The sequence below is a fragment of the Balaenoptera physalus genome (assembly GCF_965194825.1).
Source record: "Balaenoptera physalus genome assembly, chromosome: 1".
Classification (NCBI taxonomy): domain Eukaryota; kingdom Metazoa; phylum Chordata; class Mammalia; order Artiodactyla; family Balaenopteridae; genus Balaenoptera; species Balaenoptera physalus.
This window is the reverse complement of record NC_138882.1, coordinates 112,532,024-112,765,492: the sequence shown is the minus strand read 5'-3', so window position 1 is coordinate 112,765,492 and position 233,469 is coordinate 112,532,024. Positions and strand designations below refer to the sequence as shown.

At 39.4% G+C, this 233,469-nt stretch overlaps 2 protein-coding genes and 1 long non-coding RNA gene across 11 annotated transcripts; 2 read left to right on the top strand and 1 right to left on the bottom strand.

Moving 5' to 3' along the window:
- Nucleotides 1-2,175: 2,175 nt before the first annotated feature.
- Nucleotides 2,176-105,350, bottom strand: ALG14 (ALG14 UDP-N-acetylglucosaminyltransferase subunit). 2 transcript variants are annotated; one of them, XM_082409581.1, is made up of 5 exons: nt 105,063-105,350; nt 101,436-101,587; nt 62,899-63,030; nt 23,841-24,003; nt 2,466-2,609 (listed from the first exon to the last, which is right to left on the bottom strand). In XM_082409581.1, exons 1-5 carry the CDS (start codon nt 105,196-105,198, stop codon nt 2,599-2,601), a joined length of 594 nt encoding a protein of 197 aa, XP_082265707.1. In that variant the 5' UTR covers nt 105,199-105,350; the 3' UTR covers nt 2,466-2,598. The 2 variants fall into 2 exon arrangements, with proteins under 2 accessions (XP_082265708.1, XP_082265707.1); XM_082409582.1 differs by lacking the exon at nt 23,841-24,003 and having other exon boundaries at nt 2,176-2,609; nt 105,063-105,326.
- Nucleotides 105,351-107,831: 2,481 nt separating this feature from the next.
- Nucleotides 107,832-204,808, top strand: LOC309668451 (TLC domain-containing protein 4-like). 8 transcript variants are annotated; one of them, XR_014268242.1, is made up of 8 exons: nt 110,423-114,476; nt 154,888-154,973; nt 159,348-159,437; nt 161,191-161,249; nt 163,438-163,532; nt 176,366-176,439; nt 191,394-199,971; nt 204,648-204,808. XR_014268242.1 is itself a non-coding variant. In XM_082478320.1 (8 exons), exons 3-8 carry the CDS (start codon nt 154,899-154,901, stop codon nt 191,710-191,712), a joined length of 792 nt encoding a protein of 263 aa, XP_082334446.1. In that variant the 5' UTR covers nt 114,363-114,476; nt 126,215-126,279; nt 154,888-154,898; the 3' UTR covers nt 191,713-197,235. The 8 variants fall into 8 exon arrangements, 6 of the variants coding, with proteins under 6 accessions (XP_082334445.1, XP_082334448.1, XP_082334446.1 ...); XR_014268243.1 differs by having other exon boundaries at nt 191,394-202,609; XM_082478320.1 differs by lacking the exon at nt 204,648-204,808 and adding an exon at nt 126,215-126,279 and having other exon boundaries at nt 114,363-114,476; nt 154,888-155,053; nt 191,394-197,235.
- LOC309636513 lies at nt 126,608-151,505 on the top strand. The gene is made up of 5 exons (XR_014250038.1): nt 126,608-128,226; nt 129,769-129,973; nt 132,848-132,905; nt 133,814-133,847; nt 142,961-151,505. It is a non-coding gene; the product is annotated as an uncharacterized lncRNA (long non-coding RNA).
- Nucleotides 204,809-233,469: the final 28,661 nt, after the last annotated feature.

Here is a 233,469-nt window from a genome sequence, read left to right as displayed (position 1 = left end):
ATGCACAGCAGGGATACAGCCCCTACTGCAATCTCAAACCAGCTCCCTTTGTTAGTGTGACCCTGAGGACTTGAATTAGCCATAACAATAAGACACAGGGGAATAGGCATTTGTTTACCAAATAATCTGGAACTGAGCAAGAAGGCATGATCCCATGTGCCTCAGCCGGGCTCTAAAACGTGTGCATAGCAGCCCGAACCCAGGAAGATATTTCTGAACTTTTAGTGATATAACACACACAGATTCTTTCTCTGACATTCCAGGCTAACCACCGTCTAAGTTAAGGCTCTGCAAAACATCTGGGACATACGTTTCTGGAAAAAATCATGGCTTCTTTTCTACAATTCTCCATGGCCTAAGCATTGTAAGCTCTGGCCCGACAGGAGCCAATGCAGCAGGCTTAGTTGCGGGGGCCCTGGGACAGCTGCCCTGGAGCACAGACAGGCATTAACTGCACTGAACAAAGTCCACTCATCAACTATTCACCTAGTGCCACTCAGGAACAGTGACAGAGAAAAACTTTTCAAAGATGCATAAAAGGTACGTGCTGCTGTCTCTAAAAAAAAAAAAAAAAAATCACTTTCTCCCTAGAAAAGTAGAGGCTTACTTCATCTCCGCTCCTGGTGGAACCACACAAATATGCTACCTGATATTTCAGACCTTTACGTCAGGTGACACAGAGCCAGTGCCTGAGATCTGAGATTTAAAGTCAAAGCACAGTGAACTAGTGCTTGGCTGCCCCGCTGGCCACCGAACCCAGACGGCAAAGTGCTTTCACTATTCTGAGAGTCTTCTGCCATGCGTTTCTCCAGCCAAAAACCTGGGAAAATGTCCTGACAGATGCGCCTACTTTACTTTATTCAGAGAAGGAGAATTTCTAAAAGAACAAGAAAGGCTAGGGTAGCCTCAGCATTTTAATTTTATGTCATCTTGGGTGATCAAGCCTCTTTTCACCAAAAGTCAATTTCTTTGTTAATTTCTTACCATTTCTTTATTACAATTATATCATACTTATAAGACAGATTTAAGAGGAAAAAAAAAACTTAAACATCACAAGAGGTCTTCTCATTGTTTGTTGCCTTGTTAAAATAGCAGGGAGGGGAATGGAATTCCTGTTTATTGCAGAGCTGCTGGGCCAGGCCCTGCATTCGGTGTTGTACTTCTGTTGTAGTTGACATGGCTCTTTAGGAGCACAGATTCTCAAGCAGGGCCAGCTAAATAATCGGCAAGGTCCAGTGCAAAATACAATGTGAGCCTCTTGTTCAAAATATGCTAAGAAATTCAAGAGAGAGACAGCAGAGTATTAAACCAAGTGTCGGGCCCTCCTAACTATGGGTCCCTATGTGGTCGCAGAGGCCACATGCCCATGAAACTGGCTCTGCTCTTAAGCTTGGGCTCGAATTCTCGATTTGGCACTTACTAGTCATATGAGCTTGGAAAGTCATCTGTAAAATGGGGGTAATAACAGTCCCTACCTCATTGAGTTGTTATTAGAGTTAAATGAGTTAATATTTGAAAAGTGCTTAGAAGAACACCTGGCATACAACAAGCACTTAAGTAAATGCTAAGTAAATATATACTCTCCTGAGCCTACACATCTTAAAATGCCAGAGATAGCTATAGCCACAAAATCGTGAATTTACTATAACATTAAAAAAAATGTTTTGAGAGTTCGGCCCTGATAAACAGAACCATGTTTTTACTCGTATGACAGTAGTCACCTTCTAATTTATTTTAACAAACAAAAGATTTAAAAAGATATCCTGGAGTGAGGCCAACTACTCACAAAGCAAAACCAAAGAATAAAAACAGATACTGGTTTATGCGCTCAGTTCTGGAAGCCTGTGGAGTGCAAATTGTCATGAAGCCAATTTAATATAACTGCTTCCTTTATGCTGAAAGGATTCACTAGGGACCTCTCTGCTTCCATACAGGAAATAAAGCCTGTTGTGTCTGAACAAAAACTAAGAAATATTTTTCTTTTTCTTTCTATAATGCAGAATACTGTAAAAAAAAAAAAAAAAAAGCTGTAGAACAGGAAATGTGGCTAATCATACAAATTCTATATTTAGTTCTAGAAAATATTAGTAAAATATTAGTAAAACAAGTCAGAAGATAACTTGCAGGTAGTGGTAAACACCTTTATATAGAACAGAAATTTGGAGCACAGAGGCATAAACACTTAATGGTTTATTAATGTTTGTTTTATAAAAGCAACCTCAGTTTCCTCACTGGGTTACTTATACATTTCTTTACTCTTGACCACCAATAATTCTCAGGATTCTCAAAAGCTTTTACAATAAACATGCAGTTTTTTGTTCCCCATTTATAGTAAATATTGTTGACTGCAAAATTCTAAAGAAGTAAGTTGTCATTCATCAAACAATTCGCCCGAGGTAGACAGATTTGGGATATTTCTCCTTAAGAGTCGGCCACTGAACAATGAAGTAATCGGAGAGGTGAAACAGAATCTTTCCGGACAGGGATAAATGTTCCACTCGGCAGATGCTTTCAACGTAGACAATGATCACTTTCTTTATTCCTAGTATCCCAAGGAGAAGGGCAGATATACAGATAGGAACACATGTTCCTGGTCCGTTACATAACACCTTGAAAAAAAAAAAAAAGTTGAAGGTCAAATAAAAACACAGAATACTGCTCTAATTTTAAACGAAAAACAGTCCAATATTAGGGAGGATTTTTTTATTATTCTAAGTCTTGAGCGATTCCTTGTTAAGATCCGGTCTGTAGCAAACTCGTGCAGTTAGAAGCCAGGTGGGGCTGTGTTGTCGGCTCTCCTGCTTACCAACTGTGTGAGTTGGGACAAAGCGGTTCACTTCTCTGCACCTGGGTGGCCTGTCCTGTGCTACAGGACGTGTGCACACAATGCCTGGTGCTCAGCCAGCACCCACGGGATGGGTGCATGTTGCTCTTCTCCGAATGCTTTGTGGATCTTGAATGTCACACAAACATATGGAAAACAGATAAAATCAGCTGTGATTCACAGTTTTCTCATATACTGACTTGTTCGTGTTGCTTTTTTAAAGTAATCTAATTAATAGTTGGAGGACTGACATGTTCAGATACAGGAGAAAATGTCTTTAAATGACTAATTATGTAGAATATTTTTGTTGGAGGTAGAATCACTGTAGGAGTTCAATCCAACACATGGGATATTCGAGAGAAGGTTACTAAATGAATGAGATTTTCCCTCAAGAGAATTTAATCCACACTTGTGATCCAGAGAGTTTTAATGCTTTTGACTTCGGCGAGTTTTTATAGAAAGCCACTGATTAAAAACAATTTAGTTGGTGAACCTAATAAGAGAAATAAAAATTTAACTCATAGAGTAACTGCAAAGAATTTTTATAAGTTTTTTAAGAAAATGAGGGGAAAGCTATTACACAGAATTGTTGGTAAGATAATTTACTATTATTTTCAGAGGAGAAAAAGCATTTTGCACAACATCTCAATCATATGCTCATGCTGACTGAATTAGTACAATCTAATAAAGCATTTTTTACCCCACAAATCATAAAACAGGAGATCTGTGGCCGTCTACACACACCTACTGGGTATTACCTACAATGTCACATGATCGCTCCAGCACAAGGCCCACAAAACTTATCAGACATCAGAGAATCTTAGAGATGAAAGGGTCCCCAGAAATACTGTCTAAGCATCCCAGCATTGCAGGGACCTTCCCCAACAGATGTCTGTTGGGGCTGTGAGACAAGGTGAGGGATATAACGGTTCGGTAAAGGTCATGTGAACTAAGCCCCACCCTTCCTGGAGGCAGGACCACCTGGAACACCATTCCCAGAGCTTTGGGATCAGAGAGAGTAGCCTGTTTCAGGTAGGAACCAATCCTTTTTAGTCTTCCTTAGCTCCCACCTATGAGTTAAACCCCCTGCCTTTTTTTTTTTTTTTTTTAATTATTTAATTAATTAATTTATCCTTGGCTGTGTTGGGTCTTCGTTTCTGTGCGAGGGCTTTCTCTAGTTGTGGCGAGCGGGGGCCACTCTTCATCGCGGTGCGCGGGCCCCCCACTGCCGCGGCCTCTCTTGTTGCGGAGCACAGGCTCCAGACGCGCAGGCTCAGTAGCTGTGGCTCACGGGCCTAGTTGCTCCGCGGCATGTGGGACCTTCCCAGACCAGGGCTCGAACCCGTGTCCCCTGCATCAGCAGGCAGACTCTCAACCACTGCGCCACCAGGGCAGCCCCCCCTGCCTGTCTTTTATGAAGAACTTTTGTTCAGACTTTCTCCTGAAGTACCAGCTACTAAGCTGCTCTCCAGGCCAGCGCTCTTTAATCCCCACTGAGTTGCCCCTATAACCTTTCTTCATAGACCCTCAATGGAGCATAAAAGAAAGAAAAAATGGGACAGGGAGTCAGGAGAACGGGGTTAAACAAGCTGGGTACTAGCTCTGTGACCTTGGACGATGGTAATCGTAATTACCACCTCAGCTCTCACTACCACTATTTATTAACAACACATCGTGGTCAGGTACTTCACTGAACATTTCACATGTATTCTTTCAGTTAATCCTCAGAGCAATCATTTGAGGCAAGCTTTCATATCCCTTTTTGCAGAATAGGAATCTGAGGCCCAGAGAGATTGGGCCAGCTGCCTGATCACACGTCTAGTCCAGACTAGATGACCTTTCCGTTAGCTCCAGGATTTGATAATTCTTTGAGTCTCATTTGTTTCTAGTTTTGTCTGAAGCCTAAGTTACAAGATTGTTCTGAATCCTTTCAGGGTTTAGAATTCTAAAAATCCTATTAATGCAAGGTTTCTCTAATAATGGCACTATTGACATTTTGGACCAGATTACTTTTCCTCGTGGGGCCAGTCCTGTGCATCGTAGAATGTTCAGCAGCGTCCCCGGCCTCTACCCACAAGATTCCGGTAGCCAGGAAGATCAAGAATGTCTCCAGGCATTGCCAACTCTCCAGTTGAGAACCACTGTGTTCATGTATTCCCTAATCCTTGGATTATCTGTGTTGCTTTTCTCAATTTTTTTTTTCCATAGTACAGAACAAAATAATATAAAGGTCGCATGTTAGATCTTGAATGTCACAAAAATATTTTCATGTTTGTTGCCTTTAAAAAAAATGTACATATCCACATGTGTTCCTTTCAGAGTCTGGTCGGCCCGCTATACACAAGCTGTGAATACATTAATAGAGATGTCTGGATACAGGAGCGGAAGTGACTGGGCACTGGTGGGAGATGCTTTAATAACCTGCCATAGATCAGAGGCAAAAGGTAAAAGTGGAAATTAAAGGTATTTTGTTTATCTCTGTTGTATCTCTATTTTGAGGTACCTGACTACAAAAGTCCCAGAAACAATAAAATCACAAAACCCTAAACCAAGTATAAAAAAAAAAAAAATCTTAAGGAAAATTTAGGCAAAGGAAAGCTTCTTTTAATTAAGCACAGGTTTTAACTCTGAGTTTTACAGTAGCCTGGGCAAAAATTTAAAAATTGGGGATTATGGAGTTTCTATTATTTCATGGAGCATACCAGAGAGACTTATTCCAAGCACTAAACAAACTAGAATTTACTGAGATAGCCTGGGTAAAGACTTTAAACAATATAATGGTTAAGTTGTCTTTTTAATTTTATAAAAAACACAGAAATACTCTTCATATTTCTATTTCTTAAAACATAAGTTCTCAGTAAACGTGGGTACACTGCTCTTACTAACTCTCTACCTCATTACTTTGTAAGCTCCTTATGAGCAGGGTCAATTTCTAGGACAATCTATGTTTTGCACCTGGAACAAAATAGGCACTCACTAAATTCTGCTGAAAGGAAGGAAGGAAAAGGATTGAAGGATAAGGGAGGAGGGAATCCTTTGCCTATCATATATGAAGTCAAACGTTCGCTTTGCCAGACTTGAGCCTGTTTGTAAGCTCTATCATACACATTTATCATGAACATAATGGCTGTGACTGGCAACTTAAAAATTTTTTACTATCTCAGATCCATCGCCTTTTCCTCAGGGGAACCACTGTATCCCTTGCTCTCAACTTAAATGTTTGAATAGAGTTGACTCCACACTCAACTATAAGGAGAGGACATATGACTCCAGTCTGCCCAGTTAGATCATCAAATTTCCCTGGCCAAAGTCATCTGTTCAGGGAAGAGCATATAATCCAGTGAGAAACCACAAGACGTAGTGGGACATTTGTTGGGGCTACTGAGAGAGCAGTACCTTTTCTGTTGTACTGGCACCTAGGAGAATGTGGGCCTGGCAATGTTAACATCTATCTTGCCACCATGTGGAGAGCTTGAGAATGAAGCCATCGCAAAGCAGAAGAGAGCAGAGCTGAGAGATGAAGACAGGCCAGGTCCCAAAGATAGCATTTAAGATCCATGAATCCAGCTGTGCCTGAGGAAACCAGATCTACCCCTAGACTTGCCAGGTATGTGAGGGAATATATTCCATTTTTGCTTAAGCCAGTTTGAATCAGGACTTCTGTCATTAGCAATAAAAAGCATCCTAACTGACACAGCCCTTTATTTTGTCTAACTCCCTGACTAAGCTCCGACTGTCTGCAGTGCCAACCGGTAGGTGTTCATACGTGCCTGTTGGATGAATTAACAAATCAATAAACTTCTCTGAGAGCAGGAAATCCAAGAGATGTACTAAAGATAATATAAATTATGTGTCTAGAAAACTGAAGGAGGTCAGGGCTAAAATAAACATGAAGTCATGAGGATAGATGAGCCAGATCAAGGATCAAGAAAAGTTACAAGAGGATTGTTGTTCTGTAGATTTGGGTCACCACAGGTCAAGTCCTGTTGGCTGAGACATGACATCGGCATGCATGAAAAGACATATTTAACTAGGGTAGTCTGAACGTAACTCTTAGCCTAGTAGGAACCCCATACACAGAATACGGGCCAAGACCTTTGGGGTCCTGGGTTGGTTTGAAAGTCAGAGACCATAAAGTTGAGGGTGATCCAAGCATATGAAGGTGAGATTGAAAGCCAGATGGACAGTCCAACTAGTCTGTAATCTAAAGAGACTGGACAGAAAAGCGGAGTCCAACTCTGAGGCACTGGCCTGAAAACCAGACTTTTGGACACCAGCCTCTTGCTGGTGGAGGAGGAGGCTGGAGAGAGCTAACGAACTGAGGAACACAGCTGCAGGCAAGGTTTTACTGAGTTTCCAGGGCCATGGAAGAAGCTGGAGAACTAGAGCCCATTGTCAAAGCTGAGCTGGCTTGGGAAGACAGTCTCTATGGAGGTCACAGGTTCTGTCAAAACCAACACTTCCATATATAGGATATTGGTTCCACTATGTAGACAGGTAAAAGGGGAGATGAGGAAGGGAGTAAACACTGAGATGTAGGACTAGTCAGGAGACACAGGAAGAAGAGCTCGGTTGTAAGGCTTAAAAAGAAGCCTTACAGGTAAGGTGCTTAATAATGCACCCTTCTTTTTTTTCTTTGTTTGTATTTTATTGATACTCTTTATTTACTAATTTATTTTTTTAACATCTTTATTGGAGTGCAATTGCTTTACAATGTTGTGTTAGTTTCTGCTGTATAACAAAGTGAAACAGCTATACGTATACATATATCCCCATATCCCATCCCTTTTGCATCTCCCTCCCACCCTCCCTAGCCCACCCCTCTGGCTGGTCACAAAGCACCGAGCTGATCTCCCTGTGCTATGTAGCTGCTTCCCACTAGCTATCTATTTTACATTTGGTAGTGTATATATGTCAATGCTACTCGCTCACTTCATCCCAGCTTACCCTTCCCCCTCCCCATGTCCTCACGTCCATTCTCTATGTCTGTGTCGTTCCTGTCCTGCCCCTAGGTTCATCAGAACCTTTTTTTTTTTTTCAAGATTCCATACATATGTGTTAGCATACGGTATTTGTTTTCCTCTTTCTGACTTACTTCACTCTGTATGACAGACTCTAGGTACATCTACCTCACTACAAATAACTCAATTTCGTTTCCCTTTATGGCTGAGTAATGTTCCATTGTATATATGTGCCACATCTTCTTTATCCATTCATCTGTCAATGGACACCTAGGTTGCTTCCATGTCCTGGCTATTGTAAATAGTGCTGCAATGAACATTGTGGTGCATGACTATTTTTGAATTATGGTTTTCTCAGGGTATATGCCCAGTAGTGGGGTTGCTGGGTCATATGGTAGTTCTATTTTTAGTTTTTTAAGGAACCTCCATACTGTTCTCCATAGTGGCTGTACCAATTTACATTCCCACCAACAGTGCGAGAGGCTTCCCTTTTCTCCAGCATTTATTGCTTGTAGATTTTTTGATGATGGTCATTCTCACCAGTGTGAGGTGATACATCATTGTAGTTTTGATTTGCATTTCTCTAATGATTAGTGATGTTGAGCATCCTTTCATGTGTTCATTGGCAATCTGTATATCTTCTTTGAAGAAATGTCTATTTAGATCTTCTGCCCATTTTTGGATTGGGTTGTTTGTTTTTTTGATATTGAGCTGCGTGAGCTGCTTGTATATTTTGGAGATTAATCCTTTGTCAGTTGCTTTGTTTGCAAATATTTTCCCCCATTCTAAGGGTTGTCTTTTCTTCTTGTTTATGTTTTCCTTTGCTGTGCAAAAGCTTTTAAGTTTCATTAGGTCCTACTTGTTTATTTTTGCTTTTATTTCCATTTCTCTAGGAGATGAGTCAAAAAGGATCTTGCTGTGATTTATGACAAAGAGTGTTCTTCCTATGTTTTCCTCTAAGAGTTTTATAGTGTCTGGCCTTACATTTAGGTCTTTAATCCATTTTGAGTTTATTTTTGTGTATGGTGTTAGGGAGTGTTCTAATTTCATTCTTTTACATGTAGCTGTCCAGTTTTTCCAGCACCACTTATTGAAGAGGCTATCTTGTCTCCAGTGTATATTTTTGCCTCCTTTATCAAATATAAGGTGACCATATGTGCGTGAGTTTATCTCTGGGCTTTCTATCCTGTTCCATTAATCTATATTTCTGTTTTTGTGCCAGTACCATACTGTCTTGATTACTGTAGTACAATCTGAAGTCAGGAAGTGTGATTCCTCCAGCCCCGTTTTTCTTTCTCAAGATTGCTTTGGCCATTTGGGGTCTTTTGTGTTTCCATACAAACTGTGAAATTTTTTGTTCTAGTTCTGTAAAAAATGCCATTGGTAGTTTGATAGGGATTGCACTGAACTTGTAGATTGCTTTGGGTAGTATAGTCATTTACGCAATGTTGATTCTTCCAATTCAAGAACATGGTATATCTCTCCATCTGTTTGTATCATCTTTAATTTCTTTCATCAGTGTCTTATAGTTTTCTGCATATAGGTCTTTTGTCTCCCTAGGTAGGTTTATTCCTAGGTATTTTATTCTTTTTGTTGCAGTGGTCAATGAGAGTGCTTCCTTAATTTGTCTTTCAGATTCTTCATCAAAAATGTATAGGAATGCAAGAGATTTCTGTGCATTAGTTTTGTATCCTGCTACTCTACCAAATTCATTGATTAGCTCTAGTAGTCTTCTGGTAGCATCTTTAGGATTCTCTGTGTATAGTATCATGTCATCTGCAGACAGTGACAGTTTTACTTCTTCTTTTCTGATTTGGATTCCTTTTATTTCTTTTACTTCTCTGACTGCTGTGGATAAAACTTCCAAAACTATGTTGGATAACAGCAGTGAGAGTGGGCAACCTTGTCTTGTTCCTGATCTTAGATAAAATGGTTTCAGTTTTTCACCATTGAGAATGATGTTGGCTGTGGGTTTGCCATATATAGCCTTTATTATGTTGGGGTAAGTTCCCTCTATGACTACTTTCTGGAGAGTTTTTATCATAAATGGGTGTTGAATTTTATTGAAAGCTCTTTCTGCATCTATTGAGATGATTATATGGTTTTTATCCTTCAATTTGTTAATATGTTGTATCACATTGATTGATTTGCATATATTGAAGAATCCTTGCATTCCTGGGATAAACCCCACTTGATCATGGTGTATGCTCCTTTTAATGTGCTGTTGGATTCTGTTTGCTAGTATTTTGTTGAGGAATTTTGCATCTATGTTCATCAGTGATATTGGCCTGTAGTTTTCTTTTTTTGTGACATCTTTTCTGGTTTTGGTATCAGGGAGATGGTGGTCTCATAGAATGAGTTTGGGAGTATTCCTCCCTCTGCTATATTTTTGAAGAGTTTGAGAAGGATAGGTGTTAGCGCTTCTCTAAATGTTTCACAGAATTCACCTGTGAAGCCATCTGGTCCTGGACTTTTGTTTGTTGGAAGATTGTTAATCACAGTTTCAATTTCAGTGCTTGTGATTGGTCTCTTTATATTTTCTATTTCTCCCTGGTTCAGGCTTGGAAAGTTGTGCTTTTCTAAGGATTTGTCCGTTTCTTCCAGGGTGTCCATTTTATTGGCATATAGTGGCTTGTAGTACTCCCTCATGATTTGTTGTATTTCTGCAGGGTCAGTTGTTACTTCTCCTTTTTCATTTCTAATTCTGTTGATTTGAGTCTTCTCCCTTTTTTCTTGATGACTCTGGCTAGTGGTGTATCAATTTTGTTTATCTTCTCAAAGAACCAGGTTTTAGTTTTATTGATCTTTGCTATTCCTTCATTTCTTTTTCTTTTATTTCTGATCTGATCTTTATGATTTCTTTCCTTCTGCTAACTTTGGCGTTTTTTTGTTCTTCTTTCTCTAACTTTTTTAGGTGTAAGGCTAGGTTGTTTGAGATTTTTCTTGTTTCTTGAGGTAGGACTCTATTGCTATAAACTTGCCTCTTAAAACTGCTTTTGCTGCATCCCATAGGTTTTGGGTTGTTGTGTTTTCACTGTCATTTGTTTCTAGGTATTTTTTTATTTCCTCTTTGATTTCTTCAGTGATCTCTTGGTTATTTAGTAGCATACTGTTTAGCCTCCATGTGTTTGTATTTTTTACAGTTTTTTTTCCTGTAATTGATATCTAGTCTCATAGTGTTGTGGTCGGAAAAGATACTTGATATGATTTAAATGTTCTTAAATCTACCAAGGCTTGATTGTGATCTATCCTGGAGAATGTTTCATGAGCACTTGAGAAGAAAGTGTATTCTGTTGTTTTTGGATAGAATGTCCTATAAATATCAATTAAGTATATCTTGTTTAATGTGTCATTTAAAGCTTGTGTTCCTTATTTATTTTCATTTTGGATGATCTGTCCATTGGTGAAAGTGGGGTGTTAAAGTCCCGTACTATGATTGTGTTACTGTTGATTTCCCCTTTTATGGCTGTTAGCATTTGCCTTATGTATTGAGGTGCTCCTATGTTGGGTGCATAAATATTTACAATTGTTATATCTTCTTCTTGGATTGATCCTTTGATCATTATGTAGTGTCCTTGTCTCTTGTAACATTCTTTATTTTAAAGTCTATTTTATCTGATACGAGTATTGCTACTCCAGCTTTCTTTTGATTTCCATTTGCATGGAATATCCTTTTCCATCCCCTCACTTTCAGTCTGTATGTGTCCCTAGGTCTGAAGTAGGTCTCTTGTAGACAGCATATATATGGGTCTTGTTTTTGTATCCTTTCAGTGAGCCTGTGTCTTTTCGTTGGAGCATTTAATCCATTCACGTTTAAGGTAATTATCGATATGTATGTTCCTATGACCATTTTCTTAATTGTTTTGCGTTTGTTTTTGTAGGTCCTTTTCTTCTCTTATGTTTCCCACTTAGAGAAGTTCCTTCAGCCTTTGTTATAGAGCTGTTGTGGTGGTGCTGAATTCTCTTAGCTTTTGCTTGTCTGTAAAGCTTTTCATTTCTCCATCAAATCTGAATGAGATCCTTGCCGGGTAGAGGAATCTTGTTTGTAGGTTCTTCCCTTTCATCACTTTAAATATGTCATGCCACTCCCTTCTGGCTTGTAGAGTTTCTGCTGAGAAATCAGCTGTTAACCTTATGGGAGTTCCCTTGTATGTTATTTGTCACTTTTCTCTTGCTGTTTCAATAATTTTTCTTTGTCTTTAATTTTTGCCAATTTGATTACTGTGTGTCTCCGCATGTTTCTCCTTGGGTGTATCCTGTATGGTACTCTCTGTGCTTCCTGGACTTGGGTGGCTATTTCCTTTCCTATGTTAGGGAAGTTTTCGACTATAATCTCTTCAAATATTTTCTCGGGTCCTTTCTCTCTCTCTTCTCCTTCTGGGACCCCTATAATGCGAATGTTGGTGTGTTTAATGTTGTCTCAGAGGTCTCTGAGACTGTCCTCAATTCTTTTCATTCCTTTTTCTTTATTCTGCTCTGCAGTAGTTATTTACATTGTTTTCTCTTCCAAGTCACTTACCCGTTCTTCTGTTTCAGTTATTCTGCTATTGATTCCTTCTAGAGAATTTTAAATTTCATTTATTGTGTTGCTCATCATTGTTTGTTTACTCTTTAGTTCTTCTAGGTCCTCGTTAAACATTTCTTGTATTTTCTCCATTCTGTTTCCAAGATTTTGGATATCTTTACTATCATTCCTCTGAATTGTTTTTCAGGTAGACTGTCTACTTCCTCTTCATTTGTTTGGTCTGGTGGGTTTTTACCTTGCTCCTTCATCTACTACATATTTCTCTGTCTTCCCATTTTGCCTAACTTACTGTGTTTGGGGTCTCCTTTTCGCAGGCTGCAGGTCTGTAGTTCCCATTGTTTTTGGTGTCTGCCCCAAGTGGGTATGGTTGGTTCAGTGGCTTGTGTAGGCTTCCGGGTGGAGGGGACTGGTGCCTGTGTTCTGGTGCATGGGGCTAGATCTTGTCTTTCTGGTGGGCAGGGCTGCGTCCAGTGGTGTGTTTTGGGGTGTCTGTGACCTTAGTATGATTTTAGGCAGCCTCTCTGCTAATGGGTGGGGTTGTGTTCCTGTCTTGCTAGTTGTTTGGCATGGGGTGTCCAGCACTGGAGCTTGCTTGTTGTTGAGTGCAGCTGGGTCTGAGCATTGAGACAGAGATCTCTAGGAGGGCTCTCGCCGATTGATATTACATGGGGCCAGGAAGTCTCTGGTGGTCTAATGTCCTGAACTCAGCTCTCCCACCTCAGAGGCTCAGGCCTGACAACAGGCTGGAGCACCAAGACCCTCTCAGCCACAGGGCTCAGAAGAAAAGGGAGAAGAAAAGAAAGAAAAAAAAAATTTTTAATAAAATAATTAAAATAAAAAGATAAAAAAATTATTAAAATGAAAAAGGTAAAAAACATTTAAAAAAAAAGAAGAGAGAAACCAAACCCATAAACAAATCCACCAATGATAACAAGCACTAAAAACTATACTAAGATAAACATAAAAGTCAGAAACAAGTCAGTTGCAGACAGCAAACCCCAAGTCTATAGTTGCTCCCAAAGTCCACCGCCTCAATTTTGGGTTGCTTCATTGTCTATTCAGGTATTCCACAGATGCAGGGTACCTCAAGTTGATTGTGGGGATTTAATCCACTGCTCCTGAGGCTGCACGGACAGATTCTCCTTTCTCTTCTTTGTTCGCACAGCTCCTGGGGTTCAGCTTTGGTTTTGGCCCCACCTCTGCATGTAGGTTGCCCTCAGGCTTCTGTTCCCATCCAAACAGGACGGGGTTAAAGGAGCGGCTGATTAGGGTGCTCTGGCTCACTCACGCCGGGGGGAGGGAGGGGTATGGTAGTTATAACTGGAATGCGGGGCAAGCCTGCGGCAGCAGAGGTCAGCATGACGTTGCAACAGCCTGAGGCGTGCCGTGTGTCCTCCCGGGGAAGTTGTCCCTGAATCATGGGACCCTGGCAGAGGCAGGCTGCACAGGCTCCTGGCAGGGGTGGGGGGCAGGGGGTTGTGGATAGTGACCTGTGCTTGCACACAGGATTCTTGGTGGCTGCAGCAGCAGCATTAGCATCTCATGCCCATCTCTGGTGTCTGTGCTGAGAGCCGCGGCTCGCACCCATCTTTGGAGCTTGTTTAGGAGGTGCTCTGAATCCCCTCTCCTCGCGCGGCCTGAAACACTGGTCTCTTGCCTCTTAGGCAGGTCCAGACTTTTTCCCGGACTCCCTCCTGGCTAGCTGTAGCGCACTAACCCCCTTCAGGCTGTGTTCACGCCACCAACCCCAGTCCTCTCCCTGGGATCTGACCTCCGAAGCCCGAGCCTCAGCTCCTAGTCCCCGCCTGCCCCGGCAGGTGAGCAGACAAGCCTCTCGGGCTGCTGAGTGTTGATCAGCACCGATCCTCTGTACGGGAATCTCTCCGCTTTGCCCTCCGCACCCCTGTTGATGAGCTCTCCTCCGTGGCTCTGAAGCTTCTCCCCCCCTCCAACACCCCCCGTCTCCACCAGTGAAGGGGCTTCCTAGTGTGTGGAAACCTTTTCTCCTTCACAGCTCCCTCTCAGAGGCGCAGGTCCCGTCCCTATTCTTTTGTCTCTATTTTTTCTTTTTTCTTTTGCCCTACCCAGGTACGTGGGGATTTTCTTGCCTTTTGGGAAGTCTGAGGTCTTCTGCCAGCGTTCACTAGGTGTTCTGTGGGATTTGTTCCACATTTAGATGTATTTCTGATGTATTTATGGGGAGGAAGGTGATCTCCTCATCTTATTCCTCTGCTATTTTGAAGGTCCCCCCTCTTCTTTTTAAAAATTTTATTTATTTACTTATTTTGGCTGTGTTGGGTCTTCGTTGCTGCGTGCGGGCTTTCTCTAGTTGCGGCGAGCAGGGGCTATGCTTCGTTGTGGTGCGCGGGCTTCTCATTGCAGTAGCTTCTCTTGTTGCAGAGCACAGGCTCTAGGCGTGCGAGCTTCAGTCATTGTGGTACACGGGCTCAGTAGCTGTGGCTCGTGGGCTCTAGAGCACAGGCTCAGTAGTTGTGGCACACGGGCTTAGCTGCTCTGCAGCATGTGGGATCTTCCTGGACCAGGGCTCGAACCCATGCCCCCTGCTTTGGCAGGCGGATTCTTGACCACTGTGCCACCAGGGAAGCCCAAAAATGCATCCTTCTTATTTTAGAAAATAAGAAAACCACAAAGTCACTTGCCTTAGCCGACAGAGACAAAATCTTCAGATTTGGGTAAGAGAAGCGTAATGGAAACCCCAGAGATGCCTACTTCCGTGAATCACTGAGCTAAAATACGGGGAGGGGAAGATGAGCATGAGGGAGGGAAAGCTCAGATAGGAGCTGGGTGAGCTAAGCAGGGCTGGGGAAAGGCTTACAGAATGGAACGAATGATCTATACGTGAACATAAAGACTGCGGGAACGAACTGGTGGTGAGGGAGGAACTGATTATATAGAAAAAAAGTGAGTTCTTTCAACACCAGGAGAAAAGAGTAAGAATTCAGAGTATTTAGTTTGAGATTGGTTTGGGAAAAATTGTACCTTCTGAGAACATGACAAAGGATAAAAACGGTGGCACAGGAAGTTTGCCCTCAACAGATTTTTCTTTCAATATTTATAACTTTCCAGCTCAATGTGAAAAGTGAGGAAAAGCAAAAAGAAGATAATGATCCTTCTAATTTCATCAATCTGTTAACATTTTGGTGTATTATCTTCATATACACATTTATATTTCACTATAAAATATGTTCATGTATGCATATATATAATCTGAGAGCTTATATATAAATATTGTAGTTTTTTTTTTGAAGTTTTGTTTAGTTATATTTTTGTGTGTTGTGGAAAATTTTTTTAATTCATGATTTTTAATGACTGCATATATTTAATCCTATGGATATCTCATAATTCATCTAACTATTCCTTCATTGTTGGAAATCCAGGCTGACTCCTTCTTTTTGCTATTCTAAATCATGCTGTTATGAACATTTTTGTATATAAATCTGTGACCCCTAAGGTTTTACTTTTGCATTGAACTATGTTCCAGAGTTCTTGCTGAGTGAGAAGTTAGAAGAAACAGCTTCAAGGACTTAAGGAAGTTGTAGAAAGTTTAATAAAACAACTGTCCTGAATTGGGGATGGGCCATGTGGCCTTTTGTTTTTTTTTTGTTCCTGTCTGGAAACTGAGTGACTTCCCACTGTATGAGTTGTGACAGCAGGCAGAGCCCATCTCACAAGTGAGATACTCCTTTCTGTGTTCCCTCTGCAGCTAGTGGATGGGCCGTGACTTCGCCAGATGTTTCTGCCTAGGTGTGATCAGGAGCTGGTGGTGCAGAGAAGCAAGGCCAGAGGAGAATCTGTTCTGGTGGCAAAGGTGCCACTGGCAGAGTCTGGCATCCAGTACCAGTGGGGCCAGCTACACTGTTCACTATCCAGCAGTGGTGGCAGCAGTGTTCCCCCAAACCAGCTCTGAGGCCATGGAATTTTGGCTGTGGTTCTAGCTGCTCAGCTCCCACCTTGTCCCTCCATGTTTACTAATCCTATTTCGTTAGCTTTCTCAGTAACTCTGAGAGCTCTCAATAATCTTTCCCTAAATTCTTTTTCTGTTTCAGTCAGCCAGAGTGGATTTTTATGGTTCGTTACCAAGAACCTGACTGGTATGGAAAACAACAAAGGCTTTGAGAGCAGCAGATGCAGAGTTAGAGAAGGAACAGGTCACGTCAGAACCGTCGCAGGATTTCCTCAAGCAGGGCTCAGAGAGCTGCACGGTGAGCACAGGAAGAGGCAGAGTGAAACAAGGATGAGGACCAAGCAGCAGAAAGCACCCAGGGTGAGTGTTTTGGCGTAGGGAAAGGATACTCGAAAGTCCTCATCCAAGAGAGGAGGAGGGCAAGAGCAGTGGGATAAAAGCCGTAGAAAACTGGATAGAGAAGCATCTGTGAGTAATCAAGAGAGTGAGGAAGAAAACGCAGTTGGAGGGCAGGTGGTCTATAACATGTAGAGGATATCGTCAGAGGACCGGAAGGCTGGGGGTGTAGCCTGAGGAAAGGCAGCACTGAATGTCAGCGCTCAGAGGAGGTGGACAGCAGGAAGGAACAGGACGCAGAGCAGATGGGATGACGTGTTCGCTTGGCTCACATTACGGTACACTGTATTTCTTCTTTTTTATGTGTATTTAATCGTCTGAGTAGTAACAGTTCAACAGGAACATCTAAATATCAAGACCAACATGAAATAACCAAATAAAGCCCTAAACACTGGAATCACCAACTATTTATGAACTTCAAGGTCTCTTACAATTCTATTGCTAACACACAGAATTTTCAGAGCTGTCATCACTGTGTATATAGCATTTGGAGGTCTGCTTTTCCAAGTATACCACTCCTTCCTTCCATGTCGCTCCACAGGCATCAGCTGCTTCACCGCTTGAACATGTCACGGTCCACCTAGCCCCTTCCTTACTTCTCTTTACCCAGGCATCGCTTTCATCTTCTTTTAAATCATATCAAAAAGGTAAGTTATAAATTGTTTGTATCTAGGCTAATGGCTTATGTTGTAAAGACGCTGAATTTATTGCTGGCTCCTCGAATATCAGTTACTTGCATTTCATTTGATAACAACTGGACCCAATTCTAATGTGTGTACACGTGCGCACGCGCGTAGGCTGCCTCACAACAAACAATGCTCTGGACACCAGCTGGTTGTCCTACAATTTAACTCAATTCTGACACTACCTACCTGGATATAGAATCAGATTCCACAGGTTAATGGCTCAGTCCCAAAGACTGCCCTCCCCCTTCAGATGCCTGTCACAAGCCCTGGCTGCTACCTGTACTTCTGGCTATAAATCAGAGGTTCCCACGACCCACTCCTTGAGATCAATTAATATGCTAGAATGGCTCACAGAACTCAGGAAAGCCCATTTACTCACTAGCTTACTGATTTATTACCAAGGATATTAAAAAATACAAACCAACAGCCAGATAAAGAGATGCATAGGGTAAGGTATGGGGCAAGGGTGTGGAGTTTCCATGCCCTCTCAGAGTGTGCCATTCTCCCTAAGTCTCCACATGTTCGTTCACCAAACTGGAAGCTCTCCCAACACCGTCCTCTTGGGTTTTTACGGTGGCTTCATTACATAGTCATGGTTGATTAAACTATTGGCCATTGGTGACTGAGCCAACCTCCAGACCCTCTCCCCTCCCCAGAGGTAGAGGCTGCAGGTGGGACTGAAGTTCCAACCCTTTAATGACACAGTTGGCTCCACTGGCAACCAGCCCTCATTCCTGGGTCCTTTCCAAAAGTCACCTCATTAACTTAACAGGCACCTTTATTGCTCTCATCACTTAGGAAATTCCAAGGGTTTTAGGAGCTGTGAGTCAGGAACTGTGGATGAAGACCAAATATATACAAAAAATATATTTTGGTCATCTGAATAACCAAATATATATTTTTCTTTTAAATCACATAATCATACAATGTAATCAAATAAAGAACAGTAAACTTTGGCCCTGTAGGATCTTGCCCAATTGATAAGTTCCTTATACCAACACCCCAACACTGATTACTCCCAGTCAGCCAGAATATTCTTGCTCCTGCTGCATTCACATAATCCATCAAGGAGCCGAGCAACATGGTGCTTATGGGCCAGGGCTTTGCAATCACACAGATCTGGGCGGTCTGCTTAACAACAATGTGAGCAGTCCATTCTATGTCTCAGTTTTCTCATTCATGGATTCATTTGTTCAAGAAATAGGTACTGAGCAAAGATAATATGCCAGATACTTTCTGGGTATTAGGGATCTACTAGTGAACAAAGGTCCCTGCCCTCACAAAGTTTACATTCCAGTGGGAAGACAAAAAATAATAGGTATACGTTTATATAATATAAAGCAGGATAAGGGAACAGGGAGATATGGAGGTCAAAGAAGATCTGGGAGGAGGTGACCTGTAAGCCAGTAACTGATGAAGTGGTATGGTATTCTGGGTAAATCAGACAGCAACTAGAGCAAGACGGAGGAGAGAAGATGATGTAGATTTTGTGAACCGACCATAAGTCTGGGCCAGCAAAAAGGGTTTAGGAGGTTGGGGAGGGGTGTGGGCTTGAGACAGATTATAATTTAACAGAGCTGTTAGGTCCAGGTAACACTCTCTCTCAGGGGCTTGAACTTCTTGTGGTGAATAAGGTAAACAGAGACATATATATAAGGGCAAGATGAGACTGGTCCTGATGGTCCTTCAGGGGAGGTGGACAGTACGTTCTAATGTATTCTCCTTCTTGGGAATTAGCAATGGTAAGGTAGAGAATGTCAGGGGTGGGGAATGGTAATCCAACCAGAAACAAATATAAACACAGGGAAGACAGCATATCTACTTTTTAGTATTGCCGTGGAGATCAAATAAGATAACACATGTAAAGCATTTAACATAGTGCTTGGCCCATGGTAAAAATTCAATAAATGGTAGCTATTATTATTATTATTATTATTATTATTATTATTATTATTATTATTATGTATATATGTATTTTAAATTATTTCTTTATTTTTGGCTGCGTTGGGTCTTCGTTGCGGTGCGTGGGCTTCTCATTGCGGTGGCTTCTCTTGTTGCTAGAGCACAGGCTCTAGGCACGCGGGTTTCAGTAGTTTTAGCACGTGGGCTCAGTAGTTGTGGTTCGCAGGCCTAGTTGCTCCGCAGCATGTGGGATCTGCCCAGACCAGGGATCGAACCCATGTCCCTTGCATTGGCAGGCGGATTCTTAACCACTGCGCCACCAGGGAAGTCCCAGCTATTATTATAATCCATCCAAAAGTAAAGTAGAATGCTTGTGGCATTTTTCAAATTCTTAAGAGTACTATGTGGCAGAAGGCTTGTCCCTCACTCTGTCACAGACATGGCACTGACCCGGCATGATCTATCCTACCCCTCAGAGGGTACCTTATAAGACTAACCCAACCATCCATTTTAGCCTCTTTATCTTCAAGTCATATTTTTTGCTCTGCCTGATCCACTCCACGTGACGCTTATGTAAAAAAATGATGGAAGGAGCCTGATTACCAGGAGCGGTGTTTTCTCTTTTTCCACACATGGTGAATGACTGAAGGATTCTTGAGCTCCCCTGCTCTGGATCTGGGGAACCACTGTAGTGTCCTTCTCAGCCAAATGGCCATGAAAGTCTGTGGCCATAATCCGGTAAACAAACCTGATGACCTGGTGAGTAAGCCTGATCTTGTTCATTTCAAAACAAGGGTCGGCTATTTTGCCCTTGTATGGGGAAACTAGACTTCCCAACCTTCTGCGACCATCCTGATTTGTTGGGTTTGGGCTGAGTTACAGGGGTGGAAGTTACATAGGTGGGAGACATACAGACAGCAGTGTGTCCAGTGTCCCCTCCACCAACTCTGGGATGCCCACCTGTAGTCTGAATGCATGTTAGCAAGATCCTACAAGACCCAGGGCTCCACACGGTTTGGCCACTCCATGTATGTTTATGGCTCCTCCAACTGTAAGTGCAGAGTAGGCAAAAGAGCTCAGAGGTTGTCGGTGCCCACACTGGGGTGACATTTTATTTCCTGGACCTGATGATCCATCATAAAAGATATATAGATAAAATTAAAACTTAAAAATTTTTTTTTTCTCTGAATGGTTAAGCTGTACCTACTTTGCATCATCGTTAAAGATCAACGTCAGGCCAGCCAAACATTGTTTTCCTAACCTTCCTGGCTGATTCTACTTTCAGTTGAGGAAACTGAATCTTTTAGTTTTCCTGTTCTCTGGGCCAAATGGTCAAGGTGACGACTTCCTGACTTCTTGGTCTTTTTGTGTTTTCATTGTATTTTCAACACTCTGAAATGTTTTCACGGAGGTCTTTGAATCCTAGTAATCCAGTATTTTTTCCTTTTGTTTTCCCCACACCGTATACTCAGCAGCTCTCGCAGAAGCCCTGATTGCTAACGCTAGATGCAGTCTCAGGAGTCACTTAGTTCAATCCTTGCCCTTTAGCTTGAGAAGGAAGGGAGAGACCTTGACATCCACAGGGCACGTACTACTTGCCAGGCCCAGAGCGTAAGTGTGGCATTCTGCGTAATTAGCCTTCTTAAACCTTACCACGGCCCTTTGAGATGGATGTCTTTATCCTCATTTTTTAGACAAGGAGACTCAAGACCAGAGCAATCAAGTGACGTATGAACGATCACACAGCTGAGACTCAAACCAGCTTTAGAAAACAAGCCTGGGGCTCTCCTGTCCCCCACCCTGGTCCTGCACCCGCCAGTCAGGACAAGCATTAGTTGGAAGTGGGCTGAAGGCAAGGTAGGCTCCAGGGCAGATGTGACACAGGGAGTTTAACTGAAGGCAAAATTCTGGCAATTGTTATTAATATTTTATAGCTTTAATAAAGAAATTAGTGGCAGACTATAACATGCCATTGGACTAAGATGGATTATGAAAGCTTTTCAGCAGATAAAATGGGGGCAAATGGTTAACATTTTCAAAAGAAAAGGGAGTATCCTTTCTAAACAGGAAGAACTGGCTTGAATTAAAAGCAGTTATGTAACTCCTGACTTCTGTCAAGGCCCTCTCTTAGGCAGATAAGTGATATTTTATTCATGATCCTTCCCTAATTTTTACATCCCTAATTTTTACATTTTTTACATCTACATATGAATAAAATTGCTATCTTGCTGAACTGAAAACTAGTCAGCAGTTTTCCTTAGATAATTTCTTTATGTATAGATTATGTCTGCAGTATTAAAAAAGGCTTACAAATTTTTTTATAGAGGAGTATCTAATTTCTTAATTCTAAATCAAAAGGATACATAAAAACACTTGTTTGTGAGTTTCTGGTTGTGTGTGTAGAAAAGAGAGGTAGACATAGATGCTGAAAGACAGACAATGAAATGGAGGCAAGAAGATAGAATTCAACAGAGTGAGATGTATTAAGGAGCTGGACCTCGCTGTGGTTAAAGAAAATGGTACTCTGGAGCCGAGCTTGGATTCCACACCTAGAATGAACGGGCAGGGCTCTCCATAGAACATGTGCTTCACTCTGTGCATTAAGGCATTCAAAAGGTGTTTCCCTTTCATCGTCCACCATGCATTTATCAAGATCTTAGCATCGGTGCACCTGACTCCATTGGTAACTTGCAGAAGTAGAATGACACTGCTTGTCAAAATCAGGGTGTCTCCTGGAGGTTTTTATTGCCTTCAGGCTTAGCTGAGTTTTGCTAGGTGTGTTTGGCTGTACTAACGACTCTCTCTTACTATACTCTTAGAAGACAGGAGCATTGATAGGAACTGAGAGAAGTGGTAGGTCTGTCCCAGTTCTATTCAGAGAGGACCCCTTTAAACCAGCAAGTAGAGAAGTGACTCCATGTTAGTATTTTGCAGGCCTTCAAGTCCCATTCACCCAGGGATACTTGTCAAAAATGCAGATTCTTGGGGGAGGGAGGGGGATGGACTGGGAATCTGGGATCGGTAGTTGCAAACTATTACATTTAGAATGGATAAACAACAAGGTCCTGCTGTATAGCATAGGGAACGATATCCAATCTCCTGGGATAAACCATAATGGAAAAGAATATTTAAAAAAGGAAGGTATATATGTGTAAAACTAAGTCACTTTGTTGTAGCGCAGAGATGGGCACAACACTATGAATCAACTATACTTCAATTAAAAAATAAATAAGTAAATAAATAAATAAAAATGCAGATTCTTTCCAAATCAGAATCTCTGGGTCTGGGGCCCAGGAATACGCATTTTAAACAAACTGCCAGGTGTTTCTGGTACAAAATTAGCACTTGGAAACCTCTGCCCACCACTACAGGAAGGGGGCTGGCACTCTTCATAAGTGGCGCCTCGTCTACACTCCTGCAAAGGGGTCTGTGTGTGCTGAGGGAGAGAGCAGTGGCGGAGGAAACGTGGGGACTGGTAAGCCTTCAAAGGCCATTCTCTCTCTCATCTCATCCTGCTCAAAACCACTTTGGGGACAAGCAGCCCAGCTGACCTCATCTGGAAGAGCTTTCCAGTGAGCCTGAGGTTCCTAATAGCAGTGAGAACTGCCAGGAATTGAGGAGCTCCGCCAGGACGCCCCTCCTTCCCTCTGTTGTCTAGATTTAGAGATCACCTCTTAGAGAGCCAGCATCCCTGGCGGGAGTCCTATCTTACAGACTAGAAGTTCGCGCCTTAATTATCTGTTAATTCTTTAAAAAGGATTAGTTGACAACATTGCGAGAATAAGGACAGGTTACAGGGAAGGAAGGCACCTGAGGGAGGGCAGAAAGGGACATTAGTAGGGAGGTGGCAAGGCGGCATATCCTCTGCCACTCAAAGTCACCCTAGCTGTCAAGGTGCCCCATCCCACTGGTGCTGAAGGAGCACCTCTGCAGACGTGCAGAATGGTTTGCTCACGCTTCTCTGCATCACAGTCTGGGTCTTTGGGGAGGGGAGGGCTGGACAAGCAGGGCCTCGGTGGTGGGGCTCAGTCTGTCAGTAGCACCAGAGTGAGTCCTCTACCAGAGTCATCTTAAGGGCAGGGCAACAGGTTTTAATCCAGCAGGTGATCTGGGAAAATCACCTGATTTGACCAAAAGCCAAATTTTGTTAAGAAGAGATTCTTAACCACTATGGAGAGAATACCAAACCTGCAGGTTTTCTCATTCAAATGTGGAGCCCCCCCACCCTGTTTCTTGAAACAAGTTTCTGTCTTATGGTAAACAAGATGGGGTATCTGAGTCATTGACAGTCCAGAGTAAGGGCAGTGATGAGAGGATGGACCCTGGAGCCAGACCACTGGGGAGTGAATCCTGGCTCCACTGCTTCCTACCTGTGTGACCTTGGGCCAGTTATTTCACCTCTCTGTGCCTCAGTTTCCTCATCTGTAAAATGAGGATTCAAGTAGTGCTTTCCACATAGCATTATAGTGAGGATTAAGTGAAACAGAGTTTGCCAAGCACTTAGAACTCAGCAAGTCCCTTATGCATATTTGCTGCTATTATTTTTCTTAGTCTCTCTGCCTAAGGCTGCTTCACAACAAAGACCAAAAGAGGGGTCTTAGAGTTGAAGGGGAACAGAAACCTTGTGTCATCTGTATGGCTGATGTTCTTTCAAGATCAACAGTGGCTCTTTTGACTGAACTGCAGTCTTCTCTCCTCCCACAATTCCTGCCGAGGGCACTGCTGGGCCACAGTCCAAGCATCTTCTGTTGGGGCAGCAGGTTCTCAGGTCCTCTTTTAAGAGCCTTTTAAGGGAAAAGGAGGTGGGATGGCAGATGAATCAACCTCCTATTTTGTACAGTTCAGCTAACAGGGCAAATAATGTACACCAAATTATTACTGGTAGGGCTTCCCAGGACAAGACTGAAAATAAAATTCTGTTAGAGGGACAGTCCATTCAGGGTATAAAATGGAATTATCTTCACCAAGATTAAATCACACTTCCTGACTGTGACAGAGCGTTTCCAGGGAGAGTAAGCGCCATGCAGCCCTTAATGCCACTCGTTCATTGTTGCTCAGGACTCCTACCCCCACTGGCTGTCTAACCCCATTCAGCCTCCCCCGCCCGGCCCACTGCGGTTTGAGTCTTTGAAACAGAGAGCTGGGTGTGGAAACAAGACTAGGCTCCCTCTGGTCCGGGGAAATGTTGGCCATGGGAATTCTGGAGGGGAACTGGACAGGCACTCACACATGCTATAGATGCTAACTTTAAATTTGATGTTAATTATAATCAAGGATGTTTAAAATCCATGTTGTAATTCTAATAACTACCACTAACCCATCATTCTGGGTGGTCTCATCTGTATGACCCTGTTAGGAAATTTATTCATGAATTCAATAGTTATGTCCCGGGACTTCCCTGGTGGCGCAGCGGTTGGGAATCCGCCTGCCAGTGCAGGAGACACAGGTTCGAGCCTGGTCCGGGAAGATCCCACATGCCACGGAGCAACTAAGCCCGTGCGCCACAACTACTGAGCCTGCGCTCTAGAGCCCATGAGCCACAACTACTGAAGTCCGCACGCCTAGAGCCCATGCTCCACAAGAGAAGCCACTGCAATGAGAAGCCCGCAAACCGCAATAAGTAAGTGTAAATAAATAAATAAATAAGCTCACAACTCAGCCAATGAAAAGCCACTATTCTTCGAACTCTTCCGATGGACTCTTTGTTTACTATCGCCCTTCCAGCTTCCTTTTCCCTTCTTTAAAAGAGTTCCCCTCTCCTTGTGGCCTGGCAGCAGGGATCTGCGCATAATTGACCATGGTTGCAGACCCTCAGACTGCAATTCTTTACTGATCCCAAGTAAACTCATTTTTGCTGGAGAAGTAACTGGCAGTCTATCTATTTATGGTCAACAGGTATTATAATGATGCTTGGCATTTTTCTCAGCACTTGGGCCTGGGAAGCTGAGTAAGCCATCAGGGAGCCCACAATCTGGCACTGTGGCACTGCATTCAGCCCCTGTCAAGCACTTTGCACAAAACGGGCACACAACAAAAGTCTTAGGGGAGCTGGCAGAAATTGCTGATTCACTGCTGGGTCTCTCTAGTTTTGGTCAGTTTAACATAACAAAATACCTCAGAAAAAACAATGGTTTTAAACACTGCCTCTACAAATATTGAACAAAACCCTTTTATAGTATGTCATTAGTTAAAAATTCCTCACTCCAATACTGAGTCTTTAAAAACTAGGAAATGGCGGGAAAAGCTTTAGTCTTTAAACAGAGAAAATAGTTTTCCATTGTTTTATGTAATCACTTACAAAACTAAAATATATGTTCACCATGGATATGCCCAATACTGCTCTGTTAAGAGGGGCACAGAGTGCTATGTCCAATTAATACAATCTATGGATATAAAAGGGTGAGAGAAGAACATCATGGACTGTTCTAAAGCCATAAAGTCGTTCTCCTTTCCTTCCCCTGCCACCTTGCAAAAGTATTCACTGATCTTTTCTTGTTTACTGTTTTCAGATCCTTGTTTTAAAACTGAAAAGTTCTATAACATCCTATAAAAACAGACTACAAGGAGAGAGCCTGTCCCAGGGATTGAATTCTCTCCATCCCACACAATAAAAGAATGCAATGAAAAAAACCCAAAGAAAATATAGTTTACAATACAAAAAACATCTAGCTTAGTATCCACCTAAGTACTTTTGTTAGACCTGTTCTTTGGAAAAACTGAAATAAGGCTTCATGTGCCTTATTATGTGAATGGTTGACATAATTATGCACGAGGCAGGAGAATCTGCAACATCATGGCATTCTTGACAGTGGCCCCCCAAAGCCCCCAACACATTGGCTTATTTCTTTTTCTGCCTTCCTTTTTCCTCCTCTCTCTTTCCCATTAGTGGAAGGCAAATCTCTGTTATGCCATACCCTGCAGCTTTAACCTGCCAGAGGGCTCCTTCTCTGCTCTCTCCTGGGGGACTGGTCCAGCCCCTCTTACTGGCCAAGTTCATCTCTCTTTTGGCTCTGACTCTCTCAGGCTGGATTCCCATTGTTAACCCTCTAATCCTGCTGGGGAAGGGCCTCTGGCAGCACTGCCATTTAAATTCTTATTATTTTAACTTTAGAAAACAGCCCTCTTACCAGATACATTTCTCTCCTTCCCCCTTCTCACCCAAACCCTGCCAATTCTACTCCTAAAGCCTCTTAAATCTGGGCGTGGCTGTTGATCTCCACTACTTGGTGTGGGCCAACTCCCCTCTCACCTGGTTCACCTCCTCCCTGCTTTGCATGCCCCGCCCTCTCCTCCGTTTCACTCTCGTAGTGCTGCTACATGGCTTTCTCCTAAAATACAAATCTGACCCCGGTAGCATTTATCATCAGTGGCTTCCTGCTGCCCTCAAAATAAAGTCCAAATACCCTGAATTAAAAGTTCTTCCCTAAAACTCACTATCTGTACTGTTTTCCTTCATCATTGTGGTTTCAAGGCTCACCTGACGTATTTTCTATGGTATTAGAGAAACTCATGAATATCGTTTAAGTTAATATAATAATAATAATAAATGTGAGCAATCAAGACATACATTTCTCATGTAATAATATACCTGTTTGTAGCCATGTATTGTACTTTGGTGACCCTTCAGGAACAACTAGTTTTGTAGTTCTAAAGTAGACTTAATTATCCCAAATGCTTTCTTTGCCCAAATTAATGAGTTGTGTAACACATATGCCAGGGTTAGAAAAGATATGGCCGGTGTGCTTACTGGAAATCAAAAGCTTTAGGACCAGTATTCCTTCCCACTTTTTTTTTTTTTTTTTAAGCAGTAGTGAGGAGGGGAAAAATGACCAAACTGGGGTCCAAAAAGAGAAGATAAGAGGGCAACAAAGACATATCAAGCCACTGAATGACTAATTCTACTTTAGGCTGGTCCTGGTCGAAGAATGACAGCTAACAGGTACTCAAATTCTTTGTGAACAGTCTCTCATTTCATTTTAATCTCCACAGCCACAATAAGAGATGCGTAAGATTATTCATATTTTATAGGTGAGGAGATAGACTGGCAATATTTATTTTGCCTCCTATGGTAATCGCTGGTTAAATATATACCACTTAGAGTTTTAAGGGCAAATACTCAACCTTCCTGTTTCCCTGGAGGGAAGGGAGTTTCCAGGTCCCAGGAAGGAGGAGTGAGGTTTCTGCTCAGTCTTCTCATTCAGCCCTTCCCTGGGGGGAGGGGTGGCCTATCCATCAGTGACGAGGTTAGGAGAACAGCTCAGCCAGGCCCCCTGGGCTTTTTCACTCTCTTCTTTTCAGCTTGTCTGTCTTCAACATCTATCCTCTACACCTGGCTTGTGTGCTAAGTAGAGAGGCGGGCCTGTGGCCCAATTCAGCAGAGACGGAAACCCCTGGTGGCTGCATATATTAGCCACATCCTCCAATCTGGCTTTCATCAGTTGATAAAGCTAATATTTTGATTTCTACTGTCTTATTTCTCAGTTGGTTGGGACCATAAGAGGGGAAGACAGAGGGCTATTAATTGGCTCCCTAAAAGCCAAATTACAGGCACATAATAGGCACTCAATAAATATTTGTTAAATGAATGAATGAATTTGTCCAAGGCCACAAAGCTAATAAACCACAGAGACTTGAATCTATGTCTGACAGAAGAGCCCATGGTTTTCCAAAATTCCCACTTCCGTGCTTCTTGCAGAGTGTTCTATTTCCAGGCTTCAATTCATGCTTCAGCATGGCTGCCAGGAAACTGGAAACAAAGGCTGGTGTAGGCATTAACTACCTCAAAAACACATGTCTGCCTAAGAACTTAGCTGATAATCTGTTTGTCTACAGCAGTGACTAGGAACGAGTTCAGCCTGTCTGCCTGTCGTCCGCTGTACTGACTGAGCCCTCAGGTACATGAAGAGGGACCTGGAGGATGACAGAAGCAGTGCAGGTGGCACCAGCAATGCATGTAACAGATCAGGGAGGAGAAAGGCAGGCAGCCAAGCATGAAGCAGGATGTGCACAAAAGGGGCAGGGCAAGGGCCTGGGGACCAAGGGGAGAATGAGGCCCAGAGGGATTTCGGGGAATGGAGGATGGGAAGGAGGCAGGGGAAGGAAGAATGAACAGAAAAATCCCAGGAGAACAGAAGGCCATAGAGACAGGAAATAAAAGTATGTCCAAACAAAGAGCATAAAGCGGAGGCAAATAAAAGAACAAGAGTAAATCACTAGCTATGAAAACAGCCACAAACTGATTTTCCATTTCATGTCAAGATGATGAAAAGTGAGGGCTGTCCTGTGTGCCAGCAGCCTTCAGGAACTAAGCAATAACACTCAGGTTGAAAATAGTTTGGGGAGCCAGAGGATGACAAGATTCCTCCTGCAGACAAAAGTGAAATTAAAGGAATGACCGCATCTTCTACCCCTTTTCCCCACCGATCCCCCTCCAGTCACAAAAGAGGGAGGAGCTGCTTGGCGGGCAACCACGTATGACCTCAGCGGGGACCCTGTTCTGACTGAGCTAATATGGTTGCTTTTTAAGAGAATCTGGTAGAACTCAGGATTGTGTGTTCACAAACACCATATAAAAAACAGGGTCATCGCTGCCTTCCAAGCAGTTTTTTTCAGTCCGTTTAAAGGCCGGACTTCGTCTTTTTTTCCCCTCACTAGAGCAGAGCACAAAGAATTCTCTGACACACTGCACCCACTGCAGATGAAAGTGCTTAAGTGTGAGTGAAAGCAACAATGTTTAGAGTGACATTTACTAGCTGCAAACAGTGAAATCAGAGAGCTCCAGTTCATGGAGATTAAATGTCAGGCTTTAAAACATTTAGCAGAGTATTCGCTATGGAAGTTTTTAAAATTTAGGATTTGGTTTTACACTGCAAACAGCACTTAAGAGTTTTTAAAGCAAACAACTGAGTCATAAGCTGAATAAGAATATATATTTTGTACTGAAGATGAGACAAGTGTAGGACAGTCACAGAGTTTGGCTCAACACTGCCAGAGGTGCTTGCTGGTCTTCACCTGTTCAGATGAATAAGAGAAAAGTGACAATCCCCACACTTCATGTTTTGGAAAATACAAGTCAAAATCCAGAAAACAGGAGTTTCTAGGCACATAATTTTCCACACTGGGCATGGACTTTACAAGCCCAAGCGTTTTTACATTACTGTTTCAGAATGAATGCTTTTTAATGCACCTATAAAAAGTCAGAGCAGAAAACAGATCCCCTTTTTCTTTTAAGAATATTTTCCATGGATAAATTTATGCATGATAAAATTGGCTATAAGTGCCAAATATAACATCCATTTGAACACGATTAAAAACAATAAAATCTCCAAATCTGACAATATCAGCAGTCCATCCTTCCTTCATTCAAAAGAGCTGGTAAGCACCTTCTCTATTTTGCTTCTTGTGAGGTGCTGGACAGATACAAAGCCAATGGAAATGATTAACATTTCAAGCTTTGTTCTAAACACTTTATAAGCATTATATTATCCCCATTTTACAGATAAGACAACTGGGGCTTCCAGAGGTTAAGGACTTTGCCCAAGACCATAGGATCACCAAGTCATGTAGGATTCAAACTCTAGCCACTGACTCCAAAGCCTGAGCAATTAACTTCTATTCAAGGAACTCTCAGTCTGGCAGAAACCACAGGCACGTGAACAAATAAAGATTAACGCAAGAATATGACACAACAAAGATATGAACAGAAACACAGAGTGAGTAATTCTGTCTCAGGTCTGGGACCCAAGGAGGAGACATTTAAGCTGGGTCTTGATGTATGAGGAGGAGTTTTTCAAGGTGAAAAAGGTAACAGTTACCCTAGGCATAGGGAGCTACACTACCCAAACATGGAGGGCTTGGCATGTCGATGGAATGTTCAGCGTTCACGGTATATTTGAAGGGGGGTGACCATGGAGGCCAGCAAACAAGGATATTATAATAGTCTGGATGAAGATATAAAGGAAGGTTGGAGCAGGGGAAACAGAGGATGCCGTTGTTTGGACAGCAGAAGTGATGGCCTGTGACCCACTAGATGTGCACAGTGAGGGAGATGAATCCACAGTTTCTAGCTTTTTAAGACTACTGTAAAGACTGAGAATAAAGGAAGTAAGACAGATTGAGGAGCGGGGTTAGAGAAGAGGAAGATGGTACCTTGTTTAGTTTTAGAAAAGCTGAGTTACAGATACTTGAGGGATATCTGGGCATCCTCTCTACTACACTCTCTACTTTAATAAACACTGAGAGCCTCTTGTACCAAGTACTAATGAAGTTAAAAGAGAACAAAACTGGGTCTTGCCTTTTCAGAGTTCGTGTACTGTAGAGTCTGGCTCTCAATGGTGGTACTATATTAGGGAACTAACAAGATCATTTCTGGTTGTTACAGTGACTGAGGGGTGCTACTTGCACTTAGTGGACGGGTGCCAGCGATAGAGATATTCTGCAATATTTAGCCTGTTTCATATAACAAAGCACTATCCTGTATCTCACTGGTCATCCATATGGGTGGTAATCCATTTACAATTATCTGAGCTTAGAACCTAATTCTGTTTTACAAAGAAAAACAAAAATTTTTTTGCCTGTTTTATATATACACCGAATTTTTCCGAATAGAACTACCATGGAAACTGAAGGAAGACTGTTGTACTTTGTTTTGTTTGGACTTTTACCAAGAGTGTTCACTACTTAAGAAAATTACATCAGGAGTTGGGGGAGATGAAAAAGTTCTGGAGATGGAAGGTGGTGACAGTTACACAACAATGTGAATGTACTTAATGCCATAGAACTGTACACTTAAAAATGATGAAAATGATATACTTTATGTTACATATTTTAAAATAAAATAACTTATAAATTGAAAAAAATTAAAGAGAAAAAGAAAAAGAATATTACATCATGGGCAGCAAACCTACTCACAGTTTTTGAAAAGTTACCGATGCAATGTGCCTCCACCAGTCTGCACTGTAGCTGTCCTAATCGTGCTACTCCCACATTTCAAATCTATCTACTACACAGTGTCTCCTGGTGTGGTCATACCTGGAGATACTGTAAATCATGTAATTTGATTACAAATTACTTTCTTTTTCTTTCTACCTTTGATTGCAACTAGGGCATTATATTGTAGTTTTGGAATTATGTGCTGCATAGGTGGGTTATATTAACTATGAATTTCATTTCAGGATAGGGAAGGGTGTGTTATATTTGTTATAAAAAGAATACATTAGTTTGAAAGGGTTGAGAATCACTAGTGAGAGAGACATATATAAACGGAACTAAAGTACAAGGAAAACCATGGCAGCACCTCAGAGAGGTAAAAGTACAAAGGAAGAACAAGGGGAAGAGATATAATTGGCCATGTAGGGTCTGGGAAGGCCCATGGAGTAAGTATGATGTGAGCAGGTGCTGACTGACATCCTCTGTTAGAAGAATTCCAGAGATATGAGGCTTGGTATCTGCCTCCAATGATGTCCATTCTTTCTGCCATGGCGTTGATTTTTATCAAGTTCTTTTCGATGTTCTTCCTGTATCTCCCCCACAATGGCCCTCATTCTGGGAGGCCCCAGTGGGCAGAGCATGATGAATTCCTAGCCCATGCAGCATCTCTGCCAGAATCTGAAAACTGTGGTCTCTGTAATACTCTCTGGTTAATCTTCTCTTCTTTCGGCTAAATCTCCCTGCTTCCTCCAACTGTTTCTCATATAACTTGGTTTCATGTTCCCTTACTATCTGGGTCATTTTCCTCTGAACATGCTCCAATTTGTCAGTGGCCCTTTAAAAGTGTGGTGCCTAGAACTGAATGTGGTTTCCAGCTCTGAAATGTATAACTGTATTTCCTAATATCCCCCCAAAAGGGGAAAATGTTACTGCTCCACACAGTGAGATCAGGATGGGGGAGGGAACAGGGGAGATCTGTCTTAATCATCATTGTATTGCCAGTGTTGAAAATTTTTCCTTTTTTGTTTACACAAGTTAAATCTGAATTTTTAATGGTCGCAAATAAGAGTTCTGATCTCAAAGAGCTTTTTTTTTTCTTCCTCGTTTGTTTTTGTTTTGAGGATACAATGAAAATGTGGGTTTGGCTAATAAACACTAAAAATTATTTTTATTTGCCAATAGCATCTGTTTACCACCATCCTATAGTCATTTCTTGTCTGTCAACGTCCCAAGTCAATCTAGCCAAGATTGGCAAGGGTGTCACCCTTTCCAGGGGCTTGGCCTGTAAACTGGAATTAGTATTTCTGCATTAAGCATGGACCTGGTGTGTGTGGAAAGCCCCTGCACTCCTGTGTGTCTAGTGAACGTCAGCTTGAGCCCCACCATGCATAATTCCATCTAGGCTCCTGATTTTTCATGCCATTTTGGTCTGAGACTGAAAGCTTGCAATAACCTGACTGGCTCTTACCAACATTCTGTCCCCTCGGACTGAAACAGCACCAGCTCATCTCTTCATTCTAGATGCTAAGGGCTCTTGAACCACAGTGACACTGTCCACTGGTCTGAATCTTTGGAAGCTACAGCAGAACTCTGCAGAAGAACATCACTCTGACATAAATGCCAGCTTGCTATCCACCCTGAATGCAGAGACTTCAACTAACTCACCAACAAATACGGGACAGGTTAGCCTCAGAAGTTTAAGCACTTTATGTCACATCTGCTGGCTGCCCAAGTCCCAATACACTTTTGCTGCTGAAAAGACCAGCTCAAAGGTAAACTATGTGAGAGCTGGGTAATTTGTCTGTTTTGTTAGTTAATGTACCCCAAGGCCTCGGAACAGTGTTTAGCATATAACAGCTGCTCGACAGATATTTGTTGAATGAATTAATGAAATGAGCTGGTATGGCAGATATCTATCTTTGTTTTGCCCAGTATTCTCTCCTTTTGAGAACTGCTTCTTGATCGTGCTGCCAATCATGAGACTGAACAAGCTAGCAAACGGTGTTACGGTGTTACGAGTCTGGAGCTTATTAATCTGCATGTCCCTAGCCCCTAGATTCCCTACAATTCAAGCAGGTATCTGCACTCCTTCTCACTTCTGGAGAATCCGAGGCAAAATGTCAGGAGGTTTGATGAATGTGAGTGGTACATTTTGCAGGTAGATCATTCAGAGGCTAAACTTTATGTGAATGTCAATCACAAAACCCAAGACGACAGGATAAAATGAATCTCTAAGCTTATGCTTCTAATATTATTGATCTTCATAACTAATCAAATACTAGTGTCATAATTTATCTATTCACATTCAAATAAATTTGAGATGAAACTTTTTCAAACTTCTAATGACGGATGAAATACAGTTTTTATAATGTCAGCTTTACCATGATAATGTTATTTAAGGTTTCTCAGAAAAAAATTAATCTGTGAAATATGGAAAAAATATATATTGGATTAAAATGATCCAATAAGTGGGGGGGTGGGAAGGAGAGCAATAGTTGGATAAGGCTTTTTAAAAATTGTGGTAAAATACACATAACAAAATTTACCCTTTTAACCATTTTTAAGTGTACAATTCAGCATCATTAAGAACATTTATAATGTGTGCGACCATCTCAACTAACCATCTCTAGAACCTTTTCATCATACCAAACAGAAACTCTGTACCTAATAAATAATAACTCCCCACTATCCCCTCCTCCCAGGCCCTGGTAATCTCTATTCTACTCTTTATGAATTTGCCTATTCTAGGTACATCATATAACTGGAATTAAACAATATTTGTCTTTTTTTTTTTGGTCTGGCTTATTTCATTTAGCATAATGTTTTCAAGTATAGATGTTGTAGCATGTACCAGAATTTCATTCCTTTTTATGGCTGAATAATATTCCACTGTATGTATATACCACATTGTGTTATCTAGTCATCTGTTGATGGACACTAGGGTTGTTTTCCCCTTTTGGCTAGTGTGCTATGAGCACTGGTGTACAAGTATCTGTTTGAGTCCCTGATTTCAATCATTTTGGGTAAACCTAGGAGTGAAATTGGTGGATCATATGGTAATTCTATGTTTAACCTTCTGAGGAACCTACATAAGGGTTTTAAAGATAACTTATAAAATTAAAAAAATTATTAATTTAGGAACTATATTCTGCAATAAGAAAGTTATTCCTCACCTGATACTTCACATATCATTACTGGAGACAGAAAGGCTGCTGTAGTAAATAGAACAGAGGATACATCATTTCCTTGTAGTGAAGGAGGAATTTCCAAATAACTATAGATCCCAAGAAGGTAATATGTGACAATAATTGCAACTTGCTAAAATGTAAACACCAGGATTTTCACAAACACGAAATATAGTCTTCTTTAGAAAACCCAAACTTTCATTCAGAAATAAAGAAAGAATGAATCCCACTATATAATCATACAACTGTAGTCTCTGTATGCAAAATAATTGAGCAGTTTGCTTCTAAAGTGTAAAGGTTATGAAAGACTAGGAAAGACTGGAGAAATGTCAGAGATTAGAAGAGACGATGGAGACCTCGTAAGTAACCAGGATTGGAATCTCGGATTGGATCTCGAACAGAAAAAGTATGATGACGGAAAAACTCACGAAATCCAAATAAAGGCTGTAATTTAGTTAATAGTTATTATACCACTGTTAATATCTTGGTCTTGATAACTGTACTATAGTTATGTAAGATATTAATTCCAGTGAAAGCTGGATGAATGATATACAGGAATTCTCTACTATTTTTGCAACTTTTGTGTAAGTTTAAAATGATTGCAAAATAAAAAGCATTCCATATTTTAAAGAAATTATACCATTTCTCTACAATCTCTTTCAGAGGATAGAACTGGAGGGAATACTCCCTAACTCATTCCACGAGGCCAGAATTTCCCTAGTTCCAAAACCAGACAAAGACTTTACAAGAAAACTACAGACCAATATCTCTCACGAACACAGATGCAAAAATTCTCAACAAAATATTAGCAAATTGAATCCACAATGTTTGAAAATAATTATACACCACAATCAAGTGGGATTTATTCCATGTATGCAAGTCTGGTTCGACATTTGAAAATCAGTTCATGTAATCTATCACAACAACAGGCTAAAGAAGAAAAATCACATGATCATATTAATGGATGGAGAAAAGAAGCATTTGATAAAATCCAAATCCATTCATGATTTAAAAAAAACTCTTAGTAAACTAGGAATAGAGGGGGAACTTCCTCAATTTGATAAAAAATATCTACAAAAAACCTACAGCTAACATTATACTTAATGGTGAGAAACTAGGAGCTTTTCCACTAAGATCAGGAACAAGGCAGGGATGTGGGATGTCCCCTTTCATCACTCCTTTTCAACATTATACTATAAAGTTCTAGCTAATGTAATGGGATAAGAAAAGGAAATAAAAGGTGTACTAATTGGGAAGGAAGAAATAAAACTGTCTTTGTTGGCAGATAGCATGATCTGAAAGAACTGACCAAAAAATTCCTAGAACTAATAAGTGATTATAGCAAGGTTATAGGATATACGGTTGATACACAAAAGCCAATCACTTTTCTATTGAACAATTGGAATTTTAAATTAAAAACACATAACCATTTACAATAGCACCCCAAACAATGAAGTACTTAGATATAAATCTAACAAAATATGTATAAGATCTATATGAGGAAAACTATAAAACTCTGAAAAACAGAATCAAAGAAGAATGAAATAGATATTCCATGTTCATGGATAGGAAGACTCAGTATTATCAAGATGTCAGTTCTTCCCAATTTGATCTATAGGTTCAATACAATCTTAGTCAAATTCCCAACAAATTATCAATATTTTGTGGATATCAATAAACTAATTTTAAAGTTTATATGGAGAGGCAAAAGACACAGAACAGACAACATAATATTGAAGAAGAATAAAGTTAGTGGACTGACACTACCTGACTTCAGTAAGCACGTACTGACTTTGTACTTACAATAAAGCTATAGTATCAAGACAGTGTGGTATTGGTGAAAGAATAGACAAGTATGTCAAAAGAACAGAATAGAGAGCCAGAAATAGAGCCACATAAATACTGATATTTGACAACAGAGTGAAGGCAACACAATGGAACAAAGAGAGTCTTTTCAGCAAATGATGTTGGAACAATTGGACATCTACATGCAAAAAAAAAAAAAGAGAGAATCTAGACATAGATCTTACACCCTTCACAAAAACTAACTCAAAATGGATCATAGACATAAACGTAAAATGCAAAACCATGAAATTCCTAGAAGATAACACAGAAAATCTATATGACCTTTGGTTTGGCAATGACTTTTTAGATATAATACCAAAGGCACAATCCATGAAAGAAACAATTGAAAAGTTGGACTTCATTAAAATAAAAAACTTCTATTCTTTAAAGACATTATCAAGAAAATGAAGACAAGCCACAGACTGGGAATAAATATTTGCAAAAGATATATCTGATAAAGGACTGTTATCCAAAATATACAAAGAACTTTTAAAACTCAACAATGAGAAAATGAATAAACCGACTAAGAAACGGGTCAAAGATCTTTACAGACACTTCATCAAAGAAGACATACAGATAGCAAATAAGCATATGAAAAGATGCTCCACATCATATGTCATTAGAGAAATGCAAATTAAAACAACGAGAGACCAGTACAAACCCATAAAAATGGCCAAAATCCAGAACGCTGACAACATCAAATGCTGATGAAGATATGGAGCAACAGGGACTCTCATTCATTGTTGGTGGGAATGCAAAATGGTACAGCCGCTTTGGAAGGCAGTTTGGCAGTTTCTCAGATAATTAAACATACTTGTATCATATGACCCAGTAATTGTGCTTCTTGGAATTTACCCAAGGGATTAAAAACTTATGTATATGCAAAAACCTGCACACAGATGTTTATAGCAGCTTTATTCACAACTGCCAAAACTTGAAAGCAACCAAGATATCCTTCAGCAGGTGAATGGATAACTAAACTGTGGTACAACCAGACAATGGAATATTATTCAGCACTAAAAAGAAATGAGTTATCAAGCCATGGAAAGACATGGAAGAACCTTAACTGCATATTACCACCTGAAAGAAGTCAATCTGAAAAGGCTACATACTGTATGACTGCAACTATATGACATTCTGGAAAAAGCAAAACTATAAAGATAGTAAAAAAAAAAAAAAATCAGTGATTGTCAGGAGTTGGGGCAGTGAGGAATGAATAAGCAAAGCACAGAGTATGTTTAAGGCAGTGAAACTACTCTGCATGATAATATAATGGCAGATATATGTCATTATATATTTGTAAAATATATAATGTGTAACACCAAGAGTGAACAATAATATAAATATCAGGACTTTGGGTGATAATGAGGTGTCGATGTAGGTTCATCAATTGTAACAAATGTACCACTCCGGTGAGGGACGGTGATGACGGGGGAGGCTATGCATCTGTAGGGGCACAGGGTACATGGGAAATCTCTGTGCCTTCTGCTGAATTTTGCTGTAAACCTAAAACTGCTCTAAAAAATAAAATCTACTTTAAAAAAAAAAAGTGAGAGAAAGAAACAACAAGCTACAGTATACTGATATTTCTATCAGCCATGTGACTACTCATTTGTGTATTATGGATTTAGAAAATACCACAAGAATGAGTTAGTTCTTTTTGCCATTCCTAAGTTCTACAAAGAAAAGAAAGTTCTTATTGACTGGAAGGGAAAAAAATATCACCATATCATTCCATATTTAGTGAAAAGTTCTACAAATTTGGAAGAGAAAATTCCAACAGGGCCTAGCAGAAATATAAACAAGCAACGTTCTTCATTATATAAACAAAGAAATTGAATAAAGTCAGAGGAATCGTTCTTATCATATACTTAGAATACTGTGTGCTTCTCTGGCCACACTATGATCAGAAAGCCAACTCAGAAAAGAACAAGGCATATAAAAAAATAAATAAAATAAAATTCAAAAATTCAAAAAAAAGAAAAGAAAAGAATGAGGAATGGTGGGTGCATCTAAATTAGCCTAGAAACCTAAAGATTCCAATTACTTCCATATAAAACAGGATTAAGACTCTTTATTATTCCTTATTATTGAAATTCAAAAACTAAATTTGATCATCGTTTTAGTCTTCACTTCTAATGAGTAAAAGTGATAAAAAGTTTGGGGGGGGGATGGATACATGTATATGTACGGCTGAGTCCCTTTGCTGTGCACCTGAAACTATCACAACATTGTTAATCGGCTATTCTCCAATATAAAATAAAAAGTTTTTTAAAAAAGTGAATTTTAATTATTATTTCATCATATGAACTTCCATGTAAACATGGTTTGGATCTTTTGGTGAATGTCATGGTAATCCAAAATCTCTAGTTTAGGGAAATACTATACCATCCAATTTGGTGAGAAGTATAGTTGGAATTAAACTTATATGAACTATTTTCCAGTTGCTTTGTCTTATTAGAGAAAGCTACCAAGTTATTATAGTAGAGCCCAGTAAGATTTTGCTGCTCATTAAGTAATAATGAGTTCTCCACATTTGTTACTAAAAAAATACAAATGCCAGATTTGGTGGTCACCAAGGCTATGCTGACAGCGTTAGGGCAAGTTCTGAGGTACCTCTAATCAGGCAATCCTCTGCAGGTCAGTCACACACTACATCATCATACACTGCGTTTCCCCTTGAGAACATCTATACTACAGGGCCAACAGGGCCTGTTCCAGGCAGCCCTGCTTTGGTGGAATTTCCTAGTATATCAAATTAGAATCAGTGAATCAAAGACTCAAAGCTGGAAGGAACCTTAAAGATCAAAAGTGGCATCATAGGAAAAAGTATAATTTGGTAAGATATTGTCCAACTCTGTGTCTGCGCTGTTGATTAAATGACAAAATAAAACAAAAAATAATCCAGGAGAATCTTTCCCTCTCAGCAAAGATATTAGTTGCCATATATTTGTAATCATAGAATTGTCTCATTTTTCCAATGCAGGACAAGTAACAGGCCATATTTGAACTTGACCAAAAACTATTGTTAATTTACAATTTATCCTAACCCTCTACTGCTTCTGATGGAAGTTTCCTGTGCTTTATAATAAAAATACAGCAACCAGAACCTGGATGTTTACAACGTTTTGCCAACAATTAAACAATCCACCAAACCTGCACTGGCTCTGTAGACAAAAGAAATCAAAAAACTACTTCAGAGTTCCAAAACTAATTTATTGGTCTAATGAGGACTAGACTCCAACTTGGATATTTTACTGTTTTCTGGTCCCCAGTAAGATAAAACGCTTCAGCATATATTTTTAGAATTGAGTTATTTTTATTTTAATAGCATTGCCTTTAAATTACTCTTCCTTAAAAATAACAAAAACAAAACAAAAAACCCTCCAGCATTTCTAACTTTATGATTCTCTAATTAAATTATGAAACTCGATTATGAAACAACAGTTTAGTTTACTTTACCCAACTTTTATCATTTTGTGTTTAGAATCATTCTCAGAAATCCAAATTGGCTGATTACTGAACAAGTTCTAATTACTCCCCAGAGACTGTGGGAGCGGAGGGGGGGGGGGGCTTTTAGCATTGTTCACTGTTTGGCTGGGAAACAGGCTTCCTCTTGTAGTGCCCGATCTGCTATTGATTTAAAAACTGACCTAAAGGGCTATTTGTTCTGGGCTCTTTGAAGTACATCTGCTGCTCCCGCCTTCTGGAACTATTCTGTCAGACATCCTGAAGCCTCATGCCATATTCTTCACCGTGTAGTTTGTGAACGACGGGATAATGGCTCATTAACGTGCTCTCACCACCAAAAGAGGGCCTGGGATTTAAAACACCTCCAAATAATCACACTGGTGTTTCTGTCTTGAACCTTGAGGCGGTCAGTTCAGTTCCCAGTTCACATGATCCCTCCTTCCTAATCCTGGACTTGGGGCAGTGCCTGCTTCCTAAATTATATACTCTTCTGAGCATGAATGCCACCCATTTCTCATGGTCACCTCTATCTTCCACGGTGCCCAGCTCAGGTGTCAGCTCACAGCAGTTATTCAATGTAAAATAATAACACCACTGTAAATAATTTATTTATTTACAATTATTTATAGATAAATTACAATTATTTGTAAATTTATTTACAGATAATTTTTTATTTGTAAATAATAACAAGTTTATAAGAAAATAACAAATTCAGGGGGGCTTCCCTGGTGGCGCAGTGGTTGAGAATCTGCCTGCCAATGCAGGGGACACGGGTTCGAGCCCTGGTCTGGGAAGATCCCACATGCCGCAGAGCAACTAGGCCCGTGAGCCACAACTACTGAGCCTGCGCGTCTGGAGCCTGTGCTCGGCAACAAGAGAGGCCGCGATAGTGAGAGGCCCGCGCAACGCGATGAAGAGTGGTCCCCGCTCGCCGCAACTAGAGAAAGCCCTCGCACAGAAACGAAGACCCACACAGTCAAAAATAAAAATAAATAATAAATTAATAAATTTTTTAAAAAAATAACAAATTCAGGAATGAATGACTTCAAAGGATAGAGATTCAGATTATAACCAGTAAAAAAATCTTGCTCTGATATCTAGGTTTTATGATCCTCAGAAGTGGCATCACAGAAAGCAATTCTGCATTGATAGTTTCAGATCCTCTTAAAAAATAAAAAATAATTCAACGAATAACATTTTCCTTAAGAATCAAGTGGGTATTTTGGCAGAATGACAGCAGAGGAAGACCCGAGTTCCTCAGGCTTGGTTATGCTTCCCAATCCTTTTCAATCTGAAGAGAGCTTTGCACAGTTTTAGACTTGCCACGGTGCTCGTAGAAGAGGGGAGGTCCAAGTTCCCATGCTCTTTGATAACTAAGAGGATGGGGCACACCTGGCTAGTGGGGAGGGAGAGAGACACAGGAATAAAGGTGAACCAGGAGGCAGTTCAAGGGTCCCCTGAAAGTCATTCACCTCTGAGTGGGACCTAAGAAGGAAAAGAGGGTGATAGTCGAGGAGGAGATATTTAACTGGCAGAGAAGGAAGACAGTGCAGCACTCTGGGGAGAGCTGGGATCAGGAGCTGCTAATATTTGTCATGGTGTCTTCCAGTTCCTTACAATCCAGTTATTAATCAAAGACCTCCCTAAGCACCCACACATTGCTAAGCTCCCTGGCGGATAATAATACAGCCAGAAGACTGTTTTTGGCCCTTAAAGTGCTCACAATGTAAGTTGGGGAAGGAGAAAATGAATGGAAGTGAGATGACCAGTGACAGTGAAATGTTAGTTCGAGGAGTTCACAGGCGGGAAAGATCTGGATGGACTGATAGTCCAAGACACAGCTCAGAAGAAGCTTCCAGAAATTGAGGATATGAATTGTGTAACTGAGAATCAGGCCCATGCCGACAAGCTCCTCCTTGAGAGGGGCAGATTCAGAAGGATGTCGTTGAACGGTGGCCCAGCAGGAGAGAGAACCTGACAGACTGCTTTTAGAAAGGCTGGAGTATGTGACGAAAACACAAGAGGGCCCAGAAGGAAAGAACAGAGAAGCAAATAATCCTTGGTTGTTTTCATGCCTGAAGGGGCTCACTGTGGCATGAAAATCAACATGAAAACAGTTAGACATACCACATCATCCAAACTGGGCACTGTGCAGACATTCTTTGGCTTAAGTTTAAAAATATTTATTAACTCCTTGTTAGCCTCTCAATTTTTGGAAGAGAATATTGAACCTGGTGATAAAGGGGTGAGGAGGACCTAGGAACCTACCATGGAGGCCCCTTGTGTACATACTAGTTATATTCACATAAGACTACAAAGTAGGTTTCATGGTCTCTTCTACAGATGAGGAAAAGGAAGTTTATGGAGATCAAATAGCTCACTTAAGCTTGCCCAAATAGTAGAATGGCAGACCTAGATTCTGAACCTTACTATACATGCTGCCCAAGCCCATTTCCTTTGTTTCATGTAGAGAGTATACACTTGGTTGCTCTTAGAGAGGAAAGAAATCTATGTTTCATTTGTAGTGTGGTCTAGAGCTGAGCCTGGAGCTGGGAGTGAGAAGATCGGGGTTTTTCATCCATGCTTTGCTATTAGTTCTAAGACTCGAGACAAGGCATGTCCCCTCTTGGCTTTATTATCTAAAGTTTATAAAGAGGATGTGGGATTAAATGATTGCTAAGGTATTATCTGTGTAAGTTTATGATTCTAAGAGTACAAGTGGATTCCCCACCAGGGAATGACTTAATATGACTGTTCTAATAAAAAGAGGAGGGGGAATATGAGACACGCATGGATTGCTGTATATAGAAATCCGCCAGGATATAAATAGTCTAATAAATAGTTCTGCCACAAGAGCAGTGGCAGCTCCAGGACTTTAAGGGGTAAGGGTTCAGGGGTGGCAGGTTTGTCTTGTTACTGTGCACAGTGAGCCCACCGCCTTCATGTGCATAGCCTGCATTTAGCCCCCCATGTGTATGAGGCCTACAAACCACCCTTTCGCACTGCTACCACCCATTTTTGTTGCTGGGAAAGGCATGAAAGCTGAACACAAACATAATCCGCTCAGGGAACCTATATAAATGAAACAACCAGACGTAAGACAGCATGTACCCCAGACAGAGCAGTCACTACTCAGCTCTAGGTGATACCTGCCCTGCAGTCACCTGCCCTTCCAATTTTTCAAAAAGAGTCAGAAATATGGATTTTTGTGCCACATGAAATACCTGAAACAACCATGTGGTACCAATGCCGACCAGCTATGTGAATCAGACAAAAACATGTTTGTATCTACATGTGATCCAAGATCATCAATTTGCTTCAGAATTAGCTGATAAAAAAAGAGAATGCAGGAGGCCTAGTCTTAAATATTTTAAAAAGGGCTCACTGAAGTAGACAAAGAAAAGGCATTGAGAAAGACCTTAGCCATTTTATTTGAATAAAGTCTATCAGTAATGCATAAGCTCTTACACATCTAACTCTGATAATGCTTACAATTTTTGTCAATGCCCATCTGTTTCCTATAGTCAGTAGTAAGAGAGTCCTTAAAACAAAGGTGAGTGTGCTAATTCAGGGACAAAAAACTGGGAGACTTATGAAAACTTAAAATTTAGTTCTATCCGGGACTTCCCTGGTGGTCCAGTGGTTAGGACTCCATGCTCCCAATGCAGGGGGCATGGGTTCGATCCCTGGTCAGGGAACTAAGATCCCACATGCTGCACAGCACAGCCAAAAGAAAGAAAGAAAAAAAAAAGTTCTATCTCCTAAGAGACCTAAGGGAAGAAGAATTTCTGCAGTAGAAGTTGATCAAGGCAGCTGGAGAAAAGTGGAAGATAATGGGCCAAACCCCAAGGCCATCAACATGAATCCCAATGGGAGGGCAGAGGTGTGAGTGAGAAAGAGGAAGAAAGAGAAAGAAAGGTCAAAGTATGAAAAGAGACAGAAGAGAGAAGGCTGCTGTATAGGGCGGGACAGTAGAAGGATAGGCAAGCTTTCGAATGCGTGTGTACGGGTGATAGGTGTTCCTTAAATAAACTATGAGGAACCCCAGAAATACTCTCAGAGCTAAGTCATCATCATAATTTAAAAAATATGTTTTGGGCATCCACTGTATCTCAGACACTATGAGGTGCAGGAGCTCCAACGAGCGTCAGTCACCCAGACACGAGGTGAGCAGGAGTTAGTGGTTTTGAATGGTCGGGAATCAATCACCTTCCCGGCAGAGGGAGTGGCCTGTTCAAAAGCAAGTGGATCTGACATCTGTGCTCTGCCTACCGTGCCTTCCTATTATTCCCATTTGATTGGAGGAGAGGCTAAGCTCAGACAGGCTAAGTGATTAGCTTCGAGTCACGTGCCTAATTATTCACAAAGCTGAGAGTAAAACCAAAAACATCCTGATTCTCACTATGGCATATTTCCTCCTCTACCACGATCAAGGTATAGTGGATGCAAGCCAGAGAAAACGATAATGTGGAAATTTTCAGAAAAAAATGTAAAGCAAATACTCAGAATGAATTCTTTTTTTTTTTTTTTAATTTTTTTTTATTTATTTATTTTTAATTTATGGCTATGTTGGGTCTTCGTTTCTGTGCGAGGGCTTTCACTAGTTGTGGCAAGTGGGGCCACTCTTCATCGCTGTGCGCGGGCCTCTCACTATCGCGGCCTCTCTTGTTGCGGAGCACAGGCTCCAGACACGCAGGCTCAGTAATTGTGGCTCACGGGCCCAGCTGCTCTGCGGCATGTGGGATCCTCCCAGACCAGGGCTCGAACCCGTGTTCCCCGCATTAGCAGGCAGACTCTCAACCACTGCGCCAACAGGGAAGCCCTCAGAATGAATTCTTGATGAAACCTATATAACAAAAATGAGGAGCTCTTCTTCGTGAACTGAGACTGGAAGTTTGCCACACACAAGCCTCACCTAGTTCCCACATAGGGGAGGGAAATCCATACTTCCACCCACTCCCAGCCTCGACCCCACCCCAATTCTGTTCTCCATTCCTATTGAGCAGGGAGGGATTTTTTTTCTCCCTGTGTGACTTCACAGAGATGAATCATGGCTCCTTGAAAAGCTGAAACAGGAAAGTTGGCTTGGGAATAATAAAACAGCAACAGACTAAGTCCCCTGAGCTCTGGGCACTGCCTCCACTAATGAGACTTATCTACAAAATACTGTATTGTGTAAGCAAATCTTTTGAAAAATAGCATCTGGAGCTTTGAAGATGTGGACACAACTGACTTGAGCATGACACACCTGTCTTTAAAGAAAAGTAATTATTTAGCCCGTAAGCGCAAACCTGTTTTCACAAACTGTCAGCTATAAACATTTTTTAAAAATTGCTTCGTCAAAGATTTGTATAAATGGCTTAAGTATGATTTCAGGAAGACCAAGAATGCAAGACGGTATTCTGCTAACAAATGGAATTTGCTGCCCTTTGCAATTCTACAGCTGATCCCACTGCAGATTTCATTCTTTAGGGCAGAATATGGAAATTTTGACATCATATACATATGAAACTTATAAATCTGCTGTTCACATTTCTTAAAAGGAATGATCAGTCATGACATGTTCTTTCTGTAATTCAAAGGTCTTATCAGCAGGGAATGTTTTGCTATTTTTAAGAGAGCTCTCAAGCTCTCTAACCTGTTTCTAATTGGACCATTTTCATTCCTCTGAACAATAATGCTAAAATATCTTTTTCTGTAAGCTGCAACAATGTTTGAAATTTGTAAGGTGTTTATTCCTTCCTTTAGTAAATCTAGAGTAATCACAGTTTCTTCATCCCTGATTATAAGGTCCTTTTGAAGAATATTTTTATAATTATTTGTCCACGTGTCTTAGAGAAAATCGGAGTTTGCCCTTTTTATCCTGTGGCAAGGATCCATGGAAGATGAGAAGCACCTGACTTGCATCTCCTATAGAATGCTGTCCTGGTGTAAGTGGAATCTCAAATCTCATGCTCATGTACAGAAGTGGTAAGCTTTCTGGAGCTGACTAAATTTCCAATATGTTTAGCACTAGAAAAAGAAATCCATGACCAGGAGACTTTGCTGTATTCATGCTACAAAAAGTAAGAATTATACCAGGAGGCCAGGAGAAAAAGAAATCACCAAAAAACAAACTACCAAAGAGGAAATGCCAGCCTAAAAAGGTAAGTTTTACCCAATGATTCGTGGGGAGGGAAATGAGAAATTTAAAAGACAGACTATGAAGAAGATGGCATTTAGTCTCCAGAGGCCGTTAGAAAACACTGATTAGGTTTCAATCTTCTTTTTAAAATAAATAAAAAACTCTAAGTGGTTTCATGATACTCAGGCATTAAAGTAAAGCAACTGTTGATGAAAATGTTTTGGAATCTAATACAGGTGGTGCCCAACATTGTGAATGTACTAAATGCTACTGAACTGTACACTTTAAAATGGTTAATTTTATGTTGTGTGAATTTCATCTCAATAAAAAAAGTAAAGCAACTGTATTCTGCTTGAGATGAAAGAGAAATTTTTGCCATTTCCTTTTGATTGCTTCGACAAAGACAATATTTAACGCTTCAGAAAAGTGCTATCAAGAAAATCCTTAGATGAATTCCAGGGATTAATTCAGTCGGTGCAAAGGTTAGCCAAGGAGCAGTTATGCAATGCTTTTTCCCCTATTCTATTTTTTCCACCCCCTTAAAAGTGCTAAGCAGTCATCACTAAGTTTTAATAGCTTCTCTCTTTCCTTCCTATATTCCTCCTACCCAACTTCTCTCCTTCAATATTTATTGAAGTCCTACATGCCCCCGAGCACTTTAATAGGTGCTAGGATTGCCAAGATGAGTAACACATCTTACCTTTCCTCAAGGAGTTCACAGTCTGCACTCAAATTTCAAAAACTCCCCAAGCAAATGCCTCTAGTGTTTTCCAATTAAATAAGAAACTGCCTGCATTTCCTCTTATATATATACACATATATAAAATATTATTGTATATTATCATGTTAAGTATTTCTCATGTTACTCATGTCCAATTTTCTTGACTATTTTGATCATAATGGGTGGTGAAATTTGTCAGACTTGTTAAGTATTTGTTAATATGGCTATATGACCTTTTTTTCCTACACTTATTAATATGGCATATGATGTTAATGGATTAACTAACATTAAAACAACCTCATATTCCTGCAATACACTCCACTTGATTATGGTGTATTATTTTCTTTAATGTGGTGTTGGATTCTATATGCAAATATTTTATTTAGTGATTTTGAATTGACATTTATGAGTTATATTTCTCTGCAATTTTCTTTCTTTATATTGTTTTTTAAATCTGGTTTAGGCTTCTGTTTTATTATTTTATTCTTTACTGTCAGGTTTATCAGTTATTTTCAGTATCTTTTAATGTCCATCTACTGCCTGTACAACAATAAGCTTTTCCATTTCTCTCTTTCCTTTTCTTTCTCTCTCATATTTCAGTTGCATTATTTCAAATTTATCACAATACATAACCTTTGTGCATTAGCACATCACCTTCATTCCACCTTTGTTTTATTCTTACGTGTACATTTATAGAATTTAAAATGTTGACCATCTGTCTTTTTGCTGAAGTTTTCCCAATCATCTTTTGGTTGGTTGATGTCATTCATTAGTCGTTTCCTTAGGAAAGGCTGATGAATGCAGAATTCCTTAAATTTTTATGTGTTGAATATTGTTTTTTCATTGCCTTGGTCTTTGAAGGACACTTTAGCTGAATATAAAATCACTGGTTTACACTTTCTCTCATTGAGTTTTTTTTTTTTAAGAAATTCACGTTCTTTTATTTATTTATTTACGACTGTGTTGAGTCTTCGTTTCTGTGTGAGGGCTTTCTCTAGTTGCGGCAAGTGGGGACCACTCTTCATCGCAGTGCGCGGGCCTCTCACCATCGCGGCCTCTCTTGTTGCGGAGCACAAGCTCCAGACGCGCAGGCTCAGTAATTGTGGCTCACGGGCCCAGTTGCTCCGTGGCATGTGGGATCTTCCCAGACCAGGGTTCAAACCCGTGTCCCCTGCATTGGCAGGCAGATTCTCAACCACTGCGCCACCAGGGAAGCCCTCTCATTGAGTTTTGAAAAACATATTGCTCCACTGTTCCTCTGCTTTTTAGATTGCTTTTAAAATGTCTGATGCCTCAGTCTAATTATTTTGCTTATGTAAATTATTTAATAATTATTCATCATTTAATGATTATTTAATTATTGAAGGCCTTGATGAGTTTATCTTCATATTTGAAACCTAGTAGTGTCTTGGATTTGTCTAGGATGTGTCTTACAGCTGACTTTATAAAATATTTCAGAGACTAGATTTAAAAATTATCAATCTCTTTGTATAATTAACATAATTTTGATATGTTAATTTTAAATAAAAATAGTAAACAAACAAAAACAAAACAAAAAAAACTCCCCAAGCTACTTCTTCCACACCAACTCGAGTTCCAGACATCTCCAAATCTTTAGTGACTCCACTGGACTTGGACTGCAGCAGCCCTTCCTAAACTCTCACATTCCATACTCAGTTATTGGTGTTCTGATTGTGCTCCTTTCTTTTCTTTTTTCCCTCAGACCAAAGGGAGATTTTTAAAATTCTAAACAAAAACAGCACTTTAGTGATTTTCAGATACTATAAAAATAGAGCTATGCTGATTCACATGAAACTTTAAAATAAGCACTGTGAGGCTGTGAAACTGGCTGCTTCTAGGAATCATTATTAAAATTGAAGATCGGGCTTCGCTGGTGGTGCAGTGGTTGAGAATCTGCCTGCCAATGCAGGGGACACGGGTTCGAGCCCTGGTCTGGGAAGATCCCACATGCCGCAGAGCAACTGGGCCCGTGAGCCACAATTACTGAGCCTGCACGTCTGGAGCCTGTGCTCCGCAACAAGAGAGGCCGCGATAGTGAGAGGTCCGCGCACCGCGATGAAGAGTGGCCCCCGCTCGCCACAACTAGAGAAAGCCCTGGCACAGAAACGAAGACCCAACACAGCCAAAAATAAATAAATTAATTAATTAAAAAAAAAGAAAAAAAAAACAACGTACCGATGACTGAGCTGCACGCCGCAGCAATTAAATCTGAATGTCTACAGATAGGACCCAGTCCAGACACTATACTTTAAAAAAAAAAAAAAAAAGGAAAAAAAAACTTGAAGATCATTTCAAAGATTTCCTTTCTCTTGATCCCACCCTCTGGTCTCACTTAGCCACTGGTGCCTCCATCACCTTTTTGCACAAGGCCAGGTCTCTCTGAGTTCATGGTCTCTGATTACCTATCAGTCCTTTCTTGGAAAACAACTTTGTTTCCATCATGCTTGCTTCCCTTATTCTTATCCTTTCACAACTGAATGTCTTTTCCTTCAACTTTTATTTCTGTTTTCACTGTAGCCAAGTTGTTATTCTTAGGAAAACACACTAGCTTTCACCTTGAAAGGAAGAGGCCCCACCAGGCCCAGATCTCTTATGTGCCTGTAATGGGCTGAAACAGTGACAACTCAGAGAGTGATGCAGGCAAAGCGAAACAAGAGAAAAACGGTAGGCAAAGCCACACTGGCTTCTGCAGAGAGGAAAAACCTAATGTTTGCCAAGTGGAAAAAGGATCAACTCAGAAAAGAAACAAAAATCATTTTCAAGCTTCGGAGAATCCCCCAAAGTGGAGAAAAAGAAAAATAATTCAAAGCCATCTCTAACTGAAAATATACAGCCTAATTTTGACACAGATTTTGTTCTAAGGTCATTCAAAATGTGAAACAGAAACCATAACATTTAAATTAAATACCTCATTTGTGGATGGAAGTAGCTACAGGTTGTCACCCAGCCAATGTGTCAGTGGCACAGCTGGCAATTTCACCATGCAGCTGGGAAATGCAGTTTGTCAGTCATAAGAAACCAGATATGTGGGAGGATTTTCACATAAAATCACTCCTCACAGTGGACCCTGACCTTCCTCAGACTTGCTAAATGAACGTACAACACAGAGCTGGTTCTTCTGTATCTTTATGAAAGCTGCTAAATTTACAGTGCATGTAAGGAGGGGAAATACAAACTGGGAAAAAGTAACACTGGTATTATTTTAATGTGTTCCAGAGGACTGGTCAACAGAGGAACAGGAACTGAACAAACTTAAACAAATGGCTCCCAAGTATGATTTCATTAATCTTGGAAAACAAGAAGCAGTAGATGATTGCGATCTAATTGTTTCTTATTTGACTTGGCTTGAAAAATCTTATTCTCACTTAACTCCATTTATAGATAGGCATCTTGGGCCAGCTGACCTTTTCTTTGTCTAGCTAAGTTTCCTTTGAACATGCTATAAAGGTTTTGATCACCAAAATATATAATACCAGATGAAGGTCATTACATAAAGAGAATCAAACCAACAGCAATTAAGGGGAAAAACAAAGTTCCTGTAAGGGTTCTGGCATATCAACAAGAAGTTAATTGACTCTTCTTAATGTTTGAAACACATGTCAATCAAAAGGGCAATAAAATTTTTATATACTATGCAAACAGTGGTAATCCCAGTTCCACCCAGTTGTGGCTCACCACAGAAAATACATAATTAAAAGAAAAAATCATAGAATCCCATTTATGGACAATAACCCATTATCCATGTCATCAAGTTGCTACTGCTATGAACTTAGGCATTTCACAGCTCAAACTGGATATAGAACATGGGAAAAAATGACTAAGTAAAACAATGGCTTTCTTTCACGCAAAGCACGAGTGTACATGTAATAAATACATCTAAATTTGTCATAGTGAATTAAATCAGCTTCAGCTTCAGGCAAAAAGGCAGAGTATTAGGATGAAATGGTCCATTTCTTTCCAGTTTGTTATACATGTAGAATCTGAAATTTATTTTTTTACTTGATTAAAAATTAAATTAGGTTTCATTTTTACACGCAGAGTTCTTTCTTTGAGTATTTCATTTAACAACAGCCAGGTTGGAAGGAAGCCAGTAATCAAACACTTCAGACTTGGGAAACCCTTCTGGTTTTTCAGACTCTTAATAAAGCCTGAGAAGAATACCAGTTTAGGGAGCGGGTGTCTTTGTTTTGGGGATGACTCACATCATTCAGTATTCATTCATTTATTTTTAAGTCATTCCACAAATATGTGGAAGGCACTTTTCTAGGAAGGGACCATGGGAAACACACAAATACATGGCCTTTACCCTCAAGAACTTTACAGATCTTTCCCCCTCAACATAAGCATTCCTCTTACTTTAATGATCAGCAACCTAACAAATTCAACGTTCTCTTCCTCACCTTGAAACAAACAAATTTCTTCTCAGGAGTATATTTTCAAGAGAGCATGAGATCAGCCCACTTATTCAAAGAATGATTCAAAGACTCCTACTTTTAGGAGAAACTAAAAAGACACAATAGAGAAGAAATATTTGGGTTTCGAGAGACAAAACAGTGAACTACAAGGACTACTTAAAATTCATATGACTGTGGGATCAATGTGTACATTACACTAGGGGGAAAAGGGCATAGAACGAATTATGAAGGGCCAAGATCAATGAGACCATTTAGACATGGTTTTAGAAGGGCTAAAGAAATGTTCCATGTCTCTCACAGTTATCTGTAGACCTATTAGATGGAAAATCAGCAAAGATATATAAGGGCTCAGTAACATCATTCAGCAACAGGATCTAATGGGCAATTACAGAACACACCACACAGCAGAATACACATTCTTTTTAAGCACCCATGGACAATATATTCACCAAGATAGACTGTGTCCTGGATCATAAAACATTACCTTAACATATATAAAAAAAAGAGTATGTTCTCTGACCATAATGGAATCAAACTAGAAATCAATAACAAAAGATAATAGGAAAAAAATCTCCAAATACTTAGAAATTAAAGCACTCTAAATAATCCATGGGTCAAAGAAGAAGTATCAAAGGACATAAAAAATACTTAGAACCAAATGAAAATATAACATACCTACATTTGTAGGATGATGCTATAGCAGTGATGAAAGAGAAAGTTATAACACTAAATGCTTACATTAGAAAAGAGGAAAGGTCTTCAATCAATAATCTAAGCCCCTACCTTAAGAAACTAGAAAAAGAAGGGCAAAATGAACCCAAAACAACCACAAGAAAGGAAATAGTAAAGATAAGAGAAAATAAATGAAACAAAAAGCTGACTCTTTGAAAACATCAATAAAATTGATAAGTCTCTAGCAAGACTGACAAATATAAAAAGAGAGAAAACAGAACTTGCCAATATCAAGAATGAAACCAAGGCTATAACCACAGATCCTAAAGCTGTAAAAGAGGACAATTGGGAACATTACAATTCTGTGCACATAAACTTGACAATTTAGATGAAATGGAATAATTCCTTGAAAACCACAAACTACTAAAATTCACCCAATATGAGACAGAGAATCTGAATAATCTTATGTCTATTAAAGAAATGTAATCTGTAGCTAAACACTTCTGAAAAAGAAATCTCCAGGACTAGATGGTTTCACTGGAGAATTTTACCAAACATTTAAAAAAGCATTAACATAAATTCTTAACAGTCTCTTCCAGAAAACAAAGAGGGTGAGTCATTTTATAAGGCCAGTTTAATTTCAATACCAAAATCAGACAAAAATAGCACCAAACGAAAAGCCAAAGACAAATATCCCTCATGAATATCATCATAAAAATTCGCACAAATTATTAGCAAATGAAAGCCATCTATATAAAAAAATTTTTATACAACATGATCAGGTGGGATTTATTCAGGGAATGCAAGCCTGTTTCAATATTTGAAAATCACTCAATGTAATGTACTGTATCAACAGCTAACAAAAAATTGATTGTATCAATCAATGCAAAAAAAACTTGTAACACAATTCATTTTGTCATTAATACATTAATTTTTCTATTGTCATTAATAAAAACATTCTCAGTAAATTAGGAATAGAGGTTGTGATGGTTAATTTTATGTGTCAACTTGACTGGACCATGGGGTGCCCAGACATTTGGTGAAACATATGTCTGTGAGGGTATTTTGGGGTAAGATTAACATTTGAATCAGTAGACTGAGTAAAGCACATTGTCCTCCCTAATGTGGACGATCCTCATCCAATCAACCGAACACTTGAATAGAACAAAAAGGCTGAGTAAAATCCTATCCTATTGATTCTGGTTCAGTTTTCCTGGAGAACCCTGACTAATAGAGAAGGGAAAATTCTTCAGTTTGACAAAGAGCATCTATAAAAAACCTACAGTTGACATCATACTTAGTGGTAAAAGAATGAAAGCTTTTTCCCTAAAATTGGAAAAGAGACAAAATTGTCTGCTCTCATCATTCATATTAAACATAATACTAGAAGTCCTAGCCAGTGCAATAAGGTAAGAAAAGGAAACAAATTATATACTGGTTGGAAGAGAAGAAATAAAATTTTTTCTATTTGCAGGAGATATGATTGTCTAGAGAATCCCAGAAAATCTGTTTAAAAAAGCAAGATCTCAGGATATGAGATAAACAAAGCTCAACTGTATTTTGATATACTAGCAACAAACATGTAGAAACCAAAATTAAAAACACAATACCATTTATAACTTATAATTATTCCAAAAAAGTGAAATACCAAGATATTAATTTAAAAAACATGTACATGATCTTGATGCTGAAAATTACAAAACTCGGATAAACAAAATAAAAGAAGATCTAAATAAATGGAGAGGCATACCATGTCCACGGATTGGAAGACTCAATATAGTAAAGATGTCAATTTCACCAAAACTGATTTATACATATAATGTAAGTCCTATCAAAATCCCAGCAGAATTCTGTTGTATACATAGACAAGCTTATTCTAAAATTTTTATGGAAAGGCAAAGGAACTAGAATACCTAAGACAATTTTGAAAAAGAAAAATAAAGTGGGAGAAATCACTCTACCAGAAGTTAAGATTTACTATATACAGCTATAGCAATCACAGCAATGTGCTATTAGCAGAGGAAAAGACTCAGAGATGAATGCAACAGAGATTCCAGGAATAGATAAACACAAATACACCCAACTAATAACTTCTTTTTAAAAAAAAATTCCAACTGATTTTTAACAAAGGGGAAAAGCAATTCAGTGGAGGAAGGAAAGGTTTGTTTAGTTTTTAACACACTGTGCTGGGCATCCATAGGCAAAATAAGCCTTCATCTAAACCTCACACCTGATATACAAATTGATTCAAAATGACTCATACATTTAAATGTAAAACATAAAACTATAAAACTATTATGGGAAAACATTAGGAAATCTTTGGGATCTAGGACTAGATGAAGAGTTGTTAGACGTGACAACAAAAGTACGATTCATGAAAGAAAAATTTGATAATTAGACCTCATCAAAAGTAAAAATCTTTGTTCTGTGAAAGACCCTGTTAGGAAGATGAAAAGACAAGCTATGAACTGAGAGAAAATATTTGTAAACCACATATTAGACAAAAGTCTTACATCTAAAATATACAAAGAACTCTCAAAACTCAAAAGTAAAACAAAGCAATTAGAAAATGGGCAAAAGACATGAACAGCCATTTCAGTGAAGAAGAAATATTAACGACAAATAAGTACATGACAAGATGTTCAACCTCATTAACCATTAGGGAAATACAAATTAAAAACACAATGGTATATCACTACACACGTAAAAAAATACTGATAATACCACATGCTAGAGAGAATGCAGAGAAACTAGATCTCTCAGACATTGCTGGTGAGATGTAAAAATGGTATAGCCACTATGGAACATAGTTTGGCAGTTTCTTATAAAAGTAAACTTGAACTTTCTATCAGACCCAGCAATCTTATTCTTGGGCATTTACCCAAATAAATAAAAACTTATGTCTATACAAAAACCTGTACATGTATGTTCACAGTAGCTTTATTCAGAGCAGCAAAAAAATGAAAACAATTCAAATGTCCCTCAATGTATGAATGGTTAAACAAACTGTAATACATCCATACAATGAAATCCTATTTAGCAATAAAAAGGAATTATTGATACATGTATAAAACTGAAGGGATCCCAAGGGCATTATGCTCAGTGAAAAAAGTCAATCTCAGAAAGTTCCATAGTGTGTGATTCCATTTATAGAACATTCTTGAAATGACAAACTATAGTGATGGAAAACAGATTAGTGGCTACCATGGAACAGGGACTGGGGATAGCACAGGGGAGTTCCTTTGCAGTGATGGAACAGTTATGTATCTTGATACATGGATAAACAGCATAGAACTATACACACACACAACCACACGTGAACACATATGAAATACAGTGAAAACTGAATAAGGTTTGTAGTCTGGTTGACAGTATTGCACTAATATCAGTTTTCTGATTTTGATATTGCACTATAGTTATATAAGACCACCACCAGTGGAAGCTGGGTGAAGGGTACATGGAATGCTGTGTACTATTTCTTCAACTCCTTGGAATCTATAATTATTTCAAAATAAAAAATGCTAAAAAAAATTGTGTTCAAATGCTTTTTAAAAGAATCTCAAGCACCAAAATAAGCTGTAGGCTGAAGAGATGGAAAAACTATTTCTGATTTAAATAGTTTTTTTCCACCAACAGAATTACTCTCTATTTCATGCCTACCTGTTGTTTCTTTAGTCCACTTTTCTTGAAGCTAACTAAATTTAAGCTTCTTGAGGACACAGCTATATTTTATGCATCCCTTTCAGTGCCTGCTGCAATACAGACACTAAAAACAAAAAAAAACTACTAGGTAAGTTTTTAATTGAGTGAGTTATCTAATTCTGGCAAATCTGATACATTTCTAAAGAGAACTAGAATTATGCTACTCTGACTAGCTCTGTGACCTTGGTTACTTAGACCTCTCTGGATTCTGAGCTCCTCATCTATAGAATGGCGGTAAAGAGTACTGTGTCAGAGGACTGTTAGGAGAATTAAATGAGTTAACATATGTGAAGTACTTAGAATAGTGCCTGACACATAGGGAGAGTTCAATAAATGTTATTTTTCTAAAAATTTTTAAAAATACAACTTTTAGGTGTTCCGGTCACATGAATGAAAACGATAAATCAGTAAAACGTTTAAGTGTCCATTTCCTTTAACTTCTACTGGATTTAAATGAAAAGAAGTCTGTTTATGGGGTTTATAGAGGAAAAGCCCAAAACGCCATCTTAACAGTATCCATAATATTTAACCTTATAAAAATGACTACCTTGCTACTGCATTCAGGTCTTAAGTTCCAGATCCCACTAATTTCTAATAGCAAGAAAATATTATATGTAAAATGCTAACTAATAAAAGTACAGTCTAAAGATTTCAACCTTATACACATTATGTGACACTCACTCAACTGACTTATTAATCTTTCACTCTTCTTAAAATGATCTTTTCCTATTCTCTGACTGATTAACTCTTATCTATCTTTGCTTAATGTCATCTCCACTCTCAAGCCTTATCCAGCTCCCCAAAGAGGACCTATCACACTGCAACCACCCAGCTGTGGGCAAGACTGCTGTCCACTGTGTTTACTTACTTTTATACTCTTCACACACAGTATAAATCCTGTCACAGAGTAGGGTCCTTGACAAGTATCTGTGAATGAATGAACCACTGAGCTCTTCTTGTGATACTCCCACAGCAATTTTCACTTACCACCATAAGGCACTTGGCACACTACATTATAATTACTTTCCCATTTGTCTCCCCCACTAGAGTGTAGGCTCTTTGAGGGAAGGGCCCACAGCTCACCCACGCACAGTGACTGGACCGTTCATCAAAGATACGTACTGAGAGGCTACCAAGTGCCAGGCACTGTTGCGTCAGTATAACGAACAAGGCAGTTGCAGTTTCTTATGGAATGACAAACACATACATAAAAAAGATAGCTTTTTATTGGGATTAGTACTATGAAGAAAATAAAGCAGGGCAGTCTGACAGAGGGATGAGGACATGAGCTGGAGGAAGGGCTAGTATCAGGATAGGCCTTTGTGAGAAGGTAACATTTGAGCTCAGAGAACAAAAAGGAGCCAGTCACGTTTACAGCAGGGGTGAAGAGCCCCATGCACAGGGAATGGCAAGTACAAAGGCTCTGAGACAGGAATCAGCTGAGTTTGTTGGAAAAAAAAACAAACAAACAGGCAGGTCTGGCTGGCACACAGTAAACTAGGGGAAGAGAGGAGGAGAAGAGGTCAGAGAAGCAGGTTGGGCTAGCGCGTACAGGCTACACTGAGAAATTTGGACTTTGTTCTAAGAGCACAGAAAACCGCTGGACGATTTTAAGTGTGGAGTAACAGAATCTGATGTACGTTATAAAAGAAATCACATTGGTTGTTAAGTGGTGAAGCAATTGCAGGGGGTCATGAACTTCCTTCCATAGGCAGACAAATGAAGAGGCTATGCAGTGGGGGTGGGGTGGCGCTGGACGGCGTGGGGCAGAAAGATGGACAGAAACAGACAGAAATCACGATAAATTGAGAAGACACAGTTGGCAGGCCTTGCTATTGAACAGGGGAAGTAGGTGTGGCAGAGAGGAATCAAAGATGTCTCCTGAGGATTTGACTTGAGCAAGTTTACCAAGATGGGGAAGAGTAGGAAATACCTACTATCTTGAACCAAGAAACTTTCAGATGCCTATTGGATATACAAGTGGAAAAGTAGTACATGTTAGGCACTTAATATAGACTTTCAGTAACTAGCACTTTGAGGATGATAGACTCACCTAAAATCAAACATATAATATAGCATTCCAAACATGACCAACTCTATTTACTGCTTCCAAGGTTACAAACATAAAATAGTAAGCGATTGAAATGACGAGAAATCTCAGGTCATTTGATAAACGATGTCATTTTTGGCTGCTACTGAGGTTCCCTGACCCAGATTTTTAATTCAGCAAAGGTGCTGAATTTTATGTTAGAAATTTTAGACAAATGCTGTAACTCGATTCTGGTATTTGTGCCACTTAGAGAGGGTCTTAAAAACACTGGAGAGGTGAGGTGCCGAGAGGAGCAAGCAATGACCCACCAAATCACTTTTACTCAAAGATAGGAACATGCCATACATGAAGCTACTGGGAGCCAAAGGTTTTGATGCTTTTGGCCATGATTCACATTTTAAAACTCATATTTGTTAAGATATAATTTACACAGAGTAAAATTTACCCTTTTTAGCGTACAGGTCTGAGTTACGACAAACGCATACAATTAAGTAACGACCACCATCACCACCATCACCACTACAATCAAGATACAGAACGGCTTCTCACCCAAAACAGTTCTTTCAAGTCTTTTTGTAGTCAGTCCCTCCCCTACCCCTGGAGGCTGAAAACCAATGATCTATGTTCTGTCCCAATATCCTTTTAAACTCAAGAACAATCTTATGAACTTATGGCTCTTATCCACAGGATGCCTGGCAAAGCCATATTTCTTGAAAAATATGATATGTGAAACACCAGAACCACCTAAAAAGTATTTAATGCCCTTGTAAAAGAAAAAACCATCCACTCCAATTACTAAGGATTAGATTCAGGCCTCCAAAACAGAGTTTATAACTTTCCTCTAAGATGCTTTTTGTCTAATAATTGGCTTGGATGAAACAAGCATGACTTTCAATATACACTCAACAAGCAGATTTACACATTTTTTCCTCAAAACAACCTGATGTTTTGGATTACTATCTCATTCAAAAAGTTAAATTAAGATATAAAACATTACATATACTCACAATGGTTTTATATATGATTTTCTATAACAGGAAACTGGTAAATACGAATTTGATTAATTTTCTAAGTCAATCTCATTTGCAAAATTCTGTAATAATACTTTTTTAATAATACTGTTCCTCTTATTTTAATTATCCATTTTGAATTTTAAAAATATTCTATTTTGACAAATATACATGACACTTAATTTTGAAATACATACTATTATTATTATTCAATTAGATCAGGCTTTGTTAAATCTACTAAAGCAGATACTTAATTTGATCTGTCGGGATCTACTTAAATTTTACATTCTTATTTAGAGGGAGTGATGTTTAGTGTAATTTATTTTAAAAGTAATTTATTAACTGATTCTTAATTGGCCTGAATGAATGAACACATCTTCCATGGTGAGCCAGAAATGGTGGTATACAGTCCAGTGGTTAAGGCCTTGGGCTTTGGAATCAGAAAGACCTGGATGCTAGACCTAGCTCTGTTATTTACTGATTATGCATACACTCTGGGCAAGTAACTTCCTGTCTCACAAAGCCTCACTTCCCTCCTCCATTAAATGTGCATAACAGTACAACCCACCTCATACAGCATGAATGCCAGTACTTAGGACCAGGTCTGGTACATGTAAGTGTGCTCAATACATGTTAGCTAGTACATACTGGATGGAAGTTCCATTTAAGAAACATTAAAATGTTCTATTATTCAGCATTTGCTCTGAAACAACAAGGAAAGTGACTTTATTTATATTTTATAGATGACAAAGTGAGGCACACAGACAGTTGAATGGAGAGCAGACTTACTGGCCCAGGTGCATACAGTTAAAGAGAAGCAGAAAGTCACCTGGTTGTTCAGACAACTCAAGTAATTTAAAGTCTGATGCTACTATAGTTTCTAAAAATGGCGGTTTCTTTTTTTTTTTTTTAAGAAGTAAAGACGAAATTTTGATGAAAATCATAAGAAAGCTAAGGATGCACAAAAACAGACATATGGATCAATGGAACAGAATACAGCCCCCAGAAATAAACCCAGGAACCTGTGGTCAATTAATTTTTGACAAAGGAGTCAAGAACATACAATGGAGAAAAGACAGTCTCTACAGCAAGTGGTATTGGGAAAGCTGGACAGCCGCAGGTAAATCAATGAAGTTAGAACACCCTAACACCCTCATACCATACACAAAATAAACTCAAAATGGCTTAAAGACTTAAATATAAGACATGATACCATAAAGCTCCTAGAAAATAACATAGGGAAAACATACTCTGACATAAATTGTAGCAATGTTTTCTTAGGTCAGTCTCCCAAGGCAATAGAAATAAAAGCAAAAATAAACAAATGGGACTCAATCAAACTTATAAGCTTTTGCACAGCAAAGGAAACCATAAACAAAACAAAAAGACAATCTACATACTGGGAGAAAATATTCACAAACAATCGACAAGGGCTTAATTTCGAAAATATACAAACAGCTCATATACAAAAAAACAAACAACCCAGTCAAAAAAAATGGGCAGCTCTAAAGAGACAATCCTCCAAGGAAGACATACAGATGGCCAACAGGTACATGAAAAGATGCTCAACACTGCTAATTACTAGAGAAATGCAAATCAAAACACACACCAGTCAGAATGGCCAATATCAAAAAGTCTACAAATTATAAATGCTGGAGAGGGTGTAGAGAAAAGGGAACCCTCCTACACTGTTGGTGGGAAAACAGTATGGAGGTTCCTTAAAAAACTAAAAATAGAGTTGCCATATGAGCCAGCAATTCCACTCCTGGGCATATATCCAGAAAAGACGAAAACTTTAATTTGAAAAGATACATGCACCCCAATGTCCATAGCAGCGCTATGTATGATAGCCAAGACATGGAAGCAATGTAAGTGTCCATCAACAGATGAATGGATAAAGAAGATGTGGCATATATATACAACAGAATATTGCTCAGCCATAAAAAAGAATGAAATAATGCCATTTGCAGCATCATGAATAGCACTAGAGATTATCACATACTAAGTGAAGTAAGTCAGACAGAGAAAGACAAATACCATATGATATCACTTATTTCTGGAATCTAAAAAAATGATACAAATGAACTTATTTACAAAATAGAAACAGACTCACAAACATAGAAAACAATCTTACAGTTACCAAAGGGGAAGGGAGGGGGGAAAGGATAAATTAGTTTGGGGTTAACAGATACAAACTACTATATATAAAATAGATAAACAACAAGGTCCTACTGTATATAGCACAGGGAACTATATTCAATATCTTGTAATAACCTATAATGGAAAAGAATCTGAAAAAGAATATATATATGTATATATATGTATAACTGAATCACTTTGCTGTATACCTGAAACTAACACAACACTATAAATCAACTATACTTCAATTTAAAAAAGGCAAAAATATTCAAAAAGAAAAATAAAATAAAATTAGTGCCATTTACGGTTTTAAAAAAAGAAAGCCAAGAATGAATACAGGAGAGATCTGCATGTTGTTCTTAACCATTAACTTTGTGTGTGTGTATAAGGGAATTTCATTAAGTGGGAGTTCATTTTGTGAAGCCAGCCACATCAAAGCAACTGACTGGATAATGTTCAGGTTTGAAATAATTTTGAAAACTCGGTTTAAAACAGAAATAAGTATTTCACATTTCCCCCCTTTTCCCTTTTTATTCCTTTAGAAACATAATAGCCTTTTTTTCCCTTCCACTCTTTATAGGCAAATTTATGGCACTCATAAAATTTTAGACTAAGTTTGAAGGAAAATGAGAGGACATCCAGTCCAATCCTTTTGTTTTAAGGTAGAGAATGATGCCCAGAAGGGAACTAAAATAAAATAAAAGCCAAAGTGAGCCTGGGACCAAGTGTCCTAATGCCCCATCAGTTACTCTTTCTACTACAAGGGTATCAAAATACTTAGGCCGGGCAGTCACCAGAGCTCCTCCATGTCCACAGCAGACATCAGCCATCATGGCACTACTTCCTTCTCACCTTCACACCTTAGAGTCCTAGAGTCACCACATTCAACCTGGCTGCTGCCATTGACAGTAGTCATGCCCCCAGTGATTTAGCAAATGTAAACCCAACATTTCCAGCTTAAAATGTGAAGACCTTTTTTCTTCCTTCCATTTTGTCTCTTAAGTTTCAGAAATAATTAAATCTTTAAGAGTAGTAATGATCTTTTAGGAAAACATCTGAGTTCCACACTCTTACAATGTGGTTGGAGACTGTGAGATAAACTTATTTTGTCAAAAATTTAAAAATAAATATAAGCAAAATTAATCTATGGTGATAGAAATCACCAGAAAGTGGCTGCTTGGGAAGGGGCAGGTGGGGTGATGGAAATGTTCTATATCTTGACAGAGATGTGGTCAAACTATACACTTAAGATCTAGGCATTTCACTGTTCGTAAATTACAGCTTTTAAAAACAATCTAAAGTACTCACGTAGACAATTCAGATTTTAAAATTCTCATCCAAAGGAGGGACCTGAATTGCAATCCAGCTGGTGAAAGGCAATGACCAAACTGATAGAGATCTTTCAAAATCATCGTAGCTAAATGCATTTTTGTTCAATTATTCATGAGAATAACATCCACTGTGCCAGAACTCATATATATGGAAAGCAAATAAAGAGTTTCTTTAAGGCTATGCAGATTAATGGATTCTGCCTTAAACAGGAATGAGAGTATTATTTAAGTACTGTGTACACTACTGTGATAACATATCTGCTGATCTGCATTGCCTACTGAAGTGCATTTAGCATTTAGTAATAGAACTTCATCCTAAAGACCACAGAGAACTTAAGACTTTTATAGATAAGGAAGGTAAGGTTTTATACAGTGCACTAAAGCTTTCACATTTCTATTTTCTGTATTACTTTCCTATAAAAACTTGAGTGTGTATGACATTATGCCCACTGCATATCATTTTCTGGTAACAGAGCTTTTTGTTTTTGTTTTTGTTTTTCTGTGCCTACTAGATTGCTAACTTAAAAAAAATTTTTTTATTGGGGTATAATTGATTTACAATGTTGTGTTAGTTTCAGGTGTACAGCAAAGTGCATCAGTTATACAAATACAGATATCCACTCTTTTTTAGATTCTTTTCCCATACAGGCCATTACAGAGTATTGGTAACAGAGTTTTGACAAAATAAGAAGAGTACTGAAAAGGAATAGAAAAAACTGGCTCTTCTCTGGCTGACAAGCAAGCACATGACGTTGGCTCAGAAACCACAGTTGGCTAGCAGCACAAATTGATTAAAGATAGTGCTCGGTTAGTCCTTATTGCCATGAGACAGAGGGGAGAAAAGGGCAAATTTAGAGTTCAAGTTATAGCTAGAAAGGGAAGACAAATTTCCCACCTCTTTGAGCAAAGTGCATTGAAATAAATTTTAGCACACGTTAGTAAAAGGTCTGGTATAGTATCTGGCGCACTGATGAATGGTAGCTGTTCAAGAAAACAATATGTCCTGTTGCTAATGAAGGATCCACAGGAGAGTGACCTTCTCTCTCCTCCGATGCTCATACGTACCAAATCTGGCTTCACTCGGTGAGTCAGAGGGAAGGAGAGCCACAGAGAGTACAAGGTGGTGAGTACCGTGGACAGCCAGGACTGCTGGACCTCTCGGCTTCTGGGAATGCGGTGAATATAGTATTCGGGAAACTAGAAGGAAATAGTGAAAATGCAAATCAACTGGGCCAGTGATACTGAAGTTAAACATAGTAACAGTTAACATTTGTACAAACAGGAAATGCTCTCTCAATTTTAATTTTCATTGGAAATATTTTTAAACTAAGTTATAAAGGCTTTTTCGTGCTTTATACAACACACATCACTGGGTTATGACAAAAAGTTCCTGAATATGATTCAAAATGTTAAAGTCAGTGTTGACAATAAGCTAGGGGAAATTTTCTATAAAATATGTTTCAGGCAAAGACCTTAACATACTTATATACAATGAGTCCTTACAAATCAGTATAAGTAACCTAGTATCAAGATGGGCAAAGGAGATGGACAGACAATTCCAAACAGAAGAAACACAAACAGCCAATAAACATTTGAAAAGATCGTTAACAATTAAACAAAAAAGAAAGCAATGAGTCATTTTTCACCTACCTAACTGGCAGAGATTGTGGATACTCAGCATTTTTGAGGATGTAGGGAAATAGACATTTACATTCCCTGGGCAAATACATTAGAACAACTTTTTGGGAGGGCAATTTAGGACTATCTATCAGAATTGTAAGTGTGTCTACTTTTGATCCAGCATTACTGCTACCAGAAATACATCCCACAGATTTACCCACATGCTATCTACTTTATCACTGTTTGTATTTGTGGAAATTGGAAACAGCCCAAATATCCTCCAACAGGGATTAGAGAAGTCCATACAATAAAATATATGGAGACACATGAACAAGTGACATAGATTTATATGAACAGATATGGAAGATGTGCCCAGATAAATTGTTAAAGTGAATACACAAGTTGCAGGACAGTATGTTTAATATGATCCAGCGTGTATTAACAAATCACACAGCTGTGTGTGTTTGTATACACATTGGTACACATATCTGTATTTGCATGAAGAAAATCTGGACCTGTTTGCCACAAACTGTATTTGATGTGGAAGGGATTACACAGGGAACTGAATACCAGAAGGTGAGAATCACTGGGAGTTTCTTGCAGCCTGGCTACCACAAACGTTAAGTCAAGTCGGAGAGTAAAGGACTAAATACCTAATACATTCCTCTCCCCATCCCCCCACCTCTGGCCTTGAGGAACAATATGCTCCCAGAGAAAAGAACAGAAAAACCTTTTCCTAAACTAGTGGAAGACACAAAACTACTGGTCCTAAGTTTTTTCAAATTTAGAAAAAGGTGTGAGATTGTGTGTGGAGGCTTCTGTTATGCTCCAGGAGGGCATCTGTGTAGCTCCTGTAAAAATGAAAACGGGCTGCACGTGTGACCACTCTGTTTCACATATGATGGATATTCCCTCTTCCTTCCATACTACACCAGTGGGGAAAGAAAGATCTGGACTCAATATGTTATTCACTATTTTTATTTATTTATTAATCATTTATTATATCAATGGTCTTTTTCCTTCCAAAGGAAAGGTACTAAATGTTCAACTAGAAAATAATACTGAATAGTTCCCAAACTATAGACCATACAAGGAGCAGTATCCAAAAGGGGGCAAACTTGTAAGGAATCTTGTTGGAAGTTTGTGCTTGCCTAATTTGTGGAGATTATTAATTTAAAAACATGTAATGGGTAAAACAGTACTGAAACTGAGCCCCCCTAAAACTGAGTTTCCTTACTGAGTTTATGATTAATCTCTCTATCCAAATCTTTATTCCCTTTCTTGTCCCCTGACCTCTATCCTGTGCTAACTGAACACTTATCCACCAGAGTCAGATGACTAAAATTGCTGTTGTCCACAACATCGTTAATGTACTAAAATTGCTATTATATATATCATCATTAACGTACAAACTCAGGTTGTTTCTCCAGGGCAAGATGAGCTAATGGACCCCCAAGCCACGGACCACCTGGTCTGAGCCTCATAAACCAGAATATCCCGACTCCCGAAACTATGATTAAGAAATGTCACAAGACAATTAATCCCAGCCTTTGTTCATCCCTTTAAAAAAAAAAAAAATCCCTAACTCAAAAGACCAAGTGGGAATGGATCTGAGGCTTGTCTCCCACACTCTTGCTTGGCCCCTTGCAATAAACCCTTACTTTGTTGCAAACTCTTGGCTGTCAGAGTTTGGCTTTCTGCACTGTGGGTACATGAGGCCTTGCTTGGTTTCAACACTATAGAGCCAAAATGCCTAATCAGAAACCTTTTGGATCGGAAGTGTTTCAAACAGGTAATACAGGAAATATACCATATATTACATAATATCCACCGCTGAAGTTTGGGGAAGTAACCAAACATATTAATATTTCTATAGCAAAACACGAACATTCACACTAAGTGGGATAAAGACTATACTCCTCATGCCAATTCAAACCAGGTTTTACTGTCAAATAAACTTGTGACAAACTTGGAACTTTTTTTTCTCCCTCAGTTTTCCGAGCTTTCTAGGATTTCAGATCAGAGATTGTGGACCTGTACTACAAAATACATTCGAACCCAATAAGATGTCAGTATTATTATAGTAAAAATAACCCAGTAGGGTCTCATTATAAAGGTTTTTTCAATGTTACTTCAAAAATCTGAGGCCTGATCTTAATATCTGTAATATTTTCTTCAAAAAACCACGGGTGTCTACCATGTCCCTTGAATCTTTTAAAGCTGTGAGCATATAACTTTTAAAAAATTTTATTTTATGGAAGTTTAGTTGATTTACAATGTTGTGTTAATTTCTGCTGTACAGCAAAGTGATTCAGTTATACATATTCTCTTTCATATTCTTTTCCATTATGGTTTATCACAGGATACTGAATGTAGCTCCCTGTTCTATATAGTAAGACCTTGTTGTTTATACATTCTGTATATAACAGTTTGAATCAGCTAATCCCAAACTCCCAATCCAGCCCTCTCCCTACCCCCTCCTCCTTGGCAACCACAAGTCTGTTCTCTATATCTGTGAGTCTTTTTCGTAGATAAGTTCATTTGTGTCATATTTTAGATTCCATATATAAGTGATATCATATGGTATTTGTCTTTCTCTTTCTGACTTACTTCACTTAGTATAATAATCTCTAGGTCCACCTATGTTGCTGCAAAGGGCATTATTTCATTCCTTTTTATGGCTGAGTAGCATTCCATTATATATATATACACACCACATCTTCTTTGCTTATAGCTATGTAAAGAAGCAATGAACAATATTTTTGGGTATTTTTAGTGTCCTGAGAGGCTGGAAGGGGTGGTCAGTCTGACTCTGGCTCTGGAAGCCCAGCTCCTCTGACTCCATCTGAGCTCCAGAGAGGCAAACACAAAAGCCTGTAGGGCCTACACAAGGGTCTAGAGACAGCTCTCTTAGACTTGGACATGGAAGAAAAGTCTACATCTCGTCCCGGGGAGCAGCCTGTGGAAGCAGAGAAAATGGGTTCTGGAAGTCTCCAGTCCATTCCCAGAAGGACGGAAACTAGTGGAGGCATGTTCTGAGGTGCGACCTGAGGGTCCTCCTAGATGGAGACTAGAAAAACAGGCCTGAGGGTGAGCAAACAAGGTAGTGACTGAAGAGTGATGACCTGTCTTCTGACTTCTGGCTGCACCATGGAAGGAGCCCAACCTCAGCCTTCAGATCAGATGCTAGGCTGGGGAGGGGAGTCTTGGTTCCACTTGTGGGCTGGAGCTAACTGAGCCAATGACCTCATGCATACAGTGACCCACCACTCAGTTTGCACAGGATGGTCCCAGTTTATACCTGTAGTTCTGGCATAATTATTAATAGTGCTCCCTTCTGCTCTCAGAAGTATGCCAATTTAAATGATAAAGTATATGGTTACCCACAGGGTGGGCAATGAGTAGGTTCTTCCTAGTGATAGGGAAGGAAATTTACTCAGAATAGCCCAAGGCAATGTGATGCAAGAATCTACATTACCATCAAGGACAAGAGTCTAAGTGGTAGCTGGGAAGAAAGCCAAGCTGGAAGTCCTACCAGTGAGATAAACAGGAAAACAGAGAGTTGGTGACCAACGTGGGGAAATGGGGGCGGTGAGGATCGAGCCAGGCAAGGGGTCAGAACCATGACCCTGACTGGCAGGAGACCGGGGACAGGGGGAGGGTCCATATGGTACCCCTCTCTGGCTTATGGCTCTACGCTAGAGAGGCCTATACCTCCAAACCCCATCTAAGTCTTCGCCACATTATGACGTTTTGATAATAAGTTCAGGGAACTGGAAATCCTACCAAAAAAGAGATTTCTCTCCAAATCCAAGTCTCTTCCCATCCATTCCCCGACCAGATCAGTTCTCAGAGGCACCTTTCCCGACTGACCTTTCTAAATAACCCTGCTCCTCCCACCTGTATGCACACTCCTCTCTCCTCCATCACCAGGCTTGCTTTTTGTTTTAAAATTACTCTATTTCCTCTACTGGCTTATTATATGTTTACTTACTGATACCTCCACGAGAATATAACTTACCTGAGGACACTAGGAACTTTAATCATTGCAATCTCAGTGCTTGTAAGAGTATTTGGTTTACAGTTGGTGTGCAATACATATTTATTGAATAAATGATTCAATATGTTTTTGCATATTAATATAAAATAACTCAATCTTCCTGTCACCTAGCTGAGATGTTCTTAGACTGGGAATGCAGAAAGGACACAAAGGAGGTAACTTCACAGTGCTTAACCTGGGGCCTTATTTGTAAGGCCACTCAATAAATGGGTTGAACTGAATGGATGGAACTCCTGGGGCAAGAGGGAAAATGCCGGAGCAAAGCAGGGCATTGAGAGTTTATACAGAGCCAGAGTCAGGAGGCACCAAACCCTAAGGGGAGATGAGAAGGAACCAAAGACAAATGCCCCCTCCCCATCAATGTGTCCTAGATACACAGCCTAGAGGGCTTCAAGGAACTTCTCAGCCCTTGTGGGTCCTCTCCCCAGAAAATAAGTCCATGAGAGAAGAGTGTCCTGAGGCTTTGAGGTCTGAGCACAGAGGGAAAGGGAGTCTGCTAGGTTAAAGCGAGCAGAGCTTTCCACTGTACACCTAAAACTTCTTGAAAAATTCTATGCCCACTGGTTCTGTATTAAACCTGCTATGCAGGGGTGCAGTCAAGTGGATGGAAACCTGGGGCCATCTTGATAGGGACAGAGCCCTCAGAATAGCTATGCCTGATACACAGAAGTTGGTGCTAGGGTTCTGATGTCCTGTATCACCTAGAAGAAATACTGAGAGCCAGGCCATGACAAAATCTTAGGAGAGTTTTTATTACTTTATATAGTTTTAGAAGATAATCAAATATATAAAGAAGTCAATGAGGAAAAATTATCAATAGAATGCCTGTATTTTGGTCTTCATTAAAGTTCCTTTGAAGACAAAGGAATGGGAGGGAGTTTCAGAGAGCTACAATTCAGGCTCGGCTATGACCAGGCATTCCTAGGGGTTGTGGCATCTAGAGAAAACCAAGTGAAGGCACCTTTATAGACATACTGTTTTTATTAGTCTGTATCTCTGCCTTGAGGAAACTGTCCCTGATCCTCTTCTATGTGCTATTAATGGGATGCAGGACACAAAGGATACTTCATCCATCATTTTACCCCCTGAGCCCCATCTCCAGACCCAACATTTAGTTTCAGAGTGGCCACATGACCCAAGCAGGGTCAGTCTTTTCCTGGATTCTTATAGAGACCCAGGGAAAGCTCTTCCTTTTAGAAATACTGTGGGCTGCTAAACTGGCCCTCAATAATGCATCCTACTGGGGCAAGAAATGCATACTCGTTTTGGTATTCCTCTATTCACTAGGCTTTTCTGTAACAACTCAAAACTGAACTATCATATTTGCCACCAAAACATGCTATTCCTGTGTTCCCAAGCCAGAAATCGACAAATGAACAGTAGAACCTATCATAAACAGGTTTCCTGAATAGATGTGAAGATCATGAAGATCTATGTTGGGACTGGCAGGGACGAGGGTTGGTGGGGGCCACTCTGAAACCAAATGTTGGGTCTGGTGATAGGGGTCAGGGGGTAGAATGATGGATGAGGCATCCTTTGTGCCCTGCATCCCATTAATAGGACATAAAAGAGGGTCAGGAGCAGTTTCCTCAAGGCAGAGGTACAGACTAATAAAAACAGTATGTCTATAAAAACTGCCCCCATGTTTCCTTCTTCCAAAACCTCTACACACATTCCTACCTGCCCACCTATTCCCAACATCTCCGCTACTCTCATGGTCCAAGCCATCACCACCTCTCACTGTGACTATTACAGTTGCCTCTCAAGTCGTCTCTGCTTCTCCTCTTGCTCCCCTTCATTTTATTCTTTACAGAATCTCCAGAGCGATCTTTTTATAATGTACAGCAGATCTTTCTTTCTCCCGCTTAAAACCCTCCAAAGGCTCACCACTGCACTTGGGATAAGATCCAGGTTTCTTACAACTGCCTCCAAGGTCCCATGTAGTCTGGCGCTGGCTTATGTCTCTAGCCGCTCCCTGCTCGCTCCCTCCAACCACACGGGTCTTCTTTCTGCTGTTTGAATGTGTCAGACTCATTCCTTCCTGAGGGCCTTTTCTGCTCACTCTGAGCTGTCTGCCCTGCTCCCAGACTGTCTCATAGGAAGCTCCTTCCTGCAAGTCAGGTCTCGCTTGAACATCATCTCCTCAGAGAGGATGCAGCTCTCCCCCACCATCCCCTACCCCCAAAACATGGTTGCCCTCCACCACACTGTCTTATTTTACCCTCTTCACAGCAATTTATTGGTAACTCGAATTAACTTGCTCATTTATAGTTTGTCTGATTGCTGTCTGCCTCTCTCCCCAGAACGTGAGCTCCGTGAGAGGAAAGGACCCCATCTCGCTGCCCGCTGTGATCCCGACGCGCAGAATGGTGTTTCACGCGTCATGCGTGCTCACCACTACTCGCTGGATAGATAAATGACTGTCATTACAGTTTCTAGAAGTTCAGTCTGTGGTCTATGCTGGGGAAGACGCTAACTCCTTATCTCATAACATCTCAGGAATGTAAGAGACCAATTAATCGAACCTTCCCACTTCACAGGTGAGGCATCTGAACCTTCCCACGGGGACAGAGCCAGCAAGTGGTAGAGCCGGGACCTGAACCCAGGCCTTCCACGTGTCCTGAAATAGGCTTCTGACTCGCCTTCATGTAGGCCGTTCTGGGTCCCTGTGCCTCCCTGCTGAGAAGCCTGCCCCCTCCAACACACAGTGAGCTGAGCCGGCTTCCTCTGGAGCTGTGCTCCCGGCCGCCTGTGGTTTCTGTGATAGCCAACCGCCCATCCTGACCCATTTCCTTTCCCTTCTCTGTTTTGTAACTCACCAGCCCTATATATCTACAGCCTTCAACCCCCTGAGTGTGCTGTGTCTCTACCTGCTCTATGGGAATTGGGCCGCTGGCCTCCTCCCACCTCTCTGTGCTTTGTGCTCTGCTCTGCGCTGTAGGTTTGGCACCACTCCCCCACCTACCACTGTCACCAATGACTCCCTCCTCTGCCCGCGAGCCTCTCTGGGGAAAAAAAATCAGAAAAAAAAAAAAAATACAGGGGCTTAGAAATCTTCAGACTTTTCTGTTGAACCTTAGGCCCTTAAGTCCCTTCTGGCAAGTTCTGCTGTTTTGCTGTTGCTCCTACCTGGCAGCCGACTGGGAGAGTATGCTTTAGTTGAGTCCTTGCTTTTTGTGCGAGTCAATGTGTATACCCTGCAGTATGTGCGTATCCTGCAACGTGATCCAGTCTGTTTCACACAATTGGCAGTCATATAAAAGAGAAGAAAGACTCTTTCTCTCTTATTGTCTCTCCACCATGTAGTTAATGAAACATCCTTTCTATCTATCTATACAAGCTTCCTAATTAAGAACTGGCAGGGACCATGTCCTTCATTACTGTGTATGCCCACAGAGCCTCCCAGTGTTCCCCACACGTACTTGGTTGATGCATAACCAAACCCACAGTGGCAAGACAGACAGCAAAGGTAAGACTGCCTAAGAGTAAAAACAAATAACGTGGAGAAGTGGATTTTTTTCAGGCTTCTAGTCTGTCTGGAATTATGTGAAACACTGAGTTAAATGCTAATAGTATATGACAACTTGTAACTTTCACAGTATCTTTCAGAATTACATCACTGCTGAAAACCACAAACATATCTGGCTTTAGATTTGTGACAAACTAAAGAGAAGTTTATAGTGATTTAGATGGAAATAATTCCACCAAGGAATCCAAATGGCATCATAAACCACAACAGAGCAGGTCAAGTGGTCTATGAAGTCATTCTCTGCTGTTACCACACACTGAAACGTACAATACATTTATTATTTAGTGAATGCCACGCTATTGCAGAATCTTGGAAACAAGACAAAATGAAAATGGTAAAATTTCATTCAACCAAAAATGGTTTCAGTTTTCCTTCATAACTGCTTTTTTTAAAATAATGAAGAGTACAATATATAGTAAAAGCATGTTGGATGATTCACCCAATCATTCTGAAATCAAGATGACCATAATTTACCACCCAAAAAAAGTTTTTATATGCATGTCCTTCAAGAACTTGGTAGCTGCTCACTTCAACGTAGGTGATGACGAGGTACCATGAAGTGTCTTGGGATGAACGAGCCGTGGGTTCCAGGCTGGGTCCTGCTGATAACCAGCTCTGTCACCTTGGGCGAGTTGGCCTCTCTGGACCTCAAGTCTCTCACTGGGAAGCAAGGAGGCCTGGCTGAGATCAGAAATCCTCAACTAGCCATCATGATCCCACAACTGGTTCTCAAGCCTGTCTTGTCAGAGACAGGCTTCCTTTTTTACCTTTAAAATGGTATGAATTTAAAGACCGCTGTTCTAGGCCTGCCTCATGACTTGGGGCCACTCCTCACTTTACCTCGAGAAGCTCTTCCTTGCCTGGAGGTCTCAGGTTTCAGGGAAATAAAAAAGAAGTTTGTTCTTGAAACACTTAGGGGAGTCTGGCGCAAAAGATTTCTAAAGTCCTTCTAAATAATGAATATTAGTATTCCTCTTTCCAGCCTTTTATTGCCCCTTTCTTTTGCCAGAAATAATCCAATTTTTCCTTTGGGTAACTCACTCTTGCTCACATTCTCAGCCAGATGGCTTTGGTGGGATTTCAGCCCCTGTCTCCTTAACCCCTAACCTGTAGCTGCGAGAGTAGGCCTGGAATGGCTTAAGCAGCATTGAACAACACTCATCTTTGGCTACGATGATTAGCTGAAAGATGGGAATATAACCCAGTTGGAGACCATCAGGCAGGAGACATTTGCCGGGACTTCTGGGAAAAAGAAGCTTCACCTCTCCCTCTCCTACATGCTGTAAGAGAGCGTCTTCTTCCTTAGACCTTTAGTGCAAAGATATGAAGCCAGGAGGCGCTAATGCTTTTTGCTGCCCTGAGGGAAGAGCCTGGAGCTGCTGGAGGCAGCACTGGGGAGTCTGACGGGAGGACGCTGCAGAGGATAGAGCAGACACACCACTATCCTTGGTGGCCTCCCTGGGTAGCTGGACCAAGTCTTGCCAGAAACAACACTGAATTTTTCCCATTTCGTTAAGTCAAAAAATGATCTTGGGGCTTCCCTGGTGGCGCAGTGGTTGAGAATCTGCCTGCCAATGCAGGGGACATGGGTTCGAGCCCTGGTCTGGGAGGATCCCACATGCCGCGGAGCAACTAGGCCTGTGAGCCACAATTGCTGAGCCTGTGCGTCTGGAGCCTGTGCTCCGCAACAAGAGAGGCCGCGATCGTGAGAGGCCCGCGCACCGCGATGAAGAGTGGCCCCCGCTTGCCACAACTAGAGAAAGCCCTCGCATAGAAACGAAGACCCAACACAGCCATAAATAAGTAAATAAACAAATACTTAAAAAACAAAAAACAAAAAAAAATTTTTGAAAAATGCTCTTTATTGTTCAAGCCAGTTTTGAGTTTAGTTTTATGTCACTTGCAGTTGAAATACCCTTCCTTTTAGCTTTACAATGGTATGAATTTATTTATTTATTTTTAAAATATTATTTACTTATCTGGCTGCACCGAGTCTTAGTTGTGGCACACGGGATTGCCACGTGCAGGATCTTTAGTTGCGGCACGCGGGATCTAGTTCCCAGACCAGGGATTGAACCCAGGCCCCCTGCAATTGGGAGCATAGAGTCTTAACCCCTGGACCACCAGGGAAGTCCCTAAAAATGGTATGAATTTAAAGATTGCTTTCCTCTTCTTAAAAAGGAAAAGATATTAAAATCATAGATGCAACAAGTGTTTACAGCGCTGGCTATTAGAACTGTATTCTTCATTGTGAGCACAGATAGACTCCCAAGAGCACCTACCAGGTGACAGGAACTGGGCTAGGAGCACAAGGGTAAATAAGACGTTTATAAAGAACTCACTGCAGTCTTGTGGGACAACACAGGACAACTAATAATTGCAATCAGAGAGACTGATACGACGAGACATCATTATTAAATATAATGTTAGCACCAAGTAAGAAATGATGAATTATACTTTGATAAACCCAGTCAGGCTTTATAGAAGAGATACTTTATCTAACTTGGAAGAATATGACATTTACCAGGTATAGCAGAGGAGGAAAAAAGGTTCTTCTGGCGTGTGCACAGCAGAGAGACATGAAATGGCATGGAATATCTGGAGAACTATATTTTGGCATGTAAAGAGGACAGAGCAGCAGAAAATGGAGCTGGAGAGGTAGGGCCTTCAAAGCCATGCTAAAGAGTATGTACTCAAATCTAAAGGCAAAGAGGAGTTACTGAAGGATGCTAAAAAAGGAGAGTACTGTAATCAGATCTGCTTTCAAGAAATACCACTCCGGCAGTGACGAAGAGAATGGACAGAAGGGTGGCAGCTCAACCAGAGGAGGAAAATCATTTGAGAGATCACTGAAAGATGCCAGGAGAATGACGCTGAAGGCCTGAAGCAGGGGTCCCCAACCCCCGGGCCACGGACCGGTGCTGGTCTGTGGCCTCTTAGGAACCGGGCCGCACAGCAGGAGGTGAGCGGGCCCCTCATCGCTCGCATTACCGCCTGAGCCATCTGCCCCCACCCGCCCCCCGCGGAAAAAGTGTCTTCCATGAAACTGGTCCCTGGTGCCAGAAAGGTTGGGGACCGCTGGCCTCAAGGATACTTACAACACTAAGCTGAAGGACTGGAGAAGGCAAACAGCGGGGAGCAGGGATTTAAGGAGGCTGGGGAGCTTGGGGTGACTCTCAGGTTTTTAGGGGCGTGAACGGTAAAAGGGGAAACAGACTGAGAGCATATCGTTATTCACTGTGGTTCGGTTTTGAGCATAATTTTGTGAGTCAGTAAAACACTCTCTAAGTACAAAATATATCCGTGTTAGAGAATATGTGCAGGTAATTGTCAGGTTGAGATGGGATAGACAGGGGTTTGTACTGGGAACTTGGCCAATGAATTCACTTGGCAGGTGGGCAGACAGAGCAAGACAACTGGGAATCTCAGAAAAGGCAGTGCTGGGAAACCGAGATTCCAGGCAGGCGCCGACAGGTCCCAGGGCGGCCTGGCCTGGAACGGCAGCCTCGCTTGTCTTTGACAAGTCAGACTTGACAGCCAGTTGTGGGGTCAAGGACGCTAGATGAGGATCTCTGATCTCAGCCAGGCCTCCTTGCTTCCCAGTGAGAGACTTGAGGTCCAGAGAGGCTAACTCGCCCAAGGTGACAGAGCTGGTTATCAGCAGGACCCAGCCTGGAACCCACGGTTCCTTCATCGTAGGTCACTTCATGGCACTTCACCCTCCACCATGACTCGAGCATCCTTCACGTCCTTGAAGGACAAGTGAACACCCTCTGCACCCGCTCTTCCACTTTCGCTTCCCTCTAGTGCTCAGCTCATTGGTCAATCCTGACTAAAACCAACACGTGTCACCCTCACTACTTGTAGCGCTCAGAATTATGTTGTCCCTGGCGGGATTGCAACTACTGGCTCCAGAATTATTTCCTGGTGCTTAAAGGCTAAAAGGGACCCAAAAAAATCTCCATTTGTGCAAAAGGAAGGATAAAGGGAAACAGGACACATCCTGATTTTGTGACAACAACAAAAAAGAAATTATTGTATGTTTGGGCCCATAATATAAGTATGCATTTTAAAAATATGCTATTTATGGAAATGTTTAAATTCAAACATTGGTTATTAGAATGTCTTTAATTAGCTTTAAAAGAGAAACAATAGCACCGTATTGTAAAATGTTACTAGCTCTGCATGTTGTGAGAATCCCATACAAATTTCACTGGCACAGGGAAAATGGTCAAATTACCTTAACGCTGAAATAACTGCAAGACATTATTCACAGTTATTTCAATACCATCAATTCAGAATCTGATTCAAAGAAAGTTTAACCTAACATGCCTTTGTTGTAGAGATGGAGGATGGGAAAACTAAGATTTGGGAAGGAATTTAAGAGATTAAGCTACTTAAAATACTTTAGAACCATATATAACATCTATCTCAAAATCATCATTTATTCACTGAAACAGCCACATCACAGGATCTCTGTGTGCAATAAATTTCAAATACTTTCTATTTTTCACGCATCTAGAATGATCATCTTCCAAATTAGAGATTTTTTTTTACTTTTACCTATATCTGAATATAGTTAAGGTCCATTATAAAGAGGAAAAGTGCATATATACATTAGTCACACTCTAAAAAGGTAAAAATGTTAAACTATAAGTTGTAATACACAATTTAGAAACTGAAACAAAACCCCACAACTGCAATTACATAGTTCACAAACTTATTTCTTTTAGAATTGCTTGGGAATTATGAAAGAGAGACACCAAATGCATTAGCATTAGATTTAGAAGTCTCAGCAGTTAAACACAGTCTTAGTTCACTGTGCGAAGTCAGCAGCCCACCTGGTGGAAAATAGCAGGTGTTGTTAAATGGAAGCACGTCATGCTAATTTCAGAAGTACTGATAGATAAATCCTGCAATCACGAAACTGTCACTGAATCATACATACGTATGGGCTACAAGATGAAACCAAAAGATCCCTATTTATTAAAGTAAAAGAAAAACTAATATGCTTCCAAAATACAATTATACTAGTCCCAAAATATTAGTGCTGATAATATGTGGGTTATTTAGAAAATTATTACTTCCACTGGGGCTTTTATCTCTTCTCAGCTTTGTTTCTTCAAAAAAACAAACAAACAAACAAAAAACTTGCATTGTTTTCTAATTATAACTTAGAAAACACAGAAAATGTTCAAACAAAACCAAAAATGAACCATTATTCATAACTCAAAATGATCCCTATACCCTCTTTGTACAACCTTAAAAAATAATCAGATCACTTAAATCCTTTCTTCAACTGAAAACATTCTAAGATGGTCTCAGGCTTCTACAATTGAAATAATTTCTCGTCTTGTAACTTAACCAACTGCTTTCCCAATCTCCTGTCATGTTCTTGTCAAACACTCCCTCCATTTGTCTGAGCAAGTCCTGCACTTTCCACCTTCCTGCACTTTTTCCCATGTTCGCTCTTCATATTCCCCTACCCTTTTGGAACTCTCCAGCCCAGACAGCTCTCCCTCCTCTGCATTCAAAGCAGCATTTTCTTTTCTCTCTCTAGGCCTGCTGAACATGGCTGTCTTCACACTGGAACTCCCTTCACTGCCATCCTGAGAAATCCCCTTGCTGCTCTCTTGGGCTGGCGCCCAGATTCTGGGACTGGAGTCTTCCTCCTTCTTGGGTTTCCCTTGTTTTGGTGGAGCACATCCTCTGTGAAAGGGTATATGGGGAATCAGTTTGAGGACATTTCTCCACTGTCATTCTGAATGTCATTAGAACCCCCAATGTGACTCCTTTCCTTTTTCTTTCTGGATGTTTTTGGAATTTTTCTCTTTAACACTAGTTCTGAAATAGTATGATGATATATCTTATTGTGACTACAGTTTAACAAGGCTGGGGATAGTCCTTTAGTTTGAAGGTTATGGCCTTCCAGTGCCGGGAATTCTGCTTGGGTCACTTGTTTTAAAAAAAATTTTCCCATGTCCTTGTTCTTTTTAGATAGTACACCGCGGACATCCAGTTTAATTATTTAATTTTCTTACCTTTCCTCTATTGTATTTATTTTTTTGTTCTGATTTACAACAGAGCTCTTGAATATGATCTTCCAATTTATTTTTATTCCTACAGTTACAATTTTAATAGCCAAAGGTCTTTCTTATTCTGTGAGGATTTAAAAAGAATAGATCTCATTTTTTTTTTTTAAGATACAATGTCCTCTCATTTCTCTGAGGATATTGCTTTCCTTTAATACCCATCCCCCAGCCCCCCACATTCCTTTTCTCAAAGTTCCTTTCCCTGTTTTGCTTTCTCTTATGAATGGGACTCTCCTCCAATGGCTGGTAGTCTGTGGATGCCGGTTCAAACCAGTAGTTCTCAAGAAAGAGGGGGAGATTTCTCCCCCCAGGGACATCTGGCAAGGACGGGAGACATTTTTGGTCACCCGTCACATTTTTGGGAGTGAGGGGTGGGAAAGGGATGGGTGCTACTGGCCTCTAGTGGTAGAGGCCAGGGATGTGGCTAAACATCCCACAGTGCAGAGGACAGCTTTCCAATGAGATTAATCTGGCCCAAAAAGTCAACAGTACCGAGTCTGAGAAACCCTGGTTCCTATTAAAGAACGAGGCACTAAAAGGAAGACAGAAGCTCTGCGTGCTGGGTAGAACTTGTCAAGTAGAGGATAAAAATGGTCAGGACTTGACCACTTCATTGGGGGAAATCCCAAGTGTTGGAATCTATAGTTCTCTTCTCCTGAGCAAAGCATTTTCTTCAAAGCTAATCTTTCATCTCCTATCTGGGGGAAATACATGAATTGATTGGAAAGGAGACCTAAGTGGTGTGTGTTGAGGGGACAGGAGTAGTTATTTACATTCTTTAAACACTGGGTTTTCAGGGCAATGTCTTATCCCATTCATAATTTGGCTTGTTGTTCCTAAAGCCAAAACCTCTTTATTCAACTTTTCCAGTGGGTAAATCTTGGGTTTTCTATCGGCGTAGGGCAGAGGGGTTGGGAACCTAACTGGTCTATAGGCAGCCTTCAACCAAAAGGCTTCTTTTGAGCCCCACCGTGCACTCCAGGCTCCAAAGGTACCTGGTGCCTTTATCATTTTTTAGTCACTAGCACTGCCCAGGAACACTTTTATTAATTAATTCCTAAGGTTTCCAGTATTCATGCTTTTGCCTCTCCAATTGCAACAAAAAACTTCAGACAAAGGGCACTTCCTTTCCTTCCTTCTTCATAAAACATAGTCCAAATTCTGCATACAGAAACTACTCAATCAATATCGACTTTTGATTTTCAAGAAGGATTTTACTTTTGGGAAGGCTTCTAGGGAGCTGTTCTGCCTGTCTTGAACAAAGAAGAGCATATAAAACAAATACACCAGTACTACAACCTCAGCAAGGTGTCTGATGAATAAAGTCTTTAAATAAAAACACTCTCCACATGGAAAGACTGCTAGAAAGCCATATAGAGCCTTTTCAAACTCAAGAAAGGAAAATCATCCCTAGCAAGGATATATGATGTTTCTAAAAAAAGAATTGGAGACAATCTCTCCTCATCTTCCCCAAGCCAGATTAGTCTGTGATACATCAGCCCATTCTAAAGTTCAGCCCTCCCCGCTCTCTACTGAGAAGTAATGCAGGGCCCAACAGTGAAATGTTTAGCAGTGCACTGCCACCTGGTGGCAGCACGAGGGAATGACAGCGACATGGGCTGAGGAGGCAGCAGAGGAGAGTCCAATAACAGAAGTCCTTCAAAACCTGGAAGGATTTTCTAGGATGTTTCTGGAGCTTGAAGGACCTTTTGGGGTTGGAAGGCGGGAAGAGAGGGAGAGCAAGGGAGGGGAGAGAAAAAAGGGAGAGAGAGTACAAGTACACAGCACTTAGGAAATGGTTTTAAACTAGCAAAGGGAGGGCCTGGGCAGACCCTTTGAATCCCAGGTTGCATCCAGGTTCCTCCAGCCAATGCGGAGGCTGTTGATTCGCTTGGATGGTATGAAATATTATTTGTAAAGACACTTGGAGACTAGGATGCTCCACTGACAGATTTCCCAGGGTCAGCGATGGCAACTCCAGAGTTCTGCTCGATTTCTCTCTTTTCTTTGCATCTCATACCCAATCTGTCAGGAAATTCTGTTAACTCTACTTCCAAAAAAAATCCAGAATACAACCATTTCCCCCTATTCCTTATCCCTAGTGGTGTAAGCTACACTACCTCTTGTTTGGATTGCTTCAACCAGCACCAAACTGGTCTCCTTGGTTTCACCCTCGAACCCTACAGTCTATTTGCGACACAGCAACCAGAGTGATCTGCTTAAAACAGCAGTCAGGCCGCTGCTCTGAGCAAAACCTTCCAACAGCTCCCTGGTTTTCCTCAGAGAAAGAGGCGAAGTCCTCACATTGGCCTACAAGGCCCTACACCATCTGGCCCCGCCCTACCCTCCCATCTCCTCTCTGGTGTCTCTCCCTACACTCACTCTGACCCTCAACCATTCCACCAACACCCAGGAATGCCCCACCCTTCAGCTTTTCCAGACCACACCCTCTGCCTGCAATGCTCTCCTCCAGGTGTCCCCATCTTCTTGAAGCCCCTCGTCAGAAGTGCAGATTTTACCTCCTCATCAGAATTCCCAATCCCGCCCCACCCCTGTGCAATCCTCCCACAGCACTGATATAGCCTTCCTTTTTTTTTTTTTCTTTCAGGCATTCTTGCAGACATGTTTTTATTAGTATTCCTGGAAAACACAGAAAGTGTCTAATGAGTCCAAATTATATTCTGCAATCCAAAATATTTGCTGATATAGCAAAAATGTTTACCTAAAAATGTATTCTTTTTAGAGAATTAAATTATTTCATTTGTTAATTCTTGCAGCAGACTAAAAATAGCCAAATTGATGATGAAGAACTTGGGGTAAATTTGCTTCTATGAACAGAATGTGACTGAAGGGATGGAGTAAACAGAGACTGAATAGAAACCTAAATGAGTTACTGTGCTTTAAATAATTGAAATTCCTAAATTATGTCTTACATTTTCATCCTGATAGCCTTCTAAAAAGCTGAGTGGTTTTCTTATTCACTATGTCTAGCCCTGCTGTCTTTCTGATCCAGCTCAAGTAGAGTAAGTTTCATGATAGCAGGAATTTTTTTCGTCTGTTTTGTTCACTGGTGTATCCCACTGCCTATAAAAATGCCTGGCAAATGAAAAGCAAATATTACATGTTGAACAAAAAAACAAAGCTAAAAAAACCCCCAGAATTCTGACTGATACTTCATCATAGATTTGGGGAAACTTGAAAATCTTTCTAAGTTTTTATACATCATAAACAGGTTTCTGTATCTACTCACATCATATTTAATGTCTATCAATAAGATTTCACTATTGAGCCCACACTGCTCATTTCCTTTTATTCAAGATCCTTTCCCAGCATTTTTTTTTCTTATTAGTCATCCATTTTATACACATCAGTGTATACATGTCAATCCCAATCTCCCAATTCATCACACCACCACCCCCAACCCCGCTGCTTTCCCCCATTAGTGTCCATACGTTTGTTCTCTATATCTGTGTCTCAACTTCTGCCCTGCAAACTGGTTCATCTGTACCATTTTTCTAGGTTCCACATATATGCGTTAATATATGATATTTGTTTTTCTCTTTCTGACTTACTTCACTCTGTATGACAGTCTCTAGGTCCATCCACCTCACTACAAATGACCCAATTTCGTTCCTTTTTATGGCTGACTAATATTCCATTCTATATATGTACCACATTTTCTTTAGCCATTCGTCTGTCGATGGGCATTCAGGTTGCTTCCATGACCTGGCTATTGTAAATAGTGCTGCAATGAACACTGGGGTACATGTGTCTTTCTGAATTATGGTTTTCTGGGTATATACACAGTAGTGGGATTGCTGGATCATATGGTAATTCTATTTTTAGTTCTTTAAGGAAACTCCATACTGTTCTCCATAGTGGCTGTATCAATTTACATTCCAACCAACAGTGCAAGAGGCTTCCCTTTTCTCCACATCCTCTCCAGCATTTGTTGTTTGTACATTTTCTGAGGATGCCCATTCTAACTGGTGTGAAGTGAACCTCACTGTAGTTTTGATTTGCATTTATCTAATAATTACTGATGTTGAGCAGCTTTTCATGTGCTTCTTGGCCATCTGTATGTCTTCTTTGGAGAAATGTCTATTTAGGTCTTCTGCCCATTTTTGGATTGGGTTGTTTGTTTTTTTTAATATTGAGCTGCATGAGCTGTTTATATATTTTGGAGGTTAATCCTTTGTCCGTTGATTCATTTGCAAATATTTTCTCCCATTCTGAGGGTTGTCTTTTCATCTTGTTTATGGTTTCCTTTGCTGTGCAAAAGCTTTGAAGTTTCATTAGGTCCCATTTGTTTATTTTTGTTTTTATTTCCATTACTCTAGGAGGTGGATCAAAAAAGATCTTGCTGTGATTTACGTCAAAGAGTGTTCTTCCTATGTTTTCCTCTAAGAGCTTTATAGTGCCCGGTCTTACATTTAGGTCTCGAATGCGTTTTGAGTTTATTTTTGTGTATGGTGTTAGGGAGTGTTCTAATTTCATTCTTTTATATGTAGCTGTCCAGCTTTCTCAGCATGGCTTATTGAAGAGACTGTCTTTTCTCCACTGTATATCCTTGCCTCCTTTGTCATAGATTAGTTGACCATATGTGCATGGGTTTATCTCTGGGCTTTCTATCCTGTTCCATTGATCTATATTTCTGTTTTAGTGCCAATGCCATACTGTCTTGTTTACTGTAACTTTGTAGTATAGTCTGAAGTCAGGGAGCCTGATTCCTCCAGCTCCGTTTTTTTCCCTCAAGACTGCTTTGGCTATTCAGGGTCTTTTGTGTCTCCATACAAATTTTAAGATTTTTTGTTCTAGTTCTGTAAAAAATGCCATTGGTAACTTGTTAGGGATTGCATTGAATCTGTAGACTGCTTTCGGTAGTATAGTCATTTTCACAATACTGATTCTTCCAATCCAAGAACATGGTATATCTCTCCATCTGTTGGTATCATCTTTAATTTCTATCAGCAGTGTCTTAGTTTTCTGCATACAGGTCTTTTGTCTCCCTAGGTAGGTTTATTCCTAGGTAGATTATTCTTTTTGTTGCAGTGGTAAATGGGAGTGTTACCTTCATTTCTCTTTCAGATTTTTCAACATTAGTGTATAGGAATGCCAGAGATTTCTGTGCATTAATTTTGTATCCTGCAACTTTACCAAATTCATTGATTCGCTCTAGTAGTTTTCTGGTGGCATCTTCAGGATTCTCTATGTATACTATCATGTCATCTGCAAACAGTGACAGTTTTACTTCTTCTTTTCCAATTTGGATTCCTTTTACTTCTTTTTCTTCTCTGATTGTCATGGCTAGGACTTCCAAAACTATGTTGAATAATAGTGGTGAGAGTGGACATCCTTGTCTTGTTCCTGATCTTAGAGGAAATACTTTCAGTTTTTCACCATTGAGAATGATGTTTGCTGTGGGTTTGTCATACATGGCCTTTATTATGTTGAAGTAGGTTCCCTCTATGCCCACTTTCTGCAGAGTTTTTATCATAAATGGAGGTGGAATATTGTCGAAAGCTTCTTCTGCATCTATTGAGATGATCATATGGTTTTTATTCTTCAATTTGTTAATATGGTGTATCACATTGATCGATTTGCATATATTGAAGAATCTTTGCATCTCTGGCATGCATCCCACTGGATGATGGTGTATGATCCTTTTAATGTGTTGTTGGATTCTGTTTGCTAGTATTTTGTTGAGGATTTTTGCATCTATATTCATCAGTGATATTGGTCTGTAATTTTCTTTTTCTGTAGTAACTTTGTATGGTTTTGGTATCAGGGTGATGGTGGCCTCATAGAATGAGTTTGGGAGTGTTCCTTCCTCTGCAATTTTTTGGAGGAGTTTGAGAAGGATGGGTGTTAGCTCTTCTCTAAATGTTTGATAGACTTCACCTGTGAAGCCATCTGGTCCTGGGCTTTTGTTTGTTGGAAGATTTTTCATCACAGTTTCAATTTCATTACTTGTGATTGGTCTATTCATATTTTCTGTTTCTTCCTGGTTCAGTCTTGGAAGGTTATAACTTTCTAAGAATTTGTCCATTTCTTCCAGGTTGTCCATTTTATTGGCATAGAGTTGCTTGTAGTAGTCTCTTAGGATGCTTTGTGTTTCTGCGGTGTCTGTTGTAACTTCTCCTTTTTCATTTCTAATTTTATTGATTTGAGTCCTCTCCTGCTTTTTCTTGATGAGTCTGGCTAATGGTTTATCAATTTTGTTTATCTTCTCAAAGAACCAGATTTTAGTTTTATTGATCTTTGCTATTGTCTTCTTGGTTTCTATTTCATTTAGTTATGCTCTGATCTTTATGGTTTCTTTCCTTCTACTAACTTTGGGTTTTGTTTGTTCTTCTTTCTCTAGTTCCTTTAGGTGTAAGGTTAGGTTGTTTATTTGAGATGTTTGTTGTTTCTTGAGGTAGGATTGTATTGCTATAAACTTCCCTCTTAGAACTGCTTTTGCTGCATCCCATAGGTTTTGGATCATCGTGTTTCCATTGTCATTTGTCTCTAGGTACTTCTAGATTTTCTCTTTGATTTCTTCAGTGATCTCTTGGTTACTTATTAACGTATTGTTTAGCCTCCATGTGTTTGTGTTTTTTACGTTTTTTTCCCTGTAATTCATTTCTAATCTCATAACATTGTGGTCAGAAAAGATGCTTGATATTCTTTCAATTTTCTTAAATTTACTGAGGCTTGATTTGTGACCCAAGATGTGATCTATCCTGGAGAATGTTCCATGTGCACTTGAGAAGAAAGTATAATCTGCTGTTTTTGGATGGAATGTTCTATAAATATTAATTAAATCTATCTGGTCTATTGTGTCATTTAAAGCTTCTGTTTCCTTATTAATTTTCTGTTTGGATGATCTGTCCATTGGTGTAAGTGAGGTGTTAAAGTCCCCCACTATTATTGTGTTACTGTCGTTTTTGTCTCTTATAGCTGTTAGCAGTTGCCTTATGTATTGAGGTGCTCCTATGTTGAGTGCATATATATTTATAATTGTTATATCTTCTTCTTGGATTGATCCCTTGATCATTATGTAGTGTCCTTCCTTGTCCTTTGTAACATTCTTTATTTTAAAGTCTATTTTATCTGATATGAGTGTTGCTACTCCAGCTTTCTTTTGACTTCCATTTGCATGGAATATCTTTTTCCATCCCCTCACTTTCAGTCTGTATGTGTCCCTAGGTCTAAAGTGGGTCTCTTGTAGATAGCATATATATGGGTCTTGTTTTTATATCCACTCAGTGAGCCTGTGTCTTTTGGATGGAGCATTTAATCCATTCACGTTTAAGGTAATTATCAATATATACGTTCTTATTACCATTTTCTTAATTGTTTTGGATTTGGTTTTTTTGTTTTTTTTTTTTATTTATTTATTTAGTTAGTTTTGGCTGTGTTGGGTCTTCTTTTCTGTGCGAGGGCTCTCTCCAGTTGCGGCGAGCGGGGGCCACTCCTCATCGCGGTGTGCGGGCCTCTCACTATTGCGGCCTCTCTTTTTGCGGAGCACAGGCTCCAGACGCGCAGGCTCAGTAGTTGTGGCTCACGGGCCCAGCCGCTCCGCGGCACGTGGGATCCTCCCAGACCAGGGCTCGAACCCGTGTCCCCTGCATTGGCAGGCAGACTCCCAACCACCGCGCCACCAGGGAAGCCCATGGATTTGTTTTTGTATGTCCTTTTCTTCTCTTGTGTTTCCCACTTAGAGAAGTTCCTTTAGCATTTGTTGTAGAGCTGTTTTGGTGGTGCTGAATTCTCTTAGCTTTTGCTTGTCTGTAAAGCTTTTGATTTCTCCATCAAATCTGAATGAGATCCTTGCCGGGTAGAGTAATCTTGGTTGTAGGTTGTTCCCTTTCATCACTTTAAATATATCATGCCACTCCCTTCTGGCTTGTAGAGTTTCTGCTGAAAAATCAGCTGTTAACCTTATGGGAGTTCCCTTGTATGTTATTTGTCGTTTTTCCCTTGCTGCTTTCAATAATTTATCTTTGTCTTTAATTTTTGCCAATTTGATTACTATGTGTCTCAGTGTGTTTCTCCTTGGGTTTATCCTGTATGGGACTCTCTGTGCTTCCTGGACTTGGGTGGCTATTTCCTTTCCTATGTTATGGAAGTTTTAGACTATAATCTTTTCAAATATTTTCTCTGGTCCTTTCTCTCTCTCTTCTCCTTCTGGGATCCCTATAATGTGAATGTTGTTGCCTTTAATGTTGTCCCAGAGGTCTCTTAGGCTGTCTTCATTTCTTTTCATTCTTTTTTCTTTATTCTGTTCCGCAGCAGTGAATTCCACCATTCTGTCTTCCGGGTCACTTATCCGTTCTTCTGCCTCAGTTATTCTGCTATTGATTCCTTCTAGTGTAGTTTTCATTTCAGTTATTGTTTTGTTCATCCCTGTTTGTTTGTTCTTTAATTCTTCTAGGTCTTTGTTAAACATTCCTTGCATCTTCTCCATCTTTGCCTCCATTCTTTTTCCGAGGTCCTGGATCATCTTCACTACCATTATTCTGAATTCTTTTTCTGGAAGATTGCCTATCTCCATTTCATTTAGTCGTTTTTCTGGGGTTTTATCTTGTTCCTTCATCTGGTACATAGCCCTCTGCCTTTTCATCCTGTCTATGTTTCTGTGAATGTGGTGTTTGTTCAACAGGCTGCAGGATTGTAGTTCTTCCTGCTTCTGCTGTCTGCCCTCTCTCCCAGTGTTTAATATTTAAGGGATCTTTTCTCATGATCTTTTCTTATAGTTACTGGCATATAAAAACATTACTAATCTTTGCATATTCAGTTCACATGACACCTTCCTAAACTTCTCTTATTTGATAGTCTTTAATTTGAATTTTTTGTTTCAAGATATACTTTATAGAATATATGACTTTATTTCTTCTTTTTCAATATTTATACCTCTTATTGCATCTTAGGTGGATGGTCGAATCAAGAAATCGATGACTAATGCCAGGTATTCTTGTTTTGGTTCTGATTCTAGGGAGAAAGAATGCCTCTAATGGAGATTGGTTTTTGGCTCCAAACACACTTTTTCATATTAAGGAAATCATTTAAAATGTTAGAATAACAGGTTATTTGCGCAATGCAGTGTTTTAGGATGATAAATGTGGGTAGCCATGAATATGAATGTGATGCCAACAAGAAGACTAGAGTCCAAAGCAACTGCAGCACACGTAGGCTTTGCATATAACACGCATTCAGTATTGCTGGCCCGAGCAAATTACTGAAAAATATGGATAGAGCACATGGAAGGTTTTATTTAATGACCATAACAACAAAAGTTTGGGATATCTATTACACTAGGCTCTACTCCACATGATAATTTTTCATGTTTATTGCATTTACCTCAAAACAGGAATTCAATCAACATACTACCAGAATGCTATAGTGCCAATGGGGTGACATGTCCTTTCATGTCAGCAAGGTACTTAATTTAGTCTTTTCGTTTTTAATTTTTCTTCTAATCAAAGTCACACCCACATTTGTAGAAAACTTGGAAAGTTGTAAGAATACTTGCAGACTGTATATAACATAAGTACAAAAATGTTTACTGCAGTATTCAGTGAAAAACTGAAAACAGCAATAGGGAAAAGGTACATCAATACTACGGTCTACTATCCAATCATTAAAAAGTACAAGGTAGACCTACAAGTACCAACATGGAAAACTATGAAGGTATAAAGTTAAATGCAAAAAAGCTGAAAGCAATATATAGGGTGTGATTTATAAATTAGCCATACTCTGTTCCCTCAATGCTGTTTATGTAGTTATGTGTATATATGTACAAGTAATTTCATAATATTTTGTTATAAGTCCATGTATATACAGCAGGAGAAAAAAGTGATACCAGCAGGGTATGACTCAAGCTGGTACAGTGTTTCCCTCCACAGAGTGGGTTGGAGTGGTTATAGGATACTCCCATTTTTTACTTTATATGCTTCTTTGCTGTCTACAGTTTTTCAGTTAAGAAACAAATAACCAAATTTGGAAAGAAAAGAGTAACGAAACAAAAATAACCACTTACAGTCCTGAGGCAGATATTCTCGGGCATATGCAATAAAGATTTGCTGAAATATCCACATAAACGTAGTGTCTGTACAGAATGGTACTCATTTAATATTTTTTGACTAAATAAACAAATAAATAATCTTTCTTGGTGAAACATTATAAGCTTAATTATAGAGGAGTGAGAATTCTAGTTAAGTGACCCAAAAGTAAAGAATGTTGGCTGTAATTTTTAACCCTTCAAATCAGTTTTCAGCAACTTCTATTGTTTTATATATGAAAAAAGTCCACTCTAATTTTTATGTGCATTTTAAAAATGTTTTATTCGAATGTCACCGAACTCTTTTCCTTAGTGATATGATCTGAAGGTGCCAACTCACGCTCTAACAGAAGTCACCAGGAGTAAGGGTTGTCAAGCGAGGTGGTTAACAAATGAGGTGCAGACTGAGAAGCAAATAAAGGATGAACCAGAATCTATAGTGCAATGCCCTGAGCCTCATTTCCCCCCGTGTGTCGAAGGGGCGGACGTCCCTGCTGAAACACAGGCCAACAAGTGGACTACTGCTTTCCAGGAAGAAAGCTCTGGTGAGATTTTTCACTTACTGTCATTTAATATAGCTCTGGTAATTGGTTCTATTTGGAAAGGTTACTATCCAATTTTTCTGAAAGATATTACTTTAGCTACTCTTTACTTTAGAGCTAATCCCAGGGGAAATTACATTTTCTTTAGACGGCATTTCAAGATATTTTTTTCATATAGGTAATTTCACAGCTAAACATTCGCTTGTTTTTTGTTTCGCTTAGCTTTCTGCCCCTCACCTTTCTAATCTCACTTGCTTTATTTGAGTGGGATCGAGATGTTTCTCCCTAGAGATGCCTGTTTCCTCTTAAAAAGCTAGTTAAACTACTTAGAGATACATAGACTATAGAGAGTTAGAAAGTGCACCAGGAATAACTATTTCTCTTCACTCTTGTGTAACTACAAATAAGATGAATTATGTACCTAAAGATTTTAAATATAATTAAAAGAATACACCAAATCAAAGGAATTAGGAGGAATGTGAATGAAGTTTCTGCTACAAAAGTAGGTCATCTCTACCATTCAATTAATAAGATTACATTAATTTAATATTTAGCTTTAAAATCTGCTGTATATTTATACCTAGCACAAATAGACAAATATGAACATTTAAATATTTTTCTACAAACTAGCAAAAACATTTAGAAATTAACGAATTCCATATCAGAATAAGTTATTAACCAAACAACAGAAAATTCCTATGCTACTTGGGCAACTCCAAGTGATTAACAATGGGTCATTTGTATCTTCTGACTTCTGGGAAGGTCTTCTTTATGTTTTTGGAAGAGCAGGCTTGTGCTGAAAATATGGGTTTTGGCTTCCTAACAGAACTAAGTGGGAACTGATGTACTTTTATTCCTAAAGTGCTCTGAGAGATATGGATGAGATACCTTGCCCAGGCACAGAGTACAATTACTGATAATGCTTTAAAGTAGTACAGAGTTTCTGGGTTTACTAAGAGGTCTGAAAAAATCTAACTATAAAGAGATGGTCAAGGCCTTTAACCACAGGAATATTATCTACAGCTAGGAAACTGCAGTTGGTACAGTTACACCAGATTTTAAAAAGTGAGGCGGGACTTCCCTGGTGGTGCAGTGGTTAAGAATCTGCCTGCTAATGCAGGAGACACGGGTTCAATACCTGGTCCAGGAAGATCCCACATGCCATGGAGCAACTAAGCCTGTGCGCCACAACTATTGAGCCTTCGCTCTAGAGCCTGCGAGCCACAACTACTGAGCCCACATGCTGCAACTACTGAAGCCCACGCACTCTAGGGCCCGTGCTCCGCAACAAGAGAAGCCACTGCAATGAGAAGCTCGCGCACCAAAACGAAGAGTAGTGCCCGCTCACCACAACTAGAGAAAGTCTGCGTGCAGCAACAAAGACCCAACACAGCCAAAAATGAATAAAAAAAAATTTTAATTAAAAAATAAATATACTGCTGAACTGAATGAATAAGCATTTTCAGAACTCTGATGAAAAACTGATGAACTCATAAAAGTGCTAACAAAAGATCAAGATGAAAAAAAACAATTAATTACATGGGACTGAGTGAACTGATGAGGATGAGTATAATTTTTGTGACTTTCTGTCTGAATTTAAAAAAAAAAAAATCCCACAAGGACTCAGAGGCAAAGAATATACAAATCAATTTTCACTGCAAAGTAAAGGAGCTGTTACAGTGGAGGATTACTGGACTGAATGTCAATATTATGACATAGTATGAGTGTGTTTCATGTTTGGTAATTGCAATCATTGTTGCTTTTGTTGTGGTCATCCATGTACAATGCTTGGTGTCAGTCTATTTATCTCTTGTAAAAATAAAATACAGTGTGTGTGTCTGGAAAATAAATAAATAAATAAATAAATAAATAAATAAAAAAGTGAGGAAAATTGGGTGGGTAGGGGTTGCTATTTACACAAACAGTGCAGAATAGGCATCTAAACAGAGGATATGACAAAACTCTGACTTAAACCAACACCCAAACCCTCCTCCTATAAATGGATTAAAATTCTGTAAGATATATATTGAAATACTATTTTACTGAACTGGAAAGAAGGGAAATCCCTACTTGCCAGAAACAAGAAGAAAATGAAAAGGCAGCAGACAGCCTGTAACACTGAGGTTTGGGAGGAAGACAATGATGCCAGAAACCTAGAGCTGGAGTTTGAGTGCTCCCCACCGTCCCCAGTTCTGGAGGAGAGGCATACAGAGGAACAATAAATTGGCAGTTGATATTTCCATGACAGTAACAGCTCCCCTATACCTGAAAGCTAGAGTGCTTTGGGCTCAGTTCGCAGTCGTCTTTTATCTCCTAACTACATTCAATCCCTGGGTGATCTCACGGTTTCTTGTTTTAAGTACTACCATTTAAACACAGATGACTCCAAAATTCATATTCCAGACCAGCCTCCCTCCTCAACTTCAGACTCATATATCCAACTGCACAGTCAACATCCTTGTTTATATGGTTACAGACATCCCACATTAGCCCTCCTGCTCCCTCATATAATCTTCCTCATGTAAATGAATGGCGACTCCATTTTCCTGGTAGCTTAGGCCAAAAACCTGGATGTCATTCTTCACTCCTCATTTTTCCCCCCACACCTCACACCTTATCTGCCAGGAAATCCTATTAGCTCTTCCTTCAAAATATGTCCAGAATCTCACTACTTCCCAACACATCCACTGTTGCCATCCTGGTCCAAGCCATGTTGGTCTCTCACCTGAATTACTGCAATAGCTTCCAAACTCCTTTCCTTGCTCTGCCCTTCTCCCTTTGAGTTTATTCAGCAGCCAAAATGATCCTATTAAAATATAAGTCAGATCATTATCACTCCCCTACCTAAACCCTCCCAATGGTTCCCCACATCACTCATGGGGGAAAAATCTAAGACTAAAAATGGACCAAAAGGTCTTAAAAAATCTGACCCCATTATCCTCACTTTGACCTCCATGGCCTCATAACCTACTCAGCTTTCTCTCGCTTACTTTGCTTTGGCCACACTGATCTCCTTGCTATTCTATAAACATGTCAGGCACAGCCCCACCTCAGGGCCCTTCATTGCAGTTATTCCTTCCTCTTCAAGAATTCTCTTCCCTCAGTTTGCTTCACAGCTCACCTTCTTCAAGTCTTTGTTCAAATGTCACCTTTCCCAGCCATTCTACCCAAAACTGCAACCTCCCTTCAACTCCCCAGTACTCTCCATTCCCTTTCCTTACTCTATTCCTCTCTTCAACATTTATCATTAACATATTATACATTTTATTTAATTATCTTGCTTATTATCCCCCCATTGGAATATAGTCACCACAAGGGCAGAGATATTTGTATTCTATTCACTACTGTATCACTAGCACCAGTGGGAATTCAATAAATACTTGTTTTAAAAAAATGAATAAATGTTAAATTCACAATTACGAAGGAAAAAATTCAAACTAGAATTCTAAACGCAGAATGCAGTCAAAGGAGGGCAAAACAAAAACATATTTTCAGGCAAACAAAAAACATGGAAAGAATAAATCACTTACAGACCTTCCATGAAAGAACTAATAAAATATATATTTCTGGAAAAAAGACATTGGATCCAAAAGAAAGAAGTAGTAAGGGTAAGGAAAGAAAATACTACATAAATCTAAATAATTACTAACTGCATAAAACAATAATAGTAATAAGTAATTTAAGTGGAATAAAAACAAGGTAGAACCAAAACACTAAACAATAAAATAATACGATGGGAGGAGGTCCTCACAGTTAAAACATTCTAAAAGCTTTTTTTTTTCAGAAGGAGGCTGGAGATATTAAGTTTTTGACTTTAAGGTGGATATCCATGTTAACAGTTTAAGGAAAATGGCTAAGATAAGAGAATAATTTCCATTCTAGGAGAAGGGGAAAAGGGAGGACAATGAAAGCTCAATTAATCCAAAAAGAAGACAGAAAAGGAAAAAAAATTTGAAAAAAAGTATGGTAAATAGAAAGAATCAAATAAAATAGTAGAAATAAATCTAATATATTAGTAATCAAAATTAATGTACAGGTACCAAACATGCTTGTTAAAAGACAATGATTCTCAGTTTTGAATTTTAAAATTGTACTTTATGTCATTTATAAAAGACATACTTAAAACATAATGACAAACAAAAGTCAAAAGAGATGGAAAAAGACATACCACACAAACACAAACACTACAGCACAGATTACAAAAAATAGCAAGAGAATATTATGAAAATATTAATGCCAATACATTTGCAAGGTTACCAAAATTAAATATGTTCCTAGAAAAATATCTTAAGTTATACTGATTTAAAAAGAAACAGAAATCCTGCAAAGTCCTATAACCGTAACAAAAAGAACACATCAGGGCCAGGTGGTGTTATAGACAAGTTATACAAAACTTAATATTGTAAAGGAAGAAGTAAATTGTCACTATTTGTAAATGACATGATATTATACATAGAAAACCCTAAACACTACACCAAAAAACTGTTAGAACTAACAGACACATTCAGTAAAGTTGGAGGATACAAAATCAACAGGCAAAAACGTGTTGTATTCAACAGGCAAAACCTGTTGCATTTTTACACACTTTTAACAAATTATCAGAAAGAGAAATTAAGAAAACAATACCATTTACAACTGCATCAAAAAGAATAAAATACCTAGGAATAAATTTAGCCAAGGAGGTGAAAGACTTGCACACTGAAAACTATAAGACACTGATGAAAGAAATTACAGAAGACACTAGTATATGGAAAGATATTCTGTGCTCATGGATTAGAAAAATTAATATTGTTAAAATGCACCACCAAACCAGCTATACAAGAAATGTTAAAGGAACTTCTCTAGGCAAAAAAGAAAAGGTCACAACTAGAAACATGAAAATATGAATGGAAAAAGCACATCAGTAAAAGCAAACATACAGTAAAGGTAGGAAATTATCTATGCACAAAGCTAGCAGGAAGGTTAAAACACAAAAGTAGTAAAACCATCTATATCCACAATAAACAGCTAAGGGATACACAAAACAATTATTTGTAAAATATGATATCAAAAACAGTAATCATGAGGGGAAGAGAGTACAAATGCAGAGTTGTTAAAATGCATTTGAAATTAAGAGATCAGCAACTTAAAACAACTGTATCACAATCATAATCATATATATCACATACAAAAGAAAAAAGAATCTAATACTAAAGATAATCATCAAATCACAAGAGGACAAAAGAAGAAAGGAACAAGAAAGACCTACAAAAAGAACCCCAAAACAATGAACAAAATGGCAATAAGAACATACATATCAATAATTACTTTAAATGTAAATGGACTAAATGCTCCAATCAAAGACACAGAGTGGCTAAATGAATACAAAAACAAGATCCATATATACGCTGCCTACAAGAGACTCACTTCAGATCTAAAGACACACACAGACTGAAACTGAGGGGACGGCAAAAGGTATTCCATGCAAATGAAAATCAAAAGAAAGCTGGGGTAGCAATACTTATAGCAGACAAAATAGATTTTAAATAAAGACTGTTACAAGAGACAAAGAAGGGCATGACATAATGATCAAGGGAGCGACCCAAGAAGAAGATATAATAATTGTAAGTACATATGCACCCAACATAGGCGCACCTAAATACATAAAGCGAATATTAACAGACACAAAGGGAGAAATCAACAGTAACAATAACAGTAAGGGACTTTAACCCCTCACTCACATCAATGAACAGATCATCCAGACAGAAGATCAATAAGGAAACACTAGCCTCAAATGACACAACAGACCTAATGGACTTAATAGTTATATATAGAACATTCCATCCAAGAGCAGCAGAATACACATTCTTTTCAAGTGTACATGAAACATTTTCCAGGATGTATTACATGGTTCGCTACAAAACAAGCCTTGGTAAATTTAAGAAAAATGGAACCATATCAAGCATCTTTTCTGACCACAATGCTATGAGACTAAAAATCAACTACAAGAAAAAAACTGCAAAACACACAGACACATGGAGGTTAAACATTATGCTATGAAACAACCAATGGATCACTGAAGAAATCAAAGAGGAAATAAAAAAATACCTGGAGACAAATGAAAATGAAAACACAATGATCCAAAATCTATGGGATGCAGCAAAAACAGTTCTAAGAGGGACATTTACAGCAATACAAGCTTACCTCAGCAAACAAAAAAAATCTCAAATAAAAAATCTAACCTTATACCTAAGGGAGCTAGAAAAAGAAAAACAAAACCCAAAGCTAGTAGAAAAAGGAAATCATAAAGATCAGAGCAGAAGTAAATGAAATAGAGACTAAAAGACAATAGAAAAGATCAATGAAACTAAGAGGGCGTTCTTTGAAAAGATAAACAAAATTGATAAACCTTTAGCCAGACTCATTAAGAAAAAAAGAAAGTGGGCCCAAATCAATAAAATCAGAAATAAAAAAGAAGTTACAGCTGACTCCACAGAAATACAAAGGATCATAAGAGACTACTACGAACAACTATATACCAGTAAAATGGACAACCTAGAAGAAATGGACAAATTCCTAAAAATACATAATCTTTCAAGACTGAATCAGGAAGAAATACAAATATGAACAGACCAATTACCAGTAATGAAATTGAATCAATAATAAAAATACCTCCCAACAAACAAAAGTCCAGGACCAGAAGCCTTCACGGGTGAATTCCACTGAACATTTAGAGAAGAGTCAACACCTATCCTTCTCAAACTATTCCAAAAAACTGCAGAGAAAGGAACACATCCAAACTCATTCTATGAAGTCAGCATCACCTTGACACCAAAACCAGACAGAGATATTACAAAAAAGAAAATTACAGGTCAATATCACTGATGAACATAGATGCAAAAATCCTCAACAACATACTAGCAAACCGACTTCAACAGTACATTAAAAGGATCATACCCCACAATCAACTGGAATTTATCCCAGGGATGAAAGGATTTTTCAATATCTGCAAATAAATAAATGTGATACACCACATTAACAAAATGAACTCAACAGATGCAGATAAAACCTTTTCATAAACTTCAACATCCATTTACGATAAAAACTCTCCAGAAAGTGGGCACAGAGAGAACATACATCAACATAATAAAGGCCATATATGACAAGTCCACAGCTAAGATCATACTCAATGGTGAAAAGCTGAAAGCATTTCTTTTAAGATTAGGAACAAAACAAGAATGCCCACTCTCACCACTTTTATTCAACATAGTATTGGAAATCCTATCCACAGCCAGAGAAGAAAAAGAAATAAAAGGAATCCAAATTGGAAAGGAAGACAAAAAACTGTCACTGTTTGTAGATGACATGATACATAAAAAAATCCTAAAGACACCACCAAAAATCTACTAGAGCTCATCAATTAACCTGGTAAAATTGCAGGATACAATTAATATACAAAAATCTGCTGCATTTCTATACACTAATAATGAACTATCAGAAAGAGAAATTAAGGAAACAATCTCATTTACAATTGCATCAAAAAGAATAAAATATCTAGGAATAAATTTACCTAAGGAGGTAAAAGAGCTGTACTTGGAAAATTATAAGACACTGATGAAAGAAATTGAAGATGACACAAACAGATGGAAAGATATACCATGTTCATAGACCGGAAGAACTAATAATCTTAAAATGACCATGCTACCCAAGGCAATCTACAGGTTCAATGTAATATCTATCAAAATACCAAAGGCATTTTTCACAGAACTAGAACAAATAATTTTAAAATTTGTATGGAAACACAAAAGACTCCAAATAGCCAAAACAATCTTGAGAAAAAAGAACACAGCTGGAGGAATCATGCTTCCTGACTTCAGACTACACCACAAAGCTACAGTAATCAAAAGAGTATGGTACTGGCACAAAAACAGACACACAGATCCATGGAACAGAACAGAGATCCCAGAAATAAACCCATGCACTTATGGTCAATTAATCTAGGACAAAGGAGGCAAGAACACACAATGGAGAAAAGACAGTATCTTAAATAAGTGGCACTGGGAAAACTGGACAGCTAAATGTAAAAGAATGAAATTAGACCATTCTCTAACACCATGTAGAAAAAATAAACTCAAAACGGATTAAAGACCTAAATGTAAGACCGGAAACCATAAAACTCCTGGAAGAAAACATAGGCAGAAGACTCCAACATAAATTGTAGCACTATTTTTTTGAATCTGTCTCCTAAAGCAATGGAAACAAAAGCAAAAATAAACTAATGGAACCTAATTAAACTTAAAAGCTTTTGCACATCGAAAGAAACCATCAACAAAATGAAAAGACAACCTACTGAATGGGAGAAAATATTTGCAAATGATATGATTAACAAGGGGTTAATATCTAAAATATATAAACAGCTCATATAACTCAACATCAAAAAAAAAAGTCCAACAACCTGATTAAAAAATGGGCAGAAGGCCTGAATAGACATTTTTCCAAAGAAGACATCAGATGGCCAACAGGCACATCAAAAGATGCTCAACATCGTTAATTGTGAGGGAAATGCAAATCAAAACCACAATGAGATATCCCCTCACACCTGTCAGAATGGCTATCATCAAAAAGAACACAAATAACATTTGTTGGTGAGGATGTGGAGAAAAAAGAACCCTCCTACACTGTTGGTGGGAAAGTACATTGGTGCAGCTACTGTGGAAAACAGTATGGAGGTTTCCCAAAAAACTAAAAATAGAACTACTATATGACCCAGTAATTCCACTCCTGGGTATATATCTGAAAAAAAACAAAAACACTAAGTCAAAAAGATACATGCACCCCAATGTTCATAGCAGCATTATTTACAATTGCCAAGATATGGAGGCAACCTAAGTGTCCATCAACAGATGAATGGATAAAGAAGATGTGGTACACACACACACACACACACACACACACACACACACACGCACAAAATGAACAAGAGATAACAAGTGTTGGCAAGGATGTGGAGAAAAGGGAACCCCTGTACACTGTTGGTGTGGTCACTATGGGAAACAGTATGGAGGTTCCTCAAAAAATTAAAAATAGAACTACTATATAATCCAGCAATTCCACTTCTGGATGCTTATCCAAAGAAAATGAAAACACTAACTCAAAAAGATATACACTACCCCAAGTTCATTGAAGCATTATTTACAATAGACAAAACATGAAAACAACCTAAGTGTCTACCAATGGATGAATGGATAAATACTGAATATAATGTGATTGATCCATACATACACACACACACACACAATAGAATATTATTCAGCCTTAAAAAAGAAGGAAATCTTGCCCTTTTTGACTACCTTGATGGACCTTGAGGGCATTATGCTAAGTGAAATAAGTCAGACGGAGAAAGACAAATACAATATGATCTTACTTATATGTGGAATCTAAAAAACCAGAAAACAAAAAACCCAAGCTCACAGATATAGAGAACAGATTTGGTGGTTACCAGAGGTGGGGCGTTGGGGGTGAGGGAAATGGGTGAAGGGGTCAAAAGGTGCAAGTTTGCAGTTATAAAATAAAGAAGTCATAGGGACGCAATACAGCATGGTGACTGCAGTTAATAATATTGTAAGAAAAAAAAACTTTAAAAATTTAATTCCATACTTATACAAATTCCCCCAAAGAGCAAAAAGTTGTGTATACCCTACAACTCACATAATGAGACTAGTGTAACCTTGATACCAAAACTAAAGAACAGCATGAGAAAGGAAAAATACAGGGCAATCTCCATCATGAACATAAACAAAAAAATCCTAAATGATATGTTTGCAAATCAAATCCAGCAATGCATTAAAATACAATGCACCATGAACAAACTGGGTTTATTCCAGGAATTCAAAACTAGTTCATAACCATGTAATTGTCCATATAAACAAAACATGTTGGAAAAACTATAAGATCATCTCAGATGCAGAAGAGACATTTGATAAAAATCAACAACTAAATATTATTTAAAATAAAACAACACATTTTTTAAAGCAGAAAGAACGCAAAGACGACCACTACACGGCTCCTATTCATTACCATTCCAGAAGTTCTAATAACAAAATGAGAAAAAAGAACTAAAAGATGTAAGGATTACAAAGAAAGAATCACAATTATTACTACTTGTAGATGATAAGATTATCTTCATTAATAACACAAAAGTGTACAAATTAGGATTAGAGTGTAGCCAGGTGGTTCTTATAAGATCACTTTATAAAAATCAATTGTATTTCTATATATTGCAACACAGGAAATATCATTAAAAGTTATACCACTTACAACAATAATAAAAGAATACAAGGTACCTAGAAATAAACACAACAAAAGATATGCCAGACTCTTATGAAGAAAATTAGAAATGTTACTGAAAAGCATTAAAGGAGATCTAAATACTGTAACGGAGAGAAAGGTGATGTTTCCAGATAGGAAGATATCATCAAAGAGATGTAAGTTCTCCTGAAACTGATGGACAGATTCAATTCAATTCAAACCAAAATTCCAACAGAGTTCTTTGTGAACTTTTCAAAGCTAATTTAAAAACCTATGTGGAAAAAAAAAAAAAAAGATACTTCTGAAGAAAAGAAGAGCTTGACATTAGCTCAAGGATAGACAAATGTACCAGTTAAAGTAGAAAGCTCAGATACAGACCTATACATACATGGAAACTTGATCTAACGGTGGAAGCACCGCGGATCGGTGGGCAAAGGACTATTCAATAAATGGTGCTGGGCCAGTACTGGTGGCTCCTCTACTAGACACTGCAGGTCTAGAGTGTTCAGTATTCTTGGCTGACATGGGCTCTGCAGCAAATGTATTGATCGCTATTGATTTCTTCAGTCAGACCCTTCCTCTCCCCAGTCTGGTGAGCTCCACGGAAGGTACAAAAGATAGCTGTCAGGGACGCTGCGGGTACAAGTCCCCTTAGCGGAAGTGTAGAGAGAGACGAGAAGTGTATTCCTCCCTTTGTAAGGCTTGGTCAGAAGGTGTCTCTCCGCCCTGCCTCCTGTCTGCCTAGTGTGGCTCATAGGGGTGGTCGACACAAAGGACAACAGTCATGTTCCTTCTACTGCCCTCAGTGGCTCTCTTCTGCATCTCTGCAGAAACTCTCCCCAGCTTTAGATTCATGCATGAGCAGACCATTTCAGGAATGAGATAGCGTTTTTTCTCTAACAGGGGTTGCACTGCCCCAGCCGGAAAGTAACCGACAGAGGAAGGAGGTCGAACAGAGATGCTTAGTCCTATACTGTGGTGTTACTGTGATAATGAGAAAAAAATAATGGCACTTACAAAATTGAAATCTTTGGCTTTCTTAGTAAAGTGCATCAAACCCAACTTACTGGGTTCTAAAGCATCATGATCCACAGTACATAACAATCTTCTAAATGTTTCACTAAATCCTGACAAAATTCAGCAAATAAACGGTACATACAGTGATGGACCTGGAGGGAAATATTCAATATGTATGCTAAATTAAAACTGGAGCCTCCAAATTGGGTGCAATTTCAGAAAGAAGAAAAGAACACGCACACTAATAATTAGGTAAAAACAAAGATACCCACTCTGTATGCTGAAAAACAATAAGAAATTTGTAATCCTTTGATCTTTATATTTTTTTCTAGTAGTGTATGCCACTGCTAAATTATAAGATTTTTTACATTATTCTTGTGAGAAAATTACCATCATTTTCTATAAACTCTCCAATTCCAATATATACTCTAAGATAAGAGATTAAATGACATTTTAAGTCTCTGATGCCTTAGATAAGAACTCTCAAGGCATTCTGTTCACATTGAGTGTTTTGAATTGTAAAAGAATACACAGAAGAGGGAGAGTGGGCTGTGCAGCAAAAGCACAGGCTTTGAAGAAGACACATTTAGGTAAGTCCCACACATTTGGTAGGGCCTTGGCTGAGTTTTTTTTTTGTCTCTGAGCCTCATTTATCTCATTTGTAAAATGAAGCTACTATTATCTGTTTCACCCATTACTGAAAGGATCAATTATTGGCATACTCAATAGTCTCTACTATTTTCTCCTTTCACACTTGCTAAAAGGAAGAAGTTTGTTTTGCTTTATGTCAAACAGGAGGCTTTTCCTGAAATAGTCCAGTGTATGTATTTGTATAGGGATGAATAGTGTCCTCCAAAAAGTCATGTCTACCTGGAACCTATGAAAGTGACCTTATTTGGAAATAGGGTCTTGTAGATGTAATCAGGTTAAGATGAGGTCGTACTGGAATAGGGTGGGCCCTAAATCCAATGACTGGTGTCCTTATAAGAAGGGCCTGTGAAGACAGACACAGGAATGGCCCTGTGACAATGGAGGGAGAGACGAGAGTGATGCTGACACAAGCCAGAAAATGCCAAGGACTGCTGGCCACCATCAGAAGCTAGGGAGAGGCGAGGAAGGATTCACCCCAGAGCCTCCAGAGAGAACACGGCCCTGCTGACACCTTAATTTTGGACTTCTAGCCTCTGGAACCATTAAAGAATAAATTTCTCTTGTTTCAAGCTACCCTGTGTGTAGTACTTTGTTACAGTAGCCCTAGGAAACTAATACGGTATTGAGTCCTGAAACAGAAATGAAGCATTTTGGCTCATCTCCCACAAAGAAAAAACATACCATTTATTTCGCTACGGCTGAATAGTCATCGGCGCATTCCAAGATTGTTTGATGTGGATTTTCCAAGAACACAATTTAGTAGTGCGTTATTGAGGGATCATGTTTACAAGTGAACAAGACGTAACTAAAGCAGGCTTTAACCAACTAAAAAGGTCAGTGGAGGATGAGTTATATTAGTGGATCCTGATTTCCAAGAAACATAAGAACCACCAAGACAGGGCCCATATGGAAGCAGCTCTGGAGTCAGTGAAGGCAGGAGTCACCATCTGGTTTCCAATCTTGTTCTTCCTGTGGATGAACTTCATTCTTTTCTCTAGCTGCAGTCTGTCTTTAGCCAGCAGGTGAAAACATGACTGCTGGCAGCTTCCAAGTTTTCTCTTTTACAGAGCTGAACCCCTGAAGAAAGACTACTTTCATTTTCTGGGTCCCCAAGTCCAAAAAGCCTGGAGGAACACTTTGGGTGGCCTGAGCTGGGTCGCCTATCCACCCCTGAACCACCTGTTGGAGCCCTGTGGCCGGGCAGGTACCAGAGAGAGGGATGGATGGAGACGATCTAACAAGGAACAGCTCTAGTTTCCTTCCTGATTAAGTAGTTCCAATTTTTTCAATTTACCCCAAATTCTGCTATAATGCTAAAACGAGTGAGCAACCAGGAGCAGAGAAGTAATTTTAAAGGCAGATACAGATATAATTGGAAGAATAAGAAGTAGTAATAGATAAATCATCAATACACGTAATACATTGATAAAGAACTTTAACGAAGAACCAATAAGCACGTGAACTGGATGCTTTATGTAAGTATAAATGAAACAATTTTCACAGTTGGAATTACTGAGAAACAATTTTCTCTATTTAAATAATAGAAGAGAATATAAGAAATCAAGCAACCATTTTTATTTGAAGAGTTATTTTAAAGAAGTTTTTATATTTGGGTAGTAAAAGAACTATATTTCATCAGCAATAAACAGTTGACTGCATTGTGTGAGCAGGGCACTGAAGGGTCATGAGATTGTTTCTAGAGAAAATTAAATTCAATATATAACTTGTAACTTTCTTAGACATAGAAATTATCACTTACCACAGCACTGGGGTTTCTATCAGCTCGATTTACTTCAAAAGAATTTATTTTATGGGCACTCATTTCATCAGTGTCAGCAATGATATAATGTCTAGGAGAGTAAGCATCGGACAAGTTCTCGAGCAGCCTCAGGATCTCAGTGGTATGACCACCTGGAAAAAAATATTGGAAGGCCTGAGATTAAGAAACCGGTAATGGACATATCCATCTGACTACATTATACTAATACTATGTTTTGTGTATTTCTCAAAACACAGAAGGAATATTTGGAAATGATAACCTATGCCCTTGTATAAATACTACCTTTATATGGGGGAAGAGGATAATAAATGTATAAAAATAAAATCAGCACCAGCAGTAGGTTGTGCTACTGTACTAGCTGAGGAAGGTACAAAGAAGTATAAGACACAGATCCTGTAATCAAGAAGTCTGGTGGGGAAGGGACAAGACACACAGATATACAGAGAGTGACGCAAGACAGCAAGAAACATTAAAATGGGGTTTGGGGGAGGGAACAAGCAAAAGGTTATGAAAAAACAATGGCCTAAGCATAGGGGAGATCCCTGGTAAAGGCTGAAATGACTTGAAAGGTGCAGCTGATGGACAGATATGAGTAGGGAGGCCACTGGGTGGGGGTGGGATTATTAGGACAGGAGAAGGTAAGATCTGGGATGGGTGATCAAGGCATGGTGGGAACACTGGGAAGAAAGAGGAGAGTGAAGTAAGGTCAGGAAAGTAGGCTGGAAAATGGGAAGACAGTTGCTGAAGGTTTCTGTGTTGTGAAGTAACATCAGGGAGGCATGAGCACTGACCCCCAGGTCTCAGATCTTCCTAAGGAAGACTTTTGTTCAACAGCTCCTAACAGAGGTCTTAGACCTAACAGAGGTCTCAAATATTTACCAGCTTCACCCAACAATTGTGTGTTCAATTTCTGAAATTGTACAATCTCCAAAATTTTCATACTTTAATTTTAAAACCATGAATTTAAAAACCAACTGTGTTCACTGAGGTTTCCTTCAGGGGAAAAAACCCAAAAGAACATTTACCTATTACATTAACTATATACCAATTAAGCAAAGCAATCAAACTCCTTAAGAATGGGCCCTATCATACCTATTTAACTGCACAATCCCCTGGCCTCAGCCAGGTTGATGTCTTTAACGTTCTCTGTGTTCATCTCATTTGTTACCTCTTCCTTGTCTCTGGTCACACTACAAAGCTCCCCCAACTCACCTCCCTTACTATTGCAAGAAAGCTTTCAATAGCGATACAGTGAACATATAGGATAATCAGACAAATTATGTGTTTTCTCCAAACTCATGTATTTTCTTATAGTAGAAAGGGAAAGATTACTCTCTAGATCCCAGAAGGAATTAGATATAGAAATAAAGTCAGCATAGAGTAAGTATAACAGGAATTAGAATCATGCTTTAACTTTATAACTTGTCAGCCATCTTCTTATGCAGGGCAAGTAATTTACACATCTTATACTCATTTTATCATTTTTGTTTTTAACTTTGAAAAAGTGTGGTGGTTTGCAAAGTAGGTACTTGTTTTCAGAGCTGGAACAATTAAGGATAAATCCGAATATATACATCTTCCACTGCAATTAAAACTTCATTTTAACTGCTTTAACAGTCTTTTTTTTTTTTCCTTAAAAGGAAACTCTCACTGAATACATTCTTTGAAAAATTAACTTTGTTACTGAATAAAGTCATTAAAATGATGAGCTTCATCTTCCATTTTACTTTTTTATTAAGACTTGTCCTTTGGGAATGAAATCTTCTCAGTTCTTTCTTAAAGTATATCCAGAATCCAATCACTTCTCACCACCTCTTTTGCTAGCACCCTGCTCCAAACCACATCACTCTCACGTGGATTATGACCAAAGCTTCCTGGTCTGTTCCCTCCTCTGCACTTGTCCATTCAAGTGTCCACTTGAGTCTATTCTCAACACAGCCTCTAGACTGATCTTCTTCAAAAGAGTTGATCAAATTATTTACCTCTGCTCAAAACCCTCCAAGGGCTCCCCTTCTCATATGGAATAAAAGGCTTTTTGTAAGCTGACCCTTATTGTTACCTCTTGGACCTCATCTGCTTCTTCCCCCCTTACTCAGTCTACTCCAGCCACTCTGGCCTCCTTGCTGTTGGGTATCTGTCATCTCCCCAGGAGGCTTTACCTGACAATTCTGACGAAAATGCAACTTTCTTTCTCCTCGCCTCTTCTTAACCCACATTTTTCAAAGCGGAAACAGAAGGCTCAGTGAGGATAACTAATTTGCACAAGATCACCAAATTAGTAAGTGGCAGAGATGTGATTCAACTCTGGTGTTATGTTCATTTAGAGGCACGTGGTCCTAACCTCTGCATGGTAGGAAGCAGTAGAGTAGTGCCAACAGCTCTGTAGAGCAGGGTTTAAAATACCCTTACGCGATCTTCATGGGGCTTGCCTCCCCACATCCAACTCAGTACCATAGTGCCCTCGCACCTCTGATCATCCCAAGTGCTATGGCCTTCTTTTCACACCCTCGCAGCCCTCAACGCCCCAGCTCCCCCTTGTCTGGCTACTTCTTAGTCATCTTTCAAGTCTCAGTTTAGACATCACGACTTCCAGGAAGCTTCCTGTCTCAAGTTCAGAAAAAGTGGCGCCCAGCGTGAACTTCCATAGCAGTTTTTACTTCCCAGGTTATAGCACTTATTGTGGCAAGCACCCATTCTGCTTTTCGTTTTCTGTTAGTTTTTCTATATTCTCCATTTCATTCACTGCTCTGTCCTCACAGCTTTCACACTGCTTGGGACATAGTCAGCACTCCACGGCAAGTCGTATTCGTCAGTTTTGTTATTTCCAGGGCTTAGCTTAGTGCCTGACCTCCCCTATGGCTCAAAATACATTAGGTGAATAAAGTAATGAATTACACGTGGACATAAGTTTAGACCATTTGCTAATACTTATAATATTATGCTATCCGGATGCAATCTCCTGGCATTTCTGAATGTACACAGCATGTATATGTATCGCTCTGTCAGAGCTGTCCATTTAAAGCGGTACGCCTACAGAGCTGGCCGACTCCGTTCGGATTGTATTACCTGATTGCACAGGTTGTTGTTCATCCCCCGGCACAATATCCTGAAGTGTGTATTGTTCTCCCGTTAGTAGGTAATTGTTTCTATCCTCGTGGATTTTGTATATGTATATTTATAAATGTGATAATTCGCTTTGTCTCGCTTATCATGTAGTATTCGTGATTCCTAAATTAAATCCCAAATGCCTAGATTAATAATGCAAAACAGCAGTTTTTATTCAGGCAAATTGCATGTTACCATCACGGGCTTCTGTGTCCTCTCTGTTCACTAACAATTTGTTAGAAAAATATACGCTACAGAGACGCTTAATTACAGACAAGTGTAAGTAACTCATTTGTCATTAAAAATGCGGCCTGGGCCACATCAACAACAGACCAGCATTTTGCCCAGCCTGGGCAGACCCGCTCCAGTCCCGCAGAGAAACTACAAATCTCAGCATGCAACGCTGCACAAAGTGCTAGGGGCCCTGCGAACAGCGCAGCGGTGGACTCTGGGGTTTGTAGTACGCGACCCGAGCCCGCCAGTCACCGCCCGGATACTCACCGGACCCAGCCACCACCAAGAGGCTGAGAGACCGCCGGGGCACAGCGGCGCGGGGACGCAGCACTACCCATAGCCGCACTGCCAGCAGCACGGCCACGGTTCCTGCCGCCGCCGCGAGGATAAGGGTGCCACCCATTCGAAGACAAGACGCATGCGTGCTATCCCCCGGCGCCGGCCGCAGGAGCGGTGAAAGTTCAAAACTACGGGCGCTGCGGAGACCCAAACTCGTGGTGTGTGCCTCTTGGTGGGCGGGGCTTGTTGGCGGTGGGAGGAGTTCAGGGCCAGAGGCGGAAGCCTGGCCTCAGACCACTCCGCTGGGTGCCCGGCGGGATTCTGCGCACGTACCGCCCATGCGTAAACTGAAATTCGCGGATTAAAGCGGTGGAGCAGTTTGGTTTCGGTTCGTGAGGAGGTGAGGCCAGCTGGGCGCCCTAAAAAGGACCTCCCAAGTTAGCAGGTGTTCCAAATTAACTAACTTTGTGAATTACACCTGAGGCCAGTGGCATACGTGCCAAGGGAAATGTTTCTGTTGCACATGCACAGCTACTGAAAGTGCTTGCCAGTGAAAGGTACCTTGGTACAAAAAATTGAATTTCGGGTTCTCATCCAAATCTCCTCTTTCCCAGCACTCATATTTTTAATTTTTCTAGTCTTTTTCACAGATCTCAGTGTGACCAGAGTAGCTAGCTGAGGGCGATCACCTCAAGTTACGGCATGTTCCTGAGAGCAGTGGAAGTTCAGTGGTTCAGGGTAGTGAGATAGAGAAAGAATCGTCCTATTCAGTTAATTTTACCACAAAGGCAACACCTCCCCCAATCCCAATTTTGCTTATTTTTATGTTTACTTAATCCACATTGTAGCAATATAAAAAGGCTGAGATTAGAGAAGCCCCTTCACCCCAAGTGTAATTTGCCTTCAGTCCCCAATGGACCTGTAGGTTAGATAGGACAAGTATACAGATGAGTAAACAAGTCCAGAAAGGTGAAACAGCTTGCTCAAGTGAAATAGTGGCAGATGTAGATTTAGAAACTGGAAACCCTAACTGCTGCTGCATAGGAGTTTACGCCGTGTATTCCTTTGCCAAATTCAAACTTCCTTGATTTTCAAACTTGCTTAGATCTTAGAATGTGTTTTTAAAAATGCAGCCTTGGGCTTCCCTGGTGGCGCAGTGGTTAAGAATCCGCTTGCCAATGCAGGGGACATGGGTTTGAGCCCTGGTCCGGTAAGATCCCACATGCCATGGAGCAACTAAGCCCGCGAGCCACAACTACTGAGCCCACGTGCCACAACTACTGAAGCCCGGGCGCCTAGAGCCCGTGCTCCGCAACAAGAGAAGCCACTGCAATGAGAAGCCTGCGCACTGCAATGAAGAGTAGCCCCTGCTAGCCACAACTAAAGAAAGCCCGCATGCAGCAACGAAGACCCAACGCAGCCAAAAATAAAATAAAATAAGTAAATTTATTTTAAAAAAAAAATGCAGCCTCTCAGAGTACAATAGGGAGCTCCTGAATCAGAATCTCCAGGGGAGAGGACTGAGGTCAGCTCCTCTAACCAATGTGTCTATTTCTATCAGCAGGCAAGTTTGGGAGACATTTAGGTACTTTGTAGCATCATTTTCTGGCTAATGGACCTCACATACTTCCTGTATTCTATCAAATCCTCTTAACCCTATATCCTCACAATAAGGTCATAAGGTGAATATTATTCCCCTCTTTACAGATAAAGAAAAGGATTCTATAAAAGTTAAATAATTTGCCTAAGGTTAGCTAGTGGGGAATTCCCTGGCAGTCCAATGGTTAGGACTCTGCGCTTCCACTTCAGGGGGCACAGGTTCCATCCCTGGTCGTGGAACTAAGATCCTGCATGGTGTTAGTAAGTGGTGGAGAAATTTTATAATTGTGGGCTTAGAAGTCAATGCTTCTCAAATTTTGATGGAATCAGAATCCCCTGGGCTTACAAATACGTAGTTGGAAGTCCAGCGGTAGGGCCTCTGGCACAGTATGAAAAACAGCTTAAGAATATTACAAAAGATGTAGTTTTATTTCATCTACCCACTCTGCCATTCCCAGCAATGGCTTCAGCCTAAGACTCTCTGCCATCATGCTTTTAAAAGAAGACATTAGTTGTCTCAGAAATTTACATCCAGGCAGGGCAGTCTCCAGATTTCAAGAGGTTATCTTGTCCTTGGGTCTTTTTTTTAAGAGTGAGGAAACCTTTTCCAGAACCTCCCACAGCAGACTTTCACTCCTTTTGGCAAAATTAATATCACTTGCCCCTTCATAAAAGGAATGAGACCACAAATCTGGCTGAGGTAGGATGGAGGATGGCATACAACTCACCTGTGGTATCTGGCAGTTTGGTGGAGGGTGGGTACTGAACAAAACGGACCTTCTCTTGGAGAGGAGGATGTTAGGGGAGGGTGGAGGAAAGATCATTGCTGGGTAGGCAAATAACAGTGTTTGGATTGCTGCAAAGGTAATGCGTCTGAGCTGGTGTTGTAAACTGACACAGGCAATGCGGATGTTTGGCTTATTAATAATGTTAGTCTCTAGGCCCCAAAAGACACCCCTGCATTCCCTAGTACCCATCCCCTCACTACTGTCATTACCTGTGTCTGTACGAAATATCAGTTTGATCACACTTAGTTGTAGATGGAATGAATGGGGAGTGATCAAGCATTTTAGTGGCTGCCAGTAAATGCAGAGAATCAAAGAGGGTGGAATAGCAGACGTTGTTTGGAGTTATTGGTTGATTATATTTTGAATTAAGTCTAGGGTCAAACCGTTCAGTGTTCCTGACAAGGAAGTTGAGGACTGCAGGGAGGAGCTGGGTGGCAGGTGGAGACAGGAACAAAGTTGGGAACTCCTGAACACAATAAATCAGGAGTGTTTTATTCACCCACAAATTGCTGGGTGAGCTGAGTCCTGGGCTGTGACAGGCACGGAATATAATTAAGAGGTGAATAATATGTACTGGATTAATCAGAAAAGGCAGGACTGAACAGGACGAAGCAACTAAAATTTCTCTTGGGAAGGTAAGTTGCATTGACAATGCAGTTAACAGTTGCACAGAGGTAAATTATACTGTGTGAAAAGCATGAAAATGTATTGATAATTGATAAACTGAATAATAGTATTGAGCCATAATCAACCATAAGTAAAGTCTGCCTGGGAAGTGATTTTTATTATCTTCTTAAACCTATTTTCTAAAGTTTCTGTGACAAATACTATTCATGAATATTTTTAAAATTAAGATTATTGTGCACTATTGAATGGAATTGTACTTGTTAATTTAGTCAGCATATTTAATGAGCACCTGCTACGTGCTAGATTTAGGTGCAGGGGATCTTGTATGACAGTAGTAGTCCAGACAAAAACCTTAGACGAGGAAGATGACAGTGGGAGGTAGAAGAGGGTAGATTTGAGATATATTTTATGGATAGAGTCAGTAAGACTCATTGATGGATTAGATATTGGGAATCAAAGTGGCTCTTAGATTTTTGGCTTCAAAACTGGCTGGATAGTGTCATTTGCTCAGACTAGACAGACAGGAAGAGAAGCAAGTTTTTGTGAGCGGAGAAAGGGGAGGAGATGATGAAAAGGAAGTGTTCTGTTTTGGTTGTTAGTTTGAATAGCCTGTTAAACATCCAAGTAGTTGTGTCAAATAGGCAGTTTATGTATAAATCTGAAGTGTGGGTTAGAGCTAGAGGTATAAATTTAGAATTCAGCATGTAGATGGTATTTAAAGCCGTGGGACTGGGTGAGATCACCTGGGGAGGGAATTTAGGTCAGTCCCGTCCGACAGAAGTTTCTGCAATGATGGAAATGTTTTGTGTCCACGTTGTCCACTAGACACATGGCCTGCTGAGCACTTGAAATGTGGCTAGTGCTATGGAGGGACTGAATTTTAATTTTATTTCATTTAAATTATTTTAAATTTAAATACATTGGCATTAGCCAATGGCTAATGTATTCGATAGCTTAGGATAGAGAAGAGTCTGGGATCATTAATATTTAGAGGTCTAGTCAAGAAGACTGGGCCAGCAAAGAAGGTGGAGAAGAAGAAGCCAGGAAGATAGGAGGAGAATCAGGAGATAATGGTGTCCACAAAAACCACAGGAGGAAAATGATTCAAGAATGGGAGTGCAGTTAGCTATGTCATATGGTGCTGATAGGTGGCATTAGGTGACTTGGGAACAAATTAGTCACTGGGGATCTAAACAGGAGCAGCATTTCCATGGAAGGGTGGTTGTGGAAGGCAGATAGAAATGGGCAGAGGAGAGAATGGGAGATGAAGAGAAGCAGTGTCTGTAGACAGTCATTTCAAGTTTTTCTTTGGAGGGGAATGGAAAAATTGGATGGGAAATATGAGAGAATTTGTAATCAAGGGAATGTTTTTTTAAGATGGGAGTTAACTGACATATTTATTTGATGTTAAAAATGATCCAATAAAGGAAAATTGATTTAGGTGAGAAAAGGAGTGAGGACAGGAACACATTTATCTTAAAAATGAAAAGGGTTGGAATCTTGAGCACAAGGGGAGCAGTTGGGCTTTGATAGGAGGGACCCTTATTCCACAGTAACAGAATGGAGGGCAGGGATATGGATGCAGGTCCTGGGAGGTTTGTAGAATTGGTGGTGAATAGATAAGGGTGTGGAGACTGGGGGTGCAGAAGAGTATGAGAAGCTCAAGAAGAAAGAAGGTATGAAATAATCACCTTGAAGAGTAATTGGCATACTCACCAGGATCAGCCTAGGATTTCTGGGCAGATTGAGATGCCCATCTGTAGCTTGTGATAACAAATATAGAGAGAAACCAGTGGGCGTGATTTTATGTCTTTCCCCCCCACTGGAAAAGGCAGACAGTTGGCTTTAACCACAGTTAGATTTTTGACAGGTGACTACATAAGAGAGAAGTTTCTTTTCAAGGGAGTGAGGTCCATGGAATTTCCTCTTGACATAGTGGAAAGTGAAGACAGGGTATGGAGGTGGGACAGTGGATGAATCGTGGAAGAGTATAAGGCCAGTGGACTGGAGGCCTAAAGAAAGTTGAAAAATTGCAATGAAAAACTAGAGTCAGTGAACTATAGATATAAGAGGTGGTGATCAGAGAGTGGGATGCTTGAAGGAAATATTGTCTTATTGCTGGTGGTAGTATTTAGGGTATGACAATAGGAATGGATGAAGAAGATCATTGGGGGTCACTAAGGGGTAGAGAGGAAGCAAATGAGCTCGGAACTCAAGTCTTCAAAGAGTAAGAGGTTGAAAGATGACAGCAACCTAAAAGAGCATTGGTTATAAGCTAGATATGTTCCATTTGTCCTTCCAGATCCACGTTTCTCCACCCCACTCAGTGCCATGGGAACTCAAACCTGGATTAAATCAACAGGTTTCCTTGCTCTCTGGTTCTGGTTGGGTTTGGCCAAGGGGGATCCTCAGCAAATTGGATGGAGAGAGGCTGTGCCCCTGAACTGAAGATTTCTGCTCTTCAATGTGGCCTTCTCTACACATCTCTCTCCTTCTGGGTCCCAGAGCGCCCTTTCCTTGTTCCCTCAGGCTAGGGGTGGTAACAGTTCCGTTGTTAGTAACCCTGAGTCACTGTACGATCCCTTGTGCCTTCCCTACCTCATTCACACCTTTGTAAATACAGTTGACCCTTGAATCGCACAAGGTTGAACTCTGGGCATCCGCTTATATGTGAAGTTTTTTCAATAGTAAATACTTCAGGACTACATGATCTGTGGTTGGTTGAATCTGTGGATGCAGGAACTGTGGATGGAACCACAGATATAGAGGAACCATGGATATGGAAGGCCGACTTTAAATGATGCTAGGATTTTCCATTGCACAGAAGGTTGGCACCTCTAACCCCTGAGTTGTTCAAGGGTCAGCTGCAGTCCCTTTATTAAATCATCCTCAAATTAACCTAATGCACGTGTGCCATCTGTATCCTGTTGGGGATGCTGATACAGGGTGGTACAACGGCATGACCAGAACTTCAAAGGAGCTGGAGTTTTGGAAAGAAGGAGAAAGCTACAAATGGTTTGGAAGCAGTGATAGGGGTCAAGAGGGGTACTTTCCCCACCTCCCGTGTGGGTGTGAGAATCAAACGGCCACTATTTGAGAAACATATTGAGGAAATGTGGGAGAGCAAGGGTTCAGCTTATGCAGCAAAGTGGAGAAGACATTCAGAAAGAAGTTGAAGATATAGAGGAAGTTTGCAGATACAGATCAGGAGGTCCAGAGGTGCACTGAAAGTGTTTGAAAGGTGGTGAGGCATGCGAGTTGGACCAGATTTGGGTATTTACAAGTAACTACAGAGACAAGAATCAGGATGATACTGGCTCATCTGGGAGGCTTCTGGGGATTGAAGTAAATAGGGGTGAGGGCAGGCTCTCAGTTCAGTTCTACTATTACCTGTTATGTGCTGCACCCGGGGTCGGGGCAGGGACAGTGGTAAGGCAGTTGACAGTTAACACCCAAGCAGTGATTTAACAGTGATCCTGGCTATATGAACTGTGTACCTCTTACCAGAGCCTCCTAAAGAAAAGTCACCTTCTCACGCTCTCATGGGCTGCCTGGGAGGGTGGGCTGCTAGGAAGCCTGGCAGCTAAGCTGTTCCCACCAGAGTTCAACAATCTTCAGTCCTAATGAGGGTGGTAAAGAAAAATGAAGCTTTTCTGCAAGAGCCAGGGAGACCCACTTTGATCAGCATCATGTTTGCCCATGATAAGGTAGGATAAAGCTGGAAGGGAGTTCCTAGTCTGGGCCAGAGACAGAACTGTGGCCACCAGGACTGATGGTTGTATGTTTTAACATTAAAGATCTTCTGGAAGGTTGGGTAGGATGGGTGACAGAAATTGTGCCAGTAGAACCCAAATATCTGAATTATAGCCAAGACTTTTTTTTCCTTGTCAGATATACTTTATATATATTTAAGTCACGACCTTTTCCTGGATGAAGCCACTTCCTAGGACTCCTTGAATGCTAACCCTTGAAGGCCATTATATAATCCTTAACTGGCATTTTACTGTGTGCTTACTATATGCTAAAGCCCTGAGAACATGATTTAACTTATCTAATGCTCACAACACCCCCATGTGGTAGGCATTATGATGATCCCCATTTTGCAAATGACAGAGAGATCACATCATTTGCTCTGAGTCACAAAGCTAGGACTTGGTAGTCAGGATTCAGAAAAGCTCCTTACAGTATCACTAAATGTATTTATTGTATATTTACACCAGCTTTTGTGCTATATATTAAAGAAAGAAAGATAGAAATATAGTATCATTTACTATGCCCAACTTTTCATTTATAAAATTAGAACTAAATAGGAGAAAGAGGATTTTGAAAAGTGGCTTTTTCACATGCCAGTCAAGAATTGCTCTTCTGTTTTCTAGCTTTTTCTCCAAGTACATTAAAAAAGGATACTAGATTAGATAGATAGGTAGATAGATAGATAAACATATGTATGCCTCTCTCTCTTTCTCTCCCTCCATATAGTTTATATAAATATATACATATACATATAAATATATATATATCTTGATTCAAGCCTTGTTTAAGATGAATTTACAGTGAAATTACTAGACATGCTAATTTTGTTCTTTCACTTTATGTCCATTTATCTCAGGTAAACCTTTCCAGATATGTTTATAAATCCCTTGCCCTAGCCTTGTGCACCCAAAATGCCTTTTCAGTTCCAAATTTAACAAGACATTAAAATCTTATTTAAAACTACATTCCCAAACTATCACGGTATCATACCAACTTATACCATTTACTAATGACAAACACAATAAAAGTAGCTTCTTTAATTTTCAAAGTTACCATATTTTCAGTTTTAGACTTTTATAAATAAACAATTCTATTTCTGCACATAACACTGCTTGTCTTTGAAATCTGTTGAATTAATTTTCTCCTCATTCCAACCCTCCCTCCCCGCCAAAGCCTCTGCCCAACACCTCCATCAAGTCCGTCTTTTCTTCTTCATCGTACATCTGCCCTTTTTTCTCTGTTTTTCTCAAGTTCTTTTCTGCTTCCATAGAGCTTTTTGTCCTTGATAGAAACACACAAATTATGTCTTCACTCTTATCTGACTATACATTATTCCTTAACTGTATATGAAAAAAAAAAGAAATTTATATACATAATCAAACATGCAGTCTACCATTTAGTAGGCTTTTATATAGTTTCTCAACTACCTCTCACAACCATCCTATGAACTTAAGTACTCTTATTATCCCCATTTTGTAGGTGAGGAAATTAAGGCCTTAACCATGCTAAGTCTACACTGCTGGTGCTCTGATTTGACTTCCTATGGATGTACTGCAGCCAGCTAGTGGCTTCAGGGAATATAGTGATGTTACTTAGGGAAGGTAATTAATGCAGAAAATATGTTACATTAAGAAGAAGGGGATAAGAAGAATGAAATTTACAGATGTGCCACCTAAAGCTTAGTGTTATTTTCTCTCGGAAATTTTGTGTAAATATTATATGAATATACTTTACAACAGTGGATATGTAGCTCTTGCTGTGCCCTTTAACCTGGTTTCTTCTCTGCGTCTCCATGATTTACTTAATATACTGTTCATCTTTCATCTATATTAGGTGCCCTATTCATTGTGAATCCCTTCTGAATTTGTTACAAACAGGCTTGACAATTTACTGGAAAACCGTTTTTGGATAGAAATTTCAAATTACTTAGCTATTTCCCAAACTTAAGATTCCCTTCTCCACACCAGTGCTCCAGTGGGATCTTTGCTGGTTATATTTGTTTTGGAATAAGTTAAAAGATAACTTAAATGAACCTGAGAAAGTCTTAACACTTTGTAATACTTTATTAATGTTTACCTAGGGAACTGTGGAATAACTGTGTCTTAACTTAGAAATTTAAAAGAATCTCTAAATTTCCCTTTCTGAAAAGATGCTATGAACTAAACAAAAACTTTATGGTCAGTTTCGTCCACCAATTATGCCTTCTCTCCTGAATCTTTAACTACTGACTCTCATTGTATCTTTGCCCTTGGCCTATAACGCTCAAGTCTCTCCCATTAAAAAATAAAAGCACAGTCAATAAAACCCTCCCTCAATCAGCCTGGCTCAGCATAACTCCTTTAAACTACCAGTCAGGCACAGCCCAACCACATTAAAATGGCACTCCAGACTTTAACCACACCTTTTATCCCTTTGCCAGAGTGTTTTTCCACTCCCAGTCTATTTTTAAGCAATTGGGCTATTTCGTGGAACTGAAGCCTTCTGGCGTGCACAGAGCAAAGTTATTTTTCTGATGCTGAGAGGCAGTCATCCTGAACGTGTGGCCAGGCAGCCTGTTTTTGGTGAACTCCAAGCATATGTGGGCTCCTCTCAGCATATGGAAGAAGCACGGCCCTCCCAGCGCTACAGAAGTCAGGTATGGACTGACACAGGCCTTGCCCTAGAATAACACTGTCCTGTGCATACTGGTTACCTCTACAATATACTGACCCAAAGAGTTTCTGAGTGTCTGAGAGCTTGGTTGAATTAGTACTTGTTCACAACGCACATTATGTATATGCTGGGCAGCTAGAACTGTGGACCACCCTAGTCTCTAGGAGCCAATACCCCAACTCCCGGAGGCTGGTTCTCATCCACATGCCAGTGGAACTAGTTATAACTAGTTGCCATCTTATCTCTTCTTTCCTAAAAAGTCAGTGTTCTTAAAGACTAGTCCATGCTTGCTGTCATGTTTTTCTTTGTTCATTTTCACTCCTTAATTCACTGAAATCTAGCTTCTGCCATAATTATTCACTAGTAACTGCTAGATTTTCAAATCCAAAGAACATTTCCTTTTCTAGTTTTTCCTTGTCTTCTCTCTCAGGCAATTGAAATTTTTCTCCCGTTGACTTTCATTACTCCATTTTCTTCCTATTCTCCTCATATCACAGTTGTTCTACCTTCATATTCTTCCAGGGTCTTTTTTTCTCTGTCTAATTCCCTTAAAATAAATTTTAAGAAAACTTTTTATTTAAAAAATATATTCAGAAAAGAACTGGAAATAATAAAATGGAAACTTGGGTACCCACCAACTAGATTTTGCCTTCCTCCCTTCCTTCCTTCCTTCCTTTCCTTCCTTCCTTTTTCAGACTATCATTTTCTTTCTAAGAAACAAAATGCTTATTTATCCCTCCCTCCCCCACTTTGGCTTTTTATTTCTGAGGTTTCTTAACATTAGCTGTCTTTTCTCCCAGGTCAATTGTTGTCATAATAAAATCCATTCTCTTCTTTTTTTTTTTTTTTTAAATAAATTTATTTATTTATTTATTTTTAGCTGTGTTGGGCCTTCGTTTCTGTGCGAGGGCTTTCTCTAGTTGCGGCGAGCGGGGGCCACCCTTCATTGCGGTACGCGGGCCTCTCACTATCGCGGCCTCTCTTGTTGCGGAGCACAAGCTCCAGACGCGCAGGCTCAGTAGTTGTGGCTCACGGGCCTAGTTGCTCCGCGGCATGTGGGATCCTCCCAGACCAGGGCTCGAACCCGTGTCCCCTGCATTGGCAGGCAGATTCTCAACCACTGCGCCACCAGGGAAGCCCCATTCTCTTTTTTCTGGTCACATGTTCACGCAACTGGAGATTACATTTCTTATCCTTTTTTGCAGCTAGGTATGATTTTGTGGTTAAGTTCTTGCCAGTGGAATATAGCTAGAAGTGATGGGTACAACTTTTGCCTTACCCTTTTAAAAGAAGATGGCTTGCCTTGGACTGCTTTCTGTCTCCTTCATAGACATGTCTGTGACCAGCTGCAGCCATGAAGATGAGGAAGACATGGTAGGAGAGGATGGAACAACAAGATAGAAGGAATCTGGGTCCTGAATGACCTCATAGAACAGAGTGCCCTGTCAGTCTAGGCCCAACTATGATGTGAACAGGAAAGAAACTTCCATTTTCTTTATGTCACTGATTTCTGGGGTCTCTTTATTACAGCAATATAGCATTTACTCTAATACAAAAATTGATACCTGGAAATAGGGAACTTCTAATAGAATCTTAAAACATATAGCATTACCTTAACAGTCAGACAATTGGCAGTGAGGAAACAGATCTTGCAGGCTGGAAAACTGATGATCCTTGTAATACCGTTGCAAAATATTGTAGACATTTCTCCTACTCAACTTGGAAGGCTGACCATGTTCCTTCTATGGCTGAATTTTAGGGGAAGCATTTGGGGAGAACCAGAATATAAAAGTGTGATGGTTGCTCCTCACTGAATTCAGCAAGATTTTTTGAGAAAGAAATGAGCTCACATAAGAAATGAGGGGTTTGCAAGCAGAAATGGAAGGAAATAAAGTGTATAGAAAATTGGGGCCTCACGGGGTTGGAAAATCCAACTATTTCTGTAGCCCAAACAGAAGGTAAAAGACTGTTTTTCAGAGACTTTCTTAAAGCCCTCCCATTAAGATTCCTCAGACAAAGAAAGAAATATAGCCTTCCAGCAAAGATCAGACTGAGGATGTTACCCTCACTTATTTTGTAAGATTACGTCAAATTAGCCACCACTAAAACAATGAAAAGAGGAATGGGTAGAGCATAGAAACTACAGAATAAGCTAGTTTAAGAGCCAGATCCAGAAAAGAACTTTGGTACCATTTCTGGCACATAGACTAGAGATGAATAGTACAAAAGCCTATTAAGTTTTTGAGGAAATTGCATTACTAAAGAAACCATAAATCTGACCTGCAAAAGCCATTCATTGTTTGTGTCCTCAGACAGTCTCCAGGCCAGCATAGTCTCCAACGTCCTCTTCAATCTTGAACCTGGTGAATGATGGACAAGGAAGAACCTCCCAGAGGGTGAACCCAGGGGTCTTCAGGCATAACAAAAGGCATCCAGAAGGGTTCATCAGGGAACTTCTTCCATGGTCAGGGCAAAAATTTCTGTCTGGAAAGAAAACTATTAAGGATTACTGCTTGCTATATGTTTCCCATTCTTTCCTTTTTCAAATGGAAGTTTTTATTCTATTCCTGATCCACCATTGCATATTGGGTTGAAAGTAGGGATCAAGTAACTATTTTTTGGTTTATATGTCATTGGACTATATGTTGCCACATCTGGACAAGACAGAGAAAGCTGTACTTTCCCTGGAGGTAGTAGACCTTGAACTGGCTATGGAAATGAATAGGCCCACAGATGGTCTCTGTTAGAGAGGGAGATTGAGAGGTATGGGAAGAAGAGTGCACTTAGATATCTGGATGGTCTGAGGGATTGACTGAATCTCTTTGTTTACCTTTACCTGAACTAATGCAGTCTTCCTGGGTGTTATGATTTGTATATTCAGAAACCTATCACCTGCATAATGACAACTTTCAATTTTGTATGTCCCACCAGGATTCTCTTTTATATTCTAGACCTATATTATCCAAATACTGAACACCTCTGCATAGATTTATCACAGGAGAAACCTTAATCGCCACATGTCCAAGACTGAAATGATTTCATTTCTCCTTAAACATGTACCTCCTCTGTGATAGATTGCAATAAATGGTCACAAACTCATCCCATCCCTCTACACACGCCCCTTTGCATTGTGACTTTTTGTTCTTCTCATCAAGAAGTGGACTCTAGGTCTCCACCTCCTGGTGTCTGGGCTTGCCTTGTGACTTGCTTTGATCAATAAAATACAGCAGAAGTAATGACGTGGGAATTATGAGCCTAGACCTCAAGAGGCCTTGCAGGCTTTGCTCTCACTCTCTTGGAAAGCTTCTGTCATTAATGTGAAGAAACCTGGGCTAGTCTCTTTGGGCATGAGAAGCTATGTGGAGAAAGGTGCCCAGCTGACATCCAGCACCAACCACTAACATGACTGGCAACATAATGTGCAAGGCGCACCAACCACTAACATGACTGGCAACATAATGTGCAAGGCGCAGTAGGGCCCCTTGTTTCATAATTATTAAGAATTTTAAGACAGCAATAGCAGAACAGTGAACCAAGCACAAGTTGCATGCGCATGCAGCTGGCCTTGATTGCTAGAGAAACCATTTTGGAGCATCAAGCCCTTGCCAAGCTGCCACAGCTGACTGTCACCACGTGAGTGAGCCCAGGCAAAACCAGCAGAAGAACGTCTCAACCAAGTTCATTCCAAATTGTCAACCCACATAACCGTCAGCTAATAAACAATTGTTGTTTTAAGCCATGAACTTTGATGATTGTTTGGGCAGCAATAAATAATTAAGTCATCCTTATAATCTCTTATACTGGATAATTACAGCCTGAATCAATTAAACTCGCCCACACTTTCAACCTCATCTTATGAGGCTTGAAGAATTCTTTACGCTATCTGCTTCCCTATGTGTTCTCTCCTTACCCAGAAGTAAGTGTTGTAGAGTCAGACTACTGTGGTTTAAATTCTAGGTCCTCCCATTCTAATTGTGTGACCTTGGACACATTATTTTACCCTTTTGTGCCTCTATTTCCTTATCTGCAAAACAGAGCTAACCTTGTGTTTTTTTATGAGGGTCTGTGAAAGTTGAATGAGTAACACGAACAGCACTGAACACAGTGACTGTACTCAATAAATGTTAGTTATTATGATCACCTTGGATTTAACACACTACCCGTGAGATTCAGGATGAAACCTGCAGGAGGACTGCAGAAGACTTCTGGGGTTGTACAGGAATTCAGAGAGGTAAAAAGAACAACAACAACAACAACAAAAAATAACAGACATGGTCTGAGAGAAACTATAAAGTAGTATGAGGTTAGAAACGTGATTTCTGGCGTCAGACTTTCTTCCCTCACATCTCAGCTCTGCCATTTGTTCTGTTTCTTTGGCAAGTTACTTAACCTCTTTAAGTCTTAATTTCATCAACTATAAAGTGGGACCAAGGAAAGGAAATCTCTTATAACATTATTGTGAGGCTTGAATAAGGACTAAATGATTACATCCTATAGGCCTGGCTTATAGACCTCCTGTGAGCCTGGCATATAGAATACGCCCACCACATGATATTTGAAATGTGAGTATTGGTCAGAAAGGCAAGCCAAGATCACTTTGAGAGGAGAATTACCAAATATAAAGTGACACTGTATACAAGACTGTAAGCAGGATATGAGGTAAGAGATTAGGAGCCAAAGAGAGGGTGAACAGATTAAGTTTGGAGATCAAGGCAGAAGTGAAACCATTCAAGACTTTGGTTGCCGCATCAGAAAGTCTGGAAGACATATTACATGTTTCCTAAACCTTTCTGCAAACTATAATGGCAAAGCAGAAAATGCTCTAGGAGCAGATTTTGGATTAGAGGGAACAGTTCAAACAAATCTTAGCATATTCTCCACCAATTAGCCTTTGAGGGTTCTCTCCATTTTTAGGTTGGTTCTTGTCTTTTCCTTCCTCAGCAGTCAAGAACCCATTTATTCAGCAATTATTTATAGAGTACCTTGGAGTGCAACGATGAGTGGCAGACCAATTTCCTGTCCTCACAGAGCCTCGGACTAACAGGAGATTCAGACGATTAAACTAGTAATCTCAGCACTGTGTGAGAATTTAGGGATCAGGGAAAGCTTCCTGGAGGAAGTTACATTTAATGTGAAACTTGAAAAACAGATGAGTAGACATCAACTAACCTGGTGTGTGAGGGAGACATGGTGAGTGTGGCTGCAGGGAGAGAAGAATATTCCAAGTAAAAGAACAGCATATGCAAATTCATGGAAGAGAACCAGGAACTTGGGGGAATTCAAAGTAGTTCAATTGTGCTGAAAAATTGAGTTAGGAGCTAGAAATTGCTGGAGAGGAGGCTAATGGGGTAAAATCTACTCTTCTAAGGAATCTGGACTAAGGGCAATGGGAAGCCATTCAAGTGTTTAAGCAGAGGAGTGACATTTAGAAAGAATACCCTGATTATAATATGGAGAACAGAAGGAGCAGGACAGAGAGCCCGCTACCTGAGTTTGTAAAAACGTTTTATTGGAACACAGCCATATCCATTCATTTACATATTGTCTACTGCTGCTTCCAGGCCTTAAGTGCAGAGCTGAGTAACTGACCATCTGGCCCAGAAAGCCTGAAATATTTATGATCTGGTTCTTTAAGAAAATGTTTGCTAATCCCAGGGAGACTACTGTAGTAACCTGGGTAAGACAACATTCCTGCCTTCCCAGCTTTGGGGAAGACTGGAATCCTAGAAAGGCAGTCATTGTCAATAACTGAAGAAATCATGACCTAGATATCAGTGGTGATAATCTGTTGTTTTTCAACTAAATAAGTGTTCTTTCTATGTTTTCCTCTAAGAGTTTTAGAGTATCCAGTCTTACCTTTAGGTCTTTAATCCATTTTGAGTTTATTTTTGTGTATGGTGTTAGAGAATGTTCTAATTTCATTCTTTTACATGTAACTGTCTAGTTTTCCCAGCACCACTTATTAAAGAGACTGTCTTTTCTCTGTTGTATATTCTCTCCTCCTTTGTCATAGGTTAATTGATCATAGGTGCGTGGGTTTACTTCTGAGCTTTCTATCCTGTTCCATTGATCTATATTTCTCTTTTTGTGCCAGTACCATACTGTTTTAATTACTGTTGCTTTGAGGTATAGTCTGAAATCAGGGAGCCTGATTCTTCCAGCTCCATTTTTCTTTCTCAGGATTGCTTTGGCTATTCGGGGTCTTTTGTGTTTCCATACAAATTAAAAATTTTTTTCTTCTAGTTCTATGAAAAATGCCATTCGTAATTTGACAGGGATTGCACTGAATCTGTAGATTGCCTTGGGCAGTACAGTCATTTTGACAATATTCATTCTTCCAGTCCAAGAACATGGTATATCTTTCCATCTGTTTGTCTCATCTTCGATTTCTCTCATCAGCATTTTATAGTTTTCAGAGCACAGGTCTTTTGTCTCCTCAGGTAGGTTTATTCCTAGGTATTTTATTCTTTTGATGCAGTGGTAAATGGGATTGTTTCCTTAATTTCTCTTTCTGATCATTCATTGTTAGTGTATAGAAATGCAAGAGATTTCTGTCTATTAATTTTGTATCCTGCAACTTTACCAAATTCATTGATTAGCTCTAGTAGTTTTGTATTTTTTTTTAAATTTTCTTTAGAGTTCTGATTGTCATCTTTTTTTTCCCCAACATCTTATTTTTTTTTGAATTTTTGAATTTTATTCTATTTATTTTTTTATACTGCAAGTTCTTATTAGTCATCAATTTTATACACATCAGTGTATACATGTCAATCCCAATTTCCCAGTTCATCACACCACCACCCCCACCCCCGGCCACTTTCCCCCCGTGGTGTCCATACGTTTGTTCTCTATATCTATGTCTCAATTTCTGCCCTGCAAACTGGTTCATCTGTACCATTTTTCTAGGTTCCACATATATGCCTTAATATACGATATTTGTTTTCCTCTTTCTGACTTACTTCACTCTGTATGACAGTCTCTAGATCCAGCCACATCTCAACAAATGACCCAATTTCATTCCTTTTTATGGCTGAGTAATATTCCATTGTATATATGTACCACAACTTCTTTATCCATTCGTCTGTCGATGGGCATTTAGGTTGCTTCCATGACCTGGCTATTGTAAATAGTGCTGCAATGAACTTTGTGGTGCATGTGTCTTTTTGAATTATGGTTTTCTCTGGGTATATGCCCAGTAGTGGGGTTGCTGGGTCATATGGTAATTCTATTTTTAGTTTTTTAAGGAACCTCCATACTGTTCTCCATAGTGGCTGTATCAATTTACATTCCCACCAACAGTGCAAGAGGGTTCCCTTTTCTCCACACCCTCTCCAGCATTTATTGTTTGTAGATTTTCCAATGATGCCCATTCTAACTGGTGTGAGGTGATATCTCATTGCAGTTTTGGTTTGCATTCTCTAATAATTAGTGATGTTGAGCAGCTTTTCATGTGCTTCTTGGCCATCTGTAGGTCTTCTTTGGAGAAATGTCTATTTAGGTCTTCTGCCCATTTTTGGATTGGGTTGTTTGTTTTTTTAATATTGAACTGCATGAGCTGTTTATATATTTTGGAGATTAATCCTGTGTCCATTGATTCGTTTGCAAATATTTTCTCCCATTCTGAGGGTTGTCTTTTCATCTTGTTTGTATTTTCCTTTGCTTTGCAAAAGCTTTGAAGTTTCATTAGGTCCCATTTGTTTATTTTTGTTTTGATTTCCATTACTCTAGGAGGTAGATCAAAAAAGATCTTGCTGTGATTTATGTCGAAGACTGTTCTTCCCATGTTTTCCTCTAAGAGTTTTATAGTGTCTGGTCTTACATTTAGGTCTCTAATCCATTTTGAGTTTATTTTTGTGTACGGTGTTAGGGAGTGTTCTAATTTCATTCTTTTACATGTAGCTGTCCAGTTTTCCCAGCACCACTTATTGAAGAGACTGTCTTTTCTCCACTGTATATCCTTGCCTCCTTTGTCATAGATTAGTTGACCATAGGTGCGTGAGTTTATCTCTGGGCTTTCTATCTTGTTCCATTGATCTATATTTCTGTTTTGTGCCAGTACCATATTGTCTTGATTACTGTAGCTTTGTAGTATAGTCTGAAGTCAAGGAGTCTGATTCCTCCAGCTCCATTTTTTCCCCTTAAGACTGCTTTGGCTATTCGGGGTCTTTTGTGTCTCCATACAAATTTTAAGATTTTTTGTTCTAGTTCTGTAAAAAATGCCATTGGTAATTTGTTAGGGATTGCACTGAATCTGTAGATTGCTTTGGGTAGTATAGTCATTTTCACAGTATTGATTCTTCCAATCCAAGAATATGGTATAAATCTACATCTGTTTGTATCATCTTTAATTTCTTTCAGCAGTGTCTTTTAGCTTTCTGCATGCAGGTCTTTTGTCTCCCTAGGTAGGTTTATTCCTAGGTAGTTTATTCTTTTTGTTGCAATGGTAAACGGGAGTGTTTCCTTAATTTCTCTTTCAGATTTTTCATCACTAGTATATAAGAATGCAAGAGATTTCTGTGCATTAATTTTGTATCCTGCAACTTTACCAAATTCATTGATTCACTCTAGTAGTTTTCTGGTGGCATCTTCAGGATTCTCTATGAATAGTATCATGTCATCTGCAAACAGTGACAGTTTTACTTCTTCTTTTCCAATTTGGATTCCTTTTATTTCTTTTTCTTCTGTGATTGCCATGGCTAGGACTTCCAAAACTATGTTGCATAATAGTGGTGAGAGTGGACATCCTTGTCTTGTTCCTGATCTTAGAGGAAATGCTTTCAGTTTTTCAAAATTGAGAATGATGTTTGCTGTGGGTTTGTTGTATATGGCCTTTATTATGTTGAGGTAGGTTCCCTCTATGCCCACTTTCTGGAGAGTTTTTATCATAAATGGGTGTTGAATTTTGTCAAAAGCTTTTTCTGCACCTATTGAGATGATAATATGGTTTTTCTTCTAAATTTGTTAACATGGTGTATCACATTGATTGATTTGTGTATACTGAAGAATCCTTGCATCCCTGGGATAAATCCCACTTGATTGTGGTGTATGATCCTTTTAATGTGTTGTTGGATTCAGTTTGCTAGTATTTTCTTGAGCATTTTTGCATTTATATTCATCAGTGATATTGGACTGTAATTTTCTTTTTCTGTAGTATCTTTGTCTGGTTTTGGTATCAGGGTGATGGTGGTCTCATAGAATGAGTTTGGGAGTGTTTCTTCCTCTGCAGTTTTTTGGAGGAGTTTGAGAAGGATGGGTGTTAGCTCTTCTCTAAATGTTTGATAGACTTCACCTGTGAAGCCATCTGGTCCTGGGCTTTTGTTTGTTGGAAGATTTTTCATCACAGTTTCAATTTCATTACTTGTCATTGGTCTGTTCATATTTTCTATTTCTTCCTGGTTCATTCTTGGAAGGTTATACCTTTCTAAGAATTTGTCCATTTCTTCCAGGTTGTCCATTTTATTGGCATAGAGTTGCTTGTAGTAGTCTCTTAGGATGCTTTGTGTTTCTGCGGTGTCTGTTGTAACTTCTCCTTTTTCATTTCTAATTTTATTGATTTGAGTCCTCTCTTTCTTTTTCTTGATGAGTCTGGCTAATGGTTTATCGATTTTGTTTATCTTCTCAAAGAACCAGATTTTAGTTTTATTGATCTTTGCTATTGTCTTCTTGGTTTCTATTTCATTTAGTTATGCTCCCATCTTTATGATTTCTTTCCGTCTACTAACTTTGGGTTTTGTTTGTTCTTCTTTCTCTAGTTCCTTTAGGTGTAAGGTTAGGTTGTTTATTTGAGATGTTTGTTATTTCCTGAGGTAGGATTGTATTGCTATAAACTTCCCTCTTAGAACTGCTTTTGCTGCATCCCATAGGTTTTGGATCATCGTGTTTCCATTGTCATTTGTCTCCAGGTACTTTTAGATTTTCTCTTTGATTTCGTCAGTGATCTCTTGGTTATTTAGTAACGTATTGTTTAGCCTCCATGTGTTTGTGTTTTTTACATTTTTTTCCCTGTAATTGATTTCTAATCTCATAACATTGTGGTCAGAAAAGATGCTTGATATTCTTTCAATTTTCTTAAATTTACTGAGGCTTGATTTGTGACCCAAGATGTGATCTATCCTGGAGAATGTTCCATGTGCACTTGAGAAGAAAGTATAATCTGCTGTTTTTGGATGGAATGTTCTATAAATATCAATTAAATCTATCTGGTCTATTGTGTCATTTAAAGCTTCTGTTTCCTTATTAATTTTCTGTTTGGATGATCTGTCCATTGGTGTAAGTGAGGTGTTAAAGTCCCCCACTATTATTGTGTTGCTGTCGTTTTTGTCTCTTATAGCTGTTAGCAGTTGCCTTATGTATTGAGGTGCTCCTATGTTGAGTGCATATATATTTATAATTGTTATATCTTCTTCTTGGATTGATCCCTTGATCATTATGTAGTGTCCTTCCTTGTCCTTTGTAACATTCTTTATTTTAAAGTCTATTTTATCTGATATGAGTATTGCTACTCCAGCTTTCTTTTGACTTCCATTTGCATGGAATATCTTTTTCCATCCCCTCACTTTCAGTCTGTATGTGTCCCTAGGTCTAAAGTGGGTCTCTTGTAGATAGCATATATATGGGTCTTGTTTTTGTATCCACTCAGTGAGCCTGTGTCTTTTGGTTGGAGCATTTAATCCATTCACGTTTAAGGTAATTATCAATATGTATGTTCTTATTACCATTTTCTTAATTGTTTTGGATTTGTTTTTGTATGTCCTTTTCTTCTCTTGTGTTTCCCACTTAGAGAAGTTCCTTTAGCATTTGTTGTAGAGCTGTTTTGGTGGTGCTGAATTCTCTTAGCTTTTGCTTGTCTGTAAAGCTTTTGATTTCTCCATCAAATCTGAATGAGATCCTTGCCGGGTAGAGTAATCTTGGTTGTAGGTTGTTCCCTTTCATTACTTTAAATATATCATGCCACTCCCTTCTGGCTTGTAGAGTCTCTGCTGAAAAATTAGCTGTTAACCTTATGGGAGTTCCCTTGTATGTTATTTGTCGTTTTTCCCTTGCTGCTTTCAATAATTTATCTTTGTCTTTAATTTTTGCCAATTTGATTACTATGTGTCTCAGCGTGTTTCTCCTTGGGTTTATCCTGTATGGGACTCTCTGTGCTTCCTGGACTTGGGTAGCTATTTCCTTTCCTATGTTATGGAAGTTTTAGACTATAATCTTTTCAAATATTTTCTCTGGTCCTTTCTCTCTCTCTTCTCCTTCTGGGATCCCTATAATGTGAATGTTGTTGCGTTTAATGTTGTCCCAGGGGTCTCTTAGGCTGTCTTCATTTCTTTTCATTCTTTTTTCTTTATTCTGTTCCGCAGCAGTGAATTCCACCATTCTGTCTTCCAGGTCACTTATTCGTTCTTCTGCCTCAGTTATTCTGCTTTTGATTCCTTCTAGTGTAGTTTTCATTTCAGTTATTTTATTGTTCATCTATGTTTGTTTGTTCTTTATTTCTTCTAGGTCTTTGTTAAACATTTCTTGCATCTTCTCCATCTTTGCCTCCATTCTTTTTCCGAGGTCCTGGATCATCTTCACTATCATTATTCTGAATTCTTTTTCTGGAATGCTGCCTATCTCCATTTCATTTAGCTGTTTTTCTGGGGTTTTATCTTGTTCCTTCATCTGGTACATAGCCCTCTGCCTTTTCATCTTTTCTATCTTTTTCTGAATGTGGTTTTTGTCCCACAGGCTGCAGGATTGTAGTTGTTCTTGCTTCTGCTGTCTGCCCTCTGCTGGATGAAGCTATCTAAGAGGTTTGTGCAAATTTCCTGATGGGAAGAACTGATGGTGGGTAGAGCTGGCTGTTGCTCTGGTGGGTAGAGCTCAGTAAAACTTTAATCCACTTTTCTGCTGATGGGTGGGGCTGGGTTCCCTCCCTGTTCGTTGTTTGGCCTGAGGCGACCCAACACTGGAGCCTACCCGGGCTCTTTGGTGTGGCTAATGGTGGACTCTGGGAGGGCTCACACCAAGGAGTACTTCCCAGAACTTCTGCTGCCAGTGTCCTTGTCCTCACGGTGAGACACAGCCACCCCCCCGCCTCTGCAGGAGAGCCTCCATCACTAGCAGGTAGGTCTGGTTCAGTCTCCTATGGGGTCACTGCTCCTTCCCCTGGGTCCCGATGCACCCACCACTTTATGTATGCCCTCCAAGAGTAGAGTCTCTGTTTCCCCCAGTCCTGTTGAAGTCCTGCAATCAAATCCTGCTAGCTTTCAAAGTCTGATTCTCTAGGAATTCCTCCTCCCATTGCCGGACCCCCAGGTTGAGAAGCCTGACGTGGGCTCAGAACCTTCACTCCAGTGGTGTACTTCTGTTGTATAAGTGTTCTCCAGTTTGTGAGTCACCCACCCAGCAGTTATGGGATTTGATTTTATTGTGATTGCGCCCCTCCTACCATCTCACTGTGGCTTCTCCTTTGTCTTTGGATGTGGGATATCTTTTTTGGTGAGTTCCAGTGTCTTCCTGTCGATGATTGTTCAGCAGTTAGTTGTGATTCCGGTGCTCTTGCAAGAGGGAGTGAGAGCACCTCCTTCTTCTCCACCATCTTGAACCAATCCCCCATAACTCTCATTCTTGATGCTTCTAACTTCTCATACAGAGTGCCTAAAACAGGAACTTCAGTTAGTGATGAACAGGATTTAAATCGTGGGTGATTACAGTAATACTATCACATGAATGATAGTCATGATGACGTTAGGAGATCAGTTTGATTGGGACATATAAAGGAGATAATATGTTTGTATATTAAGACAATACTGTCATGGAAATTGCTCTTGTTTTTTCTTTTTAGTTACTTTTAAGATAGTTCATGTGACCAGTGCATATGAACACATGACTATTGAAGTAGTTGAATTATATCACTACAAAAATTTGATTCTTTTGGAACTGAATATATTTGGCAGAGGATGGGGCTAGGGTAGGAGATGTTTATACTAAGGAATATTTCTAAATTTTAAAATTGTATTTAACTATAGTTATGAATAATTTAACTATCAACTTTATTTTTTTTAAATTTGTTCATAAGATGAAGATAGGGAACATACTTGTTCTGATTTTTATCATAATGATATATGGGTTCTTCATATTTCAAAACAGCAAGCATGAATTTTAATATGTTGATAAACAGTAACACTCTAATGTTATCCAGTTAAGGTCTATGTGCCTTGTTAACAAAATGTGCTATAGAACTTAAAGAAAGACATAGCTTCATAAATTTCCCATTTTTTCTCAAAATGATAATGGGTAGATCCACTCTAAAGAGAATGTAGTGAGAAGTGAATGCTCCAAAGTCAGAGAATAGTGAGAAAGTAAAATAACAATCTGTGTATAAGATGAGGTTGGTTAGTTTTAATTTGCTTATCTTTATGAATGAGGGCCATTTATAATGTGTAAGGGTCATTTTTATATTTCTTTTTCTGTCACTTGTCTGTTAAGGTCTTCTTTCTTTTTTCTTTTTGAGTGGCAGAATCTTTTCTTCTTGATTTATAGAGGCTTCTTATACATTAAGGAGGTTAGCCCTTTTTCTGTGATTTGAGTACCAGATATTTTTTTCCCTAGTTTGTAATTTGTGTTTCAACTTTACTTATGTTATTGTTATTAGTTTTTGCCTTGTAGTAGTTTTTGATTTTTAATTAGTTACATTTATTAATATTTTATGGCTTCTAGATTTTGAGTCACAGTTAGAAAGGCCTTCCTATTCCAAGGTAAGAAGAGAATTCACCTATATTTTCTTAGAGTACATTTGTGTGTGTTCACAGTATATATTCAAATATTTGACCCATTTGGAATTTATCCTAGTATACAATATGAGATATAGATTTAAGTTAATTTTTTCCAGATGTTATCCATTTATTAAAAAGTCCATTTTATACCATTGGTTTGAGATGCTCCTAATTTGGGTCTATTTCTGGACTTTTTATTCAATTCCATTAGTCTCTCTATTCCTATGGCTTATCCAAAAGTATTTCATTATTGAGGTTCTGTAGTATTTTTTAATACATAGGAAGCTATTCTTCCTTTTCAAAAGAGTTTTTCTGTGATTCTTGCTTGTTTATTTTTCCATATGATCTTTAGAATCAGCTTGTCCTATTCCAGAAAATAGTATTTTCATTGACATTGCAATAAATTTACAAATTAAAATTTAGGGAGAATTGGCATACATTGACTTTTCCTATTTAACAGCATGGTCTATCTTTTCATTGTTTGAGTCTACTTTGGGTCCTGTAGGAGTGTTTTAAAGGTTTTCTCATATAAGTTTTTCATATTTATATTGTTATTCGTATTGTTAAATTTATTCCTAGGCACTTTATATTTTTTGCTGCAGTTGTAAGTGGAAGCTTTTCTTCCTTTTATTTTGTAAGGGGGTATTGTGTGTGTGTGTGTGTGTGTGTGTATACAAATATATATGTGTATTTATATATGTATATATACACACATGTACACAGTTATATGTATACATATATATCTATATATATCAGATTTCCACAAATTAATTTTATATCCTGCTCCCATACTTAATTTTCTATTGTTTATATATTTTTTCAGTTGATTTTCTTGGGTTTTCCAAGTATATAATCATAATCTACAAATATTAACAACTTTATAATCTTTTTTCCCAATGGTTATTGTCTTTACTTTTTCTCTTTCACTAGTACCCTTGACTGATACTTCCAGTACCACTGTATTAACAGTGGGAGAGTGGCCATCCGCCTTGTCTTCCTCTTGATCTGAGCAGGAATCCTCCAGTGTTTCCCCGTTAATCTTGAAACTGGCTTTGAATCTTAGAATTAATTTCTAGTCAGACATTACTACTTTACTGTATCGGGAAAACTGAAAATTTGATCCAACAGTAAGGTCTATAAATGTGTAACAGTAAAAGATTGGTTAAATACATTATGGTGCACCCATTGAATGGAATAGTCTGAGCAATTACACAATAATATGTACTGTTTTAATTCGTTTTGTTGTTTAAAAAAATCTTAAAGTATATGCAAGTATGCATGGAAAAGTATCTGGAAGGATATTCAACAAACTGATCTAAAAGTTATAAACATATACGTAAACTAGTAATTGTTAACACCTATTTAATTTGTAAAAAATTTTTTTAATTTATGAAAATATTTTGGCACAATTAAAAAAATAAGTTAGAAATTTAAGAAAAATAGATTCATATTCTTCCCCTTCCTCTGTTTTGGGTCCCTTTCTGTTACTTAATTTTTTTTAATCACTTATTCTTTGCAGAGTAGCACTAAAATGATAGTGTACAAAGGGGTTTACAAGATATAAGCCACAAGAAAGAAGAGGACTGGAGAAAAGTACACAGCAGATGGGAGATGTCAGTAAATTTTGGAAGCCAGAAGTTGGATGGAGTAGAGATGCAGTCATACCTCGGTATCTTTGGGGGATTTGTTCCAGGACCTCCTTTGGATATCACTATCCACTGATGCTCAAGTTCCTTACATAAAATGGTGAAGTACAGTCTGCCCTCCCTATGACCAGGTTCCACATCCACAGAAATGGCAGGCCGACTGTAATTGACTTGGCAAAGTGGGAGGGGGGCTAACCTAAGTGCTTGGAGGAGACAGCATTTGGAGGTGCAGTGTATGGTGGAAGGCAGGGTTGAGGAATAAACCTGAAGAAGGGGGATTGACCAAAGTTGTTTACAAAGCTCTTGGACCACTGGTTCTCTTCCCCACCTCATACAGCCAGCCTGCACTCATGCACTCCACCCTGACTGTACCACTACCAACACAATCTTTCTGTGAAGTATGAAATTTCTTTTCTGGAGAAAGGAGTTTATTTTTTGATGGAGAGTTCCCATAACAAAAGAGCTAATGAGAGAATAGGAAAGAAAAATATGTTTGAACTAGAAACTTTAGAAGGTTGGAAGATAAAGTTAAGTAATTCTCCTGGTCCAGAATTTCTCAATCTTGGCGTGACTGACATTTGGGGCTGGAAATTCTTTGTCGTGGGAGGCTGTCCTGTGCATTGTAACACGCTTAGCAGCCTCCCTGGCCTTTACTCACTAGATGCCAGTGCATGCCCCTTTTTCCTGTGGTGACCACCAAAAATATCACTAGACATTGCCAAATGGCTGGGGTGGGGAGAATCAACTCTCCCTCCCCCCAATTTAGAACCTCTGTCTTAGACAGTAGAAAAGAAAGATGCAGAGATTGATCAATCAGATAAAAGGACAATAAATCTAGAGAATAATATTGAAGTCCCAACATCCTAGTAACAAGAGCTCACAAAGAGAGAACAGAGAAAATGGGAGGGAGGAAATTAGCAAAGAAATAATAAAAGAAAATAATTGCAGATAAGATCAAAAGAACCCCTGAGTATCCAGCACAATCAATGAAAAAAGAACCATTCTAAGGTACATCATTGTGAACATTTAGACTACTAGAGATAATGGGAAGATTCTAGAAGGAAAAATAGGTCAGATACAGAGGAATGGGAACTAGAAAGGTATTAGACATTGCAGTGGCAACGCTGGAAGTAAAAGACAGTGGAACAATGCTTTTAAAATGCTGAGGGAAAATGATCTTCAATTTATCCAAATTATCAATCAAGGATGAGAACAGAATAAAGACATTTTCAGACAGTCAAGCCCTCTAAAAATTTATCTTCTATGCACCCCTTCTGAGTAAGCTACTGGGGTCTGTGCTTTAACAAAGTAAGAGAATAAACGAAAAATCATGTGTTTGGGCATTAGAAGATATTATTGATGGGCATTTGATAGTTATGTTGAAGCATCTGGATAAAATTCAGGTTAGGTACATTTTTTTAAAAGTGAAAAAACAAAGAAATTTTTAACTCCAGAAAGAACAGGAGATTTTCAAGAAAAGCGTTATCATGGTAACTTACTTGGTTCAGCAACACCCTATATTTGTATTGTCAAGATGATATAAACCCTAATTGCTGACTTGAACGAGAGTTGGGATGTGGCTATGTCAGAAGGAAGGGTGAGGGCAAAGTGGGTGGTAGTGTGTATAAAAGAGCTAAATCCTCAAATACCATGACAAGAAGTCAATAAATAATGTCTAAACCTGAAAATCAAGAAACATTGGTATAAGTTTATCATTTAGGAAATGAAGAACACCTAGCAGGGTTGTGGGGAACTGGGGTGAAGCTAGGTGGGGGAGAAGTTGGTCAGGGGACTGATGGGACTCATGGGTATTTTTTGTTAAAAGCCTTTAAGAACCACTTGAATTTTCACTTAACTGTATTACTGTCATTAAAAATAAAAATTCAGACAAAAGTAAGACATATATATTATGGGAAGAAAGTCTCATAAAATAAGAGAACCAAAAGAACACAAATGACATAGAATCTCACCCACCCAGAGATAACCACTCTTAATATCCTGAAATAGTTTCTTCTTGAAAAATTCTGAAAAACAAATGAAAGTACTTTTAATTATTAAAAAAACCTTACAAAAAAAATTCTTAATACACTAAAACTACCAATTAAGGGACAAGTTGTGCCCGGGGCTATTCATTTCTGACTAAATCAACTTTTCTATCAAAATGTTTGGTGCCATTTTGGTTATAGCTTCACTAACAGAGCAGAATGGAGAACTGAGGCAGTTTCCCCAAAATACTTTTGCTTTAATTATCTTGTAATTTCAGGAAGGAACAGCTTTTGGTCTCAGTTTTCCAAATAATTGGCTCTAATTAGAAGTTTAGGAATTTTTGGAAACAGACATTTATCAGGAAAATTTGCCTCAAAAGAATTTTAGTAATTTTTTTCTCTTTTTAAGTATGGAAAATTTCATTTCTCTGAACTGCTTCTTTGAACTATTTCAATGAACAAAAATATAAAAAGTACAATCCAGCTTTGAGACATACTCAAAATGCAGAAAAACTGAGGTAGTAAATACAGAATTTGTGGGAACTGTCCTTGGAAAAACAGTATTGGTAAAACAAAGTTAAGAATAGTAATTAAAGATGTAAATGTGAAAATGAAATGGGTATTTTTGAAGAAATTAAGCTGCATTAAAAATTTGAGGAAAAATGTGCAGTTGATGTATTCTTCTACCTCCTAAGGTCATTGAGTTTTAATCAGTTTAAAAGCTTCAAAATTCAACTAATATTTACTGAATTCCTTTAATATATCAGGTCTTGTCCTTGATGTGTTCACTTACACACTCTCTATAATCCTATAACAATCCTGCAGATTTGAGGATGCATTTGTAGAGGCCTAACATGAAGGAGTATGGTGGGATAAGAGTATGCTGGATTCCTGTGGGTTTACTTGGTCTTGGCTACTGCTGTGGGTGTTAGAGAATATGCATATAAAAGATAACCGTGGTGTGTTTATCAGGAAAGAACAGAGCAACTATCAGCCACTGCAGACAAGCACAGGACAGAGTCTGGAGGAGGTAATCTTTTTTTAAAAAATAAATTTATTAATTTTATTTTATTATTATTATTTTTTTTATTTTTGGCTGCACTGGGTCTTTGTTGCTGCGGGAGGGCTTTCTCTAGTTGCAGCGAGGGGGGACTACTCTTCCTTGTGGTGCACGGGCTTCTCATTGCGGTGGCTTCTCTTGTTGTGGAGCTCGGGTTCTAGGCACGTGGGTTCCAGTAGTTGCAGCACACGGGCTCAGTAGTTGTGGCGCACGGGCTTAGTTGCTCCCGGTGGCATGTGGGATCTTCCCAGACCAGGGATCGAACCCGTGTCCCCTGCATTGGCAGGTGGATTCCTAACCACCTCGCCACCAGGGAAGCCCCTGGAAGAGGTAGTCTTGATGCAGATTCCTGAGATAATGTGTGTAATCTGTACTTTCAGGGCTGATCCCACTGATGTGCACCTACAACCATCCTGTCCGTGGATAGTTATGAAATACCTGTGTGAGTGCATAGACAGGTATGGGGCAAACCAAAGTTGTCAAGGACTATGCACACTGTGAAGCGACTGTGATGGGACAGGTTGTTGTCAAAGGGCATTGGTACCCTGGTATGTCCTGAGAGTCTTGGGGAGAAAAAGGGGAACGTGCACTTGGGGGCCTGCAAGATCTTCCTCCCTGCTTGACTACAGGGCAGGTTTCTGTCACTGTAGCTTGGAATGGGTTTTGTCTTTTCCAAGTCAGTCTGAAGTCCATTTGCCAAGACACTTCAGAGATGTCTGTGAATTATTATCCCCATTATAGAGATGAAGAAATTGAACCTCAGTGAGGTTCTTTCTAAAAAAAGTATTTGTGATTTTTTTTTGTGCAAATTATAACAGCCTAAATGTATTTCTTCATTATTTTGTTTTATTCAAAACAATTCTATCTTTTTGATCCAGGAGACCTGGAAGTTTTTGAGGCCGTATTTAACAGGTGAGAAGAGCTACTATTTAACGGCAAACTTTATGCACTGGGCAACTTGGAATTCTCAGCCAGCACCCAAAAAATTCCAAATCCTACTTCCCCACCCTGACAGCAGAGGGGCTCCGCGTGTAGGTGGTGTTTTTCAGGGATTCCGGAGGAGGCGGCTCCAAAAGAACTTGCCTCTTCCACACACGCCCCCTACCCAGTTTGGAACGCATCTGCAGCCCCAAACCAAAAACTGCGAGGGACTTTGGCTAAGAGAGACGTGGCAGGAAAAATCAGCAATTGCCCTTTCACCTCCTTTCTGATAATTAAACCATGCGCTTCATTAACCAGAATTTAGGCATCTAAGGAAAAATGTAAACTCATAATCTGAAAAGAATTTTGGTTACGTGGCTAGCCCAGGTACGGACCGCTGCGGAAGCGGAGTCAGACCATTGTCCCACTTGCTAGTTTTGTTACTTGCTTTGGAAAGCCGAGGAACCTTAAGCTCTGTCCCTGGCGAGGTGTGCTCTTCCAGGATCCCACAGCAACCCGCCTCGGGTGTTCCCGGTTTTGAGCCCTTTCCGGGACCCAAGTTACAGCACCCAAAGGTCTGCCCTACTGCCGGCCTCGGGGCCCCGGGCCCCGCCCACTTTGGCCTGGGGTCGGAGCCTCCTGGAGCCGGAGCGGGAGCCTGAGCCCGAGCGCCGCGGCCCCTTTAAGGAGCCGCTCTGCGGTAACCCGAGCCCGCAGTCCAGGCGGGCGCGGCGGCCGCGGCGGTAGCAGTAGCCTCCGCGGCTGTTCCTCCCTGCGGCTCGGAGCCTGCGGCTCCCCTGGCTCCCCTGGCTCCCAAAGAGCATCTCGCGGGGCGGCTCTGGCCGGCGCCAGCCCTCGGGCCGGGCCGGATGACCAGGCGACTGTAACCACTCGCCGCCCTCTCCCGGCCCGGCGCACCGCTGCCCGCGCGCGAGTCGCCCCGGGACCCGGCACAGGTGACGCCGTTTGGAGAGGGCTCGGGAGGAGGGCGGGCTCGCTTTGCCCCGTGGCTCTCCCGCGCCGCCGAGCGCAGCCCGCTGGCAGGGGCGCCGCGGCTTCCCGCCCCCGGCCTAGCGCGGCCGAGGGCTCCGGCGCCCGGAGGCTGGGTGGGCGTCCCCGGCGCGGGAGGCGGCCCGGGGCTCCGGGGAGGGCTCCAGCAGGTGTGTGCTGCCGGCTCAGCATCCTCCTAGCCCGGCGGGCTCCGGCGCAGCTCTGGGCGCAGATGGTGTCCCGAGGCCCGCGGCCCCCGCGCTGCCCGGACGCCCAGCGTTCCACTCGCGTTTCCCGGGCTGTGTGATTCGGGCTGCTGGGGCTGCCTGGGGGTGCCTCCCAGGTCTCAGCTCAAAGGGGTGGGTGCTTTGGGCATCCAGGAAAAGCTTTCTTGTTAGAGGCCGGTACAGGATCAGGTGCATCAAGTGGGTAAGTCTCCCCCTCTCCCACCTCCCCACTACTAAATAAAACAAGAAGCTTTTATTTACGCTTGCAGTTCTCAAGTGGGTCCCATTTTTAGCTACCGAGTGCTGAAGAGTCTAGTGGGAGAGGGACTGGGCACAGAGTCAGAGGGAGAAATTGGTTTCTGTTTCCATCTCTACCACTGTATACCCGAGCAAGTTTATGGAACTAAGTACCTCGGTTTACCCAGCCATGAAATGGGATCCGTAATGCTAGCGTTTTCCTATCGCCCTCCGTGAAAGCGCATTGAGTTGTCTAAGTTCATTAAAGGTTCACTGTTGCTGGCCAGTATTTTCTTAGTTGTACACATCTGAGTGTGAATGTGGTGCACATTTTTATATGAAATTATAAAATAATTCTTAAAGAGTGATCTTTGATAATGTTTAAATGAATCTGATTCCAATTTGGGGTCAAGTTGGAAGAGTCTGTGTGGATGTTAGGAGTTGATGTGTGAAGTAGAAAAAAAAATGTTACTTTAGTAAAATCTTTACCCATTCATAAACAGAGTTGAGAAAAATAGATCTTAGATTGTGTATTTTAAGTGAGATACTGCTGTGTGAGCACAGGGTATAGTTTGGAATGCTGTTTCATCTTTGTGTAGCCAGTTAAGGTAATACGGTAGAATTAATGCCAGTCCCCTTTTAAGTGTGCTATGTGTGAAGCAGATAATTTTTCCCTTGTTTATCTTGTCCTTAAATTGTATGGGTGAAACTGAATTAGAAAAGTGGGCTCCTGCAACACTAGAAAATTTGAAAGATTGGCTTGAGGAACCATGGATTTTAGTTTATTTGCCATCCTCCTTCCTGTGCCATTAGGTGATCCTGAGGATAATATATTTTGAGGATGCCTTTTTTCCCCTACCCCTGCAGCTCGCTTTTGTCACATTACCTCCCTCCAGAGTTTGAATCCTTACTGTGTGACCTTGCATGAGTTTTACCTATCTAGGGTGGATGCCTCACACCCAGCTGCTCAGTCAGTCATGATTTTTTACACTATTAGCTTTCTGTTCCTGTTCCTTTCACTCTAATCCTTCTTTACCTTGTTGGAAAGAAGAATGGCTTTTTGCAACGCAAGCTGTATACTTCGAGGTGCCTAGGAATGGCAGTGGTCAAGGGGCTGAAACTTTATAGTAAATTCCAAAGAAGGAAGCCTTCTACATAGACCCTAGAGTATGGATGCAAGAGTTGGCCTATCTTTTCCTTCATTTTCTGAAATCTCCGTCGGGAGAGATTCATTTGATTAGCAAGGTAAACAGAGGCCTCTGGAGCAGGGAGCCATCAGAAATTTAACTCAGTGCTAGATTGGTTAAGACCTTTCCCAGCTAGGAGTGGGGAAGGAGGAAGAGGCGACTTGGGTGGGGCTGGAGGGCCTGTCCTCCCAATAACCAGGTGACCAGAGAGGTGGTAAAGGAGCCCTGGATTCCTGACTGGGAAATGGGAAAAGGGCCGGGTCGCAGAGAGGGAGTGGTGGGGCTGTGAGGAGAATTCTGGAATGTGCCCTAGATGTGACTTGCCCTTTTTCCCTTTCCCTTTGAGAGTGTTTCTCGCCCTTCAGAGCCTAGCACAGCTTTCCTGCAGTTCTCAGACCTGTTCACTCTCTCCCTTGGTGCTCTAACCGATGCCCCACGTTTATGTTCCTCCCTCAAAGCTGGCCTTCCGTGTAAGAGAGGAAACTGAGCAGTTTGCTTCATAAGAGACCTTCAGACCTCATTGTCTCCCCTACTCCCTTTCTTGTCGAACTAATGTCCCACATCCTGCAGATTAAGGACTCATCTAGCTTTGTTATCTCTTGGAAGATTAAAAAGTGGGATACTCAGTTTGACTGAGAAAAGTAAACTGAAAGGTCTACAGGAAGATACAGAAAACGAGTTTTTCTCTAGAGGAAGATAATGCATGAATTGTCTGGGTGAGAATTGTGGGCGATTGGACACGGGAGGGCAGGACCAGGGGTGGAGCCGTGCTGGACAGCTTTCGCCCTTGTCCTTGAGAGAGGAAAGGATGCCCCCATGCTCCTACAATCACCTCGTTGTGCCTTCTCTCCTTCCATTTGCCTTGTGAGAGGAAGAAGATAGCAACATGGAGGTGGAGTAGCCATCTGTTCTCAAGGATGGCAGACAGACTTTAGGGATGAGCTACATTCACCTGACGTTGGTATCAGGAGCTGGATGTATTACATCAGGAAACGCATTACATCAGGAAAGTGAAGTTAATTTTGTAAGAAAATCTAAGGTATTTCAAGAGTGACTTTGGTGATGTTTTTTCTCTTGGAGATGAAAGGTAGCGTACAAAGAAATGGAGTCCTGCTGCTCTGGGTTTGTTATTCATAGTGAGACAGTTGGAGGTGCTGTGAGCAGATCCTGAAAAGAGGGCTAAGGATAGCAAAGGGGTGTGTGTGGAAAAAAAAAAAAAAAAAAAAGGGATGTGTGTGTTTGCTCAGAACATTGATCTGTTCAAGGAGAAGGCAGTCCTGTGGCTACATGAGAAGGAGCTTGTGAGTCACTCTAAAAGGCCAAGGTTTGTGCAAACAGCCGATGAAGAAGACAGCTGGCAGTCTATTCAGAGCTTGAGCCGGCATGGGGAAAGGAGTCGCTGCGCAGCGGGCCCAGTAGCAAGGGGGAAGTCTGACTAGATGGACACAGACTTGTTTCAGGCATTTCTGGATTGCAACACAGTACAATTTTCACATTGACTCAGGGCACAAGTAAGTATATGTGTATCTGAAACAGGTTTCATGAAACAATATGTACCTTTACTGTGTACTGTTTCTATTTTCATTTCTATTTCTACTCTATTTCTGTTTCTATTCTGTGTTCTGAAAAACTCATCAGCTATTCATGGGTCACAGCCCACTATTTGGAAACCTTTTGTCTGATGGATGGAAAAACAGGTTGCCGTGGAGCAGTCTGGGTCTTCGGGTTGGAGACACTGGAGGAAGCGGGGGGCGCTTAGAGTGGTTGGGAGATCTCTGGACCCCTGTCGGTGGGGACAGGGGGGAGTGTGGGAGCTCATCTGGTGTCTGGAGGGTGAAGGACTCACGTTAGTGAAAGGCAGCTGGATGGGCAGGTGCAAAAATAGAACTTCCTACCAGTTCTGTCCACTTCAAAGCAAAACAGTTGGTTCTGAGGGAAAAGGAGGCGTGGAAGGAGTAAACTTGAATTTGAAAGTAGTATCTTTAGAGCAGTAGATTTTTCTCTGTAGGTTAAATAAGAAGACAAATGGATCCAGAACAAATTGGCTGATGGATTTAGGCCACTTGGATCAGCTGGGTAGGGAGCAAAGGGCGTCACAGTGCAGAGTGGCTGGGTATAGGCAGCACACGTCTCCCCTTCCAGCTTTGAGAAGTTCTTGCAGAAGAAGCGGATGAATGTGTTGTTTCAAAACCCAATTTGCTGATCAAACTCCTTAGGAAGTTGGCTGCTTGCCTCACAGTGAATTGGAAAAGTATTCTCATTACAGTTTATAAAAGGGTTTATCAAGACTTCCTTCGACATCTATTTCAAGATCTACAGTCAAACTGGAGTCAGCATTCATAGTCTTTGGGATTGCCAAAAAAACTTCTTGGAGAAATAGGTGAGACAGCATCCAGCATCCTTGAGCTAATTCCACTAGCTGTGCCCTGGATGTTAATCAAGGGCAGAGTCTATCTGTAGGCCTTTGATTTCCTTTTTATAATAATTAACCTCTGACTCCAATACCTAACACCCTCACCAGTGGACAAATACAACGAAGCCAGGAGGAAAACGTACACAGGTATCAGAGGTCACCCGGGTTGCTTGGTTACTGCTTGCTTTTATCACCCGCATTCTGACCTAGTTGGATCCTTCCTTTGACCCATCCGTGCCTTGTCTGATTTTCTTAGTTGACATATTTTCAGTGTCTGACTTGGCCGCTCCTCCGCTGTCTGCTATTTATCTGATGCTTTCAATCCTGGTTTCTCTGACATCATCTCTGAGCTCCAGACGTATAGTCTCCACCTGACTGTTCCCACGGAGCCCAGGCTTGGAGCCCACGTTGGATCCTGGCCTGGGCTGTGTTGGTGTCCACTGTGCCATGGCCGCCTTAGAAATAACTGGTACATTGGTTGGTAGATTTATACATCGGTTTTGATTTAACTTTAAAATTTTGGGGACATGGAGAAACTATCTTGGTCAAGTTAATTTAATTAGTTTTCTTCAAATAGGCTTAAAAAAACCTTTAAAAAGTATATTTTGAAGGCACAGAAAACTTCTCTTTGTTTGGCACATATTTATTTAGTGGAAGAGGAGGAAGGAGGAATTTTCATTTGATAAAAAATTTAGAACAAATGAAAAACCCCCGTTTACAAAGTGTTTCATTTTAGGGACATAATTCCCCAAACTAGTCTTTCTCAATCAACATGTTTTGCTCTAATACATGTAAAAATATTGAGCCAATTATGAATTTAAATGCTTTATCATTTGTTATATGCTGTTTAAAGGACTTTTAAATTCTATAGCTATGTTCCGATGGAGAAAGATTCTTTGCCTTTTCATATTTTAACAACCTGTATGAGTGTTACTGAACACATCAATTTCCTACATGCTTTGTGCAGAAATCCAGGGCAAGATAACGTCTATAGGGAGGAAGGCCAACTTGCGGGAAGGGGAGGCCTGGCTGCTTGGAGCAAAGGCAGCATGTTTGGAGTATCCCAGTTGAGTCTCTCGGAACAAACCCTTAAGACATTAGGCATTTTGAGGATTTGAGAATGCATTATAGCCTCAAGTCTCTAAATGTTTCCTTCAGTGTTTTTTATTTTTAAATTACAAAAGTGACACTTGCACATTATAAGAAACATTACAGACAATCAGTGTTAAAGAGAGTGAAAGTGCACTTCTTCCCCTTCCCCCACCTCCCCTGGCTTCACCCCCAGCCTCAACCAGTTAGCAGTTTGGGGGGGTATAGCTCTTCAGACCTTCTTTCTGTACAAATGCCAGAACGCGCCAAGCTGTGTACTTATGACAAATTTACCGTTTCGCAGCCTACTTTTTTTCCTACTTGGTAGTATGTGATGGACATTTCTTCTGTATCCTCTTGTTCATTTTGATGTCTGTGTAACTTGGGATAGTGTGTCTGTACCAATATATTTAAACATTTCCCTAGCACTGCACCTTAAGGTTGCTTCTGATAACTAATGCTATAGTAAACACTCTTGTACGTGCATCCTTTCACACTCATGTGAACTTGTTTTGAGGATAAAAGATAAAATCATTAGTATACTGTGTATTTCATAGTTCAGGTAACATAGTGCTATCAAAATGTACATATTCTGCCATTCAGTTCCCCTAAATATTTTTTTAGCAGTAAAAGCACAGCACTAGACACTATAGGGGTTTTAAAGTGGGGCAATGCACAGCCCTTGCTTACAAGAGCTCTCTCTCTAGAGTAGGGGGATTAGGCATACACACTGACTATAGTATCTTTACTTTTATTTATACCCCACCTTGTTCCAAAAAAGATTAGGGAAGGCTTGCAAAGATGCATACAGTATGACAAGGTAAAGTAAACTTAGGATAAAAAAGAAAAATAAGTCAAAGGAAAATAAGATGGAGGTATGAGGACGAGTGTACTTTGAAGTACTGTTCTCTTCTTCCTGGAAGTTCTGGCTGTCAGCTTTCCAGCAGCCAAAGAAAAGAGGCAAACAATCCAGAACAAGCTTCAAGGTGTCCAGAAGAGAAACCAAATTGGAGGAGCCCATCTAGTCCTGATTCTAGGAGGTGAAACAAACTTCTCCTTTGGATTTGCATCAAGAAAATGCTGCATTTGCAGTGGCCAGCCTTCTCAACCACATTCCTGGTATTGTAGTACAGTAAAACCTAGTGACCTTGGTTTATGATGCATTTCGTATCATGTTCCTCAGTTCTGGCCAGAGGTGTCATGCCTTGGCACGGAGCAGTGAAGGGTCATTAGGATGAGGTGTAAGTTCATGGGTTTAATCCAGAAATAGCTTTAAGAGGATGCATGACCAATGAAATCAGCAATGTGATACTGTTCCTGGATAATTTTTTTCTACAAGGTAGTAGAGAATATATAATTTTAGTGGAATTTCTGTGAGTAGAACCCATTGGCCCAAGAATACTAGGCTTGCAACTTAAAAAGCAAGAAGTGAAGATGTTTTTTGATGGCATTAATGTATTTGAACCATAACAAAGATGGAACAAAAGGTTTTCCTTTAAAATAAAAAAGAGCAAAGCTCTGTACTTGATCCACGTAGGAAGGATGGTAATCTTCACGTTGATCAGCTCCACAAGTTAGAAAGGTCAGAGCCATCATTCCAAGAAGCCTTGAGAGCATCACCAGGCTTAAAATTGTTACTAGGTTATAGAATGAGTATTTCTGGGATTAGGGGGTCTACAGGCTGGGGCAGCTTGACCCTGTTTTGTAAAGCTGGGGAAAGTTCAACTTTCCTGAGCCACCTGGATCTGAGCTTCTATAACCCCATTCACTTAAGTCTGGCCTCAGGAACAATGCCCCAGAACAGTTCTTTCTTACCAAGTCTATGGGCCAAGCTTAGGTATTTGACAGGACTTAACCCTGTATTTAAACATGACGTTGGTAATAAATGTTAAACTTGAGGTCATCTGAAGCCACATCAGATTTGTGCATCATCACCTCTCTGGCCTGTGAAATGGTTCAAAGAAACATGTCACTGCATTTAGATTTTTTGGCTACCTGATAGCGTCAAACCAGATACAGAGTGAGATAAGTACCACGTTTATTGGTACTTTATTGGTTTATTGGTATAGCAGTCTTTATAGCAGTTATTGTTTATTGGTTTATTGGTATAGCAGTCTTATGGGAGGAGGTCAGAAGAGAAACCACTCTCAAGGTACCCTGGGTAGGGTTTTAAGTTGCTCTTAGGTAACAGGATAAAAGTCCACTTAGAGAATTTAGTAACTCCTTGGCTGTCTTCTCATTTAAGCCACCAAATTTCCCATTTGGATCATAGGTGTAGACAAGCTTCAGGGCCCCTAGGCCAAAGGTTAAAAGGAGGCGGAAATGATCATATTGCTTAAGATACAGAATACCCTATCCCTGTGTGACTTGGTGCTGGCGGAGAGATAGGTGTAACATTTCCCTGTTAGGAAATGTGTTAGGAAAGGGTGGTAATAATAAACGATATCCTTTATTGAGTGGTGTTTGGATCTATTGCTGAACGACAAACCACCCCAACACCTAGTGGCTTAAAACAATTTCTCATGATTCTGTGGGTGGCTGGGCAGTCACTCTGCTGGTTATAGGCTCACTTGCTCATGTGTCTGCATTCAGCTGGAGGGTCAGCGGGGCTGGAAGGTCCAGGATGGCTTGCCACCATGGCTGGCAGTTGGTATTGAGTGTTGATTGTCAGCTGGGCAGCCTCAGTTCTCCATGTGACCTCTCATCCTACAGTAGGCTAGACAGGTTTCCTTACATGGCAGTTTCAGGGCAATGCTCCTAGAGGGTGAAAGGCAGATGCTGCAAGGTCTTTTGCTATGGATGGTAGGATGGCAGTGTCACATTGCAAAGGAATGTATGGTCATTAAATGATCTACCACAAGTGGCTGGATGTGCCAGGCACTGTGCTAGGCATATTTAACTTGTCTCATTTAAGCCACATAACCGTCTTGCACCATTGGCGTTCTTATCTCCATTTTGTAGAACTTGCAGGTCAAGAGGTCATATTCTTCTTGCCCAAGACCACTCCATGAATGCTGGGACTAGGACTGGATTCTAGCTTGCTCTCTCTGGCCAAATGGAATTTGGCTTAAGAACTCAATAGGTGGGAGAAATTTGCTCAATTGTTCTTCAGCCCCTCTAACCCATTTAATACAGTCTCCTGTTTCCTGTGGGGAGCAAGCAAAAGAGAGAAATAGGGGGCAGGCAGGCAGAGCCCTGCCTCAGTCACTTCCTTGCATCCTGAGGACTTTCTCAGGGGTAATCAGATCGACAATTTGGAGGTGAGAAGATCTCCCTGTCTCCTTAGGTTCTGACTTCCTAGGTTGCTTGGCAGGTGTTCCAGTGATTCCTTTTAAAAAAAAAAAAAAAAAGAACAAAACATAGTTGTACTATTATAAATTGTGTTATTTTAATTTTATAATTAAAAAAAAACATAGTTGCAAAAATCTTGCTCTGTCCAGCTTTTCCTTGATTTCATAGCGTTGGCAGAAAGCCAAGAGATGTCCCCAGCCGAGAGGCTCCTTCTGTGATCCCTCCAGGAAAGGAAGAGCAGAAATGTGGAAATAAGTACATCAGAAGCTGGTAGAGGGTGAATGCAGAACCTCTTGCCTCTTCCGGAGTCCCCCAGGTGATGTGGGGTCGCCCGGTCCCTACTTCAGCTTCAGAGCCCCTTACTCACACGGACCCCGTCTAAGGCTCAGGGAGTGTGTGGTATTTGAAATGTCGAGTTCCTTAAAGATGGGCTCTCAAATTATATAAACTTCCAGCACCTTACTTTTTATTTGTGTCAGATACTGTATTAGTGTGACCTTCTAATTGCCATTGTCTTCTGACTTAAGGCATTCTGGTTTATCCCAAATCCAGTGGCTGTGGTTGGAGCTCATAGGTTTAAAAAACAAAGACTTCTTTATGAAAGTTTTGAGTGGAGTAAGATGCTAAGAAGCAACATTTACCAAGTAAATAAAATGTGCTGTCTGTGCTTTGAGCCTTAAGACCCTAGAAAATGAACTTTTTTTTTTTTTTTTTGCCTGCCTTGAGTCTTCTTTGCTGCGCGCGGGCTTTCTCTAGTTGCGGAGAGCGGGGGCTACTCGTCGTTTTGGTGCGCGGGTTTCTCATTGCGGTGGCTTCTCTTGTTGCGGAGCACGGGCTCCAGGACTTCAGTACTTGTGGCACGCGGGCTCAGTAGTTGTGGCTCGCGGGTTCTAGAACGCAGGCTCAGTAGTTGTGGTGCACGGGCTTAGTTGCTCCGTGGCGTGTGGGACATTTCCGGACCAGGGCTTGAACCCGTGTCCCGTGCATTGGCAGGCGGATTCTTAACCACTGCTCCACCAGGGAAGTCCGAAAATGAACTCTTGAATTTCCTAAGGGGGGAATTCTTCAGCGGGTTGGGAGCTGGGAAAGAAGGGTTTTTTTCATTACAGCCCCACTTCTTGTTAGGCATTATAAAAACAAATTCCAAGCCAGGAGTCAGTGTAAAATGAAATAAAAAATTTTAAATAAGAACAACAAAAAAGTTGCCATGACAGATTAACTATATTAGATTTCATCTGATTTATTTTTAAGTTAATAGCTAGAACATGTAAAAAGTATCAGTAAACATAAGCTAGGAGAATAAGAATAAAAGTTTTGTTAAGATTCTAATTAAAAATACCTATAATAGGAGGGAGAATTGATCAAGTGTGGTAGGCAATTAAGGCGAAACATTATTTCTTGAAAGAGCAGGAATTCTCAGGGAGGGTTTAAGGAGATGGGATAACCCCTCACCCTTGTTTTGTCAGAACCTCTTGGTGGGGACTCTGGGCTATATGAAAAATATATGTCAAGAAACCTTATCCCCCCACCCCCTGCCCAGAAAACAAACTATAGAAAGGAGACTACAGAATCTTCTTGACTGGTAGGAATAAGCAGAACATATACTGAGAAAATATTGTGTGATGCGGGAGGGATTGGGGGAAGCTTTGGGATATGAACATTTTAAAACCACTGAATTAGAGAGATCAGAGATTCCTAGAAGGCATTTAGCATAGGATGTAAAGGGACAGGATTATGAGAGATAAAAGGGAAATCTTGTATAAGGAGATAGGTAGCAATATGAACTAACTGTCAAAACACTTCTCTGAGTTGTGGTACAAGATGGGGCCACCCCAGAGCCCCTGAGTGAGGGTGTTTCTTGCTGGGGGTGGGTGACTCTTACAGCCCGTTTGGGGAACAGAGTTCGCGCCTTCCTGTCCTAACACACTGTGACTGTAATTACTACGTAGAATTGTGGGGAGAATAAAGGCCAGTTAGAAATGACTATTTAACCTTAAATGTTTCATTCTTTGTTTTCATCAAACAATCGATAATCCAAAAAAATTGTTTCAAGGGAGTATCCATCGCCAAGGTCTGTAACAGGCGGAATCAAACAGTTTAACTTGAATTCTGTTATATGCTCTTGGAAGAGAAAGGGTTGAAAGTATGGGAAAAATATAAAGGACACGCTTATTCAGAGTTTAGGATCTTAACTGACAGGGAAGAACCATGGAGAAATCTTTTCTGTAGTAATGAGCAATTCCTTGTTGAATCTTAAGTAACATCATATCACCGAGAGAGGGAGTGTAACTTAATCATATTAATGTAGGGTTCCTTAGCCTTTCCTGGTTTAGACTTCATTTCTCTCCATTTGCTTCAGTTTAAAAAGCAGCACCATGAATATTGGAGGATTTATAGAAATTAGGTTGACATTTATGCGGCTGGCTTCCTTTAGACTTCCACTCTAATGCTAATGGTTCTTGAACTTGATGCTCAGAAAAGAAAGAGGTGGAATTCTCCTAGCTTTTTTTCATATAGCTCTCAACGCAGAATTAACAACAACAATGAAAAATAAAAACGGTGACTGCAGTTAGCTGAAAACTTTGTACACATTTGATTAGATGCGTAAATTTTTACATGAATGAAAAGTCCAAAGTGGGTAGTATGATGAGTTATTCTTTACTAAGGGGTTTTAACGTCTCCGGTTAATTATTGACATTTCGTGAGCATTGAGAAAGATGATTGCAATGTACCACCCGTATGAAAATGCAAATAAAACCAGAATGGGTGGGGAGCAGGTATTTTTCTGGTAGGGTTTTTGTTTGTTTGGTCTGGTAAATATCTCATTTTCTGTAGTCATGTGTTCATTTACAAATGATTTACAGTTTGCTAATAGAGACTTTTTAAAAACTTTTACGTGTTAGGGCTACTGACATGGTAGATAAGTTCAATAAATAAGTACTTCTGTAATTGGTGAGTATGAAAATACAGTGCAAATTACAGTTAAATATACACATGAAGCCTTTGAACATATAGCACACGTTGTAAGGAGTTTGGCATAGACAAACCAAATATCCTACTGCTGTGGTCTGAATGTTTTTGACCCCCCCACCAAAATTCATGTGTTGAAATCCTAACCCTCGAAGTGGTGGTACTGGTAGGTGGGGCCTTTGTGGGTGATTAGATCATGAGGGTGGAGTCCCCATGAATGGGATTAGTGCTCTTGTAAAAGAGATGCCACAGAGCTTCCTTGCCCTTTTGGCCATGTGAAGTCTGTGACCTGGAAAAGGGCCCTCACCCAACCATGCTGGTACCCTGATCTCGAACTTCCAGCCTCCAGAACAGTGGGCAATAAATTTATGATGTTTATAAGCCACTCAGTCTGTGGTATTGTGTTACAGCAGCACAAACGGACTAAGGCACACACTCAATATTATTTCATTTATAACATTGGTACTCTCAGCTTTTGGATATTTGGAGGTGAGAATCCTTTTGCAGTGAATATGTGTTCATACTATACTACTAGGGTTGTCAATTTAGAAAATTTTTCTTTCCAGTGTTCTGATTATACTGGTAAAATGAGGGACCTGTGACTGATCAGGTACTAGCAGAATGGAAAGCACATGTAAGAATACGAATGTCTGTTGTTATCATTATTATATTTCATAGACATTTACTGAGCACATGCTGTATGGCAGGCACTGTGTTAGGTATGGGGACACCATGGTCGGGGGGAAATGTTTGTGTTTCCCACCCTCATGGGGCTCACATTCCACTAGGGGAAGGAGATGTTCATTTAAATTGCGGCTGTAAAGGAGAGGGACATGATGCCATGTGAGCAGACGGGGGGTGGGGGGGGATTGCTCCCAGAAGGCTTCCCTGAGGAAGTGATGATTGACCTGAGAGCTGAGGGGGCATGAGTGTTACAGTGGGGGATGGAGGGGCGGGGTGGGAGTCGGGGGATAGCTTATGCAGAGGCCTTGTAGAGGGAGGCAACATGGCATCTTTAAGGGACAGAAAGAAGGCCACATTAGCTGGCGTGCAGCAAGCGAGGGCAAGTGTCACTTGAGGCTGGGGAGAGCAGGGCCCTCATCAGAGGACTGGGCAACTAGTGAAGGTTTAAGTTGGGGGTAGGTGCGGAGGTGACATGACCAGAGACAGCTTTTAGAGCTGATTCCCTTGGAGTCCTCCAGTCTGTTCTCCACACTAAGGAGACCAGTTTGGAGACAATTCAGAAAAGTGGTGGTAGCAGCTTGAGAAAGATGGATGTTTTTGAAAGCTATTTGAGAAGGGGCAGGATATGGTGGCTTAATAGGAGGGTGCAGAAAGCAAGTTATCAGGGATGGCTCCTAGGTTTCTGGCTGTCAAATGGGGGATGTACAGTGGTACCATTCACAGAAATGAAGAACCTACAAGAGGACCAAGTTTAGAGATTAGGCCATGAGCTTGGTTTGAAATGCGTTTGAAACGCTGTGTGGTGCTGACAGCTAGGCAGTTGGCCATACATGTCAGGAGCTCAGAGAGGAGACCTGGGATGGAGATTAAAACTTGAGATTTTTCTGCATATAAGTGGTAACCGAAGCCACAGGTATAGGTGAAATCATACAGGAAACAAGTAGAAGAGAGTCTGGGACCGAGGCTTAGGGAATTCTGTTACTCAGTGTCTGGGCAGAAGAAGAAGTGTGGTGTCATGGAAACACAGGGAAGAAAGTGTTTCAAGGAGAAAGTGGTCAGTGGCGTCTAATGTTGCTGAGATGTCAGGTGACACGAAGGCCACACATAGAAGTCATTGCTGACCTTAGCAATAGCTATTTCAGGGGAGCGACGAGGGTGGGGACAGGAATGGAGTGGGCTGAAGAGTGAGAGACCTGAGAAATAATGACAATATAGAAAAACTGTTCTAGAACTTTGTCCTTAAAGGCGGGGGGAGGGAGAGAGGGCAAGAGGCTATACTGGAAAAGAGATACAAAATTGAAGAAGAGGTGGTGGGTCTGTTGATTCTTGTTTTTACTGGGAACTTGAGCCTGTTTAAAAGCCAATAGAAAGGTCTAGCTGAGGAGAGAATAAAGGATAATGGGGAAGAAAAGTTTCCCAAGAAGGCCAGAGAGGATGGCTCCAAAGTGCACAGGTTAGGTTGTCTTGAGATGGGAGGACAGGTGGGTAGTTTAAATGGTTGATAGTATGATATTGAGACTTTTCATATGTTGGCTTCTATTTTTTGTGAAGTAGGATGGGGGTTATCTGTTGAGAGTGGGGGTGGATGGTTGGAGGTTTGAAAAGAGTAGGGACAACTTGGAAATTTAATTGTGGAGCGTGAAAGGATTGGTTGGCGAGGGCAATGTGTTAGGAGTGCAGGGCAGAGTTGAGAGCTGTTTAATCCCTCTGTAATTTCACACTCACCAGTATATGACTGGTATAAACTTCGGTATATGACTTTTTCCAACAGTGCTCCGACTGTGCTTGCCTTGTCACTGAGTAAATTGTTGGGCATATCCTCGGTTGGAGTTTCACCGGCTCTTGGCAGTGGAAAGGGGATGTGGGGTGTTAGAAAGACTGTTATTGAAACGATGTGCTCTAGGATCTAAGCTGATTAAAGAGGGAAGTAAAAAGAGAAAAGGGCTACTGAATTGAGGAAAAGCTGAGAGGCCAATGTAACTTGAGAATGTTGTAATACTGAGCACACTTGAAGGAAAGGTCAACAAGGAGAATTCTAGAAATGTTATTTTGGAGGCAGAAAAATGATGGGTAAGGGACAGTAAAGGTCCATGAATGGTTGAGGTGGCATGGAAGGGGTACCATTCCAGATGAAGATTAAGGGACTGAGTTGTTAAGGAAACCTGGGCCTTCTACATATATAGGAAGTCATTCAGGATGATGGCAGGGCTTGAGGACCGTAAGTGAACAAGGACCAAAGTCTATGAATGGGAGGAAATGTTCAGGAGGTTGGAATATGATATCAGTGAGAAGAGGGAGAAGGTGGTATAACTGAATAGCAGGACCAAAACACCCTGAGTGTTTATAGGAGGTGAGGGAAGGGAGAGTAAGCCCTGAAGGGAACCACGAGGAGCAAAGAGGCTATAGGGCCACTCCTGACACTGAAGGATGAGGGCCTAGGCAGCCACTAGCTGAGAGGTTGCAGAAGAAGAGGGGTGTCTTCAGAGCAGGCCGAGGGGAGGCCAAGCATAGAGCACTGTTTTCTGGGTGTGGAGCCCAGTCCCAGGGGACCAGTGGAAGCATTTGGGAGGTAGAGGGGGTGGGGTAATGGGCTGGGTCAGGTGGCTGGGAAGGAACGTTGGAGCATGACAGGGATAGTCCAATGATGGAGGCTAGATCTCTGCAGTGGGGCTGCCTACATTTTGAGTGTTGACTAATGTAAAGGGGATGAGTTAGAGGCATAGGGCCTAGTGGCCAGAGAATGGTCTTGTTTCCCTGGGCTGGAGTGATGACAGGCCCAGAAATTGCATGTCTTGCATGCTGCTGGAGGTGGTCGACGGTGGAAGCAGAAACAGTACTCCTGAGTGTGCACCACACGCCAAGTACTGTTCTAAGCGCCCAGCGTTCTGTGGTTTATTCCCCATGTCAGATGAGTACTGTCGTTATCTCCATTTTCCAGATGAAGAAACCAAGGTGCAGGTAAGGCAAGGCAAGTTACTTGCCCCAGGTCACACAGCGAACAAGTGGTGGAACTGAGGTTCAAACTCAAGACTGTAACAGAGCCTGTGTACTTCCCAACATGTCATACGTACTTAGTACTTAATATTTTCTTACACGCGTAATTTTGATTTTGTAAAACATAAGTGAGAGACTGTTGAAAAGCTAATGTAGTATTTAATACAAAATTATCTTTTTAGATGCCACAATTAAGTTCAGTCCTAGAATCCCAGAATCTTACTTTGCAAGTGCTCTAAAGGTTAGACTAGCGCCCAACCCCTTTGCAGACCAACCCTCCTTGTGGTCATTTTACCACTTCCATGACAGATGCTTGGACACTTCTAAATTGTTAGAAGAGTCTTCCTTAAATTAAGCTGAGCTCTTCCCTTTCTGTAATTTTTGCCCATTTGGGCCATTTAGAGTGGTGCACAGTAAGTTCCCTCTTTCACTTTTCCACATGACAGTTCTTCAGATGTCCGAAGAATGCCCTTCAGTCCTCTCTAAGTAATCTTGTTCCCAAGCTGACATTACTCAGCCCTTCAACTCTTCATGATATGATATGGTTTCTAAAAATCACCATCTTAGTTACACTGCTCTAAAGGTACTTTGACATGTGATTAATTCAGAGTAAAATGGGACTGATACGTGTCTTGATCTATACTCTCTGATTGTAAGTGGTTCTGAGGTTTGTTTTTTGTTATTAGTATCTTCATTACATTATTATTTCTTGTTGGTTTGTGTAAATTAAAATGCTAATATGACGTGTGTGTGTGTGTGTGTGTGTGTGTGTGTTATAGCTATTATGCTAAGTCCTATACTTGGGTATTGCCTTTTAAAAATTTATTCAGGTTTTTATCTTTCTGATTGGGATTCATTATTTCAGCTTCTGAAGATCATTTTGAAACCTGATTCTGTTAACTGATTATATTAGCTATCTTTCCCAGCTCTGTGTTATATGCAGATTGAGTAAACATATAAATATTTGTAAAAATATTACTGAAAGAGACCAAAAAGAGGGAACCTTATGGGATATCGCAGGAGATATTTCTCAAGTCTCTTTCAGATCATTGATCTAAATGCTGGTTCTAGTTTTTCAGCTAACTCTAGATTTACCTAATTTTGTTATCCAGCCACATTTCTTTGTGTTACTAATAAGGATCTCATGAGAAACTTTCAGAACTTTCCTGGAATCAAGTTGTTCTTCATTTGGTATTCTTTAATCTACAAGGATTTGGCAGTCAGTTAATTATGTGAGTAGGAAATAGGAAGGTGACCAGGATGACTGAGCTGTGCTAGATTAAAGGTGAAGAGGTGTTTGTGGGTGAGAGTGTCAGCCTCTGAGATATGGAACCCTGGGGGGAGGACTGGTTTGGGGTTAAGTCCAGCTTGGGTCATGTAGAGCGTGTGGGCCTCCAGGATGCCCTTATGGAGCCATCCAGAGGGTAGCTGACCGTCCAGGACTGGTACATTGGGAGATGGTGTGGTTTGGTTGCACACAATGTAAACCATGTTGAATGTGTGGGGCATACACCCCAGCAGAGCCTATAATGTGCAGAGAAAAATTCTGGATTGGGGCGAGGGGAGGTAGTAAACATTGCCATCATCAGGAGTTTATGCTCGATGGCCTCCATTTTTCGGTGAAATGGGAAGAAACCTCATCTATTGTAAGACAGGGAGAACTGGAGCTTTGAGAGCAATGAATATTTGGAGTCAATGTGGGAAAAAGGAAAGGGGTGGGAAAAGGACTGCTAAGCATGGGTAGGGCATTCTTCCTAGCTCCCCCTTCCTTGCTGCCCTTAAAGACAGCCACATAAGACCTTTTCCCCCTGTATTTAAGGATTTTTACTGCTAATCGGTACAGCAGTGGTTCTTCCCTGGAAGTTGTATCAGAACGTGAAGGTTGTGTATGTGTATTGATGATTGGAGGTGACGTTGGTGGTTCCAACACACTCCCTAAGGAATCCCTTGTGCTACAAGGAGATAATGAACATGGGCAAATGAGAGTAAAGGTTGTATCCCCAGGTCGGTAGTTCTAGAGTCACCTGGTGGAACTGAATCTTCAGGGGTTTCAGCCTTAAAGCATCTTGTTGGGATTTTAATAGATGAGAAGATGTTCTCTTGGTTTAGCTTGAGTACCTCCAGATATCTCCTCACTGTTTATATGTCTTCCCTACTGGGTATTTATTCCCAGGAAAGCAGGGAGTGCCCCCTTAGCACCATGAATTTACCACTTGATGTGGGGGTGATCAGTTTCTTGCTTCATGTCTCCCACTTTGTTCTGAGTCCCAGCACAGTGCCTGGTACGTGGCGGACTCATGGCAGGTATTGGGTGAACTGTTGGCTGAAGTAGAGACTGCATCAGCCTGGCCGGGCTGTTTCCAGTGGTCCTGCTTCTGGGAGTCCTGCTGGAGAAGGGCCCTCACAGGCTGGTGGTTGAGAGGCATCCTTCAAACCTTTTCATGGTTTTTCTCTACCAAGAAACCAACTTGAGTTAAAGTTTATGGAAACCATCTTGTGGGGAAAAGTACAAACATCCTTTGTATTCAGGAAGCCTCTGGAAGAGTTTCTTTGGTGTCCATAATTCCTGTGAATCAGGATGGGCTAATTAAATTTCATGTCTAGACACTCCCCTTGTAAATTGGCACAGAAATATTTCCCACTTCTGTTCTGGCTGCTGTGTCCTAGGATAGTATCCAAGCCTTCTGCCAGCTACTAGCCATATGTAGAGGTGTATGAACCAAGTCTAATACTTTTCTACTTTTACTGTGTCTTCCTCTACTTAATAATCACTAAACTCTAAAAGACCCTTAATCTGTGTCAGTAATGAGCATTATTTGGTTTTATCCATTTTCACCATTTTCTTGCCTGATTCAGTGAATGAACAGGGGCAGTTGCTTCCTACCGGAAGCTTTGGTTTTCTGGGAAATTTTTTTTTTTAATTCCTTAGATTAGTCCCTGACTTGGCATGACTGATGAAGCAAGCAGCTGTTTAATAAGAAGCAAAGCTGGGAGTAGAGCAATTTAATTAGCTTCTGTCTGTTGAGCCTTTAATGGAAGCCATAACTTGACTATGTGGAGCTTTTTAGTTTTAAATGGAACATTTTTGCAGAGGGAGATTCTCAACATGTACCTCCCAAACTCTAGTTAACTGAAAGTCCGTTGAAAATATAAGATACCCAGTGTAACAAAGACTTAATAAAAACTAAATTTTTTTAGGAATGAGGAATTTAATAGTGAATTGTTTGATTTTTTAATGTATTGCTTAAATTAACAATTCATAAAATGGATAATGTTGCATGATACCTACTATGTTTTATAACATAACTTTTAGCAAACATTCATGAAATAAATACTCATTGTATACACTGACTTTTAACTGAGGTAAATAAGCTGCTCTTGTCTAGCCACCCTCCATAACCTCCAGGGAACACACAGAACCCTTCAGGACAAATCATCCTCACATTTTAGATTAGATTCTCCACTCACTACTGGTTACTGGTTTCATTGTCTTTGTTTATCTGCCCACCTGGCACGCAGATCCTTATTTGCTTAATCTTAGAAAAACATTTTCCTTTTTACATCTCACTTAGCAAATTACAATGATGTTTAATTTATGTATAAAACTTACTTTTATGTATTATTTTGTTAATATTAAACCTAGGTTAAAAGACCAAGATAGGTTAAAATTAAATTTTGTAATGCCCAATAAACACATGTTGAATTAAAAACAATTAAATGAGCGATAAAGTTAATGGAATCTCACAGAGAATTGTGATATCAATATTTTTACTGTGCACACACACCAGAAAAAAAGAATGAGGAAAGAATTCATTACAGACACATGAATTCTGTCAGAAGAGGCCCTGTGGGAGACTGATTCTTATTATGATATCCTGGTTGGAAGGGAATGAGGTGGGGTTATTCCTAGTGCAGTCAATGATGTGGTTTTTCTCTAGTGAATTGGCTTCAGTAGGTGACTTTATTTCTTCACATTAGGCAGCTGGAATATGTATTGATTCATTTCCTTTTCATTTGAGGGTCAGCTCTATCAAAGATGGAGATGTAGAAATGCTGTATTTGCTGGATATGAGCAAATGCTTTAGTGTCTTTTTTTTTTTTTTTTTTTTTTGGTCTGAATGTTCCTAAGATTTTTAGGAGCCAGATAAAGTTTAGCTCAATGAGATAGAAAACATACTTTGAATGTGTATATATGCATATTACCATTCTTTGCGCTAACTCTATCCTTAAAACTTGGAGCTCTTTTATAAAAATGTTTTCTTTTAGAGTTAAAAAGCCATGGAGGATTTTTGGTTCAAGGATGTGTGTGATTGCAAAATATGTTTTTAAAAGTTAAATACTAATTTAAGCAGTAACAGTGGTATGATTATTTTCCAAGATGGTATTATTCTTCTAAACTTTAAATGTTTGTCACACTGTACAATTATTTTTTTCTTATATGATTGGTTTTTGTTTTGCTATAGCAGATAATGTTAGTTCTATTCTTATTTTGGCTTAATTGTTTCTTAGAAATTATCTAACCAACTTTTTTATTTTATACATGAGAAAATTGAGGCATAGAGAAATCAGGTGATTTGTCCTTAGTTTAATTAAAAATATTACTAAAAGAATACCTTCAGTTATAGTACTTGAAATTCCCTCTTAATGGTAAACTCTAGACTTAGGTAATTTTGAGTATCATGATGTTAGATTTGTCTCCTGACATTTATAATATTGAAATCTTTAAGATAATAGATCTTCCCCTCTTTTATTTTAAGTACAAATATGAGATACATGACAAATAGCTGGTAAAGGCTTAAAATTCATATAGTTTCCTTGTATTCTTACATTTGTGCTAAATTAAAATAAATCACTAAAAATACAACCACATACTCTTTTAAAATTAAAAGTTAATTTAGGTGTATTTTGAGCAATTTAAAGGATTTTATAGCCAACATTTCTCTTAACAGGTTGAAGAAATATGGATACCAACACCATATTGGTCATCAGCGCTGGGTTTACCAGCTTTTTCACCTTTCAGCTTCTTTTCCACTTTGTAAGTTATTGGTTTTCAGCAAAAGTTTCTCCAGGTTTTAATAATCTCAACTTCGAAAAGAAGATTGAATGGAACTCAAGGTAAAGTACACGAAAATGTAAATGACTGATTAAAAAAAACCTAGTCTTATGAAATAAAATTACGCATTTAAAATATTTCCAAAAAGTCTTTTTCATTTAGGATCTAACAAAATCTTGGGTCAATTTTTTTTATTTGACATTAGGAATAAAAGGAAAGACAAGTAGATAGATCTCATACAAGAAAAAATTTTCAATTCTTATTCTGAAAGATGTTAGGGAAAATTTATTTAACTGTCTAGGGAAGTGTTAAGTAGACTCTGGCGGATTGTGGTGGAAGGCACTGTTTTGCATTCTCCTCTGAAATATTTATGATAACAAACACATGTTCTTTGGAAATGGTAACAAAAGTAACATTAGTTGGGGCTGTGAGTAGCCTATATATAGTATCGGGCTGGCTTAGCCCAACCTAGGACAGTTAAACACTACACACCAAAGAACCTGGTGCACGGTTAGCACATCTGTCTCTCTTTTAATGAACTTTTCATTTTAATTCATAGCCCTCCAGAAACCGTTCTTTTGTTATGTAATTCTAAAGTAAAAATTGCTTTTTAGATCTTTTAAACAAAAAAGTAAATGGAAAACGAATAAGGCATCTAAGGATATAGAAACCTGCCAGAGTTTTAATTAGTTGGTTTGCAAATTTTTTGTGTATGTGCAACTCATTAATCTCTCACAAGGTTTCAAACACAGACGGACTCTGGTGACTGCTTCACTTGCTTTAGAGCATTTCAGATGCCCAAACACCTCTGTGCATTTGCAAATCTCAGTGAATTAGAGCAGCTATGGGATACTGTTTATTGTTGAAGTTAATGCTAACTATAAAATGAACTCAGCAGATCGCCAAAATTGCTATAATTATTTTTTCATTGAAATTTCCTTTTAGAATTAAAAACTTCTGCCAAAGTCTGTTTATTTGAGAATGGTCATATGTGACCTGAAATGCCCTATCTGTTTGAGCCAAATTGTTTTACAGGCATTCACTTTTATAACTCAGACTGTGAAGAAGACTAGTTGTTTTCTTCTGCACCTTACACTGATTTGTCTGGTTCATACATGTTATAGCTCTTCTCCCCAAAAGTGAGAATTATTTCTCCACATATTTTTGAAAAATAAGAGGTATGATTCTTTTGTCTAAAGAATAGCACAAAAGTATTGTTCAAATGTGGGATACAAAAGATACTAACCATTATTTTGTAAAACCATTTCTAACATGAAGATAGAATAGTTGGGAAAGAGAAGGAAAGGGATATGGAGGGGGACATAACATTTTCTGTGACTAAATTTTGAACTATTTTCATTTCCATTTCAACATGGTTAAGGTAGGTAAAGGCATTTGAATCTTGGCGAGCTGCAAGCCAAAGAAACAGGGAGGGTACAGATAGATTGAAGCAAAGGTAAAAATGAAATGAAATGAAATGATGCAATTGAGAAATACTTTGCATTATTCAGTCTTATTATCACTGCCATTCTATGAGACATGGAATCACCATTTGGGAAACTGAGTTCCCATTTGAAAGAGGAGTCTGGGATTATATGATTCATTACGCTATTCGAATACTATTATGCTATGCTATTCTCTCTCAAATTTACTCCTGTTTCCCACTCCAGCTTGGTTTACATGGGACTTAAACTGTGAGGTGGAGAATGCAAAGAAGGAAAAACAGTTGGCTGCTTTTTGACTACACATATATGTCTTGAAATCCAGATTCCAGTCTTAAAACAGACAGATCAACGCAACCCACATAATTCTCCCTGGTAATCAGGAAAGAGTCTCTGAACGATGAGTGGCCCAAATCATCTAGTAGTAAAAGGACAGAAGGCAGAAAAGCTCTCCAGAAAATTCACACCTGAGAGTAACAGTTGAATTAATTATAAGTTAGAAATCTTATACTTAATTGTTACTTTTTCTGCAAACATACATACTCAGAGATGTTATTAATATTATATAATTAAATAAATTTATTATTTCCACTTGCTTTCCTATGGCATGGAAAGTCCTATTGTGCTGAAATATTCCTAACTTTTAAATCTGCTTCTTCAAAATATAACTCTTTTCTCTGACTGAGCTATGTAATTTCTGTTGGTAATACTTATACTACTTGCGAGTGATTACATCAGTAATTTTAAAGTGCTATTCTAAAATTGTCATTACTTCCTTAAAAAAAAAGAAACCCACAAACATTCCTTTTTAACCTTCTTTAAACAAAATTGAAATATTTTATCTTGGTGTTTTTTTTAAGACCCTGAGGAATCTACATTTTGCTTTGCCAGGAATCTGATTTTAAAGAATGAAATATGAAATTTTTACTAAGAGAAGTTTCTGAACGTATAGACTTTTAATACAGAATAGCATGTAAGCACAGGGTGTTTGTTTCTCCTGTTCATTATAGTGGGAGCTATTTGATCCAAGTAACATGTAACTCTTCTCTCGTGAATTATATGCCATTTCCGTCAGCTGAAGGCTTGTAATTCTTCCCTTTTACCATATAACATCTCAACAGAGTAGGGAATTTGAGGCCTGAGTATCAGGAACAAAAATTCAGATTTTTTCCAAAAGGAAACTTTTTGATAGAAGGTTACTAAGCCAACAGGTTAGTAAAAGGTTATGCTTTTTCCTTTAATAGAATTTTTGAATGGCAACAGAAAGCTGGTTGTCTGATTATTTAGATAGCATGTTTTATTTGAGATCAAGGAACTTACATTTTTATCTTGCTATGTTCAAATGGAACACAGGTGTGCTTGGCGTGAAAATTCCAGACTTGTAAACCAGGTTAATTGGGTTAATTATCACACTTCAAAATGTATTTTGGTATTACAAAGGACTCAGTGGCTTTAAATTAGTGAGACTCTTGAGCATTTAAAATATGATTTGATTTAATTTGATATGTTTACTTAGGACCGCATCATATATTAGATCAAGTATATTGATTTTTCAAGTTACAATGAGATTTTTTAATATCAAACTTTGTATTGGTTGATATATTTCACTTACTTTTAAAGATTTGGGTCATATTGTAGAGAGATTCATTGCATACCAATTAATTTCTAAAGAGAAAACTTTGCTATTCCTCTCATCCTTTATTCTAATGAAGAGAAGAGAAACTTCATTACTCATAAACTTTTTCATTATGTGAGTAAGCATATAGTATCCTGTATACAGTTCTTTAAGTAGGATATCATAGAACTTGCATATTGGTTAAGTCATTAAATTTTTAGCAAGATATGTTCATAGAAACTGATGTTTTTCAACTAAAAGTTATCCCTTCTATAAAGAAAATGCCACGTGGATCATGTGAACATTTTGTTTTCACTTGGGCATTTCTTTTTTTATTTATTTATTTATTTATTTATTTATTTATTTATTTATGGCTGTGTTGGGTCTTCGTTTCTGTGCGAGGGCTTTCTCTCTAGTTGTGGCAAGCGGGGGCCACTCTTCATCGCGGTGCGTGGGCCTCTCACTGTCGCAGCCTCTCTTGTTGCGGAGCACAGGTTCCAGACGCGCAGGCTCAGTAGTTGTGGCTCACGGGCCCAGTAGCTCCGTGGCATGTGGGATCCTCCCAGACCAGGGCTCGAACCCATGTCCCCTGCATTGGCAGGCAGACTCTCAACCAGTGCGCCACCAAGGAGGCCCTGGGCATTTCTTTTAAAAACAGATTTTTTCTGAATAAATTCATGGTCCTCCATTTTTCTATTTAGAAGTGATTTCATAATGATGATGAGGCACTAATAATAGCCACCTTAGCTTTCTCACAGATTTGTTACAAGAATCAAGTACAATAATGTGTGTATTAAAACTGAAATTTCCAAGGGAATACATTTTCATTTCATGATCCATTCCAATTCTGATCCATGGATATGGAGTTCGTTAAGGCTAATAGATTTGGAAGTCATTCCTAACTGATTGGAGCGGGAACTAATCCCGCAATGACGCTGCTGGGGATGGAGCGGGGTGCAGGGTAGTGTGCTTACCAAATGCCATGTGTTTGCACAGAACTCTGTCAACTGGTTCATCAGATATGCTTCTGCTTTAGACCCTTTAATCAATAAGTGATTCATCAGTTGTCTAGCAGGAAATTGTAGACCTGGGCACCTTTCTTGTTATTGATTCCAAAGTAAAGTTGTGGCCCTTGGATTTCTAAATAGCAATTTTGTATTATATTCTCAGATGTACTCCAATCCTATATTTAAATGCTTCCAGATTTAACTTCTTCAGAGTGTTAAATGTCTTGCCAGAATTAGTTAAAATTTATTGCACAGATTCTAAAATCTTTGTGTCTCTTTCATCTCATTGCAGGGTAGTGTCTACGTGTCATTCTTTGGTGGTTGGGGTTATTGGCTTGTACATTTTCTTGTTTGATGAGGCTACTATTGCTGATCCACTGTGGTAAGCTGTTTCTTTCCAATATAGTCAATTTGATTTATGTTTTGATTTTAATTATTAATAAGAACGTCTCTTTACTTTAAAACAGAAAACATATTGATGGTGTATGGTTTGTTAAAATGCTTGTGTTCAGACATATTTCAGCAAGGTGCATTAGAATGATTTATTTTAGATTTAATACAAATAATGAGGGCCATTTTGCATTAGTATAACAATTATTATCCAAAACAGGGAGAATATGATGATTATGTAAACGTTTATACCGTGTTAGTGAGTGAAATCAAGTTATTGTAAACACTGCACTGAGCAAAAATGAGTTATTATTGAGATAGGGTAGTCAGATAGATAGGATAGACTTAGTCTTTAAATTTATGTTTGACCCATCATTTGATATCAAAGATAAGAAAATGAGAATTATAGATGTCCATGTGAGAGGAATTTAGTACCACATGAGACGATTTGAAGCACGAATAATAATTATGTTTAGCCATAACACAATAATTTGTAAGATGATTCTTTCTGAAGAATTTAAATGTCATTCCAATGGCAGAAGTTTTACAAACTGTACTTCCTGGCATTATATGAGAAGACTTAGTTCAGTTTAGTTTGAGGGATTGGTAGTGTTTTGAAAAAGCACTGCATAGGGATGTGATAGACGTGGGTTCTGAGGGATGTGGGGCAATTTGACCAGGTCTTTTGACCATCTCTATTTGACTGCAATGATGTTGGTTTTTATTCATAAATATGGAATTATGCTGGTCAGAGTTATACCAGTATTCATACATTTTCACTGAGAAGATATTTTTCAAAGTGAATTAATTTAGTGAATTTCATTCCTTGACCAGGTTTTAATGTGCTCTACCTAAACAATTGCTACTTTTTTTTCCATATTTTTATTTTACCCACACGATTGTCAACAGAACCAGTTGTTTTGGGAAGTAAATTTTATAACAAAGATTTGATTCGTTGACCAATTTATCCTTATCAAATTTTTACCTATTATACTTTTTGATATTTTAACATTTTCTTAGATACCATAATTTATTCCAGGTCCAATTTTCCTGGATCATATTTACAGATCAAAATTTGTAAAGAAGATATGACTTCTACTAAATATTTCCACTTGTAGTTTACCTGTTGTCAGTTTTGTTTTATGTTCATTTTACCAGTAGTTCACATTAAAAGTCAGATAAAGGACTGATAATTTGCATTTGTTTCTTGGAGCCAAGAGCATGAACAGGGCAAAAGTGTAGGACCTTGATATGTGTAAGGGTCGAAACAGCAGGATTAAATTGTTCTGTTCCGATCATTTTCTAATGTGCGATAATAGGCAAATCTCTCCAATCCTCAGTAAAGTGAGGATAACAGTATAGTGCCTGTAAATCAGGGGCAGGCTAGATGATTTCTTGAGGCTATTTGAGTCTCTGATTCAGAATAAGGAATCAAAACAACAACAACCAGCATCTGGGATTCCATTTGAGTCCTTTCACAAACAAATCATAGGAGGACACACTTATAAAATGTTGTCTTGTGGTAATATTATTTTCATAAAACTTTGGGCTAATAAGTATAAACAATTATGATTATTCAGTTAGAAGCATTATAGCTAACACAATACCTTGTGCAAATGACAAGTTACCATTTGAGCGCCTATAGAAAAAGCATTTAAATTATATTTAAATCTCAATAGACAAAAAAGTAGCTGTCATCTATAACCATGTGCTAAACAAAGGAACCTGTTTTTTAATATTTATAGGGGTGATGCATCTCTTGTGAAAGTGAATATTGCTATTGCTTCAGGCTACCTCATTTCTGGTATGTGATATGTTGTTCACTGTCTGTTTCTTTTTAGACTACTTATGGAATTATGCAAAGAATACATACATAGTCTATGCTTTTGGTTTATTTATTTAAGAAGCAACTTTTAGGATCCATACTGAGGGAAAAAAATGTCTGCTCTAATGGTAGAACATGAAACATTTTTCATGTTGGCTCTCTGGTTCTCAAAGATCAGAGCTGCAGAGTGGGGCCTCCGTTAGGCCTGGATGTTTTTTTTTTTCACTAGTGATGGTTCCTTTTTGGACTAAAGAGTCGCTCAGGTGCAATTACCATGACGCTAAGGAAGTTTAAGCCTCAGGGTCCTCACTTGCAAGGGCCCTTGAAACGTGCTCCCATGGTCATGGTTTTGTATTGTTTTGGTAAGATTTGCAAAAGTAAGGTATTTTAGTCATAATCAGTTAAGATCATGGACTCTTTCTACTTCACATTTCCCTCTGTCATATTTTCCCTCATGTTGGATGAGGTTGGAATAACCTTTTACACAACGAGACAGAGGGGAAGTTAAGTTGAGAATTTGCCATTTAAACTGCTCTTTGAAAAGACATTTTGGACTGTCTTAATAAAACAAGAGAGAAATAAGAAATCCCTGAATTGGACATTTATGCAGGGAACCCTATTTTGTAATTTTCAAATTTAATAAACAGCTGAAAGAAAATCCAAGTAAAAGTAATGGACTATGAAACAAAAGTGATAAAGATGAGTGATGGACTCAGTAGAAATTTTTCTGCCATCAAGAAGTGAATTGTAAGAAAAAAAATTAGATTAAACCAAAACACAGTAATTTATTAAGAGGAAAATATACATTTGGGATAGAAATAATGAATAGGCTATTGGATTATTCAACGGCCCAGTTAAAAGAAGAGTGAATCTTGTGGACACATTGGGGAAAGATTTGCTCTTTGGCACAAAATGCTGTCATTGACAAGGTTAACACAAAATTTATAATATGCCTCATACACTGGTTAATGAGTATTGTCAATTCAGAGAGTAGTTACTACCCAGGAAATCTTGTACAGAAGAAACTTGATAAAAATTTTCTCAAATAAGGTAATAATTCAAAACGCTTAAAAATAAGTTATGAACGGAAACAAACTTTCTAAACCAAGCTGAATGAAAGGTGAATTCTTTTATTCTCTCTATAGAAAATATTATAAGATCATTATCATATAAATTGGTGACCAAAGACTATACAGCCAAATATAGGAAAAATGTATCTAGAGAAGCATATCAGGCAGTTAATTACTGATAGTTTTAAATTTTCTTGATTTCCACATTTGTGGTATTTTTTCCTCTCCTTAAAATTTATAATTTGATGATATCTTTTACCTTTATATATATTCACATCTAGTTTTGTATTAGTAATTTTTATTTTTTATAAAAGAAGCTCCTCATGCTATAAGCTCCAAACTCACAAAACCTGAATCATCCTCTGGTTTCCATCCATGAGAGCCATTTGTTTCCAGGTTTAAATTTCATGTTTAACCATTTGGTAAAGAAAATACTTGTGTTCACAGTTTGAGATGTTTCTGTTTTATTAAATGAAACAATTTTCTGAATTGTGGTATTGATTTAGAATTTAAAGAAAAATGGATGCCTTGAGCTCTTTTTTAAGATATCTTTTTAATAGTTATAGTTCTTCATGTTTTGGGGTGGTTTTTTTTTTTGCTATTTTGAATTAATATTTAACCACATTCTTTGTTAACTTTTAAATTTTTTTGCTGAATTTGTGTTGTAAATGAGTTGGTCGTTCTATACCTTTTCTGAGATCGTCTTATCCGTTTGAGTTATTATAGTGACAAAAATCAGTAATTTAGCCTTATTTTAAAATTATTTTTATTCTGTAATATTTTCATTCTATTTAACCCTTGTAACAAGTTATTCGTTTATACTTTCAACAAATACGTTACATTACATAGCTATACGCCTGGCACTGTGCTGGATGCCCGCACTTGGTCCTCTTCCCAGAGAAGTCCCAGTAGTGTAGGGGAGACAGTTATCCGGAAGCACATACTTCGTGGTAAAAGGGGTAGTTGAACTCCTGATGTACGAGACGAGTGCTGTGGGCTCAGAGTGGACTGTGATGTGATGTCAGGAGAAAGTTAAATACACTTGAAAAACAATGAAGCTTTCTTCCTGTGTAATATCTTATTTTTCCTTGTTGCAGATTTGTTGATTCTCATTTGGTATTGGAAAGTGATTGGTGACAAGTATTTTATAATTCACCATTGTACAGCGCTGTATGCATACTACTTTGTACTGGTGAGTGCCAGGATTTACAGTGGTCTGACAAGCAGACAAGATTGGGAGTAACGACTCAAGGGTGAAGATAAATCTAAACATACAATTCTTAATTTATAAAGATCAACCCCAAATGCATTCAGGAATCACTCTTGTGATGTTATCCTGTGTATTAACAAAAATAATAGCTTTACTTACGCGTTTGTGTTAGTGTGTCTATTTGGATTCACACACTTTGAGAAAGTCAGATGACCCCAATTTCCTGAATGTTCACTCAAAACCTTTAGGATCATGTGGCTACTGATATTTGTCTGTCTTTCTAGATGCATGTATGTTTTAACAGCCGGAGCTAGGTATAGATTCCTGTATAACCAGCTGAAGTATTTCTTTTCTGTTTAATTTTATGTACAGTTCCACGTACATGCATAGTTACACTTAAGTATGCTAGAGCAGGGGTGGAGGGGGACGGGGAGGGGGAGTCTTGTTCAGAGGCTTCATCAGAACTTCCAGACTGAGCTAATAGAGGAACCAGCAAATCTGGGACACTAGTGCATATTGACTTTTATTTCTAACATTATTTTTCTACATTATACATTTGTAAATTAGCAATTTTATATCCCTTGCATCTTTGTTAGGTTTCTCCTCAATCAATTATTTTTCAACCTAGATATACCACCAAACCCAAGATAGATACTGGGAAATAATAGACGTATGTAAACTCGAATAGTATACATTTTATGTAATACATGTGGTATACCATTCCATGTTTTTCCTGTTTTAAAACATAAATGTAACCACTGGCTTTTTTTTTTTCTTATTTGGTATTACTAAAATCTGTATATTACTGGACATTTGCGACGATTTTGAGGGCTTTTAAAAACTCATACAAATGTGTATTAATAATATTCTTCTATTTTTCTTTATATTGCCCCACACAAGGATAGCTGGTGAATAAGACATCAGATTACATTATTTCTGCAAGAATAAGATACATCAAAGCATCTCTTTATATCACCCATTTAAAGTTATAAGTCTAAATAATTAATGTTTTAAAAACTATGCTGGTTTTAATGTTATAAATAAGTAGGTATTTATAGGATCCCAGTATCCATAATCACTTTATTCTTCTGAAGCAATAGGCTATTCTTACTGGCATTTCCTACTGTTTATTTCCTTGTCTTCCTTTTTAGATTTTAATACATTATAGGTAGTTATAACATATAGACTTCTACCTTTTACAGGTCTTAGATAGTTGCAATACATGCACTTTGTTTCTTGAACACTTTTGCTAAAAAGATGTGGAAACTGACTAACAAAATATTGGTTGACTCAGGGAAGAATGTGTGTGGGTACTCGTGTGAGTTTAATATCCTGCTGCAGGTTAGAAGTATGGTCTCTAAACATGAGTCACAAATAATCATTGTGCTATGAAAAGAATATAAGCTGGTGAAAGATAACAGGTCATTTACATGCATTTGTAAATGTGACTAGTATGAACTGCTGTTCTCTCTCTCGGCCACTGAAGTCACAGGCTTGGCAAATGGCTGCTGTACATGGATTGGCAAGTTGAATATTTCATTATGTGGGAGGAATACTGTTTTCTCTTTGGACTTTTATGCCTTTATAAAATGTTAGTGAAGTGAATGCTGGATTTTTAAAAAAGAAATTAACTGCTGCCTTATTTAGTAAAGTTGATAAGAAAATCAATTGCAATTTTTTCAAGAGATGTTTGCTTTTTTGATATATCTTCCTGTTTTCTATTGTATGAAATAAATGAATGGTATGAAAGAAAATTATCTAATTAAAGTGAATCTATTCATAGGGAAACAAAATAGAAACAAAATTGATGAAATAAATATTTATAGATGTAGAGATCCTATGTCATTTATAGATCTTACATTTACTATTTGAATATAAGAAAATTTTTTCCCATGCAATGAATTCCCAGGTTACTTTGTGCATTTTAAGTAAGGCTAACAAAATACCAACAGCAAGTACTACTACTATTATTATTTTGTATAAACTTTTATGAAATTCTTATCCCTTATGCAATGAGAACTGGCATTTGGAAAGCACTTCAACTTGATACTTCTGCAACTATTTAAGCTGTTTGTAGTAAGCTTTTTTTCTTAAAAGATTTTCTAACTGGAACTAATTAAAACTTAAAGTGAAGAATAGAGGCTAATTACCTGTAGGTTTTAAATATACGCCCTACTGAATAGTTGAATGTAAATAACAACTTTACCTTATCTGGCATAACAAAAGTAAGAGTCTTTTTTTTTTTTTTTTTTTTAAAGTAAGAGTCTTTTGAACTTAGGGTATTGTAGGTTGTAAATAGGTTATATAATGTCTTGATCCTCTCTCTAATGTATTTACTGGAGTTTTAAAATTATCTCATGGAATAATTTAGAGCTTAAGAAATCTTCTCTTCTGCCTACATAGAAAGGTAAAAATCCTACAGCTTTTTTCTTGATATTCAGCTTTCATCCCTTGGGCAGGATACTCATTATCAGGGAAAATATGACAGGTTAATCTCTTATCATAAAGGAAGTGACACATTTAGGCTTTAATGTCCTGTGTTTAGGGACAAACCATCCTCTTTTGTTCTCCCTTTCTGACTTCTTGGATAACGTTAGTTTTCTCCTGTATTCCTTGTGAATCACCTCCTCTCCCCAATCAAACCACATCTTTAGATACTGAGTTATAGTATATTTGGGAAACTTTTAAACTTGACAAGAAAATCACTGAGTCTCTGCGTACTTTGCCAACTCTTCTGCATCTTTCCGTTACCCTAAGGTCTAATCATTAAACCATTCTGCTGCAATTTAAGAAGAAAATTTGGTTTCAGGTGCCTCTTGTTACATTTATTTAAGGGTATTAGTATTAGGTGTGATACTTTGAAGGTGAAGATTTTTTATTTTTGTTTAATATTTTACCCCAGTTATCTATGTTTTAAAAACATTTTGCAAACAATTGTGTATGAAGTGGTACTGAAAAATGAGATAAATTATGTAAGATAATGTAAAGTTGTAAATTATGTCAGGAGACAAGAAGTAGAAAAATACTGGTCTTATGTTTAGTCTAAACAAAAATTTCCACAATGCTGTGAAACAAATGCCATGACTCACTAACATTTTATCATTAACAGTGTTAAAAAAGAAAAACTACGTTTTAAGGTGAGTTAAATAGTGTTGCATGTTCTGTTACACTTAAATAATGTATTTCCTCTTTTTCTCCCATTAAGATAGCCTTAAAGAAAAATTTTAGGTAACTATATAGTGGCTGTTACAGCAACATTTTAAGATAACAAAATTTCAAAAATTAACATTTCTGTAGACTAGGTAGGTATTAAAAATAGGTACTTAATATAGCTCACTAAAGCAAGATTCACTAGTAAGGTCTTTGTGATTTCTATTTCCCACTAAATTTATATATAATAAGACATCTTAAGTATTTAAATCAAATAAAAATATTTTTTAAAGTTGTATAATATGTTAGATAACTTTTTTTCCTACTGAAATAAAAAATTGACAGCTTTCTTATACAGTAATGAGTGATAGACTAGCAGAAGTAAGTCTTAGAAATTGTTTTATTAGTATTTCTATAGCTCACTTATACAAATCTATATAAAAGCACTATGATACAGTTAGTTTATTACTTTTACTACTAACTGAGGGATTAGCCATGGTAAAAATATTCAGTGCTCAGTTTTTTATTCATAGAATATGTGTTCTATATGTGTGTGTATATGTAAAGATACATACATATTCCATATATGTATGTGTGTTTTTGGTTTTGGAATTTGTTTCAGTATTTCATTTTTAATATAGAATACCTGATGTGAGCATTTCCCATATTTCACGAACATAACAAACCTCCTCTAAGGCCTTCCTCAGTTTCGGCAAGGAGGAATTCTTCTCTTTCTTCCTGGTTCTGTGTTTACTGCTTCATGCTCTTTTGTGGGCACAGAGCATCTCCTCAGATCTGCATAGTGGGATTACCTTAGCAGAGCTGTGTCCCTTTCTTTCTCTAAGCTGGCTTGATGTTTTGAAACCTATTTCCCTTTAATAACCAGGAAAGAAAACAGTTCATGTATTAGACTTGATGTGTGATGATAAAATAGATGTCAACGAAGAGGATTGCCATGGCCACCCTCGTCGATATTTTGTTCTTAATTAGGTTTTTTAAAAAGAGATCTTATCATATGATTCTTCTTACATGAGGTAACTAAAGTAGTCAAATTCCTAGAGACAGAATATAAGATAGGGGCTGGATGAAGGGGGTGTTGGGAAGTTACTGTTTATGGGTAAGAGTTTCAGTTGGGAATATAAAGAAGTTCTGGAGGTGGCTAGGTGATAGCACAACAACATGAATGTACTTAATGCCGCTGAGCTGTACACTTAAAAGTGGTTAAAAGGGTAAATTTTGTGTTATGTATGTTTTACCACAATAAAATAAAGTTTAAAATATGCAAGCTTATCAATTGACTGAAGCAAGGTTAGGAAGAGGAACTAATAATATGTTGGATGATGTATTACATTTTTTAAAGTTTCAGGCTGGAATAATAAGCTGAAACAAATAGATGGAACTGAATAGTGACGAATGTCAAGTTTTGCACCTGGACTTGACAATGTATAAAAAGAGGGGAATGACTGGGAAGTGGCAGATGACCACAATTGTAGTTGTACCGATAGCATGTCTCATCTGCTAAAAAAGAAAGCTGTTTTTAAATGTTTACTCTATTAGGGGAGGTACGGTATCCAGTTCAAACAAATTACAGTTTCCTAGTTAGACCATACCCACAGCATCTGGAGTCTCTAAAATTGCATACGTTCAGGGGCGAGCTGCCAGATAACTGTAGAGGGGAGATTAGATTAGGTGGCTATTGTCCTGGGATAAACAGCTGAAGGACCCAGAGAGGTCAGCTTAGAAAAGATAAGTTGTAGGGCAACTACATGGCTTTGAAATGTCCTTGGAAATGTGAAAGGACTGTTAAGTGGGAGAGGAAGTAGACTTACTCTGATTTAATTCAGACATTGGAATTAGGACCAATGGGGATGGTAAAGAGAGGTAGGGGAGACTGCTGTTTTACAAAAGGGACATTCCCAGTGAATAGAAGATTATAACAACAGCCTTTTAAAGTGGTTCTTTTACCATAAGATATCTTCAATCAGATAGATATAAAAATAGATATAATAAGTAGAAGCTTTAGGTCGGAGCTTATACTAAATTGTCTTTAAAGTTCTATTCTAAGTCTGAGATTCTGTGATTCAACTGTTTTGATGAAATGATTGGCTTTAGTTCTAATACTGGAGAGCTAGGCAATGGGCAAGTAAGAATAAGCTACGTTTTGTCACCAAGTTCTTAAGTAACCCAGAGAGGAAGGGGTGAAAGCAGCTGGTCTGCAGATCCATTCACTTCCTTGGGAGAAAAGGAGGGGAAGAAAAGAAGGCAAGTGACCCAGGTCTAATCTGCTTGTCGACAGGACCTTTGGGTAAATAGGGTATGTACCGACATTTGTTAGGAGAAAGAGGTCTTAACTCTGGAATGCTCTTAGCCTGTTGCTGGCTAAGGATTCCCTATAGTAAAGAGAACCCAGGCTCTGTGAGGCCTGGCTCTTTGGAGAATGTCATGTAGTCTGTACAGTTTTTTGGAGGTATAAAATGGAGATGTTTTATAAGATAAACTCTCACTGCGTGTGAGGAACTCGGTGAACCTCAGCTAGTAGAGCCTTCACATCTTCTGGGCCAGCGCTGCTTGTTCAACACAGGAAGGACCTGGCTTGCCAACTGCCCTTCACGTCCCAGACCTCTCTCTACTTCCTCTGAATTATCTGATAGCCTCTATCCTTGTAGTAGTTAGTAAAGCTTAATTCTATGTAAGATCACTGTTTCACATGAGCCAGATTGGGCAATCCAGTCCGGTCCTGTGTGTTAGCTCAAAGCTTCAACTCTGTCTTATAAGTAAATCATCAAAAACCTTGAATGATTAAAGTTAGGCAAAGAGTAATTAAATATAGGGTGGATTTTGTTCCCAAAGCTCATTTCTAGATTAATGGTGCTCTGAAAGGGTTTCCCATGGAAATGTCCTAAGATTATGGGTCAGTCTAAATAGCCTAGAAAAAGTACCTCATAATTGCTACAGTAGAACATAGTCACATTTTTATATAAACCCCAGTGCCCATAACTTACCTCACACCAATTACATAGCCCTAGTGGTGGGAAAGTGTGCTCATCCCACTCCAAGCCATTGATAGTGGCACGGTATTTAGTATCATGCTCGCAGTAGTAGGTGCATAATAATTTTATTTATCTTTCTCCCTCACCTTCTAAATTCCTGACCCTAGCCACTCTTGGCTGTTAGAAAATTAAATGTCCCGTGATAAGAAAATCCAGATTTTCATAATCACTGGCTGAAAGGAAAATTTTCTTTTAAGCTCTGGAAGGGATCAGACAAATCTTATTTTGTTTTCCCTCATAGAGTCATGCAGAGGCCATGGCCAGTATGAATTTTACTATAGGCAAAGCTCCTTAAAGATAGATGGCAGAAGTGGAAACACCACATTGACCAGAGTCAGTTGTGAGTTTTGCCATAATTTACTAACAGTAAAGTATCAAAATTTATCATTTATTAGAGCTGAATTAAACCTGTCCTCTTACTAGTGTCTATCTCACTTGGATTTTAGTAGGTTTTGTTGGTGGGGTGAGGATAAGGTAACCAGGAATTATACATAACCTGAATCTTATCTAATGGCCACCTGTGCCTGTGGAAGCCTGTGCCACACGTGATGCTGACTCTCATGGGCGAACTGGATTAAACAGGTCGAGAGTCATTGATGTGCGGGATCAGAGACTATGGAAGCCAGGCTACTGACGCATAGTTCACTGGCTCGCAGTGGTTTTGAACTGAGGAGGTGGTGGTGGGGAGAGGTAAGGAATAAGAATATGATAGCTCCCTAATTCAGTCCCGCAGGTCCTGAGATTTAACTATGGGAAACTGTCTTTAAAAATTCAAGTAACACATCACCCAGTGACAACTCTGTAATGCTATAGCAATTTAGGAAATGGAAAGATGTATGTGTTAATTTCCATTACTTTTTTTGTCTGAATATGGATGTTTATAAAGAAATTCTGAGTTTGTAGACATACAGGGCTTAGTAAGTATAACGTTTTCTAGGTCTGAGTCTCCAGAGATAACTACTGACGATACTTATGTATATTCTTGCGGTTTATATAAATTGTGCAGGAATTTTCATATATATATATACATATATATATATATATATGTATATATATATATATTTATTTATGTTTCTTTAAAATTTTCCGAGAGAGCTTTTGAGGTAGATGAGACTTAGTCAGTCTTCCAAAAAAAAAAGATAAAAGCATGTTTAGATCAGCCGAAAAAAGTAGGGAAGGCTTTCTAGGTTGGAAAACATGAGGAGAAGAGGTCAGATCTTCATGGGTGGTAGGAAGGACTTGGGTTGTCAGCCTACGGGATTCACGTGGGCTCAGCGGTGGTTGTACGTTTGGATGAGTCAGATGGGGCTGCCTGATGGAGTGAACATTCTAACTCATCAGCCTTGCGTTGTACTTTTCACAGAATTGTTGTAGAACCTTTAGCCAAAAGATAACTTGATGCAGTTGGCATATTAGAAAAATAAATCTGGTGGTGATAACATAGGAAAAAGAAAGCTGTGTGGGAGAGGATCTCTTTGAGGAGGTTATTGGAATAATGTAGATGATAGATTATGAAGAACTTACCTTTGGTGATTTTATTAGTGAGGAAGAAACTAAACTAAAAGTCATTTTGTAGTCAATAGGTCATGGTGACTAATTTTGGATTTCAGAGAAGGAAAGTAAAGAAGAGAGCAAAGTGACCGAGGGCACTAGAGAAATGTGAGACCCTGAAGGAAATGGGAGAAAGAGTTTGGGCAGGAATATGCTTGTAGATGTTGTGAGGTTTGTGGTGATACATGGTTATTCCAGGGGAAAAGGGCCCATGTGCCATTAGAAATAAGGTGTGTCTTGTGGGGGGAGGGTGATCAGGGTCAGGGACCAGAAGGAGGTTGGTCCTGTAAAAGAGGCAAAGGAGAACTTCAGAAGGGTAGAAAGAAAACCACAAAAGAATACATTTGAAAAACAGTGGTTAAGGCCCCTTACAGCAACATTGTAAGTTAAAAAGCTATGATAAGTAATGTACAAGCAGAAGGTATTTGAAAAAACTAATTAGGTCATTCATTGTTATTTGAAGATTAGAATATATTGAGAAGCAAAAAAGAAAAAACAATGTCCCAATCCCACAACCCAGAGATAACTATTTATATTTACTTAATTACAATTTACATTTAGGAGTGTATCCTATTTGTGTATACACATAAGTAAAAAAATAACATTCTGGGTATGAATATATATTACAAAAATGGGATCGAAACCAAAAATTTTAAATTTGTTTTACATATTGAAGTATTGCATACAACAAAATAACTGGTAATCTTGTGTCAGAAAGCAAGGAACCTATCAAAGACTAATAGGGTCTTGTCGAAAAGACACAGGAACCAACATGATGGCTCTCACTTTGGCTAAAAATGTGACATTTTGATCATCAGTTAGAACACTGACTTTGGCCAGTGAAACCGATTGACTTGTGAGATCCTAATTATATTGAAAAAAAAAAAAAAAAGAAATGAAGAAGGAAGAAAGCTTGGTGGTCCTTGCATGAGGTCTCATGTGGGTGCTGTTAGGTAGCTGTTGGGACTGGATCATCTAAATGGTCAACTGGGTTGAAGGGGCTCATTTAAGTAGCTGGTAGTTGATGCTGGCTCCCTGCTCGGACAGCAGCAGGCTCGTTGCCTAGAGCTCCTGTATGTGGCCCCTCCATGTGGCTTGAGCTTGTCACAGCCTGGCTATGGTGTTCAGAGAGAGAGCATCTCAAGAGTGAGTGTTCCAACGGACCCAGGAGGAAGTTGCATGGCTTCTTATGACCTAGCTTCAGAAGACCCAGAACTTCACTTCCACTGCATTCTGCTGTTCAAGTGAGTCACTGAGGCAGACCAGATTCAAGGGGAGGAAAGTAAGACTCCACCTCTTGATATGAGGAAGGGAAGGAATTGATGGTGGTCACTTAGGTGACTGTCAGCCACCTCTTGATTTGTCAATGTTAGACACCGTCAATTATCTTCTTGCCATGATGGGTAAGAATTTAACACTCACACCTCTATTTCCCTTCCCTTCTTTTTTCCCATGTAGTTAAAGTAATTTGAGTTTCTCTCTCCGTTCCTTTGGAAACTATAAACACTTTTATTTCTGTTTTGTGGCGCCTCTTGATCCTTTAAGGTGAAGATGTTTGTGCTTCTGTCCTTCCATCCACTTTTTTTTTTTTAAAGGTTGACATTTTTATTTTTTATTTATTTATTTATTCATTTATGGTTGTGTTGGGTCTTCGTTTCTGTGCAAGGGCTTTCTCTAGTTGTGGCGAGCGGGGGCCACTCTTCATCGCGGTGCGCGGGCCTCTCACTGTCGCGGCCTCTCTTGTTGCGGAGCACAGGCTCCAGACGCAGAGGCTCAGTAGTTGTGGCTCACGGGCCCAGTTGCTCCGCGGCATGTGGGATCTTCCCAGACCAGGGCTCGAACCCGTGTCCCCTGCATTGGCAGGCAGATTCTCAACCACTGCGCCACCAGGGAAGCCCTCTTTTTAAATTTTTTAAAAATCTATTTATTTATTTACTTTTGGCTGCATTTGGTCTTCATTGCTGCGCACGGTCTTCTCGTTGTGGTGGCTTCTTTTGTTGCTGAGCACGGGCTCTAGGCGCGCGGGCTTCAGTAGTTGTGGCTCACGGGCTCTAGAGCACAGGCTCAGTAGTTGTGGTGCACGGGCTTAGTTGCTCCACAACATGTGAGATCTTCCCGGACCAGGGCTCAAACTCGTGTCTCCTGCATTGGCAGGCGGATTCTTAACCACTGTGCCACCAGGGAAGCCCCTGCGTTTTGTCTTATTCTCACATCAGTTCTGTCATAAAGATGGTATTCTGCCTGTTTTACAAATGGAGAAACTGAGGTTTTGGTCAGCTGTGCCCAAGGTCACCTAGGAGAGCTAGGGTTCAAATCCTATCCTGCACACCCCAGGCCCATGATCATTCATTAACTATCCCTGCCTCCCCAAACTTAATTGCTTAATTATAATGAATTGCCCAAATAGAATATCTGCAGTGAAACAAATATTTATGGACTGGTTCTCCAAAACTGATGATCATTGAAGAGGCCACGAGGAGCTAGAAAAGGATGAACTCTCGGTACCTGCATTGCTTGATGTTATGTGCAGATTGTGACAAAAACTCATACCGTGAAATAATGGCTCATTTTTTGGAAATAAGACTGCTTCAGAACTCAAAAATGGGGGCTTCCCTGGTGGCTCAGTGGTTGAGAATCCACCTGCCAATGCAGGGGACACGGGTTCGAGCCCTGGTCCAGGAAGATCCCACATGCTGTGGAGCAACTGAGCCCATGTGCCACAACTACTGAGCCCGTGTGCCACAACTACTGAAGCCTGCGTGCCTAGAGCCCGTGCTCCACGACAAGAGAAGCCACTGCAACGAGAAGCCCACGCGCCCCAACGAAGCGTAGCCCCCGCTCACTGCAACTAGAGAAAGCCCACGCGCAGCAATGAAGACCCAATGCAGCCAAAAAAATAAAATAAGTAAAATAAATAAATTTAAAAAAAAAAAACAAAAAAACTCAAAAATGTTACCAGAAAAGAGTAGCTACATTAAATAGTACTTTTTTTTTAAACTAAAATTGTAACTTATTGGAATCCATCTAGGGTACTCTAGAGTGTCTTGAAATGATAGATTTTAGAAATAGATGGCATATATGATGAATTTATACATACAAATGACCTTACAAACAGCTGATCTACCAGAACAAGCCTGTAGATACAAAGTGGATAGATATTCTTAGAGAGCTGGAAACTTAATTCTTATAACTCTAAAAGCCCGCTATTGCTAGTAAGTAAAATTTTATGTATTTTATGCTTAAACACCTTTGTTGAGAAAATATTTAGCTTGAGATCATCATACTGGACTCATAACAGTAATGTGGGCCTCTAAGAGCAGAGTTACAAGTCAAAGTGAATTTTACATTTAACTGTAGTTATTTTACTTCTGCAAAAAAATAAGGATATCCTAAAGGCCTCAGGCATTTCAGAAAAGTATTATTGGAAAAGGAAATAAGGAGTAAAAATATCCTACTGTGTCATGGATAGAAAGATATCATTATTATTTTTTTATTAAATATAGGTAATAACTGTTTAGTCCTATTGTATTTACATTCTCCTTTTTAAAGGTCTTACATTTATGCTTCTTAAAGACATAATAAAAAAAATAATATAACCTACTACGTTTAAATGTCTAACAAAGAAAAATAAAAGGCCAGAAAGAAACATTATAAAAATATTATATTTTTCCACAATTTTATTTGTTTAGTCCCACTGTTAATTACTAATTGCCACCATTAACTGGTCCTGTTGTTTAAATGAACGCATTTATTGTAACAGAAAAGTAAATAGTACAGAATAATATATAATTTCAAATTTACACGTATTTCCGTGTTAAAGTAATAACACACGCGCGTAGTTGTTTCCCGTGTATTGTCGTGTGGTTTTGGACTGCTGTGTCTGTGTCTGGTTGACTCTAAAATGTTGAGCGTCCTCCCCTCCCGCCACCTGTGTGCACAGTGCTCGTCTTGGCCGCTGTCTTTGTCTCTCTGCTGTCCTCTTCTTCCTCATCACCCATTTCACCTTCACTAAGGACAGTGAGTTTGAGATTACAAAAAGTTTTAGATTCATTTTGGAAAGCTAACTCTTGCAGTCCAGCTCTCAGTTTTTAATCCCTAAAATAAATTACATAGAGAAGAACTGAGAATCTTCAAATAAAAAGTCCACTCATTATTATTTTTTTCATTATTGCTTTATATTTTTCCCATTTGAAAGGCAGTGTGGTATAAACAGTAGGAAAAGTATTTCTGAAGTTCTGGTATATCTAATGTTTTGAGGGCAGGTGGGACTATTTCTTTTGGTGTGTAATCATAATTGATTTAATTGGAAGTGCTAGAATGACTCCATTTACCTAGTAACACTTAAAATTACATAAAATTTTTAGAATGCATACTTCGTTTTTCTTTCTAATGCTTATTAACTCTACTATACTTTTCCGGTTATTAAATTAGTGGAAAGTACTAGGCATTATGTTTCTAAATTCAGAAAGGTCCCCAAAGTGTGTGTTTTAGCTATAGGATCTTCTGATTGACAAATATAGTTTTCAGGTCAAATATGACAGATATGGTTTAAAATGTGTTGTTATGTTTGACAAATGTGTATCTGCTCACAGGCTTATATATTGTTACTTAGGAAGTGAAGTACACTCTTGAGATTTTTAAGGTGCTCCTAATGGATATAAACTACATTCCTGTTTGATATTTAATTGCTATAAAATTTCTCAACTTCCTAAATTCACACTACTTTGATCATTATTTCTACGGTAATTTGAGAATGCTGTTACTAATGGCTATGTGCAGAATTCATTAGTTTAGCGTGAGACAACTGCTTGAAATCTGTTTTTCTAAGTGAATATGGTATACATAAGAGAACATAAGTGTACAATATGTTGTCTTTAAAAAATGCTGTAGAATTCTAATGACATTTCTAAGTTTTCATGGAGAAGAAAATCTGTTTAGCAGACTTGGTTTGTGTTTATGTTGATCATTATTTTATGCTGAGAAGCTATTGAATGTTTCTTCGATATTTGGAAATTTTGATAAGAATGTTTTCCCTGACATTATGTTTTATGTTTTATCACCCAGAGGGATGGAGTGCTGGGATACATTGGGAATTTTCGCCTGCTTGCAGAACTTTCCAGCCCTTTTGTGAATCAGCGGTAGGTTACTGATATCATTAATTATTTTAAACTTGGGCTGTTTGGTTTGGGGAAATTTTTCCCCAAGATCCTAAATTTAAAAATGAGAGTATGTGATATAAATGATCACCATTGTACAAATGAGGAAACTGAGCCTTGGAAAGGTTAGGGAAACTTATCCAAGATTCCCAAGCTAGAAGGTGGTGGTCCTGGCTCTTGAACCCAGCTCTCTTTGTGGTATGATGATACTTTGTTTTCCTGGATTTATCTTGGGTCCAGTTAATATTCCTGACACCAACTTCCTCCTGTTCCCAAATTCTGACACCAACATTATCTTAGTCCCTCTTTTAAAATAATCTTTTCATTTTAGATTTACAGAAAAGTTACAAAGATAGCACAGAAACTCCCATATACCCTTCACCTAGTTTCCCCTATTAATATCTTACATTATCATGGAACATTTGTCAAAACTAAGAAACCAGCATCGATACTTTACTATTAAGTGAACTTCAGACTTTGTTGGATTTCAGGAGTTTTTCCATTAGTATCTTCTTTTTGTTCTTCGATTCAGTCTAGGCTGCCATATTGCATTTAGTTGTCACGCCTCCCCAGTCTCCCCTCGTCTGTAACAGATTCTTAGTCTTTCCTTGTTTTTCATGACCCTGACAGTGTTAAGGGATACTGTCCAGTTATTCAGTAGAATGTCTTCCAGTCTGGATTTGCCTGTTTTTCTCATGACTGGACGGAGGTTATAGGTTTTTGGAAGGAATCCTATAGAGGTGAAGTGCCCTTCTCATCACATATCAGGGGCTACATGATATCCATGTGACATCACTGGGGATGTGAACTTTCATCATGTGGTTGAGGTGGTGTTTGCCAGGTTTCTCCACTGTGAAGTTTTTCCTTTTCTTTACTCTCTTCTTTGAAAGCAAGGACTGAAGTATAGCCCACTCTCAAAGTGGGTGGCGGGAGAGAAATTAAGCTCCACCTCCTGGAGGGAGGTAGTTGCTCATTTTTGACAATGGGTTTATTATTATCTTTTATTACCCTTATCTTGTCATTTAACAGGAGTCTGCTGACATTTTTTCTGTGAAATGTTTAGCTGCTCCTTTCATTCCACATCCATGGTCCCAGTTTAGGGCCTTTGGGATCTCCATGGTTGATTACTGCGATAGCTTTCCAACTGACTTCCTAATTCTAATTCCACATTCACCCACTCTTCAGTCCTTTCCTCACAGTGCTACCAAAGTCATCTTTCTTGTGTTCCACTTTCAGTACCTTACTTAAACACTGCATCCTCTTTAGATTCTTCTCTGAACTTTCGAAGCTCTCTGTGATGTGCGCCATGTCTCCAGCCTTATTTCTTACCGCTCATTAGAGTTAGTTTTGCACCCTTACTGTCTCACACACCTGTGGATTTTTCTCACTTTTCTTCCTTTATTCCCATCCTCTATTTCCCCTCCATCTTCGAAAAATTTACCTATCTTTCAAGTCTTAGGTCAAAATCCCAAACCCAGGGAAGGCTCCCACAATTACATGTAGCCTTTTGTAACTTAGTACAGAGATAACCCAGAGAATTGGAAGTCAAATCAGACTCATGTGAGTTAGGGAGCTTACCCTGTATCAATCCTTACTAATAATCTCAAGAATACAAGTAATCACGAGATACTGGCAAAGCAAGGAGATGTTCAGGACCATCAGCATGGCTCCCTAGGTCTTTTTTGCATTGGGCATACTCTGGAATGAGGTTACCTATGAGGTCTTTAAGTGATATGTATAGTTCTTATTGCTGACATGGAAGGAACTCTCTTGGTTATGAAGCCATCTCCATTTAATACTCAGATAGTTACATATCTCATATAACTTTCCTGGGGCAGGGGTCAGACCCCATAAATCCATACATTCTAGGTTCATTTATCATAAGCAATACTAGACTAGGTATATCCTAAAAGCATTCCATGGATGAAGACTCTCCTACTACAAATACCATTAGTATGCTTACCAAGCAATTAGCCTCATCACCCTTTTTTCTTGCCAAAGGTGGAAGGGATGGTCCTTCCACCTCCAAACAGGAGAGATTAGATTACAGATCTGCTGCTTTCCCAGGTACTTATGTACTGTTTTATATTGTTTGCCAGTGTTTCATATGTTATAATTTTATTTCTTCAAGAAGATACTAAGTTCCTTAGGCTTGGCCATTTAAATTTTTTTTTTAATTATTTATTTATTTATTTATTTATTTTTGGCTGTGTTGGTTCTTAGTTTCTGTGCGAGGGCTTTCTCTAGTTGCGGCAAGCGGGGGCCACTCTTCATCGCGGTGCGCAGGCCTCTCACTGTCGCAGCCTCTCTTGTTGTGGAGCACAGGCTCCAGATGCGCAGGCTCAGTAGTTGTGGCGCACGGGCTTAGTTGCTCCACGGCATGTGGGATCTTCCCAGACCAGGGCTCGAACCCGTGTCCCCTGCATCGGCAGGCAGATTCTCAACCACTGTGCCACCAGGCAAGCCCTAAAATTTTTAAAATAAGAGTTCTTCTGCAATTTTTAAAGACTCCGATGATGTGGAAGTATAGAGAGCAAAGAGCGTGTTCTTTGAAGGCAGAAGACCTGGATTTAAATTCAAGCTCCCCCACTTACCATTCATTGTGTGTGAGTGGAAGATTATTTAATCTTCCTGAGCCTCAGTTTTCTTACCTATAAAACAGGGATAATGATACCTATAGGCCTCACAGTTTATTGTGAAGATTCTATGTGGTTATATGTTTTGTTATATGTTTACATATGTGTGTAAAGCACCTGGTGTAGTGCTTGTCATTCAGTACATATGCAGTAAGTGCTAAATGTAGTGTATATTCAATATGCTAAAATTTACTCAGCACTGGAAGTACATAGTTTATGTTTGCTTTATCTACTTTGTAGTATCTTTTTTGTTCTTTAACTCATCAAAATTAGGTTTCCTCTTCTGTCATTTTGCTGGAACGATTTCATTAGAGGTACCATTGACTTCCAGATGCAAAATCCAGTGAACTCTCTTTGGTGCCTATCTTACTGTATCTCTCTGTGGACTTGATGCTATTGGCCACCTCCTTCTTGTAATGCCATAACTCCCCTTGCTTCGTGACCCTGCACTCACCTGGTTCTTGTCGTTCTCTGACCATCCTCTCTCAGCCTTCTTTGTCGGAGACAGTTCCTTAAATGCTGGTGTTCCCCAGGGCTCTCTTCTGGGCCCACCGATCTTCTCTGTGCTTCTCCCTGAGTGAGTTGTGCTTTCAAGGTTTCAGCTATTACCCATTTGCTCAATGTGGTATAATGGACTATGCATGAATTTTAGAATCATATAAGCTCAAGCTGCAATTTAACCTTGCCGCTTACTTGCTCTGACCTTGGCTTATGTAACATTCCTGTACTACAGTTGCTTTCTCTATAAAAAGAGCATATTTAATATTACCTACTTCTTTGTATTATAGTCAAGTGTTTTCTCCTCCCAGGTGGCACATCAGAATCAACATGTCTAAAATAGAAAGCAACATATTTCCCTCTGTATTCTCTTATATGCTCCTGTTCAGCATGTGGCCTGGCCATTCTCCTGGTTATCTCTGCTCAACATGTGGGAATCATCTTTGTTTCTCCCTCACCTGTGTTTGGTCCATCCCAGGTCCTACGTATCACCTCCTAAACATTTCTTGCCTTGGCCACTTCTCTCCATCTCTGCTGTCAGTGCCCTAGTTCATCATCTCTTGCCTGGGCTCCTGAACCAGCCTCTAACCCTGTACTGTCCAGCAGAGTAGCCACAAGCCACATGTGACTATTTACATTTAATTTAATTTAAATTAAATAAAATTAAAAATTTAATTCCTCAGTCTAACTTGTAACATGTCCAGTGCTTCCTAGTCCCATGTGTCTACCGAATTGGGTAGAACATCTATAGACCATTTCATTATTGCAGAAAGTTCTTTTGGACAGAAAAGAACTATTCTAGACTGGGGTCGGCAAACCAAGGCTTGAAGGCCAAACCTGCTGCCTGTTTCTACAAATAAAGCTTTATTGGGGCACAGCCATGCATATTTGTTTACCACGACTGCTTTCACACAATAGCAGAGTGGATTAGTTGCCACAGAGACGGTAGAGCTTCCAAAACCCCTTACTTTGTGTTACTCTCTGGCTCTTTGTGGAAGAAGTTTGCTGATCCCTGCTCTAGGCAGTCCGCCTGCCTCCAGTCCTATTCCCCTTTCATCCTCTCCTGTATTATCTTCCACGGCGATCTCCCTAAAACACAAAAATGAACACATAGCCTCCTGGTTAGATCCTCTCAGTGGCACCTGCTGCTTCCAGTATAAAATATGGGCTCTGTAATGTGATGCAGAAAACTCTCCAAGTAAAGCTATCTTCTCTCTTTCTGCCATATTCCTCCTCAAAAATCTCCTCTCACCCCAACTTGTCCCTGTGCTAGAAAGGCCTCCTAGCTCCTTGCTCATCCTTCATGACTTAGCCCAAGGGTCATTTCCATCACGAAACCCCATCTCTTCCAGGCTGGGCTGGGTGTCTCTCACCCGTGCTTCCATAATAGTGACACACAGTTATACCATTATGATTAATAAATTAAATTATTGTAAAGTTCTCTTTCTCTTTTTCCTCTTTCTTATTTATCTCTGCGTTTCATTAGGTCAAGAGCCAGACTTTGTTGAACTTTGCATGGTTCAGCATCCACACATTGTCTGGCACATAGTAGCCATTTAATTGCTTTTGAATGAATGAGTCCCAAGAGGTGATCAGTTAAGCTTTAGCAATGTCTGTCTCTTGAAGATGATTCAGATTTGAGATTTTGAAGTAGGAGAAAATTTACCTTGACACTTAAAGGACTTTAATTTGTTTCTGTTTGAAGCTCTTTTTGAAAAATCATAATATTAGAGAGTTTAACTTATTCTTTAATTTTGTAGTAAAAAGCTATGCTATACCTTTATTTAAAAGCTTCGAGTCTCAATTAAGAAATTGAGAATTGGGGTTGGAATATGAGCAAGAAATGGTATAATGGAACAGCAAGGAGATTATGACAAAATTTAGCCCAGCTACTTTAGTACTGTTAGAGTTTTCCATAGTTTGTTTTCTTTAGTTTGTGATATTTTTATGTTCTCTCTATTTTAGAGCTTTGTATAATTTAAGAAGACACATGGGATGCATGTGGTGGGGTACAAAGGTTAGACACCTGGGCTTCAGTTAATTTTCAGCTGTTGAGTTATACCCGTGCCTCAGGTTTCTTTTTGTACAAAGTAATTTAATGGTGGTAACTTCTTTTTTGCCTAAATGCCCTTAACTGTTATAAGGACATATTTTTGAATTGCTGTTAAGGTTAAATACCTTATAAAAAGTTGTACCTATGCTCCTTAATATGTTCCTTCAGTATTTATTGAATACCTTCCCAGTACCTAAATGTTCCAGTCCCTGCCTCAGGGAGCTTCACTAGAGTGTCTGGTGTCATGTCTATGTTTGAGAAAATAAGACTTAATAATACAAAATAATGAGCTAGTAAAATAAGACATTGTGTGGAAAAGGGCAAGAAGAAAAGTGCTGTTATTAATGGTTTAAAACAGCCATTCTCAGACTTGTTGATCTCATAAATTATTGAGGACCTCAATGAACTCTTACTTCCTATAGGCTGATATCTATGGATATTTACCAGATTGGAAATTAAAACTGAAACATTTAAAAATATTTATTAGGTCATTTAATATTAACAGTAATATTTCATGTTAATGTAATTTTTGTGAAAAATAAACTACATTGCCAAAATGAAAAATTTTTAGTGGGAACAGTGCTGTACATTTTTTGCAAATTTTTTTAATGCCTAGCATGATAGAATTCAGCTGGATTCTCAAGCTTGTTTCTGTTTTCAGTGTGTTGTGAAATGTTATTTTGGTTGAAGCATATAAAAAAGTCTAACTCTCAGGGCTAACAGTGTAGTAGGGAAAGGAGTATTTTAGTAGCCTTTTCAAATAATTGTTGATATCCTGCTTTAATACTACACCAAAATATACCAAGAGGTAGTTTCTTAAAGATTAGTTAAATGTGGAATCTGAAACCATATCAGTGGACTTTTGATACACTGTTATATTCAAATCCATTGGTCTGTCTTGTACTTTGAATCTTTTACTCATACATAATTTTGTGTCATCATGCCTTGGTCATTTGGAAAATATTGGTTCACTGAGTTATGTAGGTCTCATGATAAATGCTGATACATTTATTAGATAATATTTTTTTAAAAACCCATTACTGACCTCACCAGAAAAGTTTTTAACTCTTCGGAGGCTATCCAAGAGTTTTTCTTCCAGACAACTGTGCTTTGTGCATACTTCCCATTTTATCACAGAATATTAAAAAGACATGTACTCAAAAGACATGATTTAATATAATTAATCATTCTTACTGCTTCATCCAGGACATTCTTAAGTGAAACTTCTCCACTCAACTCCTCTTTTTTTGTTTGTTTTTAACTGCAAATATGTGGCATAGATTACAATGGTGACTAGTACCATTTTGTACCACTGCTATGATTTGTGCTAAGATGCCAATGGTCTTATCCATCAGTACTTTACACCATCAGAATAGAAGTCAGCACAATGAGAAAGGCAGATAATATTTTACTATCATTATGAAAATAGTCTTCCCTTGTAGACTCCCCCAAAAGTCTCAGGGGCCCGTGAATCACGTTTTGAGACCTATTATTGATTGATGTTTGTCATGCAAGGCTTCAAAGAGAAACTGAGACACATTCTTAAATGTTTTAGGATTTTTTTAAGAAGTGGATGGGAAAAGGAGGAGGGAGAAAGGCGTGAACATAAGGTTTTGAAAAGTGGAATAAACATGCCATGTGAAAGAGAAACTGCAGACTTGTAGGATCAAAGAGTATGTCTTAGGAGGATAGTGGATAGAGAGGGTGTTGAGTGCCAGGGGAAGCTGATTGAACTTGACCAGTGGACAGTGAGAATGTATTCTAGTGGAGAAAGACATTCTGAAAATAGCACTGAGTAATTCTAGTTTTTGGTATTTGTGGGATAGATTGTAAGATGGAAGGCAAAAGCTTGGGTTAGAAGGTTAGCATACAGCTCTTAGTTGTGTGAATGACTGGTGTAATTTCATTAGTCCAGGAAATAAATAGGAGCCCAAATTAGGCTGTCATGATAGAGTAGATATGATGGAATAAAGATTTTTGAGGGAAGAAAAAGTGAAATTGGTAATAAGAAATTAGAGATAGAGAAAAAAAGACAAGTTTAAGATATTTTCTACATTGGACTTAGAAGAATGAAAAAAGATGAGGATTAGGAAGAGTAGGCGGGAAGCTGATGAGTTTGCTTTGGAGATGCTGCGTTAGAGGACAAATAGAGCATCTGAGTGGAAATGTAGTAAGAGGTAGAGAGGGATTTTGAAATGATCAGATAGAGGTTACATCTGAAGCCATGAGAAAAGATGGTGTTTAAAAGGTAAAGTTGAATGTCTAGAATTGAGAAATAAGAGAAGGAAGAGTAGATACAATAAAGGAAAAGTTTAGAAGTAGAAGGGGAGCCAGAATAATATTGGGATGGAGGACAACTTTTCTAAAATTAAGTTTTTGAACTCCTAAATTTCCAGAGTTAATATTTATTTATTAAATACAGTGTTCACATGCCTGAAAGAATTACATTTGCAACCAAGATAAAACCCAGGGGTCAGCTCACGACCCAGTCTCCATGTAGAGTCCCAGCAACAGTACAACATGTAAATCCTTATTGGAGTTTTTCCAAGGATGTCGACAAAGGTCCAGTTTGTTACAGCAACACTTCTTAAAAGTCTCTTCATTCCTCTTGAACTCACAGTATCTCCTGGACCCTGTAGCTTTCCCAAAGCTCACACTTCTGACTCTCAACTCCTAAAAGTCACCAAACCAGTACCATATAGGGGGATGGATCCTTTGCTCCCATCCTCTTTTTTTCTTTCTTTCTCTACCTGAAAGTAGCCCTCTCTCCTCTTTCCAAATGTGAATTATACCTGCTAATGCCTTGTTTTTACACTGCATGTGCTTAGTACCACACTCTGCACAATTAACTCCAAGGGGACTTAATCAAAAGCTCCAAGTCCCTTTAGAAGAACAGGAGGAGGAAGAAGTGCTAAATGACCAAAGACAGAGTTTTCTCTATGGGGTTGGGGAGGATTACACACACATACAATCAAATATGCCTAAAACCCAACATGTATAAAACCAATACCCTACTCTTTGCCTAACCTCCCTTTCCTCCATGACCACCACCAGAGAAAGCTTCCAGTATGAATCATTGGGATCACCATTGACTTAGTCATCCAAGTCAGAAACCTGGAGTCTTCCTAGTCTGGAAGCAAGCCCGATCCATTTTATCTCCTAATATTCTTCCTAATCCTTCCCCGACTCATTCCACTCCACCTGCTGTCATTATAATTTTTGGTCCTCGGTGTCTTTTCTTCTTTACCCATCTAAGTGATAACTGTGGATGGTGGTGAAAGACAGTGTTTTCCCTCTCTCCTTCCATCCCACATGCATGTCTTCTTGCTTCCTTCTGCTCCTCTCCCTCTCGGCATCAATACATATATTCCCAAACTGTTAGCCTTTATTTGTTGGAATGAAGGGGTGTTCTCATTAGGTAAGAAGATGTAGATTCCAATAAAATAAGTGGTCCTTCTGACATGAGAGAGAAAGATAAGGACAATTATATAAATATTATTTCAACTTGAATTAATATGTGAGTTCTTTCCTTTGAAAGAGACTGGCTTAAAGATCAGGCACCAGTCACATGGAAAAATTGGCCGAAGATAAATGCAGTGATTGTACAGTAAAGCCAAAGCACAAGTTCTTAAAGTCTAGATTTTTAGATAATCACCTTTCCAGACAACGAAAAATTTGGAGAATGCATAAAGTGCTGGGGAACAGGAAGTAGTCTAGGCTAAATATAATGTAGGACTTGTGGCATCGAAGAGAAAAGGCTAGAAATGTAGAGTTAAGGGAGACCAGTTGGGTTATTGCAGTCATCTAGGTAAGAGACACCGAGGACCAAAAATTATAATGGCAGAAGGTGGAATGGAATGAGTCCAGGAAGGATTAGGAAGAATCTTGGGAGATAAAATGGATCGGGCTTGGTTCCAGACTAGGAACAATCTAGGGTGACTCCAGGTTTCTGACTTGGATGACTAAGGCAATGGTGATCCCACTGATTCATATTTGGAGTGTTCTGTGGTGGTGGTCATGGAGGAAAGGGAGGTTAGGCAAAGAGTAGGGTATTGTTTTTATGCATGTTGGATTTTAGGCATATTTGAGAATTGGTGATTTGTCAGGTGAGGATGCTCAGCAATAAATCAGAAATATAGAACTACAAGTAGAACTTAAGAGAGGACTTGAAACCAGAGATTTCTGTCAGGGTGTTTGAGCCTTTGAGGAGGAAGAATTTTTCCTCTACGCATCTAGGTTCTTGGGTGGGTCTAATAATCAGTTTGACATAAGGCAGATTAACAGAAGAACAACAGATTTAATTACATATATGTGGGGGTCCCACAGGACAATGAGACCCAAGGACAAGCTGGGCAATAGAGGCATATAAGCCATCTTGAGCTAAGGAGTGGGATAGGGGCCCGCAGAGGAGGGTGATTCGCAGGACGATAAGAAGAGCAGATGTTTGGTAATTAGAAGTTTGTCCTGCCATACAGATAGATCATTCAGATAAAAAGTTATCTCTTAGTAATAGCTCTCTTTGTGGGCCAGGACACCTATCTAAATTCTTTCAGGTAATTCAGGGAGAGGTAGGAGTTTTTCTTGAGTCTGCTGGGTCTTAGTTGCTTTCAGCTCAAAATATTCTGCATGCCAAAATGGCACATTTTGGGAAGCTTGTTCTGAACCCCTTTAAGCCCATGAGAATGTATAAAATGGCCTTGGTAGGGCATATGGAAGGGAGTGTGCCTGGGAAGCACAAATATTTAAGGGACAGGCAGAGGAAACGGAGACTGAAAAAGTGTAGGTAGGGAATCAAGAGAAAATAGTATCATGGAAATCAGGAGAGGAGAAAGGAAGTATGATGGTTGGCAGTGTCATATGCTATAGAAAGGTCACCTGGGATGAAGGCTGAGATGAATCCACTATCTTGGTTATGGGGATGCCACTGGTGACCAATTTCTTTTGTAGGGGAATGCAATCATATTGTACTGGGTTGTAAAGTATAGCCAGAATGTCTGTGAATACACTGTTGACTTCTCTTTTTAAGAGTTTAATAGGGAAGAAAAACAGAAGGAGAGATTTTTTTGGATTAGAAAGAATCGGGCATGTTGGTAAGAGAGAAGAAAGAATCAATCTATGCATGGGGAACTGGATGGAGCAAGGGAAAGGGGATAATTGATGGCCTAGAGTCACAGAGCATGGGTACAGAAGCAATTGGCCTTGGAGGGGGCAAGAGAAACCTCTTCATCTGAATATAGAGAAAAAGGTGCTTTAAAATAAGATTTGAGGCCTTGGGGTCAGAGTTTGAGGAATTCGTGGTTGATGGACTCAAATACCTTAGTAGTAGAAGAGGGCAGTTCCTCTGATGGGATTGAGAAGTAGAAGTGAATAAGGAAGGGAAGTGACTTGATTGGTGAGACAGAGGTTAGGGAGCAATTCTATGGAGAATGTGGAGTTAAGTGAAAGGAATGCCAAGCAAATTTGAGAATTCAGTTGAAATTCAGAGGTCTTTAAGTTGCATTTGTGCTATTTATGTTAATATCAATATTGGTGAGTAATAATAGCTATTGATTGAGCTCCTAGTACAGGGGAGTTCTTATGTGTCAGAACAGCTTCATGGTATAAGGGAGGTGCTATCATTATCCCCATTTTGTAGGGATCAAACTGACACATAGAGGTCAATAACAGAGAGGTAAGACCACACAGCAGCTAAGTGGCAGAAGCAGGTTTGAACCTGGGCCTTCTGACTGCAGAATACATTACCCACCTTCCCTCTATACTCTACCTAAGGAAAGCTGGCCTGATGAGAAGCTGGGGATAGGCAGGGTGAGTGTGATGGATGAAGGGGCAAGAGAACTGAGGGTGCCGATGTGTGTTCTGAAAGTGCCGATGTGTGTTCTGAAAGTAACTGAGTTCAGGTAGATAGGAAAAGAAGTGAATCAAAGGCTGGTAGTGAGGGATTTGGGAGTGGAGGTCAAAAAAGAGATATAGATGGAATTGGGTAAAGAGAAATATGGGGTACTACGAGTTGTGCTTAGAAGGGGATGGGTTATTTGAGGTATAGCATTTCTGATTAAACCCAAGGCCACCATGTAGTCAAAGAAAGGAATGGCTGAGGATCAGAGGGGAAATCTTTGGAGGAGAGAAGTCTGGAGGATAGGAGATCTGGATAGAGCAAAAGATGTTGACTTTACTGCTTCAGTGACATTTTTCCTATTTGTGATATTATTTTATTAATTTGAGCATTGCTCACTAAATAGTTTGTTTTTAACTGCATTGAATAATTTAGCCCTTCTCTTTTCACCCTACATATACTTATAACTTGTAATACCCCTCTTATCCTACAAATTATTTCTGTTTGATATTTTAATATCTCAGTAAAATATTTTAAGGTTTTTTTAACAGTTAATTTTTAGTTTCTGAAGTTGAGCAGTTTCTAGCTTAGTCATGACTAATTCTGTCAAATTGAATATTAAGATACATGGATACATTTTACTACATTTACAACTTAACCTCTAAAATATAATGAGGTAGCATTAGGCAAGATAGTTTTTTTTAAGGAGGAAAAAGTAGAATACAGCAAATACTCACTAAATTTTTTAAAAATAAGCTTTTTAGTTAAGAATAATTTTAGACTTCTAGAAAATTTCAAGGATGATTCAAAAGGTTCCCATATACCCCACACTCAGCTTCTCCTATTGTTAATATTTACATTTGTATGGTACATTTGTCATAATTAATGAATAAATATTGATACATTATTATTAACTAAAGGCCATAGTATTTTCAGATTTCCTTAGTTTTTACCTAATGTCCTTTTTCTGCCCCAGGATCCCATCCGGGATACTACACTGGATTTAGTTGTCATGTCTCAGATTCCTGGTTGTGATAGTTTCTCAGACTTTCGTTGTTTTTGATGACCTTGTCAGTTTTGAGGAGTCCTGGTCAGGTGTTTTGTAGAATATTTCTCAATTTGGGTTTGTCTGATGTTTTTCTCATGATTAGACTGAGGTTATGGGGTTTTTGGAGGAAGACCACAGAAGTAAAGTGCCATTCTCATCACGTTATATCAGGACTACATGCATAAACATAGATTATCACTGTTATTGTTTACCTTGTTCACCTGGCTGAGGTAGGGTTTGTAAGAGTTCTCAATTTTAAAGTTACTGTTTCCACCCCACCTGCCTTCTATACTGAACCCTTTGTAACGAAGTCCCCCCTTGAAGAGTGGGAAGTTATGCTTCACCTCTTTGAGGGTGCAATATCTACATAGCTTATTTGCAATTATTCTGTACAGGATATTTACCTTTTCTCCCCTATTCATTCACTCATTCATTCATTTATATTACCATGGCTTCATGGATATTTATTTTATACTTTGAATCCAATACTACATTACTTATTTTGTTCAAATTGTTACAACTTTTGCCATTGGGAGCTCTTTCAGTTGTCTTCTGTGTCCCTTTGACATAACTTCATCATCTTTTTTGGAGCACTTCTTTACTTTCTGACACTAAAAAAATACTCCAGATTTATATTGTGTATTCTCTGTCCCAGTGCTAGAATCAGCCATTTCTCAAGGAGTCTTGTTTTCTTTTATTGAACAATGGTATTAGGAACCAAAATATGGGCCCTGGGTGTGCTCATTGCTACTGGAACATCACTGTTTCTATGCCCTCCCAGCTGACAACTTGGAAATGTACTAACCTGTGTATACACACATATCTATAATTATTTCTATATATATCCATCTGTATATATGTATTAAACTAAGCATGAGTTTATACTGACGTTTCCAACTCTAATCCAGTATCATATGGATCAATCTAGTCTTTTGCACTCAATTATCTGTAACTTTCCACTCCCACAATGAGAAGTCTGGTCCCCACTTCACCATCAGACAAACTTACTTATTTGTTAAATCCCAGTATACATGTATAATAGTTTCAGAATTGTTAACCTCTTCCCCCATGAGATAACAATTTTACCAGCTAGAGCAAAGTGCCTATGTACAGTTTCTTTTGTCTTTAGTCTTACAGTCTTAATTCATTTTCAAAGTTACTTAGGTCACCTATTTTTACCCCACTCCCTCCAGTGAGGTTATGTCATGTATTTGGAATGCAATTAGATTCTTTTGTCACAGGCTACATTCTGCCTGGCATGCCCCAACCTCCTATTGATTTTTTTTAAATTTGCATACACTCTTCATGTTGTTCTGTGGGTTTTGACAAATGCATAATGTCATATACCCCCCACTACAGTATCATACAAAATTGTTTCACTACCCTAAAATATTGCCTGTGTTTCACCTATTCTACCCTCTCCTGCTCTCCCTGAACCTCTGGCAACTGCTGATCTGTTTTTTGGTCTTTATAGTTTTGCTTTCTCCAGAATGTCATATAAATGGAATCATACAGTAGGTAACATTTTTCAGATTGGCTTCTTTGATTTATCAATAGCATTTAAGATTCACCCATGGTGTTACATGAGTTGATAGTTTGTTCTTTTTTATCGCTGAATAGTATTTTATTGTATGTACATACCACAATTTGCTTATCCATTCACATACTACATTGTGAATAACATTATGAAGCAACCTATAACATTTTGGTTGCTTCCAGTTTTGGGCAATTATGAATATGGCTGGTGTAAACACTTGCATGCAAGTTTTTGTGTGGACATATATTTTTAAATCAATTGAAAAAATACCTAGAAGTGTGATTTTGGATTGTGTGCTATGAATATGTTTAGCATTATAACTGCAATGCTGTCTTTTGAAGTGGCTTTACCATTTTGCATTCCCACCAACAATGAATGAGTGTTTCTATTGTTCCACATCTTTGCCAGCAATTGGTATTGTCAGATTTTCAGATTTTAGTCATTCTAATAGATATGTAGAAGTATGTCATTGTTTTAATTTACATTTTTCTAATGACAAATGATTTTTAATATCTTTTTATATACTTCTTTTCCTTTTGTTTATCTTCTCTGATGAGGTGTTTAAGATTTTTTGCCCATGTTTTAATTAGGTTGTTTCTTTATTGCTGAGCTTTAAGAGTTCTTTATATATTTTGGATATAAGTACTTTATCATATATGTATTCAGTAAACAATCTCTCCCAGTGTTTGGATGTCTTTTCATTTTCTTTTCACAGTGCCTTTCACAGAGCAAGTTTTTAATTTTAGCGAAGTCCAACTTATATTTTCTTCTATGGGTCATGCTTTTGGTATTATATCTAAAATACTATCATCAAACCCAAGATCATGCAGATTTTTTCCTGTTTTTTTTCTAGAAGTTTTACAGTTTTGCATTTTACTTTTAAGTCTGTGCTCCATTTCAAGTTAATTTTTGTGTAAGATGTGAGGTCTCTGCCTAGGTTTATTTTTCTGCATATGGATGTCTAATTGTTCCAGCACTGTTTGTTAAAAAGAGTGTTTTTTCTCCATTGAATTACCTTTACACCATTATCAAAAGTAAGTTGAGTATATTTGTGTGGGTCTGTCTACGGGCTCTCTGTTCTGTTCCATTGGTCTGTCTGTCTGTTCTTTTACCAATGCCATGCTGTCTTGATTATTGTAGCTTTATAGTAGGTCTTGAAAGTGAATCTATCAACTTTATTCTTTTTCAGTATTATGTTGACCATTCTAGGTCCTTTGTCTTGCCATATAAATCTTAGGGGGGGTGTTCTGAATTTTAAAAACGAAAAACTAGAAATTGTTAATCCTCAGAGATGCAGAATAAATGTGATGTTTCTTTAATTTTTTTCCCAGGTGGTTCTTTGAGGCTCTGAAGTATCCTAAGTTTTCCAAGGCTAATGTCATCAATGGAATACTCATGACTGTGGTGTTCTTCATAGTGCGGATTGCCTCAATACCTCCTTTTTATGGCTACATTTACTCTGTATTAGGAACGGAAGCCTACCTGAGGCTTGGATTTTTAATTCAAAGTTCCTGGATCTCTACTTGTGTTGTTTTGGATGTAATGAATGTCATGTGGATGATCAAAATTTCAAAGGGGTGCATCAAAGTCATCTCTCTCATAAGACAAGAGAAAGCCAAGAAGAGTCTTCAGAATGGAAAACTTGACTAAAAGTGGGCTATTGATAAGCATACTTCATTACTACCCACATTATATCTTCTGATAGGTTGAATTCTTGGCATGTTCTTGTGCTTCTTTATTAATTATACTTGTTATTCTCGGTTTCAATGTCCTTTTTTTTCTAACCGTTAGAAAAGAGAAACTAAAATTTAGTTTTTATCTGAAGATTTATTTTCTGATATTCTTCTGCATTATAAGCATGGATAAAATCTTAAAGGTTTAAATAAAAATGTATAAATATGGTGGTGAATCTTCTTAGAAATCTGTTAACCGGCATTGGTATTTTTCTCTGTGAAAACATGACTATGCTAATTTGGTGCACTTGGTTTTATGTCACCGATTTTGCTGAAAGAATGGAAACTGCTTTTAAATCTGTAGATAGGTCTCCACATTTTGTTGTATTGCACTCATTTCTTACTATGGCTGTCAATACCTGTGTAGTGTTTAATTTCCAAATTGTTGAAATGTTCTTTTTCTTAGGTTATTAGAAGTGATGTCTTTTTCATTTAGATATGCTGTCATCTACTAATAATGAAGTATTTTGCTTATTTTGGGAACCTTTAATTAGTTAAGTTATGGAAAATATTTCTTGCATTTTCCGATTTTTCTGACATCACTATTATTTTTAACATTTTATCAAATTATTGCTTTTTTCTTTTGTAGTAAATCTTAAGACCAATCTAATAGAGCTCCTTAAGAGATGAATTCTTCCTTCTAAACATGCATGTTCTAGATGACTGTTTGGGCTAATAGGAGGAATCATTAAGAAAAAAGCTTTAACACTGCTGTCTTTATCTGCGTCCCTTGCACTTTTTCTATGAAAAATATATTATTTCTATTTGCAAAACCTCCCCTGAGTTCAGAACCCAACATCATTAGCACCAAAATCTTATGCAATATGTATTTATCATGCTCCTAAGGTAAGCCTCTTCTTGATGAGACCAAAACTACAAAAAAAAATCAGTATTCATATTTTACTCACAATTTACACCCATGCTTTTGCTTAACCGGCACTTTGAGTGCTTTGAATTTCTGTCTTTCCTAAAGGATAGGAAAACGATAGATAATTTAATCCAGGCATTCTGATTATCAATATTATTGCTTTATCTGGGGATAAATGACTGGTGACTTATTTTTTTCTGTTTGTGTGTGGGGGTATGTTTGTTTGTGTTTGCTTTGGTCCTTACAACCCAAATATAGAATTATATAGTTAGCTATTATTGCCTTTATTTATTTTTCTCAAGTACTTTAATGATCATTCTTACCTAAGGAAAAAAATTAATCAGCATTAAATACTTGAATTTAGTTGAACCCAAACCAAAAGATCTAATTCATTCAGTTTCTCAGTTTGAAGGAGAATGTGTGACTCACTCTTATTGTCCATGTTATGATGATGAAGGGAGGCTAGCTGGATATTTCAGGACTTTTGATTTGATGTGATTTGATTGACTTGGCTGTCCAATGCAGATAGGGCCTGATACATTGTAGAACATTTGAAGAAAGTAATTGAGATCTCAGTCAGTAACTAAATGAAAAATTGAAATTGATCAGCTTATACCAGGTACACTTATTTTTGAAAGACTTAATTAAAGTAATATAAAATATAGGTATTTGTTTTTAAATCTGCTAATATTACATTGATAATTTGTTACTAAATTTAGTGCCTTCTACACATAGGCACTTAAACATGTATTGGTTGTTTAGCAGGGGTAGGAAATCACGTGGCTTTATCTTGTTCTTTTCTCGCTCTTTTGCAAGAAAAATGGCTTTTTAAAAGGAAAACAATTTATATTAGAAAACTATTTTGGAAATTCATTCCTTTAGGAAGAAACAAAACTTGAAATAAATATTTTTGACTTTGGATATTTCTGTAGCTTCTGAACACAGATTTTAAACCCACCATCAAAAGGAAGACAATATAAAGCTATATATTAGTGAGTTTCCATATAGCAATTTCCATTTTTATAGTTATTTCATGCTTAAAACTTCATTTTTACTTTCACCAACAGCACCTTTCTGCAGTATAGCCCCCTCACTATGTAAGTGTAATTAAAATATCAATGTGTTGAACTAAAGTTTGTTACTCCCTTAGTCAGCAATTCTTATTTTATGCTGGCTGCACGATAGTTAATTTAATATCCAGATTCAATATCCAAAAGTAGATTCTATGCATTTCCTCATAAAACAGACATGAAGTGAAAAAGACACTGCAAACTGCCATGCCACTTGAAGTCAGATCTTTACAGGAGCTATACTTTGCTGGTCTGTGATTGTATCCACCTACGTAAGATACAAGTAGTTAAAGACAGAACATTTCATTTATTAAATGATGAATTTTTCATTTATTAAATGACAAACTTTTGCTAGACATTTTACGTATTAAATATTTTGACTACATGGATTAATTTAAATGATTCTATTAGGCATTCTGATATTTAACAACTGTTAAAATATTTATAGAAAATGAAAGCAAATTGGTATAAATTTTTAAGCAACTCTATTTTTGTAGAAAAAGATTAGTGACAACCTGTAACTATAAAGATGTTCTCTGAACGTGTAGTACTCTAGAAAATAAAAATTCTTACAAAATTTTGAAAATGAATGAAAATAAACTAAATAACATGCAAGATCATAGACTCTTCATTAGATATTTTATTTGGGAGAATTTAGAAATTATGAGCTTGAGTTTATAGAATCTGCATTATTGTGCCTAAAATCTTTTTAATGAATATTATTTGCATTTATTTAAAACAATATGGAGTTATATCTGAATGCAAAGAAATGAACTCCTGCTTAAATTGTCTTGATACATCATAGTAAGTTGAAATGTAATTGTTATTCCAACTGTTCGTTTTGGTATTTCATGGATTAGTCCTACGTTAAGAGAAATAATAATGTCTTCACCATTCCTAAGAGTGACTGATATACTGTGGATGACCCAGTACTGTTGTACAGGACTAGTTTTAGAAACTACCTAGTTTATAGGTGTTTGAATCAAATTCTTTTCTAAATTTTAATAACCTATTTGACTCAAATCAAAATTTTGCTAAAAGTATCAGTTTTTAAATTGTATGCTTTCTCTGAGGTGCATTGGGCATTTGGAGAATGGTTCTTCCCTTTACTGTTGGTTACACCAGTTGTTATCATGTATTTAGAAATATTCTTCTCATGGAGATATACAGGGGAAAAATGTGTTGTAATATTCATGTTTGTTCTGCTTCATTTTTAAGGAAAATAAACATGTTCCAAAAGACACTATTAAAATAAGTGTTTGAACAAATTTCAGTTTCTAGGTTACTCTTCACTCCAAATATGTAAATATACATTTGAATTGGCTTTAAGTGGTTTAATCTGTTGGATGAAATTGAAAAGTCCATGTCATTGTTGACATCATCAATTATACTCCATAGAAGACTATGTATTTATGTGTTTTGGATTCCATAAGAAGCAAACTGGTATAATTTTATCAGAAGTGTGGTATAGTATGTCTCAACAGGTACAAACCAGCACAGCAGCAAGACCCCTCCTGTGCTGAGAGGCCTGGGGCACACACACACCTTCCCAGCCTTAACCACAGCTGGTTGACAATAGACACACTAAACCTACTGAAAGTGAATTCTGACATGAAAAACACGTGTGATGTGTGAGAACAAGGAAAAGCCAGGAGGACCTGGGGTTGGAGGAGGAGACAGCATGACTGATTTGCCCTTAAAAGCCATGATGCTCCTCCTTCAATCCAGAAGTTTTCTCTCTGAATCCTTTGAGCCTTCCATCTCTTCCTCCTAATACCCTAAAGACTTCATCAGCACCTCCCTCCTTTATACTAACACCTTTCTATGTCAACTTTTGAGACCTCCCCATACCTGTAAGCTTCCCAGTCTATTGTGGCAAATTTAAAAGTTCACAAGTATGTTCTTTCATTGAAAAAAAACCCAAAAAAACATTGCAGTAAGTTTCAGTAGTGAACAGACTAACCATAATTTATTAAGAGGCTATAGGAAGCCACTTAACATTGAATAATACTTATTTACAACACCAAGCAAAGCTTATAATGTTATGGTTTTATTGAGAAACATCCGTAGTCTCTTTCTTAAACTGGCTTAGCAATAAGAGCTTTATAACATGTTTCAGCTGGGGATTCATTGCAAGCATGTAGATTATCTAAATGTTCTTCCTCAGACCCCATGACAGGCAGAGGAGGAACCGAGGTGGCCCTGTGTTATGAGGAGGGTGTGCTGGTCTGTGGCGGCATTACTGAGTCCTGCCCTTTAATCAAGCAAACTTAGCTATGGTCCTGTTTCTTTTAAAAACAAGTTTACAGCCACTGGATTACTCAGAGTGTTTTCCAAAGTACAACACCCAAGGATTTGAGCCCTGTCCCTTTTTAGCCCAGACCTCTTAACTATCTCTGTTAGCTTTGATAAGGTCATACCTTTCTTTGGAAGATATTTTGGGTGGCAGTGAAGCTAAAGATTGGTTTGTTTGCATTGAAAATGTTTACACTGATTCCCTCTAAGCAGTAGACAGTTTTGAAATCAGGCCTGATATTTAAGACCAAAAAGATAAATAAAAAAATAAATTTCTAAATCTCAAAGATATAAATACCTCTGGCTGAAAACTCGTTAATTATTATCTGTATGTTTTTCCCTTTATATCTTTATGTAATTCTTTCTGTAATTAAGTGTGCATTAAGGTATTTGCTACTTCTTGGTTAATGAAGCATAAAAATATAACTGTAAATAAAATATGCTATATATTTTTCTGTTTCTTGCTTGGTTTGCTTCTCATATGATTATGTCTACTTTTTACTCAAGGAATTTTTGCATAGATAATACTCTTACTAACTTGTTACTGGGATGAGTTATGAGATTTTGGGGTAATTATTTGATTTTGTAATAATAACTTTTAGACATAGATTTAATTTGAAAAAGTTACTTGAAAACTGAAGTAAATGTGACAGCTATAGTGATACACAATTTTTCTCTGAGAATATATCACATTAATATTTAATTGTCAAAGATTTTAGAAGTCTTTCAAAATACATTTATTAACTTTGAGAACACACCTTCTAATGTATTTCCATAAGGCTGAAGAACTTTTATTTACAGAATGTAAGACTTGGTAATTTACAAATCAGTGTTATTCAGATTTATCAGATATTAAAATAGCAACTTAGTATTCTTGTTTTGTTTCTGGTTGTGCTTTGGAGGGATTAGTAGACATCTTCAGGTATTTCCCTTAAAAATTTGAAATGTTTGTATACTTTGTATGTGTGCCATTTTAAAGTATATGCAAGTTCTAAGCAATAATCTGCATGTTATACAAGGTTGGCATTACTTTGTCATGACAATTTTATTATTTTAAGAATGTATAAAATCAATATCCTATATATAAATCGCTCCAACCCCCCCCCATGAAAACACTGGGATTTTCTTGTGTTAGAACACTACTATAATGTGGTGCAAAACTTTGTATTTTGTGAAAAAAATAAAATCACAATTATTTAGTGCAAAAGTTTGAGTCTACAAGGTGTACGCTTGAATAATAATTAATGGGTGATAAAAATTACTTTTCTCACATCCTAGCATCTGAATCCTAACGTTAATATTCACTCTTCATGATGCTTGTGGAGCTTGTTTACCCCCTTCCCTCCTTTCTTTCCTCCCTTTTCTCCCCGAGGCCCCAGCCTTGTAGCAAATCAGAAGGCGCAGCAAACATTTTAGTCCTGCTTATTAAGGGAAGGAATAGTGCTATCTAATCAATAGGCTCGTTTAGGTTGAGTAAAACTTTGGCAATTATGTTTTTAATCTCCTTCCCTTTGTCCCTTAGGCCTCTCATGTGGTCTTTAGTGTTTTTCCCAAATGTCTTGGCTGGAATTCCTACCTTCCCAAATTGCCTGTGGTCTTAACATTGCATCTTGGTCTGAGACTATCCAGTAGATCAGGAAGCAGAGCGCTAACTGAATAGAATAGTGAAGTGGTTTGGCCTTTAGATAGCATGAGTCATGCTTCAGAACATGCCTAAAATGTTGTTGTGTCAGGACTGGCAAAGGAACAGCTGAATTTCAAAATTAAAATAGCAGTCACAGCTGTCAGTGGAGGCAGGTCACAGGTAAAATTCCAAGGATTCAGAAGTCCTCTAAGCGAGTGTAAATGGGCGCTCTCTCCCCTACCTCAGGCTGTCTCAAATATGAGTCATCCTTTATTCTCCTATTTTCCAGTCTTCATCAAAGCCTGCATACTGCTTTCCCTCCCTTTTGATTGTCCTTAAACATACACAAAATAAGCGATGATGGCAGATTTGCAACTTTTGCTCATGTGAGTAACTGATCATCTGACAGATGTTCCTGGATGCTCCCATAAAATTAGGCTCTTCATCTACGGCCTGTGTACCCCCTTCTGCCCAGTGAGCCCATTGTTGCTTCTGGCACAGTGCTCCTAGGTCCTCCCCGCCCTGGCTAAACAGCCCCTTCCTCTTTTCATCTACCCCCAGCTAAATTTTACTGCCACATCTAGTTTTATTATTTTCCCCAAATCTTTGGTTATACCACTCCAGAAATTACCTGAGCAGAACTTTCAAAGAAGGTGACTTGTAGGGAGAAAGGAAAAGTCATAGCAATGGTGGGCTGCATTTCTGCTGAGGATAAAGTTCAAGGATAGATGAAAATTTGGAAAGAATGACACAGGAAAGGAAGGAGAAAGGACTTCAGAGAATAGGAAGAATAAAGTAAGAAAATGCTATGTATGTGTCCACTGCATTGGGTGACATGAACTTATCAAGAAAAATGAATATAGTGAAATTCCTATACATGGTATAAGAATTTTAATGTCTTTTCTATATTAAGATAAAATATGTACATTATTCATTTTAGATGCCTCTCTATATGTATGTGTTTATATGTAGGGGTATTTGTGTGTGTGTGTGTGTGTGTGTGCACGCATACAAGAGAGCATATCTTATCAGTGTTTCACCCACTGCGGACAATCAGATGCCTTGCTCTGGACGCAGGAATGAGGAGGTGGCCCCCGTGGAGCAGTGGTCCTAGTGGGCTGCCTGAGCCTGCAGGAAACTCCACGTCCTGACCTGTTGTAGTTACCAAAAGCCAAACTATGCCCAACAATTCAGCTTCCTGGAATGATTTGTGTTGTCAGGTAGCCTCATCATGAAAGGTTTTAGAAGATCATGAGCAGTTTCTAAAGTCTACTGTGCTGTGGACAGAAAGGAGGCATGAATGGATGCAGCACAAGAGGGTAGGATTTTGTTTGAATTGTAAATTGGAAAAGAGCAATTTGGAAAGAGCGAGGTGCCTGAGAGCCTAAGGGAACCAAGAAGATGTATCTTAATCTCTTTGAATCATAGTTTACCTGTAAAAACATTTGCAGTATCTCTGATGTTTCTTCCAACTCGCGTCATATTTGTAAGAGCTTCAATTTGAACAAAACAACTAGGAAGGAGGAGAAGTAGCTGTAAGCTTGGTCATGTGATTGAAATAACATTTGAGGGAGATTCTCAGTGTCCAGTGAATGGGAGGACAGAGATAGGTTAGTGATGGAGAAACCGGCCAAGCAACTACAAAGTGGTTAGTTAAGCCAGATGTGTGCCCAAGACAAGGAAGAAAAAATAGATGGGCCAGATCTGATAAATATTGCAGAGGGAGAGCCAAAGAGATTAGAAAAACTCAATGTGACTCACGAATGAGTCTGTGGAACTGAAAGGTGACAGATGCTAGTGGTTGTGACATCAGAATGTGGGGAGCCATGGACTGAGCGGGAGGTTGGAGAGTAGGCAGCTCTTAGGGGACGTCGTGGATGAGACGGAAAAGGGGGAAGTAAGGTCTGGGGTCTTTTGCCATGAATGAGGAAAGAGAAGGTATGGTAGTGGAAGGGCAGAATGGAGCCTGTGGTGGATGTCACGTAACGGCAACGTGAAGAATTCAATCTGGGAGAAAGAAAACGTCTCTCAAAGTGCCTCACTGTTACTGTGTGGTTTCAATTGCTTTTCTCATTTCGGACCCACAGTCTTGCCTTGACCCCTCGTGTCTGCGTTCCAGGTTCCTGAGTGGTCACCGATTCAGGCTCTCCACTCCGTCCTCATGAATCATTACTCCCCATGGTGTCTGCCCAGTGCCACTCAGAGTTTGGGAAAGGTCTAGAGATGATGGTAAGAGGCCCAAAGAACAAGGCCCTTCTATGGAGTCTGGCTGCAGGTCCCTGGAGAGGGCGCAGCCTTGCAATGGGATTGACTCCTCAGGTGAGCTGGTCTTTGGATGGTGAGAGGAGGGGCAAAAGTTCCAAGGGTGTAGCAGAAGCTGGTGTGTCCTGGAGCAGGGGCAGGGAGGCTGCAGTGATTGTGCTAGGTCTCCAGTCTTAGTTCATGAATCGCCAGGGGGTTCCCTCTCCGACTGCCGTAGTCTCCTGATTGGTCTCTGCCACTCCACGCTCTCCCTGCTCATCCATCACCCCTGCTACTGACCAACACATTTAAAAACACAGCTTCAGTTTGTGTCACAGCCCTCCTCTACTCACAAGTCTAAATTCCTTAAACCATCTTTCAGGATTTCAGGGATTTTACCCGACTCCACCTACTCAAGCCCCACCAGCTGGGTACCATGACCAGCACCTGCTCGTCCAGCCACAAGCCTTTGCACTTGCTGTGCCTCTTTCGGCTCACGCATCTGTCGCCTACTCATCCTCGAGACACGTATTAAGAGTATTGGTTCTTTTTTTACCAACAAAAAACAAAACAGACAAATGCATTCAGGTAGAACTGAGAGGAATAAGCTCATCGAATCATTTTAATATTTATTAAACGCTGGCTAGATTGCAAAGTGGGTTCCTGGAACAACCGGGGTGAAGAAACCCATTCTTGCCTCAGTCTGGATCTCAGAACTTCCTATCCTGAGTAAGCCTCTGAGCCACAGCCAAGCTGTTATGTTTTCTCTCAGCCTAAAGGTCAAAATTAGTTCACCCACCTCCACTGATTGGGCAAGTTGTGGGAGCTCACCCTCTTCAGCCTTCTGCACAGACTCTGATGTTTTTGAGTAACGCGGAGGAAGGACTTCATCTGGGAGCCTGGAAAACTGAATCCCAGTTCTGGCTCTACCACCGACCACTAGCCATCTTAGCCAAGTGCTTTCACCTTGCTGGCATTTGTTTTTTCATCTGTAAAGTGAGGAGTTGAATTGGGAATTGAAGGCCCCTTTTCTTTCGAATTCCATCGTTCTATGATAATGGTAATTAGAATCAGGGTTAGGGTTTAGCCCAGGGTATGGCAGACCCGGCAAACTGCAATTCTAGTATATTGGTTTAAGTTGTGTAAGTTTTTGGGAGCCGGCTTAGATTCTACTTTTGATTGTGACTGTATGCCCTTGAGTGAAGCCCCTTGTTTATGATTCTACCTTCCTCACTTGCAAGAGGAGATGGTATCACTTGCCATCAATGAAGCTAGCCAAAAAGGCTGAGTATAATATTTGCTGAGTGCTTCAACATTTTTAGGGGAAAGAGATAAAGTTTTAATGATGTTCTTTCCCACTATATTTGAAGCCAATTTTTAAAATGCTTTTCCTAGTGTTAACCTTTGGAAGATGTAAACATCTTGATCGTGGTATCCAGATACGGAACCCATTTTCTTTGTTTCCCACAATGAAATATCAGAAAGGAAAATAGATGACTGATGAAAATGTAAATAGTTATTTCTTTCTCTCCAAAACAAAAAATCTGAAAATCTGAATCCATTTATTTTGAGAAGCCAGTTACCATTAATGGGTCAATTACCTTGATTGACTCAGTATTGTGTAATCAGACTTTCTGTAAGATTTCTGTGTTCTTAGTGACCCTAAGTGTGGGCTGCTGGAGTTGTTTGGTGGACTTTGTGCAGAGGCCAGGGTGAACTGGGGTGGGGGAATTATGCTGACAGTGTTTGTTGTCTGTGACTTGGTTGGGTAGTATACTTGTTTCCTGCAACTTGATTGGTCTTATCTGACCGGTGATGGAATTATCTATAGTAAAGATCCACTCCAGATTTTTCAGTCAGTAGATGGACTCTCTAAGGCACTGTATCATGAAGAAAAGTACTTTAAGAAGTAGCTCTGCATTGCTCTAGGGGAAAATGTGAATGATTCTTAGCATTGTAATGAGCTAATTGTAAACACTAATTAGAATTTATATTCTAAAGAATGGAAGAGAAAATGGATGTGACATTATGTTAGTTTTTTTCTTTAAAAATGACTAAAAGGAAAGCTTTTATAACCTGGGACCATTCTTTTTAGAAAGGGATCTAAGGTTTTTATTAAAAATGCGAAGCCAGAAGGAAGACGTTTACACTCCATTGTCTATCCCTTTCATGACTCTCCAATCATTAGTTTCAACTCTTAAATATCCTTATCCTGGATCTAACCAAATATGTACATTTTCAGTGCTTAACCAATGCTTCAGAGACCTGCTGGAAAATCATTCAATCCTGTGTAATTGGAGCGGCCACAAATTCACGATCTCGGTCATTCACTTAAAAAACATTTATTCTCTAGGTACCAGGCACCATGCAAGGCAGAGGAAATAGACAGTGAACAACACTCCTGGGGGCCTTGCCCACAGAGAGCTGGATGGGAATAGAGAGGTAAGGAACAGGAAAGCATATGGTATGTCAAGCGACTCTGTAGGGCGTGCCTTCCCTCTTTGATCCCAGATCTAGCATAGTGTTTCACACATAGTGATTCACACAATCAAAAAACATTTCACCAGCACTTACTATGTACCAGGATTTATTTCAGGCTCTGGAGATACATCAGTGAACGAGGCAGGCAAGGAAGTCTCTGCTCCCTTGGAACTTACATTCTAGCAATTGGAAAATGGCAGTAAACAAGTCTGAAGAAAAGAAATAAATATACAAGGTAATTTCAGGTAGTCAAAAGTGCTAAGAAAGAAATAAAAGACAGAGGAGATTGGGGGCATTTTAGAAAGTCCACTCTGTGGAGGTGACCCTTGCACTAAGACCAGGCAGAATCTGCAAGTATTGTGAAGAGTATTCTAGTCAGAGGAAAACAGCCGGTGCAAATTCCCTGAGGCGGGGATACTTTGGTGTGTTCAATGAAAAGGCAGCCAATGTGACTGGAGCACTGTTAGTGAGGAGGAGGAGAGAGATAAGACGTGGTGAGAGGTAAGCAGGCACCAGACCACACTGGGCCTTTAGGCCATTGTGAAATGGTTGGCTTCTCATCATGCTTAGAATAAACATTCCAGGTTTTAAGCAATCCAGGTGAGAAATGATGGGGGCTTATGAAGGCTTTCAAACATTTTTTTACCAGAGTCCACAAGAAGAAACATATTTTTTATGGTAACTCATTACATAAACACATATTCATAAACAAAAATTTCATGAGACAATACTCTTACCATGAGTGATGCACCCTGAGATTTTCTATTCGATTTCACTGTAAAAGAAGAAATACTGGTTGTTACCTATTAAACTGATTTCATAACTCACCAGTGGGTTGCACCTCACAGTTTGCAAAATGCTGGTTCAGACTAAAGTGCTGACAGTAGAGAAGGAGAGAAGTGAACATATTCAGGGTGTATTTTATTATTTATTTTTATTTTTTTAATTTATTTATTTTTATTTTTGGCTGCATTGGGTCTTTGTTGCTGCACGCAGGCTTTCTCTAGGTGTGCTGAGCGGGGGCTACTCTTCATTGTGGTGCGCAGGCTTCTCATAGCAGTGGCTTCTCTTGTTGCAGAGCACGGGCTCTAGGCGTGCGGGCTTCAGTAGTTGTGGCACGTGGGCTCAGTAGTTGTGGCTTGCGGTCTCTAGAGTGCAGGCTCAGTAGCTGTGGCGCATGGGCTTAGTTGCTCTGTGGCATGTGGTATCCTCCCAGACCAGGTCTCGAACCTGTGTCTCCTGCGTTGGCAGATGGATTCTTAACCAGTGTGCCACCAGGGAAGCCCTCAGGGTGTATTTTAGAAGCAGAGTTGACAGTGGTCGTTGATGGACTTGAGGGAAAGTAAGGGGAAAAGCCTGATAAATGATGATTTTCTATGATTTTGGCTTGAACAAACGGGAGAATGGTGGTCCTGTATCATAAGATGGGGAAGACCAAGGAAGGAACATGTTTGAGGAGTAGAGGGGAAATCGAGAATCTTCACTTAAACACTTCAAAAAACTGATCATAAATGTTCATGTGCATAGAGATCTGTAATATTAATTGCTCAAATTACAAGCCAACAATAAAACAATCTTTTTATGTAAACTCTTAAAATTAAAAACGCTTTTTAAGTGTTAATTTTATTTTTATCAGAGAAATAAAATCTGCTTACTAAACTAAAAATGAAAGAAATGTGATCCATGGTCTACCCACAAAAAAATGACCACGGTTAATTTTTTAATGTTTCCTTAACGTAATATCTTCCATGCGTATTTTTTTGGTCATTGTCTAAGCTTTCATAAAGATAATTGTTTAGGATTGGAATTATATAAGCAGTTTAGGGTGGTTTTGGAGGCAGAGAAATTTATGATCATTGATGTTTAATGAGTAGCCTTACTTTTGTAATAAAATCATTTTAATGAGGAACCCAATATTCAGTCCAATGTTTTCTCAAACTTTAAAAATCCATATACATGATCACATCATAATTTATAACCAGTTTTGCATATGTGCCGATATTTGCACATCTATACTCATCCTTCCGTATCCTCAGGGGACTGGTTCCAGGACCCGCTTCAGATACCAAAATCTGAGGATACTCAAGTCCCTTATATAAAATGGCATAGTATTTGCATATAACCTACAGACACCTTCCCATATACTTTAAATCATCTATTACTCATAATACCTAATACAATGTAAATGCTATGTAAATAGTTGCTGGCCCACGGGCAAATTCAAGTTTTGCTTTTGGGGACTTTCTGGAATCCTTTTTTCTATATATTTTCAGGCTGCAGTTGGTTGGATCCACAGATGTGGCACCTGTGGATATGAAGGGCTGACTACTTCACACACTCTCCAACATCCATCTTTGTCCCCACTGAGAATCCTGGCTACACAGACTTCCAAATTTTTCAATTATAAAATAATTAAATATGCTTGTCTGAATTACCTGTGCTCTTTCTGGCCTCCTTCACTTCCCATCTGATGCATCCCTTAAAAAACTACATGCTTGGGACTTCCCTGGTGGTGCAGTGGTTAAGAACCTGCCTGCCAATGCAGGGGACACAGGTTCGAGCCCTGGTCTGGGAAGATCCCACATGCCAAGGAGCAACTAAGTCCATGCGCCACAACTACTGAGCCTGCGCTCTAGAGCCTGCATGCCACAACTACTGAGCCCACGCGCCACAACTACTGAAGCCCGGGCACCCTAGAGCCTGTGCTCTGCAAGAATAGAAACCACTGCAACGAGAAGCCCACGCACAGCAACTAGAGAAAGCCCGCGCGCAGCAACGAAGACCAACGCAGCCAAAAATAAATAAATAAATAAATAAATTTTAAAAAGCTACATGCTTCTCAGCCACCTCCAAGACTCCATTCCTCTATGACACGTGATTACATCAAGCCCAGCTGGGCTTTCATACAACAAAGCGTATTTCACAGTTCTGATAAGACTGTCAGATACTGTGTTTGTGGTAATCTGAAATCCACAAAAATATTTTCTCTCAGACTCAACCGTCTGTGAAGCATTGTCCTAGGCTTTATGTAAACAAATATGAGGGCGAACAAGGCCTCTGCCCTCAAGGTGTTTATAATCTGATCTCATTGCCAAGCAACTTTTTGAAAAGAAATTTTTTGTTTTAGAGCAATTTAAAATTTACTTTAAAATTATGAAGATAGTACAGAGTGCCCATATACGCCAAACCGTTTCCCCTATTATTAACTTTTATATTAGTATGGTGCATAATTTTATAGTCAATTTAAATCATATCATTGATAAAATTTTAAATTCTGACCTTTTCACATTACAGAATATCCTAAATGTTGTTTCCACTTAAAATGAACATAAATGTTGGCCAGATACTCTAGATATTACCTGTGCCAGCCACTTCCTTTATTAGATGAGGAAACAGAGGCACGGAGAGATCTTACGTGTTTTGGCAAAGACCAGAGTAGTGTATAAAACCACAGCTGCAGGTCCTTCAGTGTCACGTGGCTGCTCCTTACCTAGCAGGGAGAAGACGTGAGGATGTAGGGGATACTTCGTGCATTCATTCAACCAAGTCACTGAGTGCCCACGGAGTATCAGAGATTATTCAGGTGGTGGGGAAAAGGTAACAAAGCTGTTCAATCTCTACCTTCCAGGAGCTGACGCTATAAACGTCTTCGAATTGAGATCACAGGGTACAAGGATATCGAGTGTCTGCTTTACTTCAGTGAAGTGGCCAGGGGAAAAGTGTACTGGGAAATGGAAGCCGAACATAATTTCAGAGGGTTTGTGTGGTAGGATGACTAATGGTCCCCCAAAGATGTCCATGTCCTAATCCCTGGAATCCGTGAATGTGTTACCTTACATGGCAAAAGGGACTTTGCAGATGTGATTAAGGATCTTGATTATCCAGGTGGGCCCAATGTAATCACAGAAGTCCTTATAATGGAGGGAAAGAGAGAGGCATGAGAATCAGAGGAGAAGGGACAAGAGATGCAGCTGGCAGTGATGGGCCTCACAGGCTGGAGGCCAGGAGATAAGGAATATGGGCAGCCTCTAGAGGCTGGAAAAGGCAGGAAACAAACCCCCTAGAGCCTCCAGAAGGAAGGCAGGCCTGCCAAAGCTTTGATTTTAGCTCTTTAAGACCCATTCTAGACTCTGACCTCCAGAACTATAAGAGAACAAACTGTGTTGCTTTAAGCCACTAAATTTGTGGTAATTTGTTACAGCATCAATAGAAACTAATAAAGTTGCTAAGTTGGCTATGTAGAGACTACTTTTTATACAAAGAAAGTTTATTAAGATTATATGATTATAGATTATTAGAGAAATAATAATATGGGAGAAAATATTTGCAAATGAAGCAACTGACAAAGGATTAATCTCCAAAATTTACAAGCAGCTCATGCAGCTCAATAACAAAAAAACAAATAACCCAATCCAAAAATGGGCAGAAGACCTAAATAGACATTTCTCCAAAGAAGATATACAGATTGCCAACAAACACACGAAAGAATGCTCAACATCATTAATCATTAGAGAAATGCAAATCAAAACTACAATGAGATATCATCTCACACCGGTCAGAATGGCCATCATCAAGAAATCTAGAAACAATAAATGCTGGAGAGGGTGTGGAGAAAAGGAAACCCTCTTGCACTGTTGGTGGGAATGTAAATTGATACAGCCACTATGGAGAGCAGTATGGAGGTTCCTTAAAAAACTAAAAATAGAACTACAATACCACCCAGCAATCCCACTACTGGGCATATACCCTGAGAAAACCATAATTCAAAAAGAGTCATGTACCACAATGTTCATTGCAGCTCTATTTACAATAGCCAGGACATGGAAGCAACCTAAGTGTCCATCATCGGATGAATGGATAAAGAAGATGTGGCACATATATACAATGGAATATTACTCAGCCATAAAAAGAAACGGAATGGAGTTATTTGTAGTGAGGTGGATGGAGTTAGAGTCTGTCATACAGAGTGAAGTAAGTCAGAAAGACAAAAACAAATACAGTATGCTAACACATATATATGGAATCTAAGGGAAAAAAAAAAAGGTCATGAAGAACCTAGTGGCAAGATGGGAATAAAGACACAGACCTACTAGAGAATGGACTTGAGGATATGGGGAGGGGGAAGGGTAAGATGTGACAAAGTGAGAGAGTGGCATGGACATATATACACTACCAAATGTAAAAGAGATAGCTAGTGGGAAGCAACTGCATAGCACAGGGAGATCAGCTCTGTGCTCTGTGACCACCTAGGGGGGTGGGATAGGGAGGGTGGGAGGGAGGGAGATGCAAGAGGGAAAGAGATATGGGAACATATGTATATGTATAACTGATTCACTTTGTTATAAAGCAGAAACTAACACACCATTGTAAAGCAATTATACTCCAATAAAGATGTTTAAAAAAAAGATTATATGATTATAGATTATTATACTCTAAGTTTCATCTCTGCTCTATCTAATCCAATAACCTCATTTTTTTAAAGGAAAATAATGATGAGAAAAAAAGTATTGTCAAACATTTCCTTATTCAAACTGATTATATAACTTTCGATTTGAAACTACAATGTAGCAGCACAATTCATAATAGCCTCAAACTGGAAACAACCCAAATGTCATCAATAATAGAATGGGAAACCAACTGTTATGTATTCCCATAATGGAATATTACACAGCAATGCGAATGTATGAGCTACAATTACAAGCAAATATGGATGAATTACATGAACTCATGCTATTTTTGAGCAAAAGAAGTTCAATACAAATAGTGAATACCATATGATTCCGTTTACATAAAGTTCAAAAACAGGCAAAAGTAATCTGTGATGTTAAAAATTATATTGATCCCAATCTGTTACTGAAACTCTAACACCTCTGTGAAAATTATATAATTCAGACTTACAGCAATAGTTTCAAAAATAGATTTCAAAAACATGACAATTGTAATCATTGTATCCAAAACAAATATCCCAAAATATTGACAAGACAAATGGTTAACATGGTAAGGTGCAAAAGTATTAAATGATGAGTGAAATTAAAAAAAAACAGTTACACTGGAGAAGGGTGAGGGTAATGACGAGGCAGGGCAGGATGGAGGCTCCTGGGATGCTGGCAATGTTCTGTTCCTTGATCTCAGTGCTGGTTACATGAATGAGTTCACTTTGTGAAACCTCATATGATTTGTACAAACTTCTGTATGCTGCACATCAATGAAAAGATTACTTAAAATAAAACTATATGAATGTGTGGCCCCAATGGTTGTTTTAACATTGGGGTTGTGGCCCCAATGGTTGTTTAGCTTGATATAAAGACTAAGAGCCTTTAGAGGGAAAATAATGAGCAAACCCTGCCTCTGGGCCCTTCTTGGATTCATTGCCCAAAAACAAAGCCAACAACCCTCCCTGGCTTTAGAATATTAGATTTAAGATTTGTCCTAAAACATTTGAAACTCTTGCTTTGTGCTGCACTTATTAAACTCTCTCCCCAACTTCCCCCAGAACACTTTATTTCCAAGCTGGTGTTTAAAAATATTATTTAATTATTGGTAAGTAGGCTGGAAGGAAAGTCTTTAATAAGTTAATGATAAATAACAATTGCCTAATTATGATTCTGTGGAAGAACAGGCTTTCTGGTGTGCTTGGAATTTTATCTACTCTGGGGACCCCTTATTTTGAGCAGGCTGCTGGTGGAATGCTAAGCCTAGAGTCTGACTAAATGACCCTTCATGCTCAATATCATGGGGGAAGAATTTGTACAAGGCTCTTGAGTTCATTTAAAGAATGGTGAACAATTTAAATTTAAATACTAAACCATCTGTAAATTAAATGGTTTAAATAATAAGCATTTAAATAATAGATATCCTTTAGATGCCATGGAAAAAGATAATTTCCTATAACAAATATGATTTCTAAGATGTGCGGTCCTGACATAATTTTTGATTGCCTGTAAGAATCAAAATTTTGTAGTTAACAGTTGAATATCTTGGGGGAACTTCTTGCTCTTCAGCAAACATTGAGGAGAACTGCAATTAAATTTAAGTAAGTCTTTACCCCTCCAGGCTAGTGCTCCTTGTTTATTCTGTTCTTGAGGTTGCTGCAGTGTGAGTGCTTCCAACATTCTCTTATCTTTGCTAAGGAGGAGGAGAGCCAGTGTTTGGAATTCTCGAAGTACTTATAGCAACAAGACTATTTCTGCACAAGGTTCATTATCAAATGCCATTGTGACCTCCAACATTAATTTTACCTAAAGCTGAAAGAAAATTTGGAGGGTGCTTATAATTTTATGTCACAATTTTAAGGGAGCCCAAATCCTAAAGTTGAATATTGACTTAATACAGTTTATTTTTGGTAACTAACTTCCTACCAAAAAAAAAAGAAATGAATGAAAGTTGGTGCTCAGTTCTGGTGGAGAATACTAACAACAAGGGCAACAACCACATCACCTTAAAAACATAAATCAAAAGAAAATAATATATAAAAACCACAATGCTATCTGGGGTAGCTAAAAAAGAAAAAATATCGATGCCCTTAATTTTAATTCAAAGCTGGCAACATTTTTATGTCAAATTAGTTAAGTAATAAAAAAGATGATTTCATGTACTACTTTATCCATACTAGCACTTACGTTAAAAAATTAGTTGGAAAAAAAATAAAAATTAGTTGGGAGAAATTTGTGACAATGATGTGAGATATTAGAGAACAAAGGAGACAAACAAATGAATAGAGGAACATATCATGGACTGCATAAAATTTACACATTTTAATTTAAAAAATATTTTCCTATCTTCTCCTCATTGTTAAAGTCCTAAGATACTCATCGATAATCTAGTGTAAGAGCTTTCGAAATAAGATTGCTTTCCTTCCTTCTATCCTTTCTCTCCTTCAACAGTGAGTGAGGTATAGTACCTGACTCAGGTTCTTCTCAATTTGCATACAAAACATCAAGGATTTTATTCAAATGCAGATTTTCATTCAGTAGGTCTGGGGTTGATCCTGGGTTGGTCCTGGGGTTGATTAGAATCTGTGCTTCTAATAAACTTCTAGGTGATGCCAATGCTGTTGCACCTTGGACCACAATTTGAGTACCAAGGATTGGAGAGAACAGCCAATCCTCAAAGAGTTCATAGTCTAGTTACAGCCATTTCCATTCTCCACTATAGTTCAAAAAGTTTTAGCTTATTTTTCAGATTATGTATACAGCCCAGATGGCATCAAGGAGCTTCTTCCTCCTCTCAAGATCTAGACAAAATTAGATCAAAACACATCCCTAATTCTCTAGCCTCTGAAAACCCGAAGACTTTCCCACAATTTATGGAATGAGCCCAGAGACGAAACTTGGTCCTTTTCCATTTCCACAAAAAATCCACCTGCACAAGAATGTTGTCATTAGTAGAGAATATTTTGTAGGCGTTGTCTGTTTATAGAGACGGGAGAAGAAGACAAAGGGATAGTTGACCTAACACTAGTACAAACACTCTGAAAGGGACTACAGGCTCCTGCTTCCACAGGATTAGTGCTGCATCTGGACCGTCTCACTACTTGAAGTGCTGTGTTCATCCTGCACTGTGTGCTGTAAGTGTCACCCATAGCTCGTGCTTCATGAGGGAGGGAGCCGGTATTTGAGCTGTATCTGATCAGACACCTATTTAGAACTCTCCTTTAAACAAACAGGCTAAAAACTTCCTTCTGTTTGGATGGATTCAGGAAGCTCCATTGTTTAGTTTAAATGTTTAATATGTAATAAAATTAAATACCGGCACATCTTGTATTATCGTGCTTCACTTTTTTTGCACTTGCAGATATTGCGTTTTTTACAAATTGAAGGTTTCTGGAAACCCTGTGTCAAGCAATTTTCTATTGGTACCATATTTCCAACAGCATTTGCTCACTTTGTGTCTCTGTGTCCCATTTTGGTAATTCTCACAGTATTTCAAACTTTTTCCTCGTTATTATATTTGTTATGGTGATCTGTGATCAGTGATCTTTGATGTTCCTATCGCAAAAAGATTATGACTCACTGAAGGCTCAAATGATGGTTAGCATTTTTTAGCAATAAAGTATTTTTAAATTAAGATATGTACATTTTTTAGACATAATGCTATTGCACACTTAATAGACTACAGCATGGTATAAACATAACTCTTATATGCACTGAGAAATGAAAAAAATTTGTGTGACTTGCTTTATTGCAATATTTATTTTATTATGATGGTCTGGAACTGAACTGACAATATCTCCAAGATATGCTGTTAATATAAAAAAAAAACAGTGAAATGATAAGACATGATAATAGACAACATAAAGCAATGCTTAATTAGTTGGTAAATGCTGTATCTATACCAATGGACAGGTCAAACATCAGGTGTTCGTAACTTCTTGTCATTCTTAGAGTCACATAAGCACATAAGCAATAATATAAATACGTTTAGTATTTTACTTAGATATAGGACAAAATATTGCTAATGCCCTCCAGCCAAAGACCACCAGGAACATACTTGTGGTTGAACAAGGAAGATGGGTTTATTACTCATGGCAGAAAGGAAGAATGTACACCACAGGGAACTGTGCATCTCAGTAAGATGGTGTTAGAAAGGGTTTATTGTAGGACTGGGGTTCGGGTTAAGTGATTTCAGGAGAGTTTGAGGAAGTGGGGCTTTGCTTAGCATTAAATATTCTCAGGAAACAGGTAATTCTATGACTGGGTATGATTAATAAATCTTAACTCAAAGGAGAGAAGACTAGTTGGAGGCTAGCCTGTAATGGGTAAAGAAGCAGCAGTCACTCATATCAGCCAGGATAGGAGGATGTTTGGCCATTTTTGTGGTTTGGACACTGTTCATGTTATGTCTCTGTGCAGACATGATTATGGAATGGCCTTGTTTTTGTCCTGACCCATCACAGTCAAAGAGCAGCCTTGTCTCTTGCTGACGGTCTATGAAACTGTTTGTGTTCAACAGTAGAGCCTTAAGGCATAGCTGATAGTACCAGGCCAGCTCCTGGAGGTTGAGGGCTGCTTTTCTTTTTCTCAGTAAATTTTAGAAGAAAAATATCATTAGCCTTGCTTTTTTTCTCAGAGCAGTGTAACATGGAACACCGTTTGAGATACACTACTTTGAACAATAGGAAAATAAATGATGAGTTTTAAGCTGTAGAGTCACATGACATTTTAGAATCACATGTGGAGAATGGACTGTGGCGGACGGACTGGAGGGGGAAGACTAAAAGGCAGGAGCAAAAGTTAATGTTTATTCATTTATTTATTCACCAAATTATTATTAGATACCTACTGAGTGCTAGGCACTGTGCTGGACTTCGGGGCTGCCATGGTGAATGAGACAGCCCCTCCCTCAGGAGCCCACAGTTTCCCAAGGACAATAAACAAGAACCAGGTACAGCGTGACGAGCATTGTGACAGGGCACCTCACAAGAGAGGCCGCTAATCCCGACTTGGGAAGTGAAGGAAGCCTTCTGGAGAAACCAGTTATGAGTTGGAAAAGACAGATGCAAGGAGTGGGAAAATGGGAAGCATGTTTCAAATTGAGGAATTAGCATGCCTGGGGAAGTGTAAGACATCAGGAGGCAATTGCAAAGTCCAGGCAAGAAGCAGTGAGGGTCTGGATTAGTGCAAAGAAGGTGGCAAACAAGAGAAGGTGGTAAGAAGAGGAGAGATTAGATGTGGGAGGTGATGGAAAGGGGGCAACTAAGAGGACTCCCATATTTCTGTTTGGGGTAATGCCACTAGTAAGGGTAGGGGAATAAGTTTTTTGTGGGTGTGTGGTGCACTTTGGGGAATTACAATCATTTTTGGACAGGCTGCATTTGCAGTCCTATGGAACACCCAGAAGAAGTTAAGAAGGCATTTGGAGGTAATAGCTCAGAATCCTTTTTTCTAGATATAGATATGGGAGACATTGGATAACGGAGGTAATAAAGATACAGACTGGATGGAATTATCCAGGTGGAGTACAAAATCTTCAAAAATAGCAATATTTAAGGGTTAGGTAGAGTGAGCAGAACTTGTGTGGCTGGTGTGACCTTCAGAAATTTAGGGTACAAATATGATCACATCTTTTGTTTAACAAATTGACTGAGTCCGTATTAGCAAGCTTTCATAATTTCCTTCCTCAAAAATGTCCATTAATGGCAGGTACTGATTCAGCCCAAGGATCGGGAGCTTTGTTGGTCAGTCTTCTTCCAAGCGTCAGGTGGAGAGAGCACTGGAGTCTGGTAAGCCCATTGCCTTTGTTTCTTGAGTCCACAGGGTATTACCATTGAAGACTAATCCTGCAGTTTGATGGATGGTGTTGGGATGCCCTTGCTGGCCTGTTAGGTGACTGTGCAGACCACAGCGGTGGGTATTAGGGTCACAGCTACCCTTAATTCACACTTAGTGCAGCAATTTTCCCCCAACGTGCAACAGCAATGGCAGGATGGTTGGGGAGGTAATTCTGCCACTGTGTGCTGAGAACAATGTACCCACCTTCCACCCCCATGAATTCTGGGGTCTTTGTGCTGATGTATCTTATTTTCCTGGTACATTCAACTCTTGGAATCCTTGGTCACTTCTCCCCTAGCAGACTTTACTCAGGACTCCTTGATGGATCCTTAACAGGCTTTCCTGACTTTGAACCATGGAGTCTGGAGTCTGGGGCTCTGATGTCTTTTCCTCAAGCAGGCCTTGAGTTCCTTGTAGGGACTGAGTCGCCTCCTCCCCAGTGTCTAGCTCTGCACACCAATGGGAGAGACAGTTTTTGCTGAGACAAAAAAGTAAGTCATGCATGTCTACTTGCCCTGTATCTGCACAACTAAATGACCCTTCTCCAGACCAAGAAGCTCAGGTTCTATCAGATTTAAAAAGAGATCAGCTTGGTGCTTTGTGACCACCTAGAGGGGTGGGATAGGGAGGGTGGGAGGGAGATGCAAGAGGGAGGGGATATGGGGATATATGTATATGTATAGCTGATTCACTTTGTTGTACAGCAGAAACTAACACACCATCATAAAGCAATTATAGTCCAATAATGATGTTAAAAAAAAAATAGTGGAGGGTGGATAGGCAGCTTTTTTAGCCAAGGAGAAGGAAAGTTAAGAGAACAGGAGAGACTGTGGCAAGGAAACTGGGAGTTTTAAAGAAGTGAGTGATCAATACTTTCAATATTTATCAGATTAAATAAGTGAAGACTGAGAAGGATCCACTGGATTTGGACTTGGAGTTATTGCTGGCTAGTCACATGACTGCAGTGGTTTGAAGAGTGAATGAAAGGTGGAGTAGAGGCGGTAAGTCTACGCTCTTCTTACAAGAACCTTGGCTGTGAAACCAAAGTGAGAAGGATAAAGTAGGGGTGGTGATGATGTAGGAGGTGGGCTTCCTGAGAACCAGCAAGGGTAGCTCCGAGGAATTCCAGCCTCATTTTATCTGCTTCTTTAGGAATTTCGAATTAACTGAAGGCCTGGTATAGTGCGATCACCTATTGAAATGTCAAAATGATAAATGAGTTATTTTCTTAAAATAAGATTCATTCTTTAGAACAATTTCAGATTGATAAAAAAAGGTTGCAAAGATAGTACATAAGTTTTCCATGTACCTCACACGATTTCCCCTATTACTAACATCTTTCGTTAGTATTGGTATATTTGTTACAATTAATGAACCAGTGTTCGTACATTATTATTAACTAAAGTTCCTACAATATTCAGATTTCCTTAGCGTCTACCTGATTTTTTTTTTTTTTTGTTACAGGCTCCCATCCAAGATACATAACATTTAGTCATCATGTCTCCTTAGGCTTCTCTTGGCTTTGACAATTTCTCAGACTTCCCTAGATTTTGATGACCTCAACCATTTTGAGCAGTACTGGTCAGGGTATTTTTTTTTTTAATATTTATTTTATTTATTATTATTACTATTTTTTTGGCTCCATTGGGTCTTCGTTGCTGCGCTCGGGCTTTCTCTAGTTGTGGCGAGCGGGGGCTACTCTTTGTTGCGGTGTGAGGGCTTCTCATTGTGGTGGCTTCTTTTGTTGTGGAGCACCGGCTCTAGGCGCACAGGCTCAGTAGTTGTGGCACGCGGGCTCATTTGCTCAGCGGCATGTGAGATCTTCCCGGACCAGGGCTCGAACCCCGGATTCAATGTGTCCCCTGCGTTGGCAGGCGGATTCTTAACCACTGCGCCACCAGGGCAGCCCCTGGTCAGGGTATTTTTTTGTAGAATGCCCCTCAACTGGGATTTGTCTAATGCTTTTCATGATTAGACTGGGGTTGTGAGTTTTGGGGGGGAAGACCCCAGAATGCCTTTTTTTCTTTTTCTTTTTTTTTTAGGCAAGTAATATGACTGTATTCGGGAAGATGGCAGACTGGTGCCTCTGAAAAACCATCTTATCAGCGTTTGGATGCCAGTTTCTTTTATAGCACAGAGATGGGGGAGGAGATGCCGAAGTAAAGTAAAAAGGCCAGAAGTTTTGCAAATATCCCCTGGAATGGCCAGCCTCGGGGAGGGGATGTGTTAATTTCTTCTTTCTAGCAGCCATCCACAGGTGGGCGGGGTCAGATCCTCTTCCTGTGAGCTGAACAAAGGCACTTCAACATTCAGGCAGAGGGGCAGGGTTCCCTGAGGCAGGCCATTATGTATGATTAAAATAACAAAAGCAACGAAAAGCAAAGGTTAAAGTCAAAGAAACAGATCGAACATGGAGTCTGATTTAGCTCTTTCCTGTTACAATTCCCCTCTGTCAATGTCCGTTCCACAATCTTGTGGAAAAAGGGGTGACAATGTTCTAACTGCTCCGTCAGATGGATCTTTCTGAGAGTGTCCGCCATCGGCGTCAGTGTTCCAAATGTTGAGATTGGTCTTTTTTTACACTTTGGAAGTGTCTACTTTACGCCTGTAGACTTAAAAATATTTATAACCTAAAAGTTGAGAGTTATCAGGAATTTTGAGGTCTTCAAGCCCAGGAGGCCGCATCTCAAGTTAAGGAATTTAGCGTTTTTCTATGTATGGGAAGATGCAAGAGTCTGGGCTCACTGAAATCATTTCTTTGATATGCACCACAGCTATCTGGGGCCTGTATCCTGGATTTTCATATCCTGAGTTTCCTCAGGGCTCACCACAGGTAGTGGCTGCAGACTGATGGCTGCTAGATGGCAGGTATTCTTCTCCTTCCTGAGTTTCCTCAGGGTTCACCGGCTCAGGTTGGAGGGCTGCAATCGCTGATGACTGATCCTCTCCTCTTGGTCAGGAATTTGACCAATATTTGGGAGACATTTCATGATCAAATTTTGTCCCACGGTGCTGGGAGGCTCATCCCAGGTCAGGTGAAAATAATTGATATGCCACTCCAAGTGCTAATTTTCGGATTAGGCCCTATTGATAATTAAAGATTCTCTGGATCCTCTGTCTAATTATGATCCAGGAGACATTTTCCCTTGTTGCTTCTTCCCATACCTAGAATCACATTATTACAATTATGTTATAAAAGTGATCTATTTCCTTAAGATGTTTAGCCATAGAAGTTTTGTTGGAGGCCTGGTTACACACTTGGTACTGCAAGAGACAACACTCATAAAATAGGATATAAGTAATGCAGCTAGTAACATTGACAAAGACATAGTGCAGCAGGGAGATACAAAGCACAAACAATTTGGAAATAAAGAACTAATTAAAACAATGATTAGTGTAGTATGAAGTCCACAGGAGAGCCAGCTGGAGAAAACAAATTCTGGCAGGGTCAGGTAGAGAGAAAAAGATAAATATTTCCTCTTTGTTTACAAAGGCATACTTTATCAACTGTTGTAGGTCACAGCATAAGAGAAAAGATTTTTCCGAAAAACAAAGATTAAAGCCAGACTATTTCCCAAAGTCATAAAATTATAAATCATGTTTACCACTTCATTCATTCCCACGTAATTAATTCCCGTTGATCTGGATGAAATAATCAGGTTTCCCAGTAGTTTTGTCATTTGTTACCCAGTCCAGTTATATTATCTAAAGGCTATCAGAAACTTATATTTGTTAAAAAGTTCCTATTTATCAGTCTTCTTGGAAAATCTTCATTTTGTAAAAGCATCAGGACAAAAAACTTAAAATAGCATGGTTAAATATTTGAGTACAATGCAATCTTGGATATAACATATTAGAATAACTAGTATTATGATTGATAACATCTCAGGACATATCAGATGTTAGGGATTCCATATAAAATTTGGAATATCTATATAAATGACATTTATCCGTACTCTGTAATCTAAGGTTCATCTCCAGTCACTTGACAATGTTTCTGAAGTAATTTGACATACCAAATAAACTGAGTTTGACATCTCTCTCTGAGATGTCTCAGAGATGTTCTTTCAGAGTATACTGGAGTCAGATGGAGGCTAAAAAGCTTTAGTCAGATTTTGATATTTGGGAATTTTGTTAAAGATATCAAAAAAGTTTTAAAATACAACAGGATCGTAGGTCACTGTGAAAGAGTACTTATTCATTTAACCAAAGTCACAAAACGATTAAAAGAAAACAAATATGGATCACTTAAGGGCACAGAAACTTATATAATCTGTTATCAAAAGAAGCACTTCTAACACAGAGAGAGAGATCAAATTCCAGTCTTGTATTAGCTTGCCTAAAAAAAAAAAAATCCATTTACTTAGTTAACATCAATCTAAATTTAGTTAATCCTGATCATGTACAAAACTTTCTCAGCAAAATGTAACTCCATTCCTCATACATTCTTAACTGAAAACACACATTCTACCATACTGAAATGTTTTATTATTTTCAGTAGCTTTAAATATATATTTAAATTAGAATGCCCGACTCTTGAAAACCTTAATTTCTAGTGACAACCAAGAGGCAAGTAATAGTTACCAAGATCTGGAGAACCTATTTTAGATGATTTTTAGAACACAATTATCCTTATAGTTTACCTAAAATCTCTTATTTATATTTACTTTAAAATTTCATCATATCAAGTTATTTTTCTTGCTGACAAATTTGCAACAGATGTAACAAGATTTCATTTAACTTCTATTAAACCTAGGTGCAGTGAAAGTACTATACTTAATGTTGATGGCTCTAAAGACATGTCTATATTAATTAGATCAACAAACTTAAACTTAATACCAGGCATTAATTTAATACTAAATATTTCCCAGTTCACATGAACCTGAAACTCATTTAGCTTAATTTCTCTCATATTTAGAATTGTTTGGTTTGTAAGCACTTTTCTTTAAGCCAATTAAATAGAGCTCATTTACAGACTAACCTCAGCAATGTTACCCAAAGACAAATACACAAACACACATACAGAGAGACATCATAGTTCTCATTTCAAAATTTCAGCCTGAGTCAGGTACAGCAGTGTAAACCCCATCAGTTTACAAAAGAGGTTGGATTAAAGTTGGGTTTCTGGCAGATGGAAAAAATTAAGCTCACTTGTCTAGATGGTTAAACCCTTTCTACTAATATTTATGGAAAACAAGTCAAGTTCTAAATTACTTTTTATTTAGTACTCTCTTTTTCAAAATTTGCATTTTAAAAAGACGGCAGAGATAAGCATTTTTTGAGAAGACCAGTTAGGACATTTGTATCTCAAAGATATAGGCAAGTTTCTCCTAAGATGACTTTGTTTCCCCTCTGTTTAATATTTATAAGCCTCTTAAGATCACCTGTATTTATTAGAAAATCAATCACCTTGTTCCCCACTGTCAATGTTACCTGGGGTTCCTGTGGGGAAATCAGAATCGGACGCCTCAAGTCCAAGGGAGTCCCCTGGTCTTTTACAGGGTATCGGGGTACGGGAAATTGCCCTGCTGCAGAAGTGGCCCTGGTCCAAACTGGGTGCCCTGTTGGGTCTTAGATGGTGATACTAAACCACGTCCCTGTGCCCTGGGGGTTACCATAGAAACTTGTATTTGATCCCCATGGGTAGGGGAAACAGGAGGCGGTGAATCTGTTGGCGGCACGGGGGGAGGGGGCGGGGGCAGTTGGAACAGCTGCCGGGGCAGCCTGCTCGGCCACTGGGGAGATGAACAGGCTGGGTTGGGGGGTTAAGTTTTGAAATAAAATGTCCCCACTCTCATTTTTTTTTTCTCTTCCCTCGTAGAACAGGTTTCCCTTTGTGTTTCCTTTCAGACCACTGCACCGTAAGGTGGCAGCCCTCTGACTCCTTTTCCTCCTGATGAAATAGCATAAATGCTCCTACATATAGAATCTTATCTCTTTTCCCTGCTCTTTTGCAGAACATTTCTAACTGCGAGATTGTATAATAATTGAGTGAACCATTCAGGGGCCATCGTTCTTCTGATCCTAACATATATTGGGTCCACATCTTATTACAATAGTATATCATGTCTTTCTTAGTTATAGGCTCACGGCTATGTTTTGCCCATTAATCTAATATATTCCCCAAAGTCCTCTCCTTAGGGGTAGATGGAGTATTTTCCACCTTTAAAAGTCTGATAACACCAAGACACAAAAGACGCAGACAAATTGCAACACAAAAGGCACAAACAAATTCTAGCCTCGATGCACACAAAACTAAGACAAAACCAATGAACTAGTTCCCAGATCGGGTAGACTTACCCTACAAAACCAACGAACTAGTTCCCAGCGAACCAGTTCCCAGGATCAGGTAGAGTCCAACAATTCCCCCCTCCAACAGGGTACCCCAACCAGATTGGCTTGGCCCATAAAGGAAAAGCCCAGATTGTGGGGGGAATATGTTCCCGGCATGCACGCCAGTTCGACTTACCCTCCAGAATCAAATTGAGTCCATTGACTCATAGCCACAGACTGAAGTTTGTCAGTTCCTTGCTTCAACTGCCAAGCTCTGGGGTAGCCAGTGCCGCTTCAGGGAACTTTGAAGGGAAGATCCTCAGGACAAATGGTCCTGGCAGCTGCTAGGGCCTTGCCCCAGTATTCCCTGACCGGGGCCGGTTAGCCACGAGCAGCAAGGTTCCTGTCTGGCTAAGCCAAATTTGTTACCAAGTCCAAGCCCCCTCTGCTCGCTGCATGACAGCCCATTGAATCGGAGACAAGGTGTTGAGGCAAGGAGTACGACTTTATTCGGAAAGCTGGCAGACCGGGAAGATCTGCGAGTCTCTGAAAAATCATCTTGCAGAATGCCATGTTAATCACATCATGTCAAAGGTACATACCATTAATGTGACTTATCACTTTTTTTAAAAAATAAATTTATTTATTTTATTTATTTATTTTTGGCTGTGTTGGGTCTTTGTTGCTGCGCGCGGGCTTCCTCTAGTTGCAGCGAGCAGGGGCTACTCTTCTTTGCGGTGCAGGCTTCTCACTGCGGTGGCTTCTCTCGCTGTGGAGCATGGGCTCCAGGCATGCAGGCTTCAGTAGTTGCGGCACGTGGGCTCAGTAGCTGTGGCGCATGGGCTTAGTTGCTCTGCGGCATGTGGGATCTTCCCAGACCAGGGATCAAACTCGTGTCCCCTGCATTGGCAGGCGGATTCTCAACCACTGGGCCACCAGAGAAGCCCGACTTATCACTTTTGATGTTGACCTTGATCACCTGGATGAAATATTATTTGTCAGGTTTCTCCACTGTAAAGTTACTCCCTGCACACCGGCCTCCCCCATTCTGCCCTTTTTGGATGGAAATCACTATGCACAGCCTACACTCAAGGAATCAGGAGACAGGCTCCGCCTCTGTGACAGTGGCGTATCTACATAGTTTATGTGGAAATCTTCTGAACCACAGCCTTTTCTTTCTAGGGTAAGTGAATTCTTAATCCTCCTCTAAAAGACTCAATGACTTCATGCCTTGCTTTCTAAGATTAAACCTGTAGGATAAATTTCATCCAGGAAGTTAGCTATTTGGTTCACATTTTTCAATACAGATTAACATGCTGACAGTAGCAGAAGATGAGAGCAGTGAAGAAGAGCCTCACAAAAATATCACTGGAAGTGTCTTATGCACGTATTTCTTGTACTAGTCATTAACATTTCCATAGGCCAAGAAAAAAGTCATTTAATAAGAACTGCTGATAACTGAGTGATTTGAATAACATGAGCTGAAGTACCGAATCAACATTTTTTGTCACTTTTTATTTTCTAATTTCTCAATAGATAGAACAGTTTAAAAAAAGTCAAGGTTAGTGAGTTTCATGTCCTTATAATCAGCCCTAAGAATGAAAGAGAAACCACAGAATAAAACAAACTGGTTGTGTTAAGCAGCCGTAGGTAGTTTATCTAGGCTCTACCTCTTACTAGTTGTGTGAGCTATGGCAAATTACTTAACTTCTGTAAGCCTCAATTTTCTAACCTATAAGTTAGAATGATAGTAATGCCTACATAACATAATTTTTGAGGATTAAGTGACATAATGTATTTCAAAATATATTTGTAACCTATAAAGCTGCACTAGTCACTCAAGCTACTAATTCCTGGGGCTGACACTCAGCCAGGGCGCACTGCTGCAGCCAGTATAGATCTTTACGCCTAATGTTTGTTAGATTGGTCAGAGCCCAAGGTGCATTAGTGTTTAACATTTTGACTATCACTGCTGCTAGCTGCTTGTGAGCTGCACAGAGAGCCTGCTTCCTCCTGGCCCTCACAGTCATTCACTTATGTACTGTTGGGACTAGCACAGTATCTGAGCCTCTCTACATGTGAATAATTAAGATGCTGTGATGCTTGGAGATCTGGGGGTGGGGAATTTGAAATGCCAGCTTTCCTCTTGCAGAACGTGTACTTGCAATGGCTGAGTCAGCAAGCCAGGTTGGTACAGCCCTTCCCAGTGTGTGGTTCTGTGGACCCCCATCTGTTGCTGTGAACATTTAAGGCTGTGTAGATTTAGTATTTAGTAAAGGTAGTTTTGTTCTTTCCTTGATTTCTTTTATTAAAATGCTACCCAAAGTACTGAACAAATGAGAGAAATTATGCCCCTGAATAATTTCTTGAGTATAAGCAAGTTAGATATCATAGAAAGCTATCAAAAATTCCAAACCATAGTTGAACTGAGTTAGGAAACAGCTGCTCCAGGGAATTACATGGCACCAGTAAATAAGAATAATATTAAGGAGTATCTCCTCAAATACATTATATATAACTTGAAGTCACTTTATTGAATCACTTCCACTTTTGCTGGAAAAAAATGCTTAGTGCTTTTGGAAGAAATATTTAATAATATAATTTTCCAATCACACTTCATGTTTTATTTTTCCAAGTCAACATTTTGACTAAATAGTTTAGTTTTTGATTTGTAAAATTGTACTGATTGTCTGAGATTGAATACACAAATATTTTTTAACAATTCCAAACCACTTATTAGTATGTTTTTTTCCTGGCAGTGAAAGCTCCGAGTCCTAACCATTGGACCACCAGGGAATTCCCTTAATGTGTTTTTTTAAGGGCATCACTTTGGGAAAAAAGTCATCATATATTGTATTTTGTGCACATAATTGAAGGAAGAACTGTATCACCAGATCAAGAATGAAGCTGTCTTCAAGAATAACCTGAACAGAAACTGAATGATGCCCGGATTCTCATCTCTCTCTCTCTCTCCACCTTCTGTAAGCTTTCACTTTGAACTTATGGTGATGGTGGGGTTGGGGGAGAGGCAGGGGAGGAATTTACTATACAAAGATCAAGAACTTTGGGGGTCAGTCAAAACTAGGTTCAGATTCGGTTTTGCAAACTTAACTTGGACATGTTATTTAATGGCTCAGAAGGGATAAAAGTCTGCTCAGTAACAACTCTCTCTCAGGCTTTTTGGGGAGAATTACATGTAATGATATACATAAGGCACTTAGCATAGCAGCTGCCCATAGTAGCCACTCAGTACAAAGTATTGTTATTATTATAAATTTAAGATATTATTTGATGACAAGTCTTTCTTGCCTGCTCTTCTATCATCCCCTTGGCTGAAAAGCAAGCATGCAAAAAGTGCAAAGATCAGCTTTAATAGATTCTAAGATGCCGTGAGTTGTAAGATGGGCCATTATTTTATGTAACACTGCAAAACAAAACAAAATGTGCTGCCAATTGTACTATGGCTCACTTTCTTATCACTTGAAGTTTCTATTTTACACTTCTTGAAAAAGGTTTTTTAGACTTATGTAGATGTACATTATCAAATATCACTCTTGTGCACACATAAACAGGAAGATATAACCAAAATAACTAAAGTAGTCCTAAAACAACTTCACATTCTGTGTCTGTCGACTGTGAATCATATATCAACTCGGAGGCATTGGTGTCTGTTTTTTCCACATATGTCATCCTTTGTTCCAACAAAAGCATCAGTGAGACAGTATTTCTTAAAAAAAAAAAAAAAAAAGATGCTCCACTAATGCTAGAATTCTAGGATTTTTTCCAAGTTGCTGATACCCATTCTGCCATTCTGCAAATTTTGATGCTGCTATTTTCATGATCTCACCAGAAATCAAGTCATCAAGGAAAACAACCAAATTAATGCACGTGCAAGCCACATCAGTCTTGTCTGCTGCCTGGCCAATGGCCAACAGAAGGTGCCATCCATGGTATAAAGCTTTACAATTCCAGAGATGTTAAAATGTAAAAAAAATGTGCATCTAAGAATTGATGTACAAATGGTAGATGGTCTATGTCATTAACACATTCCTCACCTAGCAAAAAAGTCATCATAAAATTATTTGTAATAGTGAGCTCATCTAGTGCATTAATAATATTTGAATAACTGCTCTTTAGTTTGTATAAAATGAGGTGTACTTGTATCGGTCATATTTTTTTTTTTACATCAACAGACAATGGTAGGCTGAGCTTTTCGGCTAAAAACAACTTGCTGTGAGTGAAGGGATGGTTTTCTTCATTTTTATTAACATCCTACTCACAGAGAGACAAGTTGGTGTCCTTTGAAGATACTTGAAACCTGCAGCTTTTTCTTGCCAAGATTTGTTGTTATACATAAAAACCAAGCAGCAGCAAGGTTTCAATATTTCAATTATTTCAAGAATAATTCCCTTCAACTTTCAAGTTGAGGGCATACTCAGGTCAAATTCAGAAAAACAAAGAAATCTTATAAAAGTATTATAAACTTTCTTTTCCCCCCAATACTCTTTTTAAAAAATTGAGATATATTATACATAAAATAAAATGCACAGTTCTTAAAGGTTTGGTTAAGTGGCATAAACTCATGTAACTACCACCCCAATCAAGAAATAGAATGTTTCTATCGTGACAAAAAGTTCCCTGGGCCTCTCTCCAATCAATCCCCCTGTCCCTTCAACATAATTTATCTTTTAACTTAAATCATGGGTCAACAACATATTGAAGTATCAGAAAAAGAAAAGAGAAAAGAAAAGAATCTTTTTAAGTGATCATGAGTTACACAGTGGAAAATCTGAGTCTCATAACTTCGAATTAATTAAACTACAGTTGCATTGTTATATATAATACCCTGTCATCAAGTGACCTTTTTATTTTTAAAATGATGAGTATTAACCTGAATAATAAATAAAATATATACCCCAGTCACACATTCAGGTGGAAATATGATATATTTCTAGCCAGACTGGATCAGGTACCATGTGGTGTCCCATTTCAGTTTGGGACATAGACACTATATAGATTTACCTACCACATGACTTCCTGACTTAGTATTGTGTATTAGCTGTAATAATTACTTTAAAATTCATTTTTTCTTTGGTCATAATATAGTCAAGCAAAATGGTAACTGTGGACTACTATTACTCACACGTTAAAAGTTACTGTAAATGTGACAATATACTTCGTCTCCCTTTTCACTCCCCTGTATGAAACTGTGGGGCTTCGTTAGGAGCAATCCACTTTTTCCTTTGCCCATTCATGCTTTCTTCATTCCTCTGAATGTGGTTCAAGTAAAGACATGGGTAGTAATCTGCTTGCTTGATGTTGATGTGTATCAACATATTCAAGGGTGAAAAAAACTGGTGGGAATCAGAGTGGAGGTAACAAGAAAAACAAAGCACAGTCTATTTACTTTGATACTATGACCATGCATTCACTCATTTTTGATTTATTCTACAAATATTGAGTTCCTTTTGTATGCCAGTCACGGTGCTAAGAGTCGGAGATACTTTCGAAGATGGAAGAGAGACATCCCCTCCTCTCATGAAAGTCATACTCTATCGGGATCGTAGATGCATGAGCAATTATAATACAGCCTGACAGGTGTGTAAATATGATAGGTGGAGGGGAAATAGAGGAGGGGTCTTCAACTCAGATTCAGAAGGATGGGTGGGATTCAGACATGAAGAATGAATAAGAATTCACCAGGCAAAGAGGTGGGAAAATATCTTATGAAAAAGGAGAAGGAGCTAAGGACAAAGTACTTGGTAATATGATCCCAGTAGTAGGAACCCTGGCTATGCTTATTCCAGAAGTATAATGTTCCTTTTAAAAGTAATGAAGCTATCAGTGAAGAAATTTCTGGCCAATTAATGTTTCAAAGGGCACTAAGAATCACAAAAATATAGCAGGATTTTATCTGAAACAACAATAGACAAAGTGTTCTAGCCCAGTGTTTTATTCTCAGATAGCTTTTATATTCTAAAGGAGAGAGACAGAGACAAGAGACAGAGACCCTTCCAAGTACTAATAGTGCCACAAAGGAAACTTTTTTCTGTTTTCTCGGCTTGATTTTTCTCCTCACTAAACACAGAGTAAAACAAATAAATGAAAACAACAGGGAAATACATAGACACTACCACAAAGCAAATATTGTTCTGATGCAGATTGTGTTAGAAACTGGTAAACAAGTGCTTCACTGTTCCAACTGCTGGGAAATAACATCACCTTCATTGTGAAATTCTTGACATGTGGGCGGGCAATCTCATCTACTCCATGATTTCAACAGGCTGCCCATTGCCAAATGTGTGGTCTTTTAAGACCTGTCTCCCTCACTTCACTACAACCACAGTTTCACCAGGACCCAGTGTAATACTCAGCACATAGTAAGGCGCTCAATAAATGCTCGTTAAGAATGAAAGCGGAGATCTCTCTCCAGCCATCTTTCCCTGCAGTTTTCCTCCTCCTCCCCTGGCCCTGTGATGGGGAACCTGTAACAGAATAGCCAAACCAGGCTTTTCCTGGGCCTCCTCTGATGGCCTTCCGTTCACCTGGCAGGACCCTCATCACCTCACCCCAGGAAAGGCTGATGTCTCCCAGAATGGATTTGGAGCTCCTGGAGGGCAGTGATGTGTCTTATTTAGCCTTGAATGCCTGAGACCTCACGAAGTCACTAGCATATAGTAGGCACTGCATGATCCAGTTGAATACGCAATTGTTATGAAGAGTTTATGAACTTTGCAATGAGTTTATTTGTATTAAAACATATGTTTAGTGAGTTCCTGATTTGCCAGGTGCTGTTTTAGACGTGGAGGATACCAAGGTGAACAAGAATGATAGGGCCCCTGGCTTCGTGGGAGTTAGAATGCTAGTGGACATAGACAGTAGACATGCCTGGCTCTGTTTTGTTTTTTTTTTTAAACTTTGTGGGGTTTTTTTGTTTTTTTAAAATTTTATTTCTTTATTTATTTTTGGCTGTGTTGGGTCTTCGCTTCTGTGCGAGGGCTTTCTCTAGTTGTGGCAAGTGGGGGCCACTCTTCATCACGGTGCGCGGGCCTCCCACTATCGCAGCCTCTCTTGTTGCGGAGCACAGGCTCCAGACGCGCAGGCTCAGCGACTGTGGCTCACGGGCCCAGTCGCTCCGCGGCATGTGGGATCTTCCCAGACCAGGGCCCGAACCCGCGTCCCCTGCATTGGCAGGCAGACCCTCAACCACTGCGCCACCAGGGAAGCCCCTGGCTCTGTTTTTGATGTTAGACTGCCCACAGCTTTCAAGCCCCCCCCCCCAACCTTTCCCCTCTGTCCCGCCTCTGGGAAAGTGGGTAAGAAAGTCTGGGCACTCCCTGTCTCCTTCAGACCATAGAAACCCCTGTGGTGCCGAGGAGAGCTCCAGCCCGGCCCCGTCCTTAACCAGATAAACCCCGGAGCCACTGGCCCCTGCCTTTATTCAGGCCCTGCTCTTCCCAGAAAATCTCAGCTTGTGAGTAACATACCCTCTCAGACCCTTCTGGGGCCTGTGTGTCCTCGTCACTCTGGACATCTGAACCCATTTGGTGGTACTGGTGGGAGGCCGACCCTGCTCCCTCTGGGGCAACCATGAGATGCATGTCAGCAAATAAACAAGATTTCAGGTAATGGTAAATGTTATGGGAAAAATAGAATGGGACAGTGAGACAAGGAGTAAAGGGTAGTGGGGGTCGAGGGACAGGGTAAGGGTGAGCTCTACAGAATTATGGTATGTGACCACTTAACCTCTTGGTCAACACGACTTCATGTGGGGACTGCCAGCTGTCTCCCGGTGCTGTTTTCCCTCTCTCCATAATAAGAAAGAAAGAATAACAAGAATACTTCATTTCTTCCTCCACCTTTAGCTGGGTACATGGCCTCCAAGAATACAAATGACATTTCCTGGCCCCCCTTTTAGCTGGGAGCACTCATGGGACTAAATTTCAGCCAGTGGGGTGTGCCTGAGCCCCATTCTCCTGACCACATGTAGACCTGGTGGTTGGGGCCCCAGTGGCCACCCCAGACCATGGTATGACCGAGGTGGGTCCCAGCTGTGAGGAGCAGAGCCGCAAAAGAAGAGTTAGGACAAATGAACTTATTTACAAAACAGAAGTAGAGTCACAGATGTAGAAAACAAACTTATGGTTACCAGGGGATGGGCGGGGGGAGGGGTAAGTTGGGAGATTGGGGCTGACATATACACACTACTACACATAAAATAGATCACTAACAAGGACCTACTGTATAGCACAGGGAACTCTACTCAATACTCTGTAATGGCCTATATAGGAAAAGAATCTAAAAAAATAGTGGATATATGTATATGTATGACTGATTCACTTTGCTGTACACCTCAAACTAACACAACATTGTAAATCAACTATACTCCAATAAAAATTTTAAAAAATTAAAATTAAGTCAATCTTAAAAAAAAAGAGGAGTTTGGAGCCGTACACTGAGGAGCCCAGCAGCTCTGCCTGCCTCCCTCTATTTGAAGGTCTAAGAGAAAACCACTTGTATCTTGTGAAAGACACCGAAGTTTTAGGTTCTGTGTTTTTCTCACCTGAACAAATTCTAAAGTCATGCATTTGTTGAACATATCACTTTAGAACCTGTTATCTTCTCTCTTAATGTCCTTCACCAACTCTGTTCTCTCCACTTAGCTCCAGTTCTTTTCTTCTTTTCCCTTCCCTCCTATTTTTCCCTTTTATTTCTGTCCTTTTTTCCTTAATTGAGTACTATGCAAATTTCAAGTATCTTGATATATTATCTACCAATAACATTTTAAAAATTAACTTTTATTATAGAGAGTATAAAATATACAAAAGTAGAGAGAATAAAATGCCAAATCCTGTACCCACAACTCTGCGTCACCAATTATTAACCTACGGTCAAGTCAGCTCCATCCACTCCCCAGCTTCTTCTCCCTTCCTATGTTATTATTATTTTATTTTATTTTATTTATTTATTCTTGGCTGCGTTGAGTCTTCGTTGCTGCATGCAGGCTTTCTCTAGTTGGGGCGAGCGGGGGCTACTCTTCCTTGCGCTGCGTGGGCTTCTCATTGCAGTGGCTTCTCTTGTCGCGGAGCACAGGCTGTAGGCACGCGGGCTTCAGTAGTTGTGGCGTGTGGGCTCAGTAGTTGTGGCTCACGGGCTCTGGAGCGCAGGCTCAGTAGTTGTGGTGCATGGGCTTAGTTGCTCTGCGGCATGTGGGATCTCCCTGGACCAGGGCTCGAACCCGTGTCCCCTGCATTGGCAGGCGGATTCTTAATCACTGCGCCACCAGGGAGCCCCTTCCTATGTTATTTTGAAGCAAACCTCAGGCCTTGTATTATTACTGAATAAAGTTTCAGGTCTCTCTATGTGTAAAAAGCTGATAAATCAATCTTCTTCTAGAAATAAAGTCGAATTCGTAACTCATGGTTTCCTTCACTTCATAAAAATCATCCTTTTCACATCACCTTCTGAAGTGTTCATCTTCCTAGTTCCCCTCTTTGCCCCTCCCCCTTCCTTCTTTTCTACCTTTCTCTCTCCCTTTTCCCCTCCATCTCTCTGCATCTAATACATCTTCTGCTTATGGGGCCCCCACTCTTTTTTTTAAAGGAGATTCAGGTCTAATTTTCCCAGTCACAGTTTTGATTTTTTGATATACTCCCTTTTAATTGTCAACCACTGAGAATCTATTTTGCCAAAATGGCAGCATTTACTCATTTATAGTCCCTTTACGAGTTTGGAGAAAAAGATTTTTTATAAAATTCACACAGTCCCCAGCCCCGCGGACCTCCTCCACCCTCAATCCCCCCAGATAATAAAAACTCACTAAACTAGTAATATGCACTGGCAAAATACAATGAATAAAAAGAATACACTTACAGTAGTAACCAAAATTAACTATTGGGCTCTAGACAAAGTCTAAATCCCTAATGATACTGAAGAATTGTTTTTATAACATTGATAAGGCATTGAACTTTTATGTCAGTGAACCTGGGCCGTGTGGATGTTTTCCCACAAAGCAAGCTGAAACTGTTTTGGTATCACTCATGTGTGAGAATCAAGCATGTTTCTCCCAGGCAGAATGTGACCAATTTTTTGGAGGGAGTACAGATTACTTGGACAAGGTGGAGGCAGATCTTTCCACAAAAGGGTATGATTACAGTGTCAGTGTCAAATTCTTACACATTTTACTTGCTTTTATTTTGTTATCTGGGTGAAAAATAAATTTGTGACTCGCACACGGTAATGGAACACAAATAACTATGACCAATCAACACCACTGACTTTTTGTACTTCTGGAAACCTACTATGCTCCTGAGCATTACAGACATACTTCTCCTCTGGGAAGTTGTAGGAGGTACATGTCACGCAGCACCCCTTCGCTTTCACCTCTACCATGATAGTGAGCGTCACAGCAGTCAGGGAATGTGGAAATTCTTGTAGCCTCAGCATGATGAAAGAACTTGCAATTGCTGCACATTGGGTTTACTTGTCTAGACCGAAGACTGAAGAGAGCAAAGGCTTGCTGCTTTCCTCTCTGTTATCGTAAAACAGCTTGTTGAGCCGACCAACAGTCAACGAGTGCCCAGACACTTATGAAGTGAGTAAATACAGAAAGCCTTTAGACAAAACCAGTAGCACACAGCTTATTGGAGTTCAGGTTCATTTGGCAAGTTGGCATTTAATGCCTCTCTTGTTCTTTACTCTTAGTGGTTCTTTTTTATTTATTTATTTTTGGCTGTGTCAGGTCTTAGTTGTGGCATGTGGGATCTTTTCGTTGCGGGGCTCTTTGTTGTGGCGCAGGGGCTTCTTTCTAGCTGTGATGCATGGGCTCCAGAGCACGCAGGCTCAGTACTTGTGGCACGTGGGCTTAGTTGCCCCACGGCATGTGGGATCTCAGCTCCTCAACTAGGGATCAAACCCACGTCGCCTGCACGGGAAGGCGGATTCTCAACCACTGGACCACCAGGGAAGTCCCCTACTCTTAGTGGTTTGTTTTTTTCCCCCCCAATTTATTTATTTATATATTTTTGGCTGTGTTGGGTCTTCGTCGCTGCGTGCGGGCTTTCTCTAGTTGCGGCGAGTGGGGGGCTACTCTTTGTTGTGGTGTGCGGGCTTCTCATTGTGGTGGCTTCTTTTGTTGCAGACCACGGGCTCTAGGCACTCGGGCTTCAGTAGTTGTGGTGCACGGGCTCAGTAGTTGTGGCTCACTGGCTCTAGAGCACAGTCTCAGTAGTTGTGGTGCACGGGCTTAGTTGCTCCGCAGCATGTGGGATCTTCCCAGACCAGGGCTCGAACCCGTGTCCCCTGAACTGGGAGGCGGATTCTTAACCACTGTGCCACCAGGGAAGCCCTCTTAGTGGTTCTTGAAGGCGTTTTTTTACTTGCCTCATGGTCATAATATGATCACTTTTCTTATCACACCCCCACTCACTTCAGAATTAGGATTCTCAGCTTTTTTGACATGATACTAACACTTAACCTCTCTTAATACTCTTAAAATTGTGTGTTCTCATTTTTATTCCGAGTTCTACAAGGTTTGACTTAAAATTGCAGACAGAGTTGAGTATTTAAGTCTACATACTGCACATGATAAAGTGAGTAGAAACGTTTCCCTAGAAAAGTTAAAATAACTATCTATCTGTTGGGCAAGTGGTTTTAACTGGAGGTGAGAGATTTAAAGCTACTCCTTTGTATGGTCTTGGGAAAGCAACTATTTAGAAAAATTGCATGTATAAATAATATTGTTCTAGGAAACCATACACTACTGGGGGCAGGCGAGTGGAGAGAGAGAGAAAGAGAAATGTTCTAACCAGACATTCATCCACATGCCTAGACGTCATAGCACATTTAGATATTTAGAATTTTCAGTAGCTTATGAATACAAGAAAACTTATTGCATTAAGGTAGGCTTTAGATATTTGACATGTAGCTGATATTTTCATAGTGTGAGAAATATCAAGCTGACATTATGCTTTCTCTGTGTTGATTACTTCCAAATGTCAGAGAGTAGAAACTTATTCATGGGACTTCAGGGCTTTAGGATAGTATCAATTTAAAAGACATTCATATCGACTTCTTTTTTATTTAAACATACTAAATGGAGTATGAGAAGCAGGTTAAGAAATCAATGAAGAAAGGAAGAGCAAAGAAGAAACCTACAGACAAGAAAATTTTAAATAGATGTACTCTTACATCACCTTGCTGACAGCAGGCTTCAGGGACTGCCTCCTAATATTTCTGACAGCTGTAGTCTTACTGTTCACATTATTTCACTCATACCACTTATATTGAATTTGGGAAATTAAAAATAAGATATGAATTACTTGATTTTTGGTCAATCTTTAGTAAATAAGTCAAACAACTAAATTAATATTTTCCTACCACTTTTAATACTAACATTGGACTTCAAGCTAAAATCAAAAAGAATTTAATGATATTTTAAATTAAAAATTTATTCTTTTGTTCACCAAACTCTTTAGCAGCTAATAATGAACCTACTGAACTGCTATTTTGGAAATAACTCAAAGGAGTTATTATTATTAAACAAAAATTGGCCACATCAGAGACAATTATGCATTTAAATAAACCTTTGTCTTTCCAGTTATGTACACAGCAGTGCTCTTAATTGCTTGGGGTCACTGAAATCCCATGGCATCCTCTGAGAAGCATTTCTCCTGCAGTTTATCTTGTTGGATTTCCTTTCTGTTCTCAGAAGCCAGTATCATTTCCTTTTTAAAATCTCTTTTTAGGAACAGTGGGAATGATGCTGATGATGGTAATATGAATCCAGTCTTCAAATCAGCCCCGTTTTCTTGACTTCTGTAGGTCAATGTCAGGAGTCACTGTGTAGCCATCTAAATTCCCTGATTTATCTCAGAAAATGTTATCTCTGATACAAACAAAAAATTGTGGGACCTCCATGAGCTAGACCAGCTACTATCTGAGGCTGCAAAATTTTAAATTGTTACTTGAAAAACAAAAGGACAAGCCAAACATGCTGACTGACAGAACTATCACACAGAATCACTGTAACCTTGTTCACGAAATCAAAGTTGAAACAGAATGGATTGATAATTCTGTTACCCTATTGGAACTGCAAACAACCTTAAATTTAAGTGCTGAGTTCAAGGATGATCATTTCATTATTAAACTTTAATAATCACATTGCTTTATATGCATCAAATATCACAAAATAAGTAATACTGAAAAGCCAGCGTTTGCTACATTTTCATACTTTTGGTACCCCTAAAGGCCCAGGAGTTCTCCTGGCCGATTTCAGCAGGTCTGTCCCCTGTGAAGGCGGGAGACAAATGGGAAGTTATGTCGTTGTTCCCAGCACCTGGGCGCATAGTTCCCCCAAAGGTTCTGGGCCACCCCAGTCACATCCTTAGAATGCCAGAGCGGGTAGGTCCAACCCTCCCCTTCTGCAACCGTTGTTAGGAGAAGGACGTCCCAGGAACCCGGTTCTGGTCCGGAGTCCGAGCTCCAGTTGCCGCTCAGCATCTGGGGGTTGCTCCTGCCCCGGACGTTTTCCGGGTGTCCCAGACCGCCTGGG

Coding starts and splice junctions, on each gene's coding strand:
- ALG14 (XM_082409582.1), bottom strand. CDS start 105,198: ATGGGTGGCACCCTTATCCTCGCGGCGGCGGCAGGAACCGTGGCCGTG. Junction 101,588..105,062: donor CTTGGTGGTGGCTGGGTCCG/GTGAGTATCCGG, acceptor ATTTTTTTCCAG/GTGGTCATACCACTGAGATC. Junction 63,031..101,435: donor ATAGAAACCCCAGTGCTGTG/GTAAGTGATAAT, acceptor ATTTCCTTCTAG/TTTCCCGAATACTATATTCA.
- LOC309668451 (XM_082478319.1), top strand. CDS start 154,899: ATGGATACCAACACCATATTGGTCATCAGCGCTGGGTTTACCAGCTTT. Junction 155,054..159,347: donor AAGATTGAATGGAACTCAAG/GTAAAGTACACG, acceptor ATCTCATTGCAG/GGTAGTGTCTACGTGTCATT. Junction 176,440..191,393: donor AGCCCTTTTGTGAATCAGCG/GTAGGTTACTGA, acceptor TTTTTTTCCCAG/GTGGTTCTTTGAGGCTCTGA.